Source organism: Capricornis sumatraensis, chromosome 4 (assembly GCF_032405125.1).
Source record: "Capricornis sumatraensis isolate serow.1 chromosome 4, serow.2, whole genome shotgun sequence".
Lineage (NCBI taxonomy): Eukaryota > Metazoa > Chordata > Mammalia > Artiodactyla > Bovidae > Capricornis > Capricornis sumatraensis.
The window spans coordinates 160,635,413-160,915,371 of NC_091072.1; the positions used below are offsets into that span (position 1 = coordinate 160,635,413).

Sequence of the window (279,959 nt, forward strand, 5' to 3'; positions counted from 1 at the left end):
AAGCTCAACATTCAGAAAACGAAGATCATGGCATCTGGTCCCATCACTTCATGGGAAATAGATGGGGAAACAGTGGAAACAGTGTCAGACTTTATTTTCGGGGGCTCCAAAATCACTGCAGATGGTGACTGCAGCCATGAAATTAAAAGACGCTTACTCCTTGGAAGAAAAGTTATGACCAACCTAGACAGCATATTCAAAAACAGAGACATTACTTTGCTGACTAAGGTCCATCTAGTCAAGGCTATGGTTTTTCCTGTGGTCATGTATGGATGTGAGAGTTGAACTGTGAAGAAGGCTGAGCACTGAAGAATTGATGCTTTTGAACTGTGGTGTTGGAGAAGACTCTTGAGAGTCTCTTGGACTGCAAGGAGATCCAACCAGTCCATTCTGAAGGAGATCAGTCCTGGGATATCTTTGGAAGGAATGATGCTGAAGCTGAAGCTCCAATACTTTGGCCACCTGATGCGAAGAGTTGACTCATTGGAAAAGACTGTGATGCTGGGAGGGATTAGAGGCAGGAGGAGAAAGGGACGACGGAGGATGAGATGGCTGGATGGCATCACAGACTTGATGGACATGAGTCTGAGCGAACTCCGGGAGATGGTGATGGACAGGGAGGCCTGGCGTGCTGTGATTCATGGGGTCGCAAAGAGGTGGACACGACTGAGCGACTGAACTGAACTGAACTCTGTGTATTCTTACCACCTCTTCTTAATATCTTCTGCTTCTGTTAGGTCCATGCCATTTCTGTTCTTGTGGTCATCTTTTCCTGAAATATTCCCTTGGTATCTCTAGTTTTCTTGAGGAGATGTCTAGTCTTTTCGATTCTATTGTTTTCCTCTATTTCTTTGCATTGATCGCTGAGGAGGCTTTCTTATCTCTCCTTGCTATTCTTTGGAACTCTGCATTCAAATGGGTATATCTTTCCTTTTCTCCTTTGCCTTTTGCTTCTCTTCTTTTCACAGCTATTTGTAAGGCCTCCTCAGACAGCCATTTTTCCTTTTTGCATTTCTTTTTCTTGGGGATGGTCTTGATCACTGCCTCCTGTATAATGTCACGAACCTCCGTCCATACTTCTTCATGCACTGTATCTGATCTGATCCCTTGATCTATTTCTCACTTCCACTGTATAATCATAAGGGATTTGATTTAGGTCATACCTGAATGGTCTAGCGGTTTTCCCTACTTTCTTCAATTTCAGTCTGAATTTGGCAATAAGGACTTCATGATCTGAGCCACAGTCAGCTCCTGGTCTTGTTTTTGCTGACTGTATAGAGCTTCTCCATCTTTTGTTGCAAAGAATATAATCAATCTGATTTTGGTGTTGACTATCTGGTGATGTCCATGTGTAGAGTCTTCTCTTGTGTTGTTGGAAGAGGGTGTTTGCTATGACCAGTGCGTTCTCTTGGCAAAACTCTATTAGTCTTTGCCCTGCTTCATTCCACATTCCAAGGCCAAATTTGCCTGTTACTCCAGGTGTTTCTTGACTTCTTACTTTTGCATTCCAGTCCCCTATAATGAAAAGGACATATTTTTTTGGTGTTAGTTCTAAAAGGTCTTGTTGGTCTTCATAGAACCATTCAACTTCCGTTTCTTCAGAGTAACTGGTTGGGGCATAGACTTGGATTACCGTGATATTGAATGGTTTGCCTTGGAGATGAACAGAGATCATACTGTCATTTTTGAGATTACATCCAAGTACTGCATTTCGGACTCTTTTGTTGACCATGATGGCTGCTCCATTTCTTCTAAGAGATTCCTGCCTGCAGTAGTAGATATAATGGTCATCTGAGTTAAATTCACCCATTCCAGTCCATTTTAGTTCACTGATTCCTAGAATGTCGACATTCACTCTCGCCATCTCCTGTTTGACCACTTCCAATTTGCCTTGATTCATGGACCTGACATTCCAGGTTCCTATGCAACGTTGTTCTTTACAGCATTGGACCTTGCTTCTATCACCAGTCACATCCATAACTGGGTATCGTTTTTGCTTTGGCTTCATCCCTTCATTCTTTCTGGAGTTATTTCTCCACTGATCTCCAGTAGCATATTGGGCACCTACCGACCTGGGGAGTTCCCCTTTCAGTATCCTATCATTTTGCCTTTTGATACTGTTCATGGGGTTCTCAAGGCAAGAACGCTGAAGTGGTTTGCCATTGTCTGCTCCAGTGGACCACAATCTGTCAGACCTCTCCACCATGACCCGCCCATCTTGGGTGGCCCCACAGGGCATGGCTTAGTTTCATTGAGTTAGACAAGGCTGTGGTCCATGTGATTAGATTTATTAGTTTTCTGAGATTATGGTTTCAGTGTGTCTGCCCTCTGATGCCCTCTTGCAACATCTACCATCTTACTTGGGTTTCTCCTACCTTGGACGTGGGATATCTTTTCACGGCTGCTCCAGCAAAGCACAGCCGCTGCTCCTTGCCTTGTACGAGGGGTATCTCCTCACCACCACCCCTCCTGACCTTGAACGTGGAGTAGCTCCTCTCGGCCCTCCTGCGCCCGCACAGCCACCGCTTCTTGGACATGGAGTTGCTCCTCTCGGCTGCTCCTGCGCTGTCGAAGCCTGGCACCCTCCACCGCTGCCTCTGACCTTGGACGCGATGTAGCTCCTCCGAGCCATTAAGGAGAAGGAAGGGTTGAGGAAAGAGAGAGGGAAGGGGAGAGAGGTCAATAAAGTCTCTTGTTCCTTACCGGTCGGTGCACTCTGGCCAGTTGTCCACGTCAGGAAGAGACCAGGGACAAAAGTGTCCCAGTCGCGGCTGCTGGGTCTGGTCCATTGGCAGGCAAGCTGGCCCCTGAGTACCCCGAGTGGTCAGGATGTCAGTCTCAGCAAAGAAGAGTCCCCACCAGAGTCACAAAGAGTCCCCAGCAGGCCATCCTCAGTAAGTCTTTAATCAAGTTTTCTGTTGATGGGTGGACTTGTGTACCCTCCCTGTTACTTACCTGGGCCCAAACTATGGTGGAGGTGCTTCCCTGGGGGCTCAGATGGTAAAGACATCTGCCTCCAATGCGGGAGACCCGGGTTCGATCCCTGGGTCGGGAAGATCCCCTGGAGAAGGAAATGGCAACCCACTCCAGTACTCTTGCCTGGAAAATCCCATGGACAGAGGAGCCTGGTGGGCTGCAGTTCATGGGGTCACAAAGAGTCGGACACGACTGAGTGACTTCACTTTCTTTCTTTCTTTAATGAAGATAATGGCGACCTCCTTCAAAAGATCCCATGCAGGCACTGCCACACTCAGTGCCCCCCACGCTGCAGCAGGCCACCGCCGACCCACGCCTCCGCCAGAGATGCCTGGACCCTCACGGGCAAGTCTGGGTCAGTCTCTTGGGGTCACTGCTCCTTCCTCCTGGGTCCTGGTGCACAAGGTTCTGCTTGTGCCCTCCAAGAAGTCTGTCTGCCCAGTCCTGTGTGAGTTCTGGCAGCTCTATGGTGGGGTTAATGGCGACCTCCTCCAAGAGGGCTTATGCCATCCCCAGGTCTGCTGCACCCAGAGCCCCTGCCCCTGCGGCCTGCCACTGCTGACCCGCACCTCCCCAGGAGACACTCAAAGGCAGGTCTGACTCAGTCTCTGTTGGTCCTGCTGTGCACAAGGCCTTTTTGAGCCCTCTGAGCGTCTCTGGTGGGTATGGGGCTTGATTCTGAGTGTGAATCCGCCCCTCCAACCATCTTGCTGGGGCTTCTCCTCTGCCTTTGGACGCGGGGCCTCTCTCGCAGCCACTCCAGCGGCACTACAAGCTCTGTGGTAGGCTAATAGTGAATCCCAAGAGGGTTTACGCCAGTGGGGACTTTCCAGTGCCCTCGGCCCTGTGGCGGCCCTGCTGACCCACGCCTCCAGGAGGCCCCCAGCACGAGCAGGTAGTTTTGGTTCAGTCTCCTGTGGGGTCACTGCTCTCCTCATCTGGGTTTGGGTGCAGGCGAAATGTTGCTTGTGTCCTCCAAGACTGGAGTCTCTGTCTCCCCCAGCCTTCTGGAAGTCCTATAATCAAATCTCACTGGCCCTCAAGGACAGATTGCCTGGGGATTCCCGGTCCCTTTATCAGATCTCGAGGCTGGCAAGCCTGACATGGAGTTCAAATCCTTCACAACAGTGTGAGAACTTCTTTGGGATTATTGTCGTCCAGTCTGTGGGTCACCCGCCCAGTGGGTACGGGACTTGGTTTTATGTTGATTGCACCCCTCCTACCATATCACTGCAGTTCCTTCTTTCTCTTTAGACAGAGGGTATCTTTTTTGGGTGGGTTCCAGCATCCTTCTGTTGCTGTTTTTTCAACAGCTAGTTGCAATTTCGGTGCTTTTGCAGGAGGAGATGAGCCCGCATCCTTCTACTCTGCCATCTTACACCAGATCATGTAATGATTGATATGTCTGGACTTAGATCTGTCACATAATTATTTGTTTTCTTATTATCCCTGATTATTCCTATTTATATCTGATTTTTTCCCCTTTTCATTCTCCCTTAATTCATTTAACTATAGTTATTTCATACAAGGTTCACAAGCAGCTACACTATACCCAGCATTTTCCTAGGCATCAGCCCTAGGCTTAGCCCCCATACAACTTCCATTATAATGGGGGTAAAAGACAATTAAAATTAATCCAAGCATGACATACCATGTGGGATTTTACTGTGATAAGTGATATGAAGACAAATAAGGCAGGTACAGAGATGGGAATGACAGTGAGATGGGGAATCAAGGAAGGCCTCTTCGAGGAGGTGCCCTCTGAGCCAACAGATCAGCGTGAAATGAGGGAGCATGCCTCACAACGAGCTAGGGAAGGGCATGACTAGGACAGGGAGCTGTAAGCACAGATGCAGGGAGGCAGGAAGGAGAGAGAAGGTTAGTAGTGGGGCTTGAGGAAGCAGAGAGGAGAGGAAGTGGTAGAAGGTGTCACTGGAGAGACGGCCAGTGACCAGAGCAAGCTGGGCCTCCGAGACCGTGGTCATGTATTTGGATTTTATCTCGAGTGGGTTGGGGAGTGTTTGAGGGTTTTGAGCAGGGAAGGGCCTGATCTGATTTCCAGGTTGGAAGCATCGTCCTGCTGTGAGGGAGATAGATTGTAGGTGGACAGGATTGAAAGGATGGGGGCCTCTTAGGCGGGGTGCAGGAAAACCAAAGGCACAGGCCTGCCTGCTGCAAGAACACTGGGTATGTGAGTGAGCTGGTCCTGACTCAGTTTGGGGTTAGTGGCCGTGGAGGTGGTGAGCTGTGGGGAATTCAGAGAAGATGCACGTGCTGATGCGTGGGCTGTCAGAGGACCGACTGCGTGATTTTCAGGGCCCTGTGCAAAACCAAAATGTAGGCACCTTGTTCAAAGATGGTCACGAGTGTCGAGATGACCACAGCAGAGCTTTAAAGCGAGCACGGGGTCCTTCTAAGTGTGAGGCCCTGTGCAACTGTCCAGGCCACACCCAGGACAGAGGCACCCAGGCTTGGGGCCCTTACAGCACGCCCCCTGGTCCCACTTGTCCAAAGGGACCGCTGCCCCAGGGCTCCTCTGCCTCCCAGGGGACTCTGCAGTCACCTCTCAGAGGGTCCCCATGGAGAGGGACTCCCGCGTCCCACCAAACCCGCAAGCCCGCCCTCCACCCCTGCTGCCCCTGGCTCCTGTCTGATCGGGTAGGTGGGGGCTCACACTAAAGCTGCCAGCCTGGGGTGGCCCTGGGTTTCCCGGGCCTGTCGGGTAACCCTCCTGGCGCGGTGGGTGTGTTGGAAGCAAGTAGTGGGCGGGGACCGACCCGCCCCCAGCCCCGCCCCCGATGCTCGACACCCCGCCCCCACGCGGAAGGTCGCGGCGAAGCACTGATCCCGCACCACGCGCGCACCATGGCGGCCCCCACACCGCTGCGCGACTGTCAGGTACCCGGAGGCCGCCCTGGGCAGAGCGCCCGCCGACCCGCATCCCCGGGGTTGCCTGGAGCGCGGCTGGCAGCGCCATCCGACCTTCCTGGGGACCAGAGGGGGCGAGGTCCCCAAGAGATGAGTGCGGGCCCTGGGCACACGGAAGGGACAGGTGGACTCTCCGGGGCAGCCAGGCCCCAAGAAATATGGGGCGTGTCCTGGCCGCTCAGAGACCACAGATCGTCCTAAGAAGTTTAGCTTCTTATATACAATAGAAGTTTTATTTCAGCAGGCTGGCTCCCTGACCTGGCATTGGGGCCTGCTGGCCAGGCCTTCTCTTGTGTACCACGTCCACCAGAGGGAGCCGCAGCCAAGGGCACAGAGCTGGGTGGGATGCTAAGTGCTTCCCGCAGGCCTGGCCCCTCCCTCTGTGCTGGGGCTCATTGGCTGGCCGCTACCCTGGACGCACCCTGGACAGCCTGGCTTGCAGGCCCCAGGGCCTCGGCTTCTCTGACTCAGAGGGCCCTCCTCCAGCGCGTTCCCTCCCAGGAGTAGAGACTGAGGCCCAGGGAGGGACCACCATGTACCCGGGAGTGAAGGCCGCTCCTGGGCCTGGCTCAGGGTGGCCCTCACCTGGACGTGCTCGGTCCATCTGCTGGATGCATGCCATGAGGCATTGAGCCCTTCGTCACTCAGAGGAGGGCAGCAGGGTTCTGGGAGGCCAAGGCCAAGGCTGCCCAGCCCACAGACGGCAGCGCCAGGCTTCCCCAGGCTGCCTGAGCACCATCCGTGCTGCCTGGACAGACCTGCTGCCCAGCTCGCAGCAGGGCTCTTCCCCCAGACGTTGCCCTGGAGGGCTCCCAGCACCCTCCCACTCCCCAGGGGGCAGCGGTGCCCTCCTGGGGCCACAGGGCACATGGGTCTCTGCAGACCTCTGGGCTCACAAATAGAGGCGGGACTTGACAGGAGGTGACAGGGTCTGTGATGCAGTCCCGAGTCAGGGCTTTGAGGGGGGGACACAGGGGACTTCATGGTACTCTTGGCTCTGTGCTGGGGGACCAGGTGTCACCTCCCAGGGGGCCAGCTGCATGAAGGTCCCCTGGACACCTTGGCATTGGGCCCTCCTGCTGGGCGCCATCTGTGTGGGCACCTGTGGGTGGCAGGATGGTTCAGGCAGTCAGAGGGTGACTGAAACGAGAGTCACAACTGCCAGGAGCAGGAAGGCGTGATATGGGGGCCTTCTGTCTTCTTTCACACTTGTTCCTCTGAGGGCTTCCTTGATGGTTCAGCTGTAAAGTATCCGCCTGCAGTTCTAGAGGCCCAGGTTCAATCCCTGGGTCGGGTAGATCCCCTGGATAAGTAAATGACAACCCACTCCAGCATTCTTATCTCAAGAATCCCAAGGACAGAGGAGGCTGGCAGGCTACAGTCCATGGGTTCTCAAGAGCCGGACATTCTGACCCCAGCACCAGCCCACACGGTTACTGGGCAAGGCCATGGTTCTAAAAAAGTACGAGTGGCAGTTGGGTGATAATGAGAAGTGCTACGCAGGACGTGCACTTCACCCAGAACCAGCTGACGAGAACCTAGCCACACCCGTGAGTTCCCACCAGGGAAGTTAGAAAACACAGAACTGAGCATTTGATCATGACAGTTTGGGTGGTCTTGGGTGAGTCAGAAAGACTATTGTCTAATTGGCAGGAAGACCACCCCGATCCCAGGGACGAAGGGAGGGAAGGCCTCTACGTGTACACGTGCCCATAGCTGCCAAGGTGTGGAGTGCCACGGCCATGCAGTGCAGCTGAGTGAGCACCATCAGGGCGCCAAGTGAGCGATCAACACTTGGGTCAAAGCAGTCACCACCTGCGGTTTGTTCCCCTTTGCTGGCACTGTATTTTGAGGGCAGATGCCATCTGTGTACCTGCCCCTCTCACAGAAATCACTGCAGGCCTCATAGAAGAACACATTTTAATTCTGATGAAGCTTAGCATGACATTAACATAAAGGAAAGTGCTTTGGGTTGAAAATACAGGAGCTGTTAACCAATTTTCTTAAACAATGTGTTCTAAACAACCCACCAGGCCATCAATAAACAAAGCCCAAATCCTGGAGAGAGAGATATATATGGCTACACTCACTGCATAGAACATTTACTACCTTTCAGTGTGAACTTGACAGGATGCGCGCACACACACACACACACACACACACACACACACACACACACACACACACACACACACCTTCTTGTTTAACAGAAGTCATGTCTTGTGGCCAGAAACACGTTAATCCATAACTTGCAGTGGCCTTAAGAGCAGATGGGAAGCTTCAGACTGCTGCGCCCTGGTCCACATCGCTCCATTTCCAGGCACAAGGGCCACTCCTGGGACCCCTCACGAGGCCCCTCCAGCCCTGCCCAGCTGGAGTGTGTGTGGTGGGAGTAAGGAGGCGGGGAGGCTCTGCAGCCCCATCAGCAAAGGGAAGGGCCAGCAGGGCCGAGGGACCTGGGCTCTGCCCTCAACCACTAGCCCTGGCCTCCCAGCCTCGGGGGGAGAGGGCCCGGGACAGCAGGAGCATTCACCTGCTGCTTCTGACAAGCTGAGATGAGGTTGGGGGCCCTTTCAGCTCCCTCCCCCAAATCTAGGTCTCTAACCCTCTAAACTGCAGTCGGTGCCAAAGACAGCAACTTCGAAGAAAAAGGGAAATGAACCCGGGACTCACAGATGGTCGCCCTCCTCTCTCTGCAGAGGCTACACTGACCTTGACCCTCCTTTCAAGTCCCAAGCGTGGAGGCCCCCACTGCAGACGCGTCCAGACGCGGGGTGCACTGTGAACAATACGGGTAGGAAACACACTGAGCCACGAAATGCCCCTCGACCCCAGAAACTGAGCCTTTGGAGAAACCTGCCTGTGGGCCTCGACATTGCCACGGATCACACGACGAGGTAAACCATTTTCTTCCCATTGATGTTTCTGGTCTTCAGCCCCAGGTAGCGGCGGCTCTTCTTCTCCGGCTGCCCGTACACCATGTTGATGAAGAACCTGGGCTCGTCTTCCGCCCTGGGTTTGAAGCACAGGCAGCAAAAAACAGATCTTAGCCGGTGACACAGATAAGTCATGGCTTCCGCCTCTTCTGAGGGCTCCTCATACACGGGCTGCTTCATTTCCTCGTAGGCAGACAGAATCACTGCCTGAAATAAGTTGATCAATATGCAGATCATCACCAGCAAGAAAGATGAGAGGAAGAGGACCCCGAGAACTCGGTTACTGAAAAATCCCGTGTTCTCAAAAGCTGAGACACAGTAGGAAAATATGGTCTGGGTGGCGTAGGTCATGTCACTGTAGTTCCACTCATGCTGCCCGAACACCAAGTACCCGAATGCCATGAAGACAAAGAAATACACGGACACCACCAATGCCATGTGGCAGATGCCAGGAAGGGCAATCTGGATGGCCCTCTGAGCCAGACGCACATCGTAAAAGACCCTGGAATACCGGAGCGTCTTCAGGATCGTCAGAAACACCAGGAAACCCAGAATCACCCTCATGGTGTAATCCACTTGAGCCACTGCGTGAAAGGGAATGAAATCCTCAGGATTTGACAGGTAAGCCCGAACTACACCGATGGCCAAGAAGTGCTTCCTGAAAAAGAGCACGATCCACAAGGTAAAGATGCATTTTAGAGCAAAGTTGAGCAAATTATATACACTTTGCACGTAGGCAGTCCTTTCTTGTGTGATTACATAAACCTCGTCAACAGTGTAGGCAAGGAAGAAAATGAAGATGGCCAAGTACAGGTAGTTTTCTGCTGAGTCGGCTGAGTATTTTCTGTTGAAATGAGCGAGCGAGAAGGAGTGCGCATGCAGGCTCGTGTTCACAACACCTAACTGAGAGACCTCGAAGATGACCGAGACGCTGCAGAGGAGACTGATGTCTGGATTGAAGGTGGTCAGTTCCACTATCACAGACCAGGTCTTCTCATCCAGCCAGTGGCCTTTCTGGAGCTCGCTGAGCCTCAGTGTGGAATTAAACTGCTGCTCTGCTGGAAAAAAATAGAAGGCGTATCCTCCTGAGCCATAGGTGTGCAGCAGCCCATAGGAAGAGTACGCCCACCTCTTCTCTGGAGGCCTGTAAGTAAACCCTCCGGCCGTCTGGTCAGTGTCCCGCTTACTAACTCTATTCCACGACCCAGAGTAGTTTTTTGTGTCTTCTGGGTCAATGCCATATTCGGGGTGACAGCGAATCTCTCCTTTGAGGCTGCCCTCCGCTAATTTCTTGGCTGGCATACATGTTATCTCTCCAGGTTGCGCCCTCACCTGCCTCATCAGAGGCAGGCCAAGGATTTTAGAGGAGCTGTCAGGGAAAAACGTGGGATTCAGGTCATTGTGGAGCAGAGGCAGCAGCACCCTGTTCAGCCACTGATAGATGTCTTCCAGCCTGGCCACACCTGCCAGATCCACAGAGAACTGGCCCCGAATAAACTGATTATAGTAAAAGCTGTCAGTGGGGTGCAGGACGGCGACTAGGCTCAGCAAGAGAGCCAGAAAGATGAAGTGAGTGAGGATGTAACTCAGGAACAGGAAAGCTCTTCTCTTGATCCTTTTCTTTCTTTTGAATATCGTGATTTCGTCTTGAGTGAGAGGCTGGTACATTCTCGAGTTTCGGAGCTCCATGACATACCGGTGGCGTCTGTCCATTTCTTCTGGGTCCTTCCGAATGTTGTGCAGCTTGATCTCAGTGAAGCGGCTGTTGCCGATCCACAAAACGTTTTTGCAGTACTTGGCCCTCCGTGTTCTGTAGCCGGACACGAGTATGACTTTCGATGGCTGCACTAGGAAGACTGACTGCGTGAACGCACAGAACGATGCAAACAGCCATGCTGTTGACTTTTCGAGGCCGTAAGTCAGTCCATAAAATATGATGAAGAAGGAGGATACTGCACAGGTAAGGAAAACCAAGAGCCAGGCGACACAAACACACCATTGGGGCAGGACTATTCTGGTCTTCTCTTTAAGGGCTCTCGAACCTGGCTGGGGAGGATGCTCATCAGAAACATTTGTATTGTCTTCAATATTTCGGCTATTGGTGTTTATATTTCTTCCTTGGATGTGGGAGAATTTGCTTTGTGCTTGAGTGACCTTGCTTTGGGCTCTGGAGACGTTGCTTTGGGTACGGGAGACCTTGCTTTGGGTACGGGAGACCTTGCTTTTGATGGGAGACCCCTGGCTTTCTGCTTGCTTGGCCGGGGGCTGTCTTTTAGAGGTGACGTTGACAGAAGCTTTGGGCTTTACACGATGTCTCTTAGACACAGGCTCCTGGGAGCTTGCCTTGGCAGTTTCATAGGCATGCCAGTTTCCCAATCGTTCTTCCCAGTGCTCACTTGCTGGCGGTTGCAAAGGATGTTTCCGAGGAGTGACCTCACTTAGAGTCACCCGAGGTCTCCTCTGGGAATAGATGAACAAAGATTTGATCACTAGCTGCACAGGGAGCGTAATAAAGGCACTTTCCAATCCGATCACCATCGACCTGATGTACCTCCACTCTTGTGACTCTGCTTCGATCTCCTTCTCTAGACTAAAGAACATAATATTACACAGAAGCGTGGACAGCAACATGGCTAAGCAACAGGACAGCCTCTGGAGCCTGTTGAACGGTGTAGAAATGACACCAGAAAAAACGGAGAACCACAAGTGGCTTCTCCCCAGCTTGTAACTAAAATCTATGAGGAAAAAGTCCATTTTCTTGAGAGGCTTATCTGGAGGGGTAACTTGAAAGGTTCGATCCAGAGATGTGTCAATAGAAAGCCATTCTCGGCACATGAAGAGCCAGATGTGTCTGGTGAACAGATTCTCCACTTTGATTCTACTTAAATACCATTCAGGGGACCTGCCCTCATTGTTGTGCCACACGCGGAGGGAATGGATGTCGCCCAAGTCCTTTTGCGTCGCTAGGAGGAAAGTGCAGATGCTTCCTCGGTAGAGAGTTGTGAATTGTGGATGGCTTAAGCAGTGCACATCGCTGCTACCTTCGGTTCCATGCAGTTGGATAAAGACATTGGCCCTGGTGCCAGAACCACAACGGCTTCCTGTAAAAACAGTGACTAGGTAACACACATCATCATAAGGATCGTTATCGAGGAGAACTATCACATGCTCCCTAAGATACTGGTCCGTTTCATCTCTGTGCAAGGCCCAGAACGCAAGGATCAAGTACAACAGCAAGATGAGAAGTACCGTGAAGAGAGTCACAGGGTTTTGGGTGACGTTCTTGACAGCCTCCACTCGTAAATCCACAGGGTTAGGGACCACGATCACCTTGGCCGTCAAGTAGTGTGTACGCAGGCGAAGGTTGGCCTGTTTGATTATATCCAGCTGCCGTTTGGCCCGCCGTGGGTTCTTGCACATACAGTGCACTCTTTGCCAAGTGGTCTTCTCTCCCACAACGCAGGTGTCTTCTCTCCAGTCGCTCTGGATCCCAAACATATTCAAGCACGTGATGCTGAAAACAGAAATTCTCACCAACTTGTTATTGGGGTTTAGGACGAAACGAGGTGCCTGTAGAACCACAGCGATGGTGCACTCAGAGGAATCGGTTTGCTGAGCTATGACCTGCACCAGGGCCGCGGGGAGGCAGACCACTCGGGCCTCCTTCACCGGACACTCCGGGTCAAACAGGTCACTCTCGTTGGCAATTGGAGGGATTTTATGGGGTACCAGGTAGCTGGTCATAAAAGAGTTGGGTGTGATCTCACGGCCTGCGTACACAGACACCGTGAACAAGACGGACACGTCTGTCATGATGTGGATCAACACGTCCCTCCCTGCTGCACTGTCCACAACAAAGCTGAACGCCCCTGTCGTCTTTGCCGATGACTCATCCACTGCATAAGGCTCTGAGCTGGGTCCCACTGTGAGATTGAAAGTTCCAACGCTCAGGTTTTTCCTGATGAGGTACACTTCCACTGCATCAGGTGGCATCTCAGTCACGTCACCCGTGACCTCGACTCCTGTCATTCGGAATCCAACCACCTGGGTCAAAATGTTTTCCCCATGATTTAGCCAAGGGAAAGGGTCATCCGCAAATTCACAAAACATCGTGGAAATCGGAGCCCTGGCAGGCAGACTAGCAACGCTGTTCACATTTAGGGTGGGATAAAAACAATTTTGACACTGCTTCTGGGTGCTGAAAAACTTGGTAACATTCCACTTTTCGGTTTTCTTGACATGCATTTTAAAGTTGGAGGTCCTCAAGGCAGTGGTCTCATTCTCTGGCACCTTCACAGCCAGTACCGTGTCTGCTAGAGATTCAACCACGTGGAAAGGCTCCTCGAACACTTCATAATGAACCAGCAGTTTCAGGATGTTAGACAAGGTTGTTAATATTCCAGTGCACACACTTTCTATTTGCTCAGAAGAAATGCTCTTATCTCTCTGATGTCTATCTTGGAGGGCTTGGCTTGCTTGCCAAGTCCTCACTGTGGCCAGTTTCTGAGAGAATGCGCTGATCTCAGAGGTTTTTTCTGTTAATTTAGTAATAGTCATGACCACCTGGCTAATATTCACCAAAGTGTTTATAGGAAGAATGAGTGTCTGATTGAAAAGGTGTTCTCGGAGTTTAATTTTCTCAGCTTGAAGACCTGAGTCAGTTTTCATGCTATTCATGACAGAAGCTACTACATATATTAAATAACTTGCATTTAGAAAATCCTGCTGTTGAAGCAAAGTGGACAGGGAGGAATTTGGTCCCGTGGTGAAGTTGGATAACTCCTCCAGCACAGTCGTTGATGACTTTACGTCAGTGGGAGGCCGCACAGTGGCATACAAGTTCACCTGGGAAAAAGCTCCCAGAGAGGTATTATATGCCTGAGCAGTTATTTTCAAGGCATAATGACTGTCCAACACACCAACAGGGAGAAAGGAAGGGGGCGATGTGGAACTCTTCCCCAAATACAGGATGGATCCAAAGTTATTCTCTTTCACAGAACTGATTTCACCAAAACCATGCACCTCAGGAACTATTATTTTATATGTAAGAACAATGTTCTTCTGCTTGAAATGAGTACAAATGACAACAAACTGAGTAATGAAGGAAATTCCTTTTTCTGGAACAATTTTGCAGTCTGTGGTTATAGGGACATGGCGAATAATGAAAGGATACCTTAAGACCAAGGTGACTCCACTCCAAGTTGCTGCATTTAGAGAAATCCAAAACTTATCTTCCTTGAAACTCCAGAAAGCAAAAGCTTTTATAGACACATAAGCACCATGCCGTCCTGTTGAAGTTTGCCCCGTCCAGTCAAATGGCACCTCCTGACCTGAAGACGTCAGAATGGACCACCGATAGACATCTCGGCCTGCTGTACAACCTGTGCAATCCAGAGACAACGAGAATCTCTCTGATAAAACCAGAACCTGGTCACAATTTTCAATACATGAGATGCTTGCTACCGGCTCTCCTTGAAGCACGCGCAGCGTTGCATCAACAAATGCTGACCTGCCGGTCTTCTGGATCACCAGTCTGAAAAAATATACACGGCCACCTTGAAGTGTTTCTGGAGAAAGGGTGAGAATAGGACCAGAGGCCCATGTCCACTTGAGGTCAACCTGCTCCGGGAGACACACTTCCTTGCTTATCACTGTTATTTTTTGTCCATCATAGTCTTTTGGGTTTGTGGTACAGTACCACAGAAACTTAAGCCTCTCTTTCTCTAGAGGGTCTGTTTCCTCTGGATCAGAAGACTTATTTCCATTGAGAGTCACCCCATCTGTGAAGTTAATTGTGATGTTGGAAGGCCCTGAAATAACAGCATTCAGGGGACGTCTAAAAATGACGACATAGATGCTGTCTGAGTCCTTCTGCCCTGGAACCCGGGGATCCCGCGTTCTGACAACTACCGAGAAATTAAACAGATACACCCCCCAAGTGAAAGAATATGGGAGTATAGTCAACACTGTTGAAGTTCTATCTACGTTGACAGGTGGCTTTTGCATAGGTTTAGTCCAGTCAGGCACGGCCCCTACATAAGGCACAGGATAGATATACCAAATCCGCAGAAAGTACTCTTGGACTGGACAGAAGAGGATGACTGTTGCATTGAAGGTGTCTCCCATGTCCCTGGTCAGTCGCACGGGTTTATCGTCGTTCCTATTTATCCGCACGGGGTCCAATTTACAGGTCATCGGTCGGGATACCTGACAGGACACGGAGGACTCAGTGGGTTCTGAGCTGTTCGGGCCGACAGCTTCTAAGAAGACCGGGGTGGGCCCGTCCGTGGGACACTCGGTTCGGGCCACGAATCCCGGGTAGGAGCGCCGGCCGCGGGGCAGAGCCCGACGGGGCAACGCGCGGCTCTGGGCGGCCGCGGGCCCGAGCAGCCCGAGGCGGAAGGTCCACTCCAGAGGCCCGAGCGAGCGCGGCAGGCGGGACCGCCAGCGCAGGGAGAGCCGCCCGCCGGGCGCGGACAGCTGCAGGTCCACCGGCGCGGGCGCGGGCGCGGGCGCGGCGTTAGCGGCGGCGCGGCGGGCGCGCACCTGGACGTGCGCGCGGAGGCAGCGCGGCGCGAGGCTCGGGGGCCGCCCGGCCGGCAGGCAGAGGCCGCGGCGGCCGCTCAGGAAGATGCCGCCGCCCGGGGCCGCGCGGGCCCGGAGGCTGACGCGGGCGCGGCCGGCTCCAAGGCCGCCAAAGCCTGCGGCCCGCTCCCCGGGGTCCCGGGGGACCGTGACCGAGCGGAGCGCGGCCTCCGGGCGCCGCGCCTGGACGAGGGCCCGGGTGTCGGACGGGGCACGCCGGGCCGAGGCGGGCGTCGGGACGGGGAGGCCTCGGGCCGGCGAGCCGGGCGCCTGCGCGGGAGCCGGGGGCGGCGGCCGGCGGCCGGGCCCACAGCCCAGGCCCAGGCCCAGGCCCAGGAGCAGGAGAGCCGGCCCGGGCCCCATGGCCGCGCCCGGTGCGAGCTGCGTCGGAGGCGCAGGGCGGAGGGCCAACGGACACGGCGGCGTGTAGGGCGCGGGGCGGCCGGGGCGCGGGCCGGGGTCACGGCGGGCGTGGTTCGGGGGCCACTGTGGCCTGGGGTCAGCGTGGTCAGTGGGGTTCCTGCGGCCCAGGAAATCAGTCGTTTCATCGCCCCTGTTTGGGTCTGACCTCTGAATTCAAGTTACACTTTCACTTACAGAGTCTTAGAGTTTCTGTAAAAATCCTCGCAATTATTGATTTGTAATTCCGTTTGATATGGTCACAGAATGTTCCGTCCGATCCTTTACCTTTCTGAACGAGTTGAGCTTGTGTAAGTCTACCGTGTGGTCTGTCTTGAGTCCATGGTGCGTTCCATGTCACCTGAAAAGAATGTGTATTCTGCTGTTGTTGGGGGTACTGTCCTCTGTTTGGGAGTCAAGAGGGTGGTGCTCCTTAGATCTATATCTTTTCTGCAGTTTTTTCTAGTTCTAGCAATTGCTAGAGAATATGGTAATATCCTACTGCAACTGTGAAATTGTGTATTTCTCTCTTTAGTTCTGTTAACTTATTTTTCCTGTATTTTGGAGCTCTATTTATTAGGGAGATACATAATTGTCGTTATGTCTTCCTGCTGAACTGTCCCTATTATCATTATGAAATGTCTTTATCTCTGGTCAGAATCTTTGTTTTGAAATCCCCTTTACCTGATATGAAAATATCTACATTATTCGTCAATTATATCTCAAAAGAGCAGGGCAGAGTCGGTGGTGGTGGGGATGAAGTCAAATAAGATGACCACACTTGCCTTCTCATGCTTAGTTTATAGGTGGCATATATTTTTTCATTTATTTACTTTCAAATTATTTGTGTCTTTATTTTATAGTGTTCTTTTACAAGCAACATTTAATAGAGTTTTACAGTTTTATCCACTCAGTCGATCTATTCCATTTAATTGAGTTACTTAGACCATCAATTATTAATATTTATTGGAAGGACTAATGCTGAAACTCCAATATTTGGTCACCTGATGGAAAGAGCCAGCTCATTGGTAAAGAACCGAATGCTGGGAAAGACTGGAAGCGAATGGAAAAGGGACCGCAGAGGATGAGATGGTTAGATAGTATCAGCGACTCAATGGATATGAGTTTGAGCAAGCTCTGAGAGACAGCGAATGGCAGAGAAACCTGGCAAGGTTCAGTCTATAGGGTGGCAAAGAATCAGACAGCACTTAGTTCCTGCACAACAACAAGTGGCCATCAAGATTTAATATAAGTATGCTCAGCATCTCATGTAATTACTGATATGTTTGGATTAGATCTGTCACCTAATTATTTGTTTTCTTATTTTCTCTGATTATCCATTGTTATGACTGATTGTTTTCCTTTTTGTTCCCCATTAATTCATTTAACATTGGTCATTTTAGACAGCTCTCAAGCACCTACTGTATACCAGGCATTTTTTCTAGGCATTAGCCCTAGGCCTAGTTCCCATGGAGCTTCCATTATAATGGGGGTAAAAGACAATCAAAAATAATCCAAGCATGACATACCATGTGGGATTTTACTGTGATAAGTGATATGAAGACAAATAAGGCAGGTACAGAGATGGGAATGACAGTGAGATGGGGAATCAAGGAAGGCCTCTTCGAGGAGGTGCCCTCTGAGCCAACAGATCAGCGTGAAATGAGGGAGCATGCCTCACAACGAGCTAGGGAAGGGCATGACTAGGACAGGGAGCTGTAAGCACAGATGCAGGGAGGCAGGAAGGAGAGAGAAGGTTAGTAGTGGGGCTTGAGGAAGCAGAGAGGAGAGGAAGTGGTAGAAGGTGTCACTAGAGAGACGGCCAGTGACCAGAGCAAGCTGGGCCTCCGAGACCGTGGTCATGTATTTGGATTTTATCTCGAGTGGGGAGTGTTTGAGGGTTTTGAGCAGGGAAGGGCCTGATCTGATTTCCAGGTTGGAAGCATCGTCCTGCTGTGAGGGAGATAGATTGTAGGTGGACAGGATTGAAAGGATGGGGGCCTCTTAGGCGGGGTGCAGGAAAACCAAAGGCACAGGCCTGCCTGCTGCAAGAACACTGGGTATGTGAGTGAGCTGGTCCTGACTCAGTTTGGGGTTAGTGGCCGTGGAGGTGGTGAGCTGTGGGGAATTCAGAGAAGATGCACGTGCTGATGCGTGGGCTGTCAGAGGACCGACTGCGTGATTTTCAGGGCCCTGTGCAAAACCAAAATGTAGGCACCTTGTTCAAAGATGGTCACGAGTGTCGAGATGACCACAGCAGAGCTTTAAAGCGAGCACGGGGTCCTTCTAAGTGTGAGACCCTGTGCAACTGTCCAGGCCACACCCAGGACAGAGGCACCCAGGCTTGGGGCCCTTACAGCACGGCCCCTGGTCCCACTTGTTCAAAGCTGCTCCTAGCACCCAAAACCAGCTCTGGACCCAGGCCCTGCAGGAGCACAGGTCAAGGGTCTCCAGAAAGCCCTGCTACTTGCAAGGGTGAGTGGGATGGGAGGGGAAATGTCACATCACCTTCATTTTGGTCTCAAAGACACTTTCCCTCCCGGCCACTTACAACCTCTATCCTGGAGAGGGTGCAGGGCAAGCTAAACTTCAGGTCAAAATGACCTCTGTGAATGCGCATTTCACGATTGGGACCCCTTTCTCCACCCCCCCCACGCCCCCACCCGCCAGAGTTTCAAAGGGACCGCTGCCCCAGGGCTCCTCTGCCTCCCAGGGCACTGCAGTCACCTCTCAGAGGGTTCCCATGGAGAGGGACTCCCTCATCCAACTCCCCCTCCCACGCCCGCACTCAGCCCCTGCCGCCCCTGGCTCCTGTCTGACCGGCTAGGAGGGGGCTCACACCAAAGCTGCCAGCTTGGGGAGGGTAACCCTCCGGGCGGGGCGGGTGTGTCTAAAGCAAGTAGTGGGCGGGGACTTCCCCGTCCCGCCCCCAGCCCCGTCCCGCCCCCAGCCCCGTCCCGGAGGCTCGACACCCCGCCCCCACGCGGAAGGTAGCGGAGCCCTCACCGCGGACGCGGAACCCGCACCATGGCCGCCACCATGCCGCTTCGCGACTGCCAGGTACCGGAGGCCGCCCTCGGCCCCGCATCCCCAGGGTGGCCCCGCGACACGTGGGCTGGTAGGACTAGAGCTTCCTGGGGTGCGGTGGTGGCAGGGCCCCCCCCCGCCCGACAGCCCCGCAGGCGTCCCGGGCGCACAGAAGGCGCCAGAGAATACTCCCGTGCGCCCCACCACCGAGAGATCTGTGGCAGGAGGCCCGGCCCCTCGGAGACCCCAGATCCTCTTAAACAGTGTAGCCCAGCAACCCCGCAGTCCCAGGGAGGGGAGGCCGGGCGCTGAAAGGTGTTGTCTAGGGCCCCGCTGCGGAGGGGAGCCGAGGAGGAGGAGCGAGGGGACCTGCCCCCACTGTCACTTGGAGGGGCTGCCGGCTGTGCTCCGGGAGTAAGGGGAGCGGCCTGTGCCCCTGGCAGGATGCCTGGGCTGGCAATACAGTGCAGAGTTTTGAGATCTGGAGGTGTTCCCTAATGTCTGACTGAAAAGTGGAATGAGAGGAATCGCTTTGGTGGTTGGCACCCTGCAGGCCAGGGAGAAGGACCAGCTTTGGACTCCAACTCTAGCCCCTCCTTTGCTGGGGCACACCCCCCTGCAGCCTGATGAGTGCCTCCCCCTTGCTGAGCGTGGGAGCCCTGGGGGACACGTCCCAGTCACCCAGGTATCCTCCAGAGCCCCATTTCACAGAGGGGCCAAAGGTCAGAGGGAGGGAGGAGCTTGCCTGAGGGCAGTTGGCTGCTCTGAAGTCCCTGGCAGTGACTTAGGAATGGCCCCACCCAGGATTCAGCTCTGTTTGAACTGGACCATCTATGAAATCTGGGAGTCCGCACCTGCCCCACAAGGATGGGGCTTCTCCAGGCCTATACCTGCAGAGTGCAGGCATCAGCACCTTCGGGGTTTGGGGGTGGAGGCTCATGTGTGCTCCTTGGGAAGGCTACAAGGAATAAGACCGCTTCTTGATGTGTGCAGGCGTGGAAGGATGCCCGGCTGCCGCTCTCAACCCCAAGCAACGAGGCGTGCAGACTGTTTGATGCCGCCCTGACCCAGGTATGCCTGCAGAGGGAAGGGGCAGTTCTGTCTGTAAAGATCCAAGAGGAGGTTTCTTAAACTGGTGAATGGTTTTTATGTTCACGAGATATATATTTGGTGTGTCTTAGAGCCGCATTTGTTTGCACCACGAGGACATGATGCTTCCACACGGGCACAGTGATCTCTAGCTTCCATCCGCATAGCTTGCTTAAGTAAGGTTACAGCCGAACTGCCGTCCATGTCGAACTGTCCAAGTAGAGCTGGTCAGTGGTGACTGCATACAGGCATGGCACTGGAAGCTTTCAAAGCTGTTACAGTATTCTTTCTGTTTTATGTTTTGGGCTTGGGCCACCCGACATGTGGGATCCTAGCTCCCCCAGCAGGGATGGAACTGGAAATGCACCCCCTGCGTTGGAAGCGCACAGAATCTCAACCCCGTGAACTGCCAGGAACATCCCACAGAGTTTTAAAAACTAGGTTAATGCTTAGTTTTTCCCGGTGGTCTGGTGGCTGCAGCTTCAGACTCCCAATGCTGGGCGGGGTTCCCTCCCTGGTCAGGGATCCTGCCTGCTGCCACTGAGCTCCAGTGCTGCCGTAAGAAAGATCGGGGATCTCGAGTGCCACAGCTAAGACCCAGTGCAGCCAAATCAGTAAGGAGGCGTTAAAACAGAGAGACTGGAGACAAATTGTCAGGAGCGATGATGAGATGAAATTAGGATGAAAGTGAAAGCCGCTCAGTCGTGTCCAACTCTCTTTGAGACCCCAATCAATTGAGTCCAGTTCTTTGGACTATATAGTCCATGGAATTCTCCAGGCCACAATACTGGAGTGAGTAGCCTTTCCTTTCTCCAGGGGATCTTCCTAACCCAGGGATCAAACCCGGGTCTCTCAGATTGCAGGCGGATTCTTTACCAGCTGAGCCACACAAGGGATGCCCACGAATACTGGAGTGGGTAACCTATCCCTTCTCCAGTGGATCTTCCTGACCCAGGAATCAAACCCGGGTCTCCTGCACTGCAGGCAGACTCTTTACCAGCCGAGACACCAGGGAAATTAGGACACGTTTGATCTTTTAGCTTGTATGCCTCTTCCTCTTTTCTCTTTTAATACATTTTTTAATTTAGTTTTGGCTGCACTGGGTCTTCACTGCTGCTCAGACTTTCCTCTAGTTGCGGCTAGCGGGGGCTTCTCGTTGCAGTGGCTCCTTTTGTGGCAGAGTGTGGCCTCTGGAGCATAGAGCACAGGCTCAATAATCGTGGCACATGGGCTTAGCTGCTCCACGGCCTTTGGACTGGGGACCAGGGGTCGAACCTGTGCCCCCTGCATCGGCAGGAGGATTCTCACCCCTGAGCCACCTGGGAAGCCCTTCCTAACTTTCTGTATTGGATGTTTACTGTGGTTCTTTTTTTAAAAGAATAAATAGAAGTACCCAAATGTCCAGTGCCCTCTTGAGGCTGAGGAGGCTGACACTGTGGGCAGGTCACCTGTCAGGAAGGACTTTCCTTTAGATGCGTCATTTTGGGACACAGAGGCCTCACTAGCCCTCGAAAATGTGCTTTGAGTTACATGTATTAAGTCTCTTCATCTGAGATGCACCCAGTTACATTTTCTTTGAGTTGAGGTCCAGAAAATACTCAGTGTTCTAGAAAGAAAGAAAGAAAAAAGGTTTCGATACATGCCTTCATTTACATGAACTGAAAGCTCCCTTGGGACAGCTTTGTTTCACCTTTTAAATTTCAGTACGTAAAATGGACCAACGACCAGGGTCTTGGTGGCCTTGAGGGCTGCCTGTCAAAGCTCAAAGCAGCAGATCCGACCTTCGGTGAGTGATGCTTCCCCTGGGTTGAGGGCCGTGTTTCATGAGTCCAGCCCCTTACTGGTTCTCTGAGTACAGATCTCAGCTGGGGCGCAGAGCGCAGGCCTGTGGTATTGACCAGGTTAGGAGGAAGGGACGATCGCAGTCACCACTGTGCTTGGAATAACAGCTGCTCCCATAAAGATGCCAGTTTCTATAGAAGGTGTCTTTCAAATGTTTCCCTTAATTGTACAGTAATTCTGCAAGGAAGACTCTGATCCCATTTCTCAGATGAGGAAACTGAGATTCAGGCAGAGTAAGAAATACACCCAAATCTACCCAACTGGTAGCTGGGGATCTGGGATCAGACACGGCTGTCTCAATCCAAAGCCTGGAACCCCCTGAAACACAAGAAGTGGCCACTGCAGCCTCTCTGCACACTAGTGAGGCCTTCCCCTAGTGACGCCCTGCCCTAGAGAGGCTGGGGCAAGGGAGACTGACCTGGGGACAGGGGCTTGGTCACAGGCAAGCCATGTGCATGGCAAGCATGGGAGTCAGCCCAGTGCATTCCAGAACCCCAGCAGGGTAGCCCCAGCCTGGGTAAGGTTCTGGGCTGGGGGAAGGGCTGAGGAGGGGAGGGCAGCAGGACTCCCCCTTTTACCCCTGCCACCCTCCGCCATGGCCAGGTCCCGCTGAGGGCAAGGGGCACAGAACAGGGGATAAAGGAAGCTGTCAGGGGAGCTAGCCTCTGGGCGTGGGCTCAGGCTCTCTGAGGAGACCCTGGTCCCAGGTCAGACGCGGGGGCCAGGTCTGGTCCCAGCACTCTGGTTGGGTCCTAGGTCCCGGACCCGGGCTAGGGACTGGAGTTTGAAATACCAGTGGACATCCTATCTCTGTCAGGGTGGGGACTGGCAAGCCCAGGTGGGATCCGGGGACCTGCACACCTGCCAGCAAGGCTGCTGCAAGGGGCGCAAGCCACTGCCACCCCCCCACCAGTCTTTCTCAGCCTCCAAGTTCTCAGCGCAGGAAGGCAGCCAAGACAGGGTCGTGGCTTCTGTGCTCTGGGGGCCAGCTCCCCGACAGCATCTACTGGGGGTCCCTAGGAGGCTCTGTGCTGGTGGCGGGGATAGTAGCAGCTGATGAAGGAAGCAGAGGGGCTTCCGAAGTGCCCCGAGGCAGCCCCTGACCAGCTCACCTGGTGGGGGGCGGGCACAGGTGACCCACACACTTGTGCTCCCTGGAGTGCCCTGGCTGGAAAACTGTTCGGGGGGGCGGGTGCAGGATGTGTTAGGATTGCTGCACCTCCACGTGCATGGTGAGGATCCAAGCTTTGCACTGTTGGTGGGGACATAGCCTAAGGCCACCTGACTTGCCCCTCCTGGGACGTGGGGTGTTTATTTCACCTGCGGGGCCTGCCTGGGCTGGGCAGGACCGTCTGAATTACCAGCTCTTTTCCCCCTTTTCGCCAGCCATGGGCCACGCCATCGCTAATGGCCTCGTGCTGATTGGCACCGGAAGCTCCGTGAGGCTGGACAAAGAGCTGGATGCGGCCGTGAAGACGATGGTGGAGATTTCCAAAACCCAGCCCCTGACCCACCGGGAGCAGCTGCACGTGTCTGCAGTAGAGACCTTTGCCAAGGGGTGAGGGGCCTCCCTGGGCCAGGGGCTGGCGCTCCTGGGCCACTCTCGCTGGCCAGCACCACAGGCTGCCCCAGCGCTGTGCAGAAGGGGCTGAGGGGCGATGCCCACCCTGCCTCCTATGCCTGTCTGATTGAGAACCGCACCTTGTCTGCCGCTGTATCCTCAGCTGACTGAGGACACGGTTGGTTCAGATTCCTAGTCTGACATTCAGAGCAGCTTATTTGGTTTCTTTGAATAGGTTAGTTATTATTTTCGTTACAGAAATAATTGCCACAGTCCATGGGGTCACAAAGAGTCAGACACGACTTAGCGACTGGGTGACAACACCAGAAATAATAGGATCACAGTAAAGAAATAGATAAAAGAGAGAGGAAGACCCTTGCCCTTAGACTCCTGGTCCTAACACACCAGGTGAGCGTCTGCCCATTGCCCCCTGCCCCCGGGGTTCCCACCTGTCCCCCTGTGTGTCCTGTGCCCCCAGGACAGCCCGTGTGTCTGCTCGTGCGGGGGAGGTGCCCGCAGACCTGGGGGACTGGAGCTGACAGTATAGGCCTTCTGAAGCAGTGACGCCCTGGTCTTCCTGGTATTGCTGCTCTTCAGTTGCTAAGTTGTGTCTGACTCTCTGTGACCCCACGGACTGCAGCACCCCAGGCTCCCCTGTCCTTCACTGCCTCCCTGGAGAATCAGTGTGAATGTCAGCGCAGGGCTGGAATTCCACATCTCAGACTGGGTACACAGTCTCAGGTGAATTGGCAACTTGTGAAACCAGTTTTTTTTTTTTGCTTGAATTAGAAAGTAAAACCTCCCCGTGGCTTTTGCTTTTTCTGAGCCGCAAGCTGACACAGAAGCGTGCCTGTGTATTTTAAGCAGCTCAGTGCGCGCTGTAACGCTGGCAGGAGGGAAGCCCCTCCCACTTGCCGTGGGTGAACTGATTTCGGGGCTGCTGAGACACCTCTCTTGGCTTCCAGGAACTTCCCGAAAGCCTGTGAGCTGTGGGAGCAGATTCTCCAGGAGCACCCGACAGACATGCTGGCTCTGAAGTTTTCCCACGATGCCTACTTTTACCTGGGCTACCAGGAGCAGATGCGAGATTCTGTGGCTCGAGTTTATCCCTTCTGGACGCCCGACGTCCCCCTGAGCAGGTCGGTGCCCGCGAGGAGTCACATCATTCCTGTCTCAGCCTCTCTCCTCTGCCCTGAAACTCACGAGACTGCCGTTGCTATTTCCTGTTTCTCCGAAGTGAAAAGGTGGGAGTTCCCTGGTGGTCCAGGGGTCAGGCCTCTGTGCCTGGGTTGGACCCCTGGTCAGGGAACTACGGTTTCGCCACAAGTCTCGGCCAGAAAACAAAAAAGTGAAAAGGCTTCGCGTCCTCATTTGATCTTTATCCCATCCTGGGAATGAAGTAATACCATCATGTATCAGTCAGCACAAAGTAGTTTCTGCTGCAGTAACAAACATCCTCTAGCTCTTTTGCTCCACTTATTACGAGAAAGGCAGGCTTCTCCCTCCTGATACATGTCCGTCAGAGGCGGGCAGAGGCTCTGGGCCCGTGCCATTGTCTCCCTCTGGGATCCCAGCTGGTGAAGCCACTACTCTCTGGACACACCAGCTGCTAAGAGGAAAGAGAGCTCTCCTGGGGGACTTGCAATGACATCAGTGCTCAGAGTGAAGTGCTCTGAGTTGCTGGCCAGATCCAATCACCCCCCCGCCCCCAGGAGGCCAGGAAGCACAGCGCCACCACGGGCTGGAAGGAGAGGGAGGCATGGGCTACCTGTGAGCAGGCCAAGCACAGGCTGGAAGGAGAGGGAGGTGTGGGCTACCTGTGAGCAGGCCGAGGGACGTCCACACGGGCGCGCCTCCACTGCGTCTGCATCACAGGATTGTTGTGAAGGGCAAGTGGATTAAGAGACTGAAGGGCTGTGTTAGGGTTCTCCAGAAGACAGAACCAATAGGATGTGTGTTTGCTGTTATTTGGCCACTGAGTTTTGTGTCTGACCCCATGGACTTAGCCCGCCAGGCTCCTCTGTCCATGGAATTCTCCAGGAAAGAATACTAGAGTGGGTGGCCATTTCCTCCTCCAGGAGATCTTCCCGACCCAGGGATCCAACCCAAGTCTCCTACATTGGCAGGCAGATTCTTTACCACTGAGCCACGAGGGAAACCCAGGATATGTATAGCTATAGCTATGTTATTTACACACACACAGGGGGAGAGAGGGCGGAGGAGGGAGGGAGGTGTATTTATTTTACGGAATTGGCTCCGATGACTGTGGGGACTGGCAAGTCTGAAACCATTCCAGTCTCTGCCTTCGTCTCCACCTGACTGTCTGTCCTCTGTGTGTGTCTCCGTGTGTCTTCTGCATCCAAAACCTCCCTCTCCTTTCTCTTATAAGGACGCCAGTCATTAGGTTTAGGGCCCACCCTCATCCGGGATGACCTCATCTTAACTTGATCTGATAATGAGCTGCAAAGATTCGAATTCCACGTAGGGCATATGTCCAGACACAACCCTGCACCCGCTGTGTCGCGGATGGAATGGTTCCCATCCATTTTTAACAAATGATAATTTTTGTTTGTTTCCAGCTACGTGAAAGGCATCTATTCTTTCGGACTGATGGAAACCAACCTCTACGATCAGGCAGAAAAGCTCGCCAAAGAGGTAGGCGGGCCCTTCCTGAGGTGCGGGAGCTCTGGGGGAGTGGTGTCGGGGTGCAGAGCAGGCCAGGCTCGGCCCCCCACTCTGCACCCCATTTCCTGCTGGGAGGGCTTGTATTAACAGGGAGGGCGGCTCCCTCTGGCCACCTGTGCCCCCCGGCTCTGCAGAGCTGCCTTGCACAGGTGGGGAAGGCCCGTGAGGCTCCGTCTGCCCCTCCCACTCTGGGCTGCATGGCGTGGCGGCTCTGTGCACCCCCGGTTCCATGTCTCCAGGGACCCCCCTGTGTGTTCTGGACCCAGACTGTGTAGGTGCGAAGCGGGTGTCAGCGTTGCTTCCCCCACCTGGAACCGCAGGTTCCTAAGCGTCGCTGATAGCACCAAGCCTCCGGGAGGGGACCCTTAGGTGCTGAGTGAGGCTTGTTGCCAAAAATCCACTGAACTCTCAAGTTAGGAAGGAAAGAAAGGGAATTTTACTCGAGCCAAACTGAGGATTGTAAACCGGGAAGCAGACAGTTCTGAGCACTGTTCCGCCTGTTAGAACCTGAAGGTACAGTCACCTACTTGTGTGAGACAAAGGACCGAACATCAAAATGACATCCGGATATTTTCCCTAAAGGCCACCAAGGACACACAGTCTGGATAAGCATGAACAAAGTGAGCAGCAAGTCACCATGCCCCGCTGCAGAGCTGCGAAAGGGCAGTGCTCTCTGAAGGACTTACGCTGCTAGCGTCGGAAGAGAGGAGAGACTCCGTCTCTAGGGCCGAGCAGGCGCTCCCTTCTTTGAGGAGCTCTGGTCAGTGTGTGATGCAGGCGTGTGCTGCACAGGGAGCCAGGGAGGAGCCCGAACAAGCGCAGAGAGGATCTCATGCTTAATTTTCCTTGTCCTGCCTTAAAATGCAAATTTTATCTCATCAGGCTGCTTCGGGTGGGCCCTGACCTGGCACTGGGGCCTGCTGGCCAGGCCTTCTCTTGTGTACCACGTCCACCAGAGGGAGCCGCAGCCAAGGGCACAGAGCTGGGTGGGATGCTAAGTGCTTCCCGCAGGCCTGGCCCCTCCCTCTGTGCTGGGGCTCATTGGCTGGCTGCTACCCTGGACGCACCCTGGACAGCCTGGCTTGCAGGCCCCAGGGCCTCGGCTTCTCTGACTCAGAGGGCCCTCCTCCAGCGCGTTCCCTCCCAGGAGTAGAGACTGAGGCCCAGGGAGGGACCACCATGTACCCGGGAGTGAAGGCCGCTCCTGGGCCTGGCTCAGGGTGGCCCTCACTTGGACGTGCCCGGTCCATCTGCTGGATGCATGCCATGAGGCACTGAGCCCTTCATCACTCAGAGGAGGGCAGCCGGGCTCTGGGAGGCCAAGGCCAAGGCTGCCCAGCCCACAGACGGCAGCGCCAGGCTCCCCCAGCCTGCCTGAGCACCATCCGTGCTGCCTGGACAGACCTGCTGCCCAGCTCCCCAGCAGGGCTCTTCCCCCAGACGTTGCCCTGGAGGGCTCCCAGCACCCTCCCACTCCCCAGGGGGCAGCGGTGCCCTCCTGGGGCCACAGGGCACATGGGTCTCTGCAGACCTCTGGGCTCACAAATAGAGGCGGGACTTGACAGGAGGTGACAGGGTCTGTGATGCAGTCCCGAGTCAGGGCTTTGAGGGGGGGACACAGGGGACTTCATGGTACTCTTGGCTCTGTGCTGGGGGACCAGGTGTCACCTCCCAGGGGGCCAGCTGCATGAAGGTCCCCTGGACACCTTGGCATTGGGCCCTCCTGCTGGGCGCCATCTGTGTGGGCACCTGTGGGTGGCAGGATGGTTCAGGAAGTCAGAGGGCAGCCAAAAGGTGAAGGGTCACAGCCACAGGAGCAGGAAGGGGTGATGTGGGGGGACCCCTTCCCTCCCTTCACACTTGTTCTCCTGCGGGCGCCCACACGTGGACCCCAGCACCAGACCCCTACAGACAGGTATTGGGCAAGGCCAGGCTTCTCCGAAACTGAGAGTAAGTGCCACAGGCCCCTCTGGGATCCGGAGAGGCTTCATGATGATGACGCCTGGGCCTCGTCTGCAGGCTGAACCCCCAGGGCAGAAAGAGCAAAGGGCGGCCGTGGGGAAGGGGAGTGGCAGGCCCGGGCTGGCTGATAGACCGAGCACTGATAGACCGAGGCTTAGGGCAGAGGCAGGCAGGGCGGGTGCTGGGAGCAAAGTCTGGGGACAGCAGGGCCAGGCCGCCCTGACCAGGCGGACTCTGCCCCAGGAAACTGTGGGGGAAGCAGGTCAGCGGGGAGGGCGGCCACGATCCCCGCAGGGGGTGAGATCAGCCCCTGCCCTGAGCCCCGGCCTGCGCTGCACCCCCGGGGTCTCCTGCAGCGTCCCGGTCCTGTGGGGCTCCACCCCAGGCCCCCCGGCGTCCCTGCAGGCGGGCCCCTTCTCTGTCCCCATGCGGACCAGACGGGCCGGTGCAGTGGGGCTTCATGCCGCCTGCTGCAGCGCAGACCACCTGGCAGGGGCCAGGCCAGGGGCAGAGGTGAAAAGCACGGGGGAACCGAGGTGGCAGGGCCGGGGGGGCCCGTGGTCGGGGGGGGGGGGCCTGGGCCCGTGTGGGTGGTCCCCAGGGTCGCGGGGAAGCTTGGCTGACTGCCCCGTGCCGGGTCCAGTAGGCGCTCAGTAGCCTCGCGTTGCTCCGCCGTGCTGTCACCGGCGAGTCCACTGGTCCTGTGAGTGGCTGTCGCTGTTACTAGCAGTATCAGAATGAGCCTGGAAAACCACACGTGTGGTCCTTGCGTGTGTGCGGTCCTTGCGTGTGTACTGTCGGGAGGGGCAGCTGAGAGCCCCCGGAGTCCATACACACTCAGGGGCCACTGGCCTCCACAGCAGCCCCGAGAGGAAGGTGGAGAACACGCTGGGCGGCGCGTTGCGCGTGACTCAGCTGTGTACCGGAGGCTTGGGGCAAAGGGCCTGGATAAGCCCTGTGTTGGAAAGACCCCACTGCCGCCCCACTGTGCGGCTCTGGGCAAGTCACTCAGCCTTCCTGAGCCTTAGTTTCCTCATCCGTGAAGTGGGCACTGACACCCTCGTTGGCAGCATCCAGTGTTTGGTTCACGGGCTGGTCTTTGGGGTCGTTACTTTGAGGCAGAGCCCAGGCCCCTGGTGCCCCTGTGCTTGGGACGCCTCGTCACCAGGTGGCCTGACTCACACCTCATCTTGCTTTGTCCTCCCCCCTCCCCGTCCTCACCCACGTAGGCTTTATCCATTAACCCGACAGACGCGTGGTCAGTGCACACCGTTGCTCATATTCACGAGATGAAAGCGGAGGTCCAGGAAGGACTGGAGTTCATGCAGCACTCAGAAGCCCACTGGAAGGTATGGTTCTTGTCCATCCACCTGCCTGGAAAATTCTGTCCTCCTAAGTTAAGCTGAGGATTAACAGATAGGGTTACTGGCTGCAGCTTAGTTTTGGGGAAACTTATGTTCCGCTTGGAAGCATTCCTAGCAAACCACAGGGTCCCCTGGGAGCCACATGGCTCCCCAACACCTGCCAGCAATTTGCAGGTAATTCTAGAATTGGTCGTGGCCTGAGGCACTTGGCTGTAGAAGAAAAATAACTGGGTGAACAAGAACTGAGGCTTCCTAGGTGGCTCAGCAGTAAAGAATCTTTCTACAATGCAGGAGACTCAGGTTCGATCCCTGGGTCAGGAAGATCCCCCCCTAGAGAAGGAAATGGCAACCCACTCCTGTATCCTTGCCTGGAGAATCCCATGGACAGAGGAGCCTGGCGGGCTACAGTCCACGGGGTCGCAAAGTGTCGAACACAACTGAGCGACTAAACAACGGCAGCAAACAAGAGCCTGGCACTGGTGAGAACCACGAAGGCTCTGAGCTGCCTCCTCCGCCACTGGCTAGAGGGCTGGACATGGACCCCAGAGCCACACAGTGTCCTCAGGGAGCAGCTGGTGCAGCCAGGGGCCGACGGGGTGGATGAGGGCCCAGCGACTGTCTGCAGGGCTGGCATGCGGGGGTCAGGTCCCTGGTGGGGCAGCGGCACCCATGCCATCCGGACTCCTCAAGCCCTGCCAGGCCCTTCCTGGGGCCTGACCGCCCTGGGGCCTCCCTGTGCCCACCTGCGCCCAGCTGCGGTGGCCCTCCATCCTCACCCGTGCCTCTTGTCCTCGGGTCTGTCCCTGGCACACACCCGGGCTACCTGTCCAGGGGTGGTCTGCTGCCCTGCCCTTCTCTGGGCCCCGGTGGGCACCCAGCAGCGGGTGGTCAGCGACTGAGCAAACGCAGGCGAGACCAGGAACCCGGCAGGGAGCGGGGGCTGGCTCGGCCACCTCGGTGCCCCACAGCGGCTCCCTGGCCCAGGAGGGCCAGTGAGAAGTCATTGACAAGAAGGCAGCGTCCCGGCCTCTACGGGAGGGGTGATAGGTGGAGCAGGCAAGCGGGTGCAGGGTCAGCTTGGAGAACTGTGACGGCATTAGGTTCAGACTCACGTCTTTTTAAGGATCCCCAGACCCTGGGCCTGACCTCGGCCCTGGGTGGGGAGTGGGGGCGCAGTGTGGGTCAGGCCCTGGACCTCAGACTCTCCTGGCAGGACTGACCCTGCATGGAGGGGGCGCCTGGGCGTCCATGCCCTCCGAGGGGGAGGCTGAGGGGGCCTGGCCAAGGCTGTATTCATTCCATCTACTTCCTGCCCCAGACTCTGGATTTCCTGGGCCTGGGTGCTTGAGGCCTGGCCTCTCCCCAGGGCAAGAGGCCAATCCCTCTGAGCCTCAGTTTCCTCATCTGAAAAACCTGCTGTTGCCACTGCCGTGAGGCCCCTGGCCCCAAAGGAGCACCCTTGGACGCTGGTCTGACTCTGTAGCACGAGGCAGCCCTTGATGGCTGGCTCATCTGGCAGGCGCTGGGCCCCGACGCCTGTGCACGGCCCCCGCGGTGGCTCCTGGCAGCCTCCAGCCCGGCTGCACGGCCCAAGGGCAGATGGCGGGGCCTGCGGCTCCCCTTCCCGTCCTCCAGTGTCTGCCCCCGACCCTTGGCTGCCGGCACTGAGCTCAGTTCTTCAGGCTCCAGTCAGTGTCCCAGGCTTTACCTCATCCCAGGGACCCCACTGAGAGTCCTGCCCAGGCATCTCTGTCTTCAAAAGGCCCGTCAAGTGGAGCCAGCAGCTCCCAGCATGACCACAGCATGACAGGGGCACTCTTGGGGGTATGGAAACCCAGAGGAAGCTTCCTACCCAATTGAGCTTGAGGGGGAAGCAGTCAGAGAAGGCTTCCTGGTGGAGGCAGCCTATGAGATGAATGTCGAAGGGTGAGTAGGAGTTTGTAGACAGAGGACGGAGGTGTAGGATCACTGTAAACAGAAGCTCGCAGTGGCCTGTGATGGAGGGGAGCTGGGAGGGTTGAATCCTCAGACATAGGTGCCAGGTAGACGTGGGCTGTGGAGGAGGCAGGAGGTGTCCAAGCAGAGAAGCAAGTGTCTGCCGCAGCCCTGTAGGCTGGCGTTCGTGGCGGGGCCCAAAGCAGAGCAGCCGCAGCTGTCCAGGTGTCGCCCCTGCCCCTTATCCCGTGGGCTGTGCCCGGGGCCTGTGGAGGTCCGGCCCCGGGCACAGCTGTCCGTCAGGCTTTACTGGGACGCCCTGCCTGTTGGGCACAGTCGGCCTCTGCAGCCGTTTGGATGGACTTCCTCATTTTCTCCACACCACGCCTCAGGAAGGCGAGGCTTGGGGTGCCAAGTGGCCCACTCTGGGTGGCTCTGGTTTTCCTGTCTCCTCGTCCTGGGGCTAAGATGCCAGCCTGCCGTAGCTTCAGCCCCCTTGGTAAATTCAGGCACACTGCTTGCCGAGGCTCAGGGCCGAAGGAATGGACAGGCGTGGACTCGCCAGCCAGGGCAGCCGAGGCAGGGGCTGGGAATTGTTTCCTGCACCCAAAGCTGCGGGGCTCTGCGTTGACACGGACAGCAGCTGCTTACCCCCGCCCCGCCCACCCCATACTGCCGCCCTGCCCACCCCATACCGCCGCCCCACCGCCCGACCCTAGGCTGTCAGATGTTTCTCACTCTCTGTTCTTTCCCCAGGGCTCTGACATGCTTGCTTGTCATAATTACTGGCACTGGGCCTTATATCTGATTGAAAAGGTAAGATGGCCGGCCGTCTTACCCTGCAGAGGTGGAGGGCCTTGCGTCTGAGTGGGGTCTTACCCTCCAGGGAAGAGAGGCTCCCCCTCGTTGCTGTTCGTGCCCTGCCGAGCAGGGCCGTGTCTTTGTGTGTTTCAGCGGTGTTCTCTTGCGGTCGGGCCCTCACGTTTTCAAACAGCTTTTCAGGTTTGAACTCCTTCAGGTATTTCCCACCGTCCTGCACTCAGAAATCCTGTACACACGTGTGCCCTTTGTGGCGACAAGGCAGCTCCAGTGTGAACTGCTCCAAGGCAGCCCCTGGAGTGAGCTGCCAGGCCCGCACCCCATGGTTGAGCCCGAACGAGCCATGGGACCCTCACAGTGCTTCACCCCAGTGGGGGCGCAGATGTGGGGCCATGCTTGACCCCAGCGACCCCACCACTGGGTCCCATTATAAGGGCTCTTCTTACACTTTATTGTAGAGAAAACCTAGAAGCTCCCTAAATGTCCAAAGAGAAATGCTTGGAAGGTAAGGACCCTGTAAGGATATGTAGAATGCAGTAATACAGTGTCTTCGAGAACGCGGTGACCCCAGATGAATGGGCCATGAGGGAAAGACAGGAAGAAACCGTCCTGGAAGAAATAGATGAGAGAGCTCACAGCCGTTCGACAAGCGCCTCATGCGAAAAACGATGCTTGTGCGGAAAGGGCTGCCCTAGCAGCAGCTGCCTGGGGAAAGAAGGGCTGGGGCGGGGTGGGTTCCTCTCCTCCCATCCCGAGACCCACCAAGCTGTGGGCAGGCAGGCTGGGGCCTTTGTCGAGGCGTTTTCAGTTCGTGTCTCAGCATCTCATCTCACCTCCTCCCCGTGTTAATCCCGGAACTTCATTTTTCCAGGGCGAATACGAGGCTGCGTTGACCATTTACGATGACCATGTAAGTCCATGCTTGCACTCGATTCAGTTTATCGCGTCGATTTACCTTCAGTCTCGAATAGCTCCCTGATCCAGTCCATGCTGAAGCCCAGCTCTCGTGCAGGACCTCACAGTGTTGATTCTCTCCAAGGGCGGTGTTGAAACCCAGGACGGGATTTGACTCTGCTCACCTGGGGGCGTTGGGAGATTGCTTTCCCAGGTGGCTCGGTGGCAAAGAGCCCGCCTGCCAATGCAGGAGATGCAAGAGGTGCGGGTTCGATCCCTGGGGTGGGAAGATCCCCTGGAGGAGGAAATGCCGACCCACTCCAGTGTTCCTGCCTAGAAAATTTCATGGACAGAGGAGCCTGGCAGGCTACAGTCTGATGGGCTGCAGAGAGTCAAACATGACTGAATTCGCATGCACACACACACACACACACACACACACACACACACACACACCCCTGGGGGCTTCAGAAGAGTGCACGTGTCAGACGGCCATCTCTGAAATCTCAGGCTTCCTTCTAGTCATTTAGAGTGCCTTTATTTGGTGAAAACATCGATCTGCCTGAAATGTTTTTGGCCGTGCTGCGTCGCTTGTGGGATCTCAGTTCTCTGGCCAGGGATTGAGCCTGGGACATGGCAGTGCAAGCGTGAATCCTCACCGCTAGACCATTAGGGAACTACAAGGAGTTTTTTTTTTTTTTTTAATTGTAGTAAAATATACACTGGGGCTTCCCAGGTGGTGCTAATGGTAAAGAATCCGCCTGCCAAAGCAGGAGACTCGGGTTCGATCTCTGGGTCGGGAAGATCCCGTGGAGAAGGAAATGACAACCACTCCAGTATTCTTGCCTAGAGAATCCCACGGACAGAGGAGTCTGGTGGGCTGCAATCCATGGGGTCGCAGAGTCGGACACAGCTGAGCACTAGATAAAGCGTATGTACCGTATTTTACCGCGGTAACCAGTGTAAGTGTACGGTCACTGTGGCAACCAGTTTGTGTGTACGGTTACCGTGGTGACCGCTTTACGGGTGCGGTTGCCACGGTAAGCAGTGGCGACCAGTACCTTCACCCTGCAGTGCAGCCTTCGCCACTGTCCATTCTTGCAACTTTTTTATCTTTCCAAACTGAAAATCCCCACCTACTCAACCCTAACTGTTCCCCCTCTCTCCAGGTCCTAAGTATATGTTTGAAAGTGAAAGTGTTAGTCACTCAGTCATGTCTGAGTCTTTGCGACCCCGTGGACTGTAGCCCACCAGGCTCCTCTGTCCATGGGATTCTCTAGGCAAGAATAATGGAGTGGGTTGCCATTCTCTTCTCCAGGGGGTCTTCCTGACCCAGGGATTGAACCCAAGTCTTCTGTACCAGCAGGCAGACTCTTTTGAGCCAAAGATGTGTGTTTAATAGAAAAAAACGTAACTCAACTTCTGGGCACCCCACTGTGGGCTTAAGAACAGAGTCTGGGGCACAAACATGCTTGTGATTTGAAGATCTGAACCCTGGAGAAAAATGCTCTTACAGGAAACCCTATATAAGTTTCATTCTATATAAGGCACTTCTCGTGGTAGGGAGTGAAGGGTGACGGGAGCTTGTGGGGTGGGGTGCAGACCCACCGGCTGAAGGTGGAGTTGTTATCAGGCCAGGCGGGGACACGAGGTGAGAGGTGGTTCAGGGCCCGATGCCCACTCCCCCAGATGCCAGCGCGCTGGGCTCTTTCCCAAGTCTGTCCAGTGTCCCTCGGGCACCCGGAGTGGCCCAGGCCCTGGAGCCGAATGGCCCTGAGGGGTGGGTGGAGGGGACGCTGGCGGTGGCTTCCGTGAGCTGAGGGCCTGGCCCCGACGGGCAGACTCGGGCGGTCCCTGCAGCCCCTCACCCCCCACCCGCCCTTGTCTTCCAGATCCTCCCCAGCCTGCGGGCCAGCGGGGCGATGCTGGACGTGGTGGACAGCTGCTCCATGCTGTACCGGCTGCAGATGGAAGGTAGCCCTGTCTGCTTCCTGGGTCCCCCCCTCCCGTGTGACGAGCGGAAGGTGCTGTGGCTGGGGCCCAGGCCGGTGGGAGTGCCTGAGCGTGTTTCTCCAGGGCTTGCTCTCAGCCCCGGGACAGCGCGGCCCCAGGCCAGGGGCCAGGCCCCCGCTGCCGTTTCTCCTGGTTTCCACTGCCCCTCGGGGCGCAGGCCTCCAGCTCCGATCCTGGCGGGCCCCTGCTGTTCTCACAGCCTACCTGCCCGGCTTGCAAGGCACAGGTGTCACCTGGCCACCCATCTCTGGGTGCCACCTCAGTTTCTCAATGCCCAGGGATTTGAGAGAAGCGTTTCTCAACAGTGTCACCCGATGCTCGGACGTGGCCGGGACGGGGTTGGTTGTACTCCTGGGGGCCACGGAGGGCTTCCGGCCGACCGCTGGGGGTACCGGATGGCTCTCCCCTCCCTCCCAGGTTCAGCAGAGCCAAACCCCTGCCCACTCTAGGGCCCGGGTCAGTGGGACAGAGTGGGGATGAGGCCGTTACTAAAGTGTTCTGGGAAGGCTTCCTAGAGGAGGTGAGATGGAAGCCATGGAAGGGAGGGTAGGGTCTTGCCGAGGGGCCACGGGAAAGGGCATCATAGCAGGGAGCGGCCTATCCAGCACTCCAAGGACGGCAGCCAGGGGCCTGTTCCGGGGGTGAGTGAGCGGCATGGTCCGCGTGCTCAGATGGGGCGGAGGAGGCTGAGGGGCGGGCATGGAGGGTGATGAATGCCGCTTTTACCTGCGTCTTGGAGGGCCTGTGGGGCCAGGCTGAACCGGTTCCGTCCAGCAAGCGGGCTGAGCTGGGGGAGGCCAGGCTGGAGGCCGGGGCACCCTCGAGGGGGCGACTGGGCTGCGACACCAGAGCCCGGCCAGTGGGGCCTGTGTCTCTGCTCAGCCAGAGCCCTCCAGAACTGGGTGGGGAGGGGAGGGCCCGGGGAACCTGAGTCCCGTTGACCCCGACCCTTCGTCTGTGGAGGCCCAGTTCGGGCCTCAAGCCTGGGCCCCCCGAATGCCCGTGAGGAGGGGCTCAGAAGGGCCGGGCCCTGGTCTGGAGGCTGGGAGGCCCCATCGGGGTGCTGTGGGGCTGGGGAAGGGAGAGGAAGGCCACGCGCTTCCTCACTGCAGAGTGGAGCCTCCAGGCTGCTTCCAGTTGACGGGCAGAGACATGGAGGTCCAGGGCAACCACAGGGTCGCAGAAGGAACGCGAGGAGCAGGAGGGGGGGTCGGGTAACTTGCAGGATCCACGAGGGACGGGAGGGGAGGTGGTGTGAGAGGGCAGAGCCGAAGGAAGTCTCGAGCTGGAAATACAGACCCAAAGGGGTGCTTAGTCGCTCAGTCGTGCCCGATTCCGCGACAGCTCTTTGCAGCCCCATGGACTGCGGCTCGCCAGGCTCCTCTGTCCGTGGGGTTCTCCAGGCAAGAACACTGGAGTGGGTTGCTATGCTCTCCTTCAGGGGATCGTCCCAGCCCAGAAATCGAACCCAGGTCTCCCGCATTGCAAGCAGATTCTTGACCATCTGAGCCACCAGGGAAGGCCCAGAAGGAAGGCCCAAAGGAGGCTCGTTATGAATTCTGTAGGTTCTGACTGGCCCCCTGCCCTGTGTCAGGGGCCTTCCCAGTGAGAACTTCTGGAGGAAGTTTTACAGTGCTTTGGCTTAGTCGCATCTGACTCTTTGCAGCCCCATGGACTGTACCCACCAGGCTCCCCTGTCCATGGGATTCTCCAGGCAGGAAGACTGGAGTGGGTTGTCATTTCATTCTCCATTACCGTGGTTTGGGGTTTGTCAGAGGGGTCAGAGACTTCACTGAACACCCTTCCATAGCTTTTATTATTTTGATTGGGTTTCTACCTTACCCGTCTGCTGCTTTTATGATTAAACAAAGCTAACGTAAGCCAGGCCCGCAGGCCTAAGCCCGAGGCCAGATGCCACCTGCCAGCTTCGTGGGGCCTCCTCACGTGGCACCACCTGTGGGGGCCAGAGGCTCCTGCACTCAGCGCTCATGCCAGGCCCGCGGGCGTCCCTGTGTCCCCAGGGGTCTCCGTGGGCGAGCGGTGGCAGGACGTCCTGTCTGTGACCCGGAAGCACAGCCGAGACCACATCCTGCTCTTCAACGACGCACACTTCCTGATGGCATCCCTGGGCACGGGGGACACCCAGACCACGCAGGAGCTGCTGACCACCCTGCGGGACGTCAGCGAGTACGTGGAGGGCCTGGGGCGGGGGGTGGGGGCAGCGCGGCAGACTGCCTCTGCCTGCTGGGAGGCTGAGCGTGGAGGCCCCAGGTGAGCACAGCCACACAGATGCCCGTGGAGGGCCTCTCCCAGGGGTGCCCCTTAGATGTGCATCCTCAGAAGGCGTGCACCCCAGGTGTTCAGTCTCCCCCAGGTGTGCGTCCCCGTGGGGCGTGCCCTTCGAGGGTACAGTTGCTTCCCCCCGGGACACAGAGCAGTCTCTATCCTCTAGGCCTCAAGGTCAAGGTCAGTGTCACGCCCAGGGGAGGTGGGGAGGCCCTGGAGCCAGAGGGACTGCCCCTTACTGGGTCTCAGCCCTCTGCTCTCAGCCTGTTTCCTCGGCTGGTGGGACAGGCTGGTTCGGGGGCAGTGACGTGGCGACATCCCCCACGTCAATCACAGCGGGGCCAGAGAGTCTGGGGAGGCACAGTACAGGCCGCCAGGGATGTGGCCAGCCGCCTCCCGACTGGAGGGGTACACTGGGGACCAGGAGCCCTGGCGGTTTGTCCTGGCTGCCCAGGGGAGGGTGACACCCACGGCCACTTGCCCTGCTCCTCTTCTTGGGGCTTTGGCCATAGCTTAAGGCCCCCAGCCCTCATGACCCAGATCGGCCACCTCCTGAGGGCCCTGGGAAGATGAGGCCTGCCCCAGCTGTTCATTCAGTCCAGGGGCGGCACCAGCTCCAGTACCAGCCTTGACTTGCTTTCCCTGCAAGGTCGGCTCTGCTACTCCCATTTTATAGACGAGCAAACTGAGGTCAGGCATCAGGACACCGGCCCGAGGCCACAGCGCCATTGAACTGAGTTGAGAGCCCTGTTCTCTCCCGTCCCTGGTGGCCTGTCCTCCATCAACCCACCGGATCAAAGCCCCTACTGTGTGGGGCACGGAGCCAGGGACGCTGGGCTGAGGAGGAGGCCACCCTCTTAGGGACCTGAGTCAGGTGGGAGGCCGATGCGCCGTCACGGGGGCAGCCCAGGGCTGAGGGCACCCTCTCGGGCCGGCAGGTCCCCGGGGGAGAACTGCCAGCACCTCCTGGCCCGCGACGTGGGGCTGCCCCTGTGCCAGGCCCTGGTGGAGGCCCAGGACGGGAGCCCTGACCGCGTGGTAGAGCTGCTCCTGCCCATCCGCTACCGGCTGGTCCAGATTGGAGGCAGCAATGCCCAGGTGAGCCCCAGCCTCGCACGTGTCATGCGAGGGCCCTGGGGCCAGGAGCCCCTGCAGTCCGCAGCCCCCGGGCGCCCGCGGGGTGGGGAGGTCCTTGCGGTTCATACCCCCGTGAGCTTGTCCCTGAGGACTGGCCGGCCTGCAGTAGGGAAGGGGGTCCCCACCCCTTGTCCTGCGTCATGGGGTCTCACGTGCCCAATGCATCTTTCAGAGAGACGTCTTCAACCAGTTACTGATTCACGCGGCCTTGAACTGCTCATCCGGCCTCCACAAGCATGTGGCCCGGTGAGTTCCTCATTCTGGCCCAGAGCCCAGCCAAGAAGGACCCCGAGCACAGCCCCTCTCACTCAGGGGTCTCCCCCAGACTTCCAGGGGCCTAGCGGCTCCCACCTAGCTTGGGCCAAGGTGGTGCCTGTCTCTAAGCCTGCAAAGACACAAGGCCCCGAGGGTGCCAGGTTCTCCCCTCTGAGCATCTGCAACTCGACCAAAGGGGCTGAGGGCCCTGCCTTCAGCAGCCCCCACCCCGCCCCCCCAGCGCACTCCTTGTCCTGGCCACGCTGAGCTTGTTACTCATGCAGGCCCCTGGGCCTTCACACATGCCGCCCCTCTGCCTGGGACGTCCTTCCTTCTGCACCCGCTGACACCCACTGAGCTTTCAGGCCTCGGCTCACATTGTCCTGCCAAACTGTGCCAGGTGCCAAGGGGAGAGGTGGGCGGGTAGGCCCCAGCCAAGGCTGCCAGGAGCTTCCCTCTCCTGCAGGGAGTAAGTGGTTCATCCCACAAATGTGTGTGTAAACGCTGTGGGCGTGGGCACACTGCCCGGGACGCTGTGATGGAGAGGCTGAGTGGACGGCGGCTCAGAGTGGGAGGGGGCCCCTGGAGGTGACATTCAGGGGGACTCCTGAGACCAGCGGGTTTAACCGGCTCAGAGGTGATCTGCTCAGGAGGAGGGGTGCGGCTGGAGGGTTGGGGGTGTCGGGGTGGGGGCACCCCAGGAAGAAAGCTCTGGGAAGCCAGCCACTGCCTCCACCGCCATGCTCCCACCCCTGGCTTCTCTCAGCCCCACTGGCCCCAGTGCCCTGGGGCTGAGATGAGACCCCCTCCTCGCCCAAGTCTCCTGGCCAGCTGGAGTGCCAAGGGGAAAGGGGAGCCAGGGTGCCAGGTGGGCGGAAGGGGTGTCCTGAGGCCCTGTGAAGCTGCTGCTGCAAGTCCAGACTGCATAGGGGGCCCTTGCTGGACTCGAGAGGTTAGAGGTCTGGTGGAAGGGGCCAGAGTCCACGCAGCCCATGGCAGGCAAGGCCCGGCTTCCTCAGTGGTGGTTCCAAACCAGGCAGTGCAGGTGTTGGTGGCGCTGATGAAACAGGCGTGGATGGTGTGTCCCACGAGTGTGGACAGACACACAGGAAGTGGTGACAGCCTGTAGCACCCTGGACGCACGGCCCTCTCTGCCAGCCCCCCGCGCCACATGCAAAGCCGCACACATTCGCTAGTGCTGGAGCTGCTTGGGGAGCTCCAGGCCTGGTGGCAGCTGGGAGGGAGGGTGGGGCCCTGTGGACAGAGAGACGGGCGATGCCTTGAGCAGGGGAGCCGGGGTCAGCTGGGGGGCACAATGCGGTCCACTCTGGGGGTGCTGGGGAGCCCACTGCCAGCAGGGTGCCCTCCTGGCATCCTCACGCTTCTCAGTCCCCCTCCCCTCCAAAGCAGAAAGCCTCAGCCCCCTGCCATGGTGTGCCCTGCCCCAGTGCCAGGCCCAGCCGCTTAACCCCACCCTTAGTGCAGAGGATCACTATGGCCAGTTGTTTGGGGGGGGTCTTTGTCTTAAATTATCCTCCCTTGTTGAAAGCTGGAATGTCCCCCTCACTGTCCTTTTGGCCGCTTCATTCCCCAGAACATTCTCAGGCATGTTGTTCAGTTGCTCAGTTGTGTCCGACTCTTTGCAACCCTGTGGACGGCAGCACGCCAGGCTTCCCTGTCTTATCACCCACTCCCGGAGCTTGCTCAAACTCATGTCCATCGAGTTGGTGATGCCATCCAACCCTCTCATCCTCTGTCGTCCCCTTCTGCTCCTACCCCCAGTCTTTCCCAGCATCAGGGTCTTTCCCGGCATTCTCAGGCATGGTCCTCCCCCCGTCTCCACAGTCTCGCCCCACCCCCTGATCCAGGCACTCCTTATGGCGAGGGGACAGGCCCCCAATCCTGGGGCAGGTGAGGCCACAGCGGTGTGCCCACCCTGAAACGCTCTGCACTTGGGCATCACCGGGACACTGCCAGGGTGCTCTCCAATCACCAACGGCCTGGGCCAGCATGAAGATGTGGGGCAGGAGCCCAGGTTTTCTCAACCTCACAGCACTGCCCACCTGCTGTCTGCTCCCCACCCCTGCCAAGGCCCTGTCTCCTGCCTCTGGGCCTTGGTCCCACCTGTCCCCTGGGCCGTGATGCCAGCCCCTCCCTCCACCACTGGGTGAGGGGGCGTCTTGCTTTCTGCCAGCTCAACCCCAGCCCGTGCTGCTCGTGTCCTGCCTTGGGGTGGAGAGCCACCCATCCCCCAGCTTCTAGAAGGTTCCAGCACCGACCTTGTCTCTGTTTCCCCAGGAGCCTTCTGATGGAGCGAGATGCCTTAAAGCCCAACTCCCCCCTGACCGCCAGGCTCATCCGCAAGGCAGCCGCCGTCCACCTTCTGCAGTGAGCCGACTTGGCCGCCCCCCCCGCGGGGCCTCTGCGGCCCTCAGACCAGCTGCTACATGGGCTTTGCAGGGTTATAAGTGGCTGGGGCCGGTTGGCCAGGCCCGTAAAGCAGAAGGCCCTGTAACCAGCAGCGTTACAGGAAGAGGGGCAGAAATCAATTTTCAGCATGGTTCCAAATCTTCTAATCCTCGCTCAGGGCCACAGTGTGGTTTCAAGCAGAGCCTAGGTGGGGGCTGCTGTTCCACTTGCCTCGAAAACTGTTTTCGCAGGGGACCCTCCCTTACACCTCCCAGTTCAAGGGTTGGAAGGCGAGGGTGGGGTGATGGTGGGCTCAGCTCGGGGAGGGGAATCTCCCATCCACCCCTACGGGAACCCCTCTCTCCACTCTAGGCCGCCCCTGGGATAAACCCCATCATTCTGCCTTCCTCTCGATATTCTGGAAAGGTTCTGTTGTTCCACCTTTTGGGTGAGGGTGCCCATGGTGGGGAGTGACTTGCCCAGGGTCCCAACTAGTGGGGGCCCTTGCCTCCTGGGAGACAGGGGCTCCCACTTCAGTGCCTGGGCCCTTAGCCCTTCTGCTGTGTCTGCAGAGACGTCTGCAAGCTTCTCCTGGGACTTTAGTGACACTGATTTGGGTTGATTTTCTCTTAATTCTAAACTGCACATTGTCAACGATGATAAAATTTTTTACTTCGCATGGGAGTACAGTTGATTTATGATATTGTGTTAGTTTCAACAAAGTGATCCAGTTACACCTATACGCATGTCTGCTCCTTTTCAAGCTCTTTTCCCATTTAGGTGGTTATAGACGATGGAGTAGGGTTCCCTGTGCTCTTCAGTAGGTCCTCGTCCATTATTTTTGTCAACCGTGATTTTAATCACATGTATGCACACTCGTATCTACTGTGCTTTCTGAGGTGTGAGGATTGAGTGTGGAGGCAGAAACCAAAGCCTTGTAACTTGGCTTTAACAAGATCCGACCCAGTGTTATAACTGCTGCCTCTGTCTCCCTCCCCGCGGGGAACCCGGCCTTGACGTCCAACTCGGTGGTGCTGTGAGAGGCAGTCTCAGCCCACTGGAGCTTCTCAGGTTCCTTCAGTGCAAACTGAAATTAGGGTAGGGACTCACGGGGCAGGGAGGGGGCAGGTCTTCCAGGAGGCAGCAGACACCTCTAAATTGACTGGACACATTTCCTGGGGTTAAAATACATTAGTTGATTGGCTCCTTTGCCTGACTGTTACTGGGTGGGCACCTCTGACCCTCCTCCATGTGCCAGGCCTGGGCTGGGTCCCGGGGAGACAGGCTTCTCCTTGAACATGGGGGTAGGTTAGGGCAGTGAGTCAAGAGCAGAGTCATTACAATGGGATCTCAAGAGAGGTGCTGTCTGCCCCCAGGAGTTAGGGACACATCCCAAGGGGAGCCTGCCCTCCCATTCTGAGCTGTCCCTTCCTGCCAGTTCCCCTGCTCATACCCTATATGCCCTCCCCTCTCCTGGTTCCAAGCACGATGCAGCCTGGCCAGGGGAGCCAGGAAGGCCTCCAACCTCCCACTGCAGGCCAGGGTCCCACAGTCCTTGCTATTGCACCTTTCTCCCCAGCTGTGCCCTCCCCATCAGGGACATCTGTGTCCCAGCATCACCCAGCACGGAACTCGCCCTGACTACCTGTCAGTGAACCCATGACTGGTGAATGAGCCCTTGAATGAGTGCATTACAAAATGAAGCAGAATCCTACTGGGGACAGGAAGAAAAGAATCGACAGTAGGTAGGCCATTGACAGAAGAGAGGAGGGGCCCAAGAGAAGAGCTGGATGAAGGTAGAATTCAGTTAGCCGCAATGAGTTATTAACAACTGGTGTGTTCACTGACCGAGTCTCACGTGCTGACATGATACAGGGGGAGGGGGATTGGGAGTGGGTGTTTAGGGACCCTGGCCCCCAGCAGACACCCCCAGGGCTGTGTGGATCTGACACCTGGGTGAATACCCCTTGAGTCTAGCACCCACTGGGCTCTTGCCGCAGTGGTCCTGTGGTCATGAATCAGGCAAACCCAGGCCTTGGGACCATGGGCTGAGCACACACACTAAGCCGGCCATTGTTTTCAGGAGGCCCCGGCAGGCAGAGGGAAGCCTGGGGCCCCTGGGCGAGTGGGCTCAACAAAGTCTCCTGTGGGAAGCTGAGCAAGACCCAGAGTGGCTGCTGGGGGACAGTTCGACCTAGTGCCCTCCTTCAAGCCCCTCTCTCCATCCACGCCTGTAGCCAGGGCTGCTCCTGGGCTTCCCAATTCCAGCCAATAAATTCTTTTTCTGAAGCCAACTTGAGGCTGGTCTTCTGTTACTTGCAACCCCGGGGCTCGTGACCAGTATCTGCAGCTGGGATTTGCCTTGGGTCTGTCTGGCCCCATCTCTCTTCTGCAGTTAAGTAGGCTCCTGAACAGGTGATGGAACTCAGAAGGGAGCCGGTGGACAGAAGCTCAGGAGGGTCGAGGGGTGCGTACCCAGCACGTCAGAAGTGAAGGGGACCGCAAAGAGCGAGGCCGAAGGCTGCAGAGGGAGCCACTAAATAGAAACGAGGTGTCAGGGTGCTCCAGGGGCATAAACTGGGGTGCCTGGTCACCCAGAGTCACCGGGCGCTCCGCGGGCAGGGACGGGGTTCTCTTGCCCCCAGAAGGAACCCGCAGTGCTCTACGAAGCGGGCATACGCATCTATTTCCTACCATAGGGGTTGGATCTTCACTTAAGGATGGAGATCTGGTGTCGTAACCGTGTCCCCTGCGACACGTAGCTGTCCTGATGCCGAGCCTACGGAGACACCAGGCGAGCCCTAAGGCGCCCAGCCCAGTGCTGCCCCGCTCTGGCCGGACCTCGGGCACGCGCAGCGAGCCACGGCAGTGCGCACGCGCGCCACCCTCTTTTTTTTTTTTTCCCTTGCGGCACTCACTACAACCCCCAGGGTGCACCGGGCCCCGGGGCCTTTCAAACCGGCCAATCAGCAGCCCGCAGCGCTTCCTGCGCGCCCCGTTTAAACCCAGGGCGCAGGCGCATCGGCTGGGGTGTCGCGGCGGCTCTGGGGTAAGGGTGTCGCCGGGCGACCCGGGTGCGGCTCTGTGTAGGGGGGGCAGTCAGCGGTCCTCGGGGCGGGGGGGTCGGGCCAGGTCGGGGCCGGCGGGGCCCCCCTGGCGCGCTCCGGCGAGGCTGAAGGGGGTCTTCAAGCCGAAGACCCCTGGCTTGAAGCCCAGCCGGGGAGGTCTGGTTGTCCGGATCCGGGGCCCCGGTTCGGGGTGCCTCGGATGGCGCCGGCCCAGAGGCGAGCGGGCCCCGGGGCGGAGGGTCTTGGGCTGCGGCCGCGGTGGCCTCTGCCGGCCTCGAGGTCTCTCCCTAACCAGCCCTCTCTGCCCAGCCGGTGCTGCAGTGGCCCGCACTGTGAGGGCTTCCCTGGGGGGCTAGGGGAACCCCGGCTCCGACACCCGCCCCGCTTCTGTCTCCTGCTCCTTGCTGTGACCTCTGACAGCCCTGGCCGGGGAAGGAGGAAGCGACGTGACTTCAGCCTGCCTGGCCCCCCCAAGAAGCGGAGATGGAGGCTCCCAAGAAGGAAGGTACGTCCTTGTCTCCGCAGCTCTGTCGGTCTGGGGGGCTCAGGGAACACGCAGGTCGATTTAATGCTCCTGCGAGAACTTGCTCGTTTATTTATTCGGTACTCACCCCGTTCTCTGCGCCTCGGTAAACTCCCTGTCTCCCCGGAGTTTTTGCATTCCTCTAACTTCTTTCTTTTCCGGGTTTTCTACATTCCCTTTACCCCTCAGTTGTGACTTCTCGCGGAGCAGGGATTCTTCTCCGTCCTGTATACTTCAGTGTCCCCAGGGCCTGACATACTCCGTAGGCACTCAGGTCTGTGGAGCTGATGTTGCCTCTTGGCTGGTTGCTGGTGTCCGTTTGCTGAGACTTGTCCAGGATCTTTACCAGCACATCGGGCCAGTCAGCCTGGCCTGTAGCCTTGCTGTCTTGTTCTGTTCCTGTCTGCTGTGAATGTGGAAGTGAGAGCACAGACTCACAAAAGGAGTTACGGGCCCTGCCCTCTTTTTCTGCTGAAGCGTGGGGACATCTTTATAGCCTTTGTCTTCATGACATGTGTGCGAGTCAGGGAGACTGAGTACCCCAGTTTCTCCTTAATACCCCCGTTCTGCAGAAACAGCCACAAGACTGCTAGTCATCAGCGCCGCTTCCTCGGGTCTAGAACAGGGTTTGCTGCCGCAGCCTGACCTCCACCCTCGCGTGTATGCCCTCCCTTTCCAGGCCTTCCACATGCAGCCGAACCCCTGTTGCTGCTTCCTGAGGACTTCTGTGTGTCACCCATCCTTCATATCTTTCCTTGTCTGTTCTTCACGCTCATCACGCTCATCACTGATGTATAAATAGGTCCTGTTGTCCGACGTGCCCTCACGTGCTCCACGCCCTCTCCGCTGCGGTGTGCCTCATTCAGAGCCAGACTTCAGAGCAAGAACTTTCCCCACTTGTTTCGCTGCTCTTTTCCACAGCCTTCAACCCCTCTGAACCCTCTCTGCCCTCTCACTTCACCCAGACTCCCTTTGTCCGTCACTGAGCACATCCGTGTTGCGAAATCCACAGTCATTTTTTCTGTTCTTTCAGTGGCTTTTGACCTTTTCCCCTACAGGAAACTTGGCCAGCTTGGCTTGTTGCTTTTCCTTCTGTCCACTCTGGCCGGTATATCTCCAGCTGTTTGCAGACTTCTCATTCTGTCCCACCTTCTGAAGCTGAATTCCCCAGGACCTGGTCTGGGGTCTCTCTGAACTCCCCCTCCCCTCCTGCAGGTTCTCAGACAGTCCTTTAACCCTTCCATCTTCTGGTGGTGCCCACGTTTTGTCTGGGGTGCAGCCTCTCCTCTGAGTTCTGGGCTTTGCATCCACCTAGCTGGCTGGCGTCTTCACGTGAATGTCTCCCACCTCTTACTCAGCGGGTCCCACCTCCCACCCCATTTTTGGCTGGTTCTTTGTCTTTGTGAAAAGTGAAAAGAAAGTTAGTCACTCAGTCCTGTCTGACTCTTTGTGACACCATGGACTGTACCCCACCAGGCTCCTCTGTCCATGGTATTCTCCAGGCAAGAATTCTGGAGTGGGTTGCCGTTTCCTTCTTTACTGTCTCTGTAATAGAAGTCGATTGCCTGTCCATTGACCTAGCTGAGAAAATTGTGAAGCATTTGTTCAGTCATCAGTTACTGTCATTTCCACAGTATGTTTTGGATCCATCTACCTCTTTCCAGGTCCACCCGAATGCCACCACCTTGGTCTCAGCCACATTAACTCGCCGCCACCTACATGTATATTTTGCACTTTAGCCAATGTGTGCACTGTAATTTCAGTAGATACCGCCTGCTTCTTTTATAGCACATCCACCAGGGTAGCCTTTTAAAAACAAAAGTTAGAGCACAACACTCTTCTGCTTAAAACCCTTCGATAGCTCCCGTTGCACTCTGAATAAATTAAAAGCTTGCCATGGCTTGGATGCCACCCAGGATCTGACCTGACCTGTGTCTCCACCTCCTCCAGCCACTGGCCTCAGAGGTGTCCCCACTTCCCGGCGGCCCCTCCCCACACCGCCTTCCGAGGTGTGTTCCCGCTGGACAGTGAGCCCCCGAGGAGCACCTAGCGGAGGACGCAGCCCACGTCTGCAGAGTGGATGGAGGGGGCAGCTAGCCCAGGTCACCCTGAGCCAGTGGCGGAGCCTGGTGTGGAAGGCTTTTCCCCTGACTCCCGGCCACAGGATTCCTTTCCCTACAGCAGATGTTTGGAATTTTCTGATAGTGACCCATGAAACTGACTCCCTAGGTTTTAGGCACATTGGAAAGTGAGGAGTCCATCTCCTCCTCCTTTCTGCCCCTCCGCTGCCCAGTTACCACCTCCAGAGGCCACTGACCTCGGCCTCCTGGGCAGTCCAGACCTGACTTGTGCACGTGTCAGTCCAGCCCCCCTCTTCTATAGCAGGTAGAACCCTGGGCGCCATCTTGGGTTTTGCCTCTAATTTATCTTGATGAGCTCTGTGTATCAATATAGGAAGTGTTATTGCTCTTCTGTGAGCCCAGGTCGTCTTCCATTCCACTGTGGGGCTGTGCTGTGCGCTTATCTGCCATCCGGGAACTTGGCTTTGTGGCTGGTGTCTCGCCGTTGCAAGTGCTGCTGCAGTAAACCAGGTGGGGTATTTGACAGCAGCAGTAGGCTTCCCGTCAGGGTGTGTGCGTTTCTTTCTTGGTAGGTACTGTCAGGCTACCCTCCGTAGAGCTGTGGTAACTTACAAATCAAACTTAGATTTTCAGCAGTCTTACCAGTGAAAACTGGAGTCCTGGCCGTCTCTGAATTTTTCATGGCTCTTGCTTTTGAGTGCGACTGAGCTTCCGGTTGTGCGTTTCAGAACGTCCCATTTCGCCCCCATGCCTCGCTCTGCTCCTGTCCTTTGCCCGCTCTTCCCGCGTGTCCGGCGCTCGCCTGCGGTCTGGGGGCGCTCGCCAGCAGCCTTCGCGATGGGACCACCCGTGTTCTCTTCCCTGTCTGCTGCTCCTGCCAGCTCTGCTCGCGGTGGTTTTTGTCACACGAGACGTTACATCTTTAATATATTGGGCTATCAACCTGTTGCTTTATGGTTTCCAGCGCGGTGTTAGAGTTAGACCTTTGCACTCCAGGCTATACAGAGATTTCCCCGTGGTGTCAGAGTTAGACCTCCGCGCTCCAGGCTGTACAGAGATTTCCCCGTGGTGTCAGAGTTAGACCTCCACGCTCCAGGCTGTACAGCCATTTCCCCGTGGTTTCTTGTTCCTTTTGGGTTTCGTTTTTTCCAGTTAAGTCTTGGACCTTTTGGGGATCTGTCCTGGTATGGTCTACGAGCTATGGGTCAAACTTCAGGTGCATATATTTCTCCCTCTCAGAGGACTATCCAGTTTATCTCAATACCGTTCATTGAATAATGCATTTTCCCCTTTTATTTGATATGTTACTTTTATGACACGCTAAACTTTCTTTATATCCATCTTGCATAGTTCTTGTTAACTCACAGGCGTTTTGCATTCTTTGGTGTATGGTAAATAAGGCCTTCCATTACATCTTCTGCTCTCTTTAGATATGAAAGCTGTTGATTTGTCCTGTAATAATTTTGTCTTCAGACATTTGCTTTTATTCTTTCACACTTTATAGTAGTTTCGGCTGATTTTCTTGCTATTTCTTGTATGTAATCAGAGCGTCTGTGCGTGGTGGCAGTTTTAACCTCCACATTCTTTGCTTTTGTTCACTTGTTGGTCAGTGTTGCCTAGTGTTGGTTAAGGCAGATTTTTAACCACTGGGCCACCAGGGAATCCCCAGTTCATTGCTTTTTGAGAAATATCTGCTAAGTGTCCAGACTGTGAGGTGGAGTTCGGGAGAGTACTAGGCATTTACTGTTTTGGAGGAGCTTCCAGGCTAGGTGGGGCCACAGAAGGTCGAGAGACACTTACGGGATGGTGATGCTCAGGCAGACGTAGGTCCGGGCCTGGGGGAGCCCCACGACGCCCTAAGGGAGGCAGACCTAGAGCAGGATGTGGAGCTGGGGCAGGGAGCGGTGGCCCCAGCCAAGGGGTGCCCTCGCCCAGGGGCTCAGCCCTATGTACACAGGATGTCGGCGGCGCTTTATCCAGCATTCAGGACGGGCTCCAGGGAGAGGTGATGGTCCTCAGGTGTGCATGGGGCCCCTCCTGTGCCTGTGAGGGACGCTGAATTGGCTTTTGAAAGAGGACTAGCTGTAGTCTGTGACTGTGGAGTGGGGGAGCTGAGGCAGGTGGTCTTTTGAAAATGTTCTGTACCAGAAAATGACTGACTGCGTCTTGCAAAGCTAATCAAATGACTCAGTGAATGCATTTTAGATCAAGTCTTTAATATAAGGACTTAAAAACAAGGACTTGGGCTTTGATGGCAGCTTAGCGAACACAGAATGGCTGATGCTGTTTGTTTTTTTTTAAAGGAAAAATTAAGATAATCTAGAGCTCCTTGAGAAAATGTGATTATTAAAATACTGCTGTCACATTGGAGAAGTTAAATTTGAAAAGAGTTTTGATCGCTGTGGAGACTGGTGATGTTTGCTCATTATCAGCCCACCCCTAAGGTAACGGCTGACTTTTTCCTCCCCAGACATTCTTCTGTTGGCTGATGAAAAGTTTGACTTCGACCTTTCGTTGTCTTCTTCAAGGTAAAAAAAATGAGTTTTCTCCCCTTGCCTTGGTGTAACCACATTCAGTCAAGCCTTTCGCGTGATGCCAGTGTTGTTAATAATCCTTTTCTTTTAACATAGTGCCAATGAAGAGGATGAAGTCTTTTTTGGACCAATTGGCCATAAAGAAAGGTGTATTGCTGCCAGCTTAGAATTAAATAATCAGCTTCCTGAAGAACCTCCTTTGCCAGCTTCTGAAAGACACTTCACCTGGAGTCCGCTCACGGGGGAAAAGTTTGTGGAAGTTTATAAAGAAGCTCACTTACTGGCCTTCCAGATACAAAGCAATGGCAGAACCAAGGCGGCCCAGGCTGCCCAGCCCGCAGACCCCGGGAGCCAGGGAGTGGAAGGGTTCATACAGGAGTCTAAACTCAAAATAAACCTCTTCGATAGAGAAAACGAAGCGAAGAAAAGCCCCAAGTCACTTAAGCGGGAGACATACTGCCTGTCGGATGGCCTCTGGAGGGTACCACTGCTCCGGGGCACTCAGCCCGCCTCTAGTGCAGCCCCGCCGGCCGCTCCTGCCCAGACCAGCTGCCCCGAGACCTCGGGGCCGCCGCCCGCCTCGTGCCCTTCTCTGCCAGCAGAGCCCAGTGCTGCTCAGCCTCCGAACCACGCCGGGGCTCAGAAGAAGGTCACCAGCAAGTTGCTGCCGCCCCGAACCTCGTCCCTTCGAGGAAAGAACCTTCACTCGACTGTGGAGAAGGTAGCCCCCCCAGCACTTTTATCCGGGGGCCAGACGCTGCCTTGCTTCTGAGCCCTCCGGGTTTATGCCCGGGAATAGACCACTGTGGGCGGAGCCTGGGGATGTCTTACTTGGAGGGAGGGCTCAGAGATGCTGGCATGGGAAGCTCAGAAGGAGCTGTGTCCGTGGTGTGGGGAGCCAGGCGGGGCGGCACAGGCAGGGCTGGGTCCCTATCTCAGTGACTCCAGGACACCTCCTCCTCCACTCCGTTTGAGGTCTTCCCTTCAGTTTTGTGACAGCACTGGACATTCCCTCTCGCCTACCTGCCCACTCCCCGCTCCCGGTAGGGATTTTGGGTGCGTTAACAGCAGCTTCTTCCCCAGATCCCCCTTCTGGGTGGCCGTGAGTCTCCCTCTGAGCCATGACTGTGTTTAGATTGCCTTCCTCCCAGACATGAGTGGAGGTGCTGCTCTGGCATGTGGTGGGGGATACGTGTGCCTTTGGGGTGCTGTTAGCCAGCTCCAGGAAGCTGGGAGTCCTAGCGGCTTGTGGGTAGCAGGGTAGGGGTCAGACTGCGGCCGTCACCTGGGTTTGCCTCCTCTGACTCTGAGCTCAGGGAGGGGCAGTAGCACAGGGGCGGCGAGGGAGAGCCGGGAGCCTGCCCTGCGCCGTCCCCAGCTCTGCGGCCCTGGCCACCGGCTTCAGCACTCCCAGCCGGTTAGAGAGGAGCATTGCTTCGCGGGGCTGTCAGCAGGGTTAGGTCCATGCAGAACACTCAGCACAGGCAAAGAAGATCCCTGAGCGGCTCCTGAGCCCGCAACTGCCTGCTAGCAGAGCCCAGACCTGAACCAGGCTGGGCGCGGGTCTGCACAGAGACCCTTCGAGGGGCTGCGTGGCCTCTGCTTCTCCAGGGCTGAAGCTGTCCTGTAGTCTGGCAGATGCCTCTTCCTGGAGGTCATTTGGGTGTAAATTTCTGAAGTGACTTTTCCAGAATGAAAGCAGCGTGGGTCCACGTGTGACACCGGACTTGGGCCCGGATTTGTGTGGGTAACACATAGACTCAGGGCCTGGGCTGTGATGTAATTTCAGCTGTTCTGTGCTTAGTTGCCCAGTCGTGTCCAGCTCTTCGCAACCCCGTGGACTGTAGCCCACCAGGCTCCTCTGTCCATGGGGTTCTCCAGGCAAGAATACTGGAGTGAGTGTCCATGCCCTCCTCCAGGGGATCTTCGCAACCAGGGGATCAGACCCAGGCCTCCTGCATTGCAGGCAGATTCTTTACTGTCTGAGCCACCAGGGAAGCCCATGACTATTCTGGATCCTTTAATTTTCTGGGTTGTAAGAAGCACTCTTTTGCCAAAGAGCTGAGTTTTTGTCAGTGAGGGGTTAGCTGGACCATTGAGCTATTTGAGCTCACCCAGGGACCCCCGTCGCTTCCCATGTTGTTTCTGTGCAAAGTGACTCTGACATACCGTCACCTGTGAGGATTGCCTGTAGACAAGGCTGGACCTCTTGATTGAACCATCTAGATGTGTCTTTTCAAGACACCTGCTAGGATGACTGTGGTGGTGGTGTGGTTGCTAAGTCGTGTCTGACTCTTTGCGATCCCATGGACTGTGGCCCACCAGGCTTCTCTGTCCATGGGATTCTCCAGGCAAGAATACTGGAGTGGGTTGCCATTTCCTTCTCCAGGGGATCTCCCCGACCCAGGAATCAAACCAGGGTCTCCCGCATTGCAGGCAGATGATTACCAACTGAGCTACAAGGAAAGCCCAGGATGGCTGTAGTGAGAATTAAAAAAAGTGTTGATGAGGACGTGGAGAAATTGCAGCCCCGTGCATTGCCCATAGGGCCGTGCAGTGGTGCAGCCTCTGTGGAAAAACAGTTGGGCGGTTCCTGGAAAAGTTAAACTCGGGATTGTCACATGATCCAGAAATTCCACATGTCCCACTTGGGCACGTTCCCAAGAAAACTGAAAGCGTGTGTCCACACAGAGACCGTGTAGCAGTGTTGAAAGCAGCTTCACTCATAAAAACGGAAAAGCAGGAACAATGGAGATGCCCACCAGCCGATGACTGGGTGAGGAGAATGCGGTCTGTGCGTGCAGTGGGGTACTTTTGGCCCGTGAAGAAATGCTGGACTGACACACGGTAAACAGGGGTGACCCTGGGCAACACGGTCAGAGGAAGAAGCCAGACGCAGAAGGTCCCACGTACGGTCTCATTTACAGGAAGTGACCGTAGCAGGCGAGTCGTGGCTTGCTCTGGAGACAGTGGGTCCATGGTCAGCTGGCTGGGAGGTGCCAGGAGTGCTGACGGCCAGGAGTGGCATTTAGGGGCAACAAAAACGTTGTCGAGTGACGCTGTGACAGGACGCTGAAAACCACTGAAGTGCACACTTTAAAGTGGTGGGCCCTCACTTAGAGAGGCATGTCCCGGTGTAGAAGGTGACGTGAACGGTGGGCCCTCACTTAGAGAGGCATGTCCCCGTGTAGAAGGTGACGTGAACGGTGGGCCCTCACTTAGAGAGGCATGTCCCGGTGTAGAAGGTGACGTGAACGGTGGGCCCTCACTTAGAGAGGCATGTCCCCGTGTAGAAGGTGACGTGAACGGTGGGCCCTCACTTAGAGAGGCATGTCCCCGTGTAGAAGGTGACGTGAACGGTGGGCCCTCACTTAGAGGGGCATGTCCCGGTGTAGAAGGTGACGTGAACGGTGGGCCCTCACTTAGAGAGGCATGTCCCGGTGTAGAAGGTGACGTGAACGGTGGGCCCTCACTTAGAGAGGCATGTCCCCGTGTAGAAGGTGACGTGAACGGTGGGCCCTCACTTAGAGAGGCATGTCCCCGTGTAGAAGGTGACGTGAACGGTGGGCCCTCACTTAGAGAGGCATGTCCCGGTGTAGAAGGTGACGTGAACGGTGGGCCCTCACTTAGGAGAGGCATGTCCCCGTGTAGAAGGTGACGTGAACGGTGGGCCCTCACTTAGAGAGGCATGTCCCGGTGTAGAAGGTGACGTGAACGGTGGGCCCTCACTTAGAGAGGCATGTCCCGGTGTAGAAGGTGACGTGAACGGTGGGCCCTCACTTAGAGAGGCATGTCCCGGTGTAGAAGGTGACGTGAACGGTGGGCCCTCACTTAGAGAGGCATGTCCCCGTGTAGAAGGTGACGTGAACGGTGGGCCCTCACTTAGAGAGGCATGTCCCCGTGTAGAAGGTGACGTGAACGGTGGGCCCTCACTTAGAGAGGCATGTCCCGGTGTAGAAGGTGACGTGAACGGTGGGCCCTCACTTAGGAGAGGCATGTCCCCGTGTAGAAGGTGACGTGAACGGTGGGCCCTCACTTAGAGAGGCATGTCCCGGTGTAGAAGGTGACGTGAACGGTGGGCCCTCACTTAGAGAGGCATGTCCCGGTGTAGAAGGTGACGTGAACGGTGGGCCCTCACTTAGAGAGGCATGTCCCGGTGTAGAAGGTGACGTGAACGGTGGGCCCTCACTTAGAGAGGCATGTCCCCGTGTAGAAGGTGACGTGAACGGTGGGCCCTCACTTAGGAGAGGCATGTCCCGGTGTAGAAGGTGACGTGAACGGTGGGCCCTCACTTAGAGAGGCATGTCCCCGTGTAGAAGGTGACGTGAACGGTGGGCCCTCACTTAGAGAGGCATGTCCCGGTGTAGAAGGTGACGTGAACGGTGGGCCCTCACTTAGAGAGGCATGTCCCAGTGTAGAAGGTGACGTGAACGGTGGGCCCTCACTTAGGAGAGGCATGTCCCCGTGTAGAAGGTGACGTGAACGGTGGGCCCTCACTTAGGAGAGGCATGTCCCCGTGTAGAAGGTGACGTGAACGGTGGGCCCTCACTTAGAGAGGCATGTCCCGGTGTAGAAGGTGACGTGAACGGTGGGCCCTCACTTAGAGAGGCATGTCCCGGTGTAGAAGGTGACGTGAACGGTGGGCCCTCACTTAGAGAGGCATGTCCCGGTGTAGAAGGTGACGTGAACGGTGGGCCCTCACTTAGGAGAGGCATGTCCCCGTGTAGAAGGTGACGTGAACGGTGGGCCCTCACTTAGAGAGGCATGTCCCAGTGTAGAAGGTGACGTGAACGGTGGGCCCTCACTTAGGAGAGGCATGTCCCCGTGTAGAAGGTGACGTGAACGGTGGGCCCTCACTTAGGAGAGGCATGTCCCCGTGTAGAAGGTGACGTGAACGGTGGGCCCTCACTTAGGAGAGGCATGTCCCAGTGTAAAGGTGATGTAAACGGTGGGCCCTCACTTAGAGAGGCATGTCCCCGTGTAGAAGGTGATGTGAACGGTGGGCCCTCACTTAGGAGAGGCATGTCCCCGTGTAGAAGGTGACGTGAACGGTGGGCCCTCACTTAGAGAGGCATGTCCCGGTGTAGAAGGTGACGTGAACGGTGGGCCCTCACTTAGGAGAGGCATGTCCCCGTGTAGAAGGTGACGTGAACGGTGGGCCCTCACTTAGAGAGGCATGTCCCGGTGTAGAAGGTGACGTGAACGGTGGGCCCTCACTTAGAGAGGCATGTCCCGGTGTAGAAGGTGACGTGAACGGTGGGCCCTCACTTAGAGAGGCATGTCCCGGTGTAGAAGGTGACGTGAACGGTGGGCCCTCACTTAGAGAGGCATGTCCCCGTGTAGAAGGTGACGTGAACGGTGGGCCCTCACTTAGGAGAGGCATGTCCCGGTGTAGAAGGTGACGTGAACGGTGGGCCCTCACTTAGAGAGGCATGTCCCCGTGTAGAAGGTGACGTGAACGGTGGGCCCTCACTTAGAGAGGCATGTCCCGGTGTAGAAGGTGACGTGAACGGTGGGCCCTCACTTAGAGAGGCATGTCCCAGTGTAGAAGGTGACGTGAACGGTGGGCCCTCACTTAGGAGAGGCATGTCCCCGTGTAGAAGGTGACGTGAACGGTGGGCCCTCACTTAGGAGAGGCATGTCCCCGTGTAGAAGGTGACGTGAACGGTGGGCCCTCACTTAGAGAGGCATGTCCCGGTGTAGAAGGTGACGTGAACGGTGGGCCCTCACTTAGAGAGGCATGTCCCGGTGTAGAAGGTGACGTGAACGGTGGGCCCTCACTTAGAGAGGCATGTCCCGGTGTAGAAGGTGACGTGAACGGTGGGCCCTCACTTAGGAGAGGCATGTCCCCGTGTAGAAGGTGACGTGAACGGTGGGCCCTCACTTAGAGAGGCATGTCCCAGTGTAGAAGGTGACGTGAACGGTGGGCCCTCACTTAGGAGAGGCATGTCCCCGTGTAGAAGGTGACGTGAACGGTGGGCCCTCACTTAGGAGAGGCATGTCCCCGTGTAGAAGGTGACGTGAACGGTGGGCCCTCACTTAGGAGAGGCATGTCCCAGTGTAAAGGTGATGTAAACGGTGGGCCCTCACTTAGAGAGGCATGTCCCCGTGTAGAAGGTGATGTGAACGGTGGGCCCTCACTTAGGAGAGGCATGTCCCGGTGTAGAAGGTGACGTGAACGGTGGGCCCTCACTTAGGAGAGGCATGTCCCCGTGTAGAAGGTGACGTGAACGGTGGGCCCTCACTTAGAGAGGCATGTCCCAGTGTAAAGGTGATGTAAACGGTGGGCCCTCACTTAGGAGAGGCATGTCCCCGTGTAGAAGGTGACGTGAACGGTGGGCCCTCACTTAGGAGAGGCATGTCCCCGTGTAGAAGGTGACGTGAACGGTGGGCCCTCACTTAGGAGAGGCATGTCCCGGTGTAAAGGTGATGTAAACGGTGGGCCCTCACTTACGTGAAGCATGTCTCAATGTGAAAAATGATGTAAAGGAGAAAGAAGGTTACTGCTTTATGAGCTTCTTTTGCTTCTTATGAACTCTTCTTAGTATGAGGGGTTATTTATGGAAGCATGAATCCCTTCCACGAATGCCCTTGTACCTAAAAGTGAGGAATTTATTCTTTGTTGGGCTCTGCTCGCTGAAGAAAAATGGCCTTCAGTATTAGGTGAAGATTTATTGGAGCTGAGCAGCTCCTCTGGTACAGGGCATGGCTATTTAATGAATGATTCCTTTCCGTGCGGCATTTTAAAATTTGTGTAACTAGACCCAGTTTCCTCATTATCACCCTTAAATAAGAATCCTGACTGAGGACGAGCCCTGGAGGAGTTCTCTCCTATCAATGGTCTGTCTTGGTATTATTTTACCCTGTTTCTAATGAGGAAGCAGGCTCCATCATCATTCTTCTCTGGTAACTTGGCGGAGGAGGTGAACCGCTATATTCTTTTCTCTCCGGTTGATGGATTGAGGACTGCATGTTGGGAAGATGGATGGTGCCTGCCCTGTAATTGAAGCCTTCGTGTGTCTCTACGTTGTGGAAGACTAGACAGTCCTCACATTTCAATTTACAATTTTCAGCCCACGAGACAGAAACCAGCTAGTCCTCCCAGGATGAAAGTCCAAAACGAAAAGGACGCCCACAGCAGCATGCCCCCGGACAAGCTCAGCACCACCCGGGACGTCGCCGGCGTGTCAGCCGCTGGAAGCCACTTGGTCCCAGGCAAGCGGTCGCTCCCTGTTCCAAACAAGGTGGGTTGGCCAGGGCTGGGGCAGGGGTGGGGGTTGGCCTGTGAGCGCAGGGAGTAAGGGGCAGCTTTGAGGATGTGGGATGTGGGGTGCGTCTGGACCAAAATCAAGGTTTAGGAGGTTGAAGGCAGGATCCAGGAGGGGCGGTGTGCTGAAATGCAGGGCACGGAGGCCTGGCACACAGGAGGGCCTGGCCACTGCCCCCGGGGAGCTGTGGGCACTGTGGAATGTCGGCCCCCCTGAGCTGACATCGGGGTGTCTGATGGCAGAGATGGCCCTGCTTCCCTCACAGGGTTGGTGCACCGAGGAGATGGGCAGTTGCCGCTTTGAAAACCACAGCTCCTCCCGGGCGTGGAGGCGACCGTCCTCATGTTTGCCGTTTGTTTTCCAGCGCTGAGCTCTGTGTGCTTGTGAAAGTGCCATGTCCCTGGTGATACTTGCTAAGCTTGCCCACACTGGGCCCTGCAGCTATCGAGTGCACAGGCTGGGGTCCAGGCCCCACGCCCGCGGTCAGCAGGCTCCCGGTGCGCCTCCCACAGGGAACCTGGCGGCCACACCGGGGAGCACTGCTCGACCTTTCTCTGATTTGAGATGATAACTTGTAGACTGTTGAAAACCCCAACTTTTGCAGAACTAAGTCTTGGGTAGGTAACAAAGTCTCTGTTTCAGTCTGGGCTGAAGAGAACCGTGCTAAAACCTCCTGGGGGTGCTGGCGGCCTGGCAGGAAGGGCCTCGTCAGGGTCCGTCGCGGGCCTGAGCTCCGCTGTGCCTGCTTCTCCCGTGACCGGCAGAGGTAAGGCCAGCCCTGAGTGCCGTGCTCCTGCCAGACTTCCAGAACCACTCAGCTCAGCCGCAGGCTCTGGAAGGCTTGCTCTGGTCTGGGGTGGGGACACTGTTGGGGCCTCCGTCCTCAAGATGCCTCCCCTCCTCCGCGGAGAGGCACGGTCAGCGGGCGCTCTCAGTCTCGGCTCAGTTAAGCTGTCACGGGTGGCTCTGTAGGTAAAGAACCCGCCTGGCAAGGCAGGAGATGCAAGAGCCTTGGGCTTGATCCCTCGGTTGGGAAGATCCCCTGGAGAAGGAAATGGCAGCCCACTCCAGTATTCTGGCCTGGGAAGTCCCATGGACAGAGGAGCCTTGTGGGCTGTGTCCATGAGGTCGCTGGGTCAGACACAACTGAACACAAGCCGTCACAAGGTGGGCGTGCCCTGCTGGTGCCACGGGCCCGGCGTGACGCTGAGGCCAGCCTCAGCCACGTGACCAAATGGAGGATCTTAAAGTAGGGCTGTTCCAGGTAGTGTAACACCTGGGTGTTGGTTTAAATCTGCTCAAACCTGTTTCAACTCAGGCGACTTTGCTGTCTTTCCAAGCCCAGGGTGCCATCTGCTGGTAAAGGGGAGAAACCCTAGGAGGCTGTGGGAAGTCACGCGGCCTCCTGCCCTCAAGGACTAAAACCTTGTTCGAAGCAGATTTGCTGGGTAGGCTCTAAGCTGGGTAGCGCGGCCTGTGTTTTGTACACAGACGTGAGAAGTCTCTCCTCTGGAGCGAGGCCGGTCTGATCTGGGGCCCTGACCGCCTGGGTGGTCAGGAGAACTGAAGTTGCGTCTGTACCTTTACACACCGGGGGCCGGGGGTTGGGGGTGTGGCCCCGCCCTCGCAGTGTCTCTGCCGGCCTGAGGACCACCGGGCCCCGTGTCTGGCGCGCGGCGCGTGTTCAGGGAAATGAAGTTTTGCTACACTAGGCGCCGTGAGTCTGGCTGTGTTGGTTCAGGCATCAGCACCAGTTCTGTCTATGATTTCTGAGCCTACCTCTGGGAAAGGTCGAGACAGGCTGGGGGCGGCCTTCTGGTGAGTGTGTGTTCCTCTGTTTTCCGTGGCAAAATCTCCAGGGTCAGATCTGATGGGGATCTGACCGTCAGTGTGGCGGGGAGAGCACTGTGAGCCTTACACACTGTTTGACGTGGGCTGCGGTTTAGCCCTTCTCCTAAATTTCTCTTTAAGAACCTTTCGCCAGGTTGGCCTCTGTGTCCGCTATTTTGGCAGCTGCCTATTTTCACCCAGCTCATTTAAGCAGTCCTGGTAACAGACAGAACCCAGCCTCCCTGTGGCTGAAAGGAACTGACCAGTAAGGAGCCTCTGCTCTCCGCGTCTCCCTGCCCGCACCCCTGATTGGCCAGGTGGGGCATCTGACCAGACTGTCCGTCTTCACCTGCTCTGCTGGGATAGGGCTCTGCTGTCGACGTAGTCAGTGGGGACAAGAGAGCTTGAGTTCGTGCATCCTTGTACGTCTTGGCGATCGTGTCTAGAATCAGCGCCTTGGATCACACTCGGCTAAGCCACGAGCGACCTGGGTTGCCTTGTGTTTGAGGATGTTGCCTGGTGGACATGCAGAATATTGTTCCTATGTCGTATTTTTTAATATGGAAATCACCATGATAGAAATAAGTTGCTTTCTTTTCCACATTCTGAGGTAGATACGCTAAAGATAGCATATCTTGTGTGTGTGTGTTAAATAACTCCATTGTTTAAACACAGCATCAGCTTGAGTGACAACCAGCTTTTCTGTCTCCTCTTCCAGCTGAACCAAGTGAACGTCCAGCCATCTCTGCGGACAGTGCCCGGTCAAGCTCCAGCCAGACAGGCAGAACGGGGCTCACCCTGCCACGGCCGTCCCTGAAGGCGGGCCCCGGGGGCGTGGCCTGCAGGCAAAGCCAGAGGCCAGGGGCTGCGGAGTGGGCAGCGGAGCAGCCCAGGAGGCCTCCCAGAGCATCTCTCCCCCAGCCCCAGACCCCGGGACAGGGAGGCCCTGGGCCCAGCTCTCATTGTGGTTTGTCACAGTCTTCTCAAAGGGCTAAGACCGGGAGTACAAGAAGGCGCGATTCCTGCCTAAACTCCAAGACAAAGGCTGTGCCTACCCCTACGAATCAATTTAAAATTCCCAGGTTTTCTACTGGTAAGTCATAGATAAACTTTAACATGTTTTTAAAATAGTGAACAAATTATATTTAAAGTTCAGATAATTATCAGTTTTGGTGATGGTGTTTGCTTTCGTTTCTTATAAAGCATTTTATATGTCTTTTAATTTTTGTAGGTTTGGATTAGTGGGTGAATTTCTTGAATTAATCCCCTCCGTGTAAACATATCGGTGTTCATGGCTACTCTTAAGACTTTCTGTTGTTACTTTCAGGGTTTTGGTTACTGACGTATTTTTGTGTGGTTTCCTTTGTGTTTACCCTGCTTGGGCGTTCTTGAGCTCCTTTGTTCTGTGGGTTGATATTTTAAATTGGGTCTGGGAAACTGTAGCCACTGTCTCTTCATCACGCTTCCTTGCCCGCCCGGCCCTGGGACTCCAGTCGCTGTGTCAGAGGCCTTCTTGTGCTCTCCCCGGGTCACTCGAGCTCTGTCCCCCTGGTCACTCGAGCTCCGTCCCCCGGTCACTCGAGCTCCGTCCCCCCGGTCACTCGAGCTCCGTCCCCCACCGTCCTCTGTGCTTCCGTTTGGCTCGTTTCTGCTGGCCTGTCTGCATGCGCACATGTCTGTTTTTTCCACAGTAAGTCTAACCTGCTCTTAGTCCATCCAGCTAAATCTTCATTTCTGACCTTACAGTCTCCCTTTTTTTTGTCCTCATGGTGTTTCTGTTTTCCTGTGAATTCTTGAACATATCTACAGTGGTTGCTCTAAAGTCTCTTTGTCCTGATTCCATCCTCTGTATTATTTTGGGCCTGTTTCTATTGACTAATTTTTTTCCTGGTGATGGTCACATGTTCCTGCTTCTTCACATGTCTAATGATTTTTTATTGTCTGTTAGACATCATAAGTTTTCTGCATGTCTGGACTTGAAGGAGTTGAACCTTGCTTTGACAGGCAGTTAGGTTTCAGGAGAACTTGATTCATTCAAGGCTGCCTTTAGAGCTCTGATGGTGGGGTCTCGGCCTTTCCAATGTGCGGCCCTTCCGAGCCCCTCCTGCCTGTGCCGTGTCCCCTCTGGCCAGTTGCTGGTTGTGCTCCCCAGTCCTGTGATGAGGCAGCATTCCTGGCGCTCGCTCTTGACCCACGCGCCGCTGCTCACTGCACACCCAGGACTTGGGGTCCCTCTCAGGCTCCCGGAGCTTCTCTCTCTAGTCCTCTCTTCTCTGACTCCCTCCTGTCTCGTCCTCTGCCGCTCCCAATTCCAACCTCCTCGGGCTCTCCCCATCTGCTGCAGCGTCCTGCCGGGGCCACTGGGCAAAAAGCCCCGTGTGGTGTCTGGTAGGTGCGGCGTCTGGTCAAGGTGAGCTCATCTGAGGAATGTGTGTCACGCAGGAGGCTGCACGAAAGGCCGGGTTGGTTCTGGCCTCCTCTCTCAAGCATGTGCCGTCTAGCAGCTTCAGGATGTTGAAGTCAGCTTTGCTGGCCAACTCAGGTGGCTGTTAGCACCAGAAAACCTCACTGGAGCCCCTGCTCATGAAGAATGAGCCACGCTGGGGCTTCCCTGGCCCAGTGGTTGAGCCTCTGCGCTCCCACGGCATGTGGTGCAGGCTTAATCCCTGCTCAGGGAGCTGTCACGTGCCACGCCCCCCCCCCCCCCGCCCCGCTCCCCAAAAAGGAGTGAGCCATCTGTTGAGTGTTGTCCATTGTTCGGCAGTCTTGGGTACAAGGGACATCATGGTAAGATAGCTCCTACTGATGGAACTTACATTTTTCTAGTAAAAGATAAGAAATGCAGTCAGGTAAGTACACTGTCAGATCATAAGTATCAGTTCAGTTCAGTCACTCAGTCGTGTCCGACTCTCTGTGACCCCATGGACTGCAGCACGCCAGGTCACCCTGTCCATCACCAACTCCCTGAGTCTACTCAAACTCATGTCCATTGAGTAGGTGACACTATCCAACCATCTCATCCTCTGTCATCCCCTTCTCCTCCTGCCTTCAATCTTTCCCAGCATCAGGGTCTTTTCCAATGAGTCAGCTCTTCGCATCAGGTGGCCCAAGTATTGGAGTTTCAGCTTCAACATCAGTCCTTCCAATGAACTGATCTCCTTTAGGATGGACTGGTTGGATCTTCTTGCATTCCAAGGGACTCTCAAGAGTCTGCCCCAACACCACAGTTCAAAAGCATCAGTTCTTCTGTGCTCAGCTTTCTTTACAGTCCAACTTTCACGTCCATACATGACTACTAGAAAAACCATAGCCTTGACTAGACAGACATTTGTTGGCAAAGTAATGTCTCTGCTTTTTAATATCCTGTCTAGGTTGGTCATAACTTTCCTTCCAAGGAGCAAGCGTCTTAATTTCATGGCTGTAGTCACCATCTGCAGTGATTTTGGAGCCCCCAAAAATAAAGTCAGCCACTGTTTCCCCATCTGTTTGCCATGAAGTGATGGGATCGGATGCCATGATTTTCGTTTTCTGAATGTTGAGCTTTAAGCCAACCTTTTCACTCTCCTTTTTCACTTTCATCAAGAGGCTCTTTAGTTCCTCTTCACTTTCTGCCATCAGGGTGGTGTCATCTGCATATCTGAGGTTATTGACATTTCTCCTGGCAGTCTTGATTCCGGCTTGTGCTTAATGGCATGAATAGAGGAAGTTGGAGAACAGTTTAGACAGACAGGTTCTCTCAGCTTGCTGGTCAGCGCAGCTCCCTCAGGAGGTGGCCTGAACCGTGTGCAGGGATGCCTTATCACAGGATGCCCGATAAGAAGGCAGCAAAAGGCGGAAGCAGTTCTCAGCCCTGGAGGTGGGGTGGGCGGGGGCTGCGGGGCGGTGGGCTGTGTGCGGTTCTTAGACGCTCCGCTGCCGAAACAGAAACCCTGGGGGCCGGCGGCCGCGTGGGCCGGGGTGGGGACCCCGCGGGAGCCGGGCTCCCGTCGAGATGTCTGAAGAAGCCGCAAGGTGTGTACCGTAGAGGCAGAAGGTGAATGCCTCAGGAAACAGGTTGGAGGTGGGGTGGCTTTTACAGCGTGTTGATAAGATCAGCTTCTACAGGGGACAGGAGGTGGGGGGTGGGTATGAGCGTGTCCAGGAGGCGCTCTGAGATCCTGCTGTGAAGAGGCGCAGGGACGTGGACTGGGGCAGGGAGGGGGCCTGTCGCGTGGGGGCTGCTGTAGGCTGCTCTGAGATGGGGGGCCCTGGCCCAGGCCTCTCCTGGTTCCTCGGGGACCTGGGCTGCCTTCCCCTCTGGTGCTGTCATGGCCTCTGCCCGTGGTCTCCAAGACAGTGGGCTGCTACCTGAGCCTTGGCCCCGGGTGAGTCTGGGACTCGGTCCCGTGAATGGTGGCCCTGGGCTTGGTCCTCTGAGCCCGCTTGTTGTCGCCCCGTGATCAGGTGAGATCACATGAAACCCTTGTCAGCCGCCAGATGGCACGTAAATACCGCTGTGTCTTGTGATGACCCTGAGCCATCCCAGTTCCCAAGAGCAGAGGTGGTGGCAGGCTCCGTGGGGCCCGCCTGGAACCTTCCTCCAACTCCCCGTTAGCTCTGCTGCAGGGGGCTCATGGGAGTTCTGAGAGGGTCATCTGCCGAGTGCTCCGTCCCCATCTGGGGGTCAGCCAGGCTGAGGGCAGTGGTGGGACCAGGGCTCTTCCTCTTCTGCACCTGCTGGTCCCTGGGTGGGTCCCCAGGAAGGGGGCACGTGTCCCCCTGCACTCTGGGGCCACAGGTTTTCCCTGCAACTTGGGAGGACAGAGACGCTTAGAGGAGGCTGTCTGTGCAGTGAAGGTGGTGTTTCCCGGCTGCCTGACCGCTCACTTCCTCTCTCATCTCAGGTGAGCCCCCGGCCGGTGCTACGCCGAAGTCCTGTCGGGCACAGCGGCCGCAGTCCTGCACATCGGTGGGGAGGTACGCGTCTGTCTACTTCCTCTCTTCTTACAAGAACAAGCCTCGTCCCCGGTGACCTCTGAGAGCGTGTCCTCTGACATGTGGGGCCCCCCAGCCTGGCCCCGCGGGCCTGGCCTGAGCCTGGTCTCCTGAGCCGCCGTGGTGTCCCTTGAGGTTGGCGGCGGCACAGACTGGCCCCTGGGGCAGGGCTGCCGGTCCTCAGCCCTGCCATGTGGGTCTCTGGCTAGACCAGACCGCCCACCCTCCTCAGAGGTTCCGCTCGGTCGGTCTGGGTGGAGCCGAGGGCCTGCAGGTCTCAGGTGACCCCTGTGTGCTGCGGCTGAAGACCACCGGCCTGGCTCAGGCTCGGGTTTGGGTCCTAGGGCTGCCGCTGCCTGGTCAGCATCTCATGCGGCCTATGGAAGGTTGCTGGCCTCATTTCCTCATCTGCCCAGTGGGAATGGAACCAGGCAAACAGTAAGAGAACGCACAGGCACGCGTGCACACACAACACACGCCCCATGCATGTGTGCACTCCTGGGGGTCCTTCACACAGAGGGCATTCCCCCCCGAGGGGGCGGGCAGCTCTGTCCACACACCTGGCCCTCCCCAGCTCCAAGTGCTGTCCCAGAGGAGGGACCCAGCCCCTCAGTCCTGTGCCCATCAGCTGGGGACGGGGTGCAGTGAGGTCACCCGACCCTCGGGCATGCCGCACCCAGGGCAGGGTCCTGGTGCCAGTGCCCCTGAGCAGAGTGGGAGTGCGGCCTCAGACCCCTCAGGGTGATTCGGGCAGGACAAGCCCCAGGGCTGGGGCCCTCCTCCCGGCTTTGCCCCAGGCCAGCCTGGCCTTCTCCCGGCTCTCCAGGGCTCTGGGGCTGCCTCTGCTTGTACGTGAACTTGGCAGGTACTTCCTGGGGTTGGGCCAAGCCTCCCCTCCCAGCACCAGCCACGCTGGGCCGCCTCCCCGCCACGCACGCGGGGTCAGAGCAAGACCAGAGCGGACGGTCAGGGTGGGAAGGAGAGATGGGTGGGGAACCTGGCGCCCGGGCCACTTGCCTGTGCTCACTCGGCTCAGGGGCCTTGAACTCGGAGCGGGAGCTCACAGGGAGACTGCATGACCCCGCTGGGCCACCTGGGCCTGGACCCCCTCGTGGAAACAGGAGTGCCAGCAAGAGGGGACTTGGAGCCCCATGAACTCCCACGCAGTGCCTCCTGGTTCCCCCCCTAATGTGTAGCCAAACCAGAGCGGAACCTCACATGGGCCCCCTGAGGAACTGAAGCCCACCCCAGGGCTCCCGGGGGGTGGTGCCATGCCCCCCGCCATCCAGGGCTCTAACGGGCCTCGCTGGCCTGAGCCTTCCACGTTAAAGCCACAGGCTTCTACTGTTGGTGTGCAGCTGAGCCGTTGGGTGTTTGTTTGGGGTCATCTCTGCTGAAGGCTTTCTTCTTTCCAGGGTGGCCCACAGCACTCCCATGAGGTGGTCCTCAGCCACACAGAGTCTTGTCAGCAGCGTGAGGACCCCCGTGAGCACGAGGCGCCTGTCAGCCCTGCCCACGCCTGCTGGCCGCCGGCTCTCCAGCCTCCCTCTGGCAACCCCCACAACTGTGCCCAGGCTTCTGACTTCTCCCCTGCCTGCATCTGCTCGGCGACTCTCTTCTGAGCCCCAGAAAAAATCCACAGTGAGGTGAGAGTTAAAGGCTGCAGTCCATTCATCTCCAATTCGTAAAACCTCAGGTGACTGTGTGCTGGGGGTCCGCTCTGCCCCGGATGCCGCTTCCACTCCCACCACGGTCCGCCCGGGTCACAGGCAGACGAGAGCGCCGTGTGCAGCGTCCTGATGGGTGCTCTGTTCTCTCTGCAGAACTGCGCCTGCCAGGGAGGGCGATGGCCAGCCTGTATCCAGGCGCCCCGACTTGTCCCCCGACGGCAGCTGCTCACCTCTGTCTGCTGTGCCACAGGCACTGGACTTTTCTCCAGAAAAGAGCGATTTTACTTTTTCACAAAGTTTCACCACAGAAGTCACCCTGGACGGAGAGCAGCCCCCTGAAGCCGCAGCCCCCAGTGAGGTGAGGGGTGCAGGCGGGGCCGACACATGCGGTCCTGGGCCCTGCAGGTGACCGAGGACATCGCCTGTGGCCCCGGGCCCCGGCTGGGTGGTGGGAGGCCGTGGGACCTCCTCCCCTGGACGGAGAGCAGTCCCCTGAAGCCGCAGCCCCCAGTGAGGTGAGGGGTGCAGGCGGGGCCGACGCATGCGGTCCTGGGCCCTGCAGGTGACCGAGGACATCGCCTGTGACCCCGGGCCTGTGGTGTCAGCCGGGCCCCGGCTGGGAGGCAGGAGGCCGTGGGCCCTCCTCCCCTGGAGGAGACAGAAGCTGCATCTCCCTGTGTCTGACATCGGGGCAGGACACCTCCCGGGGTTCATGGGAGGGGTGGGAAGCCGGGACGGGGGTTCACAGGGGAGGGGCTTCCCATGTTGACCACTGGCAGGAGGGGAGTCCTCGGTGCTCACACACCACAGCCTGGCCCGCCGGGGCCATCCCAGCCTCCTTCCTTAGGCCTCCAGACCAGCAGCCCCCGGGGCCTAGGCAGAGCCCACCTGCTTTCCCCAGGGCTGACGGAAGGCGCTGGGAGGGCCCTTCACTATAGCGTGTTGTCCAGGCTCTCCTTGTGGATTTCAAACTGGATCAGCTCAGCCTCGCCGGGGAGGCTCTCGCCACCACCCTGGACGGCCGCCCACTCATTGACTTCTGCGGGAGCCCCGAGGCAGTCGTGGCCCTGCGGTCTGGAAGCGGGCCCCTTGTCGACCTCCTGGCAAACACCCCAGAGGCAAACAGGAAGGCCGTGGCCAAGCCCCCCGACGAGGTGGGACAGGTGAGCTGTGCAGGGCCTGCTGGCTCTGGCCTCGGGTGGTCTCTGCTGGGCTTGATGCTCAGGCACGTCATGATGACCCTGGAGAGTGGCCGCCGGGGCTTCCGAGGGCCGCGTGGCTCGGCTCGCCTCACCCTCAGCAGCGTGCGTGCCAAGGAGGCATCTTGACGGAGCCCTTCTGGGGCCACGGCCCCCAGCGCTTAACAGGGAGCAGAAACGCCAGAGGGACTCAGAGCTCTTCTGGGTGTGCCGCTGCCTGCCTCCAGCTGCTTCAGCGTGGTGATCAAGGTGCCTTTCCTCTGGGCCTGAGCCAAGTTCACCCAGTACTTTGGCCAAACCGTGGGGAACCAGCCGCAGGCAGCCCCGGCTTCAGAGAGCCAGTCCTTTGGGGTCTGTGGGCCGGGAAGAGGGTCGCGGACGCTCCCTTCACCTGTGTGGCTTTTCTCCTGCAGCTCATAGACTTGGCTTCCCCTCTGATCCTGCTGAGCCCAGAGGCTGACAAGGAAAACACGGAGTCTCCGCTCCTCAAGTTCTGAGTGGACTGAAGCAGTTCTTTGCGCTTCACTCAGTTACAAGAACAGTCCTAAAGTGGTATGCAGCTGTCAGAGGTAAATGCTAGAAGAATCTGTGCTGGAAAAGTTGTGAAACAAAAAGCTAAGTAAAGTGACCGCGCCTGGAGCAGGCTGTGGGGTTGGGGGTGGTGCTTGGCCACCTGAGGTCACTGCAGGCCACCGGCCTCTGTCCTCCCGGCCCAGCTTGCGTGCTGGGTGCAGAGTGAAGAATGGGTACGCTCCAGATGAGTCTGGATTTTTTGCATGTAAAATAGCAAGTGGCCATCTTTAAAGTTAAGATTGTATGAAAAGTTAAAGATTCTAGTTTAAGTTAGATGGTAAAGTAAATGAAAATGGATTAAACCACCTCGATGTTTAAGATTATCCTGATTTTCAAAGACAGATGGCTGTATTTATTAGTGATCACTATGCACAATGTATATTATTCGAAATGTTAATTCTTTCTACCAAAGTCATTTTCAAAATTTAGCATGAAGAAAAATTGGTTAAGTGCAGACCCCAGGTCCGCACTTGGGTCCAGGGCAGCCTAGTCATCTGCACTTTCAGTGAGCAGCCAGAGGGTCCCGATGTGATGGTCCACAGACTATACCTGAGGGGAGGGGAGCACGGGGGAGGAGGGGCTCGTGTGAATGCTGGGGTGACAGGTGGTGTGCGGGGGACAGACCCCTGGGGTGCTAGAGCAGGAGCGCTCCTTGTGAGGTGCACTCCCGGCCTGCAGCCGTTCTGAGTTGATCTTGGTTGAAAATGAGCAGGCCCGAAAGCCGCTAGTGTGTATGGATAATTTCTCAGTCTTGGCCGCACAGCAAACAGTAGGAACGCTGCTAAGTGGGCCTGCTCTGGGGCTCCCACACGGAGCCAGGCTGCCTTTGACCCCTGAGGGGAGTCCCGCGCTTCCAGGTCATTGTTTGGAAGGGCGACCCCAGTGGATCAAGAGTGAAAAGCGCGTCCTGGGCGGCGCTGCCGCACCTGCAGGTCAAGCGCCACAGGTAAAGGAGGGGCTGCTCGGAAGGCGGGGTTCCTGCCTGGGGCAGCCGTTCAGGTGACCAGCGGCTAGCTCCCCGCGCTCTGACCTAAAACAGCCCTCACCCCCGGAGCTCCCTCGGGCCGGTGGAGCCGAGCCCGTGGGCGTCCTGGCGGTCCGCTCCTCCGCCCTCGTCCCCATCCCGGTGGCCAGTGCGGCGTTAATCCTCCGCTAGGGTCCTCGGATGTCTCGTCTGGCTCCTCATTTCACAGGGGAAAGCCAAAATCTGGGGTTGAATCCATTCAGTGAATATTTATGGAGACTCTCCTGTGGGCAGCGGTCATGGGGGTGCAAAGCTCGCACATGGCTGTCTTCTGGGGGCGTGGTGGTGAGTGGGAGAGAGGGGCTCTGGCCGTCCTGCCTACAGCGCAGGGGTGAGCTGGGCCTTGGCCCCTGCCTGCTCCCCCAGGCTCCTTGGAGCAGCCACACTCTGGTTTCCGTCCAGCTGGTCCCACAAAGCACTTTTCCTCTCTGGCTCCCAGGCACTCAGCCCACCACTGGGAGGGAGACCAAGGGGAGGGAAGGGGCTGCCCTTTCCTCGGTACCTGGGGGTGAACAAGCTCGGGTGCCGCCAGAGGGCCACCCTCTCAGCTTGAGAGGCCCAACGTCACGTGATCGTCACATTCCATTAATTCTCAGGTGCAAACGCTTTCACGTTTCACAGCTGACATCCACACAGCTCACACTGCTGTTGTCGGGGCATGTGGGATGTCGTCGTTTACATGGCTGGTCCATCATGCACCTGTGTTAGGCAGTGATTAAAGATTTGGAGCCTCTAAGTAGCAAGTGGTTGTCGCTCAGTCGCACAGTCCTGTCTGACTCTTTGCGACCCCAAATAGCTAATAACTGCCCATTAACCGAGAAGGAGCAGAAAACACAGTTGCCAAGGTGTCATGTTTCAGCCACTGTAGGGGTGGGTGACAGCTCTCCTAACCCCAAGGCCATGTGCTGGGCATGATACTGGACTCTGCCTCAGGCGGGCGGGGTCTCCCAGACAGCCCAAAGTCCAGTGACATCAGCTGGGCCGGCCAACAGCCTCAGCTAAACGAATGCTCACTCTGAAGTCCTCTGAAGGCCAGGTGTCATCTCTCCCGAGAAATGCAAGATGCCATTGCCCCCTTGTCGGGGTTTCCTGACGCCTTATTCTGAAATGCAGTCCTTTTTCTGTTTCCCTGCAGGGCCCCGCTTACGCCTCCTGCTCTTGGCACTCTCAGTTGGCATTTCCTGCTTCTCGTCTCAGAAACGGGGACATGGGGCCTCCCTCATTTCACTCTAGACTCTTTTTTTTTCTTCCTTATGTGGGATCCTAGTTCCTCAATCGGGGATCAAACCCGAGTTCCCTGCAGTGGAAGTGTGGAGAACTTACCCACGGGACTGCCAGGGAATTCCTTTACTCTGAACTCAAAACTACTCCTGTTCTCAAGAAAATGACTTGTCTTAAGAATTATCCACATTTAGACATTAATGTCCACTGTTAACCTAATGTGATTTTAATGCCAAGCTTTGGTGTGTATATTATTTACCTGATTTAAAAAACCATCGGCAGGATTTCCCTGGTGGCCCAGTGGTTAAGACTCCGAGTTTCCTTTGGCTGCGTGGGTTCCATCCCTGGTCGGGGAACTAAGATCCCACATGCCATGTGGCCAAAAGTAAACAAACAAAAATAAAAATCATCTGCATCTCTAGTGTACTTCCTCCCCAGCTTTTTTTAAACCATGGTTCAAGTCCTACCTGAAATCAGTTTTGTCAACCGCCCCAGCAGTTATCTGAAAGTGAAAGTTGCTCAGTCATGTCCAACTCTTTTCGACCCCATGGACTTTACAGTCTGTGGAATTCTCCAGGCCGGGATACTGGAGTGGGTAGCCTTACCCTTCTCCAGGGGATCTTCCCAATCCAGGGATCGCATCCAGGTCTCCCACATTGCAGGTGGATTCTTTACCAGCTGAGCCACAAGGGAAACCCTAACATTTTCAGCAGTTTTAAACAGGAAAAATAAGATTTCCCTGGTGGTCCAGTGGTTGAGAATTCACCTGCTAGTCAGTGTAAGGGACACGAGTTTAATCCCTTTTCTGGGAAGATGCCACATGCAACTAAGCCCTGATGCCCTAGAGGCTGTCTGTACTCTAGGGAAAGCCACTGCAGTGGCAAGCCTGGGCACCACAACTAGAGAAGGCCAGTGCGCAGCAGTGAACCCAGCGCAGCCATAAGTCAGTAAATAAAAAATTTGGAAAAAACTACTGGTGACTGACCCCCTGTCTCAGTGACTGAAACTACTTCTCTGCTCCCCTTCAAAAACTCATAACCGAGCAGAATCTCCGGAGGTGGTTGTTGGGGGACAGAGAGCCCGCCACTTCCCCCAGACTGCTGGCATTGGACTAAAGGCAGTTTGCCTTTCTGCCATTCGTGAGCACTGATTTTGGAAGCAGAGAGCAGCAGGACCAGCGCGGATGACGACGCTTGACCTAGCAGCCCCCACCGGGCTCTCAGCGCCTGTCCGCAGCGCGGCCATGAGCAGCTCCCCTGGAACTGAACTGGGGTCGGCAGGCACCCTGGCCCTGCTGGGTCTGGCCCCACGCTGTCCCCAGGCCCAGGGCCCTTCACTCAGGGCTGGGCCCTCCGCCTGCTCACCCTCCCCTTCTGGTCAGCTAAGGGAAGGCCCGTACCCACTTCCAGAAGCCCCCAGCTCGACACCACACCCCCGGGGCGACATCACACTCTTCAGTCGTTTGGCAGCCTGTTCACTGGGCGCCCTCCTAAGTCACTGTTGACTAAAAAAGATGTACAACTTGAGAGTTGCAAGTGAAGTTTTATCTGGGGCAAAATGAGGGAGGGCTGCAGCCGGGAGGCAGCATCTCAGACAGCTCTGAGAGACTGCTCCAAAGCGGCAGTGGGGGAAAGTCAATATATAAGGTTTTGGTGAAGGGGGAGTTCAATCCCAGGAAACACCCAATTTACACAAGGTTTTTGTTAGTCCTGAGGATCTGATGTCACCTTGAAGGGATTTGGTGCTTCTCTAGATAGGAGGAGATGCCAGGATGGAGATCATAAAATATGTTCCTAAAAACAGCCAACCAAAGACCTGTCCCTCCAGATTCCCTGGAGCACAGAGCGCCTCACTCCACACAACTCCCTCAGGGGTTGTTGAAGGTCAAGAGCTATTTTAGCTGCATGGGGTTCAATCTCCGTGGAGGCAGATGGCAAATGCCTTTGTTGTTCAGACCTTGGCAATGCTCTTGGTAAGTGCCAATTTGTAGTTGACATCACACACACACCTGTGTGTGCTGGGAACGCACACACGCGCGCGCGCGCGCGTAGGAAGCGCTTAGTGTGTCCGCAGCTGCCAACAGAGAGGTAAGCCAGAGCCAGGAGTTCAGGGGGCGTGGTCACAGGCCCGCCTGGGAGCAGCGGGCAGGGAGGAACGCAGGGCGCTGAGCACCCGCTTCCGCCCGGGCCTCCTGCGCTCTCGCCGCCAGGGGAGGGCGGGACTTCCGGCTAGGAGCGGAAGCGACGGCGGCAGTGAGGGGAATCGGCCGCTGTCGATGCAGGCGGCTCGGCACGTCGTGTGCGCCGTCTCCGGCGGCGTGGACAGCGCGGTGGCAGCGCTGCTGCTGAGGCGGAGAGGTGAGGAGGCCGAGTGACCCGGCCGCCCCCGAGCGGCCCCTTCTCGGAGAGCCCCGCCTGGCGGCGCGGCGCCCCGGCCCTCACTCTGCGCCTGGGGGTCGGAGAGCGCGCGGCCGCCGCTCCGCCTGTCGGGGAGCGGTCAGGCCCCCAGTTGCCGCCGGGGTCGAGCAGGGGAGAGTGGGCCTCCGACTCCGGGCGGCCGCGTTTCTCCCCGGCCCCGAGGCCTTGCCCCCGCGGCGGCGGCGGCGGCGTCCGCACTCAGCCCAGGCCTGAGGAGCGCCGCAGCCTCCGTGGAGGCCCTTATCTCCACGACACGCGACGTGGCCGTCTGGCTACGTGTGCGACCAGTCCCGACGGGCTTATCAAGTCGCGGCTGTGCTTTCCACTCGGTGGGTGACAGACTGCGCAGGAGCGCTTCCGGTTCCTCAGGCGCCTGTCGGGCGCCCCCGGTCGGGAGCCGAGGCTCACTGCCCATCTGACTCTCCGTCCGTGTGACCCGCTCCCGTTGGGAGCTCTCCAGTACCTAGTGGCGCTCGTAGGTCCTCTGTTGCTGAGGCGTCTTTCGTTCTTAGGCACTTGGAATGCAGAGGGAACCCCAGGTTCCTGACAAGTGATTCAAGCTCTTCCTGTTTGTAAAATGGAGGCACCGCCTACCTCCCAGGGTTACTGGAGGTGAAAGTGAAAGAAAGTGAAGTCACTCAGTCGTGTCCGACTCTTTGTGACCCCATGAACTGCAGCCCACCAGGCTCCTCCATCCATGGGATTTTCTAGGCAAGAGTACTGGAGTGGGTTGCCGTTTCCTTCTCCAGGGGATTTTTCCGACCCAGGGATCGAACCCAGGTCTCCCGCATTGTAGGCAGACGCTTTTACTGTCTGAGCCACTAGGGAAGTTACTGGAGGTAGTAGTAATAAATAACAGGACACACAAAGCCTTTACCCCAGTGCCCAGCACACGTTAGGCACTCAGCAGTAGAGGTTATTAGTTCGTATTAATAACCAAACTGTCACAAAAGGTGTAATAAAAAGTGTCAAATACAAGTAGAGACAGACTGTGAGCATACATACTTGCGATGGGGAAGGGAATCAAAGCATCACAGAGATGGTGGTGTTTGCGCTGAGACTACTGTCAAAGCCAAGTTCATATGTTCAGTGGCACAGTGAGGCCAGACACACTGAAGTTTTGAGTTTGGAGCAGAGAAAGGTTTATTCATCTAGGAGGTAGCAACCTGGAAGATGAGAGACCTAAGATCCTCTCATCCGTGGTATCACCACTTGGAGGGGGAGGAGGAGGAGGAGTTCCCTAAGCAAAGGCTGGGGCTCAGGAGGTAAGGAGGAAGCGTTTCTGGCGGAGTCGACAGCAGGTGCAAAGCTCAGGCACAGAAGTGCTGGCTGGGTCTGGGAGGGAGAGTGAGGCAGAGAGGAGGCTGAGCGCTGCTTGTGGAGAGTGTTCTGTTCCGGGCTTCAGAGTGTGCTGTGGGAGACAGTGCAGAGCCCTCCAAGGGTTCTGACTAGGCGGCGACACGTCTGGGGCGATGGTGGCAGACATCCCTGGGGAGACTAGTTAGGTTATCTTACTCCTTCAGGAAGGCTAGTGCTCCTTCCCAGAATCCAGGCTGAGCAGCTTCACAGACCAGCTTCCTTGGGTTTTGCTCCTCCGGGCGGGAAGCTGAGGGGCAGAGCAGAGAAGCAGCAGGTCCTCCGCTCGACATGGAGGTCTCTTCCAGTCTCGTCGGAGGTGCATGTTCTGCCACGTGCCTCCGAAGCGCTGTGGCCTCCTGGAGCGCCAGGGCCTCCGCCACGTGAGTGGTCACGTCTCCAGGAGAAGGATGATCAGGCACATGAGGCCATGGAAGGGGGGGTGTTTTAAGCTCTGGGGGTGGAGTTGTGTATTTGTTCTGCGTAAGCCCTTGTTCTGTGCTGGGCACTGCCGGGCTCTGGGGACACATGGGTGTGTGAGACGGCCCTGGCAGGCGGCAGAGTGCCTCACTTTAGTAGCTGCAGGGGCGCGCACAGGAACAGCGGGAGCCCAATGTAGGGTGCACTGTCAGGGAGGCAGGATCCGGGGATGTGGGAAGCAGAGAAGGGAGGACCTGCTGGGGTGGGGCTAGTGGCCTTGCGCAGGCAGCCTTTTAGTGTTTGGCAGAGCTTTGTCACCGAGTCTCTGCTCTTTGGAATACCGTGTTAAAGCTTTTACAGTCCGGTGCCCTGTCTTTCATTACATTCAGCCGGCCCAAAAGAAACGTTTCTCATATGTGGTAGACACCTGTGTACTTAGAAAGTTGGTCTCCCCCACGTTTGGTTTGGTACTTTGTCTGCAACAGAAAAGGGGAAAAACAGGTCTCAAAGTATATAGATGTGTGTGCCTGTGTGTGTGTGTTAGTCGCTCAGTCACGTCCAACTCTTTGCGACCCCAAGGACTGTAGCCTGCCAGGCTCCTCTGTCCATGGAATTCTCCAGGTAAGAATACTGGAGCGGGTTGTCATTCTCTTCTCCAAGGGATCTTCCCGGCCCAGAGGTTGAACCTGGGTCTCTTGCATTACAGGCAGATTCTTTACCATCTGAGCCACCAGGAAAGCCCTGTGATAAAGCAACCAAAATTTTTTATGTCTTTATGTCTGATGACTTAAAATCTAATTCTTACTGGGTAATTGGAAATAACTTTTGAATTGAGTTTACTTTTCTGATAACTGAATGGCGGTTTTTATTTGTTTTGAAAAATTGTGTAGAATTTCTGCTTTTCTTTCATCCAGTCACATTGCTAAGTCTCTCTATATGTTGACACAGCATGGGGACGTGAAGATGGAAAGATGCCATCTCGTCCACACCTCCGGGATGCTCACACCTCCGGATGCTCACTGTCAGTTCAGCCCCACAGGGTGTTGTGATGATGGAGGCCTTTACCGAGTGCAGCAGAGGGTCAGGGTGGGAGCCCCTGCCAGAGCGTCAGGGGCGGTTTGCATTAAGATGTGGTCAGAGCGCTGCAGGCCATGTGGCGGCGGGAGGGACAGCCAGCCCCAGTGCACAGAGGCGCAGGAGAGCCCAGGAGGCACTGCCTTTTCCACCAGGTTGATGCTACATCCTCTCTTGACTTTGCCCTCCACTCCTCCCCCCAGGTTACCAGGTGACAGGGGTGTTTATGAAGAACTGGGACTCCCTGGACGAGCGCGGCATTTGCACTGCCGACAGAGACTGCGAGGATGCCTACAGAGTGTGCCGGATCCTGGACATCCCCTTCCGCCAGGTGTCCTACGTGAAGGAGTACTGGAATGACGTGTTCAGGTGGGGGGCTCCCGATGTAGCGCGGGCCCTCTCCACAGCAGTCCTGCCGGGGTCAGCCAGGCTAATGCCAGCCAGCGCTTTCTCTTTTCAGGCCGCGGTGCTGGAGACCACATGTGGGAGGCCTCGGCCACCCCTCGGAAGTCTGGGTTGGAAGCCAGGCCTGCATCCGGAGCACCCCAGCCCTTGTTCCTATTACTGTGCCACATGCCAGAAGTCTCTTTAACATCTCTTGAACCTTGAGATGTTTCTGCTGCTAAATTAGCATGAGAGAACGAGGGCTCAGGTCTGCTCTGGAAGGCCGGCTATGGCTGGTCCCTGAGGATAGAACCCCTGGGCTGTCAGTGTCGGGCTGAGGAACCAGCTAGGGTGCTGGTTGAACAGACACTCGAGGCTGGGCGGGGCCTTGCAACCTGCACCTCAGCAGGCGCCCTGGTTGGTTCTCGAATGGGGTTCCCTGGCTTTTACTTTGGGAAATGGCGCAATGGGCCTCGGTGCCTGGTGAGTGCAGATTCAGATGGGAAGTGCAGCTGGCTTTAAACAAATGTTTGATGAAAATACTGAAAATGATTCTGTACTGAAGCTCCTATCTTGCAGAAAATTACAGTTTTAGTAAAACAGGGAGAAACTCTAAGCAAGTCATGTACCTGATTTATTTTTCCATAGGATGTTTGACACTTAGAAATAAAAAGGCTTTTCTTTTCATTCCAGTGATTTTTTAAATGAATATGAAAAAGGAAGAACCCCTAATCCTGACATAGTCTGCAACAAGCATATCAAATTCCGCTGTTTTTTTAATTATGCTGTGGATAACCTTGGTAAGTGATTTGAATTATCTTCATTTATCTTTTTACAAATCATGAGATATCCAGGAGCTGAGGTTGGTTTCAGCATGTATCTGCTGGATCTGAGGATGTAAAGCTTAAATTTGAAGGGCTCACCCAGCATTGGGCAAGTATTTTTCCTCCAGCTCCGGAGTGAGAATCACAGCTGAGCCAGGCAGAATTGATACTTTTGAACTGTGGTGCTAGAGAAGACTCTTGAGAGTCCCTTGGACTGCAAGGAGATCAAACCAGTCAATCCTAAAGGAAATAAGTCCTGAATATTCATTGGATGCTGAAGCTGAAGTTCCAATCTTGATGCGAAGAGCTCACTCATTGAAAAAGACCCTGATGCTGGGAAAGACTGAAGGCAGGAGGAGAAGGGGACGACAGAGGATGAGATGGTTGGCATCACCGATGCAATGGACATGAGTTTGAGCAAGCTCTGGGAGATGGTGAAGGACAGGGAGGCCTGGCGTGCTGCCGTCCAGGGGGTCGCAAAGAGTCAGACACGACTGAGCAACTGAACAACAACAACTGATTAACTGGGCTTCCCTGTTGGCTCAGTGGTGAAGAATTCGCCTGCCAAGAAAGGAGACGTGGGTTTGATCCCTGGGTCAGGAAGATCCCTGGAGAAGGAAATGGCAACCCACTCCAGTATTCTTGCATGGAGAATCCCATGGACAGAGGAGCTTGGCAGCCTGCAGTCTGTGGGGTCACAAAGAGCTGGACACAACTTAGCGACTAAACAATTCTTTGGTTAAGGACTGGGTCAGTTTTGCTGCAGCTTCCAGGAAACAGTCTCACAATCCTGAATGTCTGTGAAGTTTTCACACAGTGCATGGCCTCTGGATTAGTATATGCTTTGGTAGGTTCTTCCACTTTTTTCATAGTGTGGAAAGAAGAAATTGATTTTACTGGATGGTCCTTCACTGTGATAAAAGTAATATGCATTTATTCAGTTCAGTTCAGTCGCTCAGTCGTGTCCGACTCTTTGCCACCCCATGAATCGCAGCACGTCAGGCCTCCCTGTCCATCACCAACTCCCAGAGTTCACTCAGACTCACGTCCATCGAGTCCGTGATGCCATCCAGCCATCTCATCCTCTGTCGTCCCCTTCTCCTCCCGCCCCCAATCCCTCCCAGCATCAGAGTCTTTTCCAATGAGTCAACTCTTCGCACGAGGTGGCCAAAGTACTGGAGTTTCAGCTTTAGCATCATTCCTTCCAAAGAAATCCCAGGGCTGATCTCCTTCAGAATGGACTGGTTGGATCTCCTTGCAGTCCAAGGGACTCTCAAGAGTCTTCTCCAACACCACAGTTCAAAAGCATCAATTCTTCGGCGCTCAGCCTTCTTCACAGTCCAACTCTCACATCCATACATGACCACAGGAAAAACTATGTTCCGCCTTGACTAGACGGACCTTTGTAGGGAAAGTAATGTCTCTGCTTTTGAATATGCTATCTAGGTTGGTAATAACTTTTCTTCCAAGGAGTAAGTGTCTTTTAATTTCATGGCTGTAGTCACCATCTGCAGTGATTTTGGAGCCCTAAAAAATAAAGTCTGACACTGTTTCCACTGTTTCCCCATCTATTTCCCATGAAGTGATGGGACCAGATGCCATGATCTTCATTTTCTGAATGTTGAGCTTTAAGCCAACTTTTTCACTCTCCTCTTTCACTTTCATCAAGAGGCTTTTTAGTTCCTCTTCACTTTCTGCCATAAGGGTGGTGTCATCTGCATATCTGAGGTGACTGATATTTCTCCTGGCAATCTTGATTCCAGCTTGTGCTTCATCCAGCCCAGCGTTTCTCATGATGTACTCTGCATAGAAGTTAAATAAGCAGGGTGACAATATACAGCCTTGACGTACTCCTTTTCCTATTTGGAACCAGTCTGTTGTTCCATGTCCAGTTCTAACTGTTGCTTCCTGACCTGCATACAGATTTCTCAAGAGGCAGGTCAGGTGGTCTGGTATTCCCATCTCTTTCAGAATTTTCCACAGTTTATTGTGATCCACACAGTGAAAGGCTTTGGCATAGTCAGTAAAGCAGAAAGAGATGTTTTTCTGGAACTCTCTTGCTTTTTCCATGGTCCATGCATTTATTAAAGAAAGTTTGAAACTTACAAGCAAAAGAAGAGGAGGGAAAGTGTCGTCTGTAATTTCCTCCCAGAGTCAGAAAGAAAGGCTTTCTGTTGCTTGTCTTCCGGTCTCCCTGCACACTGAGGAGAGTGGGATCCTGCACTTTCTTCCTCTGCTGGACGATATCATAGGTGTCTCCCCAGCGCCGTTAGAGATTCTGTGTGTGTGGCGCTGTTACTGTGCAGAGGTGCTTTATTCAGAGTCTCCTGGTGTTAAACATTTTGGTTGTTTCCAGTTTTTCCTTAGTATAAAAAGCACTGAAATGAGCTTTTGTACTTAAACCTTTGTGTACATGTTTGACGTTTTCCTTTCTATTAAGCTAGAATGAATAAATAGATGTTAACTTTTTTTTGGACATGTGGCTTGTGGGTTCTTAAGTCCCTGATCAGGCATTGAGCCTGGGCACTGGGAGTGAAAGCACTGGGTCCTAAGCACTGAACTCCCAGGGAATTCCCGACACTAACTTTTGAAAGGCTCTTAGAGATGCAGCGAAAGCTTGTAGCTAAGATTTTATCAGTTTAGAGACTTCAAAGACTACCTGTTTAACAGAATCCCAGGAGTGTGTCTCTTCCCTGGGATCTGGGCATTTGGGGAGCGGGGCGGGTCCCCTGCGCAGACCGCCTGGTGTGAGACCTGGCACCTCTGCCCCATGGAGCATCCTGGGCTCGGACTGACCGAGGCCAGCAAGTGCACTCCTAAACTCTGACCCTCGTGCTTTAAAAACCTCCCAGGCGCAGATGCGGTGGCGACAGGTCACTACGCAAGAACGTCCCTGGAGGATGAAGAGGTGTTCCAGCAGAAGCACACCAAGAGGCCGGAAGGGCTCTTCAGAAACCGGTTTGAAGTTAGGAACGGTGAGTACACGTGTCCAGGCCAGGGCTGAACTATTCGGGAACGAAGCAGTGACTGCGGGCTGTCCGCACGCTCTGCCCGACTTCTCCCCGTGTTTTCCAGGCGAGCTCGTTGGCTTTGGTTTCCTCTTCAAAAAAGGACAGTTGCCTCAAGGGTCATTCCCCGCGGGGCCTCCAGCTGGCTCAGGCGGGCGCCCAGGCAGGGCTGCTGGGAAACTTAACCCAGTTCTGGGGAAAGCAGACGACAGTGGCCCAGTTCTCAGCCTTGCATTGTCGAGATTGAGGTGTGACATACTTCAGTGTGAAATGAGGCTGTCTCCTGACATTCATGGCACAGGTCTGGCAGCTTGCTTCAGAAGATTACGTGTATAAATTATCAGTGTCAAAGGGCACGAGGTGTCGCCAGCCTAGAAAGTGCCAAGCAGTCGACTGGAAGGCTGTTGTTCTGCAAACAGTTTCCTCGGCTGCAGGACCATAGGGAACCTATGCTTCTCCAGATCTGGCCTGCCCTGGCCTGCCTCCTGTCCACTGCCTCCCTCTCTGACCCCAGAGGTGTCCCCTCTCTGCACCCATCTTAGCAGGGCCAGCAGGCAGGTCTCCGGGTCCTCTTCCCTGAGGAGAGGAAGCTTGGCTGCATCGCTGGCAAGGGGACCTTGGGTCGGGGGCTGGACCCAGCCTGGTTCTCCCAACTCCACGGTCTCTGCTCCTCCCTGGTCCTCCATGTTGTCCGGCCCAGTTACAGGCCGCGGCTCAGCTGCCCTGTGATCTCTCCTCCCCTCCACCTCGCGGCAGCCGAGGCCACAGATCAGTGAGCTGACCAGGCCCAGACCAGGCCGCTGCTTTCCCGGTGTTGAGAAGGCCTCCTGCTGCCGCCCGCACAGCACTGTGTCCCCTGGAGGGTGTGGGGGCGGGCGGAGGGAGACATGACTGCTTCCCTCCCTGGTGCTGCCTGTACACTCCCAGGCACCCCTCACCAGGAAAGCAACCCCCCACCCCACACACTGGGAGGGCCTGGCCGTGGCCGCCCAGCCCTGCTGCCCAGGCGCTCCACAGCGGAATCAGGCCCCAGGACCCAGGGGTCGCGGCTCTTGGGGCGCTAGTAGATGAAGGATTCGTGTCTGTGTCGTGTAGCACGCCTGCTTATCTCCTGGAAAAGGTGCTGCCACGCAGAGCTGGCGGGGCCTTGCTGACCAGACCTGATTGCACAGTGCCTGCTCTGGTCTGTGTTGCTGTTGTAACAGTGCCGCAGTGTCTTTGTTCTCTGCGTGTTTTCAAGACACGACAGACTTTTTATTTTGTCCTGACTGAATTGCCCTGGGGGCTGGAAGAAGCCTCCTGGCCTTAGTCCTTGGGGAGAGGGCAGCGCGCCCAGCCGGAGCGCCTGTGCCCTACCTGTCCCAGGGGCAGCCTGTGTCCTCACCTATCTTGGGGCAGGTGGCACGCTGGCCAACCCGGAGCAGGGAAGGTGCTGAAGGGAGCTCTGGGTGCCGTCAAACCCTCCCTTAGTGGGGGTCCCTCTTCCTGGTCGAGGGCTACTTGCTTTCTTTTTTAAAAATCATAGCTTTTTTGTTGTTTGTTTAAATTTAGTTTTGAAACAAAAATAGTTGGCAAATGAGTCTGCCTACCTGATGACTGGTTGACTGGACTCTCTTTTTCACTTTTCACTTGATTTTGTTGTTTTATACATAAAACCTGATGGAATGGAACCCATGTGATTGGGCTCAGTTTCCAGCTCTGCCCTCGTCTCCCTGCACCCCTGTGGGCGGTCACTTGAACTATCTAAGCCTCCCTGAAGATGGGGATAAACCTGTCTGTCATAGGGCTAACATGAGGATCAAATTTGAGGTCGCGGAAGGAAAACATAAGCAGCCACACAGAGAGCACATTGCACGTGACGGGCTGGGCCACACGCTGTGCCTGGGCTCTCTGTGCCTTTTGCACGGGTGTGAGCTTGGCGTGTAACTTGCTGCGGCTTCGCCCAGCCCTGGTCATGACGCATGGAGAGCGGCCGTGATGCTGGCCTCACGCTCCGTTTCCTCCATTGGCCACTGAGCTGCAGGGCGGAGGACCCAGTGTTCGTGGTTGTAGAAGGTCTGTAACACGCCAGGCAGGACCCAGCAGCCCAGAGGCAGAGCTGGACCTTGTTTTCCAAACCCCGTCCCAAGGCCAGGGTCAGGCAGAGGTCTGCACCACTGCCGTCAAGCTGGGAACAGTCTTTACAGTGAAACAGACCTTTGGAGGGGCTTCCCAGGTGGTAGAGGACCCATCTGCCAATGCAGGAGGTGTAAGAGATGCGGGCTTCCTGTAAGAGACCCCTGGGCTGGGAGATCCCGTGGAGGAGGGCACGGCAACCCACTCCAGTACTCTTGCCTGGAGAGTCCCATGGACAGAGGAGCCTGGCGGGCTGCAGTCCGTGGGCTCGCAGAGTCAGACACGACTGATGTGACTTAGCGCGCACGCAGACTTTTAGGGAAACCTCAGAGGAGCGGCTGACAGGCGTCAGCTTGCACTCCAAACAGTCCAATGTCTCCAAGCAGGGAAGCGGGTTGAGAAGCGGATGCTGCTGGGAAGTGTGGTCGGCATCCACTGGGGGCGGGAGGTGAGGAGCAGCCAGGGTGTGAACTCCTGTGGTCAATGGAAATAGCGCAGCCCACACTGTCTCAGTAGGGTTTGCTGTGAGGCTTCTCATTTGATTTTCCCAAATGTGGCTCGTTTTGTTTTCTTCTTAATACTTAATAATGTTTTTGTCATGTGATGTTTAATCTTTGAAAACATAGCCTAACACATGAGCCGGAATAAATTCCCTTATCATGTAAAATCTCCCTTCCGTGTATTTTTTCAACAGTAGATGAATTAGGGATTTGAATTTTTCTTAACCATGGCAGCTCTTTTTTCTGGAAGTGTGCTGTTGAGTATTGATCTTTGTTTCTGCCAGACCAGGGCTCGTCTGTCAAAGTAAACGGAAGGACACTGTTAAAAGCAGAGCATGGTGGTTTTTGTTCCTGCAACATCTTTTGTTCTTTACTCTTGGCAGCGGTAAAACTCCTCCAGGCAGCTGACAGCTTTAAAGACCAGACCTTCTTTCTCAGCCAGGTTCCCCAGGAGGCGCTCAGGAGAACCCTCTTTCCCCTGGGGGAGCTAACGAAAGATTTCGTAAAGAAAATAGCTGCTGAGAACAGACTTCATCACGTGCTTCAGAAGAAGGAGGTAGGGCTGAGGGGCGTCGCTGCTGGCAGGGGCCCCGTTCTAGGGAGACACAGGCAGAGTGTAGGCGAGGACTCCGGGCGACGGCCGTTCCCACTTGCTCGTCTCACGCTACACGTGTCAGCTTGGGAAGGGACCCTGATCCCGACCTCTGACCCTACTGCAACCTCGCCCTATGGCCTGGCTTGTGCTTCCTGCTCCCGCTCTGGCCTGAGGGTCTGCAGCGAGCGCAGGCCCGGCCGGTCCTGGCGGTGGCGCTGCTTATAAGCGTAGCCGCCGGGTCCTTGTCTGGGACCTGAAAGAAGCCCCTCAAGGTCTGTGCGTGGCTCTGACTGGTATCTGTGGCCCTGGAGGAGTGGAGCCGGGCCCTGGCCCAGAGGGTGGGGTGGCTCGGGGCGGGTGAGCCCCGGGAAGCCCTGTGTTGTACCCAGTCCTTGCCTGGGGTCTCCAAATGGAGCGTGGGACCCCCGCCTGGCTGCTCATCTCATACCTGGCCTTCCGTTCGTTTCAGAGCATGGGCATCTGTTTTATTGGTAAAAGGAACTTTGAAAATTTCATCCTTGAGGTGAGTGTTCTTTGATGTGAAAGATTGGGGCCCTGTTTCTGCTCTGAACCTGGAGCTGTTGGTGATGGAGCCCTTGTTTTCCAGTATTTACAGCCTCGACCTGGTCGGTTTATTTCTATAGAAGACAACAAGGTTCTGGGGACACATAAAGGTGAGACGCAATCTGGGGCTGCTTTTCATGCTGAGCGCCTTGAGGCTTGGGGCGCGCCTGTGTGCTGGGGGTTCAGGCGGGGTGCCCCAGGCCCTGCTGAGCAGCAGGGGTGTTGGAGGGCCACAGGGAGGGGCCTGCATCTCTTGTGGCTCCTCAGGTGCTGCAGCCAGTAATAGAGGGTGCGCCTGGCTCAGCAAGCCTCACCTCGAGTCAGGTGTTCATGCACGCGAGAGAGAATAGAAGGCTACAGGAAAGTTCCACCCTGGGGGAAGGAGTCAGGTTGACTGCAGAGCGCGAGTTCCATAGGAGCGTGTGAAGAGCCGGGACCACCCTGCTTCCTGGTGGGCTGCTGCTCCTCATTCGCAGATTCTTCTGGGTTGGGCACCCCCAGTCTGTGCTGGGCTGGCATGGGAGGACAGGTCAGGTGCCCAGGTGGGAGGGCAGAGGTGGGGCTGCACCGTGGGGGCCTGATGACAGGCCCCTTCCTGGTGCCGGTGTGGGGGTGGGGCTTAGATGTCACGGGCTCCCCGAGAACCGAGTGTTCCTGAGGCAGGAGGAGGGGCCGGCCCTGCTGGGGACAGCGGCAGGGTGCTCCCAGCCTGTCCCGGCAGGAGATGGCCAGAGCCTCGGAGAGCCTGGTCCAGGAGGGGAGCGCTGAGCCTGGGCGCCGCAGGTCCCCTGGCCCCCACCGGGTCTTGCGCTGCTGGGGGTTGGGGTGGAGGTGCACAGAGGTGGTTGGAGAGCACTGGGCACGGAGGGAGCGAGGCTGTGCGGGTGGCCCCGCCCCATGTGGTCGATACACGGGAGCAGGCTCGCCGGTGAGGCCCACGGAGGCTTAGCAAGGGGCTCGTGGCTTCCGGCGGGGCACTTGGTCCACCTCCTGAAGGAGTGGGCCCTGCTTACTGCAGGCTGGGTGGCCCCGTGGCTGGAACTGCTCCTTGCGGGGTGGGAGGTACAGCCTAACCCCAGCTGCCTCAAGCGGTCCACAGAGGGGCGCCTCCTGCCTGCCATCCCCCGTCCCACCAGGATGTTTGCGAGAGGACTCCTCCCACCTCACTGAGAAATTGCCTCCGTAGGCTGGTTCCTGTACACTTTGGGCCAAAGAGCCAACATAGGAGGCTTACGGGAGCCCTGGTACGTGGTGGAGAAGGATGGTGCCAAGGGCGACGTGCTTGTGGTGAGTCGGCGGGGACGTGATGGAGGCTGGGCCGGGCAGAGCCCACGAAGCTGAGCAGGCAGGGTGGGGGCTCTGCAGGGCCTTTTCCTCTGCACCCTCCAGGATTGGCGCCGCTACCAAAGGTTTTGTGTAAGGTATTTGTTAGCTCTTCCTGTATGCCCATCACGCTGGCCATCATCACGTCAGTCCCTGTAAGTAGATGTCACTTCTCTGACTGTACACAGCGGACGGACCCAAAGCTGAAGTAGTGTGCGGAAGGCCGTGTGGACATGGGGTGGTCAGTGCCCGGGACGGGCCTGCTCACGAGGGGCCCCAGCGCGTTGCTGTTGAACAGACAAGGACGGAGCTGGGGCCAGCCCAGGCCGCCTGCTGCAGCTCTGGGACCTGGTGCCTAAGCAGGGCCTGCGGACATTTTTAGTGTCACAGCATTGGGGCGGGCAGCAGGTCCTGCTGGTGTGTAGCAGGTGAAGCCCGGGGCCCTGTCCCCTGCAGAATGATCCAGTCCCAGTCTTGGCAGGGCTGGAGGTGAGCAGCCTGGCTGAGCGCACACTCTGTTCTTAGACTGGGTGGAGGGCCAGCGACCCCACCCACCATGGCTGGGACATCTCCTCCTGGGAGAGCCCTGGTCCAGAAGTCTGGACAGCGATTCTGATCGGGTTGAATTAAAGTGACTTTCGTGTGATGTTCAGCAGTGTCTTTTGTTTTGGGAAAGGCTGGTCCCTGAGTGGGTCTCCTTGTCTACTTAGGGCCCGAGAGTCCTGGACTCGATGTTCTCCATCCTGCCTCGGGGCCCCTGCTGGGTGCTAGGAGGCCAGGGTGTGTGGAGGCCCCAGGAGGCCCCAGCCACGTGGGGCTTGGTGGGATCCCTGTGGGAGTGTGGCTGGCCTGGGTGTCCGGGCGCTGGGCAGGCAGGGTGTGGCAGGGACGAGAGGAATGAGGCCGTGGGCGGACCGCGTGCTGGCTTTCACTGTGCGCTCATGTGCACAGGGTTAGGGAGGCTCCAGGGATGCACGTGTGTCTCCCCGGGTCAGTGTGGTTTTCCGTCGTGAATGCAGTGCAGCGAGGGGGCTTTGGGGCAGGGACCCTCTACTGAGGGTGCAGGGCGCCACAGCCTCACGGTCCGTCCCGCAGGCCCCCCGGACAGACCACCCGGCCCTGTACAGGGACCTGCTGCGGACTGGCCGTGTTCACTGGATCGCGGAGGAGCCGCCTGCTGCCCTGGTCCGCGACAAGATGATGGAGTGTCACTTCCGCTTCCGCCACCAGATGGCGCTAGGTGACTGCTCAGGGACCTGTGGGCCAGGGCAGTTAGGCCGGGGGGTGAGACCTGGGGCAGGGAGGGCCTCAGTGTCCAGATCACACAGCCCGTTCAGCTCTCCTCGCCCTCTGCCTACGCACAGACAGGCTGGGGGCACTGAGGCCCGCTGAGCCTCCTTTGTCCGGGATGCAGGGGGTTCTTGGGAAGGGCGTGGGGGCCTCGGTCCAGCGGGCGGGTGGGTGGCAGGTAGTGTGCGTGCCCACCTGGCCCCGGCTGGGCGGTGCTGCGCCCCTCTGGCTGCTGCTGCCCCGAGCTCCCTTTGTCTGCACTTCCTGCTCCTCCCCGGGGCTAAGGCCTGAGGCTGTGCACTCAGCAAGGCCAGCGCCCCCTCCAAGGGTCCTTGTCTTCCACCCAGTGCCCTGCGTGCTGACCCTCAACCAGGACGGCACCGTGTGGGTGACAGCCGTGAAGGCTGTGCGCGCGCTCGCCCCAGGACAGGTGAGTTGGACTCCGGCTGGCGGGTCAGATGGGGTTGTGGCCCCGCAGCTGTGTGTGGCCCTTCTTAGCACCAGCTCGGCCTGCAGAGATGCAGGCTCGTGGTAGAGGCTTCATGCTCTGGAAGGACAGACTGCCTGCCCTTCTTCCAGACAGTGAGGGGCTGAGGGCAGAGAGGTGTGGGGGTGCTGGTCACACAGCCAGCCCTGCACCTAGCGCTGCTCTCCCAATCAAGAGCACGCGGCCTGGCTGCCGTGTGATCCCGCCCTGGCCCTCCTGTGGCCTGGGCCCCGGGGGGTGAGGACGGAAGCAGGGGAGGCGGTGCGGGGCCCGCCCTCCCCAGCGCTAGACCAGCCGCGCAGATCCAGGCCGCTCGGCACCTGGAGGCTGGGTCCTATTGCAGGTGATGCGGCTTCTGTTCCCCCAGTTCGCCGTGTTCTACAAAGGGGACGAGTGCCTGGGCAGCGGGAAGATCCTACGTCTGGGGCCGTCCGCCTACACACTGCAGAAGGGCCAGAGGACGTCCAGCGTGGCCACAGAGGGCTCCAGTGACAGCCCGGGCCTGGGGCCTGCACCCTGACGGAGGCGGAGCCGCTGCTGCGGAGCTTGTGGGTGGAGGGGTGGGGGAGCGGAGCCAGGGGGCTGTGGGGGCTCAGCACTGCCACCCCCCCAGTGACCCGGCGGCCGCTCCAGTGCTGGCTGGAGGGTCTGTCCCAGGTGCCCGTTTGTAGGGTTCCTTCCTCACACCCCAGAAGAGGCAGCATCCAATAAAAACTCTGTCTGGGACGTAGGTTCTGACGGTGTTTTTGGGGGCCGGGGCCCAGGGGGCTGTCTCGAGGCTCCAGGGCACTGGGGGTGTGTGGCCAGGCAGGGGACAGCATGGAGGGGATGGGTCCCGCTTCTCTGTCTCTCCATTCGTGCCTGTGCCTGCCCTCCCCTGTGGCAGGGCCACGTGAGCAGCCTTGAGCCGAGTCCCAGCCTGCAGGGTGTCTGCCAGGAAGGGCTGCAGGCTTGAGGCCCCTCTGAGTGCGGCCCTGTCCCAAGTCCAGGCAGCTGCACAGAACCCCCCATCACCCCACCAGAGTGCCCCGCGCCCTGGCCAGTCACACCAGAAAACAGGGGGCCTGGGCCCCTGGGTGGGTTCACCGTGAGGCGGTTGGCGGGTGCGCTTGCCTTGGTTCGTTCAGGCGCCGTGACAGAACTCACTGACGCGGGAGTCTTCTCTCTCAGCTGCCCAGGCCACGTGTCAGACCAGGGTCCGGCCTCAGGCGGGACGGTGCGCTCACAGGCAGGGAGAAGGCCACAGCTCCGTAGGGACTGTGGGCCCCAGCCTCCCCAGGGTCTTCTGTCTGTGCTGCTCCATCGGTAGAGCTGCAGCCCCCCACGTCCCCCTCCCCCGGTTCCAGGCCCCCAGCAGGGCGCTCCCCAGGGTGGGGCAGGGGACACGGCTGGCACCTCCCACTACACTGCGTGGCTTCCAAGACCAGGGGCCCTCCAGCCAGGCTTGGCCAGAGGCTCCGCTCAGCCCAGCGCGGAGGCAGACCTGCAGCCGCTCTCCGCGTTGTGCTGGGCTGGGGGGCGGGGCAGAGAGGCCAGCAGCGCCCTTGCGCACCTTCAGCCCCGCTGGGAGGCCAGGGCTGAGACACCACTTGTGTTCTTCCAGCTCCAGGGGCAGCATGGAGCCCCCCTGGGCTCAGGCTCCCCGGGGTCCACTGCCTTGGGCTGGGGCTCTCGCCGTCTGGGGAGCCTCCACGGTGGGAGGAACGGTGGCTGGAGGGGGCCAGCGGCAGGCACATGGACCAGCAGAGGAGAGGCTGCCCTTCTAGCCTCCAGATGGCTCTGCCTGTCCTGCTGGCCCAATGCCAGGCCTCCAGCCAGGTCGGCCAGTGGAGGCGGGAGGAGGATCACAAACCTGCCGCTACCCCTGGCTCAGCAGTACCCGTGGGAGCCTAGAGGCCCACAGTGCCACCTTCTCCTGGGCACAGCGTGCCCCCCTGAGCCCTCCAGGCCCACAGTGCCACCTTCTCCTGGGCACAGCCTGCCCCCCCAAGTCCTCCAGGCCCACAGTGCCACCTCCTGGGCACAGCCTGCCCCCCCCAAGTCCTCCAGGCCCGCAGTGCCGCCTTCTCCTGGGCACAGCCTGCCCCCACAAGTCCTCCAGGCCCACAGTGCCACCTCCTGGGCACAGCCTGCCCCCCCCCCAAGTCCTCCAGGCCCGCAGTGCCGCCTTCTCCTGGGCACAGCCTGCCCCCCCCAGGTCCTCCAGGCCCGCAGTGCCGCCTTCTCCTGGGCACAGCCTGCCCCCCCCCCAAGTCCTCCAGGCCCGCAGTGCCACCTTCTCCTGGGCACAGCCTGCCCCCCCCAAGTCCTCCAGGCCCGCAGTGCCACCTTCTCCTGCGCACAGCCTGCCCCCCCAAGTCCTCCAGGCCCCCAGTGCCACCTTCTCCTGGGCACAGCCTGCTCCCCCAAGTCCTCCAGGCCCGCAGCGCCACCTTCTCCTGGGCACAGCCTGCCCCCCTGAGTCCTCCAGGCCACTGACTGACCCTGGGAGTTCCCTGGGCAATGCCTCTGACAGCTGTAGCTGTAGGCAGGGGGCGTGGCTGGCCTCTGGCTCCACCCGCTGGACTCGGGCTGTAAGCCCGTGACCTTCAGAGGGGCTGGGGCTGGTAGGGGATGGGCTTCCCTGCCTTCTTCCCCACTGGTGCCTGGTCTCCAGGCCACGGTCACCCCACACTGGGCATCCTGAGTGAGGGCCCGGGCCGCTGCTTTTACACACCGACCCCCGTCTCTCGATGCAGACGAAGGGTTGCCCTGCACCCCCCACGTCACTTCAGAGTCACCTTGGCGAGACAGACCCCCGAGCCTGGCCTGTGCTCCGCTCCTGGGAGGCTCGAGTCCGTGTCAGGGTCAGCCCCTGGGGCCCGTCTTCTGCCTGCAGCCCTGGAGCTCTATCGGCCTCTTGTCCATGTCCAGGGAGGCCTTCATGAGGCCCAGACTTCCCAGCACCTTCGGTGTCTGCAGGAAGGGTGGCTGGGGCGAGGCAACAGCTGCGACGTGAGGGCCAGTCACTACTGTTCAGTGTTTCCGTGGCCTGGACGAGCTTCAGCGTTCACGTCTGTTCAGTGATTTTGTCTTGAGGTGTGGGTCCTGGAGCAGCCGTGGCTGGGGTTGGTGTGGAGGGCAATCATTCTGTCCACGGGAGGACACCCAGGCCCAGCAGACACACCTGCTCGCCTCTCCCCAGGGACTGCTCGCCTTCTGAAATGCGCCCCCACAGGAGGCTTCTGGGCTGACTAGCGCGTCTGTTGCTCTCAGGCCTGAGCTCTCTGAGAGGCGACTGTCCGTGGTGGACTTGAGATGAGGCCGGAAGAGAGGCCTAGGGGGAGGGCGTTTCTGGGCGTCTTTCCTCTTTCTCCTCCCAGACCTGACCCAAGGGTGGCCCGACCTCTGGAGTTGTGTGGCCAGCACCGGGGTGAGAACTCCCGGAGGCCTGGGAAGAGGGGCCCTGTGGGCTGAGATCGTGGGGTCCCCGCTGTTTTTCTTTGCCCCACAGGTTTTCCCCAAAGGTGGCCCCAGTTGGGTGGAAGCGTGGCAGTGCAGGCGGCTAGGACCCTGGGGGCAACCCATCTTTCTGGGCAGAGAAACCAAGGAAGGGGCCCCGGGAGTAAGCGCGCGTAAGGCGAACCTAGAGAGCAGAGCGTGGGCAGAGCGGACCCCTCGCTCCACGTACGCTGACAGGTGCTGGCTCGCCCCAGTTGGAGCAGGCCCCAAGCAGCGTATGAAAGGCTCCAAGAGCAGATGGGCCGCAAAGCACCCCGGGTCCCAGGCTAACTGTGCACCACGTGTGCAGGGCGGGCCCAGGGCTGCACGGCAGCAGCCGCAGAGGGAGGCAGGGCTGTGGTCTGAGCCTCACTGAGTTGACTGCCTCCTAAAACAAAACCAACATCTGCCAGAGGATCTGAACAGGACCCAGAGGCCTGTGACGTAACATTGGGTGTCTAGGATTCAGTGTGGAATTAGCCAGTTTACAGAGAACCAGGAAAATGCCAAGGGGAAAGAAAACAGATTTTGGGCCCCCAGATGTCCAAATTATCTAAGAATTTAAAGTTACAACCATGCTCTATGACGTAAAGGTAAATACTTCTGAAATTCATGGAAAATTAGACGTCTTTAGTAGAGAAATAAAAATTAGAAAAAGAAGCCATGTGGAAATTTTAGAACTTAAACTTACAATATTTGAAATTTTAAAAAATCACTGGATGGACTTCATAACAGAATGGATATTAAAGAAGGAATCAGTGAACTTGAAAGTGGCTCACTAAGGGGTAGGATGGGAAGGAGGGTGGGAGGGAGTTCCAAGGGGAAAGGGGGTTTATATATACTTACAGCTGACTCACGTTGCTGTATGGCAAAAACCAACATAGCATTATATAAATTTTTTAATAGTAGTAAAATGGTAGTTAACATTAATTTGGTTTAAAATAAAAGGTACAATCTATGTATATCGTTTTGATTTAGGTTTAGTTGCTTAAGTCGTGTCTGACTCTTTGCAACCCCTAGAGTGTAGCCCTCCAGGCTCCTCTCTCCGTGGGATTCTCCAGGCAAAAATACTGGAGTGGGTAGTGATTCCCTTCTGCAGAGGATCTTCCTGACCCAGGGATTGAACCTGAGTCTTCTGCACTGCAGGCAGATTCTCTGCTGATTGAGCCACCAGAGAAGTCCAACGACGAGTGTGTGTGTGTGTATACACGTACCCCCATATATGTTATATATGTATACACACCCCATGTTATATATATACGTACCCCCATATATGTTATATATGTATACACACACCCCCATATATGTTATATATATACACACACCCTCATATATGTTATATATCCAGGGAAGCCCAATGACGAGTGTGTGTGTGTGTATATACATGTACCCCCATATATGTTATATATATACATGTACCCCCATATGTGTTATATATGTATATACCCCATGTTATATATATATATGTACCCCCACATATGTTATATATATATATACACACACCCTCATATATGTTATATATCCAGGGAAGCCCAACGACGAGTGTGTTTGTGTGTATATACACGTACCCCCATATATGTTATATATATATACACGTACCCCCATATATGTTATATATGTATACACACACCCCCATATGTTATATATGTATATACACACCCCATATGTTATATATATACACACACACCCATGTTATATATATATACATGTACCCCCATGTTATATATGTATACACACACCCCCATATGTTATATATACACACACCCCCATATGTTATATATACACACACACACCCATGTTATATATATACACACACACCCATACGTTATATATATACACACACACCTATATTATATATACACACCCCCATGTTATATATATACACACACACCCGTTTTATATATATATATATATATACACACACACCCATATGTTATATATATACACACACCCATGTTATATATATACACACCCCCATATGTTATATATACACATACACCCCCATGTTATATATATACACACACACACACCCATATGTTATATATATATACACACACACCCCCATGTTATATATATACACCCACACCCATACGTTATATATATACACACACACCTATATTATATATACACACCCCCATGTTATATATATACACACACACCCGTTTTATATATATATATATATATACACACACACACCCATGTTATATATATACACACACCCATGTTATATATATACACACCCCCATGTTATATATACACACACACCCCCATGTTATATACATACACACACACACACCCATATGTTATATATATATATACACACACACCCATATGTTATATATATACACACACCCCCATATGTTATATATATACAAACACCCCCATGTTATATATATATACACACACACCCATGTTATATATATACACACACACCCATGTTATATATACACACACACCCATGTTATATATATACACGCACCCATATATGTTATATATATACACACACACCCATATGTTATATATATACACACACCCCCATATGTTATATATATACACACACCCATATATGTTATATATGTATATACACACCCCCATATGTGTTTTATTTATATATATATATAATTTGTGTATTTAAATATACAGGCCAAGTACTCCCAGATTCTCTAGTCTTGGGTCGCCCTTTCCTTATTTATGTAAATAAAATGATTTGAGGCTCCTCTTCCCCCGCAAAAAAAAAAAAAGAACATTCATCACTAGAGAGATCTAACCTGAAACAAAGAATGAACACAGATGAATGAAGCCGCAGGGACCGCTCGTGTTCACTGGAGTCCCCGAAGGACTGGAAACAGAGACTGGGGCTGGAAGATTTTGAAGTGTGAGGTGCAAGAGTCTGGGTGAGCAGAAGAACATACAGAAAGTTCTAGAATGGCTCCTGCCCCCCAGGCTTCTCAGCATCCTGTTTATGGCCCCTTCTCCAGGGCTGCCTCAGGACAGGGAGGGAACAGGGGTGCAGAAGCAGGGATGGGGCGAAAGCAGTGCAGAAGTGCAAATTCAAAAACATCTTAATTTATTGTAGACTCTTTCCTCATTTGTGTTGCAATTCCAGTGTTCTGAACATTAATAAATACACATTTGTTAAAAAAACAAACCCTCCAGTGTCTAGTATTTCTCATAAAGTCTTTAAATCACAAAAATAGGTTTACATTTTTCCTGTCTTAATAAAACTGACATTTTTTTTTTCTTTTTTGGTAACAGTTCTGATCAAATTAAAAACTAAATACATCTCAAGGGACAAAATCCAGTTGCAGAAGAACATGGGATAGCATGAAAATGGAGTGTTCAAAGATTCAAAAATATTTCCTCTTTCTTTTTTGCTTAGAAGATGCTTCCTCCACGGTAAACATTTGAAGGTACTATTATTATCTTGTATCTTGAAAAGGCCACTCCCCTGCTAAGGCACATTTATAATTCATTTTGCTGTGAGGGCTCTGGGATCTCATTTCATTTTTGCTTGTGGTCTTGGACCAGTACCAGATAAGCTTTCCTCTACGCCACGAACAACACTCACATTTCCATCAGAACAATACAGTATATGGACATCTTTGCATTTTACTCGATTCTCATCATAGTTTACGGCTTCTCATATTTGGAAGCAGCTGAGTCGATCATTTATTTGGGCACCGATTAGAGAACAGAAGAAACACTGAAATGAGACGTGTCTGAGTGATTCTGGGCCCCGTTCCACAGCCCCTCGGGCCACGCCGCACCAACTGCCCTCAGAGGGGCAGTCCCAGCCGGTCCCCGGTGTGAGTTTCCAAAACAGCCCGGTAACCATTGAACAGTGTGGCTGCGGCGGCTTTGTCCCTCCGCACAATTGGCCATTCGAACCAAAGCGAAGTGATTGGTCAGACTCTCAGACTCGGGGTGGGGGCGGGGGGGGAGGGGGGGTGAGACCTCCGCCTGCCTCGAGATCCTCAGAGCCTCAAAGAGCTGGAAAACTGGCAGGAAGGAATGTGACATTCTGGAAGACCTCATCCCGCCGCCTGAATCGGGGACGTGTGAACACTCGCAGTCCCGCCGAGAACAGGGGCAGAGACAGAGGAGAGCCCCACCTGCAGCAGCCCCGACCGGGCCGGGGGCCAGGGAGGCCTGCGGGGCTGAGGGGGGCTGGCCGGCGGGCCCGGCTCAGCCGTGTGCTCCTGCGTCCATGCTCAGAAGGGCTCCTGAGTCCTGCCCGGCCCTGCGTGGTCCTGTCTCGGAGCCATATCCACATCCAGGCAGGTGGGAGCCGAGGGCAAGCAGCTCAAATTCATCTGGGGCGGCCCCGTGTGACGCCCACGGGCTCTGCGCTCCTGGCTGGAAGCAGCATGGGAACCCCTGTCCAGCACAAGCCCTACGCATGTCCCATCTCTGCTTTCCTGGGATACCTACTGCTGGTTGCATGCCAGACTCCAGGCTGGAGTCTGTGCGATCTTGCTCATATAAAAAACAGGGAGAGATCACCCCCACGGATCTCCCAGTACAGATGCAAAATATACAGAGGGTTTCACCTTTTCAAAGTTCCGTACAAATATACAGAAGTATCTACACCTTTGCAACAAAGGAAAGAGGTTTGCTTTAAGGCATGGGCCGGCTTTGCAGATGGCTGTGGAGCTAGCTGCTGGCCCGGGGCCCTGAGTCCTGGCGGCTCGTCTCTAGGCGGCTCTCCTGCTGGGCCCGGTCCCAGCCAGGCCAGCACACGGTCTGGGCTCTGTCTGCAGTCTGAGGACTGAGCTGTGCCCGTCTGGGAGTCCAAGCCCCCCCGTGGCCTCTGGCACTTGTCACGGGGCCTGAGGGGCCCAGAGCCTCCAGACAACTCAGGGCTTCGCATCTGGACCTTCAGTCACGCCGGTCGTGGGGCTGCCCCTGCAGGGACCCCTGCCCTCGGGGCCTGCTTCGCTGACCGCGCGGGGGGGCCCTGGGGCTCTGAGATCCAGGAGTGCGACCACACGGCACCGAGGCCTGGTGGAGGTGGCGGGCTTGTCTCACAGTTTCCTGATGGTTCAAATTGAAGTTTCGTTACTGCCTCTGCGCGTGGGAAGAAGCCGGCAGGCAGGCAGAGGGTCAGCGAGGACGGCCCTGCCACCCGTGAAGCCAGCAGCGGGGCTGGGTCTGAGGTCGGGCGGGGGCAGAGCCCCCCCTCGGGGGACAGGGGACGCCTGGAGGCTCCACAGAGGGCAAGCTCACGTGTGGGCACAGTGACACTGGCAGGCAGGGGAGGGGCAGGTCGAAGCTGCCCCCCCGCCCACAGCGCCACGGAGACCCAGGCCCATCTGAGCATCCTCACAGAGGCCCACGGAGCACCACTGGCAGCCAGACTCCTGCTCTAGGCTTAGGAAGGCCGTTCTGTTAATGTACTAGAAGACCCAGGTCCAGTCTTCCCACCTCCCTGGGCCATCTGGCGAGATGAGCAGACTGGTTCGGAGCTGGAGCCCACTTCCATGCCTCTGCAGCCGGGTGCCCCCCCACCCCCAGCCTCAGTCTCCTCAGCCACAAAATGGGTCAGTAATGACCCCGGGCCGAGGAGACGATGCTTAGTCCCACATGCTCTCACATCCTAGAATGTCAGGGCTGGACAGGACTCAGGGGTGTGGCTGACTCAGCCCCCAGGACGGAGTCTGGCCCACCTCCAACTGATTGCTCCTGACCCCCACAGAGCTCCTCTCCTGGGTGGAAGCCCCCCCCCCAGAGCCCCCAGGCCTCATCCTGGGCGCCCCTGTGCTCACACCCTGGCCACAGGGCCCCGGACCCGGCGTCCGCCCTCCAGGCGGGGAGCCGAGGGGAGGCTGGCCAGGGGCCACTGCTGCCCCTCCCGAGGCCCAGGCTACTCACTCGGAGCCGGAGCCGTGGGCCTGGGCGCTGCCAGCCCGCACGTTCATGCTCATGGCCACCCCATTGAGGTGCTCACGGCCAGGCTCCCGGCACGGCGTCTTGACAGTGATGGCGCCGTCGGGGGCGCGGAGCCCGTCGCTGGAGCCCACGGAGGACGAGCGTGAAGATGCCGGGCTCTGCTCGCACTCAGCCAGCTTCTCCCGCAGCCGCGACTTCAGCGTCTTTTCGGTCAGCGGTGGCGGATAGGTGACTTTGTTTTTCAGAATGCCTGGGTCCGGGGTTGGGGGAGATGGACGAGGTCACGGCCAGGCTGGCCCTGCTGTACGTGGTGGATGAAGGGAGCTCGGGGAGGGACAGTCACTCGAGGCTGCGGGCACGGCTGCTGGTCTCCCCCGCCTCGGGACTCCCCTGTGTCCTGCGGGCGGGGTGGCCCCTCTCAAGCACCCCGTCCCTGGGGCCCTCTCCCCCAGGAGCAGGGACTCCCCAGCCCCCCGTTTCAGGGAGCCCAGGCCCTCGGCACCTTTTCTCTGCTCAGGGGGCTGGCTGGGCGGCACGGCCGTGGGCCTGGGGCCCCCGCTGTCCCGGGCTGGGAGGCGCTCACTGCAGTGGTTGCCCTGCTCGTCCAGGTGCAGCTCCACGCTGACCTTGGTCTCCACCTTCAGGCGGGGCGGCTCTCCTGGCTCCTCGCTGTCGCTCCCGGCCAGGCTCTCGTCGGGCCAGCCGGCCGGGACGTGGTTGCCCACGGTGTCCACTGAGGGGCAAGACAGACCCTCAACATGCAGCCGCCAGCTCAGCTCATGAGCCCCACCACCTCCTGCTCCTGCTCAGCTGAGCCCGTCCAGAGGGGCGCTGACCCCCCAGCCCCCCGCCCGCAGGCCCGGGGGGGACGCCAGGACCCAGGGAGGGCTGGTCCTGACACGGGGTCCCCGGCTGCAAGCCCCCTGCACCCCCAGCTCCGGGAGCCTCGTGTTCCCTGAGCAGCGGAGTCGGCTTCACGGAGTCCTCACCGGCTCGGGCGGGCGGGGGTCCTGCAGCAGCTCTACTCGTGCTGCTCAGACGGCGAGCAGGGGGCTGTGCTTGCCACCACCGCAGCTCCGCCCTGGGCCGGGGGGCCACGGCTGAGGCCTGCGCCGTGGCCTGGGGCTCGCTCACCTTTGGGGGTGCTGTGCACGGGGCCCTGGGCCGGGTCCCACTTGTCCTCAGCCTCGCCCCCGTCGTCCTCACTGTCAGACGAGCGCGAGGAGGCGTAGGAGCTGCTCTGCTCATCGAGGGAGAGCTCGCTATCTGAGTCCGAGTCGTGGCCTGGGGAGGGGTCAGGCGGGGGCGCCTGTCAAGGGCCGAGCGGAGCCACCTGGGCCCAGACTAGAGATGGGGGCCTTGGGGCAGCCGGCCCCCGGAGAGGGAGACCATCCACCATGGGACACATACCGTGGGGCTTCTTGGCGCTCCTGGGGACAAAGGACGCATCCGGCTCCCCGTGGCCACCCCGCGCTGGCCCCGAGGACACGCTGAGTTTCTGGCCCCCTTCGTCCCTGGAGAGGGGAGAGGGTGGGCTCAGCGCCCCTGCGCGGGGTGGGGGTACACGTGACTGGCCTCGTGCGTGTGCCAGGGTGGCGCTGCTGGGCCCAACCAGCGGGACACACAACGGGGTAGAGCCGGCAAAGCTGGCGTTTGCTCTGGGAGCTGCCCTCCTCCCCCGCGGCCACAGCAGGGCGCCCGGCGCAGCCTGACCTGGCGGTGCTGTCCAGCGAGGCAGTGGACTCGCCCAGGGCCGTGCGGAACATGTCGGGCTCCTCGCCGTATGTGTTGTTGCAGTTGAGGGAGCGCTGTGGGGCGGGGGGCTGGTGAGAGGCCGAGCAGAGGCCACCGGGCCGTGGGGGATGGCTGGGTCCCCTCTGCAGGGTGCCACGCAGCAGCCTGCCTGCACCCGCCGGGCGCTGGGCACAGTGGCCTCTCCGCCTCTGGTCGGGATCCCCGCCGGCCTTGGCCTCGGGACCAAGGGCCGTGACCGGACAGACCCCGCCCTGTTGGCCTGCTCCTCCCAGGCCGCAGGGAAGGCGGCCGTGCTACGGTTCAGGCCTGTGACGTCCATGTGGTGGGGAGGCAAGACCAAGGAGCTGTGTCTGATCTGGTCTAGACGCCCCTCAAGCCCGGCCCACCCCCAGGCCCGCGGGGGCCCCCTACCGTCAGCAGGGTGGCCCTCGTGGTGGCCGAGTCGTCGGCATACGGCTTCTTCCCGGCGAGCAAGCCCCTCAGGTGTTTCCGGACCTCCCTGTTGAACACGCAGTGCAGCAGCAGCACGGCCAGGCCCTGCGGGGCGGGGCGGGGCGGGGTCAGCGCAGCTCGGCCTCAGGGGAGATGCCAGGGCCTGGCTCCTGCCACCCCCACATGCCTGCCTGCCCGGAGACCGCGGAGCCCAGCAGGGCCCACACCTGGCCTCCCTGCCCTGGGCGCTTCCGATTTCTCCAGGAGGGGCCTGGTAAGGGCAGGCAGCTTGCCACCCAGTGCCTGGAGGATCACCCCCTCCTGGGCCCCAGCCCTCGGGGCATCTGGGCCCCCAGTGTCGAATCATCAGTCAGGGTCTGGGGAAGTCCTCGATGTGGGCTGTAAACGGTCAGCACTCTCAGGACACAGCGGGGTCTACCCCAGGATGGGACAGCATGAGGCCCATTCCAGCTGAGCAGACCACTGCGTCCTGACACACACAGGGGGCCGTGGAGCGGGGTCCCTGGGAGGGGGGTGCTGCGGGCAGAGCTGCGTTTGCAGCAGCAGGCTCGTCTTTGGCGGCAGGGCCAAGCGGCGTTGCCGTAGCCCCACACACACCGTGGTGACACCGGCCAGACAGCCGCGGCGTGGTCCTGTGTGTCCGGAGAGCCAGGACGCAGCCTGGATGGCGAGTCAAGGGCCTCCGGGGGGGGCAGGAAGAAGCACGGGTGAGCCCTGACCGCCCCAGGGCCGGCCCCGCCGGGTCACTCCCCGGCCGCCCACCTGTAAGCAGCTGAAGACGGCAAAAAGGTAGTGGAAGGCGAGCGCGTCTCCGTTCACAGCCAGCAGCCCCAGCAGCCAGGTGGCGCTGACGAGCAGCAGCAGCAGAAAGGCGGTCCTCAGGAGGGCGCTGGGGGCGGGGCAAGGGCTGAGTGTCGGGCAGGCCCCGCCCCTCCGCCATCACCCGCCCCGTTCCTTCCCACCCCCTCTCCAAGCATCTACCACGAGCTTCACACGGGAAAAGGCAGGTGGAGCTTAGCGGGGAGGTGAATCGCAGGCGAGGACTTAACCAGCAAAGAGGAAGGTCTTTTCACTGGAAAAGGCCCTGATGCTGGGGAAGACTGAAGGCGGGAGAAGGGGACGACAGAGGATGAGATGGTTAGATGGCATCACCGACTCGATGCACATGAGTTTGGGTAAACTCCCGGAGTTGGTGATGGACAGGGAGGCCTGGAATGCTGTGGTCCATGGGGTTGCAAAGAATCAGACATGACTGACCAACTGAACTGAACTGAGGTAAACAAGAAGCTGCGGGCCAAGACGGGGGACGGGCCGTGTCCACAGTGATGTGGGGAGCCTGGTGCACAGCCTGGGAGTTTCCGTGGACCCGGCGGAGGTGAGGGGCAAGAAGAGGGGTGTCAGGCCCCCCGTGCAGGCTACTCGCTAGGGCTCCCCGCTCCCTGCCTCTGTCTCCCCAGCTGTCAGGGGGCTGGCGAGGTTCACCCCTAGTGGGGTCGTGGGGGTGGCGGGACCATGTGCGTTAAGGTGAGTTAAGTGCTCGGAAAGGTGCATGCGCGTGGTGGAGGAGGTGGAGCGCGGTGGAGCCGATGACCAGGCTGCCCTGCATCCCCTGCCCGGAGTCTCCACCCCGCTATAGCCGTTTCAGACTTGCTCCTCCAGGGGGTGCATGGACAGGAGCCTCCTGTTGCCTCGAAGCCCCTCCTCACACACTCTCCTGTTCCTGGCCCCCAGCTTGGGTCGCCCGGCCCAGTGGTCACCCCTGCTCTGACCATTTCGTGGCTTCTGGGCCCCACGCTGCACTCTCAGCTGCTGCCCTGCCTCCTCAAGGCTGTTCTGTGGGTCCCCCGCCCTGGTCCAGCCCCCAAACACTGGAGGCGCCCTCTCTGCGGGGTCCCCACTCTCGCTGTGCTGCGTGTCCTCTCGCTGGGCGAGCGCCTCCCCTCCTGAGGCACCACCATCACCATCATCACCACCGCCTGGAATGTTCCGCCCCACCCCCACCCCAGGCACCTCCGCCATCTGCTGTCTCTGTCCCCCCACCCCCACCCCGGCCAGTCCCAGGTGAGCACACCAGGCGTCACTGCTCATCCGTCTCCCCTCGGGGACTCTGCCAGCAAGCCCCAGGTGTCCTGCACCCCGAAAACTTCTGGGGTCCAGCGCGCCCCCTCCCTGGTCCAGGCTGCCATCCCGACCCTCCGCCCCAGGCCCACCGGGCTCAGCCCAGACATGGCCAGACGCAGCCGCCCGCTCCCCACTGTGGCCGCCAAGCCCCACTGCTTAACCCCCTGACCTGGCCCGGGAAAGCCAGCAGCTGACCCGCTGGGTGACAGGCACGTTCACAGGCTCTGCCCGGCGGGAGTCTCAGAAGGGGCTGGCTCCAGTCCCGCCCACCACCCGGGTTTAGCACCAACTTACACGACCCGTTTTCTTTCATAATAATGGCGCTTCCTCTGGCAGGAAACCTTTGCAGACAGGACAAAAATGACTGTGTTGACCTGAGAAAAAAACAAACAGAAAATCCCAAAGTCAGGTGGCAGCCTCATGGTACTGTCACAGCACACCTTCACAACCCAAAGGCTTCTGAGGGTCTTCAGCCCTCATCTCGGGGCGGGGGGTGCGGTGTGCCCCTGAGATGAGCCCTCAGGGCCCAGAAACCTGCTGGGGGCGGACGCTGAATGGTCTGGGTGAACGTGGACGTGGACCAAAGCCTGGAGCCCATGGGTCTGAGGACACAGCTCCATCACCAGGAGGTCAGCCCCTCCAGTCCCATCCAGACGGCCAGTGGAGCCAGTCACCTGTGGGCTCTCAACACCACTCAACTCAGGCGAGGGGCACCTGGCCTCCCACACCCCTGAGAATCCGGGGTTCTGAGCACTCACGACTATCACGGTCCCAATGGGCCCCGCGAAGCTCCAGATCAGCGTGTCTCGGAGGGACAGCCAGCAGAAGTCCGGGTTTCCGTAGCCCTGTGGGTCCAGGCCCACCGCGAGTCCTGGACAACAGGCAGGGGACGAGTGAGGGCCGGCCCGACGGGGGGTGGCCACAACTGGGGTGTCCCCAGTCCTCCAGGCAGGACCCTCCGCCCTGGAAGGCTCAGAGGAACCAGGCTGCGGGGCTGGGGGCGTGTGTCCCCAGGGCCCAGCACGTGGGAGACCTGACGGGGCCAGAGCTGGCCGGGGACTGACCCGAGGCCGGGCCGGGCTGGAGTGGGGTCCACGTGGGCCGGAACCACACCTCGTTCCAGCCGAGGTCCCGGGAACCGCCTTAAGTTCTTTTGCAAGAGGCTTAGGTGGTAAAAAAAGGAAAGCACACGAAACTGTTCTTAAAGCGAGTTAGAAACGTGAACGGTCTGAACTGAGACCGCAGAGCCGCCTTAGAGGAGTGGCGTTTCTGCACTGGCGGTGCCCCTGCCTGGATCGGGGTCGACCAGGAGAGGGTGTGAGGTGAAAGGGCACTGAGAGCGGCCTCTCTCCCTGTGGGCAGTCCTCGTCCTTGGAGGGACAGGCCGCCTACACGGGGCGGCCTCCTGCTGGCCCCCTCATGGCGCGCCTCAGGCCAGCCTGGGGCCAACAGCGCCCGTGATGTGAGCTGGGGCTCAGCGCCTCCGGCTCGCAGGTGAGGACGGCCCCACTTGGAGCAACCACATGGACCCAGCTCGAGTCCACCAGCGCAGGAGCCCTTCGTGGGGGCTCGAGTTTCTTCTATGAAGGTCCCGAGTGTCCCAGTAGGGGCTCGGTGTGGCCTCGGCTCCATGACCTCCCATGTGGCTGCCTCGGAGCAGCCTGTGTGGTGTACCCTGAACCTCTGAATGTGGCCTTTTGTGGAAATATGGTCTTGGCAGGTGGAAGCATGCTGAGGATTTGAGATGAGATCATCCTGGATTTAGGGTGGGCCCTCGGAGAAGGCAGGGCGCCCCACTCCAGTGCTCTTGCCCGGAAAATCCCATGGATGGAGGAGCCTGGTGGGCTGCAGCCCATGATGGGGTCGAGAAGAGCTGGACACAACTGAGCGACTTCACTTTTATTTTTCACTTTCATGCATTGAAGAAGGAAATGGCAACCCACTCCAGTGTTCTTGCCTGGAGAATCCCAGGGATGGGGGAGCCTGGTGGGCTGCTGTCTATGGGGTCGCACAGAGTCGGACACGACTGGAGTGACTTAGCAGCAGCAGCAGCTCCATCCAAAGAAGTAGGAGATGGAGGTCTAGACACAGACATGGGGGAGGAGAGACGGGAGGGACGCAGCCACAAGGCCAGGCTGCCAGCAGCCAGGGGACCAGAGCAGGCAGACTACCCCTGGGGCCTCCGGAAGAGAGCATCCTGCCCACACCTTGATTCTGCACTCTGGCCTCCAGGCCTGCGAGAGAAGCAGCTTCTGTTTGTCTTTTAAGCCCCCCAGTGTGTGGTACTTTGTCTCGGAAGCCCTGAAGTGAGAACACCCGTGCTTAAACCTCAGCCCACGCCGGCCAGGACACAGGCTCCCTGAGCGTGGCCCTGGGGCTGCCCATCAGGGACTGGGGCTCGTCTGCAGGTGGGACGCCACCTGTGCGTGCAGAGAACTCCTTTCCCACCACGCCTACTACTACGGCCCCAGGCCACGGATAACTGGCTACGGGTTACATTACAGACCAGAAGCCACACTCTAAGTTTACTGGGGGCACAGAAAAGTGTTAGTCACTCAGTCGTGTCTGACTCTTTGCAACCCCATGGACTGTGGCCCGCCAGGCTCCTCTGTCCATGGGATTCTCCAGGCAAGAGTACTGCAGTGGGGTGCCATGCCCTCCTCCAGGGGATCTTCCTGACCCAGAGATCGAACCTGGTCTTCTGCATTGCAGGCAGTTTCTTTACTGTCTGAGCCACCAGGGAAGCCCCGAAAACCACATGGCAAACTTTTAACTCTTCGCTTTGTAAAATAAGCAAATTGGCAAATAATTCTGACCTGACTTCTTCACTCCTCTTCGTAGAATTTAATGTAAATAAAATCTGACACTCTGGTCTCTGAGGTTAATTTGCTAATTAAAAAAAAAAAACCCAAATAATAATTGAGGCTCTGGGCAGATTGAAGGTGAAATTCAAGATGAGGTGAGTGTCCTGAGTGTCCAAGCAGGACCAGGTCTTGGCTTCAGGGGCTCAGTAGATGGGCAGTGGGGGGGCCCTTGAAACCAGCTGCTCTGAGCCTTTGTTCTTCCCAGGCTTTGGGGCTCAGAGACCAGCGGACTCAGCACCTTTCTCCCGAGTTGGCCAGAGACACGCGGTGTGGTGTCTGCCAGGGTCACTCTCTGGGTCGAGAGGGGTGGCTGCCGGCACGGGAGGCCCCACTGCCCCCTGGCAGCCCTGGACAGAGGTGACAGTGGCCACTCGGGGTCCCTGGGGGCCCAGGGAGAGGGCTCACAACAGGAGAGCACGTTACCCAGACTGTCCAGGCGGGAGCAGGGCAGGGGAGAGCAGAGCAGTCGGAGATGCTGCCGTGGAAACCAGGAGGCACGATGATCGGCCCTGGCTCTGACCACAGTGTGGCTGCTGGACAGAGGCCCGGGGCAGCAACTGCCCCCTCTCCCACTGCCCCAGCCTCAGACTCCATGTCTGGTGGGGCTGCGAGGAGAGCGGGTGCCGCTCACCAGCTGTGATACCAGTGGGGACCATTCCCCACAGGATGCAAGCTTTGACTTCCTCATGTTTAGAGAAGCGTGCTGAGAAGTGCCGCTGTTCTGCTCATTCATTAACTCCTTCTTCCATCCACCCGCCCACTGATCCAACCACTCATCCACCCATCCATCCATCCACCCATCCATCCATCCACCCATCCATCCATCCACCCACTGATCCAACTACCCATCTACCCCACTCATCCATCCATCCATCCACCCATCCATCCATCCACCCATCTCTCCACCCACTGATCCAGCCACTCATCTACCTACCTACCCATCCATTCATCCACCCACTGATCCAACTACCCATCTACCCCACTCATCCATCCATCCATCCACCCATCCATCCTACTCACCCATCCATCCACCCATCTCTCCACCCACTGATCCAACCACTCATCTACCCATCCATCCATCCACCCATTTCTCCATCCACCCACTGATCCAACCACTCATCCATCCATCCTACCCACCCATCCGTCCATCCACCCATCTCTCCATCCAACCACTGATCCAACCACTCATCTACCGATCCATCCATCCATCCATCCTAACCACTCATCCATCCATCCTACCCACCCATCCATCCATCCACCCACCCATCTGTCCACAAAGCGGGCAGACATGGGCGTTTTTGTCTGTTCGGTGCCAGAAAGAACCTTGATGGCCTGAGCCCAGCCCTCAATGCGCTCACACCTGACAGGAGACCACTGAGTGATCACACTCCTGTCAGCAGAGGTGGGTGCTGGGTGCCCAGGAGGAGGCCGGAGAGCTCCTCCGCCAGCACCTGGGGGCGCTGACGTGGGTCCCTGCGATGTCCCGTGGGTGCCCGGTCGGGCGTGGCCGCTCTGCGCATGCTCACCTGTGACGATGGCCGGGATGCCCCAGCCCAGCACGTAGTAGAAGCGCATGGGCCCCGCGTCGATGTTGCGCACCTCGGTCAGCATGCGGTAGACGTGCAGGCTTTCCACGAAGGTCCAGGCGAAGGTGCTCATGTAGGCGTAGTGCAGGAGGATGGCGATCACCGTGCACAGGAACTGCGGGAGAGGCGGCGGCTGAGTGCGCCCGCGACCCGGCACGGCGGGCTGCCGGCCAGCGGCTCGGGACAGGGCTGGCGGCGCCTGGGGGTGGGGCTGGAGGGCGTGGGGGCGGGGTGAGGACCAGCCGGCAGGGGGCCGGGAGGGGCTGGGGGGCTGGGGGAGCTGGGGGTGGGGCCCTGGGGAGGGATGGAATCCAGGACTCTGCAAACAAGAGGGCACGCAGGTCTGAGAAAGGAAAGTAGCTCAGTCGTTTTCCCTGATTGACCCAGGTGCAGCTGAGCGCCAACAGTGCCAGCACCTCAGGCTCCCCACGCGGAACAGAGCACAGGGCGTAAGGTGCCTGGGGGCCCCAGGACACCTGCCCCCCAACCCAGAGCCACAGGTGAGCCTAACCCGGGGTGATGGGTGCACACAGCCTCGAGTTTTTATCAGAAGCTAGAAATTTGTATTTTCACCTCGTGGCTCCAAATTTTTTTATGTTGACATTTCATTTAACACTAAAAAATACGTGTCATGGAGACAGCTCAGGCTGTGGCCCCGATGGTGAGTGTGGCCTTCATCCACCACTTGGACTCCCCGGCAGGTCTCCGCGGCTGGTGAGGAGTCTCAGGCCTGTGACCTCGCCATCAAGTAAGAAAGAAGTCACCGTGCCTGGGCTGATTTGTCGGGGCCTCTGCCTCCCAGGAAAGAAAGCAGGGTGGGCAGCGTTTGTTACGTTTCTGTCCCGGGCTGGTGGGGCCAAGTGTCGGGAAGAGAAAGTCAACCTCCACAGTCGAGGCTCAGCTTCCCGGCCTCTGGGGGCCTTGGCGACCAGCCAGCCCTGAGTCCCTGGACACGGAAGGTGGGGCGAGAACAGGAGGAAGGTAGTGGTGGGGGGGCGGGGCTGGGGACACTGTGGGATCGGGGCATCCAGCCTGAGGCCATCGGTGCACATCCAGTCCCAGGTGCCCAGGGACAGAACCTCAAGGCCTCTGCCTTGGCCCAGAGCAGCCTCACCCGTCCTGCAGGGAGCGGGCTGGCTGCCAGGTCCGGGAACCCAAGGCCCAGCAGCGGGGCAGGCCTCCCTCAAGGTCCCAGGAGGCTGGACTGGCAGGAGAGCAGAGGAAGGACAGATCGGGGGAGGAGGAGAAAGTCCGTGGCCACCCCTGCGGGGTCCCACCGACCCCTGCGGAGCCACGCCCTCTGTAGAGCCACGCCCTCTGTAGAGCCACGCCCCCGAGGGGGTACCACACCTCACCGCGGAGCCACGCCCCTGTAGAGCTACACCCAGCTGAGCCACGCCCCCTGAGACATCCTGTCCAATCCTCACTGCTGTCTGGCCAGCCCGACCTCCCTGGGTCTCAGCGTCTGTGCCAAGGAGACACTTCCGTCCTAACGGACACCGAGTTGGAGACCGAGGGCCGCCACTTGATACACGCCGAGGCGCCTCTGCTCAGTCCCGGGCAGCCTCCCCGTGAGGGGTCCCCAGGGCCCAGGCTTGTTGGAAGCACCAGTGCCACCTGCCATTGAGTCCACCCGGTGTTCTCCCCAGCAACAGAAGCCTGGAGATGTGGGAGGGACCCTTTTTAGGATTCAGTTCAGTTCAGTTCAGTTCAGTCGCTCAGTCGTGTCCGACTCTTTGCGACCCCATGATTTGCAGCACGCCAGGCCTCCCTGTCCATCACCAACTCCCAGAGATCACTCAGACTCATGTCCATCAAGTCAGTGATGCCATCCAGCCATCTCATCCTCTGTCGTCCCCTTCTCCTCCTGCCCTCGATCCATCCCAGCATCAGAGTCTTTTCCAACGAGTCAACTCTTCGCATGAAGTGGCCAAAGTAATGGAGTTTCAGCTTTAGCATCATTCCTTCCAAAGAAATCCCAGGGTTGATCTCCTTCAGAATGGACTGGTTGGATCTCCTTGCAGTCCAAGGGACTCTCAAGAGTCTTCTCTAACACCACAGTTCAAAAGCATCAATTCTTCGCCGCTCAGCCTTCTTCACAGTCCAACTCTCACATCCATACATGACTACTGGAAAAACCATAGCCTTGACTAGACGGACCTTAGTCGGCAAAGTAATGTCTCTGCTTTTGAATACGGTATCTAGGTTGATCATAGCTTTCCTTCCAAGGAGTAAGCGTCTCAAATGCAGCACAAAGCGGGAACCCAAGCAGAAGCAAAGATAGAATCTTAGGTGATGGGTGGAGACATACCCTCTGCCTCTGACGCTGCACAGGAAATGGGGGAGTCCACCCTTAGGGATGGGCAGAGCGGTCAGCCTGGCCACAAAGGGTGAGCCTGAGGCTGGGTCCGCCCCATACCAACCCCCAGCCCCGCTGTGCAAAGCTCATGTGTGTGTGCTCAGCTGTGTCTGACTCTTTGCGACCCTGTGGACTGTAGCCCACCAGGCTCCTCTGTCCACGGGATTCTCCAGGCAAGAATACTGGAGTGGGTTGCCATTTCCTTCTCCAGGGGATCTTCTTGACCCAGGGACTGAACCTTGCGTCTCCAGGAGAATTCTGGCAGGAGAATTCTTTACCACTGAGCCACCTTTGACCCATGGTTGGCTCAGCAGAATGAAGAAGAGGGAAGAGGCTGGTGTGCTGGCTGCCTTATATAACATGAAAAGTAAACCCACAAAACCACCTTTGGGGGGAGAAAAGTCCCCATGTGTCAGAAGCCGATGTTTTAAAATGTAATGGGACCATACATGCAGGGGTTCTGCACCAAAGGTACTACCTTTTCCAGAAACAGAACAAAGGCAAACTCTGCTGCACAATAAATCATTTCCACCTGCCGGTAATCTGGGAGATGAAAACCTCGCCCGGAGAGGGGACTTCAGTTTACAGAAAGCCCATCAAAACCAGGCGCGGCGCCAAGCCCCAGAATTGTGTGCATGGCATTCCTCTTATTCGTGCTCACCAGCGCGTGGAGGCCGTTCAGCTCTCCTTCCAGGGGCTGGTGAGTCAGAGCTTGAAGCCAGCAACAGCCCCTGAGCGTTTCTCACGCCGGGTTTGGTTGCCAGGAGTGGCCCATCCCCAGCTCTCCGTCCCTCTGTTCAGACCACTCAAAGACACCCTTGAGGTGTTTTGCCCTGAGTCACGCAGCCCCCCTCCCCCCACCCCCGGCTGATGCAGGGATGGGGACACGCGGGCAGGGAGAGGTGTGCTGATTCCGGCGGGTACAGAGGGGCAGCCCAGCGTCCCGCCTGCCCTGGGAGCCTGGCAGATACAGGCCCATCCTCTGTGCCAGGCCTCGCGAGCCGCCAGGGTCATCATGGAGCCCTCTCAAGGTCGTCTGCTTGGACGCCCTGCCTCTCTACCGAACACCCTCCTCCGGAGGGTCAGAGAAGGGAGAGCTCTAACCTGCAAGGGCCCCCGGGCCAGCGAGCCAGTAGTGGTGTGCCTTTTTCCTAACACTGCATGCTCTCCGGGCCGTCCATGCTCACAGACACGCTTCCTCCTGCAGTGAGGGCTGGCCCCCCACTCCCAGCTCTGCACTTTCCTCAGCCCCTAAGGACCGGTGTGTCCAGGCTCACCCAGACCCGCGGCTGTTTCCAGCTCACCTGGTGGCGCCCCCTTCTGGACCCTCGAGGCATCGTGCCCCCCCGCCCCCTCCCTGCATGTCCGCATGGTCCAGACACCTGAGCCTCTCCTGCCCCCGTTCTGGCCGCGGCTCCACCCCCAACCCCAGGAAGATGCTGTCCTGATGCCCCTCTGACCTCCAGGCTCAGCCCTACCCACCCTCTTCCCTATCACCACCGTCCGTTTACCAAAACGTAGACCTGCCCAAGGCTGTCCATGGCACAGGGCCGCCTGCCAAGAGAGATGACCAGAGGCCCCTCCCACCAGACAGCGACTGGACCGTCCTGCTCAGCCGTCCTCTGGGCTGGCACAGCGCTCCTGTCAGCCCCCGCCGTGCCAGGCTGGCACCCAACACTCCTGACCCCCGACCCATGTCTGCGTCTGAGACAGCGGATGGAGAATGCAGCGCTCCCAGGGTCTGGGTCTTGGGCAGATTTAACACAGTGACAACCACGAGTCCTCACTGCATCAGGGACGGAGGAATGACACCTATGTCAGCAGCGGGTGGCTGCTGGAACGGCCCACTGCGAGGCTAAGGGCCCACTGCTCACCGTGGGAGAGATCCGAGTTAGGTGAGTAAACTCTGGACTTCCTGCAGTCACTACGTGTGCACATGTGATGGTCAGTTGGCCTCATGTCGTCCCAGGGCCATCGGGGTCACCATTTTAGTGATGGCCCCATGAACTCAGACACGACGAACTGTCGGCCCTGGGCCAGTTACCCAATCTGGCCGGCCCCAGGGCTCCCCACCTGTGAGCAGGAATGCTGCCACCCCCCAGGGCCCCAGGGAGGTTGCCAAGAGCCAGAGCACGCAGGCAAAGCCTTGGGCACAGAGCCCGTGCCGCCTCCTTCATCCCCATCAAGGGGCTGTGACCCCTGGTCTCTGAAAACCTCTTTGGGAAAAAGGAAAAGCCACTAGCAGCCAGCCGGGAACCAAGCCACATGCCTCCGTCCTCCTTTTTGCCTTTCTCTCCCGTCCAGGGCAGGTCCCTACCCCACGCACCTTGACCCAGCCCTGCCAGCCATTCCTCTGGGACTCAGATCCCTCACATCCTACAGAAGTGCCTGTGCCCTGGCCCTGCCCTTGCTGCAGCCAGCATCTTTTACCCTCTCCTCCCTGAAGCCAAACTACTTCAGTCTCGACCAGGCTCTCCAAGTGCTGTCGTTTCCACCCCCTCCTTTGTATGTTACCTTTTAAATACACTGTGGCTGGTGGGCAAGAATGCAACTGATTATATACATCTAGCCCCATAATAGGCAGCTATCTTGCTAAACTCTTTAATTATTTCTTATAACGTGTCTGTAGTTGGTCTGGATTTTTCTGTGAGGTCCATCATATCAGATGTATAATCACCTAACGATAACTTCCAGGAGCCTAGGTAACACCCCATGAACCCATGTGATGCCCCAGGAGCCCACATGACCTGGGGTGGCTTGAGCGAGACACCCCATATATAACTTGATCACACTGACGTTCACCCTCCCTCCTCTCCCCCACGATTCTCTCTCTCTGCAAGCTCCCTTCTCTAGTCACCCTGCCGACCCAGGACCACCGCATCGCCGAGTTCTGGCCTGTCCTGAATACCAGTGCTTTCACGGAGAGTGTGGCCGCGACTCCCCAGAAAATGCAGGGCTGGGAGACACGGCCCAGCAGGGATGGCTTCAGGCTCAAGTGACACCTCACAGGACTCTGGGGTCTCATGGGTGTACTCTGATGTAATCACAAGTGTCCGGATCACGAAAGTGAGAGCTGATGTGCACAGAGCCCCTGGCTCCCAAGGTGACCTTGCAGGGAGATTCCTGCTGAGGGCAAAGCAACACGCCCACGTGCTGAGCCTGGGTCCCCAGCTTCCCACCAGACTCCCAGCCTCACCCATCCCCGGAAACAGCCGCAGACACACCGCCTAGCCCCAACAATGGGTGGGAGGACCCCTCCTTCTCTAGCCCTGGAGAAAGGTCAGTCCACGTGAGCGGCCAGGTGGCCCCACAGGGGGTGGGGGGCAGGGTCCTCACCGGGTTCTCCGTCTGGGCGATCCCGATGACAAAGACCAGCTGGGAGGAGAAGAGCGCGGCGATGAGGTTCTTGTGGATGCCGTTCAGGTTGGAGCGCAGCATCCGCACCAGTGCCAGGAGCACGAAGGCCAGCAGCAGCGCGGCCAGCGACAAGGACACGGCCGTGTAGGTCACGATCTTCAGAGGCAGGACCTCCCCGTGCTGCGGGCGGGTGGGCCAAGGGTGGGAGAACACGTGAGGGCCGTGGCTTTGACGGCGATTTTGCACAATCAAGACACACTGACGCTTAATCATGCAGACAGGAGCCAGGGTGGCTACCACGTGGCTCTCAGGGGAGCCGGAACCAAGAACGACAATGAACCGAGCAGTCGGGCTGACAGCAAAGTTCTGCAGATCCCCGGGGACAGCGGCAAGCACCGGGGATGGGCACAGTGCCCGTGACCTGCACGCTCAGACTCGGCCGAGATGGCGACTTTAACGTTAGGTGTGTTTTGCCATAGTAAGAACAGACTAAAAAGCTAAAAAAAACCCCAAACCTTCAAGCCTAACTCGTGCTGGCTGGCAGGTACAGAGCCAATTCTGAGCTGAGAGACCTTCAAACAGAGTCTCAGTTCACACAAAAAACCAGAGGTGACAGAGCTGCAGGGAACCACAGTCATCCCCTCTGATTTTGTTTTTTTCAAATATTTTTCAAAATAGGACACCCGTCTAGAGTTCGGCGCCCAGTGGAGGTTTGGCACTTGGGGAACAAAGAAACCATTTCTATGGTAACTTCTAGAAAGCACTGTCCTGAACGTGCACAGAACTGTGAGCCGGGCTGCCTGGGGGAAGCGAGGAGCCAGGCCTGGGGGGCTGGGGGGAGTGCTCGGGGGGCACCGACTGCTCCGGAAGTGTGGCAGCACACACTCGCCAAGGCCGGGGGCTCTTCAGATGCCTCTGGCTTTGAAGCACCCGGGCGTGGGGGCCCTCGACTGACACTCTCATTTAACTTCTACCGGGACTTCCTTCTGCTTCCTTTGCCTGCGAGGCTGCTCCTGGCGCTGCCTAGCTTCCTGGCCATCAGGGGACCCCCAAACCTGCCCCTCTGTGGACAAAGATGATTCACAATTAACCCTGTCCAGGCTGCAGCCCAGTGCTTCCCGCTGGAAAGTGCCCCTGCCCACGGGAGCCTTGCTGTCCTAGCGCCCAGAGGCGCAGTCTCTGCTGTTGACACCCTGACACCCTGTCAGCAGCAGCTTGTGGCTGACTCACCTCCCGAGAACGCGACAGGCACTTGGGCCGCTGCAGACCGGGAGTCCCAGGAGGGACGGTGGCTGGGCTGCCCGGGGCACACAGCAGGCCTGAATACAGGGTGAGGTCCCCAAGGCCCCGGGCCAGCTCCTCAACACCAGCACACGCCCCGCCGACCGGCCCCCCCCCTGCCCCCAGGCCCCACGGCCTCATCCGAGGCCCACGGAGGTCACTGAAGACTGGAGGTTAAACGTCAGCTGCCCACTGCTCTGCGGCTCCTGACCAAGCCTCCTCTGTCCTCCCAGGGCTGGTGTGTATGGCATCAGAGGGAAATAACTCTATTGTTCCCGCCCGGTCTCGTCCCTAAAATTCTACATGCAGCAGAAACCGCATTACCTAACAGACTGCCGAGCACCCTGCTTTGAAGTGAGGTGTATATTCTAGGAGTTTCCTTCCAGCCTGAGGTTCGGGGCGGCCATCACAGTTTTTAACTTACAATGTGGCCTCTCTGAAAACCCCTTCCAGGGGGTTTTCTTATGGGAATCCTAACACAGTCTGGCCAGTCCTCCCGGAACAGTTTGCAATTGTGGCATCGGTTTGTTCAGAGCCCTTAGGAGAGGCAGAGCTCGCAAAGGGGTAGGCGTGGGGGCCAGGCTGATTTTCCAGAGGGACGGGTCCCTGGACACACTGGCCAGGTGGGCAGCGGTGGCCCTGGGGGTGGTGCCCACCTCACGCCGGGAGACGTCCATGAGCACGGCCAAGCTGGCGGCGTGGCTGCACCGGCAGGCAACGTGGGTCCGGTTCCGGGACAGCAGCTCACAGCCTTTGGCCGACCACCCTCCAGTCCCGCCGGTGCTGCAGAGGAAAAGGGGGTGAGGAGGGGCCTCCGAGGCCCTCCCGCCCCGCTGGAGCCCAGGCAACGTCCTTGCTGCGCCCTGGCCAGGCGCCACTGTCCCAGACCGCAGCCTGGCCGCCCCGGCGACCGTGTGAACCCTCTCCCTCCCCTTCCCAGGCCTCTAACGAGCACCCGCGGAAGTTCACGCCTCATGCCCCATCCAGCAGTGAAACTTCAGCGGGTGTCACGGGCCTCTTTGTTGGAGACACTAGTCAGTTGTTCAAACAGCCACTTTGCACTCAGTCTCCTTTGGAATCTCGGTGATTTAAGAAGCAACCTGGTGCGTCCCTTCCACACTCTCCTCTTCAGATTGCACACGGTTTTATGGCGGCCGCCTGGAAGCAGGGCCCCCTATTACCCTCTTTTACTGAAGGAAGCCCCGGATGACAGGCTGCTGCAGAGCCCTGCCCTCCTGACTCTGGGAAAGCCGAGTGATGTCTCTGATCCTTAGTCTATTCATCTGCGAAATGGGATGTGAAGGCTCACACGCATTTGCCAAGAACGTGAAGGTCCGGGCCGGCAGGTGCAGCACAAAGGAGGGCGGATCATTAGTGCACCGGCTGACTGCCGGGCCCAATCAAGTGGCCACGAGAGACAGCCGGGCCCAGCGTGCGCCAGCCAGACCTCAGCGCTGCCCTCCTCATCAAGGGGGCCCTTCATTCTCTTTTGTAAGCCAAGCGTCTGTCTGCTACCCTCCGGGCGCTATGCTGGCTGCTCGTTAACTAGAATTTGGAAAAAACAGGAGGGGGAGTGACGCATGGTCTGTGCCGAACCAAACCTGCTTCGCGGTGGGAGTGCCAGCCCATGGCCCCGCAGAGCCCCCGCGGCAGACACCCTGCCGTCCAGCAGAGCCGCAATGTCAGGGAAGGTCTGGGCTCTGTCCTGGGTGCAAGCGTGGCGCACGGGGGTCCGAGGCAGACAGATGCTGCTGCTGCGGGCAGGGCCTCTGAGCGGTAAAGCCAGCCTCAGCAGCTGCCATGTGGGTCTCTGGGGTGGGACGGCTGAGATCAGGGACCCTGGTCTGCTACGGGGGCCCCTCCCTCACATCTGGGATTTCCCACTGTCAGTGCGGGAGGACCCTGGACCCAGTCTCTGACTCCCACCCCTGTGTGTCCAGAATGAGCCCCTGCCTTGTCCGGTGGTGGCCGGGGCACCTGTTGGCAAGAGTCCTGCAGGGGAGTGGCCCCGTCCCCACGCTGGGCTTCTCGGGAGACCACCGTGCGTGCCTGTGCAGTGTGTACATAATGTGCGCATCTGCGTTTCCAGGCCTGTGTCCATGTGCATTTGTGCACACACGTGCGTGGTCATAACTGGGTGCGTGTGCACTCACGTCTGTTTCCAGGTGTGCATGTGTGTACACGCGTGTGCACTCGTGCTTATGGAGGGCTCTGATGCCCCAGGAGGGACTGAAAGGGGAGAAAGGGACCACAGATGAATGCCCGCCCCAGGACGCTCTGCCAGCAGAGCCTTGGGGACCTGTGGGCAGGCACCCCGCCTCACCAAACAAAGCCCCCCAGAGACACACAGCACTGGGGGCAGGGGTGACGTCACCCTTACGTGATGGAGTGGTTCCAGGACACGCAGACCGGCTTGGTACGCTCCTCGGTCTCCAGGAGGGCGAACTCCACCAGGACAGGCCTCTCCAGGGGGCTGGGCAGCGGGGCCCCCCCGCTGTACACCACCGTGCTCACCACCGGTGTGTTGATGACCGGCCGGTTAGGCAGCCTGCAGGCAGAAAGCAGAGCCCAGGACAAACCCGCCTGCGGCCTCCAGAGGACACAGCTCGGGGGTCTCTCAGGAGGGACCGGACCAAGCGTGTGAGCTCAGGGCCTCTGCCCTTGAGAGCATGTGACGGGCTGCGGGGAGGAGGTGGGCTGCGGGTTTGGTGAAGGTTTAACCATGGAGAGGCGAGCACACACCCCTCTGGGACAGAGGCGGACTCTGGAAATTCAACATGAAGAGAAGGAATGAGTGAGCAAGTGTCGGGCTCCACAGCCTATAACAGAACCGGAGAACCCTGGCCTGCAGGGAACATCCCGGAAAAGGAACACGATGCCATGCTTGTGGCTCTGGGAGGCCTCTTGTCCAGCCCCTGGGAGAGGTGCACGTGAGGACCGCAGCCCCGGGCAGGAGAGCTGCTAAGTGACCCGAAGGTTGAAAAGAGCCAAGCCTCCATGGGTGCCTGCCTCTGCTCAGGCCTCAAAGCCCTTGGGTGGTGGTTGATTCTTCAGCCAGTGTTCACTGAGCTGCCCTTGGTGAGAAGAGCCACCTCACTGGGAAAGACCCTGATGCCGGGAAAGACTGAAGGCAGGAGGAGAAGGGGAAACAGGATGAGATGGTTGGGTGGCATCACTGACTCGATGGACATGAGTTTGAGCCAGCTCGGGAGATGGTGATGGACAGAGGAGCCTAGGGTGCCGCAGTCCACAGGGTCGCAGAGTCAGACACGACTGAGCGACTGGACGACAGCAACTTGGGGCTGGGGTCGCTGGCGGCTGGCGGCAGGCCGGGGCGAGGGGACAGACACTCCAGGCAGGAGTGGCACAGCCGAGCCTGGGGCGTGTGTCTGGAGGGGCACCCTAGCAGAAACACCAGGCACACTCAGAACGCCTGCTGAGGCAGACCGCGGGGCAGCGGTCTCTGGCCTGGAGCCGGGGCCACTGTGCAGTGTCCTTGTACAGATGTTCCGGTGGTCGAGATTCTGACTTACAGGCGCCTTGGAACCTTCTGGAAATCCCCCCACCCCGCATCCTGGAGTCAGCCTTACCTGAGGCTGCGGCGATCCGGATCATAGTGCTCCGGCAGCAGCTGCCCCAGGGTCCGGCAGATGAGGACCAGGGCAACGGCGAACTGCCCAGGCTCCTCGGGGTGTCTCTTCCGCCTCCTGGACGGGGCCTCTGTCTCGGCGCTGGGCCGCAGGCGCGCCGTCTGGGGGGTGGTCTTGCGACCAGCTGGCCTCGCCGTGGGGCTCTCTGCAACAGAAGCACAGAGTGAGGATGGGGCCCAGACGCCTGTGATCCCACCAGGCCGCTTTCTCCTCTAGCCGGGAGGCCCTGTGGAAAACCCTAGGCGGCTCCTCAGAAGCGCCCAGGACCCTGCAGCCCCACTTCTGGGTGTGCCCCTGAAGAGTCGGGAGCAAGAGCTCCAGCGAGGCTCGCACACCGCGCTCACGGCCCCATGAATCACAGCAGCCACGAAGTGGGGCAGCCCAGGTGTCCCTGCATGGATGACGGGCTGGTAGGACGTGGTCCACCCGCACGGGCCACAGTGGGTGAGCCCGAGGACACGATGCTCCTGAGAAGCCAGTGGGACGCTGTCGATCCCACTCACGTGGGGCCCCGGAGGCCCCTAGGAAGCACCGGAAGCAGCTCCCCACCACCCTTGTGGGAGGCTCACAGTCATACTCACCCACGTTTCCAACAACCCACAGGGTGCCCGCTGGGCCTCGTCCAGGGGTCACCTTGGGAGGCATCTCCAGCCAGCATACACCACCCGGAGCACGGGCTCCAGGGAGGCAGGTGGTGGGAGAGGGTCTTCCCTCTGCTGCCATGATGGGGGTGCCGCAGGCGGGGGGCCGGCCGATTCCAGCAGACTCCCCTCTGCTCAGCCAGTGACGCCCTGAGGCAGCCACCCACTTTCCACATCCTCTTGACCCTGCTCAGGGCCGTGCCGGTCAGCAGCTGGCTAACAGCTCCAGTTGACCATACTCAGCCTGGTTAGCAACCCTGGTTAGCCACACTCAGCCTAGTTAACAACCCTGGTTAGTCACCCTCAGGCTGGTTAACAGCACTGGCTAACCACCCTCAGGATGGTTAACAACACTGGCTAGCCACACTCAGATGGTTAACAACCCTAGTTAGTCACATTCAGGCTGATTAACAGCACCGGCTAACCACTCTCAGATTGGTTAACAACCCTGGTTAGCCACCCTCAGGATGGTTAACAACCCTGGTTAGCCACCCTCAGGATGGTTAACAACCCTGACTAGCCACCCTCAGGCTGGTTAACAACGCTGGCTAGCCACACTCAGGCTGGTTACCAACCTTGGCTAGCCACCTTCAGACTGGTTACCAACACTTAGCCACATCCAGGCCAGTTAACAGCATGGCTAGCCACCCTCAGGCTGGTTAACAACCCTGGCTAGCCACCCTCAGGCTGGTTAACAACCCTGGCTAGCCACCCTCAGGCTGGTTAACAACCCTGGCTAGCCACCCTCAGGCTGGTTAACAACCCTGACTAGCCAAAGTCAGGCCAGTTAACAGCATGACTAGACACCCTCAGGTTGGTTAACAATCCTGGTTAGCCATCCTCAGGTCGGTTAACAGCATGGCTAGCCACACTCAGGCTGGTTAACAATCCTGGCTAGCCACCCTCAGGCTGCTTAGTGAGGCAGGCTGGCCGACACTGTGGGGTCAGTGGGCTGGGAAGGTCAGTGTCTGAGGAAGGGGGACGTGGGCTTGGTGACACCAGAGGGGGTGGGGGTGAGAGTGGACAGAGGCTTGGAGCCCCCCAGGGCGATGGGGCGGGGAGAAGGGGGTCTTCCAGGAGGGACACCTGAGCAGCTGGGAGGACACCGGGGGCCAGGGGGCCAGGCTGCACCCAGGAAGTCCATCCACGAGGCCCTCACTCACATCTCGGGCTGAGGGAGCTTAGGATCCTGGTCCTCAGCTTCCTGGCCATGTGGCAAGTCAGGTGTTTGGGAAAGTGGCCGGGGGGGGAGGGGAGGCTGCAGAGGCCCCAGGTGGGATCTTATCAATAAGGGAATCGGCGGGTTTACTACGGGGTGACTATGCTGGTCAACTGACATTTTGGCAACTTAAGTAAATACCATACTGAACAAAGGCCACGTGCAGGGGGCTGGGGGGTCAGCCGAGGCTTCCCAAGGAGAGCAGAGGAGCAGGCACCAGAAGCTTCTCCCACGGGGTTTCCTAAAGCAAATAGCCTCGTGCGTGTCCACTCCCGATGCCACAGGCCCCGAGAGAGGGCGACCCAGGGGCCAGTTCAGAGGCAGAAACACGGACGCCCTCACAGAGAAAGAGCCCGAGTTTAGGTCAGATCACTAAAGCATATGCACACACACACAGGTGTCCCCCCCACCTCAGCTGCGGGGGCTGCGCTCCAGGGCCCTCTGTGGATGCCTGGAGCCACAGAGAGGTGATGTTGTTCAGTCACCCAGTCGTGTCCAGCTCTTTGCGACCCCCTGGACTGCAGCACACCAGGCCTCCCTGTCCCTCACCGTTTCTAGAGTTTGCCCAAATTCATGTTTTTTGTATCAGTGATGCCATCCAGCCATCTCATCCTCTGATGCCCTCTTCTGCTTCTGCCCTCAATCTTTCCCAGCATCAGGGAGTTTTCCAATGAGTCAGCTGTTCACATCAGGTGACCAAAATACTGGAGCTTCAGCTTCGGCATCAGTCCTTCTGGTGAATATTCAGGGTGATCTCCCTTAAGATTGACTGGTTTGATCTCCTTTGACTCCTTTCAGGAGTCTTCTCCAATGCCACAGTTTGAAGGCATCAATTCTTTGGCATTCTGCCTTCTTTATTGTCCAGCTCCCAGAACTGTACATGACCACTGGGAAGATCATAGCCTTGACTATATGGACCTTTGTCGGCAGAGTAACGTCTCTGCTTTTCAACACCTTGTCTAGGTTTGTCATCGCTTTCCTGCCAAGAAGCAACCGTCTTCTGATTTCATGGCTGCAGTTACAGTCCACAGTGATTTTAGAGACAAGAAGAGGAAATCTGTCACTGCTTCCTCCTTTTCCCCTCTGTTTGCCGTGAACTAATGGGGCCGGCTGCCATGATCCTACTTTTGTAAATATTTAGTCTTAGGTCTTAGTACTGAACCCTATATTTTTTTCCTATGCATACACACAAAGTTTAATTGATAAATCAGCACGTTAAAAAATTAACAGCAAATATCTGTGAGAGTAGGACCATAAACTCCAGTACTCTTGCCTGGAAAATCCCATGGATGGAGGAGCCTGGTGGGCTGTGGTCCGCGGGGTCGCTAAGAGTCGGACATGACTGAGCGACTTCCCTTTCACTTTTCCCTTTCATGCACTGCAGAAGGAAATGGCAACCCACTCCAGTGTTCTTGCCTGGAGAATCCCGGGGACGGGGGAGCCTGGTGGGCTGCTGTCTATGGGGTCACACAGAGTCGGACACGACTGAAGCGACTTAGCAGCAGCAGCAGCAGGACCATAAATGAGGCTGAGCGCCAAAGAATTGATGCTTTTGAACTGTGGTGCTGGAGAAGACTCTTGAGAGTCCCTTGGACTACAAGGAGATCCAATCAGTTCATCCTAAAGGAAATCAATTCTGCATATTCATTGGAAGGACTGTTGCTGAAGCTGAAGCTCCAATAGTTTGGCCACCTGATGGGAAGAGCCAACTCACTGGAAAAGACCCTGATGCTGGGAAAGACTGAGGGCAGGAGGAGAAGGGGACAACAGAGGATGAGATGGTTGGATGGCATCACCGACTCAATGGACATGAGTTTGAGCAAGCTCCGGGAGATGGTGAAGGACACGGCAGCCTGGTGTGCTGTAGTCCATGGGGTCGCAGAGTCGGACAAGACTGAACAACAATATCCTACATCAGTGTAAAACTTTAAAAGTTTTTAAGATGTCTGAATAATACGCATATAACTGACAAAACAAATTGACTGAAAAGGTTTCAAATTTTAAATTGCCCATTGAACCGTCAAGCCCCTATTTGGGAGAGACGGTTTCAGCAGCTGGAGCTGATCTGTGAAACGTACTTGAAGAAAATTTGCTGTGTTTAAGCCGTGTGGCACGAGTACTAACTTAGGACTGGAGGACCGCACTCAGATGGCTCTGCTTGGGTTTTGGAGGGCCGGGGAAAAGTCTAAAGTTTCCCATCCATGGAGAGGCAGCTTCTCACTGCACAAGGAAGACTAGCTCACACACAGTGTGGGTGTTCACTGCACCACCACGTTATAAACCAGCCAGTTTCTGTAAGGCACCCCCGTGGCTGCCTTTCCCTTTGGGCTGGCAAACGCCTGGCTGCAGGGTGCAGGGCAGAGGGCGGGGGCCACGGCAGGCTGAGCCGCCCCCGTCCTCCCCCACCTGCCAGCCCCCACGGGAGCCCCCACGTCTCATCCCCGCCTGCCAGCCCCCGCGGGAGCCCCCACGTCTCATCCCCACCTGCCAGCCCCCGCGGGAGCCTCCGCGTCTCATCAGCCTTACCTCTTTTCTCGGCTGGTTTGAAGAAGTCCTCCGAGAAGTAGACCGAGGACTCCAGGTCTCTGGGGACCTCACCCCGGAGGTGCTCGAGCCGCGGCACCCGGGCTCCTGTGAAGTTCAGCTTGTCGAAGACGTCGACGGCAAGAACTGGGGGGACAGGGAGCCCCATCACACATGGCCCCCGGCCCCTGCCCCTGCCCCCCGTGGAGAACCAGCCCGGACCCCTGATGCTTCCGAATGGCCCAGAAGGGCTGTCCCTGGTCACCATCCCCTTTGAACATAACTGACGCCCACTTCCGGCTGAGTCAGATAGCCGGGCCTGACCTGGGGACCTGGGGAGCTTCAGGAGGGGCGCCCCTCACCCCCCCACAGGAGTGTCATTTCCCTGCAGCCATGTCCCTGCTGACGGTCACCCCTGCAGGCTCCAGGGAGAACCCTCCAAGTCATGCTGCTGAGCTGTTTGATTCAACACCCTCTCTGTGAAGGGTACCCTCAAGTCACTGCAGAGCAAAGGGGGGAGCTCCCACCCTAGCAGTGAGGGTCAGGGGCAGTGGCAGCCCTGGAATGCGAGAGGCAGGGGCGGCTGGCCCCAAGGGCTGGGAAGGTGGACAGCTAGCCCCAGCGCAAGGAGCACCCAGGAGGACACTCTAGGTCCAGGGCAGGAGAGGGTCCCAACCCCAGAGCATCAGGCTGGACGCTGGAGGGTGTGCGGGCAGAAGCTTGGCCAGGACCAGCTTCTCGAAGGGGCTGGGTGGGGCGCAGCGGCTGCACCAGGCACCCCTTGGGTGCCCGCGTCCTATCTGCCCCTGGAGTCTGCAGGCCAGCTCTGCCAGACCCTCTCCACAGACGGAGGCAGGGACCCCGGGCACTCACCCTTCCCTCCTGCCCCAGTGATGACAGTGTCCCATGCCCTCCTCCACCCCAGCGTCCCGGGCTCAGGTGAGCTCAGCGTGAGCATCCGGTCAACAGTGAGGCCCCTCCCCATGAGCCCGAGGGTCCACGCCAGCTCTGGGTTAAAGGCTCAGCTCTCTGGAAACAGATGATCCCAGAAATTAAGGGGCGACTCCCAGGGAAGGGACAGTACCGGGTGCTGCCTGAGGCCCCAACGGGGAGCTTAATAAACACAGGAGGGAGACCAGAAGCCCCACGTGCAGGACAGCCCCCTCCACCGTCTCCCTGTCTGGGCAGGTGGGGCTGGCCCTACATCAGGGCCTCCTCTCCAGGAAGGAAACCGACTGTTTAAGCCCCAAGCCCAGAATAGCATGTTCTGGGTCCCCGGGGCGACTTGGTCCACTATGCCTGAGCCTGGAGGCTGGACCTATGGCCAGACCCTCGAGCCCACCTCCCTGGGCAGCCCCACCCCCAGGTCTGGAAGGCCTGAGGACCACCAAGATCCTCCCCACGTCGACTCTTCCCCGACACGTGGCCAAGGGGGGCAACACTGCAGATGGGCCCTGGGGGTCCCCCATCCGCGCTGGGCCGCGGCCTCACCCATGTTGGCCGTGACAATGACAAAGGGCCGCAGGTACGTCCTCCGCAGGTTCCGGGCCACGTTGCTGAAATAGGCCTCGAAGCGCTGCAGCAGCTGCGCGGTGCCGGGCTCGCTACGCTGGATCTGCTCCCAGGCAGCCCTGGTGGCCGGGGCCAGGAGGGCACTGCCCGCCCGGACGACATCCTGCTCAGACAGACAGACGGACAGACGGTGCTCAGCTCACGTGCGGCCAGCCCGCAAGAGCCTGATTGACGAGACGGGGCCTGGGCTCTGGGGAGCCTTCAGGACCAGGCTGGGCCCAGACGGTCAGAGATGGGGACAGGTGCTGGGGTGTAACCTCCACAGTCAGGGAATCCTTGCAGGGCTTCCCCTCGAGATGCAAAGGGGAGAGGCAGGCAGAGACACCCCCTGGTCACGCTGGCAACCCCCAACCCACCAGGAGAGCCAGGCGTGGAGACCCCGGCCAATGCTGAGCCCACAAGGAGGCAGCCCAGGACGCCCGGTGTGCTCCAGTTCAGGTGACGACCCCTCCCCAAACACTGCAGATGAACGGGGGGCAGCGTGGTGAGGATACGGGGTGTCACTGGGACTCGGGGGCCACAACCCAGGCTGAAGGCAGGATGAGAAACTTCTGTTTGCAAACAACTGGAAATGGGAACAAAACTCCTTTGGCCCAGACCCTCAGGCCTGGATTGAAATGCAGGTGGCAGTGCCCTCCAAGGCCCTGAGGACTCTGCATGGAGGTTCCGTGGGGGTCAGCATGGATAGGAAGGTTTCCCAGGGGCTCTGCACGGTTGGAGAGGGTCCCTGGGGGCTCTGCGTGGACCAGGAGGCCTTAGCAGCAAAGTGGAAACACGAGGCAATGCCAGCCAGCCCCCAAAACAAGAGCAGTTTATAAGCTAGGTGAACGCGTCTCCACACTGGTTATTCTCTGCGGTGGGCCCTGGGGGTCCCCCACCCGCGCCGGGCCGCAGCCTCACCCATGTTGGCCATGACGATGACGTAGGGACTAATCATTAAACACAATGCAAGGCTGTCTCTGGGGCAGGAGACGCCAAGCCACCCGAGATCAGGACCTCAGGGGCCGGGAGACCCTGGCGCTCACCTCTTACAGGCTGCGTGCCCGGGGCCCCCTGGGCCTCAGATTCCTTACCTGTAGAGCCGGGAAATAGTGGGCTCCACAGAGGATGAGTGTGGCAAGCATCGGGCTGACTCGGGTAGGCCACCCCAAACGCTGGTGTGCACGCGGCATCACGCTCTTCCCTGTCAGGCCTGCTCCTTTGGCGCGGTGCTCCTAACCCTCAGGAGTCCCCTCTCCAGTCACTGAACAGGCCTGAGCTCACGTCGGGAAAGTGGGGTCTTGCCCCGAGGACACTGGGCACGCTGGCCGGTCACAGCCCCACCTGGACCCCGGGATGTGCGTGGGTGGGGGGCCCCGCACCTGCCACCCTCCTACCTCGTGGAAGTCAGCATCCCGCGTGGCCGCCAGCTCGAAGCCCTGCTGGCTGCTCTCGTGCAGCAGGACGCGGCCCAGCAGCTGGTAGGCCGTCCGCACGTCGTTGCCGAAGAGTGCGGCCGTGTGCTGCGTGGCGTTGCGCAGCGCCCGGGCCAGCCGCAGGGACCGCTCCCCGTCCATCCACGTCTCGTTCCGGCTCAGCTTCTCGTTCTGAGTCGGGGAGCAAGCACCACGTCGGCCCTGGGCCCTTCCCAGGATGCAGGGCCTGTCGCTTTCCAGTGGAAACCCCCTTCTCAGGAAAGAACTTTAAAAACCCCCAGACCCCCCAGATGGCCGCGGCACACAAAAGGAGGGTGTGTCAGGCTCAAAAGCACCTGGAGAAAGAGCCCAGGTGGACGAGGGACAGGGCAGGGTGTGGGGAGCTGTGGGCGGGGGGGGCCAAACCCGGGGGCCCTGAGTCTGCAGACCCAGACGCGGGCCGGGGTCTGGAAAGCGAGGCGGAGACGCCCGCCCAGGGGGCCCAACAGACGTGCAGCCCTGGGCCTCGGCCGGCCTAGGCCCATGCGATCCCGGGGGCCTGGACGCCCAGTGCCCTCCCGCGCATCCCCGGGGCGCAGCCTACCATGGCTTTGAGGTCCATGAAGGAGACGGTGGTGCAGTTAAAGAGCTCCGGGGGCAGCCAGCCCTTCTCCCCGCTGCAGTGCCGGACCGCGTTTCCTAGGGAGCAGGGAAGGACCCATCGAGCCTGAAAGCTGACTTGTGAACCAACCCCTGGCTGGCCCAGGGCCCGTGGGTGCTGCAGCCACGAAGCCAACACAGCTCTTCCCTCAGGTCTGGGGCCACGCCCACATCTGCCCAACATTCACAACCTTACAATTGACCTGGGCTGCTCAGTTGCTATGGGTGGGCAGCTGAGCAAGTCCGTGAAAAGATAAATCGGCTGGGTGGTCTCTGGAGCGCCCACTGTGTCCACTGGATCCCACTTGGGGCTGGCGCTTTCTGCATCATCTCCCTGGACCTTCCAGGCCCCTCGAGGTGTGGGTGCAGACACCACCCACATCTCACCAAGAGATCCCCAGCCCTCCCACCTCTGTGCTCTCCACCTTTTCCGGGTGCTCTTTCCAGGTTTTGCCGTTTACGAAAGTTCTTATTCCTCCGGCACTTTGGCTAAAGGAACTCTTTCAACATGGAACATCCAGTGAGCTCCGATGCCTTGGCTAGCCCTTCTGCGAGCCCCACACCATTGACTGTCCTGCCTGGAACGGATGCCATGGGCCACACCCCGTGGTACTCACCCACGGACCCTTTGGGGCACGGCACTGCGGCTGGCTGCCCGAACTTGGTCTGTGGCCACCATATGCCAGCCTCAAACGCTCTGGGGCATCCGTTGTAGATCACTGGGGACAGAGGGGAGGTGCTCAGCCTGGCACACAGGTGTGCGGTGCTCTCCGCACGTTCCTCCCAGAAGGGAGCCTAGCCCCACCGAGAACCGGACCCTGCACACCTCCACCACGGGTGTGAGGACCGGGGAGGGAGACACAGGCGCTGACCCACGCCGCCTAGAGGACCAGCCGCAGAAAGCCAAGCAGACACAATTGGACCACGAGGCTGTCGGGCGCCCCCCATGCCCCAGGAGAGTGCAGTGCATGTGTGCGCGTGCACACACACCCCTCAGAGGCAGACACACAGTGGCCTGTCCCTGCCACACGGCCTGAGCGGGGCGAGAGAGAGGCAGACCTTCGCAGCCGAGGACGGTGACCTCGGCGAAAGGGTTGTCGCAGCGGTTGCACTGGCGTCCGACGACCCCGGGCTTGCAGCTGCACTGGCCGCTGTCCATGTCGCAGACGCGGCTGTGGGAGCCGTGCGGGAAGCAGTCACAGGGCAGGCAGGCGTCCTGCCCCGGGGGCCTGTAGTAATTCTCCTGCGGGAGCCAGAAGCCGAGCCTGGACGTCAGTGCCGCAGAGGCCCCACCCCGGAGCACGTGTCCTGAGTGACGGCAGGGTTCCAGCCCGGCCGGCCGGCCTCACGGCTGCTGTCCGCCCACGGCCTCCAGGCCAGCGGCACCTGGGCCCCCGCACTGGATGGGGCAGGGGCGCCCTCTCTTACATCTCAGCAAGTACTTGCTGTGGGCCAGCTTCTGTCCCAAAGAGGATCAGAGACTCAGTGGCGATCTATGCATAGGGCGCCAGGGTGGCAGACGGAGCTTTGTGTTTTTTAAATTGTAAGAAATTAGAAGCTGTCTGAACATCTGTCATTGGGCAGGTCGGGGTGATGGTCAAGAACACAGGCTTCAGTTTGGAAAGTCCCGGATGGATGCCCAGCTGGGTAGCTCACAGGCCACAGCGCCTTGGCCGGGCCACTCAGCCCCCCGAGGCCCACAGGTCGCCAGCTAGAAACTGGGACAGGCGGTGAGTTGGGCGACTCGCGGCCCGGGGCACAGTGACACAGGCTTCCGTGTCAGACAGGAACACGGAACTGTCCCCTGGGGGCTCCAACCACATGTCCTTCAGGGCCTAGGGGAGGCACTACACGTGAGCCGCCACCCTGGGAGGGGACACGGATGTCACTGCCACCATGCACAGTCCTTTCTGCATTTGAGATAACTTTTTTATGAAAAAAAAAAAAAAAAACCTAGGCATGTTTTCCCCAAGTACCCTCTTTCCCTCTGCCCTGCTCCCCACCGAGGCTACAACCCCATCTACCACCACGTGGCTTGCGTAGTCCTGCTCTGCTGGGCCCTTGTGATTCTTCAGACCCCAAGCGACACAGAGACGTCAGACAGCGCCGGGGCTGCAGAGAGCACTGTGAGGGCAGGGTCCCTTCCTGGGTCAGCAAGCCCAGCCAGCAGACCGCGCGACCCTCTGAGCAGCTACTGTTACGGACAGACTTTCCTTTCGGGATTCAAGTTACTGGCAGCTCATGGCGATTACTGACACAATATTCTGAAGATACATGATTGCCATGGGCTGCCGGGGACCAGCGTGAGGAACTCCGCCCATGGCACATGATGTTTTCCAGGAGGCCAAGGGGGCTGGGTTTCCATGTGATTTGGGCTGAGAACACAGGCTGTGCATGAGGGCGACAGGTATCCAAGGCAGGGGGAGTGGGCAACGCTTTCTGTATTTATTTGTTTACGTTTTTAAAAGATGTTTCATGTGGGCCATTTTTCAGTCTCTACTGAATTTGTTACAACGTTGCTTCTGTTTTATGTTTTGGCTCTCTGGCCACAAGGCGTGCGGGACCTTAGTTCCCCGACCAGGGACTGAACCCACACCGTCTGCATTGAAAGGCTAAGTCTTAACCACTGAACTGCCAGGAAAGTCCCTCATATTTTGAATGTGGGTCATTGCTGGGTGGTTTGGTAAAAGACCAGGAAAACGGCCAACTGGGGAGAACCATGGCTGGTGCTGAAGATGAGCCAAACTCATAGGAATGGCTCAGCTTCCGATGACCCCGGGTGGGGCTGAGCCAGCAGGCCTGGGGTGCTCAGGGTGGACGCCGTGAACACCTATGCCGCACGCTTTTCCCCGGGCAGGCGCGTGTGCTCGCCCTCCCTCCCCCAGGCCCCCACGGTCTGCAGGCCTCACCTTGCACTGGCACTGCCCGCTGGTCTTGTTGCAGTCGGCGTCGAAGCCTTTGCTGACCGCACAGTGGCAAGGCCCACACACGGGGTTCCCCCACCAGCCTCTGGGGCACGGGAGGTCAATTCTGTTGGGAAATCAGACAGTGGGTGGAAAGTACGCAACTGCCCTTTGTGGCACCAGAGGGATGCTGGCGGCCTGGGTCCCGGCTGGCCTAGATCTGGGCGCCCCCACCTCTGAGTGGCCTGCTTCCCCCTGCTGCCTCCACTGAGGGCCTCAGCCTTTCATGCGCTATGCCCAGCCTTCGGGGGCCCGTGTCTGGGAGGGGTCTACCTACCATACTGCTATTTCAGCGGTTTGCCCACTTTCCCCTTCCTCCTGGAAGACACTGGTGACGCCCTGACCCCGCCTCCCACGAGCACCATGTCAGCAGGTTCACGCTGCCCAGCACCCCTGGCCAGGACGCCTGGCCCATGGGGAGGGTGACAGCCACCCTCATGCCAGGCTGCTCTCCGTGACCCAGCGCCACCCAACACGCATGCCCTTCAGGCTCCACAAAATGAAACCCTGCCCTACGTTTAGTACCCCGGCTGACGGCTTTCCATCCACCCGCCCACCAGCGTCAACCCCTCCTTCTCACCTGGTCACCTAACCAGCAGTTATTAAGTACTGACTGTGTACGCGCTAGGGGAATACTAACAACCGGGACAGGGGTGGGCCTCCAGTCTGGTGTTGACAGACCTGCATGGACAGGGTGGGGACCCCAGCGCCTCGGCATCCTGCCCCTACCCCCCGCCTCCTCAGCCCTGCCCTACAGGCAACACCAGGCCTCAGGGACGCCACACGGCCTCCCAGCCGGTGCCCTGGCCTCTGGCTCCCACCGGCTTGAGCCACATTCCACCCGAGAGCAGGAGGCTCTCTGACACCCAGTCTTGATCCCCCACGGCTTTCCTGCGGAGCCACCGCGGCCTCCACAAAGGTGAGCTCTGTCCCCAGTTTGCAGGCAGGCCCTCCACTCAGGCCTGGGAGTCTCCCCAGCCCAGAAGTCGCCTGGGACAGCAGGTGGCAGCCCTGGCGGGGACTGACTGACCCTCTGAGCTCCTTAGACAGGCCTCATCCCATCACTGCTCGCCGCCTCTGCCCTCTGCCGTCCCCCGGAACACCCCCTGGAGGTGGCCCTCCCTTCGGCCTCCCTGACTCCATCGCACCATCGCCCGGCAGGCTGGACAGCTCTGCTGTGCATTTGCGGGGTGGAGAGGAGCTCAGTAGGGGTTCGTGAGAGATGCCCCGTTGGAGTCTCATTTATTTCACGCCAAATTAAAAAGCATGTCCTTGTTATCCAGAACCGCATGCTGTGGCTTAGTCGCTTAGTCGTGTCTGACTCTGTGACCCCGTGGACTGCGGCCCGCCAGGCTCCTCTGTCCATGGGACTCTCCAGGCAAGAGTACTGGAGTGGGTTGCCATTTCCTCCTCCAGGGGATCTTCCCGACCCAGGGATTGAACCCACATCACCCGTGTCTCCCGCCTTGCAGGCAGATTCGTTACCGCTGAGCCACCTGGGGAGGCCTTTAAATGCCATAACAAAGCTATTGTAAACCCACCGAGTGGTGATGAAGGGGGAATCAGATGGAGGTGATGAAAACGTACCACGCCTACTTGGGGTTCAGCACCAGAGAGGAGAGGGCAGGTCGGGAGGGGCACCGCGGGGGCCCGCGGGCGGGGGCGGCGCTCACCTGTTCTCACAGTACTGCCCGTAGTGGCTGGATCCACACTCACACACGTAGCCGCGCGGGGACTCGGGGCTGTGCACGCAGGCCGCCACGTGCCTGCAGGGGTTCACATGACATGCGTCCACACACCTCCTCCCGAAGTACCCTGCGGGGACAGGCCAGCGTTACCGCACCCCGGGACCTGCCTCTCACACCGCAGGTCCGTGTTCCGCGAGGCGGGGGGTGGGGAGAGACCCTCTGCGTGAGGCTGTGTTCACAATCTGCGGCCGCCCCGAGACCCCCTTTCCAGGCCGCTCTGTGGAGGAAAGCCGCAGAGGCCCTCGGAATCACAGGAAGCACGGATGCTCAGTGGGTCCGACCTGGAAACACGGAGGAGAGGGCCTCCCAGGCTGCCCGGGGGGGTGGGAGACTAGGGGAGCTGACGGCACCAGCCAAGCACCTCAACTGCCAAAGGCGAGCACCCGGCACACTGTTCTCAAGCGTGTGCCCTTCACTAGCGCTCCCTCGTGTCAGTGTGTGACCGGAGGGTACAGCGGGAGTGTCCCTGCCCCCAGGCAAAGAGACAGCACAGGAGCCCCTCCTCGGTTCCGAAGCACAGCTCCGGCACCACACGCCCGCAGGGGGCTGCTGGGGAGCCCACGCCCGGCTCGGCGTGCCTCGGCGGGCTAAAGCACCGAAGGCGTCGACGCCATGGCCGGGCGGGCGCAGGCAGGGCCGGTGGGCGCCCACCTCTGTCGCAGACGCAGGCGTAGCCGTCCCAGGTGTTGCGGCAGCGGCTGTGGGGAGGGCAGGGGCTGGAGGAGCAGGGGTCTTCCACCTCACAGCCGTCCTTCACCCTGACCTTGAGGGCGTCGTTCATGTTCAGCGTGGCGATGTTGGTGGCCGTCTCCCCCATTCTCACTCCCTGCGTTTCAGAAAGGGGGGCGCAGAGTCAGTCCCTCAGGGCTGGAGGAACCCCCAAAAGGGAGCCAGGGGTTGAGAGAACCCCAGATTCTCTTGGGTCCCCTGTTGCAAAAGTGAGGCCAGGATGCAGGCACTGCCACCCCTCCCTAGGTTTGAACCCCAGGACGGGGTTCAGGCCATCTGGGATGAAGACGGAATAATTCCACGTTCTGAGAATTCCATGGTGAGGGTCACGGAGGAAGCAGGAAGCAGAACAGCTGCTGGAGACGGAGGGCAGGGCGGCTCCTGGGAGAAGCAGGGGGCTGGGCAGAGCGTGTCTGGAGTCAAGGCACCGTGCAAGGCACCGTGAGGCCAGATCACAGAGGCGCAAGAGTGCAGGGGCAGGCGCGAAGGACTGTTGCCTGCAGTGGGAGGCTGGGGGCAGGCGGACACGAGCGGAGCATCATTATAAACTGCTCCCTCGGGCTGCTGCTAGCACACCTGGTCTAGGGGACGGGCGTGGGGCCTGTCCAGGTGAGGATGGGGGCTGCTGCAGGCAGCCAGAGGGAGGCTCTGGACGGGACATGAAGGCAGGGCTGCAAGTGGATGATGGGGTGGCCGGGAGGGCGGTGCAGAGCTCGAGGGGAGGCAGGGAGGAGGAGGGCCGTAAGTGGGAAGTAGGGTGTGTTCAAGTTGGGTGGGCGATTAGACAAGTGAACTCGTTTTCTGAAAACCAGCAGGACGATCATGACACCAACGGCGGTGCCGGCCGCCCGAGCCCGCCGTGGAGGCCCAGGGCAGGGGTCGGGGAGGACGCACGGGGTACCTGCATGCAGCCCCGGAAGCCACGGCGCACGGACACCTTGTCTTCAGACACGCCCCCCACGATGAGGCTTCTCATCCGCAGCCCAGGAAGCTGGTTCCCGATCTGCACCGTGTCCTGTGCAAAGAGAGGGGCTGGGCCACCGCCTGCAGACACCCGGCTGGGAAGCGCGCGCTGAGAGGCTGCAACCCAGCCACACTGGGCGCTCCCCATGGCCATGGGGGCGTCCCTGCCTCACACAGGGGGCCACGTAGCCATTTCCATGGAGAGCACGGCTGTTCGTGCGTGAGACAAGCCGGGCGCAGGAACCAGCCGGAGGACACGTGTCTGTGTCCCAGCCCGGCCAAGGTGAACGCCTGGGGGTACATGGGCCACCCTCCTACTTCCGTCGTGGGCACCACCAATGAGCCACTGCGTAAGAAAGCTCGATAAACTAGAAAACGTAAAACTCGTCCGTGGTGGCAGGAACCTAAGGAAGTCTCGGCCGGATCCCCAAGCTCAGAACACGGCAGCTGTTCGTTCCCAGAGCCAGGTGCGGGAAGAGCCTGGACTCCAAGAGCTCTTAGGAACCACAGGAAGCTCCTCCAGTGTGTGGGGGACCCCTGACACGCCTGCGGTCACCTGGCTCACACCCTGCAGATCCAGCGTTCTCTGAGTCACCTGCCTAGCATGCCACCTGCCCAGCTGGGACAGGTGTGCCTCTCCAGGGGCCCACAACCCCTCCGGCACCTCGGTCACGTGCCCCCGCCAGGTCTATCTGTGTATCCCAGAGGCACAGCACAGAACAGCTGTGGCTCAAGCCAGCTTGCCACAAGAAATCGCTGTTGCAGCCACCGCTGGCAGCCACGCTGGGACACACAGCTGGACCGAGTCCAGTTCCCGGTGCCAGGAGCTGGCCATCTAGGCAAGGATGAGGTGCAGGCTCCTGTGACCCCAACAGCAGGGGGAACATCGGACCCGAGTTCAGGGGAGCCCAGAAAGCACTTCTCCAAATCCACAAGTACCTGGCACCTGGCGGGGTCCCCCTGTGACCCTGCAGGCCCAAGGGAGGGGTCCGTCCCAAAGAGGGTGCAGAGGCCACTCACCTGGTCCCTGCCATAGTCCAGGGTCATGACCGCCAGGTACTTGATGTCTTTGCCCTCCTTGGCACTCTTCAGTTCTATCAACAGGTGGTGCCACTCCCCGTCGGTCACGCGTGACCTGGACAGCTGCATGGACACCACATCCGAGGCGCCGTGGGACACCTCAAACTGGACGTAGTTGTTCAGGATCTGCAGGACGGGAAGAGCTCCACTAGGGATTGAGGCAGTGATGGCAAGAAACAAACCACATCGCTGTCACTTAAGGAACAAAGCCATGCAAACAGGCTTACCACGGGGCTCCGAGTTAAAGATGAACTTAAAAATTAGGCAAAGTCTAATTTGCTGTTGCCTGTCACATGTTCCAGATCACATGCTTTCTTCTATGGTGAAGTGAAGTGAAGTGAAAGTCACTTGGTCGTGCCCAATTCTTTGCAACCCTAATTCTCCAGGCCAGAATACTGGAGAGGGTAGCCTATCCCTTCTCCAGCGGATCTTCCCAACCCAGGAATCAAACCAGGGTCTCCTGCACTGCAGGCGGATTCTTTACCAGCTGAGCCACCAGGGAAGCCCCTCTTCTATGGTAAGAAGGGTCAAATATTGGCAGAGATCAAATAAGACGAAGCCCACTGGACTTAGGTATCGGGAACAATCACAGGTTCTGGTCACTACTGGGCTCTTGTTTTTGGATGTAAATGTTTCATTTTATGGGACAAGATACAGGCCACCATGTTCAAATATATGTATGAAAAGACAGAAGTCAGCATGGTAACTGGCCTCAGATGTTCATGTTCTAAGAAAATGTAGCTGGGGCAGTGCTGAGATCATAGTTCCCTTTCTCCAGTGAAGGACTGGGCAGTTTGGACCAGCCCGCTTCCTGAGCGCACCTGGGAAAATGAGGCAAAATCTTAGAGCACAGCTGTCCAAGGCACCAGAGTGACCCAAGTCACTGCAAGTAACAGAAGCACAGCCAGGCAGGTGGGGGTCTGTAGAGACGCGCTCGGCCCCCTGCCGCACGGCTGCCGGAGGGCTCTGGGAGGGACTGCCGAGGCTGAGAGCTGTGCGAAGCTGTCTCAGCTCATGCAGCTGGGAGGAGAGGAAGGGAAATTCTGAGCCTGCCCAGGGTGAGGGCTGCAACCAGAAGCAAACACGGCGGGTAACGACACCACCATCCTAGTTTCAAACTGCCTTTCGCTTTTCAACATGATGTCCAGCATTCAGTCAAAACTAACCAAGTATGCGAGGAGAGAGGACAGTGTCTTAAGATAGACTCGTGGGAATCCAGACGAGAGAACCATCAGACACAGACGTGAAAACAGTCATGGGAACCACAGAGCTTTCAAGGAGACTGATTCAGGTGCCAGTAGACTCATTTCTGGATGCAATTATTCCTCATTTCATGAGATAAGACTCAAGCTACCATGTTTAAATACTGTAAGATTGTAAATCAACTACACTTCCAAAAATACATGTTAGAAATCTAAAAAACAGTGTTGTAACGAACCTAACTTCAGTTTAAATACAGAGCATATTAAAAAAAAAAACACTATTAGTACACTGCTTAATATAAGGAACCTGAAATATGAGGAAACAGAAATGTTGAAAGGAGAAAGAAAAAGATACATCACAGAAACACCAACATAAGCTAGCATAGCGATATTAACAGGAGACAAAGTAGATTCTAAGGCAAAAATAATTATTAAGGATAAAGAGGATTTTCTTCGTGATAAGAGTCAATATTCCAGAAAGACAGAACAGTCCTAAAATTATATGCACCTAACAACATGGCCTAATAACATCACCCAGAGCCAGACATTCTAGAGAGTGAAGTCACATGGGCCTTAGGAAGCCCTGCTGCTAATAAAGCTAGCGGCTGTGATGGAATTCCAGCAGAACTACTCAAAACCCTAAAGAATGAGGCCATCAAGGTGCTGCATTCAATATGTCAGCAAATCTGAAAGACCCTGCAGTGGCCAGAGGCCTGGAAAAGATCAGTCCTCACCCCAGGTCCCAAGCAGGGCAGCACTGAACCGGACAATCACACTCCTCTCCCACGCTGTCATGCTTAAGATCCTGCATGCCAGGCTTCAGCCTTATGTGAACCAAGAACTTCCAAGCTGGGTTTAGAAAAGGAAGAGGAACCAGAGCTCAAATTGCCAACATTCACTGGATTACAGAGAAAGCTAGGGGGTTCCAGAAAAACGTCTACCTCCATTTCCTGCACCGCACCAGAGCCTTTGACTGTGCGGATCACAACTGGAAAGCTCTTAGAGAGATGGGAATACCAGACCATCTCACCTGCCTCCTGGCAAACAGCAGTTAGAACCCTGTGTGGAACAACTGACTGGTTCATGATTGAGAAAGGAGCACCACAGGGTTTGTTTGCCACCCCGTTTGTTCAGCCTCCACGCTGAGCACATCGTGAGCAATGCTGGGCTGGAGGAGTAACAAGCTGGAATCAAGACAGACGGGAAAAACATCAACAACCTCAGACATGCTGATGATAACACGCTAATGGCAGAAAGTGAAGCGGAACTGAAGAGCCTCTTGATGAGGGTGAAGGAGGAGAGTGAAAGAGCCAGCTTAAGGCTAAATATTGAAAAAACTAAGATCATGGCATCCGGTCCCATTAGTTCACGGCAAACAGAAGGGGAGAAGGTGGAAGTAGTGACAGATTTCCTCTTCTTGTCTCTGAAATCACTGTGAATGGTGACTGCAGCCATGAAATCAGGAGACGGTTGCTTCTTGGCAGGAAAGCGATGGCAAATCTAGACAGTGTGTTGGAAAGCAGGGACGTTACTCTGGGGACAAAGGTCCATACAGTCAAGGCTAAGGTCTTTTAGCGGTCACACACGGTTGTGAGAGCTGGACCATAAAGAAGGCAGAATGCCAAAGAATTGATGCCTTTGAACCATGGTGCTGGAGAAGACGCCTGAGAGTCCCTTGGACAGCAAGGAGATCAAACCAGTCAATCTTAAGGGCAATCAACCCTGAATTCTGGTTGGAAGGACTGATGCTGAAGCTGAAGCTCCAGTATCTTGGCCATCTGATGCAAACAGCTGACTCACTGAAAAAGTCCCTGATGCTGGGAAAGATTGAGGGCAGAAGGAGAAGAGGACATCAGAGGACGAGATGGCTGGATGGCATCCCCGAGGCAATGGAAGTAAACCTGGGCAAACTTCGGGGGGATGGTGAGGGACAGGGAGCCTGGCGGGCTGCAGTCCATGAGGTCACAAAGAGTCGGACACGACTGGGCAACTGAACAACGACAACCACAACAACAACACAGCCTTCAGATCTACCAAGCAAGAGTGGACAGGCCCAGAGGGCCTGAGAGATGGGCCACAGTCAAGGCTGGAGATGAACTCACCTCTCTCAGTAACTGAGTAAACACTGCCTAAATCAATAAGGACAGACAAAACGTGAATCGCCATGAACACACGTCACCTGCTTGACTTACACAGGACACTACAGAACGCAACCGCGGTGAACGTGTTTTGGGTTTTTTTTTCAAGTATAGGTAGAACATCCACAAAAATCACCAAATGCAGGGCTCGAAAGCAAGTCTCAACACATCTCAAAGGTCTGAAGTCACACAGCAAGCGTTCTCTGTCCTGCAGTTACGCTGGGAGTGAAGTGAATGAAGTCGCTCAGTCGTATCCGACTCTTTGCAACCCCGTGGACTACCAGGCTCCTCCGTCCATGGGATTCTCCAGGCAAGAATACTGGAGTGGGTTACCATTTCCTTCTCCAGGGGATCTTCCCAACCCAGGGATCGAACCCGGGTATCCGGCATGGGAGGCAGACGCTTTAACCTCTGAGCCACCAGGGAAGCCCGCAGTTACGCTGGGAACAATAACCAAATGGTTGACAACGCCACCTGTTTGCTAACTGAGAGATGCTTACCAATCCCCGATGGGCCAAAGAAGAAATCTTGACGGAAACAGAAAATGTGTTTAGCTGATTATAAAGACAACGCAGCTAATAGCGTATTTCGCTTTTCAATCTTAACTGAGAGTCAACGGAAGAAGACAGTTTTTCACCTTTTTATATTTCGTTTCCTTTTGTTTCACAGAAGCCCGGAGTCAACTCATTAAACTTGCCCTGCCATTCTGTCTCGCGGTCCTCGCTAACAAAGCCCCGAAGCCAGCAGCTCCACAATGAAATGACAAGCGCCCACAAACAAAAGCAACGTCTGCAGAATGATCCCAGGGCGTCGGGAGCAGCTGCTTGCCCCCTTAGGTCTGTCACCGGATTCAGGAGAGTGTTTAGCAGCAGCCAGGTGATTCCCACTTGACAATGAAGGTGGATTTAGGGCGCCTAAGAGCAATCAGCCAAATTGATCTGGCTGCAGGATGACTCTGTACCTTGTCTGGGCCGCTGCGGAGGCTGGGAACATCGCGGAGACCGCCCCCAGAGCCCACGGGCTGCGGGAGGCCTGCATTCCACAAACGCCATGTGGAAACAGCCCAGAATACATCTGTAATCCCCAGCTGACCAGCCTTTGGGAATGGCCCTGGGGCAGCCTTCTGGGTGGCCTCCAGGGTCTGGAAAATACCCCCTGCCGCCCTGAGGTCACCACCTTTGCCACCCAGCCTTCCACAGGGAGGCGCTGGCCACGGTTCCTGGCAGAAACCCTTCACGTTTGAATTAGCTCCTCACACTTTAATTACTCAGACAATACGGGAGTTTGTGGCTTTGGGTGGTGTTCCACTGAAAGCGTACTTTTTTCCGACGGAGACCCCATTGTCAATGACAGCCTGTGAGCGCCCACTCATCACCTGAATCAGCCAATTTAATTTGTTCCAACAGCAAAACCACCACAGAGGGAAACCCCATCCCGGGGCAGAATAGTGCCTGCTGTGTTCCATCCCAGAGCTGGCTTCTGGGGCCGCCTGGTAAACCGATCCAATTTCTGGTTAACAAGGGAAAAACGATGGTGGCTGTAATTACCCGGAAGGTACACCCAGCACCTTCAGTGCGACCTGAACAGGCCTGCGCTGGAGACAGACCTGAGCAGGGCCCAGGGGAGGGGCCAGGGAGGGGTGAGAGGCAGGTGGGGGGTGGGGGGCAGGTGGGAAAAGATAAGGGGGCTCCCCCTGGGCTCCGAGCCTCCCGCCCCCGCCCAGGCAGGGTTGTCAGGCTGACTGATCTGGTGCTGGGCGCTGGGTGGTCACATTCTCCTGGGCCTTCACGGGGAGGACCACCAGCGGCGTGGGCAGAGAGAAGTGACCGGGCGCCCCTCGAGGGCAGTGGGAAGGCCCGGTTTCAGGGCAGACGGCCCGAGCCTCTGGTTGCCTCACGCGGGTGCACAGCTGTCCCGCAGGCGCCCAGGGTGGGACAGGGCTCCCACTCACCTGGAGATGGAGCCGGGAGGACACGCCCGCCGTGGCCTCCATCAGCACGCCCTCCTCCTTCCTGGTCCGGAACATGAGCCCCAGGTACCAGGGCACGGAGATGGTGATGTCCAGGTCGCTCCAGAACACGACGCTCTCCCCGCTGAAGCGCTGGGGGTGCGGCATGACTGTGGACACAGACACAGGCTCCCTGCATCAGATGGGCCCCTGAGAGTCCATTTCAGGAGCAGAGGGCGGGACAGGCCCCCAGGGAGGGGGAGGGGAGAAACCCTAGGCCTTTCTTATTTTAATACAGAACTGATCTCAGACTTCTACTTTAGAGCACTCGCCCTCTGAGTCGAGGAGCTCTGGGCCCTGCAGAAACCTCCTCTCACCCTCTAGGACACAGGCCACCTCCTGGAGAGTGAGGCTTGGGCCTGGGGGTTCTCAAGCAGGGCCTGTGTATGGGAAGAGGCTTGCAGGCAGAGCGGTACAGCCCAGGACCCTTGGGCTCAGTGGGGGGACCTGTGAGCCTAGTCTATCTGCCCCCCACCCCGACACACACCTGCTGGGTGGGGAACCCAGGGCAGGGACAGGGGCCATAGGGAGGGTGGTCTCCTGGTGGGACCGTGGGAGCCTGCAGTGAACCCCGCACACATGTGTTCCCGCACACACACCTCAACCCTCAGCCTGACCCCACCCCGCAACCCTGCCGTCAGCTGGCGTCTGGGGTGGATTTCCAACCCCGAGGCACAAGGGCCACTGTTTCTCTCCTCCTGGTGATGGGCACAGAGGTGGGAAGGCTGCCGGCCAGCTGAGGGTTCCCAGATGGTTTCGGGGGGACCAGGGAGGTGGCAATGGGGGGGACCATCAGCGTCCTCCAAACGGTGACACTTAGGAAAACTGTGGGCGCCAGACAGACCAGTGGGCCGGGTGATGCTGAGCCAACCCAGCTTCATCACTCTGCCTGCGGACTCCTGCGTATCACAGGCTTCAGGGTCCCTCCCAGAATCTCACCCCGGGTCCCCAGGTGGGCCTGCAGCTATCCCCACGAGGTGTTGAGCGGCACGGGGCACGCCAGGCGGGGGCCGCCTCTGGGGGCCACTGAGCCCATGAGCACAGCATCTGTTTCCTGTTCTCAGGAACCCAGGCCCCGGCAGCTGTTTGCTCTGGCACAGTCAGAGCCAGGCTCCCGGCCTCCATAACAGGAACTCCGAGGGCACGGGCGGCCCGATGGCGCTGCGTCCCCAGGGGCCTCTGCCCCTCCCCGCGCCCCGCGCTTCCTGCACGTGGCGTTCAGCTGGGCTGGACCTAATGTGGCCATGGGGCTCGCACGGGCCATGCCCACCTGCTACACGGAAAACAGACCTGTGGGGCCTTGAAAGGTGTCCGCTGGCTTGTGACACAAAGCAGGGGGCCCTGACCAGTGACTGCGTCCCGGGCAAGGACTGCGGTCGTAACACGACACCTCGGCTCCCACGTCACGCGTCTCAGCTCCGTCGCTGCGGCCCTGGGCAGGGCGGACCGCCCGGCACAGGTGGGCTGCCCGCTAGCTCCACCCTCTCGCCCGCACTGTGAACTTTGCTCCCCTTGAGAACCTCCTATCACGGGGCCCACCCACTTCTGCTCATCACCTCGTTGAGGGAATCTCAGGGAAGCCGTGGTCCCCACGCCCACAAACAGCCACAGGAGAACCCCGAGCCCATCCCTCGGGGCGTGCAGGCTGGGGTGAGGAGCGTCTGCCTTCTACAGAGAGGCTGTGGGTTGGGGGCCAGAGGGCGGCCACAGGCAGGACTTCCCCAGCCCAACTCGCTAACGGGCTCCAGGCAACTCCAAACCTGGCGTGCTGCAGTCCATGGGGTTGCAAAGAGTTGCACGTAATTGAGCGACTGAACAACATCTCCATGGCAGACCCAGGGAGCGGGTCCAAGCTGGGCTGGCCTCTGTCTGCCCCTTTAGGCCTACCTTAACTGTAAGGAGCACTGGGGGCTTTTAAACCACGACTCTTATTTAACACCATGTTGCTTCAAAATGAACGAATCATATAAAACCTGCCAGTTTCTACCGCAGCAGGGGTGGGGTCGGGGGGCAGGCCCAGGCTTTGATGCCCACAGTGCGTGCGGTCCGGCGGGGAGGTGGCCAGCTGGCGGAGCCCTGGGGTAGTGAGAAGGGGTGTGGGGGCGTGGGGCCCAGGGAGCTGCCCCTGGCAGCTCAGGGTGCCTGTGAGGAGACACACAGCCCCCAGGAGGCTCACCCAGGCCCCGCCCACTCCTCTGGCCCCCATGGACTCCCCACGCCATGCTGGTCCGGCTCACGCAAAGGGCTGGGTCCTGCAGACCCGTCCTGGGTGCCCAGCCTCTGCTCCGACATCACGCACCATGGTGCCCCCAGCCCAGGCCCTGGCCTGCACCCCCCCACCCGGCTCCCCACCAGGACCCAGGCCTGGGGACACACGTGCCACGGGGGGCTGGGGCTCCCAGCACCCACCACGCCAGCTCTCACCTTGCTCGCAGTTCTTGCCGCCGAAGCGGAGTGGGCACTCGCAAAGGTACGTGTTCCAGCCGCTGACACAGGTGCCCCCGTTCTGGCACCAGGCCCCATCGCAGAAGTTCCGCTGAGCAGCGCAGCCTGGAGGTGGAGCGCAGGGCGTGGGCTCAGAGCGGGAGGTGGAGGAAAGAACCACGAGGGGGTGGGGTGGGGGGTCTACTCATGTCTCCCAGCACCAACCCGTGCGGCAGGGAGACGCGCCCTGTGGGCACAGCTGGAGAGGCGGCGGGCAGACCCGGGCCCCCCTGGGCCATCGGGACCTGAGACCCGAGACCCCGTGGAACGTCCATGTCTGGAGGCCCGGGGCCGCGGGCCCAGCCCGCCAGCCGGCTGGGCCACCTGGGGACCTGGGATCGTGCGTTCGGGTTGGCAGCAGGCCCGCCACAGAGGTGGGACCCTAGGCCCGCGGGCGGCTGGGCCCATGAGCTCGGTCCCCCAGGAGGTGGAGGAAGCCCTCCTCGCCCGTTCACCGCGGCCCCATGACGCCCCCACCGCACCTGCCCTGGTGCCGTTGTTGGCGATGAAGCTGGCCATGTCCACGTGCCTGCCATCAATGGACAGGTTTCGCATGCAGCCCACGAACTGCCGGTTCCGCACCGGGAAGTCCTCGGGCAGGTTGGGGACGCCCCCCAGGAGCAGCGGCCCGGTCAGGTCCAGGGACCTGCGGAGGCAACGTCAACCGCTGAGATGGCGGGCTGGCGAGGGGGCCCTGGTGTTGCTATACAGTCACTGTGGCCTCAGCCGTGGGCTCACTCGTCACCCCGAGCAGCAGTAAATCCAACAGGGGGGCAGGCCAAGGAAGCAGGCGGCCAAGAGGCCAGAACACACGCGGCAGATCCTGCTTCCGGGGCTGCCCCCGGCTCTCAGGAGCTCTGTGCCTCAGTTTTCCCCCTCATGTCAGGTCCTGACAAACGGTAGTTTTCGGGTGGCCGCCCCGAGTCCTGCCCGCTGGCCTGGCCTGTCCAGTCCACACCACAACAGGACACGCAGAGCCGAACAGAGGTGCCACCTGCCTCTGGTCCCTAACGACCTTGAGCGGAGGTCACGGCAAACGCGAACCCTGGCTCTGCAGGCGCACACCCGTCCCATCACTGAGCTGGGAGCAACCCCCCTGCACCACAGCTGGGGGCAGGGACCTGATGAAACAGGCATGTTTCATACCGGATGCCCCAGCAGACCAGGCTCAACTAACCATGGGGTTCAAAGAGCTTAGTGAATATCCCACCCAAGCAATCCGAGTAGAGTCCAGCATGGACCCTTCTTGCCCTGGGACTGGAAACTTCCACACCAGCATGTCTCTGCCCAGGGTTACGATGGGCCCTGGGGACCCTGGCATCCACATGGTGAACAGCCACTTGGATCTAACAGAGGGCTCACTGACCCAGCCCTGAATCACAGGGACCAGCACTTTCTGGAACAAAGCCAGGGCTCCGTGGAGACAGGGCTGGCAAGGGCTTCTGGGCTAGGCACGCCAGCCGTCACAACCCTGGGCATGGCCTGGCCACCGCTTGGGCAGATGAGTGTAAGGGGACCTGTTCTGAGAGGCTTTGACATATCGAGGGATGAGGGAGGAAACGTGACTTCACCCCAGATCGGGACTGCCAGGCCTCCACGCCCAGAGTGCCCCGCGCTGCGGCCCGCCCTGGGCGACCCCTCGGCGCAGTGGTCACAGACGGGGTGCACTGCAGGGCCCGCCCCCGGGACACTCACTTCTTGGAGCCGCTCTGAGTGCCCTGGGCAGCACAGCTGTAGTTCCCGACAAAGCTGCCGAAGCGCACGGCCACGGCCGTGTCACAGTCGTCCACGGTCACCACGGCCACCTTCTCTCCGGACGGCCCGTGGGGCAGGCCTAGGCGGCCGATGTTGGGCTGGGGGACGAGAAAGCCGTCAGTGTGACCTCCCGCCAGCGGCCCCTGCCAGTTCCCCAGCCACGGCACCCGCCTCCCAACCAGCCTGGTCTTAAATGAGTCTCCAAACCAGCTGTCATGGGTGAACGGGGAGCCCCCAAACTTATGTCCCTCCCAGAACCCCAGAATGTGGCCTTGTTTGGAAACTGGCATCTGGCAGACGTAATTGGTTGGGCTGAGGGCACGCTGCAGCAGGATGGACCCTCACCCAGGTGACCAGTGTCCTTACAAGGAAGACACATACACAGCCACCAGGGAGACGCCACGTGGCAATGGAGGCAGAGGCGGGTGACGCTGCCACAGCAAGGGTGCCAGCACCCCAGACCCTGACGGAGACAGAAAGGACCGCCCGTGCCCTGCAGCCCTCAGGGAGGCCCTGCGCACAGCCGGCCCCAGACGCCTGTCTCCAGGACCGGGGAGGAGGCCGGTCTGCTGTCAGCCCCCTAGTTTGTGTTTCGTTCCCGCAGCTGATACCAGAGCCCGGGGGCCCCTCCTTCTGAATATCCGTGTGAGTCCACGCTGTGGCCGGACCGTGTCCACACACCTCCTGCCTGGTTCCTGGGGTGCAGGTTGCACAGTCAGCGCTCCCCCACTCGGCGGGGTATCCCTCATCTGGGCCAGGAAGATGGCAACTCCAGGTGCTCACCCCTCGAGGGCTCATGCCCTTCCTGGCCCAGGGATGACCCTCCAGCCCCTTTGGCAGGCCCGAGGTCAGCCACCCTCTGTGGCCTAGATCAGCAGCTCCCCGCCTTCCCCGGCGTCCCCGTGGTTCTCACACACTCAGTCTCCCTGCCCAGGGCTGCTCAGGAGCATCCCCTGGGACCGGTGACGCAGGGGGCAGCCTGCCCACTTCTGGAAGGAGCAGGTTCCCCAATCGGGGAGGCTGGGGTTCACATCCAAGGACTGACTCCCTCTCCCTGGGCAGCCCGCTCATCCTGGGCATTCCTCACCAGTCCCCGGCCGACCGGCCCTCGAGGATACCCAGCACATCCACCCAGACGGCCCTCAGACGCCTAGTGGGAGACACAGCACCATTCACACCACCCACGCCATACAGCACGGGGCACTGTTCCAGAAATGCAGAGGGCCGGCTTGGGCCAGGCCAGACGCCTGAGCCCCTTCCCCATCTGCACAGCCTGGACAAGCGCTGCCTCCGGAGGGGGCATGTGGGCTAACCCAGAGGGCCACCACGCTTCACCATCTGCATGAGACACGCACCCCGACCCAGAACATTTGCTCCCAGTCCCTGCAGGGACCATCCATCAGCCCCAAGAGCAAGGGCTCAGGGCCTCCACATAATAGGTCTGGGGTCCGGTCGAGTTAATAATGATGAAATTCGATGCTTCTTTATAATATTGGAAATGGGGAGTTGTAAAAACATAGATAATTTAATTAAATCATCTTCGATGTCTTTTAATGGGGAAATAACAACTACACAGCTCATTCCAAACCTTCGGTTTTTGTTTTTCCAAACCTTCAGTTTTTAAATAGGACAAAAAATGTATCCTTTGATTGAGAATGCTAGGCCGAAAGGCAGGACGTGGAGTTTTTGGTAACAGGAGCTCAGCCAGGCAGCCAAGTTGTGTGACTCCAGGAGGCCTCATTCACCCTGGCATTACCCTTTGGAATTGTGCAGTGTACAGCCTACACCACTGTACATGGCAACCCCAGCCAAACCGCCTACTTCCTCCCTGGCCAACCATCTGACCTGGACAAGGCCGTCACTACACCTCAGTTTCTCTGTCTACAAGACGAAGATTTAATGTTAGAATACCCATCCTCTCTGTGCGACACGGACTTCTGGGAGACATCACCATGAGATGCTGGAGTCTCCCTCGAACGCTTCTCAGGTCAAGCCAGAGGAAGACTCTCACCCTGCCCCTTGATGTCCCAGCTCACGCATAATCCTCTCCAGTTTCTTTTGCGTCAGTTGATGAGATCACAAGGTCGGCTAAGCTATTCCCTTAAAGATTTCACCTTTGGTTAAGCAACAGTTAGATAAGTATAAAAAATAACCTGTTTTCTCGCTCTGTAATAGCAGCCCCCTTTAGAGAACACGTCCAAGTGCCTATTACGAGATGCTTAAATATTAGGTGCGATCCTGGGGAAAGAACCGTCCTCCAGCTGTGCAAGCCCGTATTATCTTGACAACTTGCAATTTACATTTTTGGGGATGGGTGTGAGCCTTCCAGAGGAAGGACATAAACAGCATTTATCCTTGGGAGGCGCTAATGAAACGAAGCTGCTGTTTACACAACTGTGGTTGTTGTAAACTGCTGCTGATAATCAACAGCTCAGAGCCACGGGCTTCAAACGGAAATGATGAGGAAAACGGAAAGACGGAAAAAAAAACCCAAAAATCAGCATTTGTATTTACAGCAGCACTTACGGACGTGAGACAGATTTCACTGGTAAGACAGATTTCAGAGTCTGGCGTTACTTCACTGAAGCAGCAAGGGGGGGAAGCAAACATGGATCGGCAGATCGGCATCTGCTTCTTGATTCCTGCTCCCAGATCCACCAGCCGCTGGGCCCAAAGAGACGGCCCTTCGGAGCACAGAACCGAGCACCCTCAGGGTAAGACCTGCGAGTACCAGCAGGAGAGACACACAGGGAGGTTTCGGGGAGGGGTCACGACATCCCAGGGCCAGCGTCCGACTCCGCGGCGCGCCGTGCTACTCCTGAACCAGCAGAATGCTGGGCCGGCCAGCCTCACGCCCAGGCCAACTGTCCACGTATGGTCAGGATCGCCAGGAGAACAGGAAGGGAGCTGGGGGAAGGCTGTGGGTAACAGGAACCAAAGCTGCAGGGACTCAGAGCACATGGACAGGGTCCTCAAAGAGTGCAACACAGCTACCACGTGACCGGGGTTCCCCGAAGGCTCAGTGGCAAAGAACCCGCCGCAGGGCAAGAGATGCAGCAGACGCGGGCTTGATCCCTGCGTTGGGAAGATCCCCTGGAGGAGGGCGTGGCAACCCACTCCAGTATTCTTGCCTGGAGAATCCCATGGACAGAGGAGCCTGGCAGGCTTCAGTCTGTGGGTTTGCAGAGTCAGGCACGACTGAGTACTGAGCGTGAGCCCCACGTGACCCAGGAAACCACTGCTAGGAACAGACCCCAGAGAACCGAACACAGGGACTCAAACAAAAACTTGTTCCCAAAAGGTCTCAGTAGCACTATTCACAACAGCTAAAAGGCAGAACCACCCCAAAGTCCATCAGCAAATGAATGGATACACAGAATGTGGTATATCCATTCAATGGACTATTATTCAGCCACTAAGAAGGAACGGAATACTGTTATATGCGACCACGTGGGTGAGCCTCCAAGACATCACGCCTAGTGAGAGAAGCCTGGCACAGAGGCCTTCTGTGCCACGCAACACACATCACGCGCTGTGTGACCCGATTTACATGATGTGTCCAGGATAGACAGAGACACGGAAAGCAGAGGAGTGATTTCAGGGGCTGGCGTGCCGGTGGGGTTGGGAGGGGCTGGTAATGAGTACAGAGTTTCCTTTCAGGGTGACGGAAATATCTCAGATCTAGATAAAGGTGGTGGCTGCACGGTATCATGAATGTACTAAACGCCACTTTAAATGGTTAATGTATGTAAATTCCACCCAATTCGAAAAAAAGAAATATTGGATGGACACCCACCATTCACCTTCCCCGTTTTTTCTATCTGTCAGATGAGGATAAACTCTATCCCAAAGCCTTCCTAGAGAGACTCAGACTCACAAGCAATTACAGGCAGAAAGAGCAGTGAACGTTCTCCATCGGGCTTGGGAAGCATGTATGTTGACACGGTCAGCCTGACTTGGGGGTTTGGGAGGAACGAAGGCCCCAGCAAGGGTGTCTGATCTGGGCTCAGCTCATCTATCTTGGTCGAGGGAAGACAAAGCGTGGCTGGATGGCTGGCGGAGCGGGGAGGAATCAGGACAATCGAGAGGTGGTGACGGCGCCCGGCTCGGGCGCACACGGCCGCCCGCGCGCTGGCAGGAGGGGCTGTGACGTGAGCGGTCCACCCGAGCATCCAGGGCGAGACTGGGGCTGGGGAGGAGAGGGCAGGCGAGGCTCTGTGGGCGCGGAGGGGAGGAGCAAAGAACAGACAGCAAGGCGAAAGGAGCTGGCCCTTCACATCTTTAAGAAGAGTTTTTCAAGTACGTGCAAGAGAAAAAGACGTTCAGGAATAAAGGGGCCATAGGCAGTACGAGTCACCTTACTTCTCAAGTGAGAGGGGCTCCGGGCACAGGACAGGTAAAGGCCCGAGTCCCTGACTGTCCCTCCTGGGGCCTGGCCCCAGGGGGCAGCTATCCCGGCCAGGGGATCCCTGCCCCTTCTCACCCTCAGCCCTGCCCCACAGCGGCCTGGCGTGGACACCCAGGGGCCGAGGGGAGCCAGCATACGATCTGAGAGCTGGAGGCCCAGGCTAGCCGGCAGGGCCTGCAGGAGGGGCGGGCTTGTGCACAGGCTGCCCTGAGCAGAGCCCACCACGGGCAGGCGGGATCGGGGCCAGCAAGGACAGGCCCACCGTGCCCACCCCTGAGAAGAGTTCCGAAGGACGCCGTGCACGCCGGGGGGACCAAGACAACCAGCTTCGCAAATCTGTGTGCGTCCGGGTTCCTGGCTCCGGGCGAACCCGCCCCGAGTCGTCACTTGGGGTCTGCGCCTTTTTATTTCCCTTCAGCTATTTCTTCTCCCTGGGCAGCACCCCCCTCCCTGGGCTTTTCCATTCAGGGGTCCCGGAGCCGCCCGTGGGGATTGTTTGTGACACAATAGGGCTTGGTCCCTATGAAGCGCTCATATTTCTACAGCCTTTTAACCTGCTGCAGACAATTCCTCATCGGGGAGGTGGATGGGGGTTCAATTTCAAATGCTGGTTGCAAGGGAAGAGGCGTGGGGTGGGGGCTCGAAACCAGATACCAGGAGGGGCAAGTCTTGGGAATGAAATAGATTCAAGCTCTGTGTCAGAAATGATTAACTGACGTTCATATCAAAGAATTCACAGACGGCTGGGCCTAAGGAATGTCACAAAGAGTGAAAATGCAGCCTGGAACGTATACGTGTGAGGCTCAGACCCGACGACTGGGCCAGCTGAACAAAGCCCACTGGACGATGGGCACACCGAGAAATATGGGCGAGCCCCTCACCCCGGTCCAGGCACAAAGGTGAGGAGGCCCCCCTCCAAAACAGGCATGGTGTTTTTCTCTGATGCTAATTGGTGGACGAGAGGAGAAAACATCCAGGCACACGCACTTCCAGGATCCAAACCAAACGCCCAGGGAGCCTCCCAGCATGACTTTGCTGGAACTCCAACAGCAGATCAAGGTGCTGTGTCCCTGGGGGCCCAGGTTGGGTCTGGGGGGCGCCCCACGTGCAGACAGTCGCTGGATGCTCTGGTAGCGACTCTGACACTCAGCTTCCCCGCCTGTAACACACAAGTGGGAATGCCCTCCCGCCCCCTAGGCAGGCTGCGGCCTCTCCCAGGCCCCGAGCACAGACCAGGCCTCCGCACGGGGGCTCTGGGCTCCGCGATGGGGAGCTAGGTCCACGTCTCTGATGGGAAGCGATTCGGCCCGTCGCCACCCAGGCAGGAGCAGAGAAGGAAGGGGGAATGCGAGTTCCTGGATGCAGACTGTTAAATACGGAGCAGACGCACAACGTCCACGTACACCATGGACCGATGCTCAGTGTTCCGGGGTGAAAGCACAGTGGAAAAGAATGTCTGTCAGCCCCTTCTCTGGGCAGCAGAAATTAAACCCAACACTGTAAATCAACTATACTTCAATCGAATGTAGGAAAAGAAGTCATTCCGCCTTCTTCAGTGGAGAAGGAAATGGCAGCGCACTCCAGTATTCTTGCCTGGGAAATCCCATGAGCAGAGGAGTCTCGTGGGCTACAGTCCATGTGGTCGCAAGAGTCGGACACAACTTAGTGACTAAACAACAACAATCTTCTTCAGTGAAATCGCCAGGAGGGGCTCAGAGTTCCGCCAGATTAAGCCGTAAACGGCAGAGGATGAGGTGGTTGGATGGCATCACCCACTCAATGGGCACGGGTTTGGGTGGACTCAGAGGCCTGGCGTGCTGCGGTTCATGGGGTCGCAAAGAGTCGGACGCGACTGAACTGAGGCAGTCAACATATTTACTTCTTGAATTTAACATTAAGGCCTAAGCCCAGGCCTTCTTGACCCTTTTCCTCTGAGACACGGGACACCTGCAGCCTAGGATGGGCACAGTGCCCCCCCGGGCGTGGGCAGCACACTGCTGCATGGGAGCCTGACGGGGCCACCGGGCAGGGCGCACAGCTGGCCGAAAGCAGCACCTACTCCTGTCTGCTTCGCCTGCTGGGGACCTGGGGCAGGGGACGCACTGCCCAGCTGGGCAGCATCTCCTGGAGAGAGGCTAAGTCCAGCGCCATTCGGAAGAGAGGCCCCGGGCCCCCTGCCGAGTCCCTGGTACTGGGCAGGCTGTCACACCAACGCAGTCAGGGCCCACGGCTGCCAGGGGCCAGGGGACAGCAATGTCCAAAGCCTCCAATGAGCATCACCTCCAAAAGGCCAAGAGGTCACATCCTTACCCCACTTAGCAAAGTCCCCTGACTCCCACTGTCCACCCCAGACCCCTGAGCCAGGTTCAGCCGTAAAACCGAGGTGAAAACGGGGCCTCCCGGGTGGGGTTAAATGCACAGGGACGTGTGTGAAGGGAACATTCCAGGAAGTTTGCTGCTGCCGTGCTGTTGCTAAGAAAGGCAGGAAGAAAGCCAAAAAACACACAAGCGGCTGTTCTCTCTGTATTTTCGCTACGCTATTTTCCTGCATTAAAAATATACAGCTTCTTTTTTTAACACCTTTAAGGAAAAAACAAGAGTTGCCTAGCAGTCCAGTGGTTAGGACTTGGGAGTTTCACTGCCATGGCCCCAGGTTCAGTCTCTCATTGGGAAACTAAGATCCTGCAAGCGGCAACCACACGGCAAAAACCCACACACCAAACTAGGAGCCTGGACCTCAGGGCACCTTCACGGCAGCCCCCGGTCCTTCTCTAGGGCGCAGAGCATCGCTCGGCTCTGAGTCCCTCACGTGCCCAGCTGTCCAGCAGAGTAATGGGCTGTGAGAACGGACCCGTTTTATTTGGGGAGCATTAAAAAGAGAAGATTTTTCACAAGGGTCAGAACCAACTGGTCACCTTAACACGAACCACAGCAGAGCCGTCCGTTTCTCAGGCAATGCGGTGATCCGACTCCTGAGGACTGTGGTCACAGGTCAAAGGAGGTGCTTTTGTGACGGTTGCCCAGACGTGGGAAAACCCAGGGCTGGGAGGCAGAGGCCCACCGAGCATGGCCTGTGCGCTCGGCACTGTGTATGAAGAAGCATCTCCTACCGGCCCAGTGATCTCCCTGGGGATGCCTTTTGTTCTGGAAAAGATCCTCCCCAGGTGTGGCCTCTCACCAGACAAGCTCGGGGGCCGGTGAGCGGGGGCCAGGAGCGTTGGAGCTGCCGTCCCTGCCGGGCCGGGTCCCTTGTCCGTATCTGCCTGGCCGGGCAGGCTCTCCGAGTTTTCTGGGAACTCGGGAGTTCACGCAGCTTTGCTCCAAGGGGAGGTCTCTTCTCCAATGACAGATGGAGGGCTCAAGGTCGGGGCTCTTTCCATTTACACAGTGCCTTCTTGGAAAGTTGGGGGAACATGTTCCTTCTTTTAAGGGCTCTGTGGACCAGAAGCTGCTCAACACGAAGGGGAGGCCCCTGAAGCGCCCCACGAGAAGTGCACGCCCTGCACCCCTGGGGTCTATGACTCTGACGCCCGCTGCTCCCAGCTGGACCAGAGCCGGGGAGGGGACCCTTTGAACAGTCCAGGAGAGAAAGGAAGGCGGCATCAGCAATGACACGTCTCTGGACTGCCAAGGTTTGCAGGCTATGGGTCATTTCGGAAAACCTTCTCGGACAAAGAGAGAAAGGCTTTCAAGAAGCATCCACACTCACACTCACGCGTGCACACACACACACACACACGCACACACACACACACACTTGCAAAGCCCCCTTCTGCTCCTGCTGGGACCCCAATAGGATCCTCTCTGTCCCCAGAGTGTGTATGGCCACAAAGAGAGCCCAGGACCCTCAGCTTCTCCCTACAGACCCCCAGCACCTCCCAGTTGCCTTCACCTTCCTCCGGATTGGCCTCCCCGCCCCCACCTCGGGTGTGCAGGCCTCTGGGGTGCCATGCAGGGGTGGGGACAGGGCTGGGTCAGTGGGGAGAAGGCAGGGGTGAGGCCTGAAAGGGCTGGGAAGGTGGGGGAGGGGGAAGGCAGAGCAGGAGGGCGCCGGCAATTGGGCTCCGTCCAGCCCCGACCCTGTCCCTCTGGATCCTCCTCCCAGGCTGGGCGAGAGGCCCTCAGCAGTGACAGGCTGGTCCTTAGAGGGCAGGGGGCAGGGGTGAAGAAAGGGGGGCAGCCTGGGAGGGCAGGGGGCTCGGGGCAGGCAGTGTTTCATTGCAGAGCGTTGGGGGGGCAGTGACGGGGGGCTGAGCTGGGCGTGCTGGGTGGGACAGGGCGGCCTGTGGACGCCCGAGGCCACCAGACAGGGAGCCGCCTGGAGCTCCAGGCTGCGGGCAACTTTCCATGACTGGCGGGGGTCGGGGGCCCGGGTGGGGCTGAGTGATTCTGTTTCCACGGCAGGTGACTCTGCCCTCTGACGGGGCATGTTTGGAAAGGAAGCAGGTGGGCGCCCCGCCCGCTTGGGCACTGGGCTCCCACTGCAGTCACGGGAACATCGATGTCAGACACAGATTGGCTACCCACGGGTCCAGACACAGCAGGGACCACTCCTGTCCCCAGAAACTGGCCGAGGGACACAGGAAACCCAGCTGGAGAGAAACAAAACGATTCACAGCCCAGAGCGCGGACCTGGACTGGAGTGGGTGGGTGAGCCTGCCTGGCAGGAACTGAGTATACAACGCGTCCCACCGACTCATCTGCAAGGCTCCCAGCCTACCACCTCCATGAGTGGGAGGAGCGAGGCTAAGACCCCGTGCAGACCGGGGGACAGTAACCACCCACCTGGCCCTCTCCTGCGTCACAAAGGGTTGATGGACTTGGCAAACGCCTACCTACACTTGAAAAGAGTTTAGCTTCCTTATCTCGTACCTGCTTTGAATCAAATGATTTTCTAAATGGAAAACTTTTTAGAAAAGAAAACAGAAATGGCTCATGAGCCCATCGCCCAGATGACTCCTGCTGTATTCTTTAATAAAAGAAAACTTGAAACAGGTAAAATATCACAGGAAGTTAAAAAGTGAGCACGAAGACCCCCTCCTTTCTCATTAACCGTCTTCCCAAAGGCACCCACATGCGGTGGACTCTCTGCAGAAAGAGTCGCAACAATGCCTCCCGTCACCGAATCACAGGAATAATAAACAGCTGATGTTTCAAGATACCACGCGTGGGATGGCTTAGGACCCAGCACAGCTATCTGATCCGTGTTGTTGATGGATTTGCTTTCGGGGGGAGGAGGGTGCCCTTCAGGAAGAAAATGTGCGCATGCCAGCACATATTTGTCCATCTTTCTAAGTTCTTTTAGTTAAGTCCTTGAGTTAATTTTAGGTGTACACGCAATTCTAAAAAATAAGCGAGATCTGAGGCACCCTTTACCCAGTTTCCACCAACTGTAAACATCACGGCCCAGATGTGGACGCTGATACTGTCAGGATACAGAGCATTTCCATCAGCACGAGGACCCCACCCTCTTCCCTTCCACCCCCGCCCCCAGCCCAGGCAGCCACTCATCCATGCTCCAGGTCTGCCATGCCCTCATTCAGGAGTGATACACAGATGGAACCACACAGAACGCAAGCTCAGTTCAGTCCAGTTCAGTCGCTCAGTCGTGTCCGACTCTTGGCGACCCCATGGACTGCAGCATGCCAGGCCTCCCTCTCCATCACCAACTCCCGGAGTTTACTCAAACCCATGTCCATTGCGTTGGTGATGCCATCCAACCATCTCATCCTCTGTCGTCCGCTTCTCCTCCTGCCCTCAATCTTTCCCAGCATCAGCGTCTTTTCCAATGAGTCAGCTCTTCGCATCAGGTGGCCAAAGTATTGGAGTTTCAGCTCCAGCATCAGGCCTTCCAACGAATATTCAGGACTGATTTCCTTTAGGATGGACTGGTTGGATCACCTTGCAGCCCAAGGAACTCTCAAGAGTTTGCTCCAACACCACAGTTCAAAAGCATCAATTCTTCGGTGCTCAGCTTTCTTTATAGTCCAACTCTCACATCCATACATGACTTCAAACCATAGCTTTGACTAGACGGACCTTTGCTGACACAAACTCATGAGCTTGGCTCTCCCTGGTCAGCACACTTTTCTCTTACTTGTGTCAGAAGTTCCTCCCGTCTTACTACTGAGGAGTATTCCAGGTTCCGAGGTGCGCGGATGCACACAGTCTGCGTAACTTTCAGTTTGGGAATGTGAGGGATATAAGCTGCTGCACATCTCTGTCTACGTGAGTCGCATCTATAGTCATGAGGGACGTTGGTCTGCAGCTTGTTTTTGGTCCTGTCTTCATCTGATTTTGGAATTAGGGGAACATTAGCTTCACAAAATGGACTGGGGAGTGTTCCCTCCTCTTCTGTTTTCTGAAAGACACTGTACAGAATCGGTGTAATTCCTGAAACATTTGATAGAACTCTCAGGTGAAACCACCAGAGCCCAAGATTTCATTCTGGGGAGTTTTTAAAGTACAGTTTCCTTAATAGTAACGTAGTTGTGTGAATTAGTTATTTCGTGTGGGCTGATTTGCGGCAGTGTGTGTGTTTCAAGGAATTGAGAATTTATTCCTGATACGACTAACCTATCTTCTCTCTTTTTTTTTTTTCCTTCCTAGAAGTTTGATGACATTACTGGTTTTCCCAAAGCTCTTTGTTCCATTGATTCTATTGGTTTCCTGGTTTAAAAATCTCTGGTTTCTGCTCTTGTCTTTACTCACTCCTTCCTTCTACTTGCTTTGGGTTTATTTCGCTCTTCTTGGTGGAGGTTCTTGAAGTGGGAGCCTTCCGGGAGTTGGTGATGGACAGGGAAACCTGGCGTGCTGTGGTCCGAGGGGTTGCAAAGAGCTGGACACGACTGAACTGAACTGAACTGAAGTGGGAACTTGGACTATCGATCTGAGATGTAGCCTCAGTATTCTTGCCTGGAGACTCCCCAAGGGCAGTGGAGCCTTGTATGCTGCAGTCCACGGGGTCGCAGAGCTGGACATGACTGAGTGACTAAGCATAGCCTAGCGCAGGTCTTTTCTAATATGAGAATAAAATGCTGTGAATTTCCCTCTCAGCATCCCACATATTTTGGCATTTTGTATTTTCATTTCCTTTAAATTAAAAAAAAAAATTTAAACAAACTTCCTTCATTTTTCCCCTCCCTCCCTTTTCTGAATAATTGAATACCTGAGTCAAATCTCGATGAAGGCCCCTTGTTCCCAGCACCTGTCAGAGTCAGTCGGTAGATTCAGGGCCTAGAGAGGCAGCAGTCACAAGACGGGGCTGAATGGGAAGGGTGGCTGGGGAGGAGGCCTGGTGGGGGCTGCGGGTGAGCGAGGAGGTGGCGGCCCGGTGGGGCTGGAGGCCGTTTAAGCGATGGTGGATTCAGACAATGAAGAGCTATGCCAAGGGCAACGGGAACAGGATTTCTCACTGAGCAAGAAAAGACTCACAAACATGGAAGGGGAAAAACAGCTAGAATGACTCTGTGGTGTTGAAACGGAATTCAAAGTTTTCAATAAGTAGAGATAGAAAGAAGCATGAGTTTCAGTATGAGTATACGTGAACACACACACACACCTGTACACCCATGTAGAGGCCCTACTGGCCCCGTAAGAGAGACTGGGAGTGAGCCCCCCTAGGACCAACGAGTGCTTCTAGCACCTGAATCCTGGTTCCTAAATACCTTCCTTTACGGAAAGGATCCAGAGTTCTGCGGGTAAAGCGGACCGTCTCCCTCCCTCGAGCTCTCTCTCTCCCTCTGCTCACTGTCTCTCCCTTCCTCGCCTCCCCCACACCCTCCGGAACACACACGCCTGCACAACAGTCTTATCTCTTTGGTCTTTTTGTGTATCCCATACCCAGAACAACTCCCGGCACGCAGCAGGCACTCGATAACTGCTCCATGTATTGACGAGTGAACAGAGGCATGAAGAAAGAGCAGAAGGGAGTGACCTGGGAGGCTGGGCAGCCCCACCCAGGGGTGAACCCACAGGTCTGCAGGACCCCAGGAGGACCTCCATGAAGACCAGCCTGAAGCAAGTTTCTGGGTGGAAGCCCTTGAGTCTTCTGGAATATCTGCCGAAGCAAAGGGAGCCTCCCTGATCCTGAGGGTGGTTCAGATCAGTTCAGTCGCTCAGTCGTGTCCGGCGCCTGGCCCTCTGGGAATCACTGGGACCAGAACAGGCCACGCCTGCCGAGGCCCCGCCCAGGATCCCGTCAGTCACCTGCCGGCTGACGTGTCTGTGCCCCAGATGCCTGACGGGACAGGGGGAAGGCCTCCAGACGCCCCCACGCCGCCGCGCGGGGGGCACTGCTGGTGCTCAGTGACCATCCTCCCCGGGAAGAGCGGAGAAGTCCGCTCCCTGCTGCTCGCACAGGAGGGTGCTCCTCCCCCCTCCCCACGGCCCCCGGGGGTCTCGACACAAACATTCTGGTGCCCAAGGGCGAGGGGGAAGGACAGACACCCCACAGAGCTCTGACTGACGCTGAACCTGAGTTCCCAGTGCAGAGAAATCACTTAAAGAATGAGCCACACAGACCCTTCTGCAAGCTGGTGGGGAAAACGTTTACCGACCGTGCACAACAGCCTTGGAGGAAAAGACATCTGCGACCAGGCGATGAGCACATGGGCGCGCGTGAGTGCGTGCTCAGTCGTGTCCGACTCTTGCGACCCCATGGACTGCAGCCCACCAGATTCCTCTGTCCGTGGGATTTTCCAGGCAAGAATACTGGAGTGGGTTGCCATTTGGTTCTCCAGGGGATCCTCCCCACCCCGAAATCAAACCTGTGTCTATTGTGTCTCCTGCACTGGCAGGCAGGTCTTCACCAGAGCACAAGCCCTCCAAATCCTCCCCAAACCTCCATGGGCGGTGTGGGTAGAGGGGCCCCAGGTTCCACCTGTGCCTGACGGAGTTCAACACATTTGTGCAAAGTGTCCTCCTTTAAAACACCTTCCCAGGAAAACACCCAGCTCCAGTGGGCACCTGAGCTCCACCGAAAGTGAATTTTGCCACTGGCCCATCTCGCTTAAAATGCCACCCCAAGCAGAAAGAAAAAGTGAACTGACTTTGCTGGACTCCCTGCCTGGTGGACTTCCCTTGTGGCTCAACTGGTAAGATTCTTCCACCCACAATGCGGGAGACCTGGGTTCGATCCCTGGGTTGGGAAGATCCCCTGGAGAAGAGAAAGGCTCCCCACTCCGGTATTCTGGCCTGGAGAATTACACGGACTGCACAGTCCGTGGGGCCGCAAAGAGTCAGGCACGACTGAGCGACTTTCACTTTCTTTCACTTTTCTGCCTGGGGGACCAGCCCGCATGGACCCTATCAAGGGGTCATGTCCCCTGCTTCCTGGCTGCCTTTGGCCAATGGGAGGCCTAACAGGAGATTGAGGGCGGGGGGCGTTGCCAGGAGGTTACTTCTCTGCACAGGGGGCTTCTCCCCAGTACCCTTCCTGTCCGGGTTCCACTCTGCACTCTCCCGGTCCCTCTTGGCCTCAAGGCTGACACAGCCCTGGGTCCTGCACTGCCCACATGGATGGAAGCCCCACAACCTGTCCCCTTTGGTCATAAGCCCTCCTGCGCCATCCTGAGGAGGTTTCCACCTGTTTCTGGGGGCGGGGGAGGGGGTGACTGGTAAAAGAGCCCAGACAGGTCTCAGGGCAACCGTGGACTTTGGGGGAGGCCCCATGGGGACCCAGGGGTTTCCCACCAGGACCCACCCTGAGGACCAGAGCTGAGGTGGGTGGCTGACAAAACAAACTCGCAGAGCAGAGCGGCCCGCCACCCACAGACCACCTTCACGGCCCTCCTTCCTGCCCGCGGTCGCACCCTGACGCGGCCCCCCGCCACAGGCCCCCGCAGCCCCCCGCCGCAGGCCCTCCACACGGGCCTGAGCTGCTTCCCGCCCGGGCCCAGGGCGGGGAGGGGCCTCTGCCTGGACAAGCCAGCGCCTTGGCCCCGAGAGACACAAAGCTCCCGAGACAGACGCCCTAATCCCGAGCACTCCTATCGTGCGAGGAGGCAGACCACGGGGGCGGCCTCCAGGTCTGCGTGTAAACTGCAGGGTTCCTCCACCCAGCAGCCTCGGGCGAGAGAGGAAGTAGCTGAGCGGCCCAGAGGAGAGGCCTAATCCTGCACCCAGGGTCTGCTTCAGGATCAGAAGCCGGGGTGGCAGGGGTCCACGTCTCCTGGGCCCCTCCTCCCCAGGGGCCCCTTCAGGAGGGAGTTTATTCCTCGGGGCCGCCTGCAGGGGCGCTGTGAGCAGGCAGGCCTTGGCGATGTCGGAGGCCGATGGAAGCCCCGGGACCAGGGCAGGGTGGGCTGAGACAGAGGCCCCGTCTCTGCTCAGCTGGGACCACTGGCAGCTGACCCTGCTGGGGAGTCGAGGCTGACTCAGCCCCCAAGCCCAGTCTTCAACCAGCCCTGGGAGGTATGTTTCCCACACAAGCAGGAAGGAAGAGGTTCCACAGTGCTTCCCTGACATGAAGCGGGGGCCCCTGAGGGTCTCTTTGGCACCCTGCTGGGCGGGAAGCCCCCCGGAGGCACACATCCTGCCCCCAGAGGATGACCAGGGACGGCCCATCCCTGGGGTCCTGGCCCTGCCCACAAGGGGAGGAGGCCAAAGGCTGAGAGCTCAGAGGCAGGAAGGTCAGACAGCGGGCGCCATGTCCTTGCCATGTGGCCCTGGAGCCCCGCTGTGACCCTTAACTTTCCCTTCGTGCTACTCGAGGGTGTGTGCAGCACCCTGACAAGGGCCCACATGGTCCTCACGTTCCCAAGAGGGACGCCAGCCCCCGCCTCGCTTCAGACCTGCATCCCGGCCCTCAGCACAAACGCGGCGCGGAGTTTCACACCCGAGTCAGAGCCCGGCCGCCCTCTTCCCCGGGAGGGGCAACAGGAGCACCCGCCCTCAGGCTGGGGGCAACAAACCAGGGCCACTGTGCGGGACGATCACTGCCACAAGCTACACATTCAGGGCGGTGGAGCCGTGGAGGGTTAGATTCCCACTGTGTCCAAAGGCGGAAAGGCAGTGCTCTTTCTCCATGGGTGTATCCCTTACCGAGCGGGGACCCCTTGTCTTCGAGCCAAGCCGGGCCCAAGTCTGTGGCTGAGCGCCATGAGGGGGAGGCGCCCCAGAGTTCCCCAGGAAGGAAAAGAGAGGCTTGCCAAATCCCTGGCAATTGGAAAGCGGGGCATTCTGATGCAAAAACCGGCAAGGAGTCTCCTTACCAGTCAAGAAACAGCAAAATGAAAGGAAACCCCCCAAAAATGCCCAGACCTTCACAGCATTTCCTGGGAGAGCCTTCTGCCTCTCGGGTTTCACCCAGGGAGGCAGGGAAGGAAGGTTTAGGCCTTGGAACTGTGTCTGAATGGCCTGGGATTTCAGCCCTCAGTAACGACTCGGCCGAGGCAGCCACAATGAATAAGCTCTTTCTGCGTCCTGCCCCAGGGGTCGGGTGATCTCTGGGGTCCCAGCGCTCCCTGAGGGAGTATCCGCCACACCGTGGGGCTTGGATGTCTGCACAGAGACCGTCACAGAGGCTCGTTTCCTACGTAACTTCGCCCAGTGGCGTGCTTTGCGTCTCAGCAGGGCCGGGGGCTGCGTGGGGCGGGCGGGGTGGGGCGGGGGCCAGGGCCTACCTTGTTGTAGTACTGCACCTGCACCACGTGCCAGCGGCCGTCGCTCACGCCCCCGGGGACCTGCGGCGCCACCGTGGTCGTGGTCTCACCTGCGGGGCCGGGGAGAAGAAAAGTGAGCAGACCCCCAAGGCAGAAAGTCCTTCTGACCGTCTGGACCCGCGTTCTCCCCAGCAACCGGGAAAACGTTTTCAAAGGCTTTGTCAATGTTTCCATCCTACAGAGGGCGCAAGGATTCCCCCGTCTCTGGACGCTTGAGCTGTGCCTGCAGCATTATAAACAGCGCTGCAGTGAACATCTTTGTGCGTTCCGGGATCCCCCCCTACCTCAGGTGGAGAACCAGGGATGGGCACGCTAGAGGGCGCTGTTGCAGGATGGGGTGGTTTCAACCAGCAAAGTGCCTGGGATGCAGCCCGAGGGCGGCTCCCTCCCGCACGGGAGGCTTTACCTGCCGAGAAGGTGAGCTGCACCTGCTCGTCCACAATCTCCAGGGCGATGAAGTCGTGCTTCTCGTTGAAGCGGCCGTTATACAGCAGCAGCGCGTTCCTCTCCTGGGTGGCAAACCTGGGGGGCAGAGTACATCGCGCAATGAATGACCCAGGGTGGAATCTGCAGGTGGCCAGGGGGCGCCCAGGGCGACAGCACCAGCCGCGCTCAGCCGAGACTCTGGTCCTGGGAGTCTCTTTCACGTCAGAAGTTGACAGCCCAGGTGGAGCTGGTGGTAAAGAACCCGCCTGCCAATGCAAGAGACACAAGAGACGCGGGTTCGATCCCTGAGTCAGGAAGACCCCCTGGAGGAGGGTGTGGCGACCCACTCCAGTATTCCTGCCTGGAGAATCCCATGGATGGAGGAGCCTGGCGGGCTACAGCCCATGGGATTGCAGCGTCGGACACGACTCAGCACACAAACAGCACAAATCCTGATTAACAGTGTTCTTTTCTGGAAGGAGCAAAGCAGATTCTGGGGGGAGCTTGGTTACCACCACCTTCATATGATGCTCTAGGAGGGTGACACAGACACGTGCCAGCGGGGAATGTGTGGGCACTGGACACAGGCAGGGCGCCTGCTGCTCAGCGGGCAGACCGCGTGTGCCCCTGGACACAGGGCGCGGGTGCTGATGGCCGGCTCAGGCCGGAGCCCCTCGTCCCCAGCACCAGGCTCCAGCCGCAGCCGCACTGCGTCCCTCTGGCCCTTCCCTGCCTGCTGGCCCCTGCCCGGGGGTGACCTCCCTGCCCCTGCAGGCCTCCCAGGCGTCCCTGCAGTTGCGTCTCCCCAACTCATTTTATCTAAACTGCGCCCCTCACAGTCTATCACGTCACTCATTTCGTTTCTGAAATTCTGCTCGTTTGTTCCTTTAGGAGAACGCGTGCTCCTGGGACTTCCCAGGCAGTCCGGTGGTTAAGACTCCAGGGTTCCACTGCAAGGGCGAGGGTTTGATCCCTGGTCAGGGAACAAAGATCCCGCAGGCTGAAAAACTTTTTTAAATAAAAAAATGTTTACAAAAGGACAAGTGATCCTTTAAGGGGAGGGATGATGACTCTCATTCACGGCTGCATTTCCAAGACCAAACAAGAAAGATCTGGTCCAGGTGCGTGTGTAACACCAGTGTGTTGCATCCACGCATCGGTGGGGCTCCCGTGAACCAACAGACGCGTGAAAATAGTCTTGTCAGACTTGAAGCATCAACAGTAAAAGACCTCTTACTCCGACAAGAAACAAAGAGCCTCAGAAATCTCCTCCTACCCAATAAGGAGGCCACTACCATCAGAGCTGAGGGTCCCCCGACACACCACGATGCCTCCTGGTCTCCCTGGTTACAGAGAACCCACAAATCCCGGGGGAAACTCAAGACTGTTTCCTGATACAGCTGGATGTCCCTCTCCCCCGAGATTAAGTGGGGAGAGTCCTTCCTTTGATTCCAGGTCAGTTTTACCCGCTTTCGTGCAGCAGGGGTCTGTGGGAGCCAGCGTCGGGCATCTGACCCCAGTTCCCCCTCCTTGAGGTGCACAGAACTGACACCTCCCACCCACAGCTGGCAGCCCCTCGGTTTAGAGGCAGCGGGCGCCAATGACAACGCTAAAAATACCTGCAGAGCAAAGTGTGGAGCCAGCAGGCAGAAGAGAGGAGCTGAATTAACAGCGGCTCGCTTCCTGAGACCCGCGGGCCGCACCTGCTCCCCTTCTGCAGGCCTGACGGGCGTGGGTTTCTCTTTGGACCAGGGTGGGAGCCGGTGCAGAGGGTCAGTGCAGGAGGGTCCTCAGGGGCGGGCCCCCTGCACTGCCAGGATGGAAGAGCTAACGAAGAGCCCTGGGGCCCCGGGCAGGGTCTGAACAGCGCCAAAGGAAAAAGGGCAGAAACAGAAACCGCAGCCTGGAGAGAGGGCCGGGAGCAGACAGGACAAAGGAGGCGGGTGAGCCCAGGCCCTGGGCAAACAGAGCCAGAAAGGGGAGACGCCGCCTCCAGAGAAACTGCCTGAAACAAAAGCCCTGGGCCGGCGCCCCAGCCCACCTTTCTCACGGTGCGGCCCCCAGCAGGCAGGGGGCCAGCTCCTTCCCGGCCCTGCCCACGCTCTGGGGCACTTGTCACGATTCTGCTTTTGATGCAAAACGCTCCCTGGTTTGGCGTCACCTCGACACCTGAGCCGTCATCAGGCATATGGGAAACTGTCCCTAAATTGTTGTCACATGATCACCTAAATTGCTACATTTCCCAAGCAAAGGGACACACACACGAGAGGGACACTGGATTAAACACCACTGCTCTTCAGCTTCTGCAGCTGGAGCTGCCAGTCTTCCTTTGCCGGTTTCTGCGTCCGTGGGCCGCCCCCTCACCCCGACCCCAGGACTTCCAGTCACCTTTCACGTCAGCCTCCTGCAGCTTAATGGCTGTGCTGCCCGCGGCAGATGGCTGCCGGTCATGCCCAGTGTTGGGCAGCCACGGCCACAGAGACAGCAAAACCACCTGGAGCAATGAGTCCACCAGAAGACACAGGGTACCTCTGACCTGGGGGCAGGCAACCACAGCAGCCTGCTAAACACCCAGCCACTTGGCACGCAACCTGGAGCAATGAGTCCGCCAGAAGACACAGGGCACCTCTGACCCGGGGGCGGGCACCCACAGCAGCCTGCTAAACACCCAGCCACCTGGCATGCAGAGTTGGCGAGGGTGCCAAAGAGGAGCCCTTGCTTTGGAGGCTGTGCCCACTCGGTGGCCTCCTGCGCACAGGGCTTACGGGCAGAGGAGGGACCGGGCTGGGAGCAGGAGGGACGTGGCTGGGAGCAGGCGGGGCCGGGACCAGGGCCTGGCACTGAGGCCCTCTGAGAGGGTGGGAGGGCAACAGCACCTGCCCTCTCATGTGCACCCCCTCCACACCCTGGAGAGGGGCCCTGGTTCGCTGGTTTACAGGCTGTGGAGGAGCCATGAACCGTGCACCAAGATGTGAGCAATCACCCCCAAACAACGGGCTCCACACGGCCCAAACCTCACAACTGCCCTCGGAATCAAACACCACTCCAACCTTGCAGTCAGGTCAGGGGGCCGACCAGATGCGTCTCCCACCCTCCTTCCAAGTTCCCGGGAAAGGGGGCAATGCTCAAAGGATCCAGAACAGGCATGCACACAGATGAGAGCCGCTCTTGCTGTTTCATTAAAGCTGGCCTCCGAGGAAGAGTCAGGAAGAGGGCTGAACGGGGAAATGTCTGCAGATCAGGATAAGCAGGCTACCCACAGAGCTGTCCACGCTGAGGTCTGTGATGAGCTAGGCAGAGCCCAGAAGGTATCTCACCAGGGACCCGCGTCTCGAAAAGGAATGCCCTCCATGGGGACGTGTCTGGACCCAGTGCAGATGTCCAAGCCTGAGAATCTACTGGGGGGCTGGAGCTGGACAAGGTGGGCGGGCCCAGGTGGGTCTGGGGGCTTGGGAGTCTGCCCACCTCTGCAGAGCCCCCAGCTGGCACTCCAGACCACTGAGAATGCCTGGAAGCTTTGTCCTCTGCAACTCAACCCCTCCCACCCGCACCGGGCCAAAGAGCCCCTGCTCTGGGAGGCCAGGAGGCCCCCCAGTGACGTCTCCAGGCTACAGGCGGGGAGCAGTGAGCGTTCACGCCGTGTCAGCATGGAACTACCAGCCAGTCGCTCCTGGCCTCTGGGCTCCTGGGTGTCAGGACGCAGGACAAGAAGCCCGTGAGGCGCTTCAGGCCAGTGGGTGGACAGGCACGGGCACAGCAGTCCTGGGGCTGAAGCCCGGATCCCAGCCAGGGAGCCCAAAGGGCCATTTAAAGGCTTCAAATGACGAGCATCTGCTTCAGAGACTTGAGCCCAATCGAATCATCCGACAACTGGGAAAAAAAATATCAGGGTGCCAGGAATCCTGGCCACCCAGTGTGGAGGATGGGTTTACAGCGAGCAGATTTGGGCCACAAGGTAGAAAACCCGCCAGTGATGCGAGGCCCCATGTTAACCGCGTGTCCTCCACAGGATCTTAGGGTCAGGCAGGGTGGACAGCAGCCTGATCCCACAAGCAGGGGCATTGGAGGCTGAAGGCAGCAGACAAGCAGGCGATGGCCAAACGCTGGACGGCCAGCAATGGAACGCAGGCGTGGCCCGGCCTGCTCACGGGGCCTTCCTGAAGGAAGCAGCGGGAGATGGGATCGGGGCAGGCGGGAGGGGCCGAGGAAACACCACGCAGGGCTGGGCGGGTCCAGGAGGCGAGGGTGGCCCCCGCCAGGATTGGGGTCACAGGGGTCAGCACACGAAGGCTGCCAAGTGCCATATTCAGAAGCTGGGTTTTACCCCGGGTGGCAGCCGGGCCCGGCACACCTATCGGACAAGGATCCCCCTGGCACAGGCTGAGAGTCTCGGACACCACAGCTGTCAGCCGAGGGGAGGACGGTGGCCCGGGCCAAGATGCTGGAAACTGGGAGAGAAGCGGCCAGACAGGGAGACACGGGGGTGAGGGACTCAGGACCTGAGTGCAATGGCGGGGGGTAGATAGCGGAGGGCTTCCCCGGGTGGGGCAGGACCCCCGGGAGAGGAGCTGCCCCATCCCGCCCCAAGAGGCCCTGAGCTCCAAAGGGCAACTCAGAGCAAGCGTCTGGTTCTGGGGGACATGGATGGTGCATTCCCAAGAAGACTGTGTCCCCAAAGACTGCATTCCCAAATGCTCACCAAACACAAAAAACACCTTATTCTTTTCTCAAGTTGAACTTGAGAAAAATCTTCACAGTAGAAATGACAGATCTTAAAAATTAAAAGTTAAATCTAAATTCTCTTGGAGAAAAAGATAAAAAAATAAGAGAATGGCCTGAGCGTGCAGTCAGCCTGCACCCTGTTACGGGTTAAGGGATCAGGGCTGAAAGGGGCGAGGCCGCCCACCCGTGGTTACCCAGCTCGCCAGAGACCCCACAGGAGCCTAGGCCGAGTCTGAGTCCCAAGCCCTTTCCCCCTATTTCTGGGCACTTGGATGGCAGAGGTGCCCACGTGGTGGTAGGTGGGCAGCACCAGGGCGTCTGGGCTGGCTTCATAGGCGTGGGAGCTGGGCAAACAGGGCCCCAAGCTTGTTAACGCTCTGCTGTTGCCAGCTGGAGATTTCTCACTTTCGAATCAGGGGAAAGTGAAGTGACAGTGAAACTTACTCAGTTGTGCCCGACTCTCTGCGACCCCATGGGACTGTACAGTCTATGGGATTCTCCAGGCCAGAATACTGGAGTGGGGAGCCTTTCCCTTCTCCAGGGGATCTTCCCAACCCAGGGACTGAACCCAGGTCTCCCACATTGCAGGTGGATTCTTTACCAGCTGAGCTACCAGGGAAGCCCAAGAATACTGGAGTGGGTAGCCTATCCCTTCTCCAGCGGATCTGCCTGACCCAGGAATCGAACCGGGGTCTCCTGTGCTGCAGGCGGATTCTTCACCAGCTGAGCCACAGGGGAAGCCCTGGCATCAGGGGCCACATCCTCTACTTGCACGGGGTCCTGTAGGCAGCGCCGGCCAGGGCGACGCGGACGGAGGGCCAGAGGGCCGCTCTGAGACCCGAGACTGCCCCCCAACCTCCAGCACGGGCGGTGGCGCGGGGACGCGGGGACTCACGCGAGGGCCACGGTGAAGTGGAAGCGCTGCCTCAGGCCCCGGAAGGTGACGAAGGACTGCGGTGGGAAGCTCCGGGTGGTCACCTCGCAGTAGGGCCTCTCGAACGCGCCGGGGGGGCACACGCAGTGGAAGCCACCGATGAGCAGGTTCACACAGGTGCCCCCGTTCTTGCACACGCCGTGGGCGCAGCGGCCAGAGCGCACGTTCACCTCGCAGTGCTCGCCTGGGGGACGGAGTGGGAGAGAGGGGGTCACACGGTGACCTGGGTGGGGGGGGGGTAGGGGATGGGGAGGGGAGGGGGAAGGAGAGGGGGGAGGGGAGGAGAGGGGGGAGGGGGGGGGGAAGGCCTCTCCCCAGCCCAGGGGGAGAGGGGGTCACATGGCAGCCTGGGGAGAGGGGAGGAGAGGGGAGGGGAGGGGAGGGGGGAGGGGAGGAGAGAGGAGAGGGGAGGGGGAGAGGGGAGGGGGGAGGGGAGGAGAGAGGAGAGGGGAGGGGAGAGGGGAGGGGAGGGGAGGGGAGGGGAGGGGAGAGGGGAGGGGAGGGGAGGGGAGAGGGGAGGAGAGGGGAGGGGAGGGGAGGGGAGAGGGGAGGGAGGGGAGGGGAGGGGAGAGGGGAGGAGAGGGGAGGGGAGGGGAGGGGAGGGGAGGGGAGGGGAGGGGAGGGGAGGGGAGGGGAGGGGAGGGGAGGGGAGGGGAGGGAAGGGGAGAGGGGAGGGGAGGGGAGGGGAGGGGAGAGGGGAGGGGAGGGGAGGGGAGGGGAGGGGAGGGGAGAGGGGAGGGGAGGGGAGAGGGGAGGGGAGGGGAGAGGGGAGGGGAGGGGAGTGGGGAGGGCAAGCCCCGCACCCAGGCCACAAATGCTACTGCAGAACCAGCTGCTAAACCCAAACCTGGGGGCACCTGAGGCCTCTGGGAACCGCCCTGGAGCCGGGCTGTGATCAGATACGTGGTGTTCCTGCAGGCGTGAGGGCACCCAGTGCCCAGTGGGCTGTCCAAGGGGTGGTTAGCACCCCAGGGGCCTCCCTGCTGAATGCACCAGGTGGCTGAGCCACTCATCCCTGTCCTGGGCCTCCGGGGTCCCCGCCCTTGGTCGGGCGGGGGGACGGGTATGTGCGGCCATGAGTGCCTCTCGGCACCCCACCCTGTTCTGAACCCCCAGCTGAGCCTGGAGCTCTTCCAAGAGCCCCACCTAGAAAGACTGAGAATGCTGAGAGGGCCCCGTGCCCTCCCCACACCCACGTCTGCACGACGGCTGGGCACCCCCGGGCTCGTCGGAGACCCAGGAGCAGGCTGGGGTCATACAGAGTGCCCCCAGCCCATCACCTGCCACGCAGACCCACTGCCCGCCGGACAATGCTGGGCTGCGATCCTGTAATCAAGTCTGTCCCGCACACTGGCCCCCAGCTGTGCTCCAACGCCCTCTCTGTGGCCTAACCGCCCCCCACCACCCCCGTGGCAGGGGAGTTCTGGAAGCTTCCACCGACCAGGGAGCCCACGCTGACTGCCTCTGCCCCAGAGGCCTACCAGACCCAGGCTGCCCATCAGTGGCGAGGCCGCCGCGGGGGCCTGGCTGCATGAGCCTCACTCCCTGGAACATGGCCCGGGCCTGCCTGTCATGAGGTGGGCATCACTAGCCCCTCACAGACCCGCAGACCAACAGGAACTTCCGACAACCGGAAATTCCCCAGCTCTCATCTGTATCTCACCAGGTACTGAGTTTTAAATGAAAGCATTTAAAATAATTTTTTGGCCATGCCACTCAGCATGTGGGATCTTAGTTTCTCAACCAGGGATCGAACCCACGCCCCTCACAGTGGAAGCGTCCTAGCCACCGGGCCACCGGGAAGTCCCTTAATGCATACACTCTAAACTAAGAGTATTTCATTCACACACTAAGGAAAGTCACCATGTAAACAGTGAGGCCTGGAAAGTCTTCAGTCTCTTGCAGGTCCCACCGGAGGAGACAGGATTGCGGGGTGCCCTGCGCCCGCATGTGGGCTCAGGGCCAGGGGTAGCGTGGAGACCCTCCCTGTGGGCCTCAGAGCTTCTTCTCTTTCTTCCCAGTGGCTGCACAGTATTCCGTTAGAGGACCCCATCAGAACCTAAATCACTGATGTGTCTCCTACTGCTGATGGACAGGTAGGCTGCTTATAACTTGCTTTTACTGCAGACCGCTTCTTAAATTATTAATCATTTGTCTCCGGCTGCGCTGGGTCTTCGCTGCTGCGAGGGCTTTCTCCAGTCGTGGTCCCCAGGCTTCTCACTTCAGTGGCTTCTCCCTCTGCGGAGCGCAGACCCTGGAGCACAGGCTCGGGAGTCGTAGGGTACAGGCCCTGCTGCTCCGCGGCACGTGGGGGCCGCCCGGATCAGGGATCACACCCGTGCTTCCTGCCTCGGTCGGTGGATTCTTCACCACTGAGCCACCGAGGAGGCCCCGTATAACTTTTTGATACACGTCCTTGTTGTGTTTTAAGAATCTCTCTCCAGAGAAAATTCCTGAAAGTGGTGAATCAAGGTGCACGCTTGATAAGTATTTCCAAACTGCCCTCCACAAAAGGATGCACAGACTCATACATCCTCACCAACACGAGAGTGGCGATCAGTCTGTAAAATATTTTATATTTCTGACAAATGAACCTCCAAGGTGTTTTATTTGCATTAATTTTTGCTGAGGTTCAACATCTGCCCGAATTCTACTGAGTCAATTGGGAATGTGAACAAACTGGGTAGTGATATTAAAATATATCATCAGCTTTTTAAACCTTGGAGGCGCCGGGTCTCGGTTGCAGCACACGACATTCGTTGTGTCAATTCAGAATCTTTCTTTGCCGCGCAAGGACTCTCTCGTTGTGGTGCGTGGGCTGAGCTGCTCCGTAGCATGTGGGGTCTTAGCTCCCCAACCAGAGATTGAACCTGCATGCCCTGAATTGCAAGGTGGATTCTTACCCACTGGACCCCGAGGGAAGTCCCGATCATTAATTCTTGGATATAGTGGAGAGTGGGTGCTGTGTGTAGCCCACGTGCCCCGCCAGGACAGAGACTCTGGAGTGCTGGGTGACAACCGCTCACAGCTGCGACCCTGCCCTCAGACCCTCCCCCCGAAATCCCTCAACCACAGCTGCATGGCCCCCACTGGGGCAGCTCACAGCCAGCAACAGCCCCACAGGGAGGTGGGGAAGCCCAGCCCCATGGCCCAGGGCAGCCTCCTCTGCACCGCATCGCCAGAGCTGAGACATGGAGTCACAGAGGCCTCTGCTGCCGCATTGCTGCGGCCCAGCCTCTCCTCTGGGCAGCCCCATGAGCCCCTGTCCCCACCCCCTGCCCAGGCGTGGCTCCCGGGAAGGCGGATCTCGGGCCTCGGGGTCTGTTTCTCGGGGAGGCCGACCTCCGACCGAGCTGATTTTCGAGCGCTCAGTAATTGACGGGTGTAAGAAAACTCCATCCGTCACCCGAGAGGGAACGCTTCACAAGAGCTTATTTTTGAGGAGCAGGTGAAACTGATCTGTAATTAGCGTGACGATCCTCCGAAGCAAGCTGGGCACCAGGGAAATCTGAATTTCCTCTCCTTCTCGGGAGTATCTTCCTCCCCAGGCTGCGACAGCTGAGGACACACAACTTGCTCAGTGGAGGTGGCCCAGCCTGAGCCCCTTGGACACAGGGAGGAGAGCCTCAACTGCTGAGCTCTTACTGAAGTTCATAACCGCACACGGACCACCAGGCCAGGGCCCCGGGCCCAGCCCACCCCCAGGGCTGTGCCCACCCCCAGGGCCGGGCAGGGTCAGGCGGGGGTTTTTTTCCATCCCCTTCCTCCTACCAGGCAGGGAAGGGAGAGACCACAGGCCCACCCAGGACACCCACCTGCTCTCCCCTAGCAGGCAGCTGCCCCCGAACGACTCGTGAGGAGAGGTTTCACGCGCTGCTCGGAAAGGAGAGGCCCACCCGGCCGCACACCCCGCTCCAGGCTCCACCATCGGGGCAGACCCTCTGGTCTCCCCACCGGCTCCGGGGTCACCAGGGCGCCCCACCCCGCCCGCCATGGACACCCGGCAGGCCGTGCACACACACGGGCCCTCACTCACACCCAGCCACATGCTGCTGACACACTCGCACTGTCACACACACGCTCAGTATTCACAAGCATGCACACCCATAAACGCATTCGCACCCTTACATCTGCCCTCAGCCACACACGTACACACATGCACACACACACACCCACACACACACACCCACACTAAGGGGCCCACCTGGCCCCTTCCCAGGTGGGCGGCTCGCAGCCTTCAATTCTGCTCATTAATTGTAAATGCTTAGCTGAAGGCGTATTTGTTTTTCGTTCACTTCAGATTCTCTAATCTCTCCTTTTAAAATCCGTGTGACGTCTGGGACTGTTTGCTCTCCAAGTCCCGACTTGGCGGGTCGAGGGCCAAGCACGACGTGTTCTGAAGTAATAAAGCTGCAGTGAGAGGCCGGGGCGGGCCGCGCTCCCTAAGCCGTGACGGCAAACAAAGGGGGGCCTGGCCGGCCCTCCCCGCGGCGCCCCGCCCTCCCTCGGCGTCCGGAACCTTGCCCGGCTGGGCTCGGCCCCAGTGGTCAATGTCAGCCCCCGCCCCCACCAAGGCCACGGCGGCGGCTCATGGGCTCTGCCCTTGAGCCGACTGGAAGTCTGGATCCCTCCACCTCCATCCAAGATCCAGGGGCTCCCGCGACGGGCTCCCAGCTGCCTGGGCCCAGAGAAGGACGGCCCTGCTCAGAGAGAGCGAGCGTGCCCTCCATTCAGTTCTGAGACCTGCATTTGACTCTGCCCGCCGTACTCCTGCTCACGGGCGGTTTTCCAGCGGCTGCCGGGAAGCCTGGGTCCGCAGGCGGCCCCGGGGACGGGAGGACGGCCCAGCAGGACGTGTGCTGCCCGCGCCCCGCAGCCACTCAGCCCGCTGCTGCAGGGCCTCCGCCGTGCCGCGGAAAGGGCGTGCTGCCTTGTGGGGTTCCTCCGCTCCTCTGCTTAACCCATCATGCAACTTTAAATCAACTGCAAATAAAGCTCAGTCACCATGAAATTATTTGTTTTAAGCACAAAAGGTTTTTCTTTTCTCACAGGTAGTCGTATTTGTTTCCTGGGTCTGCTGTGACAAGTACGGCAAAGCAGAGGGCTTAAAGGGAACAAAAACGAATTCTCTCATAGATCTGGGGGTGTCAGCAGGGCCACCCCCCTCTGCAGGCTCCAGGGGGCTCCTCCCTGCCTCCCCCAGCTGTCAGGCCCCCTCCTCCACCCGTGTTCCTGGGCTTGTGGCCTCCTCATCCCTCATCTGTGGTCACGTGGCTATCTTTCCTGCGTCTCATCTCCCCATCCTCTCTCTTACAAGGACTCCAGTCACTGGGTTCAGATGGACCCCGAGTCCGGGACGATGTTCACTAATCACTGGGAGCCTCACCGATTACATCTGGAGAGACCCTGCTTCCAACATTCTGAGGTTCCGCACGTGAACCTGGGGGGACACTATCCAGCCCCCTTGGTGGCCTCTGCATCCGCCCTAAAACTGCTCTCCCGGTAAACGCTGGCCTCAGGGGGCCGGGCCCGAGCCTGCAGAGCTGCGATCCCAGTTTCTCAGGGACCTGGTGACTCATCGGCTCTGGCTTCCCTGCCCCGCAGGATGCTCTTCCCGGCCTCCCCAGCCGGCCAGCGAGGGGCCAGCTCCGCAGCTCCACGGCCACGCCTCGGGCCCTTCTCTGGGCCCACACCTGCCCACCCGCTCCTCCATTCTCTTCCCCACAAACCCAGACCTCAGACCTGTCTCCCCAAACCAAGTCCGTTCTCCGGGTTCCCCACCCGGGGAGGGGCCTGCAGCCACCACGGAGGATGGGGACCAAGAGCCCTGGGGCCACTCGCCCCTCCTCCCTTGCCCCCACCAGTGCACCCCCAGGATCCGAGCCACCCCAGGGCCTGGGTCACCCCAGGGCCCGGGTCACCCACCCCCAGGGCCCAAATCACCCACCCCCAGGGCCCAAATCACCCACCCCCAGGACCCGAGTCACCCCCAGGATCCAAGTCACCCCCAGGACCCGAGTCACCCCCAGGGCCCAGGTCACCCCAGGATCCGAGACACCCCAGGGCCCAAATCACCCACCCCCAGGGCCCAAATCACCCACCCCCAGGGCCCAAATCACCCACCCCCAGGGCCCAAATCACCCACCCCCAGGACCCGAGTCACCCCCAGGATCCGAGTCACCCCCAGGATCCTAGCTACCCCAGGGCCCGGGTCACCCCAGGGCCCAAATCACCCACCCCCAGGGCCCAAATCACCCACCCCCAGGACCCGAGACATCCCCCATATACACTCACACACGCTCACTGCTATGAGCAATCACTCCGTGGACACGGCCTTTCTGTGAGCCTGGCATCGCCCAGACACACTGACATTCACACACGCACACTGCTATCAGGATCACCCCGTGGACACTGCCTTCTCTGGCCTGGCGTGCCCTCTCTGGCCTCTGCAGAGGACTCTCAGGTGCCACACGCAGCTCCACTTCAGGCGCCCACGTCCCTCTGGAGGTTTCACCCACCTAGGCAGGGCCAGGCGCCCAGGTCAGACTCTGATGGGCCCAGAACTCTCCATCTCAGCCCGTCCCAGCCCCAGGGTGACACTCAGCATGACTGTCCCTCACCCTCCATCTCCCCAGCCTGTGGGGGAGGGGCACCGCCTGTCCGAGGGTCAAGTCTGAGAATGCCCAGCACACAGAGGGTGCCTGGCAAATGCCCAGTACTGGACGAATGCCTGTGAGATGAAGTCATAAAATGCCAGGACTTCCCCACGTGCAAGCTGATGACGACTGCTCGTACAGAATTAGGAAACTTGCAAAATTCATGTCTGATTCAAACGATGTCGGAAAGATGTTGATGTCATGAATGAAGAATTAATTCTACAGATAAACATGACTTTTTTAAAATAAAAAAGGCAGTGAGAACTCTAAGCATGCCAGATGAACGGGGCTCCCTGTAAAAGCTCTCACCCCTCGGTTCCGGGGCGAGACCCAGGCCAACCCCAAGGCTCTGTGGGCACCTGAACAGGGTACTTCCCAAGGCGGACATTCCCGCTGACTTGTTCAAACCACACAGGAACCCACTTCTGTGTCTCCTTAACTGCATCCTCTATACAGTGGTGACCTGGCAGATCCCAGCGGCCAGCCCCGAGGGGAAAGCCCAGGTGTCCATCACAGCCGGCATGGCAGAACAGAACTCAGAGGTGGGAAGAGAGGTGATGTGATGGCTTTTAATTCTTAAAATCGTTTTCAGTTCAGTTCAGTTCAGTCGCTCAGTCGAGTCCGACTCTTTGTGACCCCATGGACAGCAGCACACCAGGCCTCCCTGTCCATCACCAACTCCCCGAGCATGCTCAAACTCATGTCCATTGAGTCGGTGATGCCACCCAACCATCTCATCCTCTGTCGTCCCCTTCTCCTCTTGCCTTCAATCTTTCCCAGCATCAGGGTCTTTTCTAATGAGTCAGTTCTTCGCATCAGGTGGCCAAAGTATTGGAGTTTCAGTTTCAACATCATCATCTTCCTTCAGGCAAATAACTTGGACCAAATTCAGTGAGCTCTCTATCTTTAATTCATATATATATATATATATATATATATATATATATAGCTCTTACAAGAAACACTATTTTACTGTAATAAATGTTTTCAGTCATGCTTGCTTATCAAGATTTCACTTCAGTTTTCCGCTTCTAGGAATTCTCATCTAAAATAAATTTGGATTTCCAAGTTTGTCTCAAGTGCTCCAGTGCCCTGCTTGGGCTCAAATGCTTGCTCCAAGTCACCCTCACCCTGGGGAAGCCCCTTGCGCTGCTCCTGTGCAGCTCCCGCCCACTATGACTGCCAGCGTCACCCACAACAAGGATCAGGCTCACCCGAGCACACCCACAGCCGTGCTCCATACTGCACGCAGCACCGCGACCCCTGCCCACAGGGCCCAGGGCCTGGCCTCCTGCTCACGGCAGCAAGGGCACAATCCCGCAGGGACCACTGTGGGACCCCCACCCTTAAAGAGGCATTCTTAGCTGCAAAAGCTGAGGCCCCTCTGGCTGCAACGGCCTCACACACATCCCCATCACTGGAAGCCTGTCCTGCCCAGGCTTGACTGGGGGCTGAGGGACACTGCTTGCCCCGACCCCAGCCCAAAGTGCCAGAACCACAGACCCCGGTTGGAGGGCCTTACGTCCTTCAGAGAAGCCCCAGATGCACCGAGCTGACGTGGGCTCATGTGCAAGGCAACTGCGCTGACAGCTCAGGGTGACGGGGGCAGGGGAGCCTCACAGCCCTGGGTGTGGGAGCTCCGACACGCCCCCATTTCACAGGCGGGAAACAGGCTCAGCAGAGGGTCTGTCAGTGTGTGCATGCTCAGCGTGCTCAGTCGTGTCCAGCTCTTTGTGTGGACGTGTAATGTGGCTGGGTGTGCATGTGTGTGTATGTGGTGTACGTGTGTGTGTGTGTGATGCGTGTGGCATGTACATGTAATGCGGGCGTGTGAGTGCATGTGTGTGCATTCTGTGGTGTGCATGTGTGTATATGTGGTGTGTGTGGCATGTACATATAATGTGGGTGTGTATTGTGTGATTTGTGTGTCTATTATGTGATGTGCATGTGTGTATATCTGTGACATGTGTGTGGCATGTATATGTAATATGTGTATATTCTGTGATCCTGTGTGTCTGTGATGTGTGTGTATATGTGGTATGTGTGGCATGTGTGTGTAATGTGCGTGTGTGGTGTGTATATGTGATATGGGGTGTGTCTGTGTGTACTGTGTGATGTGTCTATTATGTGGTGTGCATGTGTGTAATGTGTGTGTGTGGTGTATATATGGGATATGGGGTGTGTGTGTGTGTGTGTACTGTGTGATGTGTCTTACTATGTGGTGTGCGTGTGTGTATATGTAGTGTGTGTGTGTGTGTGTAATGTGTCTGTATGTGGCGTGTATATGTGATGTTGGGTGTGTGTTCTGTAATCTCTGTGTGTCTATTATGTGATGTGTGTGTGTATGTGATGTGTGTGGCATGTATATGTGATGTTGGGTGTGTGTGTGCGTGTGTGTGTGTGTATTGTGTGACGTGTCTATTATGTGGTGTGCGTGTGTGTACATGTAGTGTGTGTGTGTCATGTGCATGTGTGGTGTGTATATGTGATGTGGGGCATGTGTTCTGTGATCTCTGTGTGTCTATTATGTGATGTGTGTGTATATGCGATGTGTGTGGCATGTATATGTGATGTTGGGTGTGTGTGTGCGTGTGTGTGTGTGTATTGTGTGACGTGTCTATTATGTGGTGTGCGTGTGTGTACATGTAGTGTGTGTGTGTCATGTGCATGTGTGGTGTGTATATTTGATGTGGGGTGTGTGCACGTGTGTGTGACCGTCACGGCAGGCCTGGGAGCCAAGGGGCAGGGCAGGAACCAGGAGATGCTGATGTGACTGTGGTCCCGCCAAGAGGCGCTTCAGAAGGGCCAGGGCTGCCCCAATGGGGAGAGGGGAGGCGAGGGGCTGGCGGCCGGCAGGAGGGGCGGCATAGCCAGGCCAAACCCCCAGGGCCCTGAAGGAGGGCAGGACAGGCCCCAGAAGGGGAAGGGCGAGCAGAGGCTTGAGGCTGCCAGCTTTTCGATAAAGAGACAGCTGCCTCCTGGTCCTAAGCAGCAGCTCAGGGCTGTGAACTAAAGAACCAGACCCCACGGCAAGCCACCCACCCTGCTCACACGGGCAGCTTCAGCAGTGGGAGCAGAGACAAGGGCAGGGTTCTGCAAAGGTTAAACCCTGAGAAAATCGGCCCATCCACCCTGCCTTCCTCCCAGCCAGCCCCCGCAGACCGCTGCGGGGGACAGAGGCGTCCCGAGCAGGCTCCTGACCACTGCCTCAGTTTCCCCGGCTGGAAACCCACCCCCCCACCGAAGGCAGGAGCTCTGTCTCTGGCCCCAGAATTATTGAAGCCCCTCAGAGGCCAGGGTACAGGTAAGATGGGTTGATGCAGTGAAGCTCTGAGCTGCACACCTGGCACGTGGGGCTGTCATGTGGCACCTGCTGTGAACTGGCTTCCTGACACTGGAGGTGCTCACTGTCCACCCCTCACGCCCCAGAGCCCTGCTCCCCGCCCCTAGCCCCCTTCCAGGCTCTCCCCTCCCACTCTGAGTTTCAGGGCTGCTGGACTGTCTTATCTCCTGGCCCGGCCCCCAAGGCTCCTCCCCCAGGGGGCAAGGCAGCCGGGAAAGGCCTCCCAGAGGCCAGACACCTGCCCCTCTCCACCGGCGGGAGGGGGACCGGAAGCCCAGACCACTGCAGGCCTGTCCTGGGCTGGGCCTTGGGCTGACTTCACTACTGTCTTTGAAGCAAATTCCCAGAACCCTGGCACACCCATTTTTAAAAATATAAATTAAAAAAAATGCATTCCAGCAGCAAAGAAAAACGATTCCAGCTCATCCACAGCTCCTGGCTGTGAGTCAAGAGTCACCTACACACCCGAGGGGCTGGAACCCGGAGAACCTGAAAAGTCACTGTGCTTTCCAAGCTCCTGGTGCACGGATGGCCCAGCCCACAGCCACACTTGGGGACCCCTCCGTTCAGAAAACGGGTGCTCTCCCTACCCCCTGATGTCCTCTGGGGGTGGTCGAACAGAAAATAGCCAACCTTGAGGTCAGCTAAACGGTGGCTCCTGAGAGATGTGTCCACTTCCTGCTCCCCAGCACCCGTGAACACCACCCCACGTGGCAGACAAGTGAGCGTCATGCCACGTGGCGCAAGACGGGATTAAAATGAGCATCTGGAGATGAGGCCTGCTCGTTACCTGGAAGGGCCCTCTGCAATCGTGAAAGAGGAGCAGCTGGGGTTTGCAGCCCATGTGAGGATGGGGCAGAGGCCGCTGTGGCCACAAGCCCAGGGAGCTTGAGCCCACCACAGCTGGAGGAGGCAAATGGACCCGCCCCAGGCCCCCAGCGCCTGCAGAGGGAGGCGGCCCCGCCCACACCCTGATCTCAGAGTGCTGGCTTCTGGATCCGTGAAAGGATGAATTTCTGCTGTGTCGGGCCCCCCAGTCTGTGGTCTTCAATTCCTGCAGCCGTGGGAAACCACGACGAATCCTACACACACCAAAGAGGCCAGGCTGACTCAGCAGAAGTCTCCTCCTGGGCACAATCCCAGGAGAAAGCAGCGCTCCTGACACCTTTCAGTATCTCCAGAAACCTCAAGAGACCCAGGGCTGCGGAAGAGAAAGTGCTGCGTGTCCCCCAGGCCCTCGTAGTGCCTGGCAGGCAGCCGCTAAGGACCCAGGAGGCGCCAAATGAACATGCAGGGCCCAAGGCAAGGTGCACCTGGTGACCAGTGGCAGGGCCACTGAGCCGACCACCAGAGCCTGAACACACAGAACTGCGTCCTGGCTCCTCACCAAGGCGCTTCCATGCCCGACAGCAGAGGCAGGGCCCTCCCCAGCCAGGGCTATGGGCTCAGAAGGAGACTGGGGGCTCAGGATGAGGCAGAGCCAGGTGGAGGGTCCCACCCCAGGCAGACTGGCCCCCGCCAACATCCCCTGGGGCCTGCTGGGAGGCAGGTTCATGCTGTCCTGTGGGCTGACGGTAGGGCTGCCCAGGGCTCCCCTGTGCCCTCCTGGGCCTCTGCAGGCCTCTCTCCAGAGACCAGAGGTCCCCACTTTGGAGTCCCAGGGATGGCCAGCCTGTGGCCGGGGAATCTGTCCTGCAACATCCTGAGGACCAGCCCCAGGAAAGCATTTCAGACTCAGGCCACGGTTCAGTTCTAATGACATGGGCACCTCTGAAGGCGGGGGCACAGGCGGGCCCGGGACGGTCTCGCAGAGAGGATGGGCTTGTGTGGGAGGGGTGGCAGAGACCCTGTGCCCTGGGGGAGATGGAGGTGCAGAGCTTGGCCCCAGACTGCTGTGTAGGGGTGAGGGGAGAGGCCTGGAGGCCAGGCTGGGGGTCCCCAGTGACCACGGGAAAGATCCTGTCAGTGGAAATTAACCCCGCAGCCGTGGTGGCCAAGCCAGAAAGGGGCGTGCCCAACAGGTTATCAGTTTGTGGGGAGAGCGTGCCAACTCTGGAAGAGCGACGTGTCCAGACTCGGCCGGAATGCTCACTAAAACCTTAATCACGGCGCGGAGCAGCAGCTGAGCCCCCGGTGGTTCAGGTTCCCCTTCCCTCCTGATGCCAGGAAGAGCGGGGACAGTGTCTGGGGACAGAGTCACATCCTGAGACAAGAACTCACAGTCCTCAGTCGCTGCTTGGAGTCGGGACAGCCGCGCTGCCCTGGCTCACACACACAGCCTCCTCAGCTGCGCCGGCCACCCAGCAGAGAAGCCACCCGTCACCCCAGCCCCGCAGGCCTCTGGCCCGGGGAGACGTCAGTCTGTCCACACCAGGGGAAGGGCTCAGGGGTGGGCAACGGGCAGCTGCGTGAGCAGAGACCGCTCTCTGTGGGGACGTCCGGGGTGGCCCCTCTTGGGTCAGGGGCTCAGACTGGACTCCCAACAACTCTTGCGGGCGGCCCTCAGTCCATGTGGTGCCTCCAGAGACACAGAGGGGACCCTCCACCCCCCACGTCAGCGCCCACGGCAAAGGCCTCGCGTACGCATCCCCACACAAGCACCAAGTGAGCGCCCGGGGGTCCGGGCATGGGTGGGGGAGTACAGAGCCCCAGAGACCCCCACCCTACCCGCTGGAGCCTGTGGGCACGTGCCCTCACCCCACAAAAGGCACTGGGCGGGTATGGGTCAGGTAGGGACCCTGAGACTGGATGCTGGGAGGCTGGCTGGATCCCCAGGGGCCCAAGGTAATGACCAGAGTCCTGGGGGTTGGGGGTCAGCGGGGAAATGGTGCCAACAGAGGCAGAGGCTGGGGTGAGGGGAGGAAGCGTCACCAGTCACGCAGAGCAGGCAGCGCCCAGAAGCCGTACCCAGAGGGGGCTCCCCGGAGCCCCAGGAGCTCTAGAAGAAACCCACGCAGTTTAAGCCCCGTGTGTGTGGGACTTTATCACAGCAGCTGCAGGACATGAGCTGGGGGGAGGCTCCTGTGGAGCCCGCCTTCCAGGTCTTTCTGCAGAAGCATGCACACCCGATACAGCCTGCACGTATGCAGGGAAGACCCTGGCAGGACCCGGCCAAGGAGCCCCGTCTCCCCTGGGACAGCAGGCGGGACGGCCCAGGGAGGCTCTGCCCGCATGTCCTCAGGCTGCTTCGCTCACTGCAGTCGGACACCTCAGTACCAACCTCTGTTTCTCAAAAACTCAGGCCCTGCGCCCAGCTCACCAACCCACCTGGAAGCTGGCTGGTGTCTAAAAAAAAAGTAAACCACAGAGGCCTGTCTGAGTGTCCTCTGGCCCAGCAGCTGTTGGACAAACAGGTTGACAAGCAGTGGCCATCACACCGACCCCCAGAAGCCCTGAGGCCGGTGGAACAGCGCCCCTCCACTCCCCAGACCTTACGTTTAAGGCCTAATCCCTGGTCTCGGGAATTAGTCTTCAAATATGTTCTTGTAGATGGAATCAAGTTGTTGTTATTTAATTGCTCAGTCGTGTCTGACTTTTTGTGACCTCATGGATTGTAGCCCACCAGGCTCCTCTGTCCATGGGATTTCCCAGGCTAGAATACTGGAGCGGGTTGCCATTTCCTTCTCCAGGGGATGATCAAGTTAAAGTGAGATTATACTGGATTGATGAAGGCCCTGGTCTCATGACTCAGTTCAATTCAGTTTAGTCACTCAGTCATGCCCAACCCCGTGGACTGCAGCACACCAAGCTTCCCTGTACACTGCCAACTCCCAGAGCTTGCTCAAACTCCTGTCCACTGAGTCAGTGATGCCATCCAACCATCTCAGCCTCTGTCGTCCCCTTCTCCTCCTGCCCCCAATCTTTCCCAGCATCAGGGTCTTTTCTAATGACTTGGCTCTTCCCATCAGGTGGCTAGAGTATTGGAGCGTCAGCATCAGTCCAATGACTGGTGTCCTTTTAAGATGAGGGAAGTCCGGACAAGGGGACAGAGGCCCGCAGGGTAGGGTGGGGGGAGGCCACATGAAGACAGAGATGGACGGAGCTGTAAGCCAAGGACCACCTGGGCCACCAGAAGCTAAGGAGCAGCTGGAAGGACCGTCCCCCGGAGCAAGTCCCCACCAACTCCTTGATTTCGGACTTTCAGCCTCTAGAAGAATAAATTTCTGTTACTTTAAACCACCCAGTGTGTGGCCCTGTGACAGCAGGCCCGGGGAGCTAACAGGACCCCGAGGACCATCCTTCTCCCCAGAGACCGTCTGGCTGTGCATGGACACCCCGACCGGCAAGGAGGACGCTAATGCTGTGTGCCAAAAGTCCCAGCTTTGGGGAGAAGAATTCCATGGAAGAGAAAAGGAGCTCTCTGGCCAAATTTATCCTCACCGCAATGCCTCGACTATGATTTTAATGGAAAACAAAGTCTCCCAGAAGTGCAATAATTCCCCAGCTTTACGATAACACACTCGAGAAATGCTGGGTATCCCCAACCAGGAAGCTGTAGATGCTACTAAGAGAGAAACTAGAGTAATCCTGAGTATCTGGAAAGCACATCTTCCTAAGGAAGGATTCTGTCTCTGCTTTATTTGAGATTTTAATTATAGGCCAGATAATGATTTTCATTTCGAATGATAATTAACTCTCGGGTTTAAGGACTAAATTCGACTTGACGGCAAACTCTTCCAAATGGAGCTTTAATCCAGTAAACGGCAGTGAGTGCGGCAAACTTATTTCTCTTGTGTCACGTGGCCGTCACCCCACGGGAGGACAGCGCAGCGCAGACGCACGAAGCGCTTTCCGTCTAATACGAGGGCAGAGGATCACCGCGTCCCGGGAGCGCAGAGACACTGTTATGGTGATGAGAGAAGCCAAAAGAACACTCAGAGGTGGGCTAAGCGTCATTTTTCACAGCAGGGTCAGGGAAGCGCCAGAACTGATTTTGGTGTTTTCCCCATGAACAGAAAAGGTGATTCAATTTTTATATTAAAAGTTTCTCTAGCCTTGAACCTAACACAAAATACCCTGGCCCTGGGGAGGTCACCCTGAGGGACAGTCCAGGCCCCCAGCCTGGGGCAGGTCACCCTGGGAGACAGTCCAGGTCCCCAGCCTGGGGGAGGTCACCCTGGGAGACAGTCCAGGACCCAACTCGGGGCAGGTCACCCTGAGGGACAGTCCAGGCCCCCAGCCTGGGGAGGTCACCCTGAGTGACAGTCCAGGCCCCCAGCCTGGGGAGGTCACCCTGAGGGATAGTCCAGGCCCCCAGCCTAGGGCAGGTCACCCTGGGGGACAGTCCAGGCCCCCAGCCTGGGGGAGGTCACCCTGAGGGACAGTCCAGGCCCCCAGCCTGGGGCAGGTCACCCTGGGAGACAGTCCAGGACCCAACTCGGGGCAGGTCACCCTGAGTGACAGTCCAGGCCCCCAGCCTGGGGGAGGTCACTCTGAGGGACAGTCAGAATCCCAGAAGGGCCCCCCATAGGACAACTGGGACGACCGCCCCGGGGTAGTTGGCACAAAGCTCAAACCCAGCACCACTGAGACTGTCCTAAGTGGCCCCTGACCCTCTGATCCCCAATCCAGGCTAACTCTGCTGGGGTGCTTTGCTGGGGCATACCCTTGACAACACAGGGGCCAGCAGCGTGGACGTTGGGAGCCCAGGGAGAGCCGGGTGCTTCACGCACAGAGCAGGACTTTTCGCTAAAGCCTCTGAACCCAGAGGAGCGGCCCAGGGTCTAAACATAGAGGCTCAGGGATAAACAGGACCCTCCCCTCGTCCCCCGACATGCAGGTGGCTGAGCGGTCCGGGAAAGCCCTTCTTCCCAGCTGACCTCAAAGCTCCTGCCTGCCCTGGTGAGAGGAGCCAGTCTTGCTTCTAGAAGGCCAGCAAGGGGTCGTGTGCTGGGCTGAGGTCAGCCTCCGAGGCTCTGGGGGAGGCTGAAGCTCTGCACCAATGGGACCCAGCGCAAGTGGTCATGTGACCCTCTGGGCACACACCCCTGCCCCGGGCACTCGTGAAGAGCAGATCGCAGGGGCAGGGGTGGGAGTCTTGGTTTCAGGTTAAATATGAAGCATGGGGTTGGGCAGGGGGCACCCACTGTGAGCCCTGAACAGGCTGAAATGAGAAGCCAGGGTGAGGAGGCCAGGTGGGAAGGCTGGGTCGGGCACTGCAATCGGTGTTCAGGAAAGAGATCCCCAGGTCCGCCCGCCCCCCACCAAGCTCTGCATCTGGGTGTCCCTGAACCGGGTGACAGCTGTCCCCACCTCACGGGGTTGTGGCCGGCCTTGTAGAGCAGAGCCTGTGTGGACACAGTCTCCCCCACGGCAGCGAGGAGCGATTAGGCTGTTTAATTAGGGAAACGACACACCAAGGGGCACCAGGACCCAGGCTCAGAATCACAGCCCGAGGCTTGCCATGGCCCAGCCCAGTGTCAAGTCCCCCTGGGCAGGAGCAGTTTGCCTTCCCTTGATGCTTCTGAACTGCGGTGCTGAGTAAGACTCTTGAGAGTCCCGTGGACTGCAAGGAGATCCAACCCGTCCGTCCTAAAGGAGATCAGTCCTGAGTATTCATTGGAAGGAATGATGCTGAAGCTGAAACTCCAGTACTTTGGCCACCTCATGCGTAGAGCTGACTCATTGGAAAAGACTCTGATGCTAGGAGGGATTGAGGGCAGGAGGAGAAGGGGAGGACAGAGGATGAGATGGCTGGATGGCATCACCAACTCGATGGACATGAGTTTAAGTAAACTCCGGGAGTTGGTGATGGATAGGAAGGCCTGGTATGCTGCGATTCATGGGGTCACAAAGAGTCGGACACGACTGAGCGACTGAACTGACCTCGGGAACAGGGGAACACAGCATAATTCTCCCGCTGCCACCGCTCAGAGACCCTTTGCACTTCACTTGTAACCCTTAGCGCCCTGCATGCAAAAGGTGCTTCTTAACAGATGTTGAGATGTCAATGAAGCAAGAAAAAGGACTCAGTAAACAGGTGAACCCGGCCATCCCGCCCTCAAGGGGTCCACAGAGTGGACGAGCCTGAGCTCAGAAGCCAGAGCACCAGCTTCAAATCCTGTCTCACCCTCACCTGGCTCTAGAGCAGGCCCCCTGCCACCACTTTAAACACTCCCAGGAGGACCATTCTCTGTAGGAGGGCCATTCCCTGTGGGAGACGCCCCATGAGTGCGCTGGGAGCACGCCTGGCCTCCAGCCACGGGCACCCCAACCCCCAAGACAACCAAACTGTCCTGGGATGTCGTCACGTGTCCCCTGGGGGCAGAATCTCCCCCACAGAGAACCTCTAGATGAGACACTTGAATGTCCTGCACCACAGGCTCTCCATTTTTTGACCGGGGCCACGGAGCTGCTGGGAGGACCAGGATAAAGGGGCAGACTCGCCTGGAACAGGACAGCACACTGAAGGGCCCACTAAGTACCATCTGCAGGTCACCGCCCTCCTGAGGGTCATGGAAATATGTGGCTCACACCCAGAACGAGGGCAGATCAGCCAACACGTACACAGAGGGAGTTTCCAGGGAGATCGGCAGTCACTGCTCCAGGAAGCCAGGGACCTCCTGCAACCTCCCCAGAGCACGGACAGCCCTGGGCTGGAACCTCCCCAGAGCACGGACAGCCCTGGGCTGGAACCTCCCCAGAGCACGGACAGCCCTGGGCTGGAACCTCCCCAGAGCACGGACAGCCCTGGGCTGGAACCTCCCCAGAGCACGGACAGCCCTGGGCTGGAACCTGAGGGAAGTGATGACAGAGAGACGGCAGGGGCGGAGGAGAGGAGGTGGGAGGGATGGGCCCCGTGCGTGGGGAGTCTAACCAAAACCCATGCTCTTCACAGGCAGGAGCGGACAGGGACCGCAATTCAGGAAACTGGCGTGCGAGGTCGCCAGGCGGAGCCTCAATGCCTGCGGTCCTCTGTCCCCATTCCCTCCAGAGCGGGGCCCCTGCAGACCCCAGCCAGGCCCCCATGCAGAGCTATGAGGAGGAGAGATGCCTTCTCCCTCCAAGGACAGGGAGTCCTCACTCCGGCGGCCTTGGAACTTCCTTGAGGCCAAAAGGGACGGAAGAAACACCGGGGAGCCGTCGGGGTATTTTTCCAGCATCAAATTCATGAGCTTTTCCTGAAATTAACTGATACCTTCCTTCACCCAGCTCATCTCCCGTCCGGCAACACAGGAAGCCAGGGTCCTCTGGCAGCCTTGGGCCCCTTCCAGCTTCCCACCCGCCAGGCCCGAGCTCGGCTTACCCGGGAGCCAGTAATAAAATGCTGGTGACGACAGCGCGGCTTTCACCAGGAATAAATGGGCTCAATTACCTCCAGCAAGAGAGCAGGGCTTCAAAGGGAGAGAGGAAGAAAGAGAGGAAGGGGGCCGGAGGAGAAGTAATCGGTCTGACTCAGCCTTATCTCGGAGGAAAACGCGTACGACTACTCAGTACCAAGGACGTTCGGATGAGGCCCCTTCCCATCAGGACCTTTCAGCGGCGATGACATGCCGGGTCATTCCCGGGCATAATTTCTCTAGAAATGACTCTGGCGATGACAACGGAACTTGAGAAGTCTGGAAGTCCTTCCCACCCAACAGGCGGATGCCTCTGCTTACCCTGCCCAGACGTGGCCCCAAGCTCACATTTGGGATTTCTGGAGCCCAGGTCTGCGGCTGTGGCTATGAGGTGATGCTGGTCTGCTCAACTAGGACAGACCACCCCCCACACTGGCCAGCTTCAAGATGAAGCCGCCAGAGTCTGGGGGTGCTTGGGGTGTCCCCTACGTGGCCCCTACCGTCACGCGTCTCCACCAGGGAGACGGCCGATTGCATGGCAACCTTGGGTGGCCCACCCCACTAGGCGGGGCAGGTCTGATGACTGCATCGGTCGGCATATGGCAGGCACTCAACTAATGCTCACTGAGCAAGCAAATGGCTGCTCACTGGCTGACTCCCTGGAGGGCACCAGGCTCTGTCCCAGGGGCCTGGGGCCTCACTGGCTGACTCCCTGGAGGGCACCAGGCTCTGTCCCAGAGGCCTGGGGCCTCACTGGCTGGCTCCCTGGAGGGCACCAGGCTCTGTCCCAGGGGCCTGGGGCCGCGGCTTCTCCGCTGGACACAGGAGTCGTTGTGGCCGCGCGCCCCCATCCAGGCCGTGTGGTGGGGGGACGCAGGGACACCCAGCTTGGCGGGGAGGCGGGGAACACCTCCCCACTGTGCGGAGGGCTGACCATGTGGCACAACTGGGCAGGGATTTTGGCACAGGCCGAGATGCCAGCTCAATGCTGCGGCGCGGGAGTGGGAGGAAGGGGTGGACCCCCCCGCATGTCCATGGCACAGCTCGTGGGCACGACAACCGCCCTGACAACTCGGGCGTGGGCTTGGGCCCCGGGGTCTCCTTTACCTTCCCTGCTCATCAGTTAACAATTGGGAGACCATGGAGAAGAGATGGGCAGAGCCGGATGTGACAGATGGACAGACAGACAGACACAGACGGCTGAGAGGCACCACGGTGGGCAATCGAGCCTTTCTTGCCGCAGAGGTGCCAGCGGATTATAACCAGGCTGGGCTCAGATGCAGCAAGCCAGGGCGCACGCCAGCTCCCCAGGCTGCCAGGCACCCCCTCCCCCTCTTCGGTGCAGAGCACGGCCTGCCCGCCTCCCGTCCCCAGAGTCCCCACCCCAGGCTCACACTCTCCCGGCTCCGGAAACACCTGCCAGCCCATAAGCCCTGGCCTGGGCTCCATCTGTGCCGCACCCGACGTGTGCAGAAACGGTCTCCCCACTGTCTACACCAAACATGCCCACCGAGGACACGGTCCACAGAAGACTCTCAGAACTTCCTCCGGGCCGAGTCAGGCCCCACCTGACCTCAGAGAACTTTCCAGAAAGACAGACGGTCACCATCTGCCACAGAACACTTGTTTCTCGAATGGGCGACTGGATTCCACGTGACCACAGCAAGAGCGTGTGTTCTCTGGGCTGCTTTCGGCGGGATTTTTGTTTTTAAACACAACCATCGGCTGCCTTTAGAAAGACTCATTTTGGTGACAAATCAGGATGTCTCAAGCGAAGCGTGTCTTCCAGGCAGGGAAGATGAGTAACTTCTACAGTGACAATGAGGTACGAGAAAACCGACATCATCTCTCCAGACCCCAGCGATTAGTGGCTCACTGCTTCTATCCCAGTCACGCTATTTTAGTTTTTAAATATTTATTTATTTGGACCTTTACTGCAACACGCAGAATCTTTAGTTGCAGCACGTGGGACTTAGTTCCCTGACCAGGGGTCGAACCCGGCTCCCTGCACTGGGAGCTCTGAGTCTTACCCACTGGACCACCAGGGAGGCTCTGCGCTGTTTCACTATAACCCTCAAACTTGAAATCAGGGATGAACTACTTTAAATCCAAAGCCACTTTGGGACTTCCCTTGTGGTCCAGTGGTTAAGACCCCGCCTTCCAAGGCAGGGGATGTGGGTTTGACCCTCGTGGCCGGGGTGGGGGGCAGCTAAGATCCTATGTGCCATGTGGCCAAAAAAGGCAAAGCACAAAACAGAAGCAACATTGTAACAAACTCAACGGAGACTAAAAACGGTCCACGTCAAAAAGTCTTTAAAAACAAGTGAAGCCACTTAAGCGAAACACAAGTCATTTCATCATCCGGGTAGATTTTCAGTGAGCTCTGGTTCACAACCTTCTTCCTACTGTCCTTCTAAAGAAAGCGAAAAATGAAAATGAAGTCGCTCAGTCGTGTCTGACTCTTTGCGACCCCATGGACCGTAGCCTACCAGGCTCCTCCTTCCATGGGATTTTCCAGGCAAGAGTACTGGAGTGGGTTGCCATTTCCTTCTCCAGGGGGGACCTTCCCGACCCGGGAATGGAACCCAGGTCTCCCGCATTGCAGGCAGACGCTTAAGAGGGTGGCTTAAATGGTATGGGGTCAGTGGAGACCCCGGAGTGTGGTCAGGAAGCGGAGCCAACACCCGGGGGCTCAGGGTCCAGCCTTTGACCACGTCCCTGAGGAAGGGAGAGGATGGAGGAAACTGCCGGGCACTCTGACCTGTGAGCTGGAAGCCTGGTGTGAAGCACGGGTGACCGGGGCCTCCCCGCGCCCCCGAGCCCTCCCGGGGAGAAGTGGGGGCCCCTACCTGTGAAGTCCTCCGGGCACTCGCAGGTGTAGCCGCCCTCGCGGCTGCGGCAGCGGCCGTGGGCGCCGCAGGGGCTGGAGTAGCACAGATCGATCTCCGTCTCGCAGTAGTCGCCGGTGAAGCCGGGCGGGCAGCGGCACCGCAGCCCGTTGACCGGGTGGATGGGCCGGAAGAGCACGGTGGGGGAGCTGATGAAGGGCGCCGAGCTGTCGAACTTGAGCACCGACACACACTTCATGTAGTTCTCGCACGGCTCCCGCAGGCAGATGTTGTCGTCGAAGGGCAGCACGCGCTGCGTGGACACGGCCGTCAGCAGCGTCCGGTTCAGGTAGATCTGCTCCTGCAGGTCCTCCGACGGGAAGAACTTGTCCCGGACGCCGCCGGGCAGCAAGGCCGAGAAGGTCACGTTCAGGATGTTGGCGCTCACGTCCGTGTCGTTCTGGATGTTGAAGACGAAGACGGCGTCCTTGGTAGTGGACAGCACAGCGGCCACGCCCTCCACGAAGCGCGAGAGCAGCGGGGACAGGAACCTCTCCTGAGACATGTCCTCCAGGCGCACGGTGATGCTGTTGGTCAGCATGTCATCCGTGATGACCGTGACCCGCAGGGTGCAGAGCGCCACCACGCTGTGGATGCCGTCTGTGAGACAGAAGGTGCGGTGTCACTCAGAAGCCCGCCTGCCCGGTCCCCTCACCCGGCACCCCCTCGCCCCAGGCCCCTGCCCACTCATGACTACGACCTTGACCCCACATCCCAGGGCCTGCTTCTCTCCCTCCACACTTGGCTTCTGAAAGCACAGCTCCCATCACACCCATCAAGCTCAGAAGCTCCCAGGGGAACCCCACCCCCCAGCTCATCAGGGCATCCTAACGCTCACCACACAGCCCAGTCCTCACTGCCTGAGACTCCAGCCTCAGACCCTTTCCTCCAGACGCGGGGGGATGCTGAGACCCCGTTCTCCCTCCTCTGCACCTGCTCCAGCCGCCCACCCACCCCACAGCCCAGCTTAGAGCCCACGGCGTCCAGCACGGTCCCCACCCAGGTACGGCCTTGACCTCTGCTGCGCTGACGGCTTCTCTCCTCCTAGCTGGGTCCTGCTCATCTAAACACACCGGGGCATGCTCAGTCCGCTTCAGCCGTGTCCGACTCTGTGACCCCATGGACTGTAGCCTGCCAGGCTCCTCCGTCCATGGGATTCTCCAGGCAAGAATACTGGAGTGGGTTGCCAGGCCCCCCTTCAGGGGATCTTCTCGACCCAGGGATTAAACCCGCGTCTCTTATGTCTCCTGCACTGCCAGGCGGGCTCTTTAACACGGGCACCACCTGGCACCCAGCATCCAGGAGAAGCTCACCACGTGTTGCTTTAGGAAGACACACAGGAGAACACGGCCTCTCAGCCAACACAAGTGACCATTCATGAAGGGAGGTCCTCAGGACGTGGCGGCCAGAAACGGCAGAGTGTTTGGGTCGCCAGGCTGAGCAATGCCCCAGGTTCCCAGCCCAGAACCAGGCGGGCTGTCCAGCAGCCGCCCCAGGGACTCGCTCCGGCCATGATGGCCACAGGGCAGCTCCATCACCTTCAGGGCAGCCCTAACGTACAGCCGCAATGCTCAGGGACCTCCACCTGCTCCCATCCACCCCTCACACCACATGCTCTGGGGCCCGAGAAACACCCGGCCAAGTTCTCATCCCTGTGACTCAACTCGGCTCTGGGTCCCGGCAGCCCAGACGGATGTCCCACAATGTGGGTGCAGCCTTTGCCCTCCGTGAGCGCCCCCGCCCTGGTTCCCTGGGGCATCTGGGCAAGGTCTGAGCCCCTGGCAGGCCCCACCCTCCCAGAGCTGGAGCTGGGCTGTGCCCTCAGATGGTCAGGAGCCAGGGACCACCTTCTGGCCCGAGTCCAGGAAGCCTCAGGACCCCCGAGAGGATGCAGTGAGGTGACAAGCCCTGGAGGCCACCTTGTCCCTCTGGACCCGGCACAGTCGCCACCACACACAACTTGCCAGGAGCCCTCAGAAGGAGCTGAAACATGGGAGCTTCTGCACCTGGGACAGGTTTCCTCAGACACCAAGGAGCCAGAAGCCACTTTTGGGGAACCCTGAGTCACAAAACCTGTCCAGACAGTGGAGAAACGTAAGCACTGCAGAAGTCACAAACACGTTCAGGCGCGAACCTGAGACTCCCAGAGGTTCTAAGAGAAGCCGGAATTACCCCATTTGACAGGTGAGAGAAACTGAGACCCTGGGAAGCCAAGTCTCACGCCTGGGAACTCACGCTTGGTGGAGGGGCCCCTGGCTCCCCCAGTAATAACCCCCACTGCCTAGTAGGTCAGGCACTGAGCACCCTGTGACGGCTCCCTCTGGTCCTCACGATAACCTGGAAAGGCTGACTGTTTTTTCTTTTCGGCCGTGCTGCTCTGCTTTCAGGATCTTAGTTCCCTGACCAGGGATTGAACCCAGGCCATTGGCAGCGGAAGCATGAAGTCCTAACCACTGGACCACCAGGGAAGTCTCCATACACCTCATGGTCTTTACGGCCCATACGTGGTCCTTACGGCCCATACGTGGTCCCTATGGCCTTACGGTCCTACGAGGCCCAGCCTCGCCACCCGCCCTCCTCTTAAGGACGCGCCCTGCCCCAGGGCCCTTGCACGCTGCGTCTTCCGCCTGGGACACAGCCGTCCTTGCCGCTGGTAGCTGCTCGCTGGGCCACCCGGGACTCAGCGGCACGACCCCCATCAGAGGGGCCTTCCACGTCCCCCCACTCACGCTCTGCCACACCCCCACTTTAATTCCTGCACAGGAGCGGCTGCGGCCTGATTTTATTTGTTCATGTCCATCTTTCCCCCCAGTGAAGTCGTGAGGACCAAGAGCTTGTAGGTCTTGTTCCTGCTGCACCTGTTACTTCAGAGGCTCTCAGAGGCTTCAGAGGCTCTCAGTGTTTATCCAGCACTCAGAGGCTGCTGGATAAACATTCGGGGGAAGGTGGGAGGGGGCAGGGAAGGGGGGAAGGGAAAAGCCTTTTCCAGCGGCATCTCTTTAACCCCAAGATTGACACTGGCACCAACAGCTTCAGAGACTTCATTCTTCCATCCAAATCCAAGCTATTTTTCTGTGGGTGTTTCTTTTCTCTCTCTCTCTCTCTCTCTTTTTTTTTTTTTTTGCAAAGGCCCACTGTAATAATACGAGACATAGGATATTGTTTCCTGGTAGCACTTGTTATGAAACATCCTTTTAATCTTAAACCACACACAGATGTGTTCTGGTCCGAGATTCGAGGGTCATGCTGGTTTTAATCCAAAGCTCAGGCCGTCTGGGCGGGCTCTGGGCTGTCCGGCCCTCTCCCTCCCAGGGGTCCCGGACTCAGACGCTCCCACAGGGAGCCCAGGAGGGCAGAGCACAGGGGAAGGTCCAGGACCAAGGAGCCAGATTTCGACCAGAAAACAACACTGAATGTTAACTCACGTCAAAGGTGCTGGGAAGTAAAATGCGCACCTTACTGTTAATCCTACCATTAATTTATTTCAAGACCATGGACCGTCCCGGACAACCAGGTCCTGGAGACAATGAATTTGCTCTGAGTTTACATCATCTGGGTTGGATTTCTGAGTCTCCAGGAGCACAAACCTGACTGCCCATCAACAGGCAGCCACGAAATAAAAGGACGGCTGTCCGCACTGTGCAGCTCAGCTCAGCCAAACCCACTGGGTGACAGCCCCCTCCACGGGCGTCAGGGCAGACCCAGACAACATGAAGTCAGGGGGCAAAAGCAAGTCAGTCTTCACACAACACAGACGTTTACACACAAGTCCAGAGAGCCACTAGCATGGAGAGCAAACACTTCAGTGCTGACGGTGATTCTGTCTGGGTTGCTGAATTTGTTTTTAAATCAAAAAAATTTTTAATTTGTTTTTAAATTTTAAGTAAAACTTTTATTTTAGAGTAGCTTCAGTTTACAGAAAAATTGCGAAGACAGTGCAGAGAGGTCTTGTATACAGAGCATCCAGCGTCCTGTCGTTCAGGAGCTCAGTCGAGTCCGACTCTTTGCGACCCCATGGACCACAGCACGCCAGGCCTCCCTGTCCATCACCAACACCCAGAGCTTGCTCAGACTCACGTCCATCGAGTCGGTGATGCCATCCAGCCATCTCATCCTCTGTCGTCCCCTTCTCCTTTTGCCTTCAATCTTTCCCAGCATCAGGGTCTTTTCCAGTGAGTTGGCTCTTCGCATCAAGTGGCCAAAGTACTGGAGTTTCAGCTTCATCGCCAGTCCTTCCAATGAATATTCAGGACCCAGTTACTCCCACACTTAACTTGATTATCACACCGGTGTGGGGGGTGTGTTTGAATGAAGCGATATGGACACGTTGTTCACTGGAGCCCACACTCCCCTGTTTTTGGTTTCGCCTCCTGTCCTTGGTGTCCCAGGACCGCACAAGACGTGTAGGCGTCCCGTCCCCTTGCTCCTCCGGCTGTGACAGTTTCTCAGACTTTCCTTGTTTGATCTTGATGTTTGCAGAAGCTCTGGTTAGGAATGTTGCTGATGTTCAGGGGCCTTTCACCTTCTCCTGCCTGAGCAGCCATCCGGTTGATCACTTAGAAGCTTGTTTCATTTGGGAGAACAGGGAGCTCCCCCCGGACTCCCTGGACCTGAGCTGCAGGCCCTTCGTTGGCGGCTGCAAACAGCGCCGGAACCAGGGCCTCCAAGCCAGGAGGGCGCAGGGCTTTTACTAGCTCAGCTGGGTCCCCTCGCGGTCCCTGAGTCACAGAGGAGAAGAGACAGAGAAGATGGGGCTGCGGGGCCGTGGGCACCCACCAGCGGGCATTGCCCACAAAACCCCAGAGACCGCAGGTGAGGGAGCCTCGCAGGTCTTCATGCAGGGAGGGGCCCGTCCACGAGCCTCGCTCTGGTCACAGGGCAGCCGTCTTCCAGAGTCTAGACCCTGGGCTCGCTCAGCCCCGCGTGTCTCAGGGCCTGCAGAGCCGGGGGGCCCTCGGGGGGGGGTCAGACGGTGGAGGGCAGCCGCCTTCCCAGCACGGAGCGGAGCGCGGAGAAAGCAGGAGGGCCTGGATGGCCGCGGCCTCCGGACGCAGGCGTGTCGGGAGGGCCGGCCCACAGCCTGGGGCTCAGAAAACACCGACCCTCTCTGTGCGGAGGCCGGAAGTCCAAGGTCAAGTCCAGCAGCGTTGGTTCCACCCAGGGGCTCAGAGAGATGACCCAGCCCTTGGTGCCGACCTGGCGTCCGGTGCCTCCCGGCAGTCCTCGGCCTGCAGACACCTCTGCCTCATGTCACGCCAGACCCTCCTCTTAAAAGGACACCAGTTGCTGGATCGGGACCCACCCGAGTCCAGGAGGACCTCCTGACGGTGCTTAGCTCCCTCACACCCGCGCAGGTCAAGCTACACCACCAGACCACGAGCGAGTCCAACACGCCCGACACCCGTCAGGAAACGCCCGACCTCACGAGGCACAAGGATCGGGAAGACCTTACCAAGGAGGGGGTCCCGGCACGGGTACGAGACGGAGGAACCTGAGGACAGAGCGCCGAGCAAGAGGGACCAGACACAAAAGCACAGAAGCCGTGTGAGCCCAGGGACATGGGCGTCCAGAGTGGCCAAGTTCACGGAGACAGGGCAGACGAGGGGTGTCGGGGGCGGGGGGAGGGGGCTAGCATTTAAGCGAGACAGTCTCAGCTGTGCAAGGCGAACACGTCCTGGAGACGGACGGGCTGATGGTCACACAGCAGTGTGAGTGGCCGTAACGCCACGGACCTGTACACAGAGAAACGGGTGAATGACAACTTCATGTTATATAAAATCTACAGTTTAAATAAGAAAGATGAGAACATAACAAACAGGGAGGGTGGGGAGATGAATACAGAAGCAGCCAAGATCCTAAAGCTGCCTTCTCCTGTCACTCCCACTTTTATTATGCACCGTAAGCTTCCTGACACGGGGTAACTCTGACTCAGAGACCCCCTTTCCTAATTTCATGTGTGAAACGAAGCTCCTGTCCCAGGGTCGAATTCAGCATCCACAATATCGAGTTATCCCACGAGAAACAGCTCGTCGTGTCCATGCCGGACAGAACCTTCTGGAAGACTGGAGTTGTACCAGGCCCCACTACCCACAGAAAGGCTTGCTCACAGCTCCCAGCGGCCACTCTGACCCTGGGCTACAGAGGCTGTGAGCTGAGACGCATTCTGGTCAAGATAAGCACTTTCGCCTAAGAGTCAAGGATTGCTTCTTCAGAAAGTTAAACATGTAACTGACACCTGACCCCGAATCCCACTCCGAGGTGAAATGTGAAATAATTGAAAACATATATCCACACAAAATCTTGTACATGAATCCTTGGCGCAGCCGACGACGATTCACAAGAGCCAGGAAGTGGAAACCCACGTGCGCATGGACTGATGCATTCGATCTAAAGATGTAGTCCAAAAAAACACACTAGAAACCAGATGCGGCCCATCCATATGACGAGCTCAGACACAGAGAGAAGTGAAGAATCGGCAGCCTCAGAAACACGCTCAGGGACGGGAGCCCGTCTCAGAAGCACACACTGCACAATTTCACGAGCATGAACTGTCCAGAACATGTGAGCCCGCAATAACAGAACCAAACGGGGAGCTGCCAGGGACGGGCGTGGGGACTGCCGGTGGGTGTGGGTGTCCCTGGGGGCATGCAAATGTCTGGGGACTAGACAGAGGGGCGGCCACACACACCCTGAACGTACCAAAGGCCACCGAGGTGTCCACCTTGAAACGGCTCATTCTACGACGTGATGTGAATGCCACCTCAATGATTAAAAAGGAAAAGAAGAGCTAAGGACTCACCCCATAGAGAGTAGTTTTCTCTTGCATGAGATTGTCCAAAAGGAAAGAAGTTATTTTAAAAGGCATCGTGGAGCTTCCCTCGCACTCCAGTGCGTTAGGACTCTATACTTCCCCAGAGCACAGGTTCGATCCCTGGTCAGAAAACTAAGATCTGGCAAGCAGTGCAGCCAAAAAGAGGAAAAGGCATTGTAATTGTCAGAAGGATTTTCTTAGAACTAAGTGATGAGCTGAGTCAGAGGAGATGAGCCAGGAGCGGGGAGCAGACGCCCTTTGACAGAGCCAGGAGCCATGTTCCGACCCACAGTGACGGCGAAAACGCAGTTACTGCTCAGGCGGGGCTACAGCCAGGCCGGCTGTTTACACTGTCAACCGAACGTTGTGAAAGAGAGCAGCACACACCCTCAGTGAAAACACAGTGGCGGCCCTCCCTCCGATGGGATCTTGTGGAGCGTTTTGTCAGGGACCGGTGTCGCTCCTGGGTTTTATTTCCAGCACTGGCTGAACAATGCGCAGCCTCGCTGGCTGAACAGGAAGCCAGCAGTCAGATCTCCCCACACTGCTCGCTGGGGACAGAGGCTGTGTTGCGTTTCGGGGGAGAAAGGCAGTGAAGCAGGGCCTTCAGCATGCGGTTGGGCCCCCGCACTGTGGACGGCAGCAGGGACGCTCAGGGTAGGGGTGGGGAACTGGCGGCTGGGGGCCGGCCAGGCACTAAGGATGCGGAGCAGCACTCCCAGGCCAGGTGGTCGCCCACCCCGAGCCGCCCCAACCACAGACGTCTCCAGACCTCGGCAGACGTCCACTGGGGGCAGAATCACACCCAGGTGACAGCCCTGCTCTGGGAGACCACACGGAGGTTTCTGGACTCTTCTTCTGGCTTGAGACTGGTGGTGAGACCCGGGAGCTGGGCGTCAGGCAAGACGGCCCAGGGGCTGCATGCCTCCCGCAGCGCAGTGGGGCTTCCCTCCACCGTCGGGGCCAACATGGAGTCAGTCCGGCCTCACTCTTTCCTGCCAGAGCCAGACAGGCCACTCTTCCGACCCGTCCTAGGAAAACGGGCAAAGCTCCCCCACGACAAAGACTTAGGTCCAAATGGGTTTCAAAGAACTCGTGACTCAAACGCATTCCTTTCTGCAGCTGAGTAACATCCCACTGTGTATACGCACAGCTCCCTTATCCGTGCATCGGATGACGGGCGTCCAGCCTGCGTCCATGTCCCGGCTGTTGTAAGCGGGGCTGCAGTGCACGCTGGTCTTTTCACCTCTGGTTTTCTTCAGGGTGTGCGTGCTTGCAGGGCAGCAAAGGAGACGCAGCCCTTTCAGACACCGTGGCGGGAGGAGGGGTGGGATGATCGGGGAGAATTACCACAGGTAAAATAGGCCGCCAGCGGGAGCTCGATGCAGGATGGGGGGACCCAAAGCCGGCGCTCTGGGGGAACCTGGAGGATGGGGTGGGCAGGGGGGGTGGGGGGTTCAGGAGGGAGGAACACATATACACCCAATGCCAATTCACGTTGATATACGGCAAAAACCATCACACTATTGTAAAGTAATTATCCTCTGATTTCAAAAAATTGGGGGGGAAAAAACAACTAGTGAGTGCCCTGCCGTGCCTGGCTCCGAGCTGAGCGACGGCCTCCAGGGTGATCAGGGTGCCACGGCCCCGGGCACCTGCCGAGGGTCACTCACATGTCCTGAGGCCCCAGGCAGGTCAGCCAGAGACTGCTGTGGGCAGTAAAGATGAGACTGTTAAGAAACACGCAAACCCAGCCCAGCCCGCAGGCTGCTGAGCCCAGGGGCGCTGCCGGGCCTCCTCAGTCACTGCAGCTCGCGAGCAGCCCGCAGGCAGTCCGGGAGGTTCCAAAGAAGCAGGAGACCCAGGCAGCCTCTGGGCAGGACACGTGGGCCCTGGTGGTGATCCCGGGGGACAGGAGAGGGGGGGACCTCCTGCTGTTACTTGGCACTCGCGTAAATCTTTGTGGCTTTGTGTGGTGGGCAAAATAATGCTCCACCTCCCCAAATGAGGCCCAGTCCAAGGCCCGGAACCGTGAGTGTGCCATGCTACGTGGCGAAGGGTCGGGCTGCTGGTAGGCTGACCTTGAAACAGGGAGGCCATCCAGGTGGGCCCAGTGTGACCACAGGGTCCTGAGAAGCGGAAGGGAAGACAGTGAGAGAAAGAGGCCGCACAGGGAGGCCGCACTGCCGCTGCGTGGACGGGGCGGGGACCCGAGCCTGTGGTGGGGGCGCCTCTGGCTGCTGGAGGAGCTGGGTCAAAGTCCCCCCGGAGTGTCTAGAAGGAGCGCAGCCCGCCACAACCCGGTTTCTTCCCAGCGAGACTGTGCCGGACTCCTAACCCAGCAAACTGAGCGAGGATAAATCCGGGTCGTCTCAGCCACCATGCTTGCGGTCATTCGTTACAGCAGCCGTGAAAGATCTCATCCTGTGAGGTTACCGTAACCTTGACACCAGCAGCAGACAAGGAGAGGGCTTCCCTGGCTCAGGGTTAAGAATCCTCCTGCCAATGCGGGAGACAGGAGAGCGAACCCTGGCCCAGGAAGACCCTACGTGCCGCGGAGCAACGACACCAGTGAGCCACCGGCTCCTGAGCCCAAGCTCTAGAGCCTGCGAGCCGCAACTGCTAGGCCCTCACACCCCAGAGCCTGTGCCCCGCAAGGAGCCCCCTCTAGGAGGAGCCCCTGCTAGCAGGAGCCTCCCCAAAGAGGAGCCCCTGCTAGAAGGAGCCCCCACAAGGAGGAGCCTCCCCAAGGAGGAGCCTCCCCAAGGAGGGGCCCCCACAAGAAGGAGCCCCCCAAGGAGGAGCCCCCGCAAGGAGGAGCCTCCCCAAGGAGGAGCCCCCGCAAGAAGGAGGCCCCGCAATGGGGAGCCCGTCACCCCAACGAGAGAAGAGCCCCTGTTCTCCACAACTAGAGAAAAGCAACAAAGATCCAGCACAGCCAAAAATAAACAAACAAAACTATAAAAAAGACAGAAATCAGACAAGGGGAGCGCTGGAAAGGAAAAGTACAGGCCACACCACTCACGAACAAAATGTGACAATCCTTTAAAAAGGAAACGAAAATGAAACCTAGTAATGATTAAAAAAACAGAAAACAAAATCTGATAACTACTAAAAATAAAACAAAATGACACCTAATAATGTATTAAAAATAAAACAACATGTCAAACCAAGTTGGATTTACCTTAAGAATTTAACATTTGAAAATGTGCTAACATAACACCACACTTTTTTATAAAAAGCATATTTGCATCTCAATAAACAGAGGAAAAGACTCAGTACAATATTGCAATGACTCCTAACACAGATGCTATCAAACAATGGAGAGACGGATACTGCCTTCAAATGGCAAACATCACACTCAACAGAGCAGCCCACTACGTCCCACTCCCCAGTCGTACTGGAGGCCTAGTCAGAGCCATGCGGATGGCTGAGTGAATGAAGACTGCGTATCATCACTCACAGATCATACGGCGAACGACAGAGAAAACTCCACAGGCTTTGCAGGCGACGCGTCAGAATGCACCAGAGCACATAGCAAGGCAGCTAAAGAGCGAGACAGGAACTCCTGGGCTCCCTGGCAGCCCAGCAGGTAGGACTCCGCACTCCCAGGGCAGGGGTGTGGGTTCCGTCCCTGGTTGGGGAACTAAGACCTGCCATGCCACATGGCGCGGCCAAATTAAAAAGGAGATGTTTTTAAGTCTCAAGGATGCCTGAAAAGAGAAAACAAAAATCTAGCACACTTCCTGTACAAGTCTCATATAACACAATGTTTTAAATGTCACTTACAATAGAATGAACATAGACTGCACTGAAGAACTAATCTAATAAAAGACACGGAAGCCCTTTATAAAGAAAAAGAATAAAAAGATAAACTACTATTATGGGAATACCAGACCGCCTGACCTGCCTCTTGAGAAACCTATATGCAGGCCAGGAAGCAACAGTTAGAACTGGACATGGAACAACAGACTGGTTCCAAATAGGAAAAGGTGTACGTCAAGGCTGTATATTGTCACCCTGCTTATTTAACTTATATGCAGAGTACATCATGAGAAACGCTGGGCTGGAGGAAGCACAAGCTGGAATCCAGATTGCTGGGAGAAATATCAATAACCTCAGATATACAGATGACACCACCCTTATGGCAGAAAGTGAAGAGGAAATAAAAAGCTCTTGATGAAAGTGAAAGGGGAAAGTGAAAAAGTTGGCTTAAAGCTCAACATTCAGAAAACGAAGATCATGGCATCCGGTCCCATCACTTCATGGGAAATAGATGGGAAAACAGTGGAAACAGTGTCAGACTTTATTTTGGGGAGCTCCAAAAATCACTGCAGATGGTGATTGCAGCCATGAAATTAAAAGACGCTTACTTCTTGGAAGGAAAGTTATGACCAACCTAGATAGCATATTAAAAAGCAGAGACATTACTTTCTCAACAAAGGTCCATCTAGTCAAGGCTATGGTTTTTCCTGTGGTCATGTATGGATGTGAGAGTTGGACTGTGAAGAAAGCTGAGCACCGAAGAATTGATGCTTTTGAAGTGTGGTGTTGGAGAAGACTTCAGAATCCCTTGGACTGCAAGGAGATCCAACCAGTCCATCCTAAAGGAGATCAGTCCTAGGTGTTCTTTGGAAGGAATGATGCTAAAGCTGAAACTCCAGTACTTTGGCCACCTCATGCAAAGAACTGACTCACTGGAAAAGACTGTGAGGCTGGGAGGGATTGGGGGCAGGAGGAGAAGGGGACAACAGAGGATGAGATGGCTGGATGGCATCACGGACTCGATGGACGTGAGTCTGAGTGAATTCCGGGAGTTGGTGATGGACAGGGAGGCCTGGCGTGCTGCGATTCACGGGGCTGCAAGGAGTCGGACACGACTGAGTGACTGAACTGAACTGAACTATTGGCAGAAACAAAGATGATCCAACCACATTCGCTGATAGGAAAAGCCAACGTGGAAAGGGTAGCCGCTCTCCTTTAACTGACGTAAGAATCACTGCCTTATCTGTCTGGGTCCCCAAAGGGTCCCTCACAGAACTGGCAAGACAGTCTGTAATCCATAAGGAAGACAGACAGACCAGCACAGCCAGGCAGGGGGAGGGGGACAGCTTGCAGGAGACGTGAGTGCTCGTCCGAGTCCACGGTATTTGCAGGGGACTGACACGGAGCGACCTACGGCCAGGATAGAAACCAGAATCCGAGCCACGAGCACAGGAAAACGACACGTGGCCGAACTGCCGCGGGGAGAGAGGAACATTCCACGAGTCGGCCCGGGCCCATCTATCTGTTGTTGTTGTTAAGTCACTAAGTCGTGTCTGACTTGAGACCACATGGGCTGCAGACCGCCAGGCTCCTCTGTCCATGAAATTTTCCAGGCAAGAAATACTAGAGTAGGTTGCCATTTCCTTCTTCACGGGATCTTCCGGACCCAGGGATCAAACCTGTATTTCCTGTGTCTCCAGCCTTGGCAGGCAGATTCTTTACCTGCTGACTCACCAGGGAAACCCTAGACCAAATGATACTGGATCCCTGCCTCACACTGAACACAAAAAGCAATTCCAGGGAATTAAGGACGGTAGTACGAAAGGGAAAACCTATTTTACAAGGAATTGTACAGAACTACTGTTTATGATCTGAGGCAGATAAGGATTTCCTAAGACATGAATCATGATCTTAAAGGGAAAAGGTGTATCATTTTGATATTAACTAGAAGAACTTTACACAGAATACGATTTTTAAAATTAATGATGAGACAAGCCACAAACTGGAAGATACCTGGCCCTAAAACAAATGTAAAGATGCTCAACATCACTAGCAATCTGAGAAATGCAAATCAAAACCACAGTGAGACACAATTCACACCCAAAGACTGGCAAAAGTGGAGAAGCCAGACGCCCACAAGCGATGGCAGGCCCACACAAGGGAGGCACGGCTGCTCGTTACTGGTGGAAAGGGAATCAGTCCAATCACTCTGCAACACCGCGGAGTCACCTAACCCTCGGGCCCGACGGGCAGCAACTTTCAGGAGAGTCACTCCAGGCGGATCACCCCAAGGGAGTCACCCCTGGGAAACCACGCCCCCGTGGGCAGGAGCTACGCAGATGTCCAAGCAGCAGGAGAGATCCAGTGGGACGGGGACTTCCCTGGCGGTCCAGTGGCTAAGAATCTGCCCTCCAGTGCAAGGGACACGGGTTTGACCCCTGGTCAGGGAGCTGGATCCTGCAAGCCTCGACTAAAGACCCCGCAAGTCACAACCAAGATTGAAGATCCCGCATGTGGCGACCCAGACCTGGCACAGCCAAAATAAATGAAATTTTTAAAAAAGAATGAAACGCCATGCAACAGTGGAAAGGAGCCAGCTACAGCTTGAAATGCCAACACGGGTGCCGAGTGGAAGGGCAGGCCGTCGGTAAAGACACACAGCGGGCGCCGTGTGCACAGACTCCAGACGCAGACACAACCCAACGAGACAGGGCCAGGTCCTTCGCCTGAAACCCCTGGGTCCGGGTGGTTCTGGAATTCAGGAGTTTTTTAATATGGAAGTTATAAACAGTGCATATTCCATTTTACATAACAACTGATCTCGCCTTTGAACAGGTAATCCTCTTGCAGACAGCGGGTGAATAGTCACACGAACAAGGATAAAATCTGTCAACAGCCTCCCATTGGTCTGGGTCTGGTTTTGCTGCCAAATGAATTTTTGATCTTCACGACTCAGATAATCACAATGGTGTGATCACCCACCTAGAGCCAGACATCCTGGAATGCGAACTCAAGTAGGCCTTAGGAAACATCACTACAAACAAAACTAGTGGGGGTTTTGGAATTCCAGCTGAGCTGTTTCAAATCCTAAAAGATGATGCTGTGAAAGTGCTGCACTCAATATGCCAGCACATTTGGAAAACTCAGCAGTGGCCACAGGACTAGAAAAGGTCAGTTTTCATTCTAGTCCCAAAAAAAGGCAATGCCAAAGAAGGCTCAAACTACCGCACAATTTCACTCATCTCACACGCTAGTAAAGTAATGCTCAAAATTCTCCAACCCAAGCTTCAACGGTACGTGAATCATGAACTTCCAGATGTTCAAGCTGGATTTACAAGAGGCAGAGGAACCAGAGGTCAAATTGTCAACATCTGATGGATCATGGAAAAAGCAAGAGAGTTCCAGAAAAACATCTATTTCTGCTTTATTGACTGTACCAAAGCCTTTGACTGTGTGGATCACAATAAACTGTGGAAAATTCTGAAAGAGATGGGAATACCAGACCACCTGACCTGCCTCCTGCGAAATCTGTATGCAGGTCAGGAAGCAACAGTTAGAATTGGACATGGAAAAACAGACTGGTTCCAAATTGGGAAAGGAGTACATCAAGGCTGTATATTGTCACTCTGCTTAATTAACTTATATGCGGAGTACATCACACGAAATGCCAGGCTGGATGAAGTACAAGCTGGAATAAAGATTGCTGGGAGAAACATCAGTAACCTCAGATATGCAGATGACACCACCCTTATGGCAGAAAGTGAAGAGGAACTAAAGAGTCTCTTGAGAGAGTGAAAAAGTTGGCTTAAAGCTCAACATTCAGATAACTAAGATCATGGCATCTGGTCCCATTACTTCATGGCAAATAGATGGGGAAACAGTGGAAACACTGGCAGACTTTATTTTTGGGGGCTCCAAAATCACTGCAGATGGTAACTGCAGCCACGAAATTAAAAGACGCTTGCTCATGGGAAGAAAAGTTATGACCAAACTAGATACTATATTAAGAAGCAGAGACATTACTTTGCCAACAAAGGCCCGCCTAGTCAAAGCTGTGGTTTTTCCAGTAGTCATGTATGAATGTGAGAGTTGGACTATAAAGAAAGCTGAGCACCGAAGAATTGATGCTTTTGAACTGTGGTGTTAGAGAAGACTCTTGAGAGTCCCTTGGGCTGCAAGGAGATCCAACCAGTCCATCCTAAAGGAGATCAGTCCTGAATATTCATTGGAAGGACTGATGTTGAAGCTGAAGCTCCAATACTTTGGCCACCTGATGCGAATAACTGACTCATTTTAAAAAACCCTGATGCTGGGAAAGATTGAAGGCGGGAGGAGAAGGGGACAACAGAGGATGAGATGGTTGGATAGCAGCATCGACTCAAAAGAAATGAGTTTGAGTAAACTCTGAGAGTTGGTGATGGATAGGGAGGCCTGGCGTGCTGCAGTCCGTGGGTTCGCAAAGAGTCGGACACAACTGAGCAACTGAACTGAGCTGAACTGACTTTGATTTTCAGACTTTGGGATTTGGGGAAAGCAGCTGAGGGCTATGGACTGGCCTCCTGACAACTAGGCCCACATGGCCCGGAGCCAAAACAAAACCCAGGACAGGACCGGGAGGTGCACCCAGGGGGCTTCAGGGATGTAGAAGGCTGCACTGCACATGCCTGAGTGTTCCTGTCCTTTGCTTTTTCCTAGCTTTGAACTGTTTCAAGTCAACAGTGAAAGTTCTGTAAAGGAAATGGGAGTGGAATGGGGGTGATGGAAAGGGGCAAAGCAGCAGGCCTGAGGTTTCAGGCTTGAATGGGGATCCTGTTCCCAGACAGGAAGGAGGTGAGGTTTTCTCTGTCTGGGCAGTGATGGGATTGAGGGATGTGTGGTTTTAAAACGGCCACAAATGTGGCGACCTCCTCCCACCCACAGGTGAACGGATGTCCCCTTCCTCTGGAATCCGGGTGGGCCTCGGACGGCTTCAACTAACAGAAGAGACAAGACCGTCGCAGCATGACCCCTGGGTCACAGCAGTCCCCGATCTCACGCTGCCCGGCCAGCCCCGCCCCGCCGCCCACCGCTGCTGTGACCCTGGGCTCCTGGCTCCCCACAAGGAAGGCGGGACGGCAGGCTCTCCCCGAGGCCCGGGAGGGCTATGGGGCTGAGTCTTTGCTCTCATGAGCCCTGACCCCCTCTGCTTCTCCCACGGCTCAGGCTGCTGCCCCGGGCCCAGGGCGTGGGGCCCAGGGACGCCCAGGACACCCCGCCTCCGGGAGGAAGGGCAGCCTCCCACGTCTCCGCCGCTGTTTCCCACGAAGGCTTTCCAGAGAGAAAATAATTATTAACTGCAGAGGCTTAATGAGGAGAGGAGCTGTGAGGGTTTCTAATACCAATAATTTGTACCTATTTACGAGCAAATGGGCTACAACAAAGATGGCTGGAAGCCACCGCCTCAGATTCCGCTTCCCTTGCCTCCAGCTAAGAGAGCGCAGAGCTGAGCACGGTGAGTGTGACGCCAGACAAAACCCAGGACGCTCCCGGGTCCCCAGACCCTGCCCGGCTTGGACACCTGTGACCCCGGACTCTGCCCGGCTCTGACACACCTGTGACCCTGGACCCTGCCTGGCTCTGAGCACCTGCAGAGAGGGCTCTCAGTCCAGAAACCCAGGGAATGAGGCTGCAGAGAGGGAGCTGCAGTGGCGGGGTGAGGGGGGCCTGGCACCTGGGCAGAGTGCAGGCCACCCATCCGTCCTGCCCCCTCACCTGCAGGGCCCCGGCACGGAACAGGACCAGCCCTCCAGCCCAGCCGTGGCAGTGGCCGCCACAGGCTTACCCTTCCTCAAGAGACAGGGCAGAGCATCCGATGGGGACTAGGGTTACCCTCCCGGCCCCCTACCAGCAGCGCCCTCAGGGGCCCTGAAGTCCCTGGCAGAGTAACTTCACTGAACCCTCTTCTGAGTTACAAATGCCACTGGGAGGTTATATTAAGGCCCTGGCCCCTTGGTGCCTGAGCTCCCCAATTCAGAGGGGGCAGCTCAGGCTCCCCACGAGGGAGGCAGCTGCCCTCACACCACTTGGCCCTTGGAGATGCTGGACTGACACTCTCTATGAGCTCACCCCTGTGCTACCGGGACAGTAAACACCCAGCCTGGCCCCCATCAGGGGGACAATCAACCACCAACAGCAACGGATTATCTCTGCTACGTCCTGAGGCCCTTCCCTCCAACTGAGTGAAGACCCCACGCATCGTTCTCTTTGGGGCAATGTGCCCTGTGCAATGGCACCCCACTCCAGTGCTCTTTCCTGGAAAATCCCACGGACGGAGGAGCCTGGTGGGCTGCAGTCCATGGGGTCGCTAACAGTCGGACACGACTGAGCGACTTCACTTTCACTTTTCACTTTCATGCATTGGAGAAGGAAATGGGAACCCACTCCAGTGTTCTTGCCTGGAGAGTCCCAGGGACAGGGGAGTCTGGTGGGCTGCTGTCTCTGGGGTCGCACAGAGTCGGACACGACTGAGGCGACTCAGCAGCAGCAGCCCTGTGCCTAGTCGCTCTTGTAGCTGACTCTGCATCTCCATGGACCTCTAGGCAAGAACACTGGAGGGGGTTGCCATGCCCTCCTCCAGAGGATCTTCCCAACCCAGGGATCAAACCCAGGTCTCCCACATTGCAGGCGGATTCTGTACTGTCTAAGCCACCAGGGAAGCCCATAAATATTGAAGTTCCCCCAGGGGAACTTCCCGACCCAGGAATCGAACTGGGGTCTCCTGCACGGCAGGCGGATTCTTTACCAGCTGAGCTACCAGGGAAGCCTTATTTTCTTTGGGGGAAAAGATCAAATATTGGCCCAGTTCAGTGCAGTCGCTCAGTCGTGTCCGACTCTTTGCGACCCCATGAATTGCAGCACGCCAGGCCTCCCTGTCCATCAGCAACTCCCAGAGTTCACTCAGACTCACGTCCATCGAGTCCGTGATGCCATCCAGCCATCTCATCCTCTGTCGTCCCCTTCTCCTCCCGCCCCCAATCCCTCCCAGCATCAGAGTCTTTTCCAATGAGTCAACCCTTCACATGAGGTGGCCAAAGTACTGGAGTTTCAGCTTTAGCATCATTCCTTCCAAAGAACACCCAGGGCTGATCTCCTTCAGAATGGACTGGTTGGATCTCCTTGCAGTCCAAGGGATTCTCAAGAGTCTTCTCCAACACCACAGTTCAAAAGCATCTATTCTTCGGTGCTCAGCCTTCTTCACAGTCCAACTCTCACATCCATACATGACCACAGGAAAAATCATAGCCTTGACTAGACAGACCTTAGTTGGCAAAGTAATGTCTCTGCTTTTGAATATACTATCTAGGTTGGTAATAACTTTTCTTCCAAGGAGTAAGCATCTTTTAATTTCATGGCTGCAATCACCATCTGCAGTGATTTTGGAGCCCAAAAAGATAAAGTCTGACACTGTTTCTACTGTTTTCCCATCTATTTCCCATGAAGTGATGAGACTGGATGCCATGATCTTCGTTTTCTGAATGTTGAGTTTTAAGCCAACTTTTTCGCTCTCCTCTTTCACTTTCATCAAGAAGCTTTTTAGCTCCTCTTCACTTTCTGCCATAAGGGTGGTGTCATCTGCATATCTGAGGTAATTGATATTTCTCCCAGCAATCTTGATTCCAGCTTGTGCTTCTTCCAGCCCAGCGTTTCTCATGATGTACTCTGCTTATAAGTTAAATAAGCAGGGTGACAGTATACAGCCTTTACATACTCCTTTTCCTATTTGGAACCAGTCTGTTGTTCTATGTCCAGTTCTAACTACTGCTTCCTGACCTGCATATAGGTTTCTCAAGAGGCAGGTCAGGTGGTCTGGTATTCCCATCTCTTTCAGAATTTCCCAGTTTATTGTGATCCACACAGTCAAAGGCTTTGGCACAGTCAATAAAGCAGAAATAGATGTTTTTCTGGAAACTCTCTTGCTTTTTCCATGATCCAGCGGATGTTGGCACTTTGATCTCTGGTTCCTCTGCCTTTTCTAAAACCAGCTTGAACATCAGGAAGTTCACGGTTCACGTATTGCTGAAGGCTGGCTTGGAGAATTTTGAACATATTGGCCCAGGCATCTATTAATTTACAACTTGATACACTGAAACTGCCCAGAGCAGAAAAGCAAGGGTTTTTTTTGTTTTTTCTGGTTAAGTATTTGCTAAGAAAATTCCAACTCTAAATTTCAAGAGACCGATTTTGCATGACCCTAAGAAGGGTAAGACCCAGCCATTTTAGATAATTAACCAGAAACCAAACGAAGCGCGAGAGAAAAGTCACCAGGCCCTCCGGGGAAAACATATCTTTCAGCAAATAGCAGACGTGTGTGTTTCGGCATCCTTTCTTCTCCTGTGTTTATCACATCTTAAATGTCTTTCTGGAGTTGAGTCTCTCAATTTGCTTTCAGGCCCCTTTACTCTCGGTCCAGATGGCGAAACCAGGTTCCAGGATTCAAAGGGTGGAACCACGTCTCCGCCTCCTCTGTTCGGCTCCAGGGACCCTTCCTCACAGCTGTGCTGGGAGTCTCCTCCTGCGGCCTTTGTGGGCGGCCACCTTACTGCCTTTCCTGGAAACTAATGAGCTGTGGGTCTGCTCTGGAGTCATCGGAAGGTGAAAATACTCGAGAAAGACTCAAAAGTCTGCTTGGACAGGGTCATGCGCGCCATGGCCCACCTTGCTCTGCTGCTAAGACGCTCTCGTGTTGCAGGTACTTGGTAAAGTCACTCACCAGGAATGTTCTCTGGCCTCTCGTCTCTCCCACCCACCAGTCCAGCCCTCTTCCCCGAAGGCAGGGGTCACACCTGTGTTCCCCAGCCCTGCAGGCCACCTCCTGGCTCCCAGGAGCACCTGCTGTGTGCCGGGCCAGAGACTTCCAGCCCTCCTCTCCTCCACACACACACAGACACCCACAGACACACACACACACAGACACACACGCACACAGGTGCACACACACACAGGCACACACACACACAGACACAGACGCACACACAGAGACACAGACACACACAGACATCCAGACACACAGACACCCACAGACACACAGACACACACACACACACAGACACCCACAGACACACAGACACGCACACAGGTACACACACACACAGACAAAGACACATGGACAGACACACACACACAGGCGTGCACACACACACACAGACACACACAGGCACACAGACACACACACACAGACACAAGCGCACACACACACAGACACCCACAGACACACACACACACACACACACCCACAGACACATAGACACACACAGGCACACACACAGGTGCACACACACACACAGGTGCACACACACACAGACACCCACAGACACACACAGGCACACAGACACACAGACACAGGCGCGCACACACACACACACACGCACACACACACACGGGCACACACAATTCTGAAGTTCTGAAGGAGAACACCATTTCCAAATTCTCCCAGTGGCGCCTTTAGCATGGGTCTAAATGAAGGAAGAGATTAATCTAATATCAGATTTCCTGTTATTAAGTGATTAAGAGATGACTTAAAAACAACAAATTGGATTTCCCTCTTACGTTCCCCCAAGGGTCCTGGAAAGGATGTATGCAATTCGCTCAGGAATTACTGCGACTCACGACGTTCACAACTCATTTATAATTTAAAATTGTTTGGGATAATAAGCCTTTTTAACAACCTAATCTGCAAGCTAAACTCAAAGAAACTAATTAAAATTGTCATCACTCATTAATTCAGCCAATCCTTGCAGCCTCTGTGTTCTAGGCCCAGATCTCGGAGAGGAAAACCCACAGGGCTGTCTCAAGGAGTCGTCAGTCTGGTGGGGGTGACAGGCGGAACTGCAGACAATCGCAGCCTGGGGGGCATCCGAGGTGCAGATGGGGGTGTGTGGAGTGGGAGGGGATGTCCAGGCTGAGACTGGGGGCGCTGGGGGAGGTGTCCAGCGTGAGATGGGTTTGAGGGGAGGGGCCTGCAGGAGGACGGGCACTGGTCGGGCAGCTGGGTGAAGGCCACAGGTCCACACACCCTTGGCCCTGGCGTTACCTGCCCCTGTATGTCACTGTACCGGGTGGCAAGGGGACTGCTCCTCAGCACCGAGATGGTACTCTTTTCAGCAGGCGGCACCTGGGGTCTCAGAGGCAGGAAAGGATAAACGGGCTCGGGTGCCCAGAAGCACCCACACCCCAAGGCAGGGCCAGCCTCCTTCCTGCTGATTATACGCTGATCTGAAAAATTACCTGCCAGGAAACTAGTTCTCCCGAAGCAAATCATTACTTTCAGGGTGCAACCAGTCAGAGATGCCTGAGTGGTTTTTCTTTGTTTGCACATGCTAACCAACAGATGGCTGTTGTCCCCAATTCCTCTACTTGCCACAACCCAGAGGGCCAGCCGGTCAGGATCCTGGGGCAGCCGTGCCTGGCCCAGCAGCAGGGGTGGTGGAGGCCTTTCTGACGAGGGCGCTTTAACTATTAACCCAGGGCCTGACTTTCCCACGCTCGGCTCCGGGGGCACCGAGACCATCATTTATCACCACCATGAAGGGTCCAATGACCGCGAGAGACAGGGAGGCCCAAGCTGGGGCGCCCAGGCCTCTGCAGGTGCCGAGTGGCCGTCCCGCCCCTTGTAACTGGGGGGCAGACACTGTTGAGATTCCAAGGGGCCCTGGCGGCCCAGCCTCCCCTGACTCAGAGATGAGCCCAGGCCCAGGTCTCCGAGAGCCATGTTCAGTCTGTCCGGGAAGAAACACGCGGGGGCTGGGGGTTCCCAGGATGAGCCTTCAGGTCAGGGGTGCAGCTGCCCAGCCTGGTGGGCATGAGAGCTGTCCCTTCCCCTGCCGTTCTCAGCTTCCTCACCCCATTTGCCACGAGCAAAATGGGGCGCTTCCCGAGACCTGGCTTTCAATGTGTAAAGAGCGCCAGGGCCACCCGGGCACCCACACCCAGAGGCCTGGAGTGGGGCCCTGGTCTCCTCCCGCTGGAAGAGCCCCCAGAGGCTCGGGGTCTTGCCCCTGGCTGTGCACCTGATGAGAAAGAGGCGGAGAACGGCTTCTGGAGGGGCCATCAGGAGAGCTTCTGGCCAAGCCGGGCCCCTGAACACTCTGCCTGCAGCCTCCATCTAAACATTCCTGTTCTCAGCCCCGATGGTTTATGTCATGGTAAAAGAAATAAAAACTCACCTGTGCACTCTAGGGCCATAAGCATTTTACTCAAAAAATACCTTTGAGATACGACCTAGGGTGAAATGCCAGGTAACCCCAGATGGCCTCCCCCAACCACTTCACAGGGCGCATGCTGCAGCCTGCAGACCTGGGGGGCTGGGGTTCGCCTTGAGAACAACAGAAAAATGCAACCCTTTCCGCTGATGCAGCCGCCCATGCTCCAGACACAGATGGGGTTTCCTTACCCACCAGTCACGACCCAGCGCCCATCCTGGCTTGACCCTGGGAACATCATCAAATTCTCCATACAATCCTCCTGGGCAGCTCTGACCAGGCCTCAGAGGGTCAGGAGGTTATGTGACTTGCCCAGGGTCACCTAACTGGCTAATGGTGTGTGAAGATGCAAGCTCATGTCTGGTCAGGGGCTCCAGGACCTTCTCACACTCGCTGCCCCTTGCATGTAGGAGGGAGTCAGGACACCCTTCCCCCAGCGCAGGAAGGAGCTCAGCTGAAATCCGCACGGTACATCTCCTGAAGTCGGACTTCTCCACCCGGGCACCGTGGACATTGGGGTGGGCTCCTTCTTTGTCGCGTGGGACTGTCCCCTGCCCTGGGATACTGAGCAGGAGCCCTGACTGTCAGCAGCAGCCACCACACAGTGACCCTGGTCCGCATCCTTTGTCTCCCTTGCCCACGGGGAGCCCCAGGGACGGGTCCCTCTATCTGGAAAGCTTGCTGGGCCCGAAGGCCTCCAGGGGCAGAAGGATAAGCTGGGTGAGGATGTGATATGCCATCGGGGTACCCGGGTGCTTGGGGAAACCGTCATGCAGGACCCCTGCCTGTGAGCAAGGGACCTGCCAACTTAGGTGGGGCAGAGTAGGCCCAGCTGATGAGGAAGTTAGTCCATCTTAAGACAGGCCAAAAGAGGACGTTCGGGACACAGCACACCCAGATTGACGGCGGGCACAGGGCCTACCCTCACGGAGTAGCTCAGCTCCTCTGCTTTCTCGGTTTGCTCTCTTTTACTTGATCAGGTAAACGTCTGAACGTGCAGAGCCTGCTTTCCGGGCTCTCTGGTCAGTTCACCTGGGCTATCTATCGAGCTGTCCCTGGCGAGTGGCCGACCCTCTTAATCACAATGGCTTTGTAACAAGCCTGACACGTAGCCGACCAAGTCCATCCTCCTCGTCCTTCAGGGTTGTCTTGGATCTTCTTGGCCAATATTATGTACAAACAAAGTTTACAAACGATTTTATTTACCTGTGAGCTTCTATGTAAATTAACATGCAATCTATACATGTAAATTTACATGTGTGTGTGTGTTAATCGCTCAGTTGTGTCCAACTGTTTTTGACTCCATGGACTATAGTCTGCCAGGCTCCTCTGTCCATGGAATTCTCCAGGCAAGAGTACTAGAGTGGGTTGCTATTCCCTTCTTCAGGGGATCTTCTGAACCCAAGGATTGACCCTGGGTCTTCTGCATTGCAGATGAATTCTTTACTGTCTAAGCCATCAAGGAAGCCCAAATTTACATGTATTTACATGTAAATTTTATATGTATTTACATATGTTTCATAACCAACTTGTCCATTTCTTTTCAATTTCCCCTAAAAATCTGTGGGTTTTGGTTAGCATTGCTCTGAATCCATACATCAGTCTGGGGGGAAATGCCATTTCTACAATACTGAGTTTTCTAATCCAAGAACACAGTTAATCCCTCCTCACATACTTAAGTCTATCTGAACTTCTCATAACAACATTTTAGAGTTTTCTGTCCATCTTTTATTAGATTTATTTCTAGTTATCTGATCTTTTTTGCTATTGAAAATGATACATCTTATTTCATTTACCATTTACTGCTGGTACACAGGAACACATTTGATTTCATATATCACTCAAGCATCCAGCAATCCTGTTGAAGTCCCTTATTATTAACCATTTACCTGCAGATTCTTTTGGATGTTCTTTGTATGTAATCACACCATCTGTGAATAATAACAATGCTATTATTTATAGCTTTTATTCATAGTAATAAGTGTTATGTTTACAGGTATTTTTTTTCCTTGTTTTATTGTATTGGCTGACTTCCAGCACAATGTTGCAAATTCAGAACCTAAATCAAAGGTCTGGCCTCCAGTAGAAACCAAATGAATACTGATTGGGTGATACAAGCTGAGTTATTAGTGGCACCAAGTGGTACCACAAGGCTCTTGGACTTCATGCCAGGAGATCCTAGTCCAGTCTGTTAGCAAATGAACAGGGGCCACCGAGGGTCTCAGCGAGCAAAAGCCATCTGATCACAAAGTAAGACAGAAACAAACAGGAGAGAGAGGATATATCTGAACGAAAGGAACAAAATCTTTGTTGTTTGAGTCAATATGACAGCTCTCCTAGAGAATCAGTTGAGGAATTGTTTTAGAGAGCTTGTGATGGTGGCTGGATGCAACATCACCAAAAATTCATTACTTCACAGCACCCAGCAAGATCCAGTTAAAAATATAATCAAAATCAACAGAGTCCTCACCACAGCAACGAAACCCATGAAATCCCTAGAAATGAGCCTAAAATGAAGCCTGTGTGTGGAGGAGATGGCTGATTTTACTATGGCACGTGAAAGACGACACTAAGAGATGAAAACACGCCATGTTTCTACGGCAGATAAACAAGAGCCGACTCACTGGGAAAGACCCTGATGCTGGGAAAGACTGAGGGCAGGAGGAGAAGGGGGCAGCAGAGGATGAGAGGGTCGGATGGCATCGTGGACCCGATGGACATGAATTTGAGCAAGCTCCGGGAGATGGTGAAGGACAGGGAAGCTGGTGTGCTGCGGTCCACGGGGTCGCAGACGCGACTTAGTGACTGAACAAGAAGATACGCCTTGAACCAAAGTGTACTGGATTCCTGGACCTGCCGCAACAAATTGCCACAAACTGGGTGGTGTCAACACAGCAGGAAATTATTCCCTCACGGCCGTGGAGGCCAGAGGTCTGGAATCAAGGTCTGGCTGGGGGAGCTGACTCCTTCCAGAGGCTCTGAAACAGCATCTGCTCTTTGCCTCTTCCCAGCTTCTGGTGCTGCCAGTGGCCCTCAGCCCACACAGCCTTCTCCCTCTGTGTCCCGCTGTGCTCTCCTCGGGGCTTGTCACTGCACTCAGGGCCCCTCCTCGTTCAAGTCCATCTCATCCTGAGACCCTTAACTATATGCTCAAAGGCCTTTTTTCCAAAGAAGGTCACCCCTACAGGTTCCTGGTGGCTGTATTTTCTAGGGGCCCACTAGCTAACCCACGACACAAAGTAATCCATATACACAAAATAAATCTCACCAAGATCCCTACAGGGTTTTTTTTTTTTTTAATTATTATTATTCACTGAAGCCATATGAGGTATTTTTATACTCATACATAAGAGAAAACCCATAAGAACAGCCCAAGAAAATCATGATAAGAACAATGAGAGTAGGATTTTGCTGGGGGTCCAGTGGTTAAGAATCCACCTTCCAATGCAGGGGACCTGGGTTCCATCCCTGGTGGGGGAACCCCGATCCCGCATGCCTCGGGGCAACTAAACCCTTGCATCGCAATCACTGAGCCAGCTCTCCGTAACTGGAAGAAGCTCGTGCCCTGCAATGGAAGGTCCAGAGTGCTGCGGCTAAGACCCCACGCACCGGAGAACAAAAAATGAGCAAGTTTCTTTAAGAAACAAACAAAAACAATGAGGGGAATCAGGCAGGCCTGGCTCTCAGACCTAAAGTGCATCAGTCATTAAAACAGCGGGCTGGGTGGGGACAGACGGCCCCGGCAGAGGGTGAGAAACGGGTGCGCTTACCTGGGTGCGGGCACACACTTTGTGATGAACGCGGCATTTCAAGGTGCGGGGGATGGACTGCGCAAACAAAGCGTATTGAGACCACTGGTGAAAGCAAACTTGATTTTACACCATTGCCCCACGTTTAACTCAACAAATTAAAGCGCCATACATGACGGGAATACTTTTAAAAAAAATTAAAAAATAAAACATGGGACATTTCTATAATCATGGGACTGGGAAAGCTAAACCCGCACGAGAAAGCAGGGGAGGGAGCCCAGGGGTTGTCAGGCTCCAGAAGAAATGCAAATGGCCGATAAACATGTGAAAAGACGCTCCATCTCCAGGGAACCAGAGAAGGGTAAAAATTCAACAGACGGCTATTTTTCACCCATCAGATTGGCAAACGTTTTAGACAACGATAACATGGAGCTTAGGGGGAGACACAGATTACCAAGCTTCTGAGCCAGTGGCAAGGATGTCACCTAGTGATGCATTTTCAGAAGACAATTTGGTAATTTATTCAAAATGTAAACACTCTGTCTTTGAAACAGCAAATCCACTTCTGCACATCTATTCTCAAGGCGCCTTGGAATACACGCCCGAAGACTGTTGTCCCAAGGACAGTCACTGTTTGGCTATAACAGCAAGGAATGAGGCAGGACTCATCCTGCACCAATCTTCAGCCCCCGGCCACGGGGAATTCTGCAGGGGCTTTTGAGGCTGTACCCTGTCATCTTGCCCTGTGCCCCCGGCCCCTCCACCCTTGCCCCCATCTCCCAGCATCCTCTGTTTCTGATGCTCAAAATCTCAAGTTGCCAGATGCCAAGGGTTCCACCAGCTCCCTTCTGGATCTTTCCAACCGGTGGGCTTGAAACCCCCCCTCTGTCTGCACATCCCCTCCCTATAGCCAAAGCCCTCCCTGCTCCTCTCCCCTGGAACATCCCAGACCCCCAGAAGTGATGGTCCCCCCAACCCCAGTTTGAGTTTTGTTGGTCAGGACCTCTCCTGCTCTAACTCCATCTCAGTCCCTCGCCCACAGCGCTGGCCTAACAGCAGAGCTGAGCCCGTAGCCCCCGGGGACACAGGACGCAAGGAAAGCTCGCAGTAATGCGGCCAGTAAAACCCTGGTGCAGGGTTTCAACCGCCTGCTGGAGACGCTCTCTCCGTGGAGCTGCTCCGGCCCCTCCCCCAGCCTCCCCCAGGGCTCTGGGATCACATTCGCGTTGGAGGTGGTAACCATGGACACAGGCAGCCCCGCTCGGGCAGGCAGGCGGGCGGTTGATCAGTAACCTTGGGACAATGACAGCGGCAGCTCGGTGCTCATTCAGATGGGGGGGCGGGCTGAATGGGGGCCCGGCACAAAGGCCACTAGCAAAATGACGCGGGAGGGCTACCACAGGGGGCGTGAATGGCCCCATAACTGCCACAAAAGAACTGAGGCCAGGCCACACCTGCACTTTCTGATCTTTGGGGGAATTCACGGCAAGGCCTCCAGGGGTCCTTGGTCAGATGTCACCGTTCCTGAAGGGGACTTGATCGCCACCATCCCGCCTACGTTCTTAGCAACAAGCGGGCTTCAACTGCAGCCTCAGAGTGGAACTCACCGACGTGACCCCCGCCCGGGGTCCAAACGTCGGCTGGCGTGTGGCTGAGAGGCATGGCCGGTTCACGACCTCCCATTACGCGGCAGCGCTGGCCGGGTGCACTCCAGGGCTGGCAGTGCCCCATCAGAGCTGAAAACCAGTCTGCTCGCATAACACACACGTAACATCATGCTTTTAACGCCCGCCCACAAAGGCAGAACTTATAACGCTGTTTTTTTTAAAGCAAACATCACCCTTTGACATTTTAACACCTCCCGTGAGAAAGAACTAAACGCATCTTTCTATCAGCCGGGAGTAACTGCCTGCGAAAATAACGTCTGAATACTGTTTAATCCTCTCTGGCACAGTCATGGGCTCCCTGACACGAGTAGAAAGAACAAGATGCTTTTAAACCAAGAAGACACAGGAGGCAGGCCAGGGATGACTGACTGCAAGGTCTCTCACGGAGTGAGCGGCACAGGCGTGACCCTGGGAGCAGCGAGACCACCCTCCTTTGCTTGGTCGCTGATCCAGCTCGACTCGCCCACTCCAGAGGCAACGAGCTCCATTCCCCTTCTCTGCCCCCACCCCCTCCAGAGGCTTGGTTACCAGCAGCTCTTCCTAGTGAGGCTCTTTCCTGGTGATGGAAGTGGTCTTGGATGTACAGGCTCAGCTAGCTCCACCGTGGGGTCCCTGGAGCTCTTGGGGACAGGACCTAAGATGCCAGCAGGCTCAGAGCCTGCCCGCCCTGGGAATGGTGTCCTGCACCCAGGAATCCAACCTGCCGGTGGTTCAGCGATGTTCAATCAATCACCGGATGCCTTCTGCTGCCTACTTCCAGCCAGGAGGTCAGCCAGAGAACGCGCCGGAAGACCCAGCATCAGCATCCAGGGGCCCTGGGCGGACACTGGGCCTGCGGGCCAGGGGCTGTGGCTGTGCTGGTGTCTGCTTCCCACTGGCCATCAGCCTGGACAGGGACTCAGCCTGGGGCTCCCTCTCCCTCTGTCACCCCTCGGTGGTGGTGACAGTGTCCTGGGACAGAGAAGCCAGGGGTGAGAACAGCCGCAATTCCATCAAGTCACCCCATTGAGCTACGACAGCACTGCGTTAAGAGAAGAGTTCAAAACACAAAAGAAGTGTGCAAGATGTAAAAAGGTGTGTTGTATATACAGCGATCCTACAAACACACAGAGAGCGAAGGTAATTCAGTAAAAGATGAGCAATCTAATGGGAAAAGCAGGCAGGCGATTCACAGAAGCAGCGGGAATGGTTGATGAACTGATGGAAAAACTATTTGCTTTCTCCCAAGACACATTGAAAAAGGAAGACACTTACTTTTATCTACAGGACTAGAGAGGATGAAAAAGATTCATCCTTCCCATGAAGATGCAAATTCAGAGGATTTGGGTCCAGCTTAGTCCAAACTTTCCAAAGGCAAGGGGCACACCTTTGGCACCAATAATTTCACTTCTAGGAATTTAGACTGGAACGTCCACGGCAATCCACTTGGAGGAGCACATGGAGGGCAGACGGGGAGGTGAAGGAAAGAATTCCATGTATGTTTCTATCCACAGAAAAATGTATGGCAGGATTCACAGAAAACTATTGTGTGCTTCTGAATGTTTACAAGCTTGTTTTACTCTTTAACAAGATTCTTCAGAACTTTTTTAAAAGATAAAGTTAATCTATTCCACCCATCTTTCCCCTTGCCCCGAAAAGCCTGGCTCTGGAAGGACTTGCAGAGCGCTGCAGACAAGCCCCCAGGGCGCTCTGACCCGGGCGCACCTGGTCAGACTGTCTTTGCTCCCCTCGTTTTCCAGACCCCACTCCACACCTGCCCCTGCCCTCAGACCAGGCCCCTTCTGCAGATCAGGGGTCCAGCTCACCAGGGCTCCCCTACCCCGGCTCCAGTCCCAGCATGACTGGAAAGATCTCTCTCCCTGGAATTCCCACCCATCGCCATGACCATCCCTCTGGGGGATGTTCCCAGAACACCCAGCACCAAAGTCGCTCCCCCAATGACACAGAGCAACCCATTCACACTGATGGGGTGCGGACATGCGAGCTCGAGTCAAGAGCTCACTCTGACTCCCAGAAGACTTTCAGGCCTCCAGCCCATCGCCCACATGCAAACAGGTGCCGAGAGGTCCCTGGAGAGACGGGCAGTAACGGGGGGCTGGGGCCCAAGAGTACCCCAAAGATGCTGAGATAGACACCAGCGGAGCCCACCGAGGCAGCAGCCAGGCACCCACAGCTGGGGGTTGCCTCCATCCAGACCCCCAACACCTGCCACGGCCTGGGGGGGTCAGGGAAACTGCTGGGCTCCCCCAGAGACCACCATCACCCGAGCTCCTCCAGTGGGCAAACGCACACTTCTCTGGGGTGCCTAAGGGGGTCCCTACCCTGACGTCCCCCCCAGCACTGGCTCTGGCTGCCCCCGGCACCCGACATACACCAGCTTCCTGCTCTCCCCCGCAGGGTGGGCAGTGGGCGTGCCGACCCCACCCCGTCACTCCTCCCCGCTCAGCTCCTCAGCCCAGCTGACCGATCCTTGACCCTCACCGCCCCTCGCCCTCCACCCAGGCCTCCGTGGCTGCCTTCAGGAACCTCTCTGTCCCCAAACTGGCCAGCCGTGCCTCCCGGCGTCCCACCTTGCTCGGAGTGCTGCAGAGCCCTGTCCAGCCGGGCGGGGGGTCCCCACTGCAGGGTGGGCAAGGTGAGGGGGGCATGCTGCTTGCTTCCTCCCCTGCCAGGCACCCAGAACCCCTCGCAGCCCAGCACACTGCAGGAGCCCACCAGGGACGCACTGGCCAGCCCGGTGTGCCCCCGCCTCCCGCCTCCCTCTCCCCCGTCCAGTTCCCTGGCCATCCACCTACTGCCCTGGGTGGTGGGCTCCCCAGTGGGATGACGTGCTGGGGGGGGGGACTCGGTGCTCAGAGAGCACCCAGCTGGCCCGGCCCGCTGGCCCTCCACAATCACCCACCAGCCCGGGGCCCCTGAGACCCAGCTGTCGGGGGTGGACGCCGCCCGGGGTGCTCTGGAGCCTTCTGCACGTCACCCAAATCCCGTCCGGTCCTGCCGCGCCAGCACCGCCCCGGCCACGCCGGTGGTCCTGCCACAGCCCCGGCACTGGGGATAGGCGTGCAGCCAGGCCACTGCCCGTGGTGCGGGGACACCAGGGCGTGGGCCGCCCGGCCGAGCACAGCACCTCCAGGTCCCCTCTGTCAGGCAGCCCTCCGTCTCCACCAGGGTGGGCCGCCAGGGGCAGACCCCCCCTCAACGTCCTGGACACCAAGCAGGAGCCCACATACGTGCGGGAGGGAGGAGGGAGCGCCAGCCGGGAACACGGGGGTCAGACTGGCCGGTGGCCCTGCTCGCTCTCTGCCCTGGGGGCTCCCGCCCAAGCAGGGCCCCTCGGCCCACAAGGGCCCTTTGTGGTGTGGCATTTCACACACTCCCGTGCCTCCCCTCCCTCGCTTCCTCGCCAAATTCCGAGTGTCCTGCCGCCCCGCGCGGCTCCCCTCCCCTGCCCCAGACAGAGGGGCTGGGCCCCCAGCTGCTGCCACCCAGGCCGCTCCCGCCCGCCCCGTCCCGAGAGCTCCTCTCCCCTCCAGAGACCTTGCAAGTCCCGGTTTGGGTGAAATTTAGAAATGCCAGATTTCGAGGAAAGAGTCTGTGCACAGTTATAAATAGCGCATTCCCGCAGGCGCCGCTGAGAACACAGTGCAGATTGGGAAAGCGCCGGGAAGGCCGAGAGGCGTCAGCGTCGGGGAGCCGGGGGCTCCGAGGTGACTGCGAGGCCGCCGGCCGCAAGGACCAGGGATGCCACCGCCATGTCGGGGACCCTCCGGATCAGCGGGCCAGCCCAGGGTCCTTCCCGTAACCCCGCCACCACAGCCCCCCGGACCAGACAGGACAAGGCGGTGACCAGCCTCGTTCTCTGCTCCATCTTAAAGGCATCGGCACAAAGCCAAGGGGCTCTGGGTGTCCTGTCCCTGTGCCAGGCAGTCCCTCCAATCCAGCGTGCCCAGGGCCTGCTGCGGGTGAGGTCAGAGGGTGCAGGCGCCCCAGCCCTCCTGCAGACTCCTGGGGCAGGATCGGAGGACTCTGGGGTCTGGGGGGCCTGCAAGGCGGCCTCAACACCCCTTACATGAGGAGACTGGGGCTCAGAGAGGGTGACGGGCACCCTGGACAGCCAGGCGGGGTCACACAGCCGGGCAGGGTCGGGCTGAGCCAGCCTCTATCCCAGCCGGGACCCACAGGCCCAGCTCTCTGCTGCACGGATCACTCTGCGCGGCCTCCACACAACCAGCCCCGAGCCGGCCCCACCAGACCGTACACGCCGTGACCCCTGAGGGTTTCCTGAGGGCTCCCTGGGTGGCTGGGCTGTATCAGGCAAGGGGATCAAAGGCAAACCCAATAGACGAGAGGCAGGACCCTCCGAACGGATGCCCAGCCCTAGGCGGTCATGTCAAGGATGGAGGAGAGGCCAGGGCACCTGAGCTGATGTCCAGGAACAGCTTTGGTTGTTGGGATTTTGGGGGTGGGGAGCCCGGAGCCTGGAGGGTGGGAGCCAGCGATGCTCTTGGTGGAACTTCCCTGGCGGTCCAGTGATTAAGACGAGCTTCCACAGCTGGGGGCGCAGGTTCAATCCCTCGACAGGAACTAAGGTCCCGCTCCGAGTGGTGCTGCCAAAAAAAAACCATCCCCCAGTGCACAGAGCATGACCAGGCCTCGGATGTCAACAGTGCCGTGGGGAGAAGCTGTTCTGGGGGCCGACAGATGGCAAGCGTAGGAGTAAGACAGAGGTGAGGGCCTCTGGGGTCCTCAGGGGGGACTGGACTTGGGGAATGCCCTCTGAGGAAGAAAGGGACACCTGGCTGGGGGTGAACAAGGAGTCGGCTGGTAGAGGCCCAGCAAGGGGGCCCGGGGGCCCGTGGCCCCGGGAGGCAGGGCAGGCCCCGTGCCCGGAGCCAGCAGGCTGTTTGCTGCACAAGCACCCAGCCAAGTGGGGTCAGAGGAGGGCTCTCGGTTCCTCCATTCAGCCTGCCGTCCGCCGCCTCCCTGGACACAGGTGACAAGGCTGGAGCTTTACGGCTCCGGGGAGAGGCCACCCCTGTGTCCAGCACACAGGCGGCGGTGGCGGGGAGCCCCACGTCCGGAACACGGCGGGAGGCAGTGCAGTCCGAGAGGGTGAGCGTGCTCCCCAGGGCAACTGTCACAGAGGCTGGAGACCTGGCTGGCTCTGCACCCTCTGCACAAGGCAGACCCAGACGGGCCTCCACTGGGCCACCCTCAGAGTGGTGAAGTCAGAACAGCTCAGGCCTCCGCCGCGAAACACACACGTGTCGTTTAAAGCGAGGGATCCGAGGGTGAGCCGTTCAGGAGAGGAGCAGCTCATTCCAAGGAGACAGGGACCCCCCCCCCCGCCCCCCAGGGGTTCCCCTCGAAGGTCATTAAAGCGAGCCAGATACACCACAGTCCTTCAGGGCCCCATTGTCCCCGGACAAAGGGACGGCTCTCCAGGGCAAGGGCCCCAGAGGTGCCTCACAAAAAGCTCCATCACCATGACAACCCCAGCAGGGCTCAGGCAGGCACACCGCGACACCAGGATGAGCGGGGACCACCACCTTCTTCCCCGCAGACACAGCCAGAGAAACGCCAGAAAGAGCCGCAGGGAAAGGCTGACTTCGGCCGCAGGGGCGGCGGGGCTGTCCCTGGGTGTGGGGTCTGGGCGAGGTACTGCTCCCCTCTTTGCTCTTGAGCGCTTAGTCGCGCAGTCGTATCTGACTCCTTGCGACCTGTGACCCCATGGACTACGGTACGCCAGGCTCCTCTATCCGTGGAGTCTCCAGGCAAGAATACTGGAGTGGGTGGCCATTTCCTCCTCCAGGGGATCTTCCCAACCCAGGGACAAAACCGAGTCTCCCGCGTCCCCCCGCGTTGCAGGCAGATGCCTTATCGCTGAGCAACTAGGGAAGCCCACTTCCTCCTTTACTGCTTTTCAACATGGGAAGAATTTTCTGAGTGAGCTTTTTGAACAAACCAAGAATGCTTTTGATTCGGAAAAGCAATTTCTATTAATAGCCCACAATAAAGCTTTAAAAGATTTAAAAAGCACAGTGTTGGGGCTTCCCCTGGGGTCCTGTGGTGAAGACGCTGGGCTTCCACCACAGGCAAGACGGGTTCGATCTTGGGTCGGTGAACTGAGAGCCCACATGGTGTGTGTGGCCAAAAATAATAATAAGTAAATAACGCACAGCATTACCTTCTCCTTAGTCTGTCTGCTCAGCAGCTGTTCTGGTTTTGTTTTTACCTAGGTGCTCGTGTTGGAGAGGACTCTTGAGAGTCCCTTGGACTGCAAGGAGATCCAACCAGTCCATTCTGAAGGAGATCAGCCCTGGGATTTCTTTGGAAGGAATGATGCTGAAGCTGAAACTCCAGTACTTTGGCCACCTCATGCGAAGAGTTGACTCATTGGAAAAGACTCTGATGCTGGGAGGGATTGGGGGCAGGAGGAGAAGGGGACGACCCAGGATGAGATGGCTGGATGGCATCACTGACTCGATGGACATGAGTCTGAGTGATCTCCGGGAGATGGTGATGGACAGGGAGGCCTGGCGTGCTGCGATTCATGGGGTTGCAAAGAGTCGGACACGACTGAGCGACTGAACTGATGGACTGACTGAGGTGCTGGTGGTTCAGATGGTAAACAGTCTGCCTCCAATATGGGAAACCCTGGTTTGATCCCTGGATCAGGAAGATCCCCTGGAGAAGTGAATGGCAACCCACTCCAGTTCTCTTGCCTGGAGAATCCCGTGGACAAAGAGCCTGGCAGACTACAGGTGCAAAGTCGGACATGACTGAGCGACCGTCACTTTCACTTTTCAGGCACCATAGGTGGGATTAAAAAAAAAACCATGACTAATACAGGGGAAAAGTAAGGCCACAAGCGCAGCCAGGTGTCCCCCCCTGCAGACCACGGGGCCAGCTCGGCAGGTCCACGGCTCGTAAGCACCGCCAAGGCTCCTGACAACCCCCCGGCCAAGGCTGCTAAACCTGAGCGGACTCAGCTCTCCCAAGCAGAGCACGACACAGGGTAGACCTTCCCTGTAGTTGCAGTTTGTAACCCAAGGTTAACTCTGCTCTGTGTCTTTGGCGTGCCGGCATATATCCATTCAACAAACACTGGCGTTCCTTCACGTCGAGCTGGGCACCCACAGCACGGACAGCCACGAGTTCTCGGGGCAGCGGGGTGGCACTCAGAGTGTCACACGCCCCTGGGCACAAGAGGGCACCCCAGGGCGTCACTGAGGGCAGAAGCAGAGGGGGCAGAGGGCCCAGACGAGCAGACGGGAGGTCAGGGGCCACAAGGGCACCGCCCAACGTGGGGCAGTGCCTGGACGAGCCACTCTCCCCACTGACCAGAGGGGGCCCTCGGTGACCACCCTGCAGCCCTCTGGCACTGCCAGCCTGTGAGCGCCTCCTGGCCCGACACAAGCCTGGCCTCCCTCCTCTCTGCCCGGCCCGCCCGAGGAACCGCGGAGTGACAGCTTCCGCTCGCTTCCCCCAGCGTCAGCGGTTTGCATTCCACCAGGACACACTTGGGCTCCCGCTGCCTCCAGGGAAGCGCGAGTCATTTCCGTGCAGAGGCCTCTGAGCTGGCACAAGCCAGGCCCCACCCCAGCCCCGCGCCCGCCGGCCTCCAGTCTGCCAGGAGGGGGAACGGGCTGACACATCTCACTGCAGGTTTTATTCTCTGTACGGTGGACAACGCGAGGCAGGCAGCGCCCACAGCAACTCTGGGTCGAACAGTCTGGTGCCCGCAGGGTCACAGCCCCCTGGGGTCCCGAGGCGTCACGGAGCACCCCGGGGTGCCACTGAGACGCAGAGAGGGTGGGGGAGCAGCCGGGCAGGGAGATAAAGATCCACGTTCAAAAACAGTCCCGACGGGGAATTCCCGGGCGTCCCAGTGGTTAGGGCTCTGCTTCCACCGCAGGGGTCACGGGTTCGATCCCTGGTCAGGGGACTAAGACCTCACATGCCCCTGGGCAGGCCCACGGAGCGTCCTAAGTAAGGCTTTCAGGCTGCGGGGGTTAGCTGGCATCCTTATGCACACCAGGAAGTCCAGTGTGCTACACAAAACATCCACACGGAAAGGAAAGGGGTCCAACACACTCGAGTCCCAGCCGCGTCCTCCACCATGAAACCCAGAAGCAGGGGGCAAGCTGGGGGGCGTTACAGCCATGGGAGATGCTGCCTGCACGCCTGCAACGCTTCTGTCCGGCCCATCGGTCCATCCCCAGGCCCAGCTCTCCCTGCCACGTGCTCCTTGGAATACGAGCCCAGAAGCGAAAGCCAGGAGCAAAAGTTCACACGGCCTCAGAGTAACAAAGCCCGCGTGAATATCCTGTGTACAGCCTGAGCCAGCTCTGTACTGGGCTCGCCCACCTTTCTCTCATTGCCCAGCCCCCCAGCGGGAACAGGCCCTTGAGAATGGACTGGCTTCTAACCTTGACTGTGGGTCTTCCCCACCCCGCTGGGCGCCAACGCCAGGGTCAAGATTCCTAAACTGCACTGTGGGATCCACTCCTGAGCCGCTGAGCCGTGCGGCGCAGAAGCCCTGACATCTAAATAGGCCCCCGGTATTCCGTCCACCAAGGCCCGCTTCACGCTCCTGTCCCCGGAGGCCCCATCGCTCTGGGCTCCCAGCGAGTCTGATCGGAACTAGGGGGACGCAGAGAGCCCCACGTGGCCAGATCCCGGCTGCAAGGCGGGCACCAGGGTCTCTCTCCCTGCCCACACTCTCACGCTTAGAGACTAACTGACTCCTTTGTGCTCGCCCTCCCAGGTGTCAAGGGCAGCAAACCCTCGAGGAAAATCCCCTCCGTGGAGGAAGCCGGGGCTGCGGGAGGAGCGTCAGCTCACAGCTCGGCCGAGCTGCAGAAAGGGCCTCGGGCCAGGGTGCCGGCTCTGAGTCATCCCCGCCCCTCGGAGAAGAGCAAGTCACTGCAGGCGCAGCCCTGGAGCCCCACCCCACCCCCGGGATGCCTGCCTGCACCCGCCAGCCCGCCAGCCCACTGGGCAAGCGCCCAGGCCGCTCTGGGCCTCTAGTGTCCACTCCAAACCCCACGCCCCCAAGCCTGTGTTGCCTTCAGAACTCAGCGGCCCCGAAGGGCGGGGACCCATGTGGGCACCCTCCTGCACTGTGGCCTCCCCCTTCCCCTGTCGAGCCCCAAGGCCCCTGGCTGGAATGCATTCATTTAAAAACCCATGATTTCCTGTGCAGAGTTCTGTTGCTGAAGGATTGTCCTAAGTCACTGATCTGGTCTGACCCCCGGGTGGCATGGACAGCCCACAGAAGGTGACCACCTGTCTCCACAGAGTAGGGGGCAGAGACCGAGGGGCGGGGAGAGCAGACATCCCGCCTCCGCCTCCAGTGCCAACTCCCCGCATCAGATTCCTTCCTGCTTGAAATACCTAGGGTGGCTTCTGCTTCCCCAGCAGCTCATCTCGTTAACAAAATTAGCTTTTTTAAAAGCAGGGAAGTCTGGAGAATGCCTGGAGAGTCAGATTTTCCGTGTAAAGTATGAGCCGTCCTGACACTGGAAACATCACCCAGGCTGGCCTCTGCAGTACCTGAGGGTACAGCTCCTACAAGCAGGCTGGGAGGCATGTGTGCCAAGTCCCAGGGCCACGGGATCACAGGAAGGACACCCTGCTGAGACCGGGCTGCTGGAAAGGGTGACCGGGTAGCCAGGACGGTGGGGGGAGCAGAGCTGCTGGGGTGAGTGCCAGGGCACACGAGACGTGTGGGTGCCCATGGGGGCAGCAGGGGCACCATCAGCTCAGTTCCACCACCTGGCACCTGACCCAGGAGGAAGTGCCCGAGGGAGGGGGTCCCAGGTGACTCGTGGAGGACCCTAGGCCTGGGGACTTGCTGAGCAGCCACCATGGTGCCAGGCCAGGCCTCCAGCAGGTGGGCGCTGGGGTGGGGCATGAGACACGGAATACCATTCAGAAACAAAACATGAAGGCCCTGATGCTGGGAAAGATTGAGGGCGGGAAGAGAAGGGGACGGCAGAGGATGAGACGGTTGGATGGCATCACCAACTTGATGGACGTGAATTTGAGCGAGCTCCGGGAGTTGGCTGTAGACAGGGAGGCCTGGCGTGCTGCCGTCCATGGGGCTGCAAAGAGTCGGACACAACTGAGCGACTGAAATGAACTGATGAAGGCTGAGACAGCCTCAGGCCCAGACACACCTGCTCAGTCCAGTGGAGGGGCACGAGCTGGGGAAGGGGGCGGAGCCATGCGCTAGATGAGCCCAAGGCAGGTGGGTTACGGGGTGGGAGGGGAAGGGCGGAGACAAGCAAACCCTAGAAGACACATCCGACGGTGGGCAGCGGTGGGCAGAGTGGACGGGGCCCGGTCAGCGTGAGCTGGTGGTGCCCTGGATGGACCACAGGGCTGGACGTGAGGGATGAGACCTGAGGACTCCGGTGGAGTCCAGGGTGTCATGCAAGAAAGACTGTCAGGCTCGGGGGCATAGAGGTGACCATCCCGCCCACTCTGCCCAGGACATGCTCAGCATTAGCACTGATATCCTATATGGCGACACCCCCGGGTCAACTCTGGTGCCAGTGAGGGGCAGCAGGCAGAAGGTCAAGGGTCAAGACCCAAAGCTATGTCTCCAGGCTCAGCTACAGCCCCCCAGCACAGGCCCCACGAGAGCGAGGGTGGACACCAGTCTCCCTCCCCACCAGACAGTCGCCCACCACTCCCCTAGAAGCAACTGGTCGCAACGCATGCTAGTGACTTAACAGTACCTTGTCAAACATCATGGGGTTCCCTGGTAGCTCAGTCGGTAAAGGACCCACCTGCCATGCAGGAGACCCCGGTTCGATTCCTGGGTCGGGAAGATCTCCCAGAGAAGGGATAGGCTCCCACTCCAGTATTCTTGGGCTTCCCTTGTGGCTCAGCTGGTAAAGAATCCGCCTGCAGTGCGGGAGACCTGGGCTCGATCCCTGGGTTGGGAAGATCCCCTGGAGAAGGGAAAGGCTACCCACTCCAGGATTCCGGCCTGGAGAAGTCCATGGACTACAGTCGACACAACTGAGTGACTTTCACTTTCACTTTCTTGTCAAACATCAATAAAGTAAAACAAAAAGCGTACAAGCTACAGTGATGACAATATTCCCAAACTAGACAGGAGCGACGGTCGCACGGCCCTGAGAATCTTCCGCACGCCACTGGGCTGTCCGCCGCATGATGGCTGGCGGATTTCACCTTCAGTACGTTGCCCCGCCTGCACTCTCGTGCACGGCACACAAGACCGTGCTCAGCGATCACAGCCTCAGGCAGCCAAACCGGCTTCACCCATGTTACTAGCTGGTGGCACTAAGGACATATGGGCTTCCCTGGTAGCTCGGCCGGTAAAGAATCCACCTGCCATGCAGGAGACCCTGGTTTGATTCCTGGGTTGGGAAGATCCGCTGGAGAAGGGATAAGCTACCCTTTCCAGTATTCTTGAGCTTCCCTGGTGGCTCAGCTGGCAAAGAATCCACCTGCAATGTAGGAGACCTGGGTTCGATTCCTGGCTTGGGAAGATGCCCTGGAGAAGGGAAAGGCTACCCACTCCAGGATTCTGGCCTGGAGAATTCCATGGACTGTACAGCCGCAAAGAGTCGGACACAACTGAGCAACTTTCACTTTCACTAAGGGCTTCCTCCCAAAAGGGCTGCCTCCCTAAAAGGGCCTGTCAAGCCAACCCCGAGAACACTATCAGACACTATGAGACGGCGCCGGCGGACGGGTATCACGCACAGGTGACCTTGTAACAGAACAATGGTAACGGGTGCACCGCAAAGCCCCTTCTCCACCGTGACCCACCTGGCGCTCCTGCGGCCACCTCACGGCCTGTGCTCCCCTGCTCCGCACTCTTTGCCTCTCGCCAGCTTTTAAACGGGGTTTAAAAGCATCTCTCAGGACACAGGACACAGCCCAGGCCTGCGGCAGGAAGCTGTGCCCCAAGCTACACGGCACAGTCCCTCCTGCCGCCCAGAAGAACCTGCGCTGACCCACTGGGTCCGACTCAAACTCGTGTCCCAGCCAGTGAGCCACCCTCTTAGTTTTCAAACAAGGGTTAGGAGGGACGAACCCCGAGGCTGGGATCGCCGGCTCCAGAGAAGACCTACACAGAGGCCCACTGGTTCCGGGGAAGCAGGATGGAGGGCATCCTGGTGGAGGCAGCCCTTTCCTGAGGGGGTCACTTCAAAGAGGGATGAAGACCGCTCCCAGGGCCTCCCAGCTCCAGAGAAAGGAGCTGCCACGCATTGGTTTGGCTTCTGAAAGAGCTTGGTCAGCTCCCACACTGTCCCAAAGGCACTCTGGGTTCAAAAAAAAAAAAAAAAAGCCAGACTGATGAGGCAAAAACAAAGGTGGGGGAGACCGAGTTCCCGCAGCAAACACAATGGTGCTCCCGGGCCAGCCGGGCGGACAGCTGTCCCGCCCTGACGGCTTCTGCTTCCTGCCTTCGGGGCCACCTCCCCTGGCTTCCCTCCCAAACACGCTCCGTCCAGCACTTTCTATGCAGCAGAAAGTGGTGCCGTCTGGACACAGAGCTGCCGGCCGCCAATTCCGCTTCCTCGGTCACATTTGTTCCACGGTGAGGTGCCCTCGCACACGCACCATAACTCACTGCACTGGACTTCCTGTCACACACACACATACACATGCACGCACGCACACGCACGCACACACACACACACACGCACACACACACACACCCCTGACCTCCGACAGCCACGTGCCGGGGGCACAGGAAATCTCCCAGAACAATAAACCTTCATACTTTCCATTTTCTCCTCTCTGAAGATTTGCAGGAACTTTCTGTTGCACGTTGGAGAATTTTCCACGCTTAGAAGACAGGATGGATCGGCAGGGCTACTCCCACAGCTGGGTCCCTTGGCATCAGGCACAAAAGGCAGAGCAGGGGGCCCTGTCATCTGAAAGCACACTCACCCGCGCACACCCACCCTCCACTGAACACACACACTCTGCACCCCTGTTGCCCAAACGGGACCTCGAAGCGTGATCCAAAGGCCGCCACGGCTTCCGAAGCACATAGACAGTGCGGAGTCTGTGGGATCGCAACCAACACGGGATCTCACTGGGTGTGATATTCAGTCTAATTAGAGGAGTTTGAGGGGAAGAGAGAAAAGCAGAGGGTCCCGATGGGTCACTACAATAAGGAGACCCATGCTGTGTTTCGGGTTCTCCGGTGGGCAAACCGGTGGGCAAACTGTGTTCCACTGTGAAAGTTCCATCACCCGATTTCACACAAAGAAATCACTTACGCACGAGTAGGCAGCAGGTGCTGCAGTGGGTTGAACTGTGTGCCCCAGAAGATACGACCAAGTCCCAACCCCTGGTACCCGTGAACGTGACCTGATTTGGAAATAGGATCCTTGAGGATGTGATGAAGATATAAATTAAGATGCTGTCATCTAGGAGGCGATGGCTTCCCTGGGGGCTCAGTGCTAAAGAACCCGCCGGCAATGCAGGAGCCACAGAGACACGGGTTCGATCCCTGGGTCAGGAAGATCCCCTGGAGGAGGGCATGGCAACGCGCTCCAGTATTCTTGCCTGGAGAATCCCATGGACAGGGGAGCCTGGCGGGCCACAGTCCATGGGGCTGCAACGAGTCGGACATGACTGAGCGACGGGGCACTCACAGCACAGCACAGCCAGGGGTGGCAAGTGTCAGTTGCTCACTCGTGTCCGACTCGTTGCGACCCCGTGGATTGTAGCCCGCCAGGCTGCTCTGTCCATGAAATTCTCCAGGCAAGAATACTGGAGTGGGTTGCCATGCTCTCCCCCAGGGGATCTTCCTGACCCAGGGATCGAACCTGGGTCTCCTGCATTACAGGCAGATTCTTTACTGTTTGAGCCACCAGGGAAGTGGGGTGGGCCCTAAGGTCAATAGAACTGGAGGGACTTTTCTGGTGGTCCCAGGGTAAAGACTCTGCAGTTCCATGGCAGAGGGCTCGGGTTAGACCGCAGTCAGGGAACTAAGATCCTGTGTGCCGCTCAGCAAAAAACAACGACCACGACTCAGCAGAAGTGGAGTTCTCATGAGCGAGAAGAAGACGCAGAGACACCCGGAGGAAGAGGCCAGGTGACAAGCGAGGCAGGCAGGCTGGAGTGATGTTCCTGCAGACTGGATCCCAGCAGCCCCCGGAAGAGGCAGGAAGACCCTCCACCGACAGCTTCAGAGCAAGCACCTGCCGACCCCTTGATTTCAGATCTCTGGCCTCCGGACCGTGAGAGAATAAACACCCATTGTTTGAAGGTGCCAGCTGTTGGGGGTGGGGGTGGACTTTCTTACAGCAGCCCCAGGAACCCAACTCAGCAGGCCTCTAACCACGAGCATGGGTCCAAAGAGAAGCGTCCAAACCTTCGACTCAGTCTAACGACCGGCCGATCACAAGTCCCTTGGCTTCCGAGGCTGGTGCGGAGCCCAGGCTGCAACCTGTAAAAGTCTGTAAGTGAAGCCAGGACTCTGCAGAAGGGACTCAGAGAGGACTGGGCTCAGCAAGAAAGCCATAGCTCAAACCGTCTGTATGCAGGCCCAGCAAAGCTCTGAAGGGAACAGAAGGCCGTGGACGTGCCCGGCGGGGATCCCACACAGGACGGTCCAGAGCATTCCCAGGATGCTGCCCGAATCTCTGCCCTGGTCAGATCTGGGAGTATGGGGAGGTGAAGGCTCTGGCTGGCCCTGAATCTCTGCCCTGCTCAGATCTGGGAGTATGGGGGGGTGAAGGCTCCGGCTGGTCCTAAGCGCATGACCCTGGGACTTGTCAACCCCAGCACCAGAGGCCTGGGGTAACTTTGCTCCTCAATCCCCACAATGTGGCAGCTTCCAAGCCCCTCTCTGAGACTAGTCACTGCCCCTCCACCCCTCGGCCCCCAGAGCCCCATCCGTTGGACCTGCCCAAGCCCCAGCTCATTTCGGACCTTCCTGAAAAGCCTCGCCCCACCGCCCCACCCTACAACCTACGACATTCACCACTGTTCTCCCTCCGTGACTCCTGAAATTTGTGCCTATGGGGGTCTTGTCCTGACCCAGGTGCCTCCCCTGGAGACTCCCCTTTCTTGGGGAGGCGGTTCACGGGAAAGCCCAGAACCTCTCCCTCCGGCCACCAGCTCTCTTGAAAGTCACGGTGGTGGCTGCAGACATCCTGAATGTACCGAACGCCACTGAAGCATCCACTTTGAAACGGTTTATTTATGCTATGTGAATGTCACCCCAATAAAAACAGAGAAGAGATCACATCTGATTGCTTAGATGTATCAGAATGCCAACCAAGTACGCCTGGACCAGCACACGTGCCGATTTGGGGTCGGGGCCAAGGGACAGGGCAGAGCTGGGGCTAGCAGAGCCCCCCCACACGCGGGAGAGGCAGCAGTGTCTCCACCCCTCTGCTGGCCTCCCCCCAAGGCACCGGCCTCTGGTCTGGATTCCAGCCTTGAGCTGACCTCCTCCCTTGGGGACACCTGGGCACCTAGGCTCTGCGTACCCTTCTCCTTACCCTGGGCCTTAAAGGTCCACGTCCATCTTTGCAGCTTCTCATATACAGTTAAACATCAAAGAGATTTCACCCCTGTGCCAGACACAAAATTATACGACCAAATCTGCCTCTTTTGCTGTTTACAAGACAGAGGTTAAGAGTTCAGGAACTCGCAGAATGAGACACCCGGGCTCTGCAGGGTCCGTCTGGATGCTGTCAGGACCCACAACAGGACAAGAGGGATCAGGGCGCTGCCCTCCGGGCACGGGGACCACAGGTCAGAGGCGCCCGCCCCCATCTGGCCAGCACCCGAGTGGCCAGAATAATTCTGCTTTGTGGCATTTAAAAAAAATTATCGTAAGATATGCATAAATTTGGGCTTCCTCTGTGGCTCAACAGTAAAGACTCCACCTGCAATGCAGGAGACCTGTATTCAGTCCCTGGGTCGGGAAGATCCCTTGGAGCAGGGCACGGCAACCCACTCCAGTGTTCTTGCCTGAAGAATCCCTTGGACAGGGGAGCCTGGCGGGCCACAGGCCATAGGGCCTCAGAGAGTCAGACACGACTGAAGTGACTTAGCATGCGCGCACACATAAATTTTAATGTTTTAGTCATTTTAAAATCTACAGCTCAGAGGCACTAAGTACATTCACATTATTGTGCAACCATCAACACCATCCATTTCCAGAGTTCATCTTGCAAAACTGAAACGTTATACCCATCACAAAACCACCCCCCAGCCCTCTCTCCCAGCCTTGGTAATACTCATTATTTTTTTTTTAAAGTATTACACTTATTCGGCTCTGTTGGGTCTTAGTTGCGCTGCATGGCATTTTTCTTTCTTTCTTTCTTTCTTTTTGCCAGCATGTGGGATCTTTAGTTGTGGCATATGGAATCTAGTTCCCTAATCAGGGTTCGAACCGGGCCCACAACACAGGGAGTCTTAGCCACTGGGAAAAAGTAGGGGAGTCCCTACTTTTTATCTCTGTGTGTTTGGCCACCCTAGGAGTCTCAGATACTCCTACGAAAAAGTTGGTCCTTTGGTGTCTGGCTTATTTCACTTAGCACGATGCCCTCAAGGTGCACCCATGTGGCAGCCTGTTTCAGAGTCTCCCTTCTTAAGGCTGAATAATGCTCCGTGGTGTGCAGGGCCACTTCCGCCCATCCGTTCATCCACCAAAGGACACCTGGGCTGCATCCAGCTTTGGCCATTGCGAATCGTGCTGCTGCGAGCACGGGCGTACAGATATCTGTCGAGCTCTTGCTCTCACTTCTTTTGGGTGTGTGCCCTCAAGTGGGATTCCCGGATTCTGTGGCAACGGGGGAACTGCCTACCACACCGTTTTCCGCAGCAGCTGCACCATTTTACATTCCCAGCAGCGCACAAGGGTTCTGATTTCTCCACGTCCTCGCCCACGACTGGTATTTTCTGTTTTGCTTTGTTTTCACAATGGTCGTCCTAAAGGTGGGAGGCGGAGTCCCACTGTGGCTCTGATTTGCGTTTTCCTAGTGATCAGTGATGTTGAGCATCTTTCCCCGTGCCTGTGGACCGTCTGTCTCTCTTCTTGGGAGAAGTATCTGTCAAGCCCTTTGCCGACTTTTTAATCTGGGCATTTGTTTCTCTGCTGTTGGGTTGCTACAGTGCTTAATATATTCTGGATAGTAACCCCTTATCAGATACAGGTTATGAAAATATTTCGTAACCACTTTTAAATGTGATCATTTCTCAGCACGTGCAAGGTTCACAACAAGAGAGAAAAGTTTCCCAAGCCCCAGCTCAAGCTGTATTGCTGTTCTTCCGATCCTTCATTTCTAGAAGGACACAGGGTTGGGAGCAGGGGTCCTGGGCAATGACCAACCCAGCCGCCCACCCCTGCTGCAGTGTGGGCCCCGAGAGGGCCGCCCGACCAGCGTCAGAAATCAGCGCCTGTCTCTGCTGCCCCCTGAAACCTTGTGCTCTCTCAACACCAGAGATGGGTCACAGCCCCGAAAAGGACAGCTGCTGGGACGGCGGCCGCACGGGGCTGTCCCCACCGTGGGCCGCACAGCAGCTGAACTACTGCACTTCACAGAAACAGTCCCGCGACCATCAGCTCACTGATGAAAATTTATCACCCTGCAAGAGGGCTCTTATCTCCAAACGCTTACAGAGCACGGCTTTGTTTACACAACTTGCTGCCAGTTTACCCTAACCAAGTGTCATTTAGATTAGGTATTTTTAAAATCCTGAAAAGATAAGAAAGATACAGAACCAGCAGTAAAAACAGACTTTCAGGAAAGAAAGAAAGGCTTGACTGACAGATGGTGGGAAGGCAGGTTCGGGGCTCCCTGACCTGCAGAACCTGTGCTCCCGGGCACATCAGACAGCTGCTCAGGGCAGGCTCCGCATCGCAGTCCACCGCTCCCGCCCGAGGCTCTGACCCCTGCGCCGGCCCTGGGTCCTGCCTGCACCTGGAGCACACCAGTCCTGCACACCAGTCCTGCACGCCACAGTGCCCTGCGACGTGGCTCCACCACAGGAGGCCCCACAGGGGCTCAGGGGCAGCTCCCCACTCTGCTCACCCGAGGGGCAAGGGAGTGCTCCCACACGACTAAGCGTGGAGCACACGCGGCCCTCAGCCTCCCAGCCTGGACAACGGGCAGCTCACACGGAGCTTCCAGCCTTGGCGCCGCCTCACCTGCACTCCCCCGTCCAGGGCCTAGCTGCTGGCCAAAGGTGGGGATGAAAGGAGGTGGTCAGCACAGTGGTTAAAGCACCTGGACACCAGGGTCTGGGCCTGGCCCTTCCCACCACAACCAGCTTGCCGGCCTCAGTCTCTCTGCTGGGTAATGGGCATTCTCTGAGATCCAAGCGAGATGATGTGGGCAGGGCCCAGGCACGCAAACCGGACAGTGGTGACCGTGCTCTCCTGTGACCACCCCGGACCCCCTGTCCAGCTCTGAGGCCAGCCTCCTCCTGCACTGAAGGCCTGCTGGTCCTCGGGGCCAGGCTCTGACCCCTGACCACAAAGCCACAGCAGAGAGGAGGCAGGGGACCAGTGCGTATGGCCAGGGAGGGGAGCGGTTTGGGGAGGCCCACAAGCCCCCGGCTCCCCAGAGCTGGCACAAGCCTCCAGGGGACCAGGAGCGCTCACACTTTCAGCAGAAACACAGCGACAGGAGAGGGGCCGGACAGCTCATCTCACGTCCCCGCCTAGAAAACGGAGGCACCGCGGCCTCACCCACGAGATTCAGGGAGGAGGCACACCAGCTCACCTGCTCACCTGAGGGTCACCTGTCCCGGCGGCGCCGATGGAAAAGCTTGTGGAAATTCGGTGGCCACAAGGCTGGTCCCCACAGCCTCGGCTGCCGACTTGCCGGGCACTGTGGACCCAACATCATGATGTACCCCAGCCAAGAGCTAGAAGGACGCCCCGGCACAGGGTCCCCATTCTCCATCCCTCCCAAGCGTCTGCACAAGCCCCCAGTTACGAGGGACCCCCTATGTGGCTCCCATGCCTTCATGTGAGAGCAAAGGGGAAAACCCAGGGTGGGCTGGCTGAAGGAAAAGTGATTCTACAGTTTGCCTTCAAAGCAGTTGTCAGGATCATGTGTGTGTACGCATGTAAGTGCGTACATGTGTGTGCACCGCATACACATGTGTACACATGTGTACGTGTGTGTGTGCATGGGTGTGTGCCCGCATGTGTGTATATGTGTGCCGTGTGTGCATGTGTGTGCATGTATTGCATATACGTGTGTACATGTGTATACATGAGTATCTGTGTGTGTGTTTACACCTGGGTGTGCGTGTATGTACATGTGTACCTGTGTGAGTATGTATACGTGTGTGTGTGTGTGTGTGTGTGTGTACATGTGGGTCTGTGTGTTTAAGAAAAAACCACCGCCTCTATTCAGGACACCAGGAGAGTCTGGACAGAATGATGAGGACGATAAAGCCTGGCGTTGGGCTTTTCCCAGCTCCGGAATGTTCACTCCCTAAAAGGTGCCTGATAGCCAGGGAGCCACAAGTCTTTACCTGAAGCAAAGGCAGGAGAATCCAGACTCTGGAGTTTTCCTGCAAAAAAAAGCCCGTTCCTTCCACCGGGGGCCGAGCCTCCAGGTGAGCACAGGAGACTGAGCGTGCGATGTGAGGGGGGTGCTGTTTCCGCAGCAGTGCCCCCCGGCCCCTCCCAGGACCACAGGTCTGCTGGGCACCTGCCGTGCGCCGAGCCTCAGGCCTGCAGGGCAAAGCCGAGGGCGCCCCGGCGTCCTCAGCCGTGTTATTCCCTTGTCCCCACAAGCTGGGGCCCCCGCCTGCAGTTCCTCAGGTTACCACTGTGACCCGCCCAAATCAAACACACAGAAGGAAGAGGGTTCCTTACCATCCCCCTCCACCCACCTTTCAGAGAGGGCTCGCAGGAGAGTCTACGTGTTCAGGTTACAGAAGAAGAAAAAACCAAAACTATTTCCCCCAGGGCTGTGAGCTGGAAAGAATCAAGCCGAACCTGGGAACACTTTCCGCACTCTGCCCCACATGATAAAATCGACTTCTGTTCGCAGAACGTAAGGGCTGGGGGAGATGCAGGCCCTGTGGTCCCAGTCACACCACACGTCCGGGCACAGCCTCTGTTGGGTGGGGAGGAGGTGCCCAGCACCCAGCCAGCTGGTTCCTTAGCGGGTCTCTGCCTGCCAGTGTCCCCCAGGTGGGCAGGTGCGTGCGTGCATCAGCCCAGCCCAAAGCGGACTTTCCATGGCATCACCAGGTCGCCAGCACCAGTCACCTTTCCTGACGTGACTTCAGCTCCATGCCTCCTTCCCAGGGGCTCATGTGGCCGCGACTTTTCCCAGGTTTTAAAAAAGCGGTTTCTCTGTCACTCTTGTTGGTGGGTGGGGCTGGATGGAGACCTCGGGTCACCGGGTGGGCAGCACAGAGACGGGGAAGCCAGGTCCACCCGCTCCTGATTCAGGTCCTCAAGCAGACACAGAGGCTCCCATCCCCGCCCCAGTCCTGCAGACCCTGGTGCACGCAGCTCAGCCACAGCAGGCCTGCAACCACCCCTGACGCTGATCCCCAGCTGGTCCAGTCCACGGCTCCCGAAAGCGGCCCGCGCCTGTGACAGGCGGCCCGCACAGGCAGGTGGAGTACCAGGAGGGCGGTACATGTTAGCTCATCGACCCCTCTCCACCTTCGACTCCACCCGTACCCCCACGGCCATCCCGCCTCCCCTCTGAGCCTCCCCAGCGCCCGCTGACCCAGTCGTCCACTCCGCAAGCCCCTCCCCACCCTGGCTCTCAGGGAGACCACCAAGGACCTCCTCTTGGCCAGCCCAAAGTGACTTGGCCTGACGCCCCCCTGGACACCAAAAGGCATCGACCACTGCTGACCGCCTTCCAGTGCTCACTCTGCCTCGGCCCCCCGGGCTGGCACCCTTGATTTCTCTCCTCCCGCAGGTGGTTGTTCCAGCTCCAGTTCTCAGGCAGGTCCAGCCTGCCTGACAGGCCACTCAGGCCAGGCCCCCGCCCTCCCAGGCTGGACCTGACCCCCATCCCCATCACAGCCCAAGCGCCCTGCCGACAGGTCACTGACCACCCACGGCCGTGCTGGTCCAGAGTGTCACCCCCGAGGCCGTGCAGCCCACCTCTGGCTGTGACCCCAGCTGCTCTCCCTGGCCCGAACCCACACGTCCCACCATCTTGACGACAACGTCTAGGGGGTCCAGCCACACGGGGTCCACGGGGTCTGGCCCCCCTGTACACACCTCCTCACCCAGCTTCCTCTGCATGCTTCCAAAAGCACAGCCCATGAGCCGCTGCCCAGAGTTCAAATCCCAGCGCCAGCAGCCCAAGCCGGAGGCCCTGGAGGCAGGTCCAGCCTGTGCCAGGGATGCCTTCCGTGGATGAGGCTGCTGCAGGAGCAGGCCTAGGGCTCAGATGGGCAGCATGAGGTCAGGGGCGGCGGGGGGAGGAGGCTAATGGGGGTGTTCCCAGCAGGCGGAGCAAGTCGGCTGATCAACCCCACCTCACTCCCACGTCTGACCGTCTAACCTCCTGAATCCCCTCCATGCACCATGCTCACCCTAGATCCATGTTCCCAACAGCTGTTCAGGGGAGGGGGAGACTTGCCCCACCCACCCCCAGCTGCCGCCAGGGGGGCGCACCACCCTCACTGTGGTATAGGGGCGTCCCCAGCCCATCCTCCCCTTGCGGTCACTTTGCTGTTTACCCACTGTCCCCACCCAACCTCCGGCTCAGGGCCAGGCACACAGTAGGTCCAGCACACAGTAGGTACTCAATAAACAAACACTCGCTTGTTTCTGAGCCAGTGTAAGTACATTAACAGGACACTACCTCCAGAGCTACTGAAGCCCCGAGACGGTTAACTGCTTCCCCAAGTGCCTAAGTCTTCCAGGGCTGGTTATGTCACCGGAGAATGCAGCTCGACAACTGACGTGGTTAAGCTGGTCTGATCCTTTTCCACACGGCGAGAAGCAGAAAAGAAACATAATGCTTGCCTCCAGACACCGCCTGGTACTATGCCCACCTCTCTATTTCCTTGTTGGCAGTCGCTGTCCCTGCGATATCCTGGATTTAACTCAGCAAACACATTTTAAACCTTTATCAAGCCTAGACGACTTTATCCCATCAGCTCGCCACAAAGTAAGCGCGTAAAGCTTATTCAGTCTCATTGTTTCGTGACTTTTGAGATTTGCGGACACCTCTGAATGATTCATGGCCCGATCACTTTTACCCCACCAATGATGCCCTTACCACCCCAAAAGCCCTCAGGCCCAAAGCACAGGGTCATCTTTCCCCAGTGCTGCGCTCCATAACGTGTGGCTCACACGTGCCCAGGTGGATATTTAAAACGTCGGTTCACTGAACGACCAGCTCCTAGGAGAACTACCCAAGGGGCTCCACGTGCGACCCCATGGGCTACAGCACGCCAGGCTTCCCCATCCTCCACTGTCTCCCCGAGTTTGATGCCCCCCCCCCCACTGAATGCTAAATCTCATTCAAAAACCGTCCCATGTAAAACTAACACCATGTATCACCAGATGGGTTCTAAAAATGGCGGAGACTTGAATGTGACGATATTCAGAATTCAGAGAACATCGGGGTTTTGTCCTTGGTGGGCTACACAAAACCATCGATGCTACTGGCTCCCAGGCCGCACCAAGACGCCCATCCAGGCACAAGCAGCTGCCCTCCTCCCAAGCGTGTCCATCTTGGGTACCACATACCCTTTCCAATCCCCTGCACCGTCCCAGCGCGCTCCCCTACTGGAGGCACCCGGCCTGTCCTCGCGGGCTCCCACAAAACCTAGTGGATGGCTGGGCTCTCTAGACAGCAGCCCCAGGGCGGTAATAACTGCAGGTTGTAAGCTGCTAGTAACTCCAGCTCTGGGGCGCCAGAAGCTGCAGGGTAAGGCTGTAAAGCCGGAGGAGCCAGTAACACTTCAATGGAAGTAGTAGCTCAGGAGCTTGAAACCACAACTTTCCCACTGTTTCTTAAAAAAGGAAGAAAGAAAACCTAAGATTCCAACTCTGGTTAACTCAAAGTCTGAGCTCCTTGTTTTGTTCTGTTTCTACACGCAGCTGTGCTGTTGGGAGTTACAGCTTTTATAGTTTCTAGTATTTTGTTCTTCTAAGTATTAACTAGTTGTCAAACGGCTGGAGGGCTGTGTAGGATCCCAAGGTGCCTACTTCATTATTATTTCTTTAATCCTTTGGCTGCATCCCAAGGCATGTGGGTTCTTAGTTCCCCAACCGAGGACTGAACCCATGCCCCGTGCGTTGGAAGTGAGCAGTCTTACCCACTGGACAGTCAGGAAAGTCTCACAAGTCTACCGTAAACCAGAGCATTGCGACAATTCGCCACAGCAACTAATTCCTCACAACGTCTCTCTCAGGTAAGAGAGGGGAGGGTTTGGGTCTCGGCTGGATGCCTGGCGCTTCTGCTCGCTGGCCGTGTGACTCCGAGGAAGTGACCTCACATCTCTGAGTCTCAGCCTCTTCATCTGTATAATGGGCACAGCATGACGCCACTCGCCTCCCAGGTACCGGATGGATAAGCGACAAGGCAGTAAGAAGAGTTCACGGAAGTGCTTGAAGTCTGGCTCCAGGTAACCACCACCATCTGGGAGGGTGGACACGAGGCCTCAGTGCCTGGCAGACTCCAGGCGTGACACACGGGCTTCAAAGCCCAGAGCTGGACCACCGGATGTTCACTACACAGCATGGAGCGCCCGGCTCACCTTCGAGTGCGGTCCTGGCTCTGGGCCCACCAGGTAGACAAGTCAGCCCTCAGTTCCCAACCTCAAAAGAGTGAATCCACCCTAAACCCCTTAACCAGACATCACGAGCCGGGAGGGCCACACTCCTGATGCTTCGGACACAAACACCCTCGCTCCCAGCAAGCTCCGGTTCCCCAAAAACACCACGTCCCACGTAAGTTCAAAATCCTATGATGTTGCCAAGTCACTTTTATATAGGCTGAATTTTCCACTCTGCTCTACCTAGCAGATACAGCAATACAGGAAAAAAAAGAAAAAGAAAATGAAAGTGGAAATTTGTGAGAGAGACTTTTTTAACAAATTACCGTCGCTCGGAAAATCCATAACCCTGATTGACAATTCTCCTTAAGGCTCTATTCCATATTCTCTCCACAGTCACAACTTTACAAAACCCACAATATTCACCTGCAGATAGACTGGGCAGCCAAAATCAATGTCACAGTACCGCACTGCCTCCAAACCGGACCCGCAGATTCCAGCTTTTATAAGCAAACAGCTGGAACCTGCATGCAGCGCAGTCCTTGGTATATAGAGAATTACAGTAGAGCGTGGAGACAAAATAAATCCGAGAAGTAACTTGCTAACTCGTCCAGGGGTATGCTGCATTGTAACAATTTATCATTTAAACAACTCATCTGAAATATTGACTCAACTGCACAGGTCGCAGCCATTCTTGATGATGGTCTCGTCTCCTAGTTAAGGTCACGGCCTGCAGGAAACACCTGGAGTCTCTTGGCTGTCCCCCCACCCGGACTCCCCTTCTCTCTTCCTTGTCCTTCTATCTGCCCCCCTCTCTGCCCCACCGCCCTGCTTGTCCCGTGGGAGGGGGGGTCAGCAGCATGGAGGGCACCCTTGCCCACCTGGGTCGGGCTGGCCGAGCCGGGACACCGTCCCTCCAGCCCCAGAGCGGGCAGGCTGGGTTCCCACAGTGGCTCCAGCGCCAACCTGGGCAGGCCTCTCAGTAACGCCCAAATTACAAGCCCCTGTCCAGGAGCACAAGCCAAGATCAAACGAGGCTACGTTTTCAAAGCGCTCCCACAGGGGCGAGCACACAGAAGCCCGCCTGTTATTATCTGGAGGAGACAGAAAGGAGAGACGAAGGCAGCTAACTCCCGCCGTCTTACAGGGTGACTCAGGGGCCCATCCGGCAATTTCCAACGGTCCCACCCGGGAACTAATTGGCACATGGGGCGGGCAGTGACCTTTGATCTTTCCCAACGGCGAGGGCTGACTACAGAGCATCACCGAGCGAACCAGACGACTCAGATAACCCCAGAGCCCAGGTTCTAATAGCACAACTCGGGGAGCCAGGCCCTCTGAGAAACACCCAGGAAGCCCCGGGCTTGAACTTGAAGATGCCCAGGCCTGCTCCCAGCGAACTCAGTGAGAGCAGCTGTGTGGCCTGCCTCCTGCGAGCGGTATCCAACCATCCAACCCAAGGCCACAGATCCCCATAGAGACGCCCGGGCCCTGCCTGAAGGTGCCCTGGCTTGCCAGGCGGCTCCTGGCAGCCCCTTGCCGCTCCCCAGGGGGAGGAGGGTGCTCGCAGGGCCCCTGAGGCCACTCACCGGAAACAGACACTTCCATGAGCGCCTCCAGCGGCCGGTTGTTGTCTAGGTCCCGGCTCAGCTGCAGCTCGCCCGTGGCGGGGTCCAGCAGCAGCAGCTGGAGCTCGTTGCCCTGCAGGAAGGCGTAGTTGAGGCTGTCTGAGAGGTCGGGGTCGTGGGCCGGGATGCGGCCGATCACGCCGCTGGGGAAGCTGTTGGACTTGTTGGTGACGTAGTTGTTGAAAAGGATCTGGAAGTCCGGCAGCACCGGCGGGTTGTCGTTCTGGTCCAGGAGGCGGATGTGCACCGTGGCCCGGCTCACCAGGGGCGCCGACGTGGCCTGCACCACCAATACATACTCCCGCCGCTCCTCGAAGTCCAGCTCCATCAGGGCCCGCAGGTCCCCGCTCAGCAGGTCCAGCTGGAAGACCTCGGGAACGTTGCCTTCCACAATCTGGTACATGATCTGGGCGTTGGGGCCTTCGTCGGGGTCGCTGGCTCGAATCCTTGCCACCACGGACCCCACCGGGCTGTTCTCCTCCACAAACAGCTCCAGCTCATCCTTCTCAAACACCGGAGGGTTGTCATTAATGTCTAAGACAGTCACCTGGATTTCCACCGAGGCGCTCAGGGACACCGGGCTGCCCCGGTCCACGGCCAGGGCACGAAGGTTGTACACCGCCACATTCTCCCGGTCCAGCCGGCGCTGGGTGCGGATCACGCCCGACGTGGGCTCGATGTAGAAGTCCCCATCACCGTCATCCCCACCCTGGAAGGTGTACAGCAGGCGGCCATTGGGGCCCGAGTCCCGATCGGTGGCGGAGACCTGGAGGACGCTGGTGGACGGGGGCGCGTCCTCGAAGACGGAGCCCTGATAGAAATCCCGCAGAAAGCGTGGCGCGTTGTCGTTGGCATCGAGGATGAGGATCTCCAGGGAGGTGGTGTCGGACTTCTGGGGGATGCCGTTGTCCCGAGCCGTGATGGCCAGCGTGTAGGCGGCCTGGTCCTCGTAGTCGAGCTCCGTCATGGTGTAGATGGTGCCAGTGTCAGGGTCGATGCGGAACTGCGGCACCGGATCCTCCAGCACGTAGGTGATGCGCGCGTTCTCGCCGGTGTCCTCGTCGGTGGCGCTGATGGTGGCGATGGAGGTGCCCACGGGCCGGTCCTCGCTGATGCTCACCGTGTAGTGCGAGCTCTGGAAGACGGGCCGGTGGGTGTTGGCGTCGGTGACGTTGATGAAGACCTGCGCGGTGTGCGAGCGCATGCCGTCGGACGCGGTGACGGCCAGCACGTACTGCCGCTCCTGCTTGTAGTCCAGCGGCAGTGCCAGTGTGATGAGGCCGCCGCCGCTCTGGCTGCTAAGCGCAAAGCGGTTACGCGTGTTGCCGCCGGTCAGCTGGTAGGTGATCACGCTGTTGGCGTCCCGGTCGAGGGCTCGCAGGGTCAGCACGCTGCTCCCCACCGCTGCGTCCTCGTTCAGACGCAGCTCGTACACCGGCTGTGTGAACACGGGGTCGTTGTCGTTGACGTCCAGCACCGTGATGGACACGCTGGCTGAGGAGCTCATGGGCGGCGAGCCGTGGTCCACCGCCTCTACCCCGAAGCTGTAGTGCTCGACCTCCTCGCGGTCCAGCTCCGCGCACACGGTGATCCAGCCCGAGCTGTTGTGGATCTGGAAAGGAAAGTCTGCGGCTGGAGCCGGGGCTGCGGGCCCAGAACCGCCACCCCCCACGGAGGCCGAGGCGGTGTCCACCAGGCGGTAGCGCAGGCGTGCGTTCTCCCCTGCATCAGCGTCCACCGCCTGGATGTGCAGGACCGAGTGGCCCAGAGGCACATTTTCCAGCACGGCTGCCTGAAAGGGGCTGCTCACAAAAATGGGGGCATTGTCATTAACGTCCAGCACCTGCACCGAGACCAGCCCTGAGGAGTTGATGAGCGGCGGCCGGCCCCCATCCTGGGCCTTGATGCGCAGAGTGTACTCTCGGATGGTCTCAAAGTCCAGTGGGTTGATCACGTCCAGGCTGCCGCTGAGCGAGTGTAGGTAGAACTGCCCCTTCAGGTTCCCGCTGACGATGCTGTAGTGGATGGCAGCGTTCTGGCCCTGGTCGCGGTCCGTGGCCTGCACTCGCAGCACCGGCGTGTTGACGGCCACGTCCTCCGGCACCTGGACCACGTAGCGCTTCTCGCTGAACTGGGGGTAGTTGTCGTTCTCGTCCTCCACCACGATATGCACAGTGGCGGTGGCGCTGAGCGGGCCCGGGTTGCGGCCCTGGTCGTTGGCCTCCACCAGCAGCTGGTAGCTGGCCTCCTCCTCCCGGTCCACCACTGCCCGGGTGCGCACCACGCCCGAGCGCTCGTCGATCTCGAAGACGCCGCGCGCGCCCTCCAGCAGGCGGTAGCGCATGTTGGCGTTGGAGGGCGCGTCGCCGTCGGTGGCGCGGATGGTCAGCACTTCGTAGCCCACCTCGAGGTTCTCGCGCACGCGCTCGCGGTACTCCGACTGCTCGAAGACCGGGCTGTGGTCGTTGGTGTCGCTGACCGTGACGGTGAGGTAGGTGGCGGCAGAGCGCCGCGGCGAGCCGTGGTCCACCGCACTCACCTTGAGTACGTGCGTGTCCTTGGTCTCGCGGTCCAGCGGGCGGGCGGTGCTCACCAAGCCCGTGTCCGCGTCGATGAGGAAGTAGCCATTGGAGCGCTCATCAAACAGCGCCTCCATCTGGTAGCCGAGGCGCCCCGCCTCGCCCTCGTCGGGATCGTGCGCTCGCAGCTCGATGACCGCGGTGCCGGCGGGCTCGTTCTCGGGCACCGACACCTGGTAGCTGGGCAGCTGGAACTGCGGGGTGGTGCTGCCGCCAGCGCCCCGCCGGGCCCGCCGCGCCGCCCCCGCCCCGGCCTGAGGCAGGCCTGGCGGCGGCGGCGACTGCGACGGCAATGGGGAAGGCGTCCCCGAGGCCGCCTCCAGCGCCAGCTCCACCCGGACGGTGCCGGCTGCGCGCCGCAGGGCACAGAGCAGGAGCAGGCGGGCCGATCCCCCGGGGGGCAGGCAGACAGGGAGGCGTGGGCAGCGGGAACCGGGGCGCGGCGGGCAGCTGCAGGCGGGGAACGTGGTCAACGCGGCCAGCGCCGAGTGCAGCGTGGCCCCGCCGCCGCCAGGGGCCGGGAAGCACAGCATCGCGCCGGGGCCAGGCACCGCTAGCACAGCCCGCGCGCGCAGCTCGGCGCCGAGAGCCCGTCGGCCCCGGGGCCGGGCGCCGCAACCGGGACCGTGCGCGTGTGCCCGCAGGCGGAGGCTCAGCGCCGCCTGGGCGCTGCGGTCAGCCAGGCGGACCTGCAGTGGCAGCGGACGTCCCCCCAGGCGCGCGCAGCCCGGGAGACCCGCGCCGGGTCCGCGCCGCCGCCCGACCAGCCGGCCGTCGCGGCTCAAGTCCAGCAGTTCCCGCAGCGCCCGGGGCGTGTGCGCCGCATCCAGCGCATAGGTCCAGCCGGGCCCGAGGGCGAAGGCGCGGGCACCGCCGGGCACTCGCAGCTCCCAGGCGGCCGCTCGGAGCCCCAGCGCCGGTAGGGCGGCGGCCGCAGCCAGCAGCAGCAGCGCGGGCAGCACGGGCGGCGGCGGCGGCGGCGGCGGCGCCATGGCCCGGAGCCCGAGCCGGGCGCCCGAGCACAATCCATGCACCCGGCGCGGCTCCGCATCCACCCGGCGCGGCCGGGGGGCGGCTCCCGCGCGCCCGGTGCCGGGCCCTCGGGGCGGCTCGCGCCCCGCCTCCCCGGGGGCCCTGGAGGGGACACCGGGGGCCGGGCTCCCGGTCTCCCCCGCAGCTTCCACTTCAAGAGCACTTTGCGAAAGTTTGCGAAGTTGGTTTCAAGATGGCTCCTCCGCGCGTCCCGGGAGGGCGTCGCGCATCAACCTGCGGTGGCGGCGGATCTGGGTGGTTCCAGGTGGCTCCTGCGCGGGCCCGACAGGGCGGCGTGGGAAGCGGGGCGGGCCCGCGGCGGGACGAGGGCTGCGCTCCCGGAGCGGTACCGGCCGCACCGCGCGGCCGAGACCCCAGCGGCCGGCTGCTGCCTGGGCGGTGCGCTCGGCCAGCGCCCCCAGCGCCCGCGCTCTCCCCGCCCCTGGCCCGGCCCGGCCCCGCCCCCGGCCCCGCCGCGTATTGTTCGGCCCCTGGGGGAGCCGGCCCGGAGGTGCGCGCCGGGAGGATCGCTATGGAGACGCGGGGGCGCAGCGGCGGCGGGGGCTGCGGGCAGGGCCCACTCTCCAGCGGCCTCCCCACCCGGCCTCCCTTGGGGGCAGGGCCGAAGAAGTCGGGCCGGGAAAGGCGGGCGGAGCGGCGTGGGGCGGGGGTGGTGGGGGGAGCTGGTGCCGTGGCCACCAGTGCGGCGGTGGCTCCACTCTCCGGGGACTGAGCGCAACCGAAGCCCCCCTCCCCACCCCGGCAACGCTGATCCGTGGAGACCGCCATCCGGGCTGGACCGACAGGGGAGAGTAAAGGGTGCGGAGGCTCCCGGGAGGGGGCAGCTCTCCGGCAGCGGCCGCTGCCGGGGTGGGGGGTGGGGGGCGGATACAGATTTACAGCCATATGCCCGAGGCTAAAGTGCTTAACCCGGAGAAATTTTCCTGGACTTTGAAACTCTATAGGCGACTAACCCAGAATAGGGTCCTTTGGGTTTAAAAGGGAACTTTTACAGGAAAAGAAAAGCAGTCCGAGTTGACACTTGGGATCGGAGTTGGAGTCGGCGGAGGCGAGCTCGTCTCCCGCGCCTGCGACTGGCTGGAGCGCACAGTTCGCGGCCGCGCGCTCGGGCCCCAAGGCCCCTAGGCTACGGCCGCAGCTCAGGGGCCCCGAGCGCAGGCCCGGGGGGCGGGGAGCCGTCGCGGGCGGGGGAGCACTCAGAACCCTACGACAGCGGCCGGTCTCCGGACTTACCCCATCTCCTGCGGGGAACAGCCCGGGAAGGGAGTTTTAGGGTTGAGACACACACTGCCGCCTCCTACGGGGTGCAGATGGGGAGGGGGTGCTTTAGAACGAACTGACACCTGCCTCACTTCCTGCGGGGCACAGCCTGCGGGCGAGGGGCTCGTGCTGTGAGACACCCTCCCCCTCCCGCGGGGCTTTAGGGCTGTGGCCCCTCCTGATGGGAGATGCACTTGTCCGCGAAGCTCTGGGTCCCAGAACCCACTCTAGCTCCTCGCCTTCCAGCGGTCCGGGCGATCCGGAAGGAGTCCCCCCCTTGTAACCCCCCCACCCCTCCAGACAGCCGTAGGGGTGAGAGTCGTCACCCACTCGTCCTGTCCCTAGAATGGAGTTTTGGGGCCAGGGCGGCATTTCTGAGCTGAGCGCCAATAGCTGTGGAGCTGGGGCACAAAAAATAAATAGAAGTAAACAACCGATATGGCTGAAAGTTACTGAATACAGTGTGCTTGGACTGAAGCCAAATACTTCAGTCCTGAAGCATTCTCTTCCCCCCAGCAACGATATGAAGACATTATTATGACCTAAAACGTAGATGGGTTTTGGAACCTTTTACTCTGGGAGTTTCCACTGTTAAGCCTGGTCGGGAAATGGAGCCGGTGCTGCTCGTCCAGTCCATCCCTTAAATGTGAGGTCCAGGACCTCCCCGGACTGCCCTTCCTCTTCCTGGGGAGGGTCAGAGGGCAGTAGTTCTAAGATCGGGATGGCAGGGACGACCCTTCCCATCCCAGACTCCTGGGACGCTCCCAGCCGGGGTGAAGGGGAGAAGGGAAACGGGGACCCCTGCTGGAGAAGCCCTGGAGTGCTTATTTCGCAATAGGACTTTGAATAGGGAGGGTTGGGTTTAAATAAACAAAAGGTTCTGTTGCACCGCTCTTGCTGGTTTTTGAAAATTCAGATGCAGTGAATGGGTTTAGGTGTGGACATGCTTTCCTGGAAGGAGACACCTGCCAGCTGCAAGGGAACTGCAGGGACAGCCCAGCACCACTTCCTGATTCCAGGGGCCCCGGAGGGGGACACAGGGACAGACCTTGCTAACTGCATGTCCAGCAAAGGGCTGAGATACGAGTAATACTTCCACTTCCATAGAGGTCAGAAGCGGGCCCGCTCCGCCACACTGTTTGGAATGAACGCAAACAGGGAAAAGATTAAAAATAATCAAGGACGTGATGTGAGCGTGGTCAGGAGGAGAGCTGGGGAGCAGGGGATGACGGCTTCTACACCTGAGGGTCAGCGGAGTGTTGGCTTTATGATCTTACAGGGAGCTCTTTTTTGGGGGAGGGGTGTGTACTCACTCGTGCCGACTGTTTGCGACCCCGGTTTTCCCAGGTGGTGCTAGTTGTAAGGAAGCCATCTGCCAGTACAGGTAGACATAAGAGGTGTGGGTTCCCTCCCTGGGTTGGGAAGATCCCCGGGAGGAGGGCACGGCAGCCCACACCAGTATTCTCACCTGGAGAATCCCAGGGACGGAGGCGTGTGGCGGGCTACAGTCCTCAGGGTTGCACAGAGCTGGACAAGGCTCAGGCAACACAGCACGCAGCCAGACACTGACAGTAGCCCGCCAGGCTCCTCTGTCCCTGGCATTCTCCGGGCAAGAATCCTGGAGTGGATTGCCATTTCCTTCTCCAGGGGATCTTCCCGGCCCAGGGATCGAACCTGAGTCTCCGAATGTCCTGCATTTCCGGAGGATTCTTTACCCCTCTGCCTCCTGAAGTCTACATATCTGCTTTATGCGCTTTTCTATATCCTGCGTGGTGCAGTCCAAAGTTTTGAAGAGTGGGGTGGGAGGAAGGAATTAAGAACAGGCTGTGGCTTGTGATGTGACTTCCGGGCGATCCAGTTGCTTCGGCGAGACAGATTCAGGAATCTGAAATGCTTGCGGGGGGTGGGGGTGTGGAACTCCAGCTCTGTCTCTGCCTGGGAATGTGGGCCTCGCCAGGCCCTAACTCCTCATCTAACTGGAGATAACAGGGGTCTAGATTCCTGACGTTGCTGGGGGATTAATGAGATCTGCAGAAGGAGGCTGGCCCGGATCTGGCTCGGGTGCAAACCCACTGTGGTCACCTTTGCTGTTGCCGAATCTCCACCAAGGAGCATGCGATCACGGGGCCTCATGGCTGCCTCCCGGGGTGTGACGGAAATGGCGAAGCAGACAGTGTGTGCTGGAGAAGTAGGGGCCGCAGCTTCCATCCGACTTCCTGGGCGGGGTGGCGGGGGGTTGGGGGGAGTCTGCGCTTGGTCCCGATCCAGTCTACCCTGACTGTTCGTGGAGAGTGAAACTGGGCCCAGGACAGGCAGGCCTGCGCCCGGGGCTACGGGAAGGGGTGCAACATTGCAGTAGCCTGTCCAGCACCACCTGGGGAGCTGTGTCCGGTTCACAGGCCCTCTCCCTCAGGCGTGGCTGGAGGCAGCAGCCTCTCCTCTGTCCCTTCGAGAGCTGCTGCAAGGAGAGACCCCCGCCTAAGGCTGCTTGTGCTCCTGGCGTGGCTGCCTCCCCTCCCCTCCCCTCCCCAGGCTCAGGAATCGTAACTGGGGTTTATATTTTGCGTGCTCCCTGAGGTGTTTCACGTGAACTGAATGCTTTTAAAAAATAAAAAATAGAACTAAGAAAAAGAAGGCAGAAGGTGTGGGTTTCTAGTGTTGTACATGTTCTAAAAAGGAGCCCCAAGTGCTTTTTGCCAGGGGCTCGAACCAGAGCCCACATGAATTCTGGAATCTGTTCCTTAACAATAAATTCCTGGGCCAATCTTTAAACAGTGAGGAGCTAAAAGAAACACCCTATTGGTGAAAGCGGAAAAGCAAGTCCAGGCCGGGCCCCACTGTGCCCCTTTTTTTTTTTTTTTTAAAGAATTCAGAGGGAAAACCTTTTTGGGAGCAGAGTTTGCCGTGCCCTCTTCTCTCACTGTGCCCCTTACCTGTGGTGGAAACTGTGAAAGTTGAATGGTGGAACAAAGCAGGACCTTGACTTAATCAGAAGTTAATAGAAGCAAGGGGGTGGAGGAAGCTTAGACCCTCACAGAGCACACTCTAGGTACTAGTGCTGCCCAGAAAACCCTGCGTGACGTTATGACAGAAAAGAAGATGGCTTTTCTGCTTGGAAGTTGCAGAGCCTCTAAATACAAGTGCTGGGGTTTCTTTCGGGCTCCCAGGCCCTTGGACTGGGTTGTGTGACTTCCGGGGTCCCTGGGTGAAGGCCCGGCCTGGGAACCCAACTCCTTCAGATGCTCCGGGAGAGACTGGCACCTGACCAACCTGTGCCTGGCCCATCCCCAACAGACCTCAGCCCCGAGAGGATTCTGGAAGGTTCTCAAAGCTGGCATGGACTGCCCAGAAATGCTGTGAGCACGGGGTGATGGGCACAGGTTTCGCTTGCAAGCTGCCATTGCCTCTCTCTGGAGAGCTGGGGACGAGGGGACGCTGGGGAAAATGGGCCTTGCCTCTACCCGAGTCCCCCTCCCCACCGCCCCCTCGCCGCCCCCCCCCCCCCCCCCCCCACCGCACACACGCACGCACTGAGCCAGCCGGGCGCAGGTCCACCCAGGCCCACCTCGGGCTGCACTGGCCTCTAGTGGCCAAGCGCAGCCTCTGCCCCAGCAAGCTCACAGCCAGCAACAGGCCCGAGCTCTGGGAGGTGAGTGCACACGTGCGCCCTGCACCCCTGAGTGTGGGTAGCACCTGCCGGCCCTGAGCAGGCCAGACCACACTCCCTGGGGCTCTGGGGACTCTGCAGGGTGAGAGGGCCAAGCTCTGGGGACCCCTGGCCCACTGAAGTCCATAGCTCACAGCACAGGGTGGGCATTGCTGAAACGCGCACTCCAGCTTCTCACCCAGTCCAGTCACCAGTTCAGTTCAGTTCAGTCGCTCAGTCGTGTCCGACTCTTTGCAACCCCATGGACTGCCACACGCCAGGCCTCGCTGTCCATCATCAACTCTGGGAGTTTACCCAAACTCATGTCCATTGAGTCAGTGATCCCATCCAACCATCTCATCCTCTGTCATCCCCTTCTCCTCCTGCCCTCAATCTTTCCCAGCATCAGGGTCTCTTCCAATGAGTCAGTTCTTCGCATCAGGTGACCAAAGTATTGGAGTTTCAGCTTCAGCATCAGTCCTTCCAATGAATATTCAGGACTGATTCCCTTTAGGATGGACTGGTTGGATCTCCTTGTAGTCCAAGGGACTCTCAAGAGTCTTCTCCAACACCACAGTTCAAAGGCATCAATTCTTCAACACTCAGCTTTCTTTATAGTCCAACTCTCACATCCATACCTGACTACTGGAAAAACCATAGCCAGGACTAGACGGACCTTTGTTGGCAAAGTGATGTCTCTGCTTTTTAATATGCTATCTAGGTTGGTCATAACTTTCCTTCCAAGGGGTAAGCGTCTTTTAATTTCATGGCTGCAATCACCACCTGCAGTGATTTTGGAACCCCCCGAAATAAAGTCTGCCACTGTTTCCATTGTTTCCCCATCTATTTCCCATGAAGTGATGGGACCGGATGCCATGATCTTGGTTTTCTGAATGTTGAGTTTTAAGCCAACTTGTTCACTCTCTTCTTTGACTTTCACCAAGAAAGTGACCTGAGCGGGCAGACAGAAAGGCCCAGATCAGTGCCTGAGCCCCTGGAGGGAGCCGGCTGCTCTGAAGGAGGTGCCCAAGGACCGAGGAAGCTGCAGATGGCGGGAACAGAGCTGAGCAGGAGACGGCTCCATGCGTGGCCGCGAGCGGGGCCTGCTGACACCACCTGCAGATCCGGCATCTCCCCAGAGTCCACGCGGCAGGCGTCCCTGTCTGTTCCTATTATCATCATCATCGTCGTCATTTCCTCCCCCCAGCCCCCACACAGACGCCATCACAAAGCCAATTCAGGGGAGCACTGCCCTCTGCTTTATCTTTCCCCTTCCCGTACCTCTCTTCTTCTTTTTTTGAGATATATTTTATCACCCTTTTAAAAGTGTACAACCCAGTGCCTTTCAGTTTATGCACAAAGCTGCGCAACATCACCACTCTCTAACTCCAGAATGCTGTCATCGCCCTGGAAAGAGGCCCGTACCTGCCAGCTGGCTCTCTTCCTCCCCTCGGCCCCGCCCCTGGCAGCCACGACCCGCTCTCTGTCTCTGCGGATCTGCCTGTTTCGGACTCTTGTGCCAGGGGAGTCACGCAGCACGTGGCCTCCTACGTCTGGCTCCATCCCCACAGCATAATGATTTCAAGCACGGCCTGGGCTGCAGCAGCACGTGTCGGTGTTTCGTTCATTTTTATGGTTGAGTAATGTTCCATTGTGTGACTAGGCCGTGGTGTGTTTATCCATTCATCCCCTGATGGATGTTTGGGTTTCTTCCACTTTCTGATATTTTGAATAACTGCCTTTCGAGGGGAAAAGTGCAAGCAAGGGACTCCTCTCTGCAAATTTGCACTCAAAGTCTTTTTTGAAATTTTTCTCTATTTTTATACTTTGACAAAAATAGGGCCACAACCATGCTCTCGTCAGTGGCTCACAGGGGACTTTCTTCAGGGGCTTTCCTTGGTTCCTGCTGGGTAAAGGGAGTGTCCCAGGCAGGACTGGGGAGAGGCCGGGCAGCTGGTGGCCTCTGTTTTTCTGCCGCCTCCCCAACACCATCACATTCCTCCTCATCACTGACCAGCAATGTGAGGGGACCCTGCAGCTGCTGAGTACCCAGCCCTGGGCTTCCCCTTCCCTTCACGCATGCATTCATTCGTTCAGTGTCCACTCAATGCCATGGTGAATGCACCAGGCAATGCCCTGCCCTTGTGACGATCATTGTCACGGGAGGATACAGGCAGTAAAAACAAAGATTCTTCAGGCCAAGGGTAAACAGTAGAACAACGGGGAGAGAGGGGAAGGAGGGCTGTTTGGGGGAGGTGATATGGAAAGCCCACCTGGCCAGGTGACAAAGGGCCAGAGGCTGAAGGGGTAAGGACCCGGCCTCGGGAACACCTGGGGGAAGCAGAGTCCAGCAGGGAAGACAGCAAGTGCAAAGGCCCTGAGGCAGGAGCGTGTGTGCCAGGGTTTGTGGCTGGTGCGGGTGGAGGATGGGGAGTGGCCAGGGTAGTGTGGACCACTGTCAGGGCTCTGCTTTTCCCTGGGGTCTGATGGGAAGGCAGCAGGTAGCTGAGCACAGGAGAGAGCTGATGGAAGCGGTCAGACCAGCACGCTGGCTGCTGGAGGTGGGCGGGGAGGGCCTAGGTGTCCTGAGTGGGGTGCCACGGAGCCTCTCTGCCTCCACTGAAGGGCCGCAGCGCCTCAGCTCCAGCACTCCGGGGGAAGAGTGATGAGAAGCGGGAGCTGCGGGGAGGTGACGGTGGATAAGGCCCCGAGCCTCCCTCAGGAAGCTCCCACCTCCCTCTTGCAGGGGAGACGGGGACCGGGGACACCCCCTGCTTTGTATATTTCTCTCGCTCAACTTGTAAAACCTTTCCAGGTTGTGGGGGAGATGGGCACGTGACGGTGGGCAAGGGGAGTCCATTCTCGAAGCTACAGGAGTGACCCAGAGGAGGTGAAGACAGTCCCCAGTCCAGCTATATCTTCTTAAAACACCCTGGGGTCCAAAGCCTGGAGCCGGCCCTGTCCCTCTGCCCCCTCCTCTGGGCGCCTGCGTCCCCTCACTGGGCCCTCGGAGATGAGCGCGTGACCCTTGGCGGGGGGATGACGCCCGCAGAGGCCCCAACTCGAGGGAGCAGTGACTGAAAGGTCACCACTATTTTTGCCATCACCACGGTGGAATGTGTGCTCACCCAAGCCCAGCCCAGCCGTCCGCTCCATGGACGTGTCAGGAACACAACACAGGCCTCCAGACTGGTCAGCCTGGGAACACGGAGGGAGCTGGCCACGTGGGGTGCTGGGGCAGGACAGAGGGCCCCCCTCACTGTCCTCTAGGCCAAGCCTGACCCCAAGCAGGAAGGAAGTAGCCAGCTCTGTGCTTCCTCCAGGCTTCAGGTTTGAAAGGCTACCCTAGATTCCAGCGAGCATGGGGACTTTGGCTATCTGAAGACAGGGGCACGGTTTGAGGGCGTGACTGAAATCCCCCCGGTGGCTTCCAAACAAGAGGTGCCAGCCCTGAGGAGCCCCCAAAGCCAAGCGCCCAGTCTGGAAAGAAAGAAAAGACAAGCTAAAGACGCCCTCTTCATAGAGGCCCCGTCCGTGCAGGGAAGCAGGTAGCCTGGAGGTTTCCAGGAGTCATCTGGGGTGTGCGGGTACACAGGGCAGGGGGCACAGACTCTGACGGGAGCTGCAGGTGAGCCCCAGGCCCCCGTCCTGCTGGCAGAGGAGGGCCCTCGCCGGGGCCGGGCGGTGAGTCACGCCTGCTCAGCGAGCGTGCTGAGATCTGCTGTGCCTCAAAGCAACAGCCCCTGCTCGGATCAAAAGGAACGAAGATGGATGGGAATGCTATAAATAGGCCAGAGCCACTGGGCCGCCCCCGGGACGCAGGGGGTGTGGTGGGCACCTCCCTTCCTGGTGCCCACAGAGCTGAGGAACCCCAGAGCCTGCTGACGCCAGTGGCCCGCTGCCACCTGCTGCAGGGGCCTGGGGGTGGGGGTGGGGGGCGGGGAGGGACTGTTGGCAGGGCATTTGGCTCCTGCAAGTTTCGACTTCTGTCAAAACTGGGTACTTGGTCGTGTTGCATGATTCAAGGCACATGCGCGTCTCTGTCCACAAAATTCACTTATTCACGGGGACAGCCAGAAAAATGGCGGCGGCCAGCTCTTCCCAGCCTCTCACCTCTGTGGAATGGACCGTGGGGGTTGCTGGAGAAGGAGAGTGGGCAGGACAGGGAGCGCGGGGCAGGGAGTCAGGAGGCCCAGCGGCACCCTGGCTGTGGGCTTGGGCAGGTACCTTCTCTCTCAGTCTCTTGACTGGGTCTCAGTCTCCTCCTCTGTGAAATGGGTGCATCCATTTCCTGCGGCCCATGTAATAACACCCCACAGACTTAGTGGCTTAAAACGACACACATTATCCTAAAGTCCGGGGGTCAGGGGTGCACAGGGGTCTCCCGAGGCTGTGGTTGGCGTGTCAGCAGTGCTGCATCCTTCCGGAGGCTCCAGCAGGGAGAACCTGCTTCCTGCCTTTCCTACCTTCTGGAGACCACCCGCATTCCTTGGCTCACAGCCCCTCTGTCCGTCCACAGCCAGCAATGGCCTCTCTTACGCTGAGTCACCGACACTGACTCCCATTCCCCTCTCCACCGTGAGGTTTCCCTCCAATCACACTGGACCCGCCCAGATAATCCAGGATCGTCTCCCATCTCAGCCACTGGGCGTACCTGCCACCGTAACTCCTGTTGCCCTGTGACCCGAGTCTCAGGTTTGGGAGAGTAGGACGTGGGCGTCCAGCATGGGGCTGTTCTGCCTGCCACGTGGGGCTGGTGCTGGGGCTTCTGCGGGGAAGCCTCCGCTCACACCGCCCACGAAAGGATGAGAACCAGGCAGTGCTGGAAGCAGAAGCCAAAGCATCAGGTCATCAGCAGCCACGCCCACCCACACGTCCTTGGGAGGACAGGGGCCTCGGATCCGGGGAGGAGGCTGGGAGCCTTCCCAAAGGCCCCCACTGCGACCCCACTGCGACCCCCAAGTCCACTTCTGTAGACTTGTTTCCTGGAGCCGAGACGGCGGGGAGGGCGGTGCATCTCATCTGGGCTGCTGGGGCCTGCCCTCTGCCCAGCCCTGTGCTGGACTCAGGGCCCACTTGATCAGATGTGCTGGCCTGCCCTGCCCGAGACCTGCCGGGCAGAGAGACTCTCCCACGTACTGGTCAAAACACTGTGAGTTGAGACTGAGGGACAGGGTCACTCCAAAGAGAAAGTGTTCTCTCCCTCTTAGGAGGGGGAAGCTGCTAAGCGGCTAAGTCACTTCAGTCGTGTCCAACTTTGGGCGACCCCGTAGACGGCAGCCTACCAGGCTCCCCCGTCCCTGGGATTCTCCAGGCAAGAACACTGGAGTGGGTTACCATTTCCTTCTCCAATGCATGAAAGTGAAAACTGAAAGTGAAGTCGCTCAGTCGTATCCGACTCTTAGCAAACCCATGGACTGCAGCCTTCCAGGCTCCTCCGTCCGTAGGATTTTCCAGGCAAGAGTACTGGAGTGGGAGGGGGAAAGGTCTGAGAAAAGGGCAGTTGGGTTTTGAAGCATGAATAGGAGTTCACCAGGTAAATGGGAATGTGGAATTCCAGCCAGAGGGAGCAAAAGCATGAAAGAGGCAGAGAGCATCGTGTGTGTTGGAGGAGAGTGGAGAACGTAAGAAATTCGGTGTTACTCAGGGGTGAGGCGTGGGGCGGAGGTGGGAGATGAGGCCCCAGAGATGGGCAGGGATGGGATGAAGGAGTCTGGCCTTTTGCTGCAGGTGAGAGGGATTTTAAGCTGTGAAAGGACACGGCCAGCTGCGCATTTTAGAGCAGCAGTGGGTGCGAGAGAAGCAGGATCACCTGATGAAGCGTGGTGCCCGCTGTGAGGTGGTGCCCAGGAAGCATGGCTGTGGGTGCGGGTCCCACCCTGAAAGGGGGCGTCCACCCTGACGCACGGGGCCCCAGGAAGGAGCAGGTGCCAGGTGGGCCATCCGCACGTCCCAGCCGAGAGTCTCCTGGGGACAGGGACGAAGCCACCTGCTCCATGGCAGCCAGGCCCCTTGAGCCCTGCTGTCTTACCTGTCTCCTAGACAGAAATTCCAGCATTTGAGAGTCACTCCTTGGACTAGCACCTGCCGGCTCACTGGCGTGCTGTGGAAGGTAACTCGTGGAGAGGCCAGGTTGGTGGGGATGGACAGAGAGCTGGGCGTGGCAGAAGCAGCCTGGGGGCGTCCACGCCTGCCGCCCTCCAGCCGTGCACCCTGGAAGAGGGCGCTCTCGGTTCTGCTTCAGTGAAGGGGGCGACACGACGTCTAGGTTGGTTTTGCGCACCTCGCTGAGCGCTTCCGCTGCTCGGCTCCCTGAGCTTGATGGTACTGCCTGGTGGGGAGCCTCACCCCATGGAAAGGGCTCAGAGGCCGGGTGGCCTGTCAAGGCTTCGCTGCCCCCTTCACCCCGGGCGACTCCGGAGCCCACAGGCCCCTCAGAGAGCTTTGCACATGGCCCCCGGGGTGAGATTCTGCCCTGCTCGCCCCCTGTGGGCTCCGCGTGAGCCAGGAGCCTGTGTCTCCAGTCAGGTTTCCCACAGGAAGGTGGGCGAGCTGCCATCTGGGAAACCAGCCGCAGCCTGAAGCCCCCAGCGCCCCCCACCGCCCGAGAGGAAGAGGAGCGTGTCCTTCCGGAGACGGGGAGCTGGGTATCCCGTCTGAGGACCGGCGGCAGGAACTGGAGGAGCCAGGAAGTGCCCAGGCCCTCAGGCTGCCTCCCTCTCCCGGCTTGGGACGGGTCTCTCCTGGGCCTCCCCCTGCCCCTCGCTGGGGGCGGGGTCTCTCCCGGGCCTCCCCTGCCCCTCGCTGGGGGCGGGGCATGGCGCTCCCTTTCGTTCCGGGCACACACGTGCGTGTGTGCGTGTGTTCAGTCGTGTCCGACTCTGTGCGACCCCCTGGGCTGTACCCGCCAGGCTCCTCTGTCCTTGGGGCTCTCCAGGCAAGAACACTGGAGCGGGTTGCTGTGCCCTTCTCCAGGGGGTCTTTGCGACCCAGGGATTGAACCCACATCTCTTGAGTCCCCTGCGTTGGCAGGCGGGTTCTTTACCACTAGTACCCCCTGGGAAGCCCAAATACATGTGGAAGAAAGTGAAAGTGAAGTCTCTCAGTTGTATCCGACTCTTTGCGACCCCATGGACTGTAACCCACCAGGCTCCTCCATCCATGGGACTCTCCAGGCAAGAATACTGGAATGGGCTGCCATTTCCTTCTCCAGGGGATCTTCCCAATCCAGGGATTGAACCCAGGTCTCCTGCACTGCAGACAGACGCTTTACCGTCTGAGCCACCGGGGAAGCCAAATACATGTACACACACACAAATACATATGTATATACTCAGCCATATACAAATACCTTGGCGCAGATAACCACACAAACACACAAAGACAGACACACACACAAATACGCACACCCAGAAGCACACGCACTCCACTGGCCACCAGGACTGCTGACTTCAGCTCCTGCAATAGCCTAAGGACGGAGATAAGAAGTACACTAACCAGTCACCAGACTAACCCATCACTTATCTGGCCAAGACATCACAAAGTGCCGAGTCCGAGAAGGCTGGCCTGCCTCCGGAAGCCGAGCTGCAGTGGGGTGCAGCCGGGGGCACCCATGAGCACGCCTGGGATGTACAGGGTGCAGCTGGGCCAGACATGGGCGGGAGCAGGGCTCGGGGTGGAGGTGTGAAGGGGGGCACCCCCGGATCCTCTGGGGATCTGGGGGGTCTCTGCACCCTCTGTGCCAGTCAGGAGGGAGCCGCAGGGCACGATGAGTCATGCGACGGAGCCTGGGGGCGGCAGGGCTGGTCAGGGGAGGCCCCTGGGGGAGGGGATGCCCTGGCTGGGCCTGAAATGCCCAGGGAAGAAGCTGGGCAGAAAAAAGTTCCAAGAGGCAGCAGGACTGAGACAAGGGGCCCGGGGGCCGCACGGAGCTAGCAGCCCTCTCTTGCCCTGCCTGTCGGCCTGTGACTCAGAGCCTCGGGCCGACGAAACTTCTCTCTGCCTGACCGGCCGGTTTGGGGTGTCCTTGGGACAGCCCCATTCCCTCAGCAATCCAGTTTGTCCCCACCTGCCGAACGCCCACCAGGTGTGAGCCCCGCGTGGCGATGGGGGCCCTGTGCTCACCACCCGCCTTCGGTGCAGCAGGGTTTTGAGAGCTCAGGAATCGGGACCATGGGGTTACCCACCCCCGCGGCCCGCCCCATCTCTGGAGAAAGCGGTGGGGACGGACGTCAGAGAGAAGAGGAAATGTTCGGGGCGTCCCCAGTGCAGCCCCCCGGATCTTAGGAGTATCCGTGAGTGTCAGCCTCGCAGGCTGAGCCCTCAAAGGGGGCTGGGGAGGGACCCCCACAAGCCGCGGGGTCCACACAGGCTAGCAGCCTGTCATGATGGCAGGTCCCTGCTGGGCCCCGGCCTGGATGAGCTCTACCCAGTTACCTGCGTCTCGGGGTGAGCTCTGGGTGCCCGGGGGTGTCAGGCTCGGCGCAGGTGTGATCCAGGCCAGGGCAGCCCTTCTCTCCAGGTCCGTCTGGATCGGAAGCTGGAGGGGGGAGATGGCCTCTTGGAAGAGAGGAGGGAGCCGAAGCGTGCAGGGAGCCTGGGGCAGGAGGGAGGCCATTCCAGAAGGGCCCGCTGGTCTTACCATTGGGATGGAGGCGGGCCTTGGGGAGAGCCGGGGCACCCTGGGTGAAGGGGTGAGGCGGCAGACGCCCGCAGCTCTGGGCAGCACCGGCCACACCCAGCCGGGCAGAGCTTGGCTTTTCTGAACCCAGACCACTGTCCTGTTTTTGCATGAAGGGTGGACATGGTAACAGATTGGGGCTCTTCTAGGAACCAAGAGCAGGCTGGACACCACACTCCGGGGTCTGAAACATCTCCTTCTCCTACACCTCACTGCACAGGGAACCCGCAAGTGCTGTCTGCACTGCGCCCCTTCCAGGCATCCTCGGGAGCCCCCCACCACGGCACAGAGTGGGCACCAGACAGGGGAGGGGGCGGCGGGGGAGGGGGCAGTCCCAGACCCTCGGCCCCTCCCCTCCTCCAGTCGCTGCTCCCCGTGTCTCTGGGTGTTCAGGGGATGTTGAGGCTGGGTGACCTCCTCCCCGCCCTCCAGTCCAGCACGCCCTGGAGGACCCCATGCTCGGCTGTCCGGGCTCCCACCAGCACTGGCAGGTGGAAGCTGGTTTCCTGCTGACCCCGCCAGGCCCCTGTTTGCCCTTCAGCTTTGGCCCCTTGTCCTCCTCCTGCGTGACCGCCGCTCTCCCCGGCTTGAGCTGTCAGCCTGCCGCCGGCCAAGTGCCCGGCCAGCCCCACCGGCCTCCCAGCTCCGGGTCCGGGGAGCGCCCGGCCCCACGGCCTCCCCGCCCCTCTGAGCACACTGACCACGCACAGGCTCACGCCGGCATGGATTCCGATCCGGATCTGAAGGAGCTTTATAGCTCCCTGAGCGTAGAGGGTGCAAGAGGTACGGTGGCCGGGTGGGGAGTGGAGCCCACCCTGGCCCGGAAGAAACAGCGCTGGAAGGACAGGCCGGAGGCGCTGGCCCTCTGTGGCCTGGACCGCCCTCCCTGCTTCCCTGTCCTCCCGCTCGGCGTCCCCCCGCGGCCTTCACTCCCTTCTCGGCCCGTCTTCTCCACTCCTCTGTGCGCTCAGGGCATCTCGGGTGAACTCAGCCCCTGATCCTGATGCCAAGACTGGCATTTCTAATCCAGCTCCCAAGCCGCCCTGGTTCAGATGACACCTCCAGCCTGAGGGAGGCATTAGTATCAGGCAGGGTCATAGGGGTCCCCAGAGGTGTCCGGCCAAGCGGTGAGCAGTAAGCATTGCCTGACACCACCAAGCTGGGCGTCCTGACCCGGGAACCAGGCCCCTCCGTCTCACCAGGGCGCAGCGGCAGACCAGTGACACATGGCTGGCCTTCTTCACCCTCCCTGTGTCCATGTATTTGCAACATGACTTTCCACTGCAAATCAGCAGTGACCTGTGACTGCTTTTGGCTGGTGGAATATGGCATAAACCACTCCGTGCTGGTCTGAGCCTGGGCCTTGAGGGTCCCGTGCGTGTCTGCTCCCTCTCAAGGCGCTGGGGCTTCCCAGCTGGTGCTAATGGTAAAGACCCTGCCTGCCAATGCAGGAGACACAAGAGATGCAGGATCAACCCCTGGGTCGGGAAGATGCCCCGGAGGAGGGCACAGCCACCCACTCCGCTCTTCTCGCCTGGAGAATCCCTTGGACAGAGGAGCCTGGAGGGCCACAGTCCATAGGTTTGCAAAGACTTGGACGTGACTGAAGCAACTTAGCACGCAAAGCGCTGCAACCCTGGGAATGAGCCTGCGAGGGGGGGAAGAACAGAAGGCCAGAGAAGAGCCCTCTGCCGAAGCCTCAGCGTCCAGCCAAAGGGCAAGGGCACACAGCCTACCCTGCGGGCATGCCAACTCCAACCAGCGGAACCGGCCAGCTGGCCTATAGATTCATGAGGAACAAGAAGTGGTTGTGTTTTAAGGTAACTATACTCCAATAAAAATTAATTTAAAAAAAAAGGAGTTGTGTTTTCAGCTCCCACACTTGGGGGAGTTTTGTTACACGGCAATAGCTTACTAATACAGGCACCATAAGAACTGGCTCTGAGTGTCACTTAGTAGAAATAGGAGCCAGGAGCAGATCTCAGAAAAACAGGATCTCACTGCAACTCCAGTGGACCCCAAATGTGGCCATCGTCCCAGAGGAGGAGAGGGGCCGCAGTGGCTCAGACGCGGCCTGGATGTCTCACGCAGAGACCTGAGCTCAGACACAGAGTCCTCCAGGGGGCAGTCAGTCTCCAAAGATGGCCTCCAACGAGCCACGGCCCCTGGCCTTCCCCTCCTAGTTTAGTCTCCACCCCACAGGATAACTCTGAAAGGGCCCTTTGTTGTTCAGGCGCCAAGTCGTATCCGACTCTTTGCGACCGCATGGACGGCAGCATGCCAGGCTTCCTGCCCTTCACCATCTCCTGGAATTTGCTCAAACTCCTGTCCATCGAGCCGGTGATGCCATCCAAACATCTCATCCTCTGTCGTCCCCTTCTCCTCATGTCCTCAATCCTTCCCAGCATCAGGGGCTTTTCTAATGAGTTGGCTCTTTGTGTCAGGTGGCCAAAGTGTTAGAGCTTCAGCTTCAGCGTTACAGCTCCTTTTCTTCTTGATGGGTCTCAGTGGGTTTTCCTGTCAGTTTTCCAGATCAGTCTGTTGGTTTCCTGTCTTTTCCTGTTGTAACGCCTCCCCCCATCCGTGTCACAGAAGCACCAAGGCTGGAGACCACGTGGACAGCCCAGGCCCCCGCCCAGAGGAGGTGACAGCTAGGCCGGGCCCTGATGGCTGCGTCATGGTTAGCCGGGGGCAGAGGGGTGGGCCTGGGCAAGCTGGTGCAGGCGTTGGCCATCTTCCCAGGAGCCAGCGCGGCTCGCTGCCTCCCGGGCACCATCTCTGCCCAGGCAGGGCCCGGGCCCCAGGTTGGCTCTCTGCAGCGGTGTGATAGCCGTGAGCCTTGGCGAGGGCCAGAGGCCTGAAGACGGGGTAAGACTGCAAAGACGTTGCATGGGGGTGGGGCAGGCCAGGCCCCAGGGGTCTCGCCTCATGGGTCAGGTTGGTGCCAGGACCCCCAGCCTCAGGGTTCAGCTGAGGCATGTGAGAGGAGCAGGGTCGAGACCAGCAGCCCTCACTTGCCCCCCGCCGGCCTCTGGCTTGGTCGGTAAGGTGGGCACCCCCTGGGGCACTGCCAGCCAGGTGCAGTGCGCAGGTTTCCAGGGGGCTTTCGGGTCCACTCAGCTCTGCAATGAAGTCATTTCAGATCCTTGGTCCCAGAAGACTTAGAGCTCATCGATGCTCAGACTTTGGCAGGTTGATCAGCCGATCAGCGGGCTGCCTGAGCTGTGCGCCTGTCCCTGCCAGCCCGTGCTTCCAGGCCTAGCTTAAACGCTGCCTCCTCCAAGAAGCCTTCCTCTCCTACCCCAGGCAAAAAGCCTCCATCCTGCCTCTCATGTCCCTTCGAACCCAGGACCCCTCACCGATTGCCAATCCCAGCTTATCGTGGGGACCAATTACTTGCTCCTGTGTTTTTTTTTCTTTTGATTCATCTCTGCCAACCCAAGGCCTGGTAAGTACATCTGATGGGTAGATGTTTGCTAAATGGATAATGAAAAGTTGGCTCAAACTTCGAAGGTCCGATTACCTTGCACTCTCCATGTGGCAGGAACTGTCTTAAATGCTTTATGCTTACAAACTCACTGATTCCTCAAAAGACCCCTGGTTCTGTTTGATCTATGTGATCCCCGGGTTGGAACAGGTTTGGAAACTCAGGCACAGAGAGGCTCAGCCCCTTGTCCAGAGTCACACAGCCTGTAGGCAGCAGAGCAGGACCCAGGTCCAGGTGGTCCCTCTCCGGCATCTGTGCTCTCAGCCCCAGGCCACACGTCATCACTCCAGGGGTGCAGTGGGGGCACCAGGGACCAGGCGGCAAAGGCACGAGGCCAGGGCCCACAGTCAGCAGCCAAACAGCCCTCCCGCCTCCCGGTCTGACCCTTCCTGCCTTAAAACAGGAGCCCCAGGGCCTTGGGTCTCCAAGCTTGCTCCCCTTTCACTATGCTTCCTCGGAGGCGCCAAGCAAGCTCTCCCCCCAGAGGCAGAGCTGGTCTGGGCCGCTCCTCCCTTCTCCTGGTAACAGCTTTGCCCGTGGGCATCCTGTGGGCAGAGGGCCGGTGAGTTTGCGGGTTTGGGGTGTGCTCAGGGCACGCTGGTGACGGGCTCAGCCTTTGGGTGCGGGGAGGGCTGCTGGATGGAGGCTGGTGAGTGCGGCCCCGGCCTCCATGGGAGGAGGCGGGGAGGACCTGGTTCGCGCCCCGGCACTGGCACAGTTGAGAGAGACTTTCACCCCGAGGATGGACGGTGGGGTGGACACTAACCGCATTGTGAGGACCCCCGTGAGCTCATCCAACCCTAAGCATCTTCTAAAAGTCCTGTCTCCTAACACCACCATGCTGGGATGAAGGATTCAGCACAAGAATTTGGGAAGGGAAGAAAACGGAACTAGTCCGTGACATCTGCTCAAGAAACAAGAAAAATGCTTAAATTTAAAAAGACGTGCCACTTTACACCATCAGGATTGCTGTTACTATTTGGGAAAAGAAAACAAAGGAAAATAACGTTCCATTGGTGTGCATGGGAAGGAATCAGGACCCCTCGGAAGCGCTGGTGGACGCGCACGGAACTGGTGGGCCTCTGCGGAACAGTCTGGCAGCTCCGTAAAAGGCGAAGCACACAATTACCATGTGGCCCAGCAAGCCCACGGGCTCCCCTGGTGGCGCAGTGGAGCAGAGCCCACAGGCCAACGCAGGAGACGGGGAGACAAGGGTCTGATCCTTCAAAGATCCCTGGAGGAGGAAATGGCAACCCACTCCAGTATTCTCACCTGGGAAATCCCATGGACAGAGGAGCCTGGCGGGCTACAGTCCACGGGGCCACAAAGAGTCGGACACGACTGAGCGCACACATATATTCCCTAAAGAACTGAGAGCACCTACGTTCATAGCAGCATTGTCCACAAATGACGGAAGGTGGAAGCAAGCCAAGTTCCGCTGGCTGACGGGTGAACAGGTAAGCAAAGTGCGGTCTCTGCACACAATGGAATGTCATTCAGCCTTAAAAGGAAGGACACTCTGACGCCTGCTGCCGCCTGCATGGAGTTTGAGGACATTTTGCTCAATGGAATCGGCCAACACGGAAAAGGTAAATACCGTAGGATTCCACTTACTGAAGGTCAACAGGACCAAATCCACAGAGAAAGGAAGATGATGGTGGTGCCGGGCTGGGGGAGGAGGATGGGGAGGGAGTGTTTAGTGGAGAAACAGGGTCAGCTTTGCAACATGAGAAAAGTTCTGGACGCGGGCGGTTGTGACGTCTGCACACCAACGTTGCTGAATTGTACACCTAAGAATGGTTAAGACGGTAAATTCTGTGTTACGAGTATTTTACCACAATAAAAGTTATATACATAGGTGGGAAAATCTGTAAGTATCGGCTATATAAAGTAATAAAACTAAGTTCTCATCATGCTTTGTGTAAAGAAAGATTTAAATAGATACATGTCACTGTCCCAACTTTTCCCCAAAGAGTCCAGAGTAGGTGGGGCTTGGGGGGAAGTTACCGTAGGGAAACCTGCCGGCCACCCTTCAGCCCGGTGAGCAAGGGGCCAGTCACGCTGACGGAATGCGCCCTAATGGGATGGGCCGAGGGCACTTCACTTCTGTGGTCTGCCCCCTGGAATCCAGGACCCCGTGCCAATCCTGAGAAAAACACCTGGCAAATCCCAGGCAAGGGGCACCCTGCAAAGTTCCTGGTCAACCCTCCTCAGGACAGCCAAGGCCATCAAAACAAGCGCGGTGGGAGAGACTGTCACAGCCCAGAGGAGCTAAGGAGACAGGTCGTCGTGACGGATCCTGGCAGGGGTGGGGGAGGGACAGGGAAAGTGTATTAGATGAGAAGGGAGGCTCTGGAGAGTGGCTTCTCGGTAAAAAATAGAGGCTCCGCGGTAAAGAACAGTGGTAGAGAGAGTGTGCTGATCAGTCTCCCTGGAGGACGATTCCAGTGAAGGCTCCTGGAAGCAGTCCCCCTGCGCAGAGGGGGCCTCTCCGCAGCCTCTGCCACTCAAGGCCGTGTTCTCTGAATGTGATGTTCTGGGCTCGCCTTTCCTCCCTTGCGTATATAGCGATATAACCTTCTGGTGGAACGCAAGGCTGTCAACAGTCCAAGGCTGATCTGACACGTTTCCTTCCTAAAAGACTGTTTGTTTCAACCCGAATGTCCGAAGGATTTTACTTTCTTTTGCTTTAAAGTTTCGTTTAGCTTTGTCCCAGAGTTAGTCATCATCCTGGGTTAATTTTCCTAGCATAAGATGCGCTCTTTCAATGTGTCATTCTAGCTTGTCCATTTGTCTTAAATTTCAGAAACTGCTCTCTGGAATCCTGGTTTGGACGCTTGCTCTGGCCATTGATCTGGTTTTCTCCTCTGGGGACTCCTGTAACCAGGCACATATTAGGTCGTTTCTGCCTGGTGCCCACTTCTCTCATTCTCTCTCAAAGCCTTTTATCTCTTCATCATTCCTTGACTTAAAAAACTTTCCTACTTTCAATCTTCTATTTATCTCCAGGCAGTATTCTTTCTGTTTACTCCTTCTTGGGTCCCTTTTAATTTCACCTTCCATTCCCAGAATTATTTTTTCCTTTTACTGGGCTGGCTAAAAGATCCGTTTGAGTTTTTCCATAAGGTAATATGGAAAATCCCGAGTGAACCTTGTGGCCAGCCCAGCATTTCTAATTATCCCTGAGCCTTTCAACTTGCAAACTGTCTTTTTCTCTACTCACTTATTTTCTGCTAAAAAAAAAAGAAGTTGCACATGAATTAAAATTAGCTCACGTGTAAAAGAAAAAGAGACATGAGGTGAGTTGCACTGTTCTTTCATGATTTCTATCATCTTTCTTAACTCGGGGGCCTCATCTTGAAATCCTAGGCTGGAGTTTCCATCTGTTCTGTAGGCACGTCTCTCTTTCTCTTTCTTTTTACATGTGAATTAATTTTAATTCATGTGCAACATTTTAAAATTTCATTTTTTTAGCCTCACGGTGGGGCTTGCGGGGATCTTAGTTCCTGGACCAGGGACTGAACCTTGACCCAGCAGTGAGAGGGCAGAGTCCTAACCCCTGGCCCTCCGGGGGGGCCCGGTGGGCACAGCTTTGAGATGCCCCCTTCCTGTTTCATCGGTGTGGTGTGTGACGGCATTAGGCCCTAGCCACGGGTGACTATTTACATTTGAATTAATTAAAATGAAATGCCGTTACACACTCAGCTTCTCATTCACAGCAGCCACGTCTTAAATGCTCATTAACCACATGTGGCTACTGCACTGGGCGGCAGTGTTTCTAGAAAGTTCTACCAGACACAGCTGGTCCGTAGGATCCAAACTCTCCGCCTTGCTCCTTTTCTTATAATAACTCTGGGTATTGTCAGGTGACCTCTTCCAGCCCGCTCTGTTACAGTTCCTGAAGCTCTCTGCCCCCACCCACTCAGCCCCAGGGGCCCAAGAACAGAGAGGTCCGTGGCCCCTCCATGCCCTCCTCCCTGTCCCTGCCGCCAGGCTCTGCCTGATTCCTATCTTGGCTCGGAAGCCCCCCCTCCGAAAAGCCTCCAGCCCCTCAGGGTGCCATCAGGGGCCCCTGCTCCCCCAGCGCCACTGAGCGCTCCGGCCGGCCGCTCAGGCACGGGTCTTCCGCAAGAATGACTATGAGGGTCAGGTCTGCGTGTCTGCAGAGAGCAGGACGAGAAGGGATGAGGCCTGGCCACCGGCCTGCAAAGTAGAGAAACTGAGGCGCAGAGTGGTCGACGAACCGGCCAGGGTCACGCAGCGCCTGAGACCCAGAGCCTGGATCCAGGCTTGCAGACCCAGTCTCCTCCCCAAGGAGTCAGAAGGCCAGGCTGCTGAGGGGGGAGGGCGTGACCGCGTGGCCCCAAGTGGTGCCCGCAAGGCCTGGGAGAGGCAGAGGGGCTGGTCCAGGGGGCGGGGCGCCTGGCCTCTGCACTGCGGTTCCTGCCCACAAGGTGGCGCACTCCATCAGGCTCTGAAGCCAGGAACGCCAGTTTGTACAGCAAGCCCCCGCCACAGGCCCGCCGACTTGGGGTCTCCACTTGGGGTCTGGGCTCTGCCGCCTCCCTGGGGCCTGGCTAAGCCCTGCCAAGAGCCTGGGATCCTATCCTGACCCCCCTTCTATAGGAAACGCCCACTGCCTAAGGCCACAAGCAGACAGGCTGTCACATCTTGCATTTATCCCCACACTCCTTCACTCACTTGTTATCATCTTAACATTTGCGAGAAGCTGACACAACTCACAACAGAGGACAGCTCTGATGTAGGGTGGGCAGTTCATTTTTTTTCCCTAAAAGTCTGGTATTAAACTGATGGTGCATCTTACCTTGGAGAAAGAAATGGCAAACCACTCCAGTGTTCTTGCCTGGAGAATCCCAGGGACGGGGGAGCCTGGCGGGCTCCTGTCCACACGGTCGCACAGAGCTGGACACAACTAAAGCAATGTAGCAGGCATGCATGCATTGGGGAAGGCAATGGCAACCCACGCCAGTGCTCTTGCCTGGAGAATCCCAGGGACGGGGGAGTCTGGTGGGCTGCCGTCTATGGGGTCGCACAGAGTCGGACATGACTGAAGCGACTTAGTAGCAGCAGCGGCATCTTACCTGGTAGCACTTTCAGTTCAGTTCAGTTTCTCAGTCGTGTTTGGCTCTTTGCATCCCCATGGACCGCAGCACACCAGGCTTCCCTGTTCATCACCAACTCCCGGAGCTCGCTCAAACTCACATCCATCGAGTCAGTGACGCCACCCAACCATCTCATCCTCTGTCATCCCCAAGCACTTTGGAGTCAAGGAAATACATGAATTACTTTTCTGGGCATCATTTGGCTGGCATTAGTACCAAGCTGAGAGTCCCTTGGGCTGCAAGGAGATCCAACCAGTCCATCCTAAAGGAAATCTACTCTGAATATTCACTGGAAGGACTGATGCTGAAGCTGAAGCTCCAATACTTTGGCCACCTGATGTGAAGAGCCCACTCATTGGGAAAGACCCTGATGCTGGGAAGGATTGAGGGCAGAAGGAGGAGGGGATGACAGAGGATGAGATGGTTGGATGGCATCGCCGACTTGATGGCCGTGAGTCTGAGCAAGCCCTGGGAGAAGGTGGAGGACAGAGGAGCATCCATAGGGTCACAAAGTGTCAGACACAACTTATCGACTGAACAACAAGTACCACATGTACTAAGTGCCTGCTGTATGCAAAGCAGTCCCTAGGGCTGGCGTGTAAATGTGGTGATTGACTCAGAATACACAGAACGATCAGACTTTCTACCTCTGGACTCGCAGGCAAGCTCAGCTCTGAGCAGTGGGGTGAGGAGCCAGTGGTGGCCTTGAGGGCCAGGGGGCTGCTCTGAGCCTGTGTCCTTGTAAGCAGCCCGCAAGTTCTGGTGTAACAAATACCGCAGATGAGGCCGCTTAAATAATAGGGATTTATTTTCTCACAGTCCGCAGTGGGTTAGTCACAAGTCGTGTCCGACTCTTTTGTTACTCCATGGACTTACAGCCCTCTAGGCTCCTCTGTCCATGGGACTCTCCAGGCAAGAATACTGGAGTGGGTTGCCATTTCTTCCTCCAGGGGGTCTTCCCAACCCAGGGATCGAACCCGCATCTCCTGCATGGGCAGGCGGATTTTTTACTGCTAAGTGGCCTGGGAAGCCCGCAGTCTGGAGGTTAAAGATCAAAGTGTCAGCAGGGTTGGTTTCTCCTGAGCCCGCTCTCCTTGGCGTGTCGACGGCCATCCTCTCCCTGTTTGTGTCTGTGCCCTGATCTCTGCTTTTTAAGGACTTCAGTCCTGTGGGATTAGGGCCCACCGTAACGAACGTATTTTAACTCAGTCACCTCTTTATTATTCTTACTGTTTTCAATAACTGTGCGTCTATTCTCAGCTGTGCCGGGTCTTCACTGCTGCCCAGGCTTCCCCTGAGTTGTGCAGAGCGGGGTCCGCTCTTGAGCTGCAGCGCGGACTTCTCTCGTTGCAGAGCAGAGGCTCTGGGTGCAGGCTCCAGCAGTCACGGCCTGTGGGCCCAGGAGTTGTGGCGCACGGGCTTCGTGGTCCTGAGGCGCGTGAGTTCTTGCTGGGCCAGGGATCGAACCCGTGTCTCCTGCACTGGAAGGCAGATTCTTATCCACTGAGCCCCCAGGGAAGCCCCCATCACCTCTTGAAAGGCCTTGTCTCCAAACACACCACACTCTGAGGAACTGGGGGTTAGGACCCCAACATATGAAGTCTGGGGAACAGAGTTCCACCCATAATGGTCCTCCTCGGTAAAAGGGGTGACAGGGGTGTGGGGGTCTTGTAACAGCAAGCGCCCCACTCCGGGGCTTCTGGTCCATGCCTATCCCCCCGCAGGCCCAGGGGAAGCAGTGTTAGATAGAGATTGGGTGGCCAGTGAATTTCCTAGGGTGGGCTGAAAGTCAGGGGCCCAGGGCAGCCCCAGAAACCTGCCTCGGCTCCCTCCCCTCTCCTGGGGGCCTGCAGCCCCCGCCTGGTCCCCAAGCCCTGGTCTCCCATCCTTTGGGCTTCTGTTCTGTGTCCCGCTAGGGTGAAGGGCCGTGGTGTGTAGCCGTGTGTGAATATTTCAACCACCGCCCTTACTGCTTTCATGAACAAATTGGTTCCCTTTAGGGCTCATTTGAGGTAGATTTCTGTCATCTGTGAACCAGAGGGCTCTGACAATTACAGAGGCCGGCCAAGGTCCTGCGGTGGGGGCAGGGACACACACCTGAAAAATCTGGGTCTTTGCGCAGCTGGGTTGTGGAGACAGTGAAGGGGGGAGACAGGAAGACAGCCATGAGTGCGTGCGCTCAGTCACAGCGACTCTGTGACCCACGGGCTGCAGCCCGCCAGGCTCCTCTGTGCGTGGGATTTCCCAGGCAAGAATCCTGGAGGGGGTTGCCATTTCCTCCTCCAGGGGATCTTCTCGCCGCAAGGATCGAAGCTGCACCTCCTGCATTGGCAAGCGGGTTCTTTACCACTGAGACATCTGACAATCTCCAAGAGCACAACCACCAAGAACTAAACGGTCAGAGTGGTAGAGGCAGGGGGCCACTCAGGGCGTCCCGAGGGGCCTGGCTGCAAGGGAGGCTGGGACCACCTCTGGCCAGGCTGGTGGAGGGGGCCTTTGTGGAGCTGGGTCCTACCGGCTGGGTGGAGTCTGGATAAGGAAGATCGTCCTGGTGGGAACAAGGCCTGGGGGCAGGAATAGTGAGCTTGTGTCTGGGAAGATCTCATTTACCTGGGAAGATCCCCTGGAGAAGGGCATGGCAACCCACTCCAGTATTCTTGCCTGGAGACTCCCCATGGACAGAGGAGCCTGGTGGGCTACAGTCCATGGGTTCGCAAAGAGTCAGACACGACTGAGCGACTAAGTACACACACACACACACACACACACACACACACGTTTGCCTGGAAAGCAGAGAGATGGGGCTAGGGAGCTGTGGGGGCAGGGTGCGTTCTGTGCCAGGAAGGAGCAGGATCCGGGGGTCTGGAAGCTGGGCCTGGGCCTGGCAGGGGCACTGGGCAGGAAGGCGACTCAGACCACCCACCAGAGCTCTCAGCGCTGCCAACTGCTCGCATAGCAGCCATGCCACCCCGCAACAGATGCCACGTTTGTGCTCCTTTATTATGAGATCATTTGGTCTCCCAAGGAAATGGTAACCCACTCCGGTAGCCGTGCCTGGAGAAATGTCATGGACAGAGGAGCCTAGTGGGCTACAGTCCATGGGGTCACAAAGGGTCGGATATGACTCAAGTGACTTAGCACACCCATTCTACAGACAGGAAACTGAGGCCTGCTAGGAGCCCACCTGAATGCTTGCCTCTGACCCAGGCCTATCAGGTCTACCCTCCCAGCATGGATGCTCGGGGAGGAGGATGCTGGGGGAGGAGGATGGGGGGAGGGTGCTGGGGGAGGGTGCTGGGGGGAGGGTGCTGGGGGGAGGGTGCTGGGGGAGGATGCTGGGTCCCCAAATCTTCTGCCCTTTCAGTAAACACAGGATGCTACGACCATCAGGCCCTAAGGCTCTGTAGCCACCCCCTCTCCCTTGCTGTAGGGGATTCAGACGGAGGAAACCGGACACTGATCTGAGATAGTTAAGATGCATGTCAAAGGAGTAATTTCAAAGAGAACAGACTTGCATCTTCCCTTACGTAGAAAAACAGGAAAATCATTAGTCTCCTGTCGTTCAGCTGCTCAGTCGTATCCGACTCTTTGCCACCCCATGGGCTGCACCAGCCCAGGCTCCCCTGTCCTTCACCGTCACCCAGAGTCTGCCTATTCAGGTCCGCTGAGTTGGTGACACCATCTAACCATCTCATCCTTTGTCGCCCCTTCTCCTTTGGCCTTCAGTCTTTCCCAGAATCAGGGGCTTTTCCAGAGAGTCGGCTTGTCGTATCACTTGGCCAAAGTATTGGCGCTTCAGCTTCATCCTTGCAATAAAGATTCGGCGTTGATCTCCTTTAGGATGAACCGGCTTGATATCTTGGCTGTCTCAGGGACTCTCAAGAGTCTTTCCTAGCACCACAATTCGAAAGCATCAGTTCTTCAGTGCTCAGCCTTTTTATGGTCCAGTGCTCACATCCATACATGACTACTGGAGAAACCACAACTTTGACTGTACAGACCTTTTCAGGAAGTGATGTCTCTGCTTTTTAATACTGTCTAGGTTCATCATTGGAGAAGGCAATGGCACCCCACTCCAGTACTCTTGCCTGGAAAATCCCATGGATGGAGGAGCCTGGTGGGCTGCAGTCCATGGGGTCGCTAAGAGTCGGACACAACTGAGCGACTTCACTTTCACTTTTCACTTTCCTGCATTGGAGAAGGAAATGGCAACCCACTCCGGTGTTCTTGCCTAGAGAATCCCAGGGACGGGGGAGCTTGGTGGGCTGCTGTCTATGGGGTCGCACAGAGTCGGACACGACTGAAGCGACTCAGCAGCAGCAGCAGCAGGTTCATCATAGCTTTCCTTTCAAGTGTCTTTTAATCTCATGGCTGCAGTCACGGTCCGCAGTGACTTTGGAGCCCAGGAAAATAAAGTCTGTCACTGCTTCCACTTTGTGCCCTTCTATTTGCCATGCTCGTCTGTCCGTGGAATTCTCCAGACAAGAGTACTGGAGTGGGTAGCCATTTCATTCTCCAGGGGATCTTCCTTACTCACGGATCGAACCTGGGTCTCCTGCACTGTAGGCAGTCTTTACCATTTGAGCCGCGGGGCCCAGGCTCAGATTTTGGAGCCCAACAAAAGAAAATCTCTCACTGCTTCCACTTTTCTGCCATCTATTTGCCATGAAGTGATGGGACCCAGTGCCATGATCTTACTTTTCTGAATGTTGAGTTCTACGCCAACTTTTTCACTCTCCTCTTTCACTTTCATCAAGAGGCTCCTCTTTGCTTTCTGCCATTAAAGTGGTATCATCCTCATATCTGAGGGTGCTGATATTTCTCCCAGCAATCTTGAGTCCAGCTTGTGCTTCCTCCAGCCCAGCGTTTCACATGATGTACTCTGTACAGAGGAGAAGGCGATGGCGCCCCACTCCAGTACTCTTGCCTGGAAAATCCCATGGGCGGAGGAGCCTGGTAGGCTGCAGTCCATGGGGTCGCAAACAGTCAGACACGACTGAGCGACTTCACTTTCACTTTTCACTTTCATGCATTGGAGAAGGAAATGGCAACCCACTCCAGTGTTCTTGCCTGGAGAATCCCAGGGACGGGGGAGCCTGGTGGGCTGCCGTCTATGGGGTCACACAGAGTCGGACACGACTGAAGTGACTTAGCAGCAGCAGCAACTCTGTACAGAAGTTAAATAAGCAGGGTGCCAGTATACAGCCTTGATGTATTCCTTTCCCAATATGGAACCAGTCTGCTGTTTCATGTCTGGTTCTAACTCTTGCTTCTTGACTTGCATACAGATTTCTCAGGAGGCAGCTGAGATGGTCTGGTATTTCCACCTCTTGAAGAATTTTCCAAGTTTTTTGTGATCCACGCAGTCAAAGGCTTTAGCGCTATCAATGAAGCAGAAGTAAATGTTTTTCTGGAATTCCCTTGCTTTTTCTATGATCCAACAAATGTTGGCAACTTGATCTCTGGTTCCTCTGCTTTTTCTAAATCTAGCTTGGACATCTGGAAGTTCTCAGTTCACATACAGCTAAAGCCTTTCTTGAAGGACTTTGAGCATTACCTTGCTGGCATGTGAAATGAGCACAACTATTCGGTAGTTTGAGCATTCTTTGGCATTGCCTTTCTTTGGGATTGGAATGAAAACTGATCTTTTCCAGTCCTGTGGCCATGGGCTGTTTTCCAAGTTTGCTGACATACTGAGTGCAGCACTTTAAGAGCATCAACTTTTAGGATTTGAAATAGCTCAGCTGGCACTTCATCACCTCCACTAGCTTGGATCATAGTGATGCTTCCTAAGGCACCTCGACTTCACACTTCAGGATGTCTGGCTCTAGGTGAGTGACCACAGCATCGTGGTTATCTGGGTCATTCAGACCTTTTCTGTATAATTCTTCCGTGTATTCTTACCACCTCTTCTTCATCTCCTCTGCTTCCGTTTGGTCCATATTGTTACTGTTCTTTATCGAGCCCATCCTTGCACGAAATGTTCCCTTGGTATCTCTGGTTTTCCTGAAGAGATCTCTAGTCTTTCCCGTTCTACTGTTTTCTTCTACTTCTTTGCACTGATCACTGGGGAAGGCTTTCTTATCTCTCCTCGCTATTCTCTGGAACTCTGCATTCAGTTGGGTGTATCCTTCCCTTTCACCCTTGCCTTTTGCTTCTCTTCTTTTCTCAGCTATTTGTAAGGCCTCCTCAGACAACCCCTTTGCCTTTTTGCATTTCTTTTCCTTTGGGATGGTTTTGGTCAGCACCTCCTGTACAAGGTCACGAACCTCCATCCATAGCTCTTCCGGCACTCTGTCTATCAGAGCTAATCCCTTGAATCTATTTGTCACTTCCACTATGTAATCATAAGGGATTTGATTTAGGTCGTACCTGAGCGGCCTAGTGGTTTTCCCCACTTTCTTCAATTTAAGTCTGAATGTTGCCATAAGGAGTTGATGATCTGAGCCATGGTCAGCTCGGTCTTATTTTTGCTGACTGTATAGAACTTCTCCATCTTCGGCTGCAAAGAATATAATCAATCTGATTTTGGTATCAACCATCTGGTGATGTCCATGTGTACAGTCATCTCTTGTGTTGTTGAAAGAGGGTGTTTCTACAACCTGCGTGTTCTCTTGACAAAACTCTGCTGGCCTTTGCCCTGCTTCGTTTTGTATTTCAAGGCCAAAGTTGCCTGTTAATCCAGCTATCTCTTGATTTCCCACTTTTGCGGCCCAATCCTCTATGATGAAAAAGGCATCTTCATTAGAAGGTCTTGTGGGTCTTCATAGAACCATTCACCTTCAGCTTCTTCAGCATTACTGGTTGGGGCATATATTTGAATCACGGTGATGTTGAATGGCCTGCCATGGAAATGAACCGAGATCATTCTGTCGTTTTTGAGACTGCACCCGAGTACTGCATTTCAGACTACTGTTGACTATGAGGGCTACTCCGTTTCTTCTAGAGGGCTGTTGCCCACAGTAGTAGATAGAATGGTCATCTGAATTAAATTCACCGATTCTGGTCCATTTTAGTTTACGGATTCCTAAGATGCCATTGTCCTCTCTTGCCATCTCCTGCTTGACCACATCCACCTCGTGCACTTAACATTCCATGCTCCTAGGCAATACTGTTCTTTACAGCACTGGAGATCCACCACGAGACACACCCACAACTGGGCATTGTTTCTGCTTTGGCCCAGCCTCTTCATTAGTAACGGCCCTCCATTCTTCCCTAGTAGCATACTGGACACCTTCCGGCCTGGGGGGCTCATCTTCTGGGGTCATACCTTTTTACCTTTTCATGCTGTTCGTGGGGTTCTCCAGGCAAGAATCCTGGAGTGGTTTACTATTCCTCCTCCAGGTAACCACGTTTAGTCAGAACTCTGCGCCGTGACCGGTTTGTCTACACGGCCTGGATCACAGAGCTTCTTTGAGTTACACAAGCCCCTTTGCCTTGACAAGGCTGTGATCCATGAAGAAAAAGCACTGAAATCATTAGTTTGAGATGTCTGATTTGTGATTATCAGTAATCTTTTATTGTTCAACTACTTTTTCTCTAAATCTATCCCCCAAGCCAAAACTGGTGCATATCCTGTTGCTGAGTCTCTAACTTGAGTCTGACTCTTTGCAACCCCGTGGACTGTAGCCCTCCAGGATCCTCTATCCATGGGATTTCTGAGGCAAGAATGCTGGAGTTGGTTGCCATTTGCTTCTCCAGCTAACCATCCCGACTCAGGGATTGAACCAGCACCTCCCACATTGCAGGTGGATTCTTTCCTGCTGAGCCACCAGGGAAGCCCAAGGCTCCTCTCCTGACCTCTTTGGAACAAGTCCCTCAGAGGTATCTGAAAGGCTGCCTTCCTAGGCTCAGTGAGCCTGCCAAATAAAACATAATTCTCTACTTTTAGGCTGTGCAAACTTTTTTCAGTTGACACTTGCCTCAGGGAATGCTTCTGGAGCACTTGAGTTGGGAGCCTCGAGGACTGCACTGGAGGTGGGGAGGTGCATTAGGGTATTGGTGCGGTGCGGGGTTAGCTGTGGATTCTCTCAGAGGTGCCTGGAGGACTCCCGCTGTCACTGGGTTTGGGGTGGAGCAGGGGAGCTGGGCTGAAGACACATGAAGCTGATGGGATCATTAAGGTAGAGCCCAGAGGGCCCAGGGGAGGAGCGGTGGCTGAGAGGGGCGCCGGGCCTGGGGTCCAGGGTCTTTCGGTTCCTCCCACTCCAGGTCCCAGCAGCATCTCCCAGGTCAGGCTTGGGTGAGGAGTTAATTGTGGGGCCCCTCAACCCAGGATGAAGACTTGTGGTTTTGGAGGTGTAGTCCCCTCTACCTGTGAGCTAGCCAGCCTTAGATTCTGGAGGCTAGGGATGGGCAGGGTTCTCTTTGGTAGGGGGGCTTCCCTGGTGGCTCAGAGGGTCAAGAATCTGCCTAAAATGCGGAAGACCTGGCTTCAATCCCTGCACCGGGAAGATCCCCTGGAGAAGGAAATGGCAACCCACCCCAGTACTCTTGCCTGGGGAGTCCATGGACAGAGGATCCTGTCGGGTTACAGTCCATGGGGTCGGGTCGCAAAGAGTCAGACAGGCCTAGCTTTCTCCCCACCCCCACCCCACGGTCTCCCCGCAGGGGAGATGCAGGAGAGTGGAGGGTTGGTGGAGGGTATTCCTTCAATGACAAAGGTGCGACTTAGAGAAAGCAGTCCAGATCCTGAGGACAGGGAGTCCCCTTGGCGTGGGGCTCAGCCCTTGCTAGGTACACCAGCCTAGAGGGGGTGCGCGCCCCGCACTCGACCCTCCCCTGGCAGGCTTTAGTTTCCCTTCCCTCGTGGACACCGTGGCGTCAAGGTAAAGGCGGTTTCCTTTGGGATGTGGTCGCCACGGAAGGGTGGCCGTCTTGGACCCAGGTCGGAACCACAGGCGGTCCCACTGCGGCCGCCCCTGGGATGCGTGGCCGGCGGACAGCGGATGAAGGGGCAGCGGCACGCGTGCCCGTGCGTCGCTGTGCCCGTGGCGTCCGCCGTATAGATTCGCGGGGCCGCGGGGCCCTGGGCGCAGGCGGTGGAAGGCCGCACGGAGGTGCCGCCGCGCGTCCGCGTGGGTGCAGGTGGCGGGGGCGCACGTGCGCCACCCAAACAAAGGCGGCACCGCGTGACCGCGCTCGTTCTCGCGAGCGGACCCGCCAGGGCAGGCGCGCCCCCGCGGGACCGCCGAGCCGGGGCGCGAGGGGAGAGCCAAGGCCGTGCAAGGGGGAGCGGCTCCTTTAAGGTGCGGCGCGGGGCGTGGCGCGGCGGCGCGGGGCGGGGCGAGCCGGCTCAGGTCTTGGGGCGGGGCGACGCGGGGCGGGGCGTGGCGTGCCGACGTGGGGCGGGGATTAGGGCGGGCGGCGGCTGCGCAGGCTGGGCCGGGGGCGCGCAGACTCCGCGCAGCGGGACGCGAGCGCGCGACCTGGCGCCGCCGCCGCTGCTGCCACTGCCGCCGCCTCCGCGCTAGTGGCCCGGACCCGCGGGGCCGCCGCCTCCTCCGGGCTCCCCGGCGCCGCTCGGCTCCCGCGCGGGCGGCAGGTGCAGCGCGGCCGGGCGGCTGGCGAGGGGCGCGCCGAGGCGGCGGGTGGATGAGAGGTGGCCCCGATCTCCGCGCAGGGTAAGCGGCGCGCGCGGGCGGACGCCCACTCGCCGGACACGCAGACCCTCTCGGGGACTCGCCGGCGCGAAGCCCGGCAGTGCCCTGCCAGCGCCCGCAGCCAGCGGCCCTCCGAGCCGGGACCCGCGCGGGCGCGCCCCGCATACACGCCCCCGGGTCCCGCGCGGCCTGGGCGCGTGTCACGGCCACCCCCCCCCCCCTCCCGCGCGCGCGGGCCCCGGCGTCTCCCGGTCCGCGTCGTGCCCGGCCGGCCGGGGAGAGGAGGACGTCCCGTGGGCGCGGAGCCTGAGATGGGAGGGTGGTCGGTGGGGCGCAGGCCGCCGGGTCCAGGCTGGGGCGCGGGTGGGCGCGGTGAATGTCGTCTTAGGAACTCACTCCTGGGGGACACAGGAGAAGTGGGGGGCGACCCCGGCCCCTATGCCCCTGGAAATGACCCCGCCAAAAAGTTGCCCTCCCCGCACCCCTCCATTTGCTCCGTCTCCTTTCCCTTTGTTACGGACTTTTAGCTGGTGGGGCTTTGCTGGGGCCCAGTCTCCCTGGGAGGTGAGGCGTAGGGCAGCATTCCCCAATCTGGGGCGCCCCCTGCCCTGGGCAGGCCCTATACCCCTGGGCAGGCTTACCACCAGGTGGGCTGGGGCACCTGTCCGTGCGGGGAGCAGCGCCCAGGCCTGGGCCCTGGACCTGAGGCTTACCCACTGGAAGCCGAGCCCACCCTGGGGGTGTTGCCAGCTCTACATTTCCGGAGGCGGGGAGGATTTGGTTTGGGCACACCTTTTGCAGTGCCGGGTTCCTTTCTCGCCTTCCTAGTTCTGTGCATCACCACCCCACACAAAAATGGAGGTGCCTGGGCCCCAGCCTCCATCGCAGCCTGGCCTTAGGGCTTGTCTCAGGCCTGGGCCTGGCGCGGTGAGCTGGGCTGTGCAGCAGTTGAGAGAGAATTTTGGGGTCTTGTCTGCATGACATCTGCTTGGTGACCTTGGGCAGAAAGGCCTTGAGCCCTCCCTTGCCTCAGTTTCCCCAGCAGTAAGTGGGGAGGGGGCTGACGAGAGCATTAGATGGTGCAGCCCCCACCCCACTTCCAGACTGGACACACCCAGGGCAGAGATCCCAACACCAGGAGAGGCCGCGGTGCCCTTCCCTTCTGGGCAGCTGTTGTTGCCCTGACTCTGCCCGTGTGTCCCAGGCCCATGTGGGGACACACAGTTCGGCTGGGTGAATGTGTCCCAGGTGTTTGCCCTTGTTCCCTGCTAGGATGAAACCACAGTCTCACAACAGTTAGCTGGGACCCCTGGGATCAGGGACTGTAAACCTGCCACTCCCCTCTGAAGACTCCCTGCCTAATTCAGGTCGGGGGCCTGGCCTTCCTGACTGTCCCTCTGCCTCGGCCTTGGTGTCACTGCTTCTGCAGCACTGTGCCCATGGGCAGGGGTCTTGGCCTGCAGTCTAGACATTGCTGGACTCATGGGGGCAGGGCGTGCCAGCTTGGTTCTGGGGCCTGGGGAGGTGGGTCCCCCCGCCTCACCCCGCCCTGGGCTGTCTACATGGGTGCCTCCCCTCCTCTGCCCTTCTCTCCGCTGGGCTGCCGTGGCTGATGGGCTGTGGGGTGTGGCCTGGGGATGGGCAGGGCCTGTCCGTGTGCTGTCTGCGCCCCCACGCTCCGGAGAGGCATTTCCTGGAAGCCGTACAGGGAAGTCTCCAAGTGTGTCCTGTGTGATCCTGGCCGCCCTGAGCCTTGCTCTCCCACTAAGGCAGGCAGGGGCCCTTCGTGAGAGGAGAACCTGGTGGTCTCTCCAAGCTGTTGGCCCGTGAAGCGCTCCTCTTCTCTCTCCAGCCAGAGAGGTCGTCAAGAAGCCGATGGTCGCCAGCTCTGTGTGACCCCTGCTTCCCCTGCCCTCCTGGGCTTCACCCTTGCCAGCCAGAGACGAGGAGCCCTGGGCCTGCTTTTCCTGAATCACTGTTTCTTGCTCCCTGATGGAATAGAGTAATGGCTCGGGCATGATGAACACAAAGTATTATCAGGTTCTAGTGAGAGCGCTGCCGCCAGGGGAGGCCGCAAGCCCGAAGCGCGCTTCCTCTTTGTATCTGCGTATCAGTGTCATGGGAGAAGCGCAGGGCTCCCCTCGATGTTCCCAGGGTCTGACCCGTGTGGGTGGTTCTGAGCACCCGCAGACGGGTGGACGGGGCCACCTGTCTGTCTCCAGTCAACTCTTGGGCGGCAGGGGGCCCCTTCCAGCTCCCCACGCGTCTTGGTTTGGGAGTTCCCTCTTGAAGCCGACTGCGCCCGAGCTTTGCGCAGGAATGGGGTTCCCCTTGTGGAGCAGTGTGCCTCCAGCCAGGCCCTAATTTCTGGGGGCCACACCCTCTCGGGGACCTGGGCTGATCTCCCTTCTCGCGGGGCTTCTGCCGTTTGAGCCCCTGTGTGTGTCCGGATGGTGGGCTTCTGTGGAGTTGTCGCGCTGGGGCCTCACTGAGCATCTAGGGAGCTCTGGTCCACAGAGGGCATCGCCCGCTGGAAAGGAAGACCCCGTGAGGGCCGCGTGACTGGCCTGCCCCCTTTCTGTGAGGTGGGGGGGGGGGCTTATTACAGGTCTGCTCCCCAGCAGGGTTGCGGACAGCCTTGGGGCGTGTAGCAGAGCCTTCCTGTTCTTAAAGAATTTAAAAATGAATCGGGGGTAATGAGATGTGGGCTGTGAAGGTGTCGACAAGGAGGAATACAGACGCTCTGGCCCGGGGCGAGCAGCTTCTGTTTAAGAGCCCAGACCTGCGGTGTGGCCACTCGGGTGGTGCTCGGAAGGCCTTTGGTCGGGGACTCGAAAACCGGCTTGGGGGCCTTGGGCACCGCAGAGGGTCGAGGTCTGAGTTCTCCTCGGCTTTTGGGTGCTATGGCAGTGGCGGCACTCCTTGGGTCTTTGTCCTGGGCAGAATCCAGAAAATGCCCTCATACTGGGGGTGACAGTTCAGGTGCTGGCTGCAGGGCGAGGAGGAGGCCCGGGTCCCTGACGGGGATGCTCACTTCGTGACTAGGGTGGTGAAGGCCCAGCCAGCCCAGCGGAGGGGTGGCCTGGCCATCTGCTCGGGGCTGGCCTCCATCGGAGAAAGGCGATCGGTTCACTTGAGAACTTAGCGGCAGGCCGTCCGACTTCTCTTACAGACAGAGTTGGAGCAAGAAAGGGAAGGTCTCCCTAATTAGAGAAGACCGTGTTCTCCGCGCCTCTGGCGTCGGTGTGTGGACTGAACTGAGGGCCGGGCAGCGGCTCGGGACTGTGATTCACCACTGATGACAGTCGCCGTCTCGGGCTCTCGTTAAGACTGGCCTTTGAGTTATAATCAGGGTTGTGACTATGTTTGAGCCCTGTGATTAAAGTCCCCAGTGGTTACACCGGCAGACAAGAAGTACTGGTCTGTCAGAAAGAAAAAGAGAAATAGAAATCGCTCGGTTCAGCATCAGACGATGTGCGCCGTGTGTCTTGCCCACTGCCCGCATGGTTCTCATAGCCCAGCTGTGCCCCTTCCCGCAGATGCAGAAACAGGTCCGGAGAGGTGGACGGCTGGTCTCAGCCCCCGGTGAGCTAGGTGGCTCAGCCAGGATGGGAACTCAGGTTGTTTGGCTGCAGAGGCTATGCCTTGATGATCAGTGGAATTTCTGGGGGTTTGTGGAAGAAACATAAGGAGTAAGTTTACGGTCACGAGGAGAAGTCTCTGTGCCATCACAGGTGTGCTGATGGCAAGAGCATCTCTTACCCCAGGCCTGGTCGTGTTCTCTGCACTTTACATGATTGGTTTTCATAACAGCTGGAGCTTGGGGGCTGTTATTAGCTCCCTCTTACAGATGAGGCAGCCTGGGCACAGGGAGGTTAAGTAACTCCCCTGAGGCCACATGCTGGTGAGTGGCAGAGTTGGGTGTTTGTCCCTAAGCTGAGTACCATATGCACGGCGGGGTCAAGTGGGGAAAACGCCCAGTCTGTCGCTGTGTGTTCTTGGGCAAGACGCTTGGCCTCTCTGGGCCTCAGGAAACAAAGGTCTAGGTGTGGAATGCAGAAGGCCGAGGCCCGGAAACTGGCCCTGGCCCGAGCTGGCGGCATCTGCACCGCCTGCCCCAGGAAGGCCCTGGGTGGGGGCCCCAGCCATTGCGCTTTCCCCAGGAGGAGAGTCGTGGTTAAGGAGGGCAGCGCACCCCCTCCCCAGCACTGGCTGGTTTGGGTGGAGTGGCCCTGGTTGTCCCCAGGGAGCTCAGAGCACACCCCAGGAGCGACACCTGACTCCGGTCCTGGGCGGCTCCCTCTGAAGTGGGGAGGCCTTCAGAGAGCCTGGTTCTGTCCCTCGGGAATGGATTTTGTTGGGGGGAGGCATGCCTACCCAGAACCCCCCGGTGCTGCCAGACCCAGTTTGGGAGAACCATGTGTGCCCGTGCCATCAGGGCTGGTGGTCTGGGGGCCCCCAGGGAAACACTCACCCCTCTGTGATCAGGTCCCTGCCTCGGGGGGACATGCCGCTGCCTCCAGCCCTTCCCTGTGGGCGGGGTACGCGGCACACGGAGGCAGGAGGCCCCCCCGACCCCACCAGCGTGGAGTACGGGAGGGGCACAGCTGAGCCCAGCCCTGGGTCCGAGAGGCCCAGCCTCCCTCTCCAGCCCTCCGCCCTCCACCTTGGTCGGTGGGTGCTGCCTGCAGGGCTGTTGGCACGGCAGACCCTTGTGTTGGGCACATCTCTGCTCCACCCTGCCTTGCTGGGGAGGCCTTCCCTGGGCACCCTGACTACAGAGCCCCCCTCGCTTGCTGCCCCCTCCCTGGCTAGTCATTGTCCTCCTCCCAGAAGGCAGGGGCTGGCGCTTCCCGCTTGTCCTGGTCTCAACAGCCAGGGTAGGAGTGAGTGGAGGCGCTCCTCGCAGTGAGCCGAGGCCACGGCCTTGCTCTGCCCTCAGGGGCCCCTCTGCAACCTGGCCTCCAGGGGCCAGCAGCTTTGGGTCCTGGGGTACTGGCTGTGGGGAGCCCACCTGTGGCTGAGCGAAGCTGGGGGCCTGGCAGTGGGGAGGGGCCGGGCTCCCTGAGGGCAGGGGGCAGGCCTGGACAGTGAGAAGGGTACACTTGACCCAGGTCCAGTTCACATGCCGCGGCACCCACCCATCGTGAGTGCAGCTCACCGACTTCCAGCGGATCCACAGAATTGTGCAGGCGCCACCACAATCTAATTTTAGAACGTTTTCATCACCCCCTTCAGCAATCACTCATTCCCTCTTTCTCTCCAGCCTCTGACAACCGCTAATCTGCTTTCTGTCTCCACGGATTTGCCTGTCCGGGACCTTTGGTATCTGTGGAATCATAACGCTCTGGGGCCGTTGGACTCTGCTTTCTGTCACTTAGTGGGGTGCGTTTTCACCTGTGTGGCAGCGTGCAGTGGCAGAAGTGTGCGGGGCACCTCTTCGGAAGTGCGGCCTCTCTTCCCAACCCCACGTGGCCCTGGACCCCGTTTTCTCATGAGTCTGGGGTGGCTTTCCTTGCCTCACCAGGCGCCTGGGGTCAGGTCAGTTGGTGGCTGTCTGAGAACTCCGTGCTGGCACCATGAGCCATTTCACGTGACTCATTTTCAGTGGCCTTCGACGCAGTTAGCTCTCATGTGAGCTGCACGCAAGTCACCGCCTCCAGGCAGCCTTCCTGGCCTTCCCTTGCCCCTGCATTTAGGGCCCTTGTGTCTGTTGTCCTATGTGTGGTCCTCTCTTTACCCGCCTGCCTTCTGAGCTCCTGGAGGGCACGGGTCCCCCTTTCCATCCCTTCCCTGGCTGGCCTCATTGGAGACAGGGTCTGGGGGTGAAGGGTTGCAGATGGTGGGGGGGTGGCGTGTTTGTGAAGGCGTGGACCCCACGGGATCTCTGGCTGCCCCGCCGTTTCTCCCCCTTGATTACCTTTTGTTAGTGTGTGATCACTTGACTTTGCAGCTCTGCCGTCTGTGTCCTCCAAAGCGGCTCAAGGGCAGGCCCGGGTCTGGCTGTGGGTGTCCTGGGTGTGATGGGATAAGTGCTGAGTGAGCCTGCCCTGCCCGCCCCGCCCCACACTGAGCTGCTTGCTGGGTGTTTGGTTTTCTTTTCTTTTCTTTTAATAATCAACCATGTCTGTTAGAACAGTTTTTGATTTACAGAAACTTTATAAAGATCACAAAGAGGGTGCCCCGTGCCTGTCCCTTCCCACAGTCTCTTTTATTACTACCATCTTATACCTTACTGTGGAACGGCGTTATCATTAATGAATGGACCAGTGTGGATACGTCGTTAGGTGAAGCCTGTCGTTTGTTCAGATTTCCTTAGTTTTCACGCGATGTCCTTTTTTCTTATCCCAGGACCCCACCCGAGACACCGCGTTACATATAGTTGTCACGTCTCGCTCCGATCCTCTGGACTGGGACAGTTTCTTGGACTTCCCTTGTGTTTGATGGCTTGACAGTGGAGGAGTTTTTTATGCATGTTTATGTGTTCATTCCTGGCTGCCCTGGGTCCGGGCCGCCGCGCACGGGCTCTTGCTGATTGCGCTGGGTAGGGCCGCTCTTCTCCTGGGGCTGCGCACGGGCTGTTAGTTGCTCAGCAGCACGTGGGATCCTCTCAGACCCCCTGCGTTAGCGGGCGGATTCTTAACCACTGGGCCAGCAGGGAATTGCAGTCTTGAGGGATATTAGGTTCACTGCAGATCCATCTCTCCTAGAGTTTGGACAGCTGGAAACCCCCCATCAGAATTGAATGTTTTCCTATGGGTTAGACTAAGGTCCGTCTAGTCAAGGCTATGGTTTTTCCAGTGGTCATGTATGGATGTGAGAGTTGGACTGTGAAGAAGGCTGAGCGCCGAAGAATTGATGCTTTTGATCTGTGGTGTTGGAGAAGACTCTTGAGAGTCCCTTGGACTGCAAGGAGATCCAACCAGTCCATTCTGAAGGAGATCAACCCTGGGATTTCTTTGGAAGGACTGATGCTAAAGCTGAAACTCCAGTACTTTGGCCACCTCATGTGAAGAGTTGACTCACTGGAAAAGACTGTGATGCTGGGAGGGATTGAGAGCAGGAGGAGAAGGGGACGACCCAGGATGAGATGGCTGGATGGCATCACTGACTCGATGGACGCGAGTCTGAGTGAACTCTGGGAATTGGTGATGGACAGGGAGGCCTGGCGTGCTGCGATTCATGGGGTCGTAGAGAGTGGGACACGACTGAGCGAGTGAACTGAACTGTGGGTTTTGGGAGGAAGAGCAGAGAGGTGACGAGCCCTCACCCACGCCATCAGGGTGCGTGCCGTCAACGTGACTGGCCCCCGTGATGCTGGCCGCAGTCGCCCGGCTGATGTAGACGGACCCTTTCCCCTCTGTCTGTGCCGTCCTTCCCGGAAGGAAGGGAGAGATTTGAGGGTAGGGTGTCTGTAAGTGATTTGGAGTCTTTTGAACAGGGACTTGTCTCTTCTCCCTCATTTATTCGTTTGCTCAGTCATTTCTAACGTCGGTGTGGATTCACGTGCACTTATGCCTTGAGTTCCAGTGCGGTCCCACTTTACTTCTTTCGTGGGGCCAGTTGTTCCAGCTCTGGCCGCTGGGAACGCCTCCAGGAGGCTCCTGGGTTCTGTTGATGAGCTTCCGTCAATGTGGGGCGATGTGGGCAGCTCCTTCCTTCCTCCCGGCCCGACGGGTGCTCCCAGCCCTGGAATCGGCCAGTTCTCCTCTCACTGGAGGATGGTTTCAGAAACGCAGATCCGGGCGCCCGACCTCGTGCTGCCAGGGTGTCGCTGCTCTGGGCCCGCTCAGCTGGCGGAGCAGGGCGTGCACACACCTGCAGCCGCTCCTGTGTGTGGCCGCCCGTGTCCGCACTCAGTGAGCCGTGAGCTCCTGCTGGTGATCCAGTCTGCAGTCTCCCCCTGCTGATGAGTCAGTTTCGTTCCAGCAGCGGGAGACCCGGCTCCCCCGTTTGCCGTCCTTTGGCGTAACCCCTCAGTTCCAGTGTACCCACGGAGCGGGGTCCGCCTTGTCCCGGGCCCTGGGGACAAGGCTTCAAGGGCTGGAGTGCTGTGTGCCCGCAGCTCCCGCTCCCCCGGGTCCTTGCTGTTCGGCTCGGAACACTTGCCGTTAGGTGTTCTCTGCGCAGTGCATGGGCCCTGCAGAGGCTAGTGGGCCTCTGCCTCCCCCAGGAAGGCTGCAGGAAGAGAGAAAGGGAACTGGGGGGCCCCCTGCCGTGCCTGGCCACCACCCCCGCCCCCCGCCCCTGCCTGTGAGGACAGGCACAGTTGTGGCATCCCTTTGAAATGTGAATGCAGAGCCAGCTTTGAACACAGCCTGGAGGCCCGGCCTCGGCCGCATGAGGAGAAGGGCTGCCGGCCGAACTCTTTGGAGCTTGACTCAGACACTGGCGGGCCCGGGCACTCGCAGCGGAGCAGGGCCGGGGCTCGGAGGCTCGGTCCCTTTCTGGGAAGGAGAGGACTGGGGGAGTCCTGCTCAGGTGCTCTCGGGTCTCACGCTGGCTCCGGCCTGGGGGTGGGGCGAGGCGGCTGGAGGCTGCTGAGCGGACCACGGGCAGGTGGGGCAGTGAGCAGCGGCCGGGTGCCCACCTTTTTAGGGCTGAGCTGGTGGGCAGGGTGCAGGCACACTGGTCCCGGCCGGGTGTTTGCTGGCTTTGCCCTTCAGAGCAAAGGGGCCTGCCCGCGTGGCAGGCTCGGAAGATGCCTGGAGCCGCAGGTGCCCCGCTTGATAATGTGGTGGGGACCGTGGACAGGACCCCGGCTGGCCTCTGTGTGTGGTTCAGTGTCTTGGTTCCCGTGCACCACGTGTTGTGGGCCAGGCTGGGTGTGGACGGTGCTGTCTACATGCATGGGGAGGCCCTGCTCACACAGTGCCGTCTACACCTGTGGGTCACCATGTCACCCTTCCTGGGAGAGGCGCAAGCTGGCCTGGGTCAGTCTACCTAGGGTCAGCCCCTCTCCAAAGCTCCTGGAGACCCCGCTAGTGTGTGGTTACCCCTCTGGCAGGCCTGGGCTCCAGGCCATGCTGGGGGCGGGCCTGTGGGATGCGTGGCTGGCACGTGGTCGTCTGTCCCTTCTCTGCCCCCTCAGCTGAGCACCCTGAAGGCGCTCGTCCCCCTGCTGTGGGGCTGGGCCCTCACCAAGATGGTGCCACGCATCCCCTGGTCCTGAGAGAGGGCACTGAGGAGGTAGGGGGAGCTGGCCAGGGGCTCAGCGGGCGGGGGCTGCCCTGGGTTGGGGCGCTGCCCAGGAGTGAGCCCCCTGCCCTGTTGGAGGCCACCTGCTGCGGTCCTGTTGGCCGGCTCTCCC

At 57.9% G+C, this 279,959-nt stretch overlaps 5 protein-coding genes across 7 annotated transcripts; 3 read left to right on the top strand and 2 right to left on the bottom strand.

Moving 5' to 3' along the window:
• Positions 1 to 8,789: 8,789 nt before the first annotated feature.
• Positions 8,790 to 15,788, bottom strand: PKDREJ (polycystin family receptor for egg jelly). The gene is made up of 2 exons (XM_068971562.1): positions 11,107 to 15,788; positions 8,790 to 10,998 (listed from the first exon to the last, which is right to left on the bottom strand). The coding sequence occupies exons 1-2, from the start codon at positions 15,786 to 15,788 to the stop codon at positions 8,790 to 8,792; spliced, it is 6,891 nt and encodes a 2,296-aa protein (XP_068827663.1).
• A 2,978-nt stretch (positions 15,789 to 18,766) lies between these two features.
• On the top strand, positions 18,767 to 42,718 carry TTC38 (tetratricopeptide repeat domain 38). Its single transcript, XM_068970112.1, has 14 exons — positions 18,767 to 18,884; positions 19,845 to 19,922; positions 21,645 to 21,726; positions 23,169 to 23,340; positions 24,309 to 24,482; positions 25,923 to 25,998; positions 29,220 to 29,339; positions 32,046 to 32,105; positions 32,980 to 33,018; positions 34,895 to 34,976; positions 37,037 to 37,202; positions 38,240 to 38,399; positions 38,611 to 38,684; positions 40,992 to 42,718. Exons 1-14 carry the CDS (start codon positions 18,852 to 18,854, stop codon positions 41,083 to 41,085), a joined length of 1,410 nt encoding a protein of 469 aa, XP_068826213.1. The 5' UTR covers positions 18,767 to 18,851; the 3' UTR covers positions 41,086 to 42,718.
• A 1,935-nt stretch (positions 42,719 to 44,653) lies between these two features.
• GTSE1 (G2 and S-phase expressed 1) lies at positions 44,654 to 67,211 on the top strand. Its single transcript, XM_068971233.1, has 9 exons — positions 44,654 to 44,675; positions 49,245 to 49,302; positions 49,405 to 49,918; positions 59,385 to 59,499; positions 63,290 to 63,362; positions 64,796 to 65,026; positions 65,204 to 65,408; positions 66,001 to 66,213; positions 66,663 to 67,211. The coding sequence occupies exons 1-9, from the start codon at positions 44,654 to 44,656 to the stop codon at positions 66,744 to 66,746; spliced, it is 1,515 nt and encodes a 504-aa protein (XP_068827334.1). The 3' UTR covers positions 66,747 to 67,211.
• Positions 67,212 to 71,316: 4,105 nt separating this feature from the next.
• TRMU (tRNA mitochondrial 2-thiouridylase) lies at positions 71,317 to 86,044 on the top strand. 3 transcript variants are annotated; one of them, XM_068970494.1, is made up of 11 exons: positions 71,317 to 71,424; positions 74,538 to 74,703; positions 75,412 to 75,518; positions 78,395 to 78,517; positions 81,549 to 81,721; positions 82,230 to 82,283; positions 82,368 to 82,434; positions 83,511 to 83,611; positions 84,743 to 84,887; positions 85,285 to 85,367; positions 85,792 to 86,044. In XM_068970494.1, the coding sequence occupies exons 1-11, from the start codon at positions 71,343 to 71,345 to the stop codon at positions 85,942 to 85,944; spliced, it is 1,254 nt and encodes a 417-aa protein (XP_068826595.1). In that variant the 5' UTR covers positions 71,317 to 71,342; the 3' UTR covers positions 85,945 to 86,044. The 3 variants fall into 3 exon arrangements, with proteins under 3 accessions (XP_068826595.1, XP_068826596.1, XP_068826598.1); XM_068970495.1 differs by lacking the exon at positions 85,285 to 85,367; XM_068970497.1 differs by lacking the exon at positions 71,317 to 71,424 and having other exon boundaries at positions 74,578 to 74,703; positions 81,608 to 81,721.
• An 8,727-nt stretch (positions 86,045 to 94,771) lies between these two features.
• CELSR1 (cadherin EGF LAG seven-pass G-type receptor 1) lies at positions 94,772 to 239,619 on the bottom strand. The gene is made up of 35 exons (XM_068971563.1): positions 239,039 to 239,619; positions 235,181 to 238,932; positions 182,579 to 183,217; positions 161,413 to 161,635; positions 155,776 to 155,891; positions 155,331 to 155,419; positions 139,239 to 139,396; positions 138,026 to 138,189; positions 137,484 to 137,609; positions 135,003 to 135,169; positions 129,652 to 129,837; positions 128,570 to 128,683; positions 127,591 to 127,765; positions 126,865 to 127,006; positions 125,138 to 125,258; positions 123,288 to 123,471; positions 122,846 to 122,947; positions 122,173 to 122,267; positions 121,551 to 121,760; positions 120,094 to 120,277; positions 118,606 to 118,749; positions 114,160 to 114,364; positions 112,950 to 113,117; positions 111,226 to 111,352; positions 109,268 to 109,468; positions 103,513 to 103,687; positions 99,881 to 99,993; positions 99,417 to 99,496; positions 97,764 to 97,890; positions 96,960 to 97,085; positions 96,507 to 96,601; positions 96,204 to 96,307; positions 95,928 to 96,077; positions 95,296 to 95,526; positions 94,772 to 95,043 (listed from the first exon to the last, which is right to left on the bottom strand). Exons 1-35 carry the CDS (start codon positions 239,617 to 239,619, stop codon positions 94,772 to 94,774), a joined length of 9,846 nt encoding a protein of 3,281 aa, XP_068827664.1.
• Positions 239,620 to 279,959: the final 40,340 nt, after the last annotated feature.

Excerpts from the sequence above, each read along its gene's own strand:
- TTC38 (XM_068970112.1), top strand. The coding sequence starts at position 18,852 with ATGGCCGCCACCATGCCGCTTCGCGACTGCCAG. Across the intron at positions 21,727-23,168 it reads AGCAGCAGATCCGACCTTCG|CCATGGGCCACGCCATCGCT; the intron begins GTGAGTGATGCT and ends CCTTTTCGCCAG. Across the intron at positions 23,341-24,308 it reads GTAGAGACCTTTGCCAAGGG|GAACTTCCCGAAAGCCTGTG; the intron begins GTGAGGGGCCTC and ends CTTGGCTTCCAG.
- PKDREJ (XM_068971562.1), bottom strand. The coding sequence starts at position 15,788 with ATGGGGCCCGGGCCGGCTCTCCTGCTCCTGGGCCTGGGCCTGGGCCTG. Across the intron at positions 10,999-11,106 it reads AACGTCACCTCTAAAAGACA|CAAGGTCACTCAAGCACAAA; the intron begins GCCCCCGGCCAA and ends CAGAGCCCAAAG.
- GTSE1 (XM_068971233.1), top strand. The coding sequence starts at position 44,654 with ATGGAGGCTCCCAAGAAGGAAG. Across the intron at positions 59,500-63,289 it reads AATTCCCAGGTTTTCTACTG|GTGAGCCCCCGGCCGGTGCT; the intron begins GTAAGTCATAGA and ends CTCTCATCTCAG. Across the intron at positions 65,409-66,000 it reads AAGCCGCAGCCCCCAGTGAG|GCTCTCCTTGTGGATTTCAA; the intron begins GTGAGGGGTGCA and ends CGTGTTGTCCAG.
- TRMU (XM_068970494.1), top strand. The coding sequence starts at position 71,343 with ATGCAGGCGGCTCGGCACGTCGTGTGCGCCGTCTCCGGCGGCGTGGAC. Across the intron at positions 71,425-74,537 it reads GCTGCTGCTGAGGCGGAGAG|GTTACCAGGTGACAGGGGTG; the intron begins GTGAGGAGGCCG and ends TCCTCCCCCCAG. Across the intron at positions 84,888-85,284 it reads CCGCCACCAGATGGCGCTAG|TGCCCTGCGTGCTGACCCTC; the intron begins GTGACTGCTCAG and ends TCTTCCACCCAG.
- CELSR1 (XM_068971563.1), bottom strand. The coding sequence starts at position 239,619 with ATGGCGGTCTCCACGGATCAGCGTTGCCGGGGTGGGGAGGGGGGCTTC. Across the intron at positions 135,170-137,483 it reads CGGCAAGAACTGCGAGCAAG|TCATGCCGCACCCCCAGCGC; the intron begins GTGAGAGCTGGC and ends CTGTGTCCACAG. Across the intron at positions 95,044-95,295 it reads GCCCCCTGAGCAGAGAAAAG|GCATTCTGAAAAACAAAGTC; the intron begins GTGCCGAGGGCC and ends CCCCGGACCCAG.